The sequence below is a fragment of the Sciurus carolinensis genome, chromosome 5 (genome assembly GCF_902686445.1).
Source record: "Sciurus carolinensis chromosome 5, mSciCar1.2, whole genome shotgun sequence".
Taxonomy (NCBI): Eukaryota; Metazoa; Chordata; class Mammalia; order Rodentia; family Sciuridae; genus Sciurus; species Sciurus carolinensis.
The window spans coordinates 80,781,215-81,069,572 of NC_062217.1; the positions used below are offsets into that span (position 1 = coordinate 80,781,215).

Below are 288,358 nucleotides of genomic sequence, written 5' to 3' on the forward strand. Positions count from 1 at the left end.
TATTTATTTATTTATTTTTTGGTGTTAAGGTTTTTGAGTCATTTATATATCCTGGAGATTAATGCTTTATCTGAGATGCATGTAGTAAAGATTTTCTCCCATTCTGTAGGCTCTCTCTTCATTTTCTTGATTGTTTCCTTTGCCATGAAGAAGCTTTTTTAGTTTGATTCCATGATTTTACTTTATTGATTCTTGATTTTACTTCTAATGCTTTAGGAATCTTGTTAAGGAAGTTAGTTCTTTAGATGACTTGATGGAAATTTGGGCCTACTTTTTCTTCTATTAGGTGCAGGGTCTCTGTTCTAGTGCCTAAATCCTTGATCTACTTTGAGTTGATTTTGGTGCAGGGTGAGAGATAGCAGTTTAATTTCATTTTGCTGCATATAGTATTTCCAGTTTTTCTAGCATCATTTGTTGAAGAGGCTATCTTTTTTCCAATGTATGTTTTTAACTCCTTTGTCTGGTATGAGATAACTGTATTTGTGTGAGTTTTTCTCTGTGTCTTTTATTCTGTACTATTGGTCTACATGTCTGTTTTGGTGCCAATATCATGCCATTTTTGTTATTGTAGCTCTGTAGTATAACTTAAGGTCTGGTATTATGATGCCTTCTGCTTCACTTTTCTTGCTAAGGATTGCTTTGACTTTTCTTGGTCTCTTATTTTTCCAAATAAATTTCATGATTACTTTTTCTGTTTCTATGATTGTCATTGGGATTTTAGTAGGCATTGCATTAAATCTGTATAATGCTTTTAGTAGTATGGTCATTTTGACAGTGTTAATTCTGCCTATCCAAGAACATGGGAAATCTTTCCATCTTCTAAGGTATTTTTAAATTTCTTTCTTCAGTGTTCTGTAGTTTTCATTGTAGAGGTCTTTCACTTGTTCTGTTAAATTGATTCCCAAATATTTTATTATTTGAGGCTATAGTGAATGGGGTAGCTTTCCTAATTTCTCTTTCAGTGGATTCATCACTGATATATAGGAACACATTTGACTTATGGGTGTTAATTTTATACCCTGCTACTTGTAGAATTTGAACTGTAGAATCTTTGAAAACTATTAGAGGATCAAGATGGGGCGTGGCCAAGTAAGCATCAGAGAATTCAGAGTGTCTATGGTGTTATGTACAGAGGCTGACAATACCATAGTCAAGGCAGACCCAGTCCGTACTCTCTTAGATTTGGTCCAGAGAGGATATTAGTGTGGTCATTATTACACTCCAGTAACTAAGGATGCCTTGGAATCCTCCAACAATAAGGCTCCCTAAAGAAAGAGAAATGACTTATAGGGCAATATCCAAGGATGTAGAATGTCCCCAGGCAATGTTAAGTGAAAGTGTTCATGTCCCAGGAAGAAGGAACGTCTTCAAAGGTCCACAAACAGGAGAGAGCATGAGCGGAGTGAATGATAGAGTGTGGAGTGAGTCCAGATGGGTGGGAGGTGAGGGAGGAAGTGGTTGACAGGAGCAGGGGCCAGGCACTGGAGATCTTGAAAGTGGGATGAAAGAATCTGGACTTTATTCTCAAACAGAGTTTCTTGGTTTGCACATCACTAACAGCTGGGGCTGGGTAATCCTTTGTCATGGAGCAGGGTAGAAATCTGTCCTCAACAGTGTAGGATGATTGGCAGCATCCCAGGCTTATGCCCACAATATACCAGTAGTACCTTCCAGTCATGACAATCATAAAAGTTCCCAGATGTTGCCAAATATCTTCTGTACTCAATTTTATAATGCAAAGAGCCCTATCCAGTTTTCCTCTTTGCTTGGTGGTAGGAAGATAATAATTAATATTTCTATTCGTTGCATTGGTCTCTGTTGGTTGGTTTGAGTCAGAGTTTCCTACTGGGTCCACATAGTTATTTGATGTCTGGTCAAGTGGAAGGACTGGACCAAGGTGTCCTGCACATCTCTGTCTCCCCTCCAGGGGGCAGCAGCTTCTCTCTCCAGCTGTGGGATCATTGTCAGCATCTTTGAATTATTCAGGAAAAACAGGAAATTCAGATTTCTATGTAAAATCTCTCAATACTTAAATACAGCAATAAATTCAAATGTTTGTAAGGCATATAGCAGGTTGAATCCAACAGTCTTAGCTTGTGACTCCTCAATAGTGTTTTGGTTTTGATTTTTTTGTTTAAAAAATAGATCATTTCATTACTCAGATTTTTCCTTTTTTGCCTTTATTCATTCTAATTTCATTCTCTTTTGGGAAGTAGGGAAATGTGCAAAGTGTGTTCTATTTATCCTACATGGGTCTATCTTCAGTCTTCCTCTCCCTTGCTTTGTGTCCTGGGAGCCATATCAGCCTCTCTTGTTCTGTGACTTGCGCTGGGAGGACCTGACAGGGTTCAAGGTTGCAAGGAGGTGAGACTGGAATACATATTCCCACAGATCCATTCCCTGCAGGTCATGGTTGGGTCAGGCAGTCTTACCTACAGCTGCCCTATCCAAGTCCTGGAATCTGTCCCCTGCTCTTGTTCCTTCTAGGGCATTGAGCAACAGAGCCTTGGCATCTTCATGATAACTTTGTTGGTCTCCCTTAACCCTGCCCAAATCTTTATGAATAGTCTCTTTGTTAAACTTTCCTCAGTTATCTAACTTGAGAGTTTGGTTTGCTTCTTGCCAGGGTCCATGACTGATAAAATAATTCAAAATAGAACATAGGAAGGTTGTAGGATTGTTTATGTGAACAGAGGATGAGTATTGGTACTATGGATGGGAAACCATCAGTACAATATAAACAGGGCTCTCGTGTAGAAGCCCATTCATCAAATCAAATCCACTTCCCATGACATGATTTTGAATCCTTGATTTAAAGCAGCTTTTGACACTTTCACAAAGAACCACATTTATGTCACAGAAATAACAGCTCAAGAGGCTAAGGCAGGAGGATCTCAACCAGCTTCAGCAAAAGTGAGGTGCTAAGCAACTCGGTAAGACCCTGTCTCTAAGTACAAAATAGGACTGGGGATGTGGCTCAGTGGTTGACTGCCCCTGAGTTCAATCCCCAGTAACCCTCTCCCCTCCAAAAAGAAAGAAAGAACACGGAGAGCTGTCTTAGAGATGGAATGAGTGAAGAATTTGACAGAAGCCTCCCTTGCCCGTTGTGCCCCCCATCATTTATTTCTCTTGCCTTGATTGACTTCTCCTGGGTCTTACTCATTGAAACACATTCTGGAAGTTACTAGGCAGGTTGGAGAGGTGGTTAAGAGCAACCACTTTTAAATTAGACACATTCATGTTGTAGTCTCACATCTTGTCATTTTGCCTGTGTAGCAGTGGACAAGTGATTCACCTCTGTGAGTTTTAATGTTCTTCCTCATAATACAAAAACCTCACTGAGTGGCAGAAAGAACTGAAGAGGCAAATATCTGGAAAGCATGGATGGCTCCTGGCACAGGGGTGCCCAATAAATGGAGGAGATTACTAACTGATCAAGACCTGTGGCCCAGGAAGCTTGTAAATGTTAACGGTTACTTGTGCTACTGGGAACATCCAACCACTTATAGTACACAGTAAGCCTCATTTTGTGCAATGACCCTGAAGGATGCACAATTCTGATTGCTGTCCAGATCATCATAGAAAGATTGAGTTATATTCAGTCTGGTGTTCAATATATTCTTATTGTTTCCACATTTGGAAAATTCCTATAACATTATCTGTCTCCAGCCTTTTGGCATCCTTCCCATTTTTCTTTTCTTGAAGATTGCAGATAGTGGCTCTGAAATGACATCTGCACATCCCATTTGCTGTGATTATAGTCCCCTGACATCTACAGACCAAAACTCATTGAAAGCAGTATGTTGCTTCCTTTTCTCTTTTCATGGATTTGGGCCTGCAGTTACCTTTTTGTGTACCAGTTCCTGTGAGAAGTTCATTCTCCCAATGTACTCTTAACTTGCCAGGATGACAAATTTCACCTTAAAATCAGTATGTCACTCACTGGGACTAGAAGACCAAACGTGCTGAGTGGGAAGGAGGGAAGACCTAATTGAGCCAACACAGAGTAAAGGGAAAGAATATTCAACACTCTCTGGGAAGCCATTGCTAACTTTGCATTTAATGTGAGACTTAATTCTCTCTTACAAACGACTGCGTATCCTCCCTCCAAAGAACTGTCTCTTATCCTCTTTTTCAGGGGTAGTTGGTACAAATAGTCACAAACCAGGATTAGAGGCAGTGTCTCTCCTATGATGTTGCTCTTAGTTCTTTATCTGTCACTAATAAAATCATCAATATAGATGCTGGCAATTGTTGAATACAGTTGTCCCTTGATATCTGCCCAGTGATCAGAGTCAGGACTCCCACTAAACCAAAATTCAAAGGTGTTCAAATTCCTTATATAAGATTTTGTGCTTTGCATAGACCCTATGCACATTAAGTGCTATGTAAATAGTTCTTAGAGAATACTGACAGGAAAAAAGTATATGTATGTAATACAGATACAATTTTTTTCTCAAATATTTTTGATGCAGATGAGGAATCCATGGGTATGGAGGGCTGACTGTATTTAGTATGTGTCAGCACTTTCTGAAGTGCTAGTACTTAATCCCCAAGAACAAACCTATTTTATCATTGCTACTTATCTGATGAGAGATTGAGACTGAGAGAATTTGAATGAAGGTTGGAGCCCTACCATTTAGTAGTGTGTGGTGGGCAGCATATAGTGAGTGAGATCACTCCCCTACACACTCCTTAGAGAACAGCCCTCAGGGGGTCTCACATCACCAATTCATGCAAAAAGGTGATGTTTTGGCTCAAGGGAGGTGGTTCTTGATGGAAGGGCAGAACTGGGTGCTGTAGGGTAGACTGGGAAAGATAACTAAGCACTAGGGGAAAAGGGTACCCCCAGTAAGTGGGCCACATGTGCAAAGGCTGAGGCAGGAATGAGTTCAACATTTCTGAGAAACTGAGAGAAGGCCAACTTGGCTGCAGCTGAGTGGTAGGCCAGGAGATCAGAGAAATTGGAAAAGGCTGGTCTTTGTATATTGTGGGCCTCAGTGAAGGGTCCTGATTTTATTCTGAATGTGATAGCAAGGCAACAGGGTTTGGAGATAGAGAGTTCAATGGCAAGGTTTGAATTTTAAACGGTGATCCTAACTGCTATGGAGATTGGCCGCAGATGGGTGGAAGGGGAAGCAGGGAGCTGATTTGAACACTGTCACTGATATACAAGAGATGATGATGAGGTAGGCTCGGACCAGCTGGTGGCTATCAGAATCATGATCTGATTTAATAGTAGACATGGAAGAATTTGCTGATATGGGAGATGGGGAAGGAAGTTGCTTGGAGAGACTCCAAGGGTTGGGATTGAGCAACTTGGTGAGTGGGGCTTGCAATGGTTTGGATATATTTTGTCCTCCAAAGGGTCACATGCTGGAGGCTTGATCCCCATGTGGCAGTGCTAAGGTGGTAGGACCTTGAAGAGATGGGGCCCACTGGAGGGTAGTTAGGCCTCTGGGGGGCATTACTTTCAGAAGGGATCATTGTAGTTATTGTGGGACTCCAGTTAGTTCCTGCAAGAGCAAGTTGTCATCAAAAGGCAAGTGGCCCCTGAATCTCTGGTTTCTTGTCTCACCATGTCATTATTCTGCACACACTTCACCATTGTCATGCCGTCTGCCATGAGACCCTCACCAGAGGCTGGACTGGTGGGGCTGCCTGATCTTTCTATTTGAAAAACTGTGAGCTAAGTAAACCTCTTTCTTTATAAAGTACCCAGCTTCAGGAATTTGTTGTAACAACAAAAAACAAACTTATACAGAAATACTAAAAACAAAGCAGCAGATTTGGGAATAAAAACAAGAGAGTTCTGTGAGACACATGACTTTTACAATGGCTACTAGATGTCCAAGTGACCAAGAAGGCCATACTACTGTGACAGTTAATTTTATGTGTCAACATGGCTGGGCCATGGGACCCAGATATTTGGTCAAATACCAGTCTGGCTATTGCTGGAAAGGTATTTTTAAGGCAGAAATTAACATTTAAATCAGTAGATTTTGAGTAAAGCTTATTATCCTGTCATGTGGGTGGGCCTCACCTTATCAGTGGAAAACCTTAAGAGAAAATAGACTGAGGTCCTCCAAGAAGCAGGAATTTTGCTAGAAATCTGTCTTCAGAGTTGAGTTGGAGCATTAACTCTTTCCTAGGTTTCCAACCTCTTTACTTACACTGAAATTTCAGACTTGTTAGCCCCTCTCATCATGTGAACCAATTACTTAAAATAAATCTCTGTCCTTATATATATGCACACATAGTAATGATACTATTTCTTTGGTGAGCCCCAGTTAACACACCATTCTGAAACTCATAAAAGAGACTAGAGAGAAACTCAGGAGTCATCAACATATAAATTGAAGCTATCCACATAAATAATATGCAAGCCACATAGATAATTAAATATATTCCAATACTTACATTAAAAAGAAACAGATGACATTAATTTTAAAGAATTCTGTCTTATTCCAATGGATCCAAGATTCTATCATTTCAACATGTAATCAACACAAAAATATCAATATTCTACATTTTCCTTCATACTAAGACTTTAAAATCCAATATACGTTTATGCTGATAGTACATCTCAGCCTCATTTCAAGTGCCCAGTATCCACATGTGGTTGGTGGCTACCATATTGGATAGTTCAGTGCTGAGCCGTATTGAAATCCGTGGGGTGGAGAGGGATTACTTAAACTGCATGTACAGATAGAGAAGAGAAAACAGAGCCAAGACTGAGCCTAGGGATCTCAAATTTAAGAAGAGGGGGAGAATCCAGCTAAGAGCCTGAGATCAAGCATCGTATGAGGCACATGAGAAATGAGAGTGAAACCTAGAAGACAAGAGAAAAAAATACTGCTGATGGTGAACAAAATGCAGTGAGCATTAGAACTACCCAGGAAGATTTTATAACATACCAAAGGCTGGGCCCTGCCACAAACCACTTGAATTATAATCTCTTAGGTTAAAACAGTAACCAGTATTTTTTTTTTTTTTTTTTTTGTATCAGAAATTGAACCCAGGGGCCCTTTACCACTGAGACACGTCTGTGGAATTGGCCAGATAGAGGTCATGGTGACCTTGACAAGAGCAATTCAATGAACTAAGTTGATAAGCAGAAGGGAAGTGAAGAAGTGGAGACCAAGAACATGGACGACCCCTAGAGGAACAGAGACCAGCAGAGAAGGGAGCAGAGCCAGTGATCATGGCTGGAGCGGATGTGGGAACTAGGACATTATGCTTTAGGGAATAGACCTATCGTACTGTCTGAATGCCCGTGAGAGAGATTTGGTACAGAAGGAGAAGTGAATGGTGCAGCCAAGCGAGAGGGAACAAGTGTGGGAGTGAAGCCCTTGAACTTCACAGGAACAGGGTGGGATCCAGCACTGTCAGCAGAAGCCAGGACACAACACGTGGGTGCAGTGTTGGTATGACAGTGTGCTTTTTTCTCCAAAGCTTGTCTTTCTAAACTTGTGCAGGAGGTCCTGCTTTCTTGGTGGGTAAGCATTTGGAAGGGAATAATGGGGAAAAGCGATGGGATACAACTGTGGTTTGAATTGTCCCTAAAGTCCGTGTATTGAAACATCATCCCCAATGCAATAGTGTTGGGAGATAGGTGGGCCTGATAAGAGAGCTCTGGTGAAGGATTGATGTCAATAGTAATCATGAGTATGGGTTGTTACAAAAGCAAGTTTGACCTCTTACATTCGTGGTTTCTCTAGCTCTCTTGTCCTTCTGTCTTCTCCATGGGCTGGATAGGGCAGGAGGAAGCCAGCTCCATGCTCTTAGAACCCCCAGCCTCCAGAACTGTGAGCCAAAATAAGCTTCTATTATTTATAAACTACCCAGTCCGTGGTATTCTGTTATAGTAGCAGAAAACAGACTAAGATAAAATCTTCTATAGAGTGGCAGGCTGAGGCACCAGGTGTAATGGCGTACAACCCTGGACAAGCATTAGAACTTCCCAGGGAGCTTTTATAATATATCAAAGGCTGGGCCCTGGTATAGACCACTTGAATTAAACCCAGGGGCACTTCACAACTGAGATACATCTCCAACCCTTTCTTTCTTCTTTTATTTTGAGGCAGGATTTCACTAAGTTGCTTTGAGCCTCACTGAATTGCTGAAGCTGGACTTGAACTTGCAATCCTCCTGCCTTAGCTTCCCAAACCACTGGGATCACAGGCATATGCCACCATGCCCAGCAAAACAAGTATTTTTAAATGTCTCCCTTTGGTTTTCCATTGGCATCTGAGTTTAGGAAACACTGGACAGAGGAATGTGATACAATGCTGGATCATGCATCCAAACATTAAATCTGATGTTGGCAAAGTGGTTTCTACTGAAGTAACACAGAACTTCAGGGAAAAGAGCACTCCAGTCCAAATCAACTGGGGGAGAGCCCCCAGTGGGCCTGCCAGGATCATACCCTTCAGATCTATGGAGGTAGCTATCTTCATTATGGGATATGTAGAAAAGAAGCAACATTATCCTGGATGGTAGCTATCCAAGAGTTACTATTCACCCTGCTGGGAGAAGTACAAATCAGGAAAGGAAGGAACAAATTCAAATTCAAATGTAACAGTTCACATATTGTACTTCAGAAATTCAGCTAAAGACTGTTTCCGAGGTGGCAGGGAGTAGGGGCCTGAGAATTGAAGGAAAGGAGCTTAAGGAGAGGTGACCTGGTAGCCTAGAAGGAATGAAGATTTGCTCATCTCAACATTCAGCACAAATTTACTGATCATTTACCATGTGCCAAGTTGTAATTCTTAGAAGATGTAAGCATTTACCACATAGTTCCGTCCCTGCAGTATCAGTTGTTCAGGTTTTACCAACAGAAGAAAATTGTCAGACCCTCCAAAAGAGATCAGAAGACGCAGTGAGCAAAAAGAGCATAGACAGGAGCTGTGTCACTCTCATTTGAATCTGAAGTATGATCAAATCAGCCTGGATTTGAAATGAAATTAAATCATGCCCAGAGATCTCAAACTGCCCACGCTTCGAGGAATAAGCAAGACCCATCTGGAGCTGGCCCCAGCTACCCTCTGGCCTCTTCATTCATTGGTGGCACCATGTCCAGTGTGCCAGGCTGAGAATAGAAACATGAGGTAAACATGGTCTACCCTTCAAGGAGACCACAGCTTAGTAGGAAGAGAGTCAAAGAGTGGAGTGACATCGCAGAGTGGTTACATTCTTAAGTCAACACCAAAGAGAAAATCAAGGGCAACCCAAACCTCCCTTGCAGGGGTAAGGGAATCCCGCAGGGAGGTGGGAAGCTGGCATCTGAATACTGCTTCTCAATAAACACAGCACAGCCAGTTTTCCTGCAGCATTGGACCAGATGGTCGTCTCTGTGGCTAAGCCCAGAGGAAACACTCAGCTTGGCTTGCATTTTGAGGTCATGTTGTACAAAAAAGATACATTGTAGGTTTAAACACTGGTGTGCAAGATGCTCTCAATTCAGAGGCTCAGAACTGGATGGGAACGTTGGCAGATTCACCCTCCCGGGCATATGCTTATTGTGGAGAATGCCTGGCAGAATCACACACTTTGTTTACATTTTTTTTTTTATCTCAAGTTGTCTTTGAGCACCTAGAGTTGAATTCACTTAAGCTAAATGTGCATATGATGGAACCTAACAAAAACAATTAAAATGGACCCTTAGAGAGGAGACCACACTTATCAATGGAGATGCAATGGGACCCTTTCTTACAAGGTCCCTTGGCATTCCACAAAGGGTGCTAGTCTTTGTATGAATACTAAAGCAAGAGGGAGAGCCCCAACAGGCTTCCCCTTGCCCTCCTGCTAAGATAACTTCCAGGAGGACTCTCTACTGGCCCTGCAAGGAGAATACAGAGAGCTCTTTCCACAGAGAAAAGGCCCCTGGGTCCTGCCTCTGCACCCTCTCTATCCCCTCTTTCCATGAGTTCTCTCAGAAAACAACTTCCTTCTAAAGTCAAGTCTGAAGCACTGCACAAAAGTCCCTGCTAGAGGAGCCTCCCCATCAGTTCTATCCTGAACCTGCAAAGGATTGGCGTGGCCCCTGCAGGTCACTGGGGGACCCTTGTCACGGGTGTGCACTGGAGCTTCCAGCCCCTGTCTGGCAGATCTGCTTCCCCTTCCCCTGGATGCTCTCCAACAATCCCCTCCTTCCCCAACCCCATCAGCACCCCGGGAGTCCAGTGGGTGTTTGCCAGCAGGCTCCATGCACTACCAGATGGAGGCAGGAGACAAGTCACTTTTCATGCCAACTTCAACAGAAACAATCAGACTGTCCAGCCTGGACAGACATTTTTTTTGTCAAAGAAGGGATAAGGCAAGATTCCAGAGACCAGCCAGCTCCTAGGACTGTGGTATCCCTGGTGACTTTGATTTCATCTCCATTAGTTCACCCACTAGGGTGCTCAGGTAGGCCCTGACCAATCATTTGAAGGTGGGGGCTTCTGGTACCATCTCTCTTTCCTTGCTAGACAAGCTGTCGGTGGCCTTCAGATGGAGATGACAGAATGATCAAGGATGCTCACTATTCAGGAGTTTGCTGAATAATTATGACCCTTCTGTAGCTTTGTTCTCTACCTGGCCTCCCTATATAGTATCCTTCTTCAAGAAAGGAAAGGAGATTTTCTTTTTATCATTGTTGTTCTCAATGCTATGTAGTCTTATATCACATACCCCAACATTCTCTTTAAAAAAAATTTTTTTAGTTGTTGATGTACCTTTTTAAAATTTATTTATATGCAGTGCTAAGAATCAGATCCAGTGCCTCACACATGTGAGGCAAGCGCTCTATCACTGAGTCACAATCCTAGCCCCCCCCCCACCATTCTTACAAGAAGGTTTTGCCCACAGGTGGCCCCAAGAGAGGAGAAGGTAGAAATGCCCATCTCCCCACTACTGCGGGAAACAGGGGCCATCTATACAACTTTCTCAAGGTCCCGTTATTACAGAGGCAAGGTCCCGTTATTCCTTCTGCTTGTTTGTATGTGACTTACATTTTTTAATACCTCATAAGGGGAAGTGGTTAGTATACAAACAGTACATCAATGCCATTTGTTGGGACTAATGACACGTTAAATAACTCAGGCTGACTCCTTACTCCCTGGCGAGTGAGCAAGATCAAGGCCTCAAAGGCGGTTTCAATAGTTAATGACAATAAATTGGACCACCATCAGGGATGGGTTAACAACAGTTCTGCGAATGTGATCAGCTCGTGCTTGCCATATAGTCCTATGGGACTCTCACCTGCGTGAACCCCCCATGCCTTGCTGACCTTTAAGCTGATTGGTTCCCACCTAGCCCCCACCCTACATAAAAGAGATTCCTCAATAAACGAGATTCCTGCTGTGCCTCGTGGGCTGACAGACCTCCTGGCTCTGGTGTGTTTCCTTTGCCGCCAACACTCATCATCCTGCTCGGCCCCGTATTCTCCTCAGGCGGGCCCTGAGGAGGTACATGGGACCTTGTTGCCTGACAGGGAGCAACAGACATTCTGACAATTCTTTCTAAATGGAATTTTCCAACCATTTTTCTTTCCAGAAGTCCCATGTATCAAAAGAAACACACAGCAGAAAAAGAACAAAGGGATATAAATAGTAATGAGAATTAATACAAGCACAGAATTCAGAGTTCCTTGAAAAGTCCTCAAGGCCTCCTGCCTCGGATCTTCTCAGGTCCCCTGTCCCCAGACATAACAGTTTGAGCAGAAGAGACTTGAGGCGTTTAGATAGAAAAAGGGATCAGGGGTCTGCCACCTTCTTGTAAGTTCCCAACTTCCTGCTCCCTGCTTTATTCAGCCTATGCCTTTATGCTCTGTTAAATTTCCTTGATGGTTTCCATGGCCACCAGAAGCTTCTTTTTGTCTGCCTACTACCAGAATATGCTGGAGGAGGCAGGCATCATGACCTCATAGCAGATGACCCTGCAGGCAAGTGGTTCTTGACAGATATTTGCTAAATGAATGAATTCAATTGTGCTACCTATCACAGTAAATCATCCTTGACCTGTTACTACAGTTTGGATCTTGAATGTCCCCCAAAGGTCCATGTGCTTACAGGCTTTGTCCCCAGTGAGGTGCTATTAGGAGATGGTAGAACTTTAAGAGTTGGGGCCTAGTGGGAGGTATTTAGCTCTTTGGGTTATGGACCTCAGCCTCTTCCTCTTTCTCTCTTTTCCTTCCTGATCATGAGGTGGGGAATTTTCTCTGCCATACACTCTCACCTTACCACGAGTCCCAAAGCAACTGGGCCAATCAATCATGGGCTGAAATCTCCAAAACTGTGAGCCTAAATGATCCTCTCCTCTTTATCAGTTGATTATATCAAGGATTTATTCCAGTAATGGAAGGTGGACTAATATACCTGGGAAGGAAGACCAGCTTGTGTGCTTCTAGCTGAGAAAGACAAAGATTGTGGTCAAGTTAACACTGACGGGATTGGACCCTGTTCCAAAAGGGGCCATGGGGGTGTATAGACACAGTTAGAGATAATGTCTACCCTGGTGTTTCACTTCTGGCCTGTACCCCCTCCCCAGCTTTCTTACCAGGGACACATACATCATGTCTGTCACTTAGAAGCTGGAGTTTAAAAATGAATCAGATGGGGCTGGGGTTGTGGCTCAGTGGTGGAGTGGTTGCCTAGCATGTGTGAGGCACTGGGTTCAATTCTCAGCCCTGCACATAAATAAATGAATAAAATAAAGGTCCATCAACATCTTAAAAAAAATTTTTTTTAATCATATATGTCCCCAAATATGTTGTTAAAAGGAACAACAGCAACAAAAGAGATCAAGGAGTATAAAATGTACAAAGGAAACTTAATGAGATAAAGTAATTTGCATGAAAAAAAATACCATGATAGAGGAAAATTAAAATGTAGATAACAAGAGGGTACTTTGAGAAATCAAAATGATTTATAAGTCATGCTAAAAGGAATAAAAAAATTAAGGGTAAAAGTTAAGACAGAGACTGAGATTGTGGCTCGGTGGTAGAGTGCTTGCCTAGTATGTGTGAGGCACTGGGTTCGATTCTTGGTGCCACGTATAAATAAATAAATAAATAAAGCTTCTTCAACAACTAATAAAAATATTTTTTTAAAAAGTTAAGACAAAGAAAGGAAAAGAAACATTCTTAACAGGAGTAGGAAGGAAATTAAGGAAGTTAAAAACGAATGCAGTCAGGAAACAACAACTGGAAACTTTGAAGAATTAAGACAATAAGTAAAATAAGTGATAGTTTATATGTAAATGATAAAATATTTCCATATAGTTAAAAAAAAAGGTAATGGAACATAAGATTCCATAGGTTTAAAGCTGGCAATGGGAGTTCTTGAAGTTTCTAAATGAAGTAACTATATGGTCCCTGGCAGGCATCCTCAGGGACTCTGCCTTGGTCAGCTTGTCCCTGTTCTTATTTCTGCTCCTTCTGAGGTGCTGGTGGGGCCTGGGGGACCCAGTCTTAAACAAGTGCTGTCTCGCATCAGTCTGGCTGAAGTTGAGAGTGAGGGACTCCCCTTAGATCTGGGTACCTTCCACCATTGCAACGTGGTGCATGAGGACTCCAGGGTTTCCACAGGCTCCTTCTTCCAGTTTACAAACATGGCCTTCTGAGTTTGAGAAGCCAATTAAGAGTGAAAAGACAATAGAGAAGAGAAATAGCATACATGTATTGTGTGCTAGGCACTGCACCATTTACAGATACTATTTCACTTTAGAGATGCTTCAGCTGACCTGCTGGGCTGGGACAACAATATGCCCATTGTCCAGATGGAAACCATAGGCCTGAGACCATTTCCACTCTCCTTCAGCCTCCACTTTATCCCTACACTGTGCAGACTTCAGAGCATTCACATCTGATTCTCAGCAGTTTCTTTTTTCCATGGTAGCCATATTTGGTCTCTAATTGGTGTGCTGACTTCTGGCTTATAGTCAATTGGTGCTCTGCATCCCTCTTGACATTTGTGTTACAAACTCTTTGTATTCTAAGTAATAAAAAGATAGAGGGGCTGGCATCAGATTTTTCAATACTACCTTCATTTTGAGCACTAAACAATAAGAAGTCATGCCGTTGATGCTGTGTAATTGTGTTCCTCATAGACAGAGACTTCCAGGGCCTCTTCAGGGTATGGGTATCTCTGCATATGTAGCTTAATGATGATAACTTTAATAGCAACCCTTTTTATGAGCTGAAGCAAAGACATTAACTTCCTAATTTGCTAATGATTTTCAAAAGAGGAAAGTGTATACTGTACCTTCCCAGCAGAGAAGAGAAAAACTGCTAGGTCCACCCATGGAGGCCAGTCGTCAAGCATCAGCATGTTGACTGATCCTCACAGCCATCTAGAACACAACTCCTGCCCTGTAGAGTCTGTCATTAGATCATTATATTACACAAGACAGCTGACCAGGTGAGGTATGCTTCACCACCCAGGGGATGTAGAGACACTGAAGCAATGGGTTCCGAGGTGGACCAGGATTCACCTGAGACTTCGGTGCAGGTTTTTTAAATTCCACGCTCCTCCTTCATTCAACAGAGTTCACCATAACTCCAGCCCAAAGGGTTGCTAGCATTTGTTGTGTGTATTTATGTCAAGCATTACTGGTACACAGTAGGCACTCAGTGAAGAGTACCTCTTATCATGTGTGGGTTTTAAATGATGGTGGGAACAGTGTAGAACAGTCTGGAGTACTGGGCACTGGAATGGTGGTCCTTAGTCCCATTCCTCTCTCCTGACAACATGACCAATTCAATTTCTCAAGTTCAGGGGGTCTTCAACAGGGGCAACTTTCCCCCTGGGGAACATTTGGCAGTGTCTAGAGATATTTTAGGGAAGTGTCTACAGACATTTTAGGAAAGAGGTGCGCAGCTGGCATCTACTGGGTGGAGGAAAGGGAGGCCTTCTGATAACCTGCAATGCACAGAGTAGCCCCCAACAACAAAAAAATCCTCGGATCTCAGGGTCAACTGAGCTGAGGTTAGGAACCTGAGCTAGGTGAAGCACATGACTTAGCTGGTGAATAAATCAATGAGTGAATTTTCCTGGACTCAAGACATGCAAATTCAGTATTGAAAAAAATACTCGTTTCAGATCCTGAACTTTCAAAGAGAAAAATAACCTGTTGAGACTTGAACTAATAAATGACGTTAATAAACAGCACAAGTGTTATCTATTTCTAGCTTTTTATTTAGGAGAGCAATTATTTAGTTTATAAAGGGTTAAAAATCAGGACTAACAAAAACAGTCACCACCCACAACACAAGGATTTTTAAATAAGCACTTTAGAAGTTTTCCCCCTGGTGGACAAAGGGGGAAATGCATGCAATGTCAGGAAACAGATCAGATAGTCCAAGGCCCTGTTTCCCCTTCCATGTTTGTCTAAGGTCTTTCTTCACTCAAAAAGCAGAGACCTCTGTTATGGACTGAATCGTGCCCCATAAAGGACCTGTTTTGAAACCCTAGCCTTCAGTTTTTCAGATGTGACTGAATTTCAAGGTAAGGTCTTTAAAGTGGTATTTATGGTAAAATGAAGTTGCTCCAGTGGATGGGCCCTAATCCAATCTGACTGGTGTCCCAATAAAAAGAGGGTAGGACACACAGAAAGGAAAGGTCAAGTGAAGAAACAGTAAGAAGGTGGCTTCTGCACATGCCAACGAGAGAGAGACCTCAGAAGAAACCAAACCTGCTGACACCTTGATCTTGAATTGCCAGTCTCTAGAACTGAGAAAGTATGCATCTGTTGTTAAAGTCACCCAGAGTGTGTGTTTTTGTATTAGTCTAGCACACTAATACAGCTACTGTTCAGAAATGGGTTTCTCCAATGATGAGGAAATTATACATTCAATCTATAACTGAGCACCTATTCTTTAAACTTGGGTCTTTGCTGTGAAGGATACTTTCTGTGACTAATTGCAATATAATTTGGCTAAGACTCAAATGAAGTATCTAGGTGAAAAGGTTGAGGTCTCATCACAGAGTTTATTTGGCAGCATATTGGTGATACTTAATGGGAATTTACTTGCCTTTCTGCTCCATTTGGGGATCCTAGTAGAACTATGTCTCTATTCGCTATTTGCTAAAATTTTCAATTAAAAAAATAAAATTCATCATTTATTTCTTATTGCAAAACTTATACATGTATATTACAGAAAATACACAAGCAAAAATAAGAAAATCTAACTACAATTCCTTTGTACTCAGAGCACATCATGTTTACGTTTGTCATTTCTCATTCACAGCAGGGTATTTTTTTTCCTTCTATTATTATAGATGCTTAGTTTTGGTTCATTCACAAAAATTGAATCATGCTGTATACATTGCCTTTAATATTTGCTCACCAACAATATATCATAAATAACTTTCCCATTATCCAGTATTGTTCCATATCATTACTTGGGTGACATTTAATAGCCTGTTGTAAGAACATAATTTAATGAATCTTCTATAGATCATATATTTCTGATTTTTTCTATTCTATACAATGTTGTGATGAATAACCTACAAACCTTTATGTATCTCCATGGTCGTTTTTTTGGAGTGCTAAATTTTGGTTTTTAAAATCTAACTTTAATCCCCCTCTTAAGTATCAGGGGAAATTTCAAGCAATAATGATCTAAACCAGACAGCAAAAACAAGTGATTGCTGGTTAAGTCTGAAAGTATTCACGTTTTAGGCTGACTTATAACAATAATGGCAATTCATGGAGGACTGCTGGGAAATTAACCAGGGTTGAGGAGTGACAAAGAAGTGAATGTCCACTCCTCTCCACAGCTGGGTTGAAAATGAAACGCCAGAAAACAAGAAAGGAAATGCAAAGAGAGTTAAGGTATTTGAGTCAGCTTTGCATCGCTGACCAAAATACCTGACAAGAACAATTCAGAGGTGGGAATGTTTATTTTGGCTCAAAGTTCCAGAGGTTTGATCTGTGGTTGGCTGAGCCCACTGCTAGGGGCCTAAGATGAGGTGGAGCATCATGGCCCAAGATCACCAGGGAGGAAAACTGCTTAGCTCATAGTTGGGATCAGGAAGTAGAGAGAGTGGGAGGAGCTACATGGAAGATGCACCCTTCCAGGGCACACTCAAGTGACGCATTCCCCCTAGCCATGCCCCACCTGCCTACAGTTACCACCCAGTCAGTCCATTCAAACCAGGATGTACTGATCATGTTACAGTTCTCATGATCTAATCACATCACTTCTGAATGTCTTGGGGGAATACTTGTGTTCAAACCATAACTTAAGGAATGAAGAAAACAGTTGTTGAAAGGAGTGGAGAGAGAAGGCCACAGGTGTGACTTGCTGTGACTGTTGTGCACATGCTACTTCCCTGGGAAGACTAGCTGGCATGTCTGTTATGTGTCAAGTGCTGCTGGGTGACTTGAAATATTTAGCAGGTTTCCTTGCCATGGCCCAGGACCTCTGCCACCAATGTGCACTCAGAAAAACAAAAAAGTGTAACACTAGACTTGGCAAAGCATAAAAAAGAAGCAGATCTGTTGAGAGAGGAGAAGTCATCTAACACTTTATGAAGTAAAATAAATGAATTTGATTATTCCATTTCACACATCCAGTTGCTCTATTAATGTGGAAAATCTAAAATTATCTGTAATGGTCATATATCCAGGGAGTCCAGTTTAAGTCATTACTTTGGCAGTAAGTGATATCTGTGTGCATATGTGTGCATGTGTTTTATTTAACTCTGTTCGACCCTACCAGAGTGATGCTTATTGTGTCAGAAGTGGCCAATACCACTGTGGGTGAGGACCACACAGTTTGATAATAAAAAGTGATACAGGTACACAGAGAACATTCTAGTAAAATGTTTCAAGCCACACATACCAGTACCTGACCTTCTAGCTCCTGGTTCCAATTCCTTTCTATTATTATGCCTCCACTACAGATTGAGTATCCCTAATCCAAGAATCCCAAATTCAAAATGCTCCAAATTTCTAAACCTTTTGAACAACGACATGAGACCGCAAGTGGAAAATTCCATACCATCAAATTTGGTTCATGCACAAAATTCTTTGAAATACTGTGTAAATTATCTTCAGTTTATATATATAAGGTGTATATGAAACATAAACTCTATGTTTAGACTCAATTTGTTAATCAAAAATGTGAAACAAATTCAAAATCAGAAACACTTCTGATCCCCAGTGTTTTGGATGAGGGATGCTCAACCTGTACTTACTGGTAACCTCAGTGGTTATTAAAATTCTAGTTAACCACTTGTCATGAACTTTTGGCCACTGATACCTCACTCTATCCTCTAAACACAAAAAGGTTAAACCTACTTGCTCCTGGGAACTGCATGAATCCTTCTCATCCTTGGGGTCCTGTTCTGCCCAGGATCCATGCTACCCTGTCATGGTAAACTGGGGAGACAGGTTTATGATTGAATTGAATGGGAATCTAACTTTAAGAGATGTATATCTTTCTAAAATCCAACTGTGATATTTGGGATTTCAAACATCCAGATGGGAAGAGTTAAAAAGTGGTCACTGGTGGTTGGTAGACACAAAGATGTTCCCTTGAAAAGGAGGACACTTGCCTAAGAAGGAAACCCCCATAGCTGTGTCTATCCATTCCCATCTTATCTTGGGGTAGGAGCTGTGATCCAGTGGGCTTTGTGGCACAGGTCACCTCTGTTGTGATCATAGGGGACATTGATGGCATGAAGCCAAAGCTGACCATTATGAGATCTGGAGACCCTTGAAGAGGGAAGTTTCTTATCAGAGAGCGTGTGTTTTTGCAAGAGCTCTGAGGCCCTATGAAAGAAACTGTGGTGAGAAGGTTGCAAAAGAAAGAGCAGGGAAGGGCAGGGGAGATGGGGAAACTTAGGGACAACCAGCAACAAGAAGTACTCATACTGTATTTGACAGATTTGTATCCAAAAGGTTGGGGGTGATTGCACTTATGATTTTATTTCCAAGTGGTTATTGGATGCCTACTTCAAAATATTCACCTGGAATCTTTGGAGGCAAAGATTTCTTCAGCAGGACACCAACATGCTAAAAATGAAGAAAGAAGTCGGTAAACTGGAGTACATTAAAATGAAGAGTTTCTGTTTATCAGGAGACACTGAAGAGAGTGCAAAGGTGGAACACAGAGTGGGAGAAGGCATTTGCAGTACATAAACTGATGTTGACCTTGTTTCCAGGACTCATAAAGAACCCCTGCCAATCAAGAAAAAAGACAGATAGCCAATAGAGATATGAGTTAAAGAATTGATACTTCATAAGACAGGCTATCCAATGCCAACCATATGAAAAAGTGCTTAGTTTTATTCATTATCAGGTAAAGCAAGTTCAAATCATGAGATACCACTACATAATTATGAGGATATTTAAAATTAAAAGGACGGCAAAATCCAGTGTTCGAAAGGATGCATAGCAGTGACACAACTGCTGGTGGGAAGGTAGGTTGATACAATCACTTTGGAAAACTTCTTGGCAGTATTTACCTAAAGTTTATCACATGCTGGCTGTTATGCTTCTAATCACAAATGTCCCCAAAGTTTCATGTGTTGAAGGCTTTATCCCTAGCTGATGGCACTGTTGGGAGGTGGTGGAATCTTTAGGATATGGGGCCTAGTAGAAGGAAGTTGGGTCACTGGGGGCATTCCCTTGAAAGGGATATTGGGTCCCTGGCCCCTTCCTCTTTCCTCACTTCCTGGCTACCATGAGGTAAATAGTTTTGCTCCACCATGTGCTCCCATCCATGAGGTTCTGCTTTGCCACAGGCCCAAAGCAACAAGGCCAAGTGACCATGAACTGAAACCTCTGAAATCATAAACCAAAATGTCTTCCCTCCTTTTAAATTGTTTATCCCAGGAATTTTGTCATAGTGGCCAAAAGTTGACTAACACACATACTCTACAACTTAGATATTCCATTCCTAGGGAGACACCCAACCACAGTGCATACATTGTGCACCAAAAGATGTGTGCAGTGTTGCTTGGAGAAGCATAATTTGCAATAGTCCAAGAGTGGAAACCCATCTGCCTTAGAATGGGGATTAGAATGGGCAAATTCATGATAGGATATTCTCACAATAAAATGCCATTCAGCTATGATTCTCCAAATATGACTCCTGGTCCAGCAGCATCAGCATCACAGGGCAACTTGTTAGAAATATAAATTTGGGGGCAGGGGTCACACCCAGACCCATTGAGTCAGAAACTCTGGGAATAGGATCAGCAATCAGTGAATGTTTTAACTAGTCCCTAGGGAGATTCTGGTGCAGGTTAAACTTTGAGAACTGCAGCTATAAAACTGGGCCATACAACTCCATGCAAAACAACAACAACAAAACCATTACATTGAGCAAAAGATGTCAGACACAAAAGAGTGCATGTTGAATGACTTCATCTATACAAAGCTCAAAATCAGGCAGAACTGCTTTGTGCTGCTGGAAGTCGAGGTTGGGGCCAGACTAGGGTGAGGCAAAGCAGGTGCCTAGGGCAAAAGTGTAAGGGGCACGTGTGCTTGACCCTGAGCGTGGACATCTCTTAAATTTTGTATCTTAGGCACCTTAGTTGGTTTGAGCCTTGGTCAGGGTGATGGCTATTCTGGAAGAAGAATAAGGGAGCCATCTAGGCCCTTATCAATACTCTGTGTTTACATCTGGGTACTGGTTGCACTAGGACATTCAGTTCCTAAAAATTTCTCACCCTATACATGTATGATTTCTGTACTTCTTTGTATGTAAATATAGCTTAATCTTTCAATAAAATATTTCATACATATTAAGTAAAATGATATCCTTATTGCAGTGACATAGCCTTTGAATATAATTGCTTCCAGGCTATGAGCCTTTATTTTAATGGGCTCAGAGAATAGCAAAAAATAATTCAGAATCAAATCTAGGAGATGATACATGACATTTTTATTCCAAAAAGCAAGATGGAGTTTCTGATGTGTTTAAAATGAACTCCAAAGGTCATATCTAAAGAGAAGGGTATTCCAAATGTGCTCTGAGTGCAGGTAAACTTTGAATAAGAGCACAACTTTCCAGGGGCGTCCTTTGGAGGGGCACCTCCCTGAAGCCTGACGCTAACAGATCAGTCACATGGCATTGTAGGCACAGCTGGTGTACAGTCTACATCCTGTGTCACTTGCTTTCTGGGAAGACAGTGGTTTTTATTGGACCCACTACTTCTGTGTTCCTTTATGCCTCAGTGAGATGTGTGAGTGGCTTGTCCTACCTGCATCTTTGAACATAAAGGGAAAATGTCCTCACTGGTCATGCCTCATGCAGTTGGGCTGGAGTTCATGGCAATATACCAAGGAAGCCAGATCTTAGGAAACAAAAGCCTTCTGTTTAGATTATGAAGAAGATATGAACAAATAATTATAGCATTCCTGGTTGGATGTTGGGATGAATCTGACAGAAGACAGAACTGTTGACCAGAATAAGTCAATGATCCCTGACACTCAGATCCTGGGCTAGGCTTCAGTCACCATCTGAATAAAGGAATTGCCTCCTGGAAACAGAGAGTGACAAATGACTCTTTCAATAACAGTCTCTTCTTGCTTTTGAATCTGAATGAAAACGCGTCAGTACTGCAGCAAGACCCTCAGAGAATCCTGTGTGAACAGAGATGGAAAAGGGGCTTGAAATTTCTCTGGTTCTAACCTACTCTGGGGACAGACTCTGTTCCTGATCCTGCTCAGCCAAGCCTCAGGCAAGTTGGCAGGAACAGTGAGCTGGTGCTCCAACCTGGGAAAAGGAATGATCCAACAGGCCTGGCTGAGGGCCTGTCTGATGTGACTAGCAGCCAATGAGAGGAGCTCTGGGTCTTTTTCAGTATTGCTTCACTGTCTAAACTCCCCAGGAATTTTGTTGAATACTTAAGTACTTCAACAAGTGTTTCATCCTAGTCCCCTAGCATGGCGGTGTATTAATTGCTAGGGAAATGTCCCAAGACCCCCAGTAGATGCTGGAAACCTTGAACAGTGTGGACTCCTATAGTCCTATAAGTTAATGCCTTTTCCATCTTAACTAAGCACTGATCACATACTGTGGCAGAAACTTTTATAGTTTGAAATGCAACAGCAAAACTAGCACTCTTTTTCCTTGTACACAATCAGATAGAATATTCATTCTTATCCTAGATCTTAGCAACCTCAGCATATGATTTTTTTAAATTGTTATTTTTAAGCCAAGAACTTTCACCTTTTCACTTAAAGGAAGTACTTTATGACTTCTCTTTGGCACATCCAAATTGCCAGCAAATATGCCCATACCCATATTTCTAGTACAACTCACAATAACTAAGTTATAAAACTAGTCTAGGTATCTGTAAAAAATGACTAGTTAAAGAAAATGCGGTATATATACACAATGGAGTTTGGAATTTTATTCAACCATAAAGAAGAATAAACTTACGTTATTTGCAAAAAATTTGATGGAATTGGAGAACATCATGGTAAGCAAAATGCACCACACTCAGAAAGCCAAGGGTTGGTTGTATATTTTCTCTCATATGTGGACGCTAGAGAGAAAAAAAAAGCAGGGGGATATATCTCATGAAAACAGAAGGAAGACCAGGGGAGTAGAGGAAGGGAATCAGGAGGCGGGAGAGAGGCGGATAAGGGGAGATACTGGGGAATGATAATAATCAAATTATCTTATGTGCATGTATGAATATGTTACCACGGCACTCACTATTCTATATAATTATTATGTTCCAATAAAAAATGTTTTTAAAAGAGTTAAAAATTTTTTTAAAGTTGCCAGCATCTCTTTTACTGTACTTTGGAGCCAAAATTGTGTAAAATCAAGGTTACTTGAACATAAGTACTGCTGTTACACTAATAAAAACATCCCCTAAAGAGATCATCTGTTAGGAAATGTACCAGCTTTCAAAGGTCAAAATAATGGATTACGAGATTTGTAACCTCATCAGTGAATTAATCCACTTGATGAATTAATAATTTGAATGAACTATTGGGTGGTAATGATGGGCAGGATGGTAACCACAGGATGTGGCTGAAGGAAGTAAGTCGCTGGGGGTGTGACTTTGGGCTATTTTGGTTCCTGGTCCCTTCCCTCTTTCTCCATCTCTATCTCTCTCTCCTCCTCTGCTGCCATGAACTAAGCAGCTTCTCTCCACTATGCCCTTCTGCCATGATGTCCTGCCTTGTTTTCAGTTCCAGGCACTGGCTGGCCATGATAAGACCTCTGAAATCTTGAGCCCAAAATAAAGTTGTTCTTGTAAGTTGTTTCGATCACAGTGATGAAAAGATGACTAACACAACTGCAATACCATGAGAGTCAATCTGATAGCTGAGACAGCTTCTAAATGACCCACAGACAGGTAGAATAGACCATGCTGGATGGAAGGATGATTCACATCACAGGCAGGACACAGTGGTATGGTCCAAGATTCCACTCAGAACAGGGTGCAATTTAAAATGTATGAATTGTTTATTTCTGAAAATTACCATTAAATATTTGCAAACTGCAGTTGAACATGAGTAAATGAAACTGTGGAACTTGAAACTGCCAATGAGGAGGTCTCCAGTATACTCTTCCTCAAAAGTACTCTGGTAAGTTCCTTTTTTATTTAGTTCAGCATCCAGGTGCGTATGTGAGGAATCATGGTGAGGATGCCTTTTGTTTCTGTCTGGCATGTAACCACTTCCTACCACCCCAAAATCACCATCCTTGCCCAAGTTCCTCTACCTGTAGAATGGTCACAGCCTTCTAACTGTCCTGTTTCTGCCCTTGCCCCACATCCATCTCTCCTGTCAGAAACCAAAACCCAACAAGCATAACAACCAGAACTCACTCCTGGGGCCCTGTGGGGCTCCTGTTTCCCTTAGATGCTTTGATGTCTTGTGGCCTTGCTGATCATGGACAGGCAGCCCTTCCCAGGCTTAGACATGTCCTAGAGATGATAGTAAATGACTGGCCTGTGACCATCTTTCATGTGCAACCAATCAATTCAGAGCCTATATCCTATCACCTCCTCTATACTCCCATCCACTCTTCCCCTGCCTTAAATCAGCCCTTGACCAGGTACCAGACAACCAGGGACAACCCTTGACCTGGAGTCTGTTGAAATTATTCAAAGTAGTCAGCCATAAGCTTGTTCAACTTCTCACCCTACCTTATCTGTTCCTTCCATAGAAACCACAATAAAGCTCTTGTCCATGTTCCCTCCTCAATGGTTCTGCCTCCTGGCCCACCCTGTTCAGTCCCTGCATCGCCCCCAGAGATGTGGTGTACTCCCTTCCCTTGGGAACTGTGAGGATAACCAGCTATCTTTCCAAGAGCAGTTGCCTCCTGATCCGTTGCCTTTGCCATCCCTGAATAATAACACCTTACAGGGAAAGTCAAGGTCTCCATGTGGTCCAGGTTCTGATTTCCACTATTATTGCCACTAGTCCTGTGTGGCTAGTGAGCACTTGAAAATTGTCTAGTCAAAATTGAGATGCTATGAGTATAGAAATATATAGTGTCAAAGACTTAATAATGAATAAAAAAGAAAGTAAAATATCAACTAATCTTTATATTGACCACATTGAAATAACATTCTAGGCATATTGGGTTAAATAAAATACATTAAAATTAATTTCCTAGAGGCTGGGGCAGGAGGATCCCAGCTTCCAAGCCAGCCTCATCAATTTATCGAGTCCCTAAGCAACTTAGCAAGAAACTGTCTCTAAATAAAAATTATTTTTAAAAAGGGCTAGGGATGTGGCTCAGTGGTTAAGCACCCCCGGGTTCAATCCCTGGTACCAAAATAATAATAATAATAACAATAATAATAATAATAATAATAATAATAATAATAATTTTACCTGTTTATTTTTAGTACAGCTTTTAGAACATTTAAAATTGCCCTGTGGCTCATATTGTGTTTTTATTGGACACAGCTGGTCTATAGGGCCATAGCTGGTCTATTCCTGCTACTTTTCTGGCTTCATCTTCCCTTTTCAGCCTCAGTCCTCCTCGCACTGGCCTCCTGAGTGTCTTTGAATGCTCCAAGCAAGCTGCTTCCTCAGGACCTTTGCATTTTCCAGTCTCTTAGCTGGAAAAGCCTCCCATACCTACATGATGGGCTGCAGACTTCCCTCTCTACTCTCTCCACTGTCACCTGCCCTGGCTTTCCTTTCTAAAATGTCAACATTGCTCCAATTCCTATCTCTCTCTCCTGCTTTGTTGTTCAAGCATAATTGGTACCTCTAGCTAATATTTGCCTTTTTATCCTATTTCTGATCTATGTCCCTACAAGCATGAAAGCTATGGCAGGCAGGGATTTTTGCCTCTTTTGTTCTCTGCTGTATCCCCCATGTCTGAAAAGAACAGGGTTTCAGACATAGCCCTGCTTGATAAATATTTGTTGAATGAAAGAATAGAGAATACAGGCTTTTAGCTTCAGGATCCTCATTTCAAATGAGAGAAGTCAAATATATATAATAGATAACAGTGCCAGGGATGGTGGTAAGGCAGGTGAACAAACTAGGGAGTTAGGAACTGGGCCAGAAGGAACCTGGCCATGGCTAAGAGGCCCTCAGATTCATTCAGACCTAGTAAGTCAGACAGTAGAAGTGGGAAGAGGGTGGAACAGACTGGAAAGGAAGAACAGAGAATTTGCATTTTTAGAGAACATCTCCTAACATTAATTGTACTCACACGGTATAATCAAACCTTGGTGCCATGGCTTATTTTTTGGACTGGGATTCGATGCAATTGATGAAAAACTGGCCTGACTTGCAGGGCAAATGATCCAGGGGTTTCCTGCAGGTTCCCAGGATCCATCCCAGAACTATGTATTAAAATCTGCCTTTTAACCCAGGCCCAGTGAATCTTATGCACATTGCTACTCAAATCATGGGGTGCTCCATCAACAGATGAATAGAAAGACACGAATGTGATGGGCTGACAGATCTGGCTCCATGAGAATGTTACAGGCCAGACTCTAAGGGAACTGACTAAACAGACTCCATTTTGATCTGAGACTCCATGTTATGTAGGAAATAAGCTTCTCCCATGGCTACACCCCACCTCTGTACCCATCAACAGTTACTTAGTGTGACATGTTTAACAATACAGAATGACAATTCCCATGTAAAGAAAAATTGCTCTCTTTTGATTCCTATTGCTCCTAAACAATGTACTATGTGAACAGTGATTGTGTAGATGTTAGTAACCATTCTTTAGTTTGTACCTAGGTAAGGGTCATTTTGACCCACTTCCCCCTCTGTCGATGATCTCCTGATGTTAATGTGTAATTTCGAATCATAGCAACAGACACTTATGATTAATGTGATTTTTGGTATAAGAACCCCTACAACCCTGTGGTCGGGGCTGTTTTCCCAATAGCCATTTTTTGGGGCATTGTGTGAGACAGTCAGCCGGCCAGCTTAATAAAGACTCAAATTTGGACTTCTCAGTGGTGATCGGTCTGTTCTTAAGTAGTGCCCCATAACAACGATGTAGTGACTACATCATTTAATGGGATATTACTCAGCCTTAAAGATAAAGGATACTCTGATACATGCTACAACATGGATGAACTTGGGGGACATTGTGCTAAGTGAAATAAGCCTGGTGCAAAAGGACAACTTTTGTACAATAATTCCACTTACATGATTTACACCTGAATAGGCAAATTGCATAGAGACAGAAGGTAGAATGGTAAGCACTATGGCTGGGAGGAGGGGAAAAAGGGTTCTTGCTTAATGGATACAGAGTTTCAGTTTGAGTTGATAAAAAATGTTCTCTGAATGGATGGTGGTGGTTGCATAGCAATGTGAATATGCTTAATGCCTCTGAACTGTGCACTTAAATATGATCAAATGGTAAATTTTTGTCTATAAATTATCATAATAAAAAAATGTAGCTTACTTATCAGTCACCTGGTTTGGCTCTGAGAATCTGCATGGCTAGAGTTTTCTGAATGGTGCTGATGCTGCCAGCTCCAGGACTACTGTGTAGCAGACACAAGTATGTCCAGCACGATGACCTCCCCACCTCACAGCATCTGGATCCAGTGCTGGGCCAAGGCTGAGCATTGTGGCTGCTGTCCCCCAGGTTCAACCCTTTTGGTTAGTTTTAGTTTGGATAATAAACATGAGGAACCCCTGCACACACCACCCTAATTCTGGGAGTGACTTCTTTAAAGTCCTCTCAAGTCAAGTGTAGTGATGCTTGCCTGTTATCCTAGCAACTCGGGAAGCTGAGGCAGAAGGATTGCAAGTTTGAGGCCTGTCTGAGTAACTCACCAAGTTCCTGTATCAAAATTTGAAATAATAATAATAAAATAAAGAAAGAACTGATGATGTAGCTCGGTGGTAGAATACCCCTGGGTTCTATCCCCAGTGGGGCGGGGTGGAGGGGTGTGGAAAATACTAACAAGTGACTTCAGCAGCACCTCCGCCAGAGCATTTGCTCAACTATTCATCACATGCACCAAGGGGAATATTTCCTGGTGGAGGTTTGTGTAAGAGCATATTATATATAGAAAGCTCACACAAATCAACAAAGGATGAAAAACACCCTAATGGGAACATGATTCCGGGTAGTAATTAAAAAAAAAAAAAACTTAATAAAATAAAAAATACAGATGGCCAATATTGTTGAAATGATAAATCTCATTAGTAACCAAATGTGCAAAAACACACAAAAGGAATGCTTTTTTTTTTCATAGATTAGGCTAGAAAACAAAATAAAAGAATAATAACCCATGTTGGTTTTGGTGTGAAGAAAATGTCCCACAGTTTTACATCGGAGGAATTGTTAAATCAATATGGTGGAGCTATATGTACCAAAAGCCTTAAAAGACAGTGCTCTTTTAATCATTCCACTTCTAGAAGATACTTCTCTGGAAGCAAGTGAATACCTAAACAAAGATAGATGCACAAGATTATTCCATGCAATGTACTTACAGTAGCAAAAATAATCCAAGTTTCCTAAATAATTGGCAAAACACATTGCATCTATGTAAAAGAATGCTATAGAATCACTATATTTGCTTTGTTTCAGTTTTTCTTGTTTGCTCTTTGAGACACTGCTCTCTATGATGCCCAAGGTGGTCTTGAACTTGTAAGTTCAGGTGATCCTCCCATCTCAACCTGAGCAGCTAGAACTACAAACAGGCACCACTGCACCTGGTTTATAGCACAGCTTCAAATGATGCTGTGGATTATAGTTCTATCTTATTTGGCTATATTTTCAACATGTATGAGTTGAAAAAACAATTTAAAAGTCATGTTTATAATATGAATCAAATTTGTTTTTAAAGGGCATATATATACTTTTTAATTTAAATTGCCCTTTAAGGGCAATATATATGTATATATGTGTGTGTATATATATTTACATGAGGAAAATTCTGCAATCATTACTCCAGTGGCTGTCTCTGGATAAGAAGATTTGGAGTTATTTCAATTTTATTTCTGCTTGTTGCTTGTCTGTATTATCTAATTTTTCTACAATGGTTGTGTATTACCAGATTGTTTTTTTTTAAACCTCCCATGTTGGCACATGAAAAGTACACAAAAGAAGCCATAGTGACAAAGATTAAAAGTGTTTACCAGGCTGAGCTCTTGAGTAATGTGGGATCACGGCAGGTAAACTGAAAAGGCAGTAATTAGACTGAATGTCAGAGGACAAACCATTCAGGAAGCAGTGATCCCTTGGGAAGAAGCAGTCCTTGTGTTTACCAAGCTTCCAGTTACCAAACCCGAACTAGAACAACATGAATTCACAAATGGCATAATGCTATAGGTAGAAACAGAATTTTCTGTTGGTCCCTCACTGTCACAGCCGTCTTGTCACAGGTGCTGGGCCCAGCATTGGACTGTATCCTCTCATTTGACCCCAGTAATAACTCTTAAAGATGGGCATGGCACCTGTGTAACAAGAGGACAGTCAATGGTTGCAAGAGTCCAAATGTCTTTTTTTTTTGTTTCTTTTTATAGTTGACAAATAAAAATGTGTGTATATTTATCATGTACAATGTTGTTTTGAAATATGTATACATTATGAATGGCTAAATCAAGCTAATTAACTTATATATTACCTCAAATACATTTCATTTTTTATGGTGAGAATACTTATAAATCTTCTTTTAGCAATATTCAAGAATATATTTTAACTATAGTCATCAGGTTGTGCATTAGATTTCTTGAACCCATTTCTCATAACTGAAAATTCTCATCCTTTACCCACATCTTCAACATCCCTCCCTCTTCCAGCCTCTGGTAACCATCATTATGCTTTCTACCTGTGATTTTAATTTTTTTTTTAGCTTCTAGATATAAACAAGTGAGAGTATTTGTCTTGTATATGGTTTATTTCAATTAATGACTTCCAGGTTATTTCCTATTGTATCAAATGACTGATTTACTTCCTTTAAAGGCTGCATAGTATGCCATTGTGTTTATGTATCACATTTTCTTCATCCATTTATCTGCTGATGGACACTTAGGGTGATTTCATGTTTTTGCCATCTTGAATAATGCACAATGAACATGGGATTGCAGATAGCTCTTGGACATACTGATTTCCTTTCCTTTGGATATATTCCTAAAAGTAGAATCACTATATCAGGAACCCAGATTTGAATCCGGTCTTCCTAACTCCAAAACCCTCCTCTCCCCATGACCCTTCAATTTTCCTAGCTCCCTGTGTGAGTAGAACCTCCTTGTGTGAAGGAGGAGGCTTTCCCTAGGCAATACACACAGCTGGACACTATCCCTTCCGGGCCCCTTTGGCCCTTAGCTATGGGAGATATGGAAGCAGGAACTTGGACTTTTTTATTTTTGCAGCAGTCTGATTTTGACAGTAGAGCCTATGCATGTTCCCACGGAAACCTGGACATGTCCCAGCAATGTTGTGAAAGAGCTACTCTCTAGCTAAGGGCAAGGTCATGGTTGCTCAGTGAATCACCGTGGGCAGGTCTGGCAGGCACAGATCCCCTGTGGGGCCCTTGGGACCTGTGTTGTCCATATTAGGCACTGCAGAACAGGAAGGCTGGGCAGGGGCTGTGCCCAGAAGCCCCCTCCCAGCCTACCTGCCAGCAACACCTCCCTTCAGCCAGAAAAAAAACGTTCCTGCCAGGAACTAACTGAAGAGGATATTGGCGTGCATTTCTATAGTGGTGAATTCAGAATATCTCGGCCTTTGTGCAGGGCTGAGCAGGCAATACCACCCCCAGAACTGCTGGGGTGCCGTTTGCATAGACTTTATGACGTTGAATGTCACCTCTGCAGTCTGCACTACCATGGCCCCAACTCCCCCAAACCCCACCACAGGAAAACTAGAACAATCTGAGACCCAGACAACAGCTCATTACTAACGTTATCAGTAATCTCAACAGTATAGAATAAAACAAAGAACTAGATGGGAAGCAAAAAAATAGATGTCTAAAGGCAGGATTTAAAAATCCCTCATTGGCTTCTCAACACAAACACACATGTACACAAGTAACTGTAGGGTTGTGAGATGACAGATGTGTTAGTTAATATGATTGTGACAATCATCCCACAGTGTATATGTACATCAAATCATTGTATACCTTAAATATATAGGTTTTTATTAGTCAATTATAAAAATAAAAATAAAATAAAATTTAAAAATTAAAATTAAAAAATTCACTCGCAGGCAAGGGAATCAGGCTCTCATTGAGAGCAATGTGCTCTTCTCTAGCACATCCCCCAAATTGACTGATGATCTGGTGTGACAGTGAATTGGATTTTGTCGACCTGACTAGGTAAGTAAGTTGCCTGGAGAGCTACACACACTGCTGGCTGGCTGGGGTCAGGGAAAGGAGAATCACAGGGCACTTTTAGACCCCACCCTCCAAGGTCTCTGCAAGGAAGAAGTCTCCACAAAACTGGATTTCCTGCTAACCCTGGAAGAAATGGTGGGAGGAGAATTGATATGACTGTGAAATTTAAAGAATGTAGCTTGTGTTTTCTCAAGAGTATCTCAGTTTTCTCCATTCTTGCTCCCCTTCTGGTTTTAAGGTCATTTTCATTGATAGAGAAGACTAAGGGACCACACTAAGATTGAGAAGCTTTGTTTGCACCAAGCTTTCTTTTATAATCAGGCCACTTGCCAAGCACAAGTTCAAAGCTTCTGGTTTTATAATTTCTGAGACTAGAGCAAATATTTGCATTGCCCCGTCCTGGATGTCCTCCACTATATGTCTGTATCTGTTTTCATCCTTTACATTCATTCAACAAAGAGATATTGAGCACCTATCATATGTAAGACACTGGGCTAATTTTTTCCAGAAATTAGTTGCAAAACCAGTTTCTTTTCAGACATTTGTTTTATATATACACCTTTAACTGCTGTTTTAATCTTTTCTAAAATTATTTTTAAATTTTTTTATTTTTTACAGACTGCATTTTGATTCATTGTACACAAATGGGGCACATCATTTCCTTTCTATGGTTGTACATGATGTAGATTCACACCATTCATGCAATCACACATGTACATAGGGTAATGATGTCTGTCTCATTCCATAATTTTTCATACCACCTCTCCCTCCCATTTCCCTCTACATAATCTAAAGTTCCTCCATTCTTCTCTTACCCCATCTCCCCACCCCCATTATGTATCATCATCCACTTATCAGGGAAAACATTTGGCCTTTGGTTTTTTGGGATTGGCTTATTTCACTTAGCATGATATTCTCCAATTCCACCCATTTATTTGCAAATGCCATAATATTATTCTTCTTTATGACTGAATAATATTCCATTGTAAATATATACCACAGTTTCTTTATTCATTCTTCTGTTGAAGGGAATCTAGGTTGGTTCCACAATCTGGTTATTGTGAATTCAGTGAGGCAGCTTTATAAGGAAGTAGTTATGGTACACTTTGATAAATGCTATAATTGAGCCATTTAGAAAGTGCTGTGTGTGACAGTATAACTAGGTGACTTTGTAGCTAGTTGAATAACATTCATTATTCAAGAGGGTGGAGGGAGGCCTTGACTGCTGTACCACAAGATTTATATCAGTTCTATGTTGTGCAAACTCTTTTTAAGACTTAGAGAAAGACATTAAAGTTGTGTTGATCAAATTTGCTAACGTCATCCACTTGTAGAGGAGAGCTAATCCAGTGGCCTTGGATCAGGACTCAGATAAACCTCCAAACCTAGAAAAGCTGTGCCAAATCTAAGAGACAAAAATTTGACAGGAAAAAAAATGTAAAGTCACCACTTGCAATCAGATGTGATTTCCTTAGAAGTTCTGAGAAAGGATTCTAGTGAGTTTCGATGTCTATACGTTCAACATAAACTCATCTGATTAAAGCACTGTGAAAAGTCCAATGTGCCATTTCGGGGATACTATAATGGTATGATGCCAAGAAGAAAGAAGGCATTAGTTCTGCTCCATGCCATACAGTCCAGTCAGCTCCTAGAATCTTGTACTTTATTAACTGAAGGTGCTCAGACAGGGCAATGGAGAGTCCAGAGATCATGAAAACTGAGAAGCAACTGGAAGGGACTTGCTCCATCCCAGCAGCACACAAGTGTCAAATGAGACATATTCCTTTGCTAGTTCTTTCCCTTCTCAGAACTCATACAGCCATGTAATGAAAGTTCCAAGAACCAATGGGATCAGAAATAGCTTTTTTTACCCTGGGCTAAGGGCCCCACATTCTATGCTGCATCTCTGGCCAGCAACTCTCTTCCCACCATGGGAAAGAATGGCTGATTTCCTTTTGCTTAAGTCTCTTGGGTATTTCAGTGTTCTCCTCAGGCTAACTGGTACTGATACTGGGGTCTTCCCCCTCCCCTCTGGTTCCCCTTTCCAGTGGGCAGGCTCTAATCTCCTTCACCAGTCACGTCACTGACCAGGTGGTCCTACATGGATGTCACTCTGCTTTTGCACAATTGTCTTTTCCATCTTGTGGCAATCTGCTTCCCCTTGGACTGGATGTGCCAAGCCCCCATTTGATCTCTAAATGTTAGCTTCCCTTCTGTCTCATTCCCACTCCAACCAATGCTACTAGCACATGCACACACATGCATGGATTTTGCACGCACTGATTCTCCTGCCCTGAGCTGTTCTGCCAACACTTCTAATCCAGATGGTTTTGATCTACGGGCCTAGGGGTAAATCAGAGCAAGCAGGCAAATATTTGTCTGTGGCCGTTTTCAGCTATAAGAGAAATGACTGTTATTAAGACTCTTTAGCTCAGGAATATTGTGGAAGAGATTTCTGTACTCACAAGAAGTTGGACCAGGCCAATGTTCCCAAGTCTGGCTGTATATCAGTTTGTTTCCATGCAGTTTGAAGGGACCACAAAAGACCTGCTATATGAGATTTCAGAGTGGAGGATAGGAATCTGTATTCAGCAAGTTGAGAAAGTTATTTGGTGCAGTTGGTCCTGACTGGCCTCTGTGATACACTTTATTTGATCATTTGACCTCTAAAGGGAAAAATCACATATATGTTTTTAATAATGATGATTCTGAGAGGTCCAGAAACTGTTCAAAATGTTACAGAGATTAAAATGGTAAATTTTAGGGTTGGGGTTGTGGCTCAGTGGTAGAGCACTCACCTTGCGAACATGAGGCCCCGAGTTTGATCCTCAGCACCACATGAAAAAAAAAAAAAAGGTAAATTTTAGCTCCTCATTCCTCAATCCAAATTCAGGATCATGCTGTTCCTTGGATTCAAGGATGCTATTGCTACTGAGCATTACTTCTTGCTTATGTGGCAGATGGAAGGTCAAGTACACCAGCGAGTCTTTTCCAAAGGCTGTATTACTGAAGCGTCTCAGGGTGAATTCCTGGGGCACTAGCATGGTCTAGCCTTGTGAGCACACTCTTGGCCTAGCTTGCCTCTGCAGAGGGCCAGGGAACAGCTGTGAACATCTGTTTGTGACCTGGGGAGACCTGAGGTGAATCCATGATGTCAGGCCAGAAGCCAGCTCATGACTAAAGGCCTGTTGTGTCTGTGCAGAAGAGCAGACCTTACCTCCTTTGGGAGGTCAGCCTGTCCTCTTCTGTGTCAGTAAATGGCCTTCATTTCCTTTTCTTTAAGAAAAAAATTTAAATTTTAATCAATGAGTACTTAAGATGAGTATCTCTCGATATTTATTCATGTAATACATAAATGTTACATATACAAAATTAAATATAATAAGTATATATAATATGTATGTCTATCTTCTATTTTTTTCTCTATTTCTGTCTATCTACCTGTCTGTGCACAATGCCTGACATTTTTGTGTAATTCCTAACTTTTCTATCAGGGCCAAGCACCCTCTTTTTAAATTTATCTTCTTTACATTTAAAATGAGGCCAATAATAATGAGCATATCTATAGTCACAGTAGAGTAATTTTACTTACTAGTGTTAACTTCATCTCGTGATCCACTGATAAGATACAAATAAGTATATGCAGCTAAATTAGAACACATCTCATTAATGCTGGATTAAAAGAGACAACTTCTTACTGAACAAGCCCAGATCGGTTGCAGCAATAGTTGTGTTAACCTACATGTTGGAACAGAAAGAGGACAGGCAGAGGAAGCATCCAAGAGCTTAGATGTCCCCAGAGCACTTCATGGGAGTGACTGTGTATTCAGAACTCAGAAATCCCACAACAGCTGCTCAGAAACATCCATGACCATGAAATCTATTCTCCAGAAAGCCAGAGCCTTGGTGGGATTTATGTATTAATTTGGAGGTAAAACAAGGCTTTTCTAATATCAAAGCAGTACACCAAGGGAATGAGACAGTTTCTGGTACTTTTGAAAAAGCAGAAGCATGTGCAGGGCCTGTGATACTCCATCTGCAGGACAGCAACAGTGTGTTTCTTCCTCCACACACACATCAAAGAGTTCTTCTGGTGCCTTTGGGGCCTCACTGAGAGCAAACAGTACTGTATTCCCTCCCTCCAGACTTCCACAAAGGTATGGCAGTGTCACTGGGACAAAGCAGTATGACATTCTTTCAAAGGCATCACTGATAGACAAGGAGTCAGAATAGCAGAAACCCTGTCCCAGCTTGTCTTTGAGGCTCCTTCGTCAGCTTTGACAAACCACTCCTTTATTCCAGGGAGTGCCCAGCCCCCAGGGACACATCACCCTTACTCTTCAGGGAAATCATGTTTGTATTTGTCACTAGTTTCATCAGCCCTGCCTATGAGTCATATAGCATGGTGGTTAACGGGATCTGTACACAGAGCCTGGCACTTCTGACTGCAAATGAGTGGAGAGCTTTGGGGGGTGTGTGCAGGCTAGGCCAGCAAACAGGTCACTGGCTTGGGCCACCTTCTCTTTAAATCTTTCACAACAGGGCACCATGATACCTGAGTTTTCACCATTACGATTTATTTTTTCAATTAAATTACTTCATAAAGCTACTGCTCAACTGGAAGAGGTAAAGAATGAGCACAGTAAATCCATGAACAGTTGTCCAGCCCCAGTTAGTTTATCAGATTAAGTGGATTCAGAAGAGACCAAGGACAGGCAAGCTTTGGTAGGAGGGGCTTAGGACCACACATGGCTTCCAGGGAAGCACCATGCCTATGCAGAACAAGGGCACTAGACAACTAGCTATGGGAGGGCTGAAGGGAGGAGAATCAATCAACATATGCTGTCTCCAGAACAATTTTCATAACAAGCTGTTATAGTGGACCCTATACGAAGTTTCCAGCTGTTAAAATGAGGTGGAGGAAGTATAAGAATTGGCCTAGCATCAGCACCAAATCACCCTGGAAAACAACTTGTTTTCATCACCAGAAATCATGTGTTGATTGTTAGGCTTAGGATCTGGACAAAAGAGTATGACAGATTCAGTCTCTGCCTCCCCCAAAGTTTGCCACTCTAAGAGAGACACAGAAGTAGGACACAAAGAGCAGGAAAAAAAACAAGGAAATGTGAATGGGTGGTGAGATATTTATAGCATGTGTAACTGAAATGCACAGCTGCCATTCTGGGCACAGCTGGGAAACAACAATGGGCAGACCCATCCATCAATCCATCCTTCATGTGGTCCTCAGCACTAAGTGCCCGCTGTGTGCCAAACCCTGCACTGGGAGTTTTTGAGGCATATTGAGATGAAAAAAGGTTCCTTACTCCCAAGGAGGTTACCATCCAGAGGGGACTTAACACACAGTAAGAGCTCAGGCAGGCTGCCATCAGAATTCAATTTCACAGCGCCACTCTGAGCCACTGTTTTCTCTTCGGTAACAAGGAGTAATATCATTCACCATTCACAGTTAATAAACATTGAAGAAGCTAATGAAATGTTCTAATAAATTGAAAGACTCCATAAATGTTCATTTCCCTCTTTTCTTCTGTGGATTATAGCTCGGAGAAGAGTTCATAGGAGAGGTGGCACTTGAACTTAACCCTGCAGATGAACAGATTTGGATATGTAAAAACTGAAGAGGAGGTGTCTCAAACTGAGGAAACTACCTGGGTCAAAGTTCTGGGGGCAGGTCACTGCTGGCAGTGACAAGCAATGCTGGAAGATAATAAGGTGTCAGATAACCAAGAGATTTGCCTGCTAGGCTGAGGGTGAACTTCAGGTGCAACCCAAAGTGTCTGAGCAGGAAGGTGAGATTGGTAATCTTCAGTTGGAGAGGGATTCTGAGCAACTGTAGAGGTTAGAAAGTATGACAAGAGCTAATGATGGTCTAAGCTCTGGGGTTGAAAAAGCTGAGGTGAGACAAGAAGCAGAATGTATGTGTGAAGAGCACAGAGGAACCCACATCCACGACACTATTGACCTCCATTACTGGAAGGATCGCAGCTCTTCCAGTAGACACAGGAAAAACACAGATGCCAGGGAAGATAAGGGCGAAGCTGCTGGAGTCTATTCTGAACAGTCTTAGTCTTTTGGGTTTTGCTATATCATAGTCTTTTGTGTGTTATTATAACAGAATATCTGAGATTGGGTAATTTATAATGAACAGAAGTTTATTTGGCTCATGGTTCTGGAAGCTAAGAAGTCCAAGATGGAGGGGCTGCATCTGGTGAGGGCCTTCTTGCTGAATCCTAACATTGTGGAAGACATCACAGGAAAAGAAAGAACGAGAGATAGAGCTGGGGGTGGGGGGAGAGAAGCTAAATGCATCCTTTTATCAGGAACCTATCTCCTCTCAGAGGAGAGTTCCCATGTAGAAAGTTTTGTAAGTGACCAACATCAAGATTGTTAGAGATGAAGAAGAGAAAAAAAGGAGCCTGAGGACAGAGCTCTTGGGACATTGTGAGAGTGAAGGAGGAAGAAATGGGAGAGATGAGGGAGGAAGATGTGATCAAAGAGACTGGAGGACAGGAGAATGTGACATTATGGAAGTCAAAGAAGGGGGAGGTGACTAGTGACCAGCAAAGCAGAAAGGTTAGAGAAAAGGAGGAACAGTGCCATTCGAAGCTATTCAATGGTATCTCTCTTACATGCTTGTTCACTTTTGTCCATGGAAGTTTTCACTTTTAGATTTTGCATGGATTCCTTTTGCAACAGCAACAACAATAGTAACATAACTAGCGACTTTAAAGAGGTCACAATAAGATTGTAAATGGCTGAACTGTGCAATCTTGTGCAAGGTTAGAAAATATAAGCAATGGTATATATGGCTCTTGAAGAAATTTTACAAAAAAAAAGAAAAAAGAGTTCAAGTAAAGGCAGAGGCAAGGAAAGTTTCAGTCAGTCATGAGCTAGAAATGAAATTCTGTGAGTGATTTGCTAAACTCCCTTGAAATACTCCCATCATGGGTGTTTACACTACAGAAATTGGCAAGTTCTACCCATAAGCAACCTCCCCTTACACAATGCCAGTTGTTATGCTTCAGCACACCACTCCTTCTAGGCTGGGCGGATGGATGCAGTGGAGGAGGAGAGACTGAAAGGTGGGTTAAAGTAGAGGGACCCAAGAAAGGGAGAGGGGAAGAGAAGCCATTCTAAAGTTTAGAGGAGTCCAAGTGTCACTGTGCCAGGTGGGGATACTGAGTTGTGGAGAATGAGGGATGATGAGCACAGAATATTGGGAGAATCATCCCGAGGACTCAGATGAAAGTTAAAAACTCAATTGGGCATCAATTCCATACCTCAGCTACAAAAAGAAATTTGGTTAGAACTAAAGAAAATGATGCTTGGGAAAAATACATTTTAACCACTTTATTGAGGTATGACTGACATGTATAATAAAAAGTTACAGATATTTACTGTGTACAGTTTAATATGTTTGGTGAAAGGTATCCATGAAACCACCAAGCCATTATCACCATCAATGACATAACTTACCCATCACCTCCAGGTTTCCTCCTCTCCCTCTTTTTTGTCTACTGTGTCAAGAGTACTTAATACAAGATCTACTCTCTTAGTAAATTTTTTTAAATATGCAATCCAGAATTGCTAATTGTAGGCCATATCCTCTACAGTAACTCTCTAGATCCTATTTATTTTGAACAACTGAAACTCTGTACCCTTGGATAAACACTTCCCCATTTCTTCCTCTCCCCTAGCCCCTGGAAACTGATATGCTATCCTCTGCTTCTGTGTGTTTGACTATTTTAGATTCTGCATATAAGTGAGATCATGCAGTATTTATCTTCTTGTGCCTAGCTTATTTCACTTAGCATAATTTCCTGAAAGACTATCCATGTTGTCTCAAAAGGCAGGATTTCCTTCTTTTTCAAGGCTGAGTAATATTCTATTGTGTGTATATACTACATCTTTATTCATCAGTCAATGGACACTTGGGCTGACTGTACATCTTGGCTGTTGCGAATTGTGCTGCAACAAACATGGGAATGCAGATGTATCTTCAACATACTGATTTTATTTCCTCTGGATATATACCAAGCAGTGGTATTGCTGGACCAAATGTTAATTCTATATTTAATTTTTTGAGGAAACTTCATGTTGATTTCCATGGTGGCTGCATCAATTAATATTCCTTCCAACAGTGTTCAAATCTTCCCTTTTTTCTTCATTCTCATGAACACTGTCATTTTAAACAAAATTTTGATTAATAGCCATTCTAATTCTCTCATTTAGCATATGGTACTTAGCAACAGATTTATTTTATTGTTTGTTAACACTTTTTATTTTGCAAATGAAAATTTTATATATATATATATATGTGTGTGTGTGTATATATATATATATATAATATAGGCAATCTCATATATAGTTAAATATATATAATAGACAATCCTTAGGTATCCCATTATGGTCTTAATATGAAATTCTCTAACAACAAACAACAAATACTGTTGGGTATTTTTTCATGTTTATTTGCCATTTTTTCATTATCCTCTTCAGTGAAATACCTGTTTATATGTTTTGTTAGTTTTTAATTGCATTATTTGCTGATCGTTGAGTTTTCCAATCTTTGTATATTTTGTAAATAAGTATGTGTATTAAAAATGTTAAAACAATAATAAAAAGGGGGAAAATAGATACCCTAATATATTCAAGGTGATATCTCATTGTGGTTTTGATTTGCATTTCTCTGATGATCAGTAGGATTGATCCCTATACCTGCTGAAATTGATGTTTTTTCAGATTTGAGAAATGTCTATTCAGGAAGGTCCTTTGCCTAAATCAGGTTGTTTTGCTATTGAATTATAGGAGTTCCTTCTATAATTTGGGCATAACTTTTTTTTCAGATACATGTCAGCAAATATTTTCTTCATTCCCAGACTGCTTTTTAATTTTGCTAAAGATTTCTTTTGCTAAGCAAAAATTTTTAGCTTGATATAATTCCACTTATCTATTTTTGTTACTGTTTATTATCTGTACTTTAAAAAAATATTTTAGGTGCAGATGGACACAATACCTTTATATTTTTTATTTATATGTGGTGCTGAGGATTGAATCCAGTCCTCACACATGCTGGACAAACACTCTACTACTGAGCCACAACCCCAGTTCATGTTGCTTGTATTTTTGATACTCTATCAAAAAATTGTCATTCAGTCCAAGGTCTAGAAGCTTTTCCCCTATGTTTTCTTCTAAGAGGAAGAAAAAGTTTCAAATGTAGCTAAACAGCCCAGTTTTCGATATGGTATGGTATTCTTTGAGTTGTATTAATGCCTTAGAAGTTTCATCACTGACAATGTTAAAGCTTGTGGTAGAAACCCAAGAATTGTAAAATAGCCTAATCCTATTAATCAAGCATGTATTCTAGTTAACCACAGTACTACAGTGCAGATCTTGAGTGTACCCCAAAGCCTATGTGTTAAAGGCTTCATCTCCAAATTGGTGATATTGGTAGGTGGTAGAACCTTTAAAAGGTGAGAATGGGAGATTTCAGGTCACTGTGGGTATATCCTTAAAGGGATCAGTGGGACTTTGGACACTTCATCTCCCTTTTTGCTTCTCAGATGCCACAAGGTGAGCAGCTTGCTCACAGCCACATGGTTGCAACAGGACCAACTGGTCATGAATTAAACCCTCCAAGACTGTGTGAAAATACAACTTTTCCTCTTTTTAATTTAATTACCTCAGTATTTTGAGTACAGTAACAGAAAGCTGACTACCACAAATGATAAGAAGCACTGGAAAAGAGGGCACATTAAGAGTCTGAACAAATATGACAACCAAATGTAATACACTGTGTATTTTCTTACATAGGAGAAAGTAAACCACCCAAGGCAACATAATCATAATCTTCAGAATGAAAGGCTAAGATGTAAAGTTTTGTTCTAGGAAGCCCTAAAATCAGATTTGAAGTTTCTTTTCTAAAATTAGATGTTTGATATTTGCTTTCTTGATATTCCCATGACACATTTCTTGACTTTCAGGATTTTAATTTAATCTTAAAAGCAGTTACAATATACAGTTTTCATGAAATGTATTTAAACTTCGTTATCAGTTTTATTAGAGTATTTCATGTATATTCACAGGCATGCACACAAAAAGAAAGTATAAGGAAGGATTAGAAAGAAAGGAAAAAGAGAGAAGGGCAAAAACAAATATGTTTGGCCAACTCTGGGGCCTGAAACGAGTTGATTTAAGAGTATTCTGTAATTACGCAGTCATCCCTGAGGTCCCCTTCACAGGCTGCTGGAAACAAAGGAATTTCACAGTATTTCAGGGATGATTATAGGAAGGAGCTACCAGCTGGTCCTACACTTAAGGCAGAAGTCCTGCAGGCTCCTTTTGCAAATGTCTGGAATGTAAGACCTACTCCCAGATGAATATCTCAGGAAGGATAGTCTAAGGGCAGCTGAGGACACTTGGTTCCATTCCCTTTGCATCAATAGCATGTTTGACTAATGCACTTGGCCTTCTGCTACTGAGATTTCTAGCAGGGAATTCTTTGCAACTCTATGATACATCATCTCTCACATAAAATTTTCTTTCCTTTGAGGATAAACTCTGTCATCCATGGACAAGCAGAGAGATTACAGTCCCCAAAGTAATTCAGAGCCCAGGATCTTGGACTCAAAGGTCAGAGAAGGGTTAACCTTTTTGACTGAAGTTTTAAATTAAGGAGCCATTCGTTGCCACAGTTCAATGTAAAGTAACTTGGAAATGTGACATACTGTGAAAAGAAGGTAAAATGACATTGAAAGGAAAGGAACAATAGCCATATCAGAACATGTTTTTTAAAATGTGAGGTGGATCATAAAAATTTCTCAGTTTATCCCTGTCCCTATCCCTGGGGAGGAGAAAGAAAGGGTAACATGGTATCTGATCTGCTTGGCAATCTTATTGTGGACGAATAATTTGGTATTCTGGTATACAGTTCCCCTGATTTGAATAGATTGAGAATTTAAGAGAATTTCTGAATCTATTAAAAACTCAGCAATAAAAATGATGGTTAAGATATACTGAGATGTTATAGCGTGCCAGGCACTGTGCAAAGGGCTCTCTATACATGACCTTATCACTTATAGAACCGCAGTTATTTACACCATTACCACCACTGACTCAATATTTTAGATACTGAACTTGAGACTTAAAGAAGTTAAGAACTCTCTAAGAACAGTGGCTATTAAGTGGCAGAACAGGGATTTTGAGCCTAGGGTTTATCTGGCTGCAAACCCCACTCATTTGATCACTGACTGAGACAGTGAAAGTGATTGAGACCCTAGGATCAAAAGAGATGAATCTGGAGACACACGACAAAAAGATATCGTTACAAAAGAGCTTTCAAAGGCCCATTCCATAAAGGAGGTTCTGTATAACCTTGGACAGGCACTTCTTTCTCTCTCAGCCTTGATTTCCTTGCCTGTATGTGAGGAAGGGTAACTAATAGTACCCACTCCCTAGGGTGTTATTAGGATTAAGCCAAGCAGCAAATGTAGAATGCCTGTTCCCACCATCATGGGTTGGGAGAGGTCCTTGGGTCCTCCCAGCAGTCCTGAGAGAGGTGAAGTGGAGGCACTGCCGTGAATGCCTTGGAGAAATCCAAATTAAAGAGCACCTCTTCCTAAAAACCTTTAAGAGAGTTCAAAATCAACCCACAATGTTTTAATTTAATCAATGAATACATATATGACGATTGTTTTAGTTTTGTATCGCTTGGGGCAAAGTACTTGGTGACTTTAAACAACACAGATTTATTTTCTGATGGTTCTGCAGGCTAGAAGTATGAAAACAGTTTTTCTGGGCTGAAATCAAGCAGCTGGCAGGGCTGAGCTCCCTCTAAGGCTCCAGCTAAGTATCGAGTGTTGGGTGGAATACGATCGAAAAGACTTGGCTTATGGTTCCATCCCTCCAGCCTCTGACTCTGGTCGTATGGTCTTCTCCTCTTTATGTGTTAAATCTCCCTCTCTCTCCTAGGCGGACACATGTAATGGCATTTCAGGCCCACACAGAGAATCCAAGCCAATCTCTTCACCTTAAGAGCCTGAACTTTATCACATCTACAGGGATCCTTTTTCCACCTAAAGTAACATTTACAGGTTCCAGGGGTTAAGGCCTGGTCTCTTTGGGGGCCATGGTCAGTCTTATATACTATTGTGATGTATGTCCTGTCTCTGCTGGGATACAGTCTAGCAGTACACCAGGTGTTTGGGGCTCACACCTCAGAAACAGGGTATTCATTTATTCCTGGTACTGCGGAAGCTTCAAGATGAGTTGAAGAAATAAAATATTTCCAGGAAAATGCTATGGAAAGCTACAATGAAGTGCTGGAAATTAAGTTCAGGCTGAATTTAAAAGCATAGAAAGGAAGCAGAGTAAGAGGGGAAAAAATATCATTATTGACAGTGGGAACAGTCAAAGGTTGAATGGGGAGGACTAGTCTCAAGCTAAATTTAGAAGGGTCAGATGTCAACTGCTCAAAAGAAATGGAAAAATATTCTAATTAGGAGGATTAGCAAGGACAGAAGTCAGACAGGAAATAGAACAATCCAGCAAAAAGACAGTAAGCAGTGAGGGAAGACTGAGTAGCTAATGGGAAACTCATTGACAGAAAGCCTTGACCACAGGGATAAATTGTTTAGATTTGAAGTAAAAGGCACTAGGGATCCATGGCAAGTTCTTGAGCAGAGGAAGGCTGTCATTATGCTGTATAGTATAGCTGGAGACACAAGTCTGGAAAGCCAACAGGAAACTTTTGACACAATTCAAATCCAAATTAGAGTAGTAGAAATAGAAATAATGGGAAGGATAGAAACTGAGAAGCCATTCACAGAAAGTGTCAGAATAAAAGTTCAACAGAGATGGAGGAACAATAGGGCATCCAGGGAAGGAAGGTGAGAAATGAGGCCATTCTCTCAAGGAAGAGTCTGTATTTTCCCTTCCTAATTACTTCCTTCCCATCACCAGACTCTGGGGACCATGCAAGTAACAGCTTATTGACATTTTTAAAGTTATGGTGTTTCTTACAGGTGATGGCTTGAGTTTTCCCTAAGTCATAAAACACTAAATTATATAATAAAAATGAGTCCCAGGCTGTTTGAGGTCAAAGTCTCTCCACTACTCATTCTCTTATTTGCTCATTCATTCATTCATTCATTCATTCATTCATTCATTCAACTAGTAGTTGAGAACCTATCCTGTTCCCACTACTGTTCTAGGAGCTAAAGATATAATGTGAAAAGTCCCAGTCCTGCCCTTAACTTCAAAGTGTTTGTAGTCCAGTGAAGAGACAGGTAGGCAATTTTGCTATGGTAAAATCATTGCTTTAAGGAAAGTATGAAAGAGCATTGGAATAGAGCAGAAGGAGCCCCTCTATATGCCCAGAAGAGCCAGAAAGAGCTTAATAAGAAGACAAGTTTGGCCATTTCTGGGACTTGCAAAACGAGTAGGAGTTAGCCAGACAGCATGGGGATGATTCCTTCCAAGAACAGATGAACATATGTGCAGGGAGGAATGGAAGAGCCAGACAAGGCTGGGGAAGTACAATAGCCAGGGATTGCTAAAGGCCACCTGCCCCCACTCCAGGGCAGTGAGCTAGGGCTGGAGAATGGAGACCATGAAAGTGCATGATAGGAGTGGACTCTGCCACCCTACCCCATAGCTCCCTCCTGTCCCTGCTCTGAAGTTCTGTTATCCCCTAAGTAACAGATGTGCTCAACTTTTCATTTCAATTCTGCTAAACAAATATCTATCAAGAAAGCTTTTGGCACATCTTTGACCTTTGAAGAAAGTCTGCAAATAAAATCTTTCTCCTTCCAGTAACCATCAGCCACTGCTAATTCTATCAGGTTGGTAAACGTCCTAGGAAATGGCTCTGCAACCTCCTGGGTAGGAATCTTTTCCAGACTCCATTCCTGTATGGTCTCTTGTTTTTCCTTCTCCATGGTTTTACCAAAACTTCTCACCATGATTCATGTGGACCTAAGATTCCCCTAGGCTACCACATGCAATTGTGCAGAAGCTTGAGATCAACCAACTCCAGCTGTGCCTCTTATCCCTGCCATCTGAAGTCACCAGTCAAGATGCGGGCCTTGTGGTGTCCCCACATGTCCCCGACTATGCTATGCTTCTGACTATGCTATGCTTCTGACTATGCTATGCTTCCTTCTCCCTGACTTTCTGGCAGCTGCTCCTGCCCTCTCCCTCTGTGCCCTATCATCGAGATCAGCTGCACTATCATCTTCAACCTCCTCTACTTTCTTCTAGCCTGACTAGAAACTCAGTCAAGTACCAAGAACATCCCCTACCCTCTTTCTCAAGTGAGCACCCCATTTTCCTAAATACCACAGATATCACAGAATCCTCAGCTGCCAGAAGTATCCTTTCTCCTCATTCCTACTTTCAGACCATTATTCTTCTCATGTTATGTACAAACTTCTTTGAAACCCAGGCCATGCTCACCATACATACCATACGACTAATATCTGACTATCTTGTCTTCCCTTCCCCTTCCCCATTCCTTGAGGACTTCCATGCTACCCACTCATCCTGGATGCTTTAACATTCATGAAAAGATGCAGGTACCATTTTAGTCTAGGCACCATGACCTTCCCTCCTCTTCCTTTAGGTCTCCCATTCCCATCACCAGAGTTTGGATCTTAGTGTCACCCAGATCTGTCTTTCCTCTGAAGTTCTATGTTGAGTACCTTACTCTTGACCATGAACTTCTATCATCCTGCTCTTCAATGTATTTGCTCATCAAACTCATGGAGACCCCCTGGATCTCTGAGCTCTGTTTTTCTCCCATTATTCCTTCCACCATGGTTCTTTTCTTCCCTCCATCTGGCTTATGTTCATGGTTCCTCATTTTCTCTGCTCTGATAAATAAATTTGAAAGTGTCCTCACCAACTTGCATTTCTACCATTCTCCTGTTACATCCAAATCTCAGATCAAGTGTGTTCTCCTGGCTGCCACACTTAGGCAATTAAATGCTGAGAAATCACACAGTCATTCTGGACAGATGATACTGTCAGATGTGTGAAGTTCAACCCTCAACACCTTTGTCAATCATAGATTAACTCCCTTTCCAATATCTTGCTATGGCTCTTCCAACTTTCACTTCTTTTCTCAAACCCATTGAGACATTTAGTCTTCATTCATGAACTCTCTGAGCTTCCTGTTGTCAGACCTTCAGAATTATCTGGATCTGTACTTTCCCCTATTTCCTTCCTTTATTCCCAAAGGAAAAGGTGTTCTCTTCTTATTTCTATCTTTCCTGTCATCTCCATGACTTGGACTTTCATACACTGGGCTACTTGTATACAGTTTCAACAACTTTTATTCCACTGGATTTTTCTTAATGGCCTATAAAATATGTTGTCTCACAAATTAAAAAACAAATACTTTGATCTTATATTCTTCCTCCCTACTCAATACCTTTCTCTCTCTGCCACTTCACTGCCAAACTACCTGCCCACTGTCTCCACTTCCCTCCATCTCACTCATTCCTTGGGCCTCTGCAATCAAGCTCTGCTACCATAGCAATTACTTTGGCACATAACAACAGCCATCTCACATTTTGCAATTTCAGTGGATTCTTTCTCATTGCATTATGTTTGATTTTCATGTGGCATTTGACAGTGTTGACTGTATCTTTCTCCAAAATCTTTCTTGTTCCTTGGCTTTTCTGATCACACTACACTCTCCTGCTTCACTTCCATACTGTTGAACATCTTATCTCAGCTTCTTTCAAGACCTCCTATTACTGCCCATCCCTTTCATAGCTATACGCCTTCCCTGCCACCTTGTGTGAGTGCCCTGGGAAATCTCATTCATTACTTGGCTTCAATGCAACCTGGAATTGGATTACTGTGAACCATACATCTCTGTATCTCTCTTCTGAATCTTACTGGAGGGTATTCAATTTCCTTTTAGACATTTTACTAGAATATTCCACCCATATAAAACTCATCATTTCTCTGACTAAAGCTATCATTCTCTCCCAAACTCATTCTTCCTTTGCAGTCCCAAGTTTGATTAAGATGACCACCAGCATCCAGTACCCAAATCAGAATCCATGGAGTCATCTTTGATTTTTCATCATTCTCCCTTATAGCATCCCCAAACACATTCTTCCCAGTTCTGCTACTTTAATAGCTCTCATAAATCTCCCCTCTACATCCCTCTAAACCACAGAACAAAATCATGGATTATCTGAAGTGCTATATGAGTGCTATCTTCTTTTAGTTGGTCTCGGCTTTCAAACTAGCTGCCACCATCCTCCAATCTGTCTTCCTCTCTGCTTTCAGAGTAATATGTACAAGAAACAAGGCTGGGTATATTAGTCAGAGTTTTCTAGAGTAACAGAATCAACAGGAAGTATGATTATAAAAAGGGGATTTATTAGATTGGCTTACACAACCAGAAGCTGGATGGTTCACAATGGCTGTCTGCAGGTTGAACAACTGGAAGAACCAGTAGCTGTGCAGTCCAAGAGGTCAAAGCCCCAGAACAAGAGGGACCAACACTGCTACCCTAGTCCAAGACCAAGACTTCTGGAAACTACCTGGAGAATCACTGGCAGAGTTTGTAAGAGTGAAGAGGAAAGAGTCCAATATCCTCAAGACTATCAAAGCAGTGCAATCAAGAACCCATTCAAGAAGAGTTGAACTTGCATCTACATTAGATCCCTTCTTCTTCCAACTTTTATTCCATCCAAGCCACCATCCTATTGGGCAGTGCTGCCCACACTTAGGGAGGGTCTCCACTTCAGTTCACTATCCCACATTCCCATCATTCCTAGATATGCCCTCATTGAAATACCCAGAAGCCTCTTAATCATCAGCATCTCTTAATCCAATCAAGTTGACAATTCAAGTTGACCATTACACTGGGTATGTATGTTATACCTTAAAACTATTCAGCAGCTTTTCTTTGTGGGATAAATTGTGAGCACCTGGGTATGCATTATGCAACCCTCCATAACACATATGCCTTCATGTGCCAGCACACACATTTCTACCTTCAGATATACTCTTCCAGGAATGTTGGGTTTCAACCAACCCCTTGTGTTTCCTGGAATCCAATGGATTATTTTAGGCAAGGAAGGCTTTCTTCTTTTGTTACCTAGAATTGCTTCTCTCACCTTCATTACCTGGCAAATCACTACCTGTCTTTCAAGATTTGGCTCAATGACTACCTACTTGGCTCTTCTACCTCTGGTTAGAATTAACCTATCTATCCTGAGTCCAGATCTCTGTCGTAGCACTTGCAATGCTTTATTGCCCTTGTTTTGGTGTGTTTTTTATTGTGATCACTGTGGGCAGAAACCAGGCCTGATTCCTGTTGATATTCCCAACACAGTGTCTCACAAGCAGAAATTGTCAAGTTTTTCCATCAGCTTTTTTGAAATATAATGTTATAAAATAAAACTCACCATGTTTGATAAAACAACTCAGTGAATTTTGACAAATGTATATAATCGTATACCATCACCATAGTCATGATATAGAAAATTCCATCATTCAAAAAAGTTCCCTTAGGCCCTTCTGCATTTAATTCCCTCTTTCTATCCCATCCACTAGCCCTTGGTAACTTCTGATCTACTTTCTGTCAGTACAGTTTTGGCTTTTGTACAATTTCATATACATGAAATCAAATAGTACAGAGCCTTGGTGTCTCGCTTCTTCCACTATAACAGTATAATGGTTTGACAATTCATCCATGATGAAGCATAAACCTCTAGTTCATTCCTTTTTTCTGAATCATATTCCATTATTTATCTATTCACTACTTGATTAAGATTTATTTCTAGTTTTGGGCTGTTACGAACAGAGCTAAGAAAATTTGCAAATATATCATTATGGTCATGTGGTAAGAAGTGGAATTCCTGTGGCATATGGGAAATGCACACTGAATTTTGTAAGAAATGGGCCCAACATTTTCCAGGTGACCACAGCATTTTTCATTCTGACCATCACTGCAAAGGTAATTCAGATTCCTTAGACATGCCAGTCATTTTAATCTTAGCTATTCCAGTAGATGTGCAGTGGTATCTGATTAATGATAGTTAACATCTTTTTATGTATTCATTTGCTGTACATATATCCTTGTTGGTAAATTGTATTTTTAAGCTTTTGCTCATTTTTTTAAAAGTTGAGATTTCATACTTAATTGTAAGCATTCATTATATAATACAAATAAAAGTCCTTTGTCAGATATGTGTTTAGTAAATACTTTCTCCCATTATATGGCTTGTATTTTGATATTTTTAGTGCTGTTTTGGAAGAACAGAAATTTTTAATTTTGGTGAAATCTAATTTATTAATTTTTGCTCTTTGTTTCCTAACCCAAGGTCCCTAAGATTATTCTATGTTTTCTTCTAGTAGTTCTATAGTTATAGCTCTTTTATTTATGTCTATGTTCCATTTGTTGAAAAAATCTTTTGCCATTGAATTGCCTTAGCATCTCCATCAAAAACTGATTGGTCATATATATGTGGGCTGATTTTTAGATCCACTGCTCTATTTTAATGAACTATATCTTATCTTTACACTGATACCACACTATCTTGAGCACTCTTGCTTTGTAACCAGGTAATGTGGTTTCAAGTTTTTAGAGCCTTTTAAAATTATTCTGACTATTCTAGGTACTTTGAATTTCCATGTAAATCTCAGAGTCATCTTGTTAATTTTTATAAAAAAGCTTTTGGGATTTTAATTGGGTTTGGTATTACTTCAAACCTGCATATTAATATGTGAAGAACTGATGCCATTTTTTAAATATGGAAATTCCTTCTACATATACAGTACTTAAACCCATTCAATTTGCATAGCATTTTATAGTTTGCAAAACAAATTCACATATGTTATCTCATTAGATCCACCTAATCACACTACAGGGTGGAAGAGAAATGTCAGTGTCACTTTGCAAATGAGAAAATGAAGTCTAATAGACTTGACTTAGGTTAACTAGTGGGCACATGGTGGCGCCACTTGGCTTGGCTTTTCCCTTCACTTTTCGGTAATTTTGATGCTTGATTAATCTGATGTATTAAATATAAAATATTAATCTGACGTATCTAAAATGAAAACTGGTAATGCAGCAAATTCAACCTTCAGTCTTGTTATCTTTACTTGGGTGAAGAGGAACCCAGAAACCCAGCTCTGAGATTTCCCTGCTTAGTTGCTTCAAACTTCTTGTGCCTCACCACCATTGTTGTGGTGAGTTAGAAGTAAATCACTGGTCAGTCTTGAAGCAAGACATGGAACTTTTATTCACCAGTAAGTCAAGGGGCAGAGACCAGGGTGCCTCTGCACACTTCGGCCCCTTGCAGTAGGTAGGGTATCTCTTCTATAGCCCAAAACCACAAGCTACCAGGAAGTCAAAATCGTAGCAACATAGGAAGTGGGTCAGAATGATCCACATCAGGTTACAGTACACTGCCCAAGAAAAATGGGAACTAAAAAGAAAACACTGTATAAGAATAACAAACATTTTCCAACCACAGTGTGTTTTTAAGCAGTGTGTGCTAAGAAGGAGGTGCGTTACACAGGCAGGTTTTTCACACGGGAGAAACATTTCTTATATGAAATGGAGTCTCATGGTAAAATGGAATTTGTCCGGTCAAGGCACATTTAGTTTGGCTCATAATACCATTGGGCAAACATGGTGGCACCTGTCCCTAATCCCAGCTATCTGGGAGGTTTATGCAGGAATATCACAAATACAAGACCAGTCTGGGCAACTTAACCAGTTTCTTTCTAAAAACAAACTAATTAACTAACAAAAACAAACCACAGATGCCTACGCCTCCTTCCCCAACAGGAATTTGATTCAATTTTTTGGAATATCAGGATTTTATAAAAGTCTCCCAAGTGACCCTAATTCACTGCCAGGTTTGAAAACTATGATTTCAAATTTCCAGGGACAGGAATAACAGTGAAAGGAGAGGTTTCTGAGAGCTGGGCAGAGAGGGAACTGCCTCTGCGTCTGAGATCCCTCCAATAGAAAGATGAGAGAACTAGATGAAAGGTCTTGTCAACTTCTTCCTGAACCAGGAGGAGATACTAAAAATATCACAACTTTTCTGGGGACTGATCCCAAGCCCTTTCAAAATATCATTACCCTTATTGAAGAATAAAAAAATTCAAGTCTAAGAATCAGATAAATTTATAATAGGAAAACAATAAGAGATTATGTTGTTCAATTTTCTTATGTCAGAGATAAGAAAACTGAGGTCATAGGAATTCATGATTGGGTTAACACTGTCCAAGTGAGGGTATGGAACTCAGCACTCCTGGTTCCTTGCAGGGACTCCTTCCACCTTCCTTTATGTCTAACCATCCGCCCACTTTATTCCTTAAGTAAAATCACCTGGAATGCAGGAGCTGATTTTTCCCATTTGAGAGTCATTCAGGCCACAGTCTCCCAAACCTTGCTGCCGCAGATTCATCCGAAATTAAAAAGACAGATTCTTGGGCTCACCTGGAAGCCTAAAGCATTGGGGTGGAGATTAGCAAGGATTCCAACAGTTCACTTCTCTTTCCTTGCTCACTCTGCTACTTGATCTCTGGCCTGTTTTGTTTTATTAAGTGTTCGTGACCTGCACGGTCTGGAGAGGGCTGATACTGGAGTCGTTGGCAACTTCTAAGTGGGTGAACTCTGTGAATTCTGCTTGTGGAAAATCCATGCCTACCTGCAGAATTAGCAGGAAACAACACTAGATTTACAGAGATACACAACCAAGGATTTTTCTTACTTCCCAGAGATAAGATGAAAATTTAAAATAGCAATCATTTTAAGCCACAGAAACACAGATACCAAGACCTGAGCTTTGCTAAACGACGGGAAAAGCAGAATTGGTCTGAGCTTGGGTGAAGGTACTGCGCAGAGGAACTGCATCTGGGCCGGGCTGGATTCCTGCGCCTTGCGCCCCAATTCCCCCAGAGCCTCACCTGAATCGCTCACCCCAGAAGCCTTTCCACCCCTTTTTCGGTTCGGAGCACCCACCCTGAGGCAGGCTGCGGTCGGCGGGAGCTACACCAGGATCGTGGGTGATCGCCGTAGCCACTCTGGCATCCTGGGCATCCCTGGTGCTATGCGGGGTTCCCAGCCCGCGACTGGGGTTCCTGATCTTCAAAAGCAGTTGCTCTAGAGAATTCAGGGGCGAGGCACCAGTGCTGCATCCAGCAGTGCCCAGCACAGAGAACTTGTTTGGCACATATTGGTCACTATTACTATGTACAGGGAGTAAAGGTAGGGGTCAGAGCTCTAGACTGATAGCCCCAAAACAGCCCTCCCCTGTAGAGCCGCCGGCTCTCTGAATCCAGACCCCTGAGCTTCTCTGTAGTCCACCTCCCAGTTAGGGACCTCACCAAATGTTTGACCTGCCTTCTTGCATCAGTGGCCCTCAATCCTTCTTTACATTGGAATTATTTGGCTTGGTGTTTAAACCCACCAATGCCTGGGCCAAACAGCTCGCCTGGTCCTGGTGCTTTAAATTGCTTCCTGACCTTTCTAATAGGCATCAGGGTTAAGACCTACAATTTCTGGGAATTATGAGAAGGGCAGGAAAATGATGTGCCCTCAGCCTCTGGCCTCTGGGTTCCTGCATCCACGCAGAGAAATGAAACTTCTCCTCTCTCTCTCTCTCTCTCTCTCTCTCTCTCTCTCTCTCTCTCTCATGCGCATACACACACACACACACTCACACACCCCACATCTGGGATCCTGGGGAACCCAGAGAAGAAATGTGATTGCCTCAATGCAACTAGAAACTTGAGTATTGTAGTAGGTTTTCTCTGGCCTTTGCCTCTCCCCCATCACAGGGTCACCTCTCCTGGACAATTGCTCAGCCACCTACTGGCCTGCTGGCACTTGTCTTCTGGTTCAGTCCCCCCTACCCATCTCTGAAGTCAAGACTCCTGGTTGGAGGAGCTCAGCCCTGAGAGGAGCACTAGAGCCAGCTTCTAAGGTAAACATTAACCTGGGTTCTCTTCTGGGGATTCTTATAAGGCTCTTCCTGAGTCTTTCCCGTGTCAGGTTCTCTGCTGGACTCTGGCAGCAGCGGAGGAAAACCAAGGCCTACTCTAACTAGCTTGTGTTGCTACCAAGTAATGCAGCCTCTAAGTTACTGGGCACCCAGCTTCAAGGAGCCCCTTTACCCCTGGTAGCACCAGGTCTGCTGAGCTGAGCTATGACATGGGCCAGGCAGATGGGCCAGTCCGAGCCCTCAGCTATCATCGTGATGTCTTTGATGCCTGCCTTTGGAAATACCTGGCTAAGAACCTCAGGGTTTGCATACTATAGAAGAAAGAAATGATATCTTCTGGACACTGAGTCTGCACATTCTATAGCATCCTCAGGTGCTTTTGTCCCTCCATCTCAGGAAGAAGCAGCCTTGACTACCTTGACAGAATCAGTCTGTCAGGGATATAGGCAAGCAACAACAACAACAATCCAGCACGTTGGTCCTGTAGCTAATGGGCTGCTGCCCTTCAAGGTGGAGTAGGGCAGGGTGATTGGTTTCAAGGAAGGGGAGTAGCTTAAAGCTTATTTTAAGACAAAAAGAATGGATTTAGGGTATGGCACACAGCCTTCATACCTTGTTATGTGTCAACAGTTCACCGTCTTCAGTGTGTTAGCTTTCCATCACTATAATAAAACACCTGAAATAATTAACTTATAAAGAGAAAAGATTGATTCTGGCTCACAGTTTTGTAGGTTCCATTCCATTAGTGTTTTATTTTGGGCCTGTGATAAGGTAGCACATCCTAGTGGGAGCATAACTCCTTACAAAACAAGCCAGGGAGCAAAGACAAAGAGAAAGAGACTAGGGTCCCACAGTCCCCTCTGAGGCACACCCCAGATGACCTAAGGGTCTCCCACTAGACCCCACCACCTGAAGCTTCCACCACTCCCTAACAGTGTTACTCTAGGGACCAGACCTTTAACACATGTGCTTTTAGGGGGCATTCAAGATCTAAACTGTAGCACTCAGGCCTGCATTGCCCAGTCCAGGTGTGACTTCCGTGGGCCTGTGCAAGCTGGACTCCAGGCTTTGTGCCAGATGGCACAGGGCCCTGAGTGTCTATGGAACAAAGCACCTGTCCCCACCACACCAGCCTGATACTTTCTCTCCCAGCATGGAAGACTGCACCTCCTTGAAGTTGCTCATACCTGACTGCTCCTGGTCATGGCTTCTGAGACCCCTCATTTATTTCCCTAGAACAGTGTGGCTCTTCCATCATTTCGTCCCCAGCTCATTTGCCATTTTCCTAAACGTGTGCTGTAGTATTTTGTTAGAATGCTGAGAAATACTCTGGAGGGCCTCTGAGGCTATGCCTTTGAAAGAGGGCGTCAAAGGGTAAGTATGTGCTAACAGTGTGTATGGCACCCTTTCCTGACCCTCACCTCTACTTTTGATCAGCCAGAGTTCCACTGATTTAATGTCCATAATGCTTTTTTTTGTTATTATTTTTAATTTTTTAAGATATTGATAGACCTTAATTTTATTCACTTATATATGTATACATATATAAATGAATAAAATAATATATATATATGGTGCTGAGAATCAAACGCAGCGTCTCACACATGCTAGGCAAGTGCTCTACCACTGAGTCACGACCCCAGTCCCTTTTTTTTGTTATTATTATGGTTATATATGCATAATATAAAGCCTGCCATTGTAGGCATTTTAAGTGTATTGTTCAGGGGCATCAAGTATATTCACATTGTTTTATGATCCTCACTACCACTAGCCAGAACCTTTCAACACTCCGCAAACTCTGCCCATTAAACCATAACTGTTACCCCAACCTAGCCCCTCGCAACCACCATACTACTTACTGTCTCTGTGAATTTGACTCATAAAATAAGAAAGAACACATTTCCATAATTAAAAATATGCTAGTCATAAACGAGTGCAATTGGTGGGGGTTGAACCCAGGAGTACTCTACCACTGAGCTCTATCCCCAGACTCTTTAAAATTAGTTTTCTATTTTGAGAGAGAGGATCTTGCTAAGTTACCATGGCTAATCTTGAATTTGTGATCCTCCTGCTTCAGTCTCCTGAATAGCTTGGCTCTTAATTTCTTCTTTGCAGAGTTCATTGTTAGTGTATAGAAATGCTACTAATTTTTGTATGCTGAGTTTGTGCCCCCAACTAATTCATTTACTAGTTTAAACAGTTGTTTTTTTTTGTTTTGTTTTGTTTTTGTGGAGGCTTCGGTATTTTCTAAGTATAAGATCAGAGACAATTTAACTTCATTTTCAGTTTAGATATCTTTCTTTCTCTTCCTAATTGCTCAGGCTAGGATTCCTAGCACTATCGTGAAAAGAAATGGTAAGACTGGACATCCTTGTCATGTCCCTACTCTTAGAGGGAAAGTATTCACATTTTCACTGTTGAATATGATCTTAGCTGTGGGCTTGTCACAACCCTTTATGGGCTGAGTTATATTCCCTCTCTACTAATTTGTTGAGTTTTTCTTTTTAATCATGAGAAGACATTGAATTTTGTTGAATACCTTTTCTTCATCTATTGATACAATCAGATAGTTTTTGACTTTCATTCTGTTACTGTGGTGTACCACATCTATTGATTTGCGTATGTTAAAACATACTTGCATGCCAATGATAAATTCCACTGGATTATGGTGAATAAACCATTTGGTATGCTGTTGAATTTGGTTTGCTAGTTATTTCCTTGAGGATTGTTGCAACTATCTGAATCAGGGATATCAGCCTATAATTTTCCTTTCTTATGATGTCTTTGTTAGGCTTGTTTCACAAAATGATTTTGGCCTTTTCCCCCTTCCTTTGACTTCTGTGGAAAAGTGTGAGAGGATTGCTATGAATTTTCTTTGATGGGTGACTTTTTTTTTTTTTTTTGGGTGCTGGGGATCGAACCCAGGGCCTTATGCTTACAAGGCAAGCACTCTACCGACTGAGCTATCTCCCCACCCCCAATGGGTGATTTTTTATTACTGTTCAATCTGCTTGCTCATTATTGGTCTGTTCAGATTTTCTATTTCTTCATTATTTAGTGTTGGCAGGTTGTGTGTAGGAATTTCTCTCTTCTAGTGTATCCAATTTGTTAGTGTATAAATCATAGTAGTCTCTTAGGACTTTTTTGTATTTGTGTGACATCAATTATAATGTATCTTTTTTCACTTTTTATTTTATTTGACTCTTCTCTTTTTTTCTTAGTCTAGCTAAAAGATGTATTGATGGTGTTTATCTTTTCAAAAAAATCCTTGATTCCATTGATCTTTTCTATTGTTTTTCTCCTCTGTATTTCATGTATTTCTGTTCTGATCTTTACTATTTTCTTTCTTCTACTTACTTTAGGCTTACTTGTTTTCATTTTTCTAGTTCCTTGAGGTGTAATATTAGGTTATTTACAATCTTTTTTTAATGTAGGTGTTTATTGCTATAAATTTCCTTCTTAAAACTACTTTTGCTGTGTCCCATAAGTTTTGATATGTTGTTTTTCCATTTTTGCTGTTGAAATATTTTTAATTGTCTTTTTAATTTCTTCTTTGAAGAAATTATGAGCATGTTGTTTAATTTCCACATACTTGTGAATTTTCCAAAATTATTGTTATATTATTGTAGCTGGAAAAGACATGTGATATGATTTAATCTTTTTAAGTTTGTTAAGACTTATTTTATGGCCTAACATGATCTATTCTGGAGAATGTACCATGTGTACTTTATACTGCTGCTATTATTAGATGGAATATTCTGGATTTATTTATAAGGTACATTTTGTCCAAAGTGCAGTTCATGTCTAATGCTTCCTTATTGATTTTTTTGTCTTGACAATTTGTCCATTGTTGAAAGTGGGTCATTAAAGTCCCCTAAATTTCTTTTTTAATGAACCCAGGGCCTCACACATGCTAGGTAAGCTCTCTACCACTGAGCTACATCCCAGTCTGAAGTCTCCTTGTTTTAAAGTATTTCTGTCTCTAATCTTGTTAAATCTTGGGGAGCTCATCAGTGGGTATAGCAAATGCCTCTAGTAACAGGGTAGGGTCAAGCTCTATAGCAGCTGAGCTAGTGTCTTGGAGCATACTAATGCACAGTGAGAGCTAGCTTGCTTCAGGCCCAAAGTGTAAACCACCTTGCTATAGTGATGACTCCTGTGTCCAAAATGTGAGCAGACTCAATGTAGCTATAATGCCCCAATCTGGGTGCATTTATGAGGTGGACACACCTCCAGGGTTGGGAATTTTGAGGAGTGACTCCTTTCCCAAAGCAGTTCAACAATGTCCATTTCTTGGGTAAAGAAAGGCTGTGGAGCTGCATCTCCCTTTTTGAACAATTGTGGTGATCTCAGGGTCAAGAGATGTGAATGTATTCCACAGAAGAAGCCACTGGGACCCATGTGGCTGATACCAATAGCCTCCACCATTCTTTGTTCCTAGCTGTGTCCTGGTCTCTGCTAATCTCATGGGTAACCCTTCCTATATGGCTATTCTCCATTTTTTGCTCCATTTTATTACTGCAGATTCTTCAATGGGCCCCTGAAACTTCTCTGGAATATTCTGATTGATAGAAGGATGAAGGTTGACTTCTCTTACTGTACCATTTTGGATTTCTATACCCAAAATCTCTGAGTACAATTTTTAAGTGCAGTGCATGTCTTTTTGTTCAGTGAGAATACCATTATGATTAATTGGGGTTCAAATTTCATGTTCCCTGTCAAAAAACTGACTATAAATATTCATATATCAAATCTGAAGAGCTACATAAAATCAAGCAGTGGACTGGGTTTGGTCTGCAAGTGTAGTTTGCTAGCCCTTATACCAGGTGCTCAGTGACAAACTGTTGAATAAAAGGAATTAATTCCAGTTTTAACTACTCCTTGGTGATAATCTCAGCATAGAAATAGGCTTGGATTGAAAAGAATCTGCTCTCATGGAACTGGCCCACCAATCTTCATAGCAGCTTCTCCCAGATCTTTTTGCCTCCTTTACTGTCAAGGACAAACTCATTCAGTGAAAGCTTGGTTGGCCTTGAAGTAAGATGAGGAGTAGGGGAAACCTGGAGCATGATTCTGCATGTGCATGATTCACTTTATTCAGGGAGTCTTTGTGAACTGCTTCAGGGGGTACTCACTCTTTATTTCCAAACACAGCAAAACAAACAAAGCAAACAGAGCACTCAAGCACAATGTGCTAAAGATGGCGCCAAACAGGGCCAAAGAGAGACAGAGAACAGGATGCTATCATTAGCCTAACTAAAAGCTGGTACCTCTCATCCTTATGTTCCTGACAGTGGTATATCTCAAACTCTCAAAGTGCTTAGAAATTGTTAGATGATCTTATTGAAAGTCAGTCAGATTCTGAGGTGGGCTGGGTGTAATATAAAGTCGATACTCCACCTCCCCACCAACTGTCAATCTGCACTCTGCCCACCTCTTACATTACGGGAATTTCCGGCCTCCCCACCACCTGTCAATCTGCGCTCTGCCCGCCTCTTATGTTACAGGAATTTCCGGCTTATGCTGCCGCCATTGTCCTGCTTCCCATGTTACGTCCTAACATGCTAAATAGCTATTGGTTCATCAGTCAGCTTGCAAGTATTCTCCTCCGCTACTGGTTCCTTCCAGCCTGGGAGACTCCAGTATCTGGGAGAAGCGCACACACCATCTTTCTCTTTTTTCCTTTCTTTTCACCCTGAGCGGATGTGTTAGTCGTCCGCATAATAAAGTCTCTTGCGTGAGACCTCGTGTCTGTGGTGCATTTTTCTGGGAGTTATTGGCAAGCTGAGCGAGTGGGCGGCAGTTCAGCGGGATCGCGCAGCGGCGGCTATCGCCGTGGATCCCAAGCTGCCTTACATCTGGTGCCGAGACCCAGGATGGGTCCTTCCACTAACTAAGCAAGCGGAACCCCATCCAAATGCCCCAGTGCCTGCAGATACAGGCTCACCTTCCATTTACCTGGATGTCCAGTTTTCTGCATGCAACACCGGACTCCAAATTGGTGAGTTCCCCTTAGGCAGGTCCCCTAGACCATTTAAACACACTTCTGCTGACCTGAGAAGCAACTGTTGAGTATCCAGGGCTCTCGAGGCTACTGAGGTGTGGGGGTACCCCCAGCCACGACTTTCAAGGTTATGGTTGGTCCCTATAGTGGTCTTATCTGCCGGGTGGATTCCTGATTTTATGGTGCTGAGATTCTCTCTCAGGGTTTGAGGTTTATTTTCTTGTCCCGCTCGAAATCCTGGCCAGGTCCTCAAATTCTCTCGGCTATTGCCTGGTAGACACTGGTACTGTGTGATGACCAGACCTGTGTACTACCTTCTCATTGCCTAACATGTGGTTGTGGGATGCCCGATCACTAACTTAGGTGTTTCTCAGTCTTTGCCACGGGATCTAGGACTTCCACCCCGGCAAACTCGCCCCCGAGATGTTTATTAAACAATCTCAAATGCCTTCACCTGTTCCCTGAATTAGAGCCAAACTGTCCTTTAGATAGTAAATGAGAATGGTCTATTTATGACACCCTAAATTCTAGCATTATACTAGGTATAATTATATGCATAATTATACTAGTTATAATTAAGTACATATGTGGGCGACCTGGTGAATGGAAAGAGACTTTTCCCCTTCATGTTCTTCCTTTCTTTCGTGCTAAGCCTAATCTCTGCTCTCCTCAAAAACCTGAACACATTCTCTTGGCTTCTCCTCCCCTTTTAACCCTTCATTCTCTTCTGAGTTTGATCCAGCTGATGAATCATCTCCTTACAGGCCTCCTACTGCAGAAGCCCCTGTTCATTCCTCTCCTTTGCCTCATTCTGTTTCTCCTTCCGCTCCTCCACTCAGGCCACCAAGTCTTCCCACCACGTGGTCTCGTGCACATGTCCTAGCTCCTTTACGGGAGGTGGCTGGCGTGGAGGGAGTAATCATAGTCCATGTATCCTTTTCACTGTCTGATCTGTCTCAAATAGAGAAGCATCTAGGCTCCTTCACCACCAACCCTGCAACCTTCATTAAGGAATTTCAGTACCTTACCCAGTCTTATAACCTTACCTGGCATGACATTTACATGATCATGTCCAACACCCTAACCCCTGAGGAGTGCAGGAGAGTTTAGGAACAGGTGCGCAATTATGCAGATGAGATTCATCAATCGACCCCAACCCACCCCATTGGGGCTGAAGCAATAGGGAGCCCCTATGGAACTACATAAAGGTTAAATTGAGGCAGTTGGATAGGGGGCCCCCTATCCCACAGCCACAGGTTCTAGCAGGGGCATTCAAGGTTTATAACGGAAGGGAAGAAAAAAAACAAAAATTAAAATACCAAATGCTGGCCAAAGCCTTTCAGCCAGCTAGGCCTGCCCAACTGTCCACCGCTAGGAGCGCCCAAGCTCCCAGAAGACCTCTAAGCTCATGCCTCAAGTGCGGGCAAGAGGGCCACTGGGCACAAGCCTGCCCCAACGCCCGGCAGCCCCCAAGTCCTTGTCCAAAATGCCACCAACTGGGACATTGGGCAATGGATTGCCCTGGTGCTCAAAGAAGTGCCAGGTCATCCTTGGCCCCTCCCTCCAGTGACTTGCTGGAATTGGCAATGGATGAATGAAGGGGCCTGGGACTTCTGCACCCGACGACCATCACCACTCAGGAGCCCCGGGTGATCCTTACGGTGGCAGGCAGGCAGTTCCCTTTCCTTATAGACACTGGAGCCACCTTCTCAGTGCTGCAGGAATTTTGGGGACCAACTTCCCCTACCAAATCCTCTATTGTCGGGGTAAAGGGAAAACCATATAACCCCTTACAAATCCCTCCAATAAGCTGCCATATAGGACAAATTGGCTTTACTCATCACCTTTTGATAATTCCTTCATGTCCCATTCCCCTTCTGGAAGGGACATCCTAACCAAATTGGGTGCCTCTATTTCCTTCTCACCCACCATGCGCCTCAGCCAAGACTCCTCTGCTATTCCTCTCCTTATGACTCTACAGGAATATACAGCTCAAACAGAGTCCTCATATGCCCTTCCTCCCTCCCTGGTTGACCCCAAGGTCTGGGACACTCATATACCCTCTATAGCTAAATGCTCACCTGTACTCATTCGTCTAAAGGATCCAACATACTACCCAGCCCAGGCCCAATAACCCCTTCCCCGAAGGAGCCTTCTAGGACTTCAACAAATCATCCAGGATTTAAGGCAGAGAGGTTTCCTGCGCTCTGCCAACTCACCTTATAACACTCCCATCCTGGCTATTAGGAAGCCTAATGGATCTTACCATTTAGTGCAAGACCTCCGCATCATTAACTCAGCAGTGGTCCCCATCTTCCCCATTGTGTACACCCTGCTTTCTTCTATCCTTTCTTCCACCACATGCTTTTCAGTGCTAGATTTGAAACCAAGCTCTCTTTGGAACTTCACCTCGACTGGGTTAAACTGCCCCTTGCTCTTCTGTGTCTTCGTTCACTGCCAAAGAAACCAACTATTATTTCCCCTTTTGAGCTAATGTACAGTCGTCCCATCCTGCCCTCTGGGATAGTGCCCCTTCCTTCCCTTCTTCCTTCTCAAATATCCATTCCTCTCCTAAATCACATTCGAGCATTTCTATGGGGTTATGCTAACTCCACCCTACCTAAACCTTTATCTGGCCTCCTTACCCAACCTCTTCAAATAGGAGACCAAGTTCTTATTTCTCCTCCTCAGGAAGCTACAATCTCTCTATCTTCCAAGTGGCAGGGACCCCATACATTGATCCTGGCCATGCCAACAGCTGTCAAGGTACAAGATCTACCAGGATGGCTGCACATTTCTCCGGTTAAGCTCTATTCTCGGTCCACTAACCCCTCTCCAGCTCCTAACCCACAGGTTTCTTCTAACCAATACTCGGTTACTCCTGTGGGACCCTTCATCTCAGACTGAAGATCATGAAGCCCTCCACCCTTTCTCCCATTCCAGAAATTGGGAACCAGACAACTGAAACACCAGACAACCACGCCCAGCCATGAGGACTGGATTCCTGTTTGTAATTTTCCTAACCACTGAATTTTTTTTCCAATAGAATGCCAGTCAAAAAAGGGGAGCCCCCTGTCTTTTACTTCCATGTCAACTAATCAGCTTGTATTACAGAAATATCAGGATCTTACAGAAATTGGAGCCTGGCTACAGGTGTGCCCCCAGAAGAACTATCAAGTCCCCAATGCTTCCTACCACGATCAGCTCTATGTCCACACTCAGCAGGAAGTAATTACAGAAGACTGACCTTCATCCATGTACCCAAAAATATTTTTTTTATAAAATAAAAAATGGGGGAATGTAATATAAAGCTGATATTCTGCCTCCCCACCACCTGTCAATCTGTGCTCTGCCTGCCTCTGATGTTACAGGAATTTCCACCATTTTCCTGCTTCCTATGTTATGTCCTAACATGCTAAATAGCTATTGGTTCATCAGTCAACTTGCAAGTATTCTCCTCCACTACTGGTTCCTTCCAGCCCGGGAGATTCCAGTATCTGGGAGAAGCGCACACACCATCTTTCTCTTTTTTCCTTTCTTTTCACCCTGAGCGGACGTGTTAGTCGTCCACATAATAAAGTCTCTTGTGTGAGACCTCATGTCTGTGGTGCATTTTTCTGGGAGCTATTGGCGAGCTGAGCGAGTGGGCGGCAGTTCAGCAGGATCACGCAGCAGCAGTTATCGCTGTGGGTCCCAAGCTGCCTTATACTGGGGATTCTGCATTTTGAACAAGCTCCAGATGGTATGGATGTACTGGCCTGGGCAGTATGTTTTGAGAAGTATGCCCCACTCTACCTGGAGGCTCTGACAGTCAGGCCAGGTAGGCCTTATCTGAGGTAGAAAAATGTCAGGGCTATAATTCTTTTTCCTTAATTATCCAGTGTATTAAAAAAAATAAATGCCAAAAAGTAGTTACAAAAATACTGACATTTTAAATGTTCACAGTTTAACAAATTGACGTATCATGTCTGCACAGTTACAGTGCAATAACACAAAATAATTATAACATTTTAAAAAGCATATGTATTCCTAGCATGCTGTAGGTCTGTGATATGGGAATGGGACACAACTTTAAGTTTGGGTGATAGACATCTTTCCCTCTTGTTTTTTTCTCTGGGACTGAATGTTTCTCTGGGACTTTATTTTAAAATAATATTGAAAAGTCTGAATAGGAGGTTCTTCATTCACGGGGCAGTCACATGGCCCCATAGGCTCTAGTGCACATGCTTGAAGGAGTGGAGCTCAGAGAGTAGGATCCCAGCCTAACACGCAGGGTCTGCTGTCCATCTTTGCTTGGACTACCTCTTTCCAGATGATGGTCACAAGGAATGTCTAATTCCTCCAGGAACCCCACTGTCTTTCACCCACAGAGGCTAAGGTGACCCTGTGGCCTCAACTGGACACAGTGAATGGTGAGATTAAAGTAGAGCAAATTGGGATGTGAAGCTGGAGCTGATGGGAGTTATGGGTATTTTGAGCCTACCAGGCACCCTTCAGGAGATGGGGTTGGGCCCCGATCCCATACAGAACTCTTTCAAGGAATCTCAGAAGCTGAATCGAGTTACTCTAAGCCTGGGCATGTTTCTTGAACTCCCAGTATTTACTTTGAGGTATTATAGAAAGGGCTGTCTTTGAATTATAAAAATTTTCATTTTAGGGGAGGAATTACAACAGCATGTCTTACAAAAGTGAGTTTAGCATTGGCTATAGTTTAGATGTGTGTCCCCCAAATGTTTGTGTGCTGTAAGTGTGGTTCCCAGTGTGGTAGTGTGAGGTGGGACCTTTAAGAGGTTAATGGGAGGTTATTAGGTTATCGGACTCCACCCTCACAAATATTTTAATACTGTTTCATAAGATCGAGTCAGGTTAGGTAGAAATGGATTAGTTCCTGTGAGAACAGGTTTTTATGAAAGGAGTATGCCACTCCCTTGTCTCTTGCCCCCTTGCTCACACAAGTGACTGCTTTTCTGCCATGTTGTAATGTACCCAGTGACCCTCACCAGGACACTGGCGCCATTCTCTTAGACCTCCAGAATTGTGAACCAAATAAGCCTCCTTTCTTTATTAAGTACCCAGCTGCAGGTATCTTTATGGTAACACAAAACAGATCAAGAGAGCAAATATAAATTATTAGACTTGCAACACAGCCTGTCCCCTGCCAACTGTCCAACAAATATGCACGCTTATTCTCACTGCATCCCAGGAACCTAACACCCTGTCTGGTGCAGAGTAGGTCTCAGTGAATGAGTAAAGTTTTAAGAGTAGTCCTATTAAACTCTTATTTCACAGCTGTGCCTGGAATTGCTTTTTGAGAGCCCCAACTCAGGACCCAGACTGCCAAGATCAACTCTTCTAGAGGTAACTTAATCTAGAGATCTGTGTTCCCTCAAACACATAGTGCTGTTACCCCACTTACTGTCTATACTTGTTCCTTAAGCAGATCCTCTAAGCCACTCAGTGGGAAACCAATCCTTAGTGGATGCCAAAGCCCCAGGTTCTCCAACCCTGAGAGCCAGGGCTGTGAACACCCACACTCTCCCAGTGTCTCTTTTCCAGGTCATCACAGGCATTGTTCCTGGTGACCGTCTTCTGTGGCCAGGACAATGACAACTGCCTCGGGTATCCCCCTTTGGAAGCATTCTGAATCCTTTCTTTCCTGCCCATTCAGTTTCCAGGGCAGGCTGAGCAAGTTCCTTAGAGTTTGGCATCACACCAAATCCTTTCAGCATTTAAAACCATTTTCTCCCAAGCCACAGCTCAATGGAGGCTCACCTGGCTGTGTGATTACCCTTTAGCCTCTGCTTCCTCCTGTCCCTCAAGCTGGTGAATAAATCAAATGCTTCCTGGTACACTGAGAAAGTGGATTCTGTTTAAGGATAAGAGCATCATTTAGACATACTGAAGGATGTAGAAGAGACATTTGGCTTAGACTGAGACAAACCATTTCTAAACCAGTCATTGCTGTCTGAATGTGGTAGAATCTCTTTCCACCACAGGAACAAGGCTGGGATTGTGCAACTCTTAAATAAATAAATGAGCTCAGAAATGAGTGTTAAGAGGGCTTTCGAATAGCGAGTATGCTTGGAATGCACCACCAAGAAATAAATGTTACCTCTGTTTCCATGTAGAGTGGGAGACTTTCATAAACTCTCAGGGGCCTGAAATAAACACAGAATTTAAAAGAAGAAATAAAAACCACAAAATAAAGGCATGTGAGCACATTTCTAATTCTCTAAAAGTCAATCTATTGATGTAATTTAATTTCCAACTGGCATATGATACATATCAATTAAAATTTCATTAAAGAATATTATCCCAGAGAAAAGAAACACAGCTGTAAATAATTAGCAAGCAGAGGAGGAAGTGACGGGTGAAAGATCCCAAATCCAGCTTGTCCAGTGCTTTCTGTTGCAAATAACCAAAAGTCAATCATAATGGCTCAAAGAGTAAGGTCATTTACTTGCTTGTATAGCTTGAAAGTCCAGAGGTGGGACAGGCCTCCAGAGTGTGGGTCTATGCCAAAGCCTCTAGTTTGCTGTGGTCTCTCTGTATTTCTATTATTAAAATCAGTTTTGTCCCAAGACTGCCACTCTCAATTCCTCGCCCCTCCTTCCTTCACTGATTTGATGGGAAACACAACTTTGCTAATTTGCCTGTGGATGTGAAGGTACATGCTCCAGAGGCAGATGGGCCTAAACTGAATCTTGGCTCTGCCTGAGAGCTGAGCATCTTAATCACCACGTGAAACTCTTAAGCACCAGGTTCCTCATCTGGAAAATGAAAATAAGCATGAGAGCCTGCATCCTAGGATTGTTGTCAGTTAGTACTAAATGAGAGTGTGAGATGGTGGCTGGCATAGAGCAGTCACTTGATAAATGCAAGGGTTCGTTCTTAGGCTTCAAAGAACTTACAGAAGTGTGCACAGTATTAGACACTGTGCTAGGTTAAGGAGATGAGAGTTATTGGGAATACAGACAAGGAACTAGGCTGGACACCATGTAGTAGTATCCCAAACTCGACATCCTGTAAGACTGGACGTGGGACTGGCATCTGGTTGACGAGATAAGCAGGAGCAATCGGGAGGAAGGCAACACTGGCCTCCAGCATCACTTGGGGGTCTTCAGGCTCCTTTATGCAAAGCACAGATTTAGTCTCATGTTTAATTTCAATTAAAATACCTAATGACTGTAATATCATGGGGAAAAGAGTGGTCAACTTCTTTGAGAACCTGTGTGGTGTACAGTTAAAGAAGGAGACGGGTAGGGGAAGTTATTTTCCAGTTATTTAATTCTGGATGATGTTAGGGCAAGTACTTCACTGTGCTTAGAAATTTTCAATGCTTTGAGTGTCAAAAATTGAAATGGCTAAGGAACCTCCTCTGGGAAGAGAAAAAGCAATGAAAATCTATTTTTGAAAATCACAAAGTTAAGACAGTCCTTTCCCCATTGCCTGTTATTCTTCCTCTTATGTTCTGCTCATTTTGGGGGGAAGTAGTGAGGGGGAGCCAAGGAGCATCTGTAGCTTTAAGCATCATCTTTCTAAATTAATCCATTTAATGAATTTGATTTAATCATCGAGTGACGCCTTTCTGCCAGTCATTGTTCCAGGTGCCATTGGGCATATATAAGGTGGGAAGCTCACAGAGTGGTGCGTGGATAACAGCAGTAGAAACGGGGAATTGTGGGTTTCACTCCAGACCCTCTCAAAGGCTCAACTCACCCATAAAGATAGATATAGGAAAGGTGTCTGTAAAGACACCTGTTTTAGCACCAGTATTTACCTTGTAGTCCTCTGTTTGCATCTGGTACTTCCCACCCTCCCTGCCTCAGAAGGGAAAATCTGAGACACCAAGAGAAGAGGATTGATTTGCCCCAACTCTGCCCCAAGAGACCACTCAGGTCAGAACACAGTGTGAGGATACCTTGTCCAGAACATTCCCCCCACTTGGGGGTTAACAGCCCATGTCCCATCTGAGTAAATCATATATCATCATTTAGTATAAAATACCCTGAAAGAAATCAAGTTACAAAGGAAAACTCTCAGGTAGTTTTTCAAGTTGGTCTGGCAGTTACTGGATGAAAGAGTGCTATAAACACAGTGGCTCCAGATATACCTGTCCTTAAAAATGGGAAAAGAAAATAAACAAACAAGCCCTAACAAAATAAAATCTGTTAATTAATCTTTTAAAAATTCTTTCTTGCTTTAAAAGTCTTCTGCTTAGCACACATGACATTTTCTTGCCTGTGAAAATGAATATCTAATGTGGGGGAGGAACCACGTAGCAGGGCTGATGAAGCTCTGGTTAATGTCAATGCTGGGCCACCAGCCCTGGCAGGGACTTCCTGGCTCATAGAGAAAGGACTGCCTTTGAAAGGAAAGCAGGGATGTTCTGTAGGGATAGGAATGTGTTGGGAGAAATTCCTTTTAACCATGGTATGAAGAAGTTGCTGGACCTCCCCATTGTAGCAGCTTCAAAGGCAGTAAGCTCCAATTTCCCTCAGACCCAGTGGTATCATTTGCCAACAAGAGCAGCTGTTTTGCTGTCAAAAAGAAAAGAAGAGGAAAAAAAACACTGAGGGCAGTGGATATTTTTACTGTGCAAAGGATATTTTCAACACATCTGGGCAAGATCTTAAACTTACCAACTGCTTTATCTAAGACTTTCATGCTTCCTAGGGATGTTTTATTGCATTGCTTCCAAGTTTTATCACTTTATTTCCAATTTGTAGCCCTGGGGACAGAACAAAAATGATTTTGTGAATCATGGGAAATGATTCAAGCTGGGTACAATTTGATATTAACTGAAGGTACTCAGGAGCCACAAAGGAACTGAGCACTTTTTCTTAGATTCTGAAATGGGATCTGAAGTGGCAAATGGATATTTTTCCCCCTAATTTAATAAAATGACAGAACAAGTTAAGTTATTAAAGATCTGACACCCTACCAGGATTCTGAACTACTGGGTAAATTGAATTACTCTTTCCAAAAAATGCAGGAGAAAATGAAAGTATTCGAGTTATAGTGCCTAAGCATAAATGAAGAAAACATGTTTAGTTTTATGAAGAAATCCAATCTTTTTTTTTTTTAAAGACAGTGAATAGGATTAAAGAGAAAAGAACATTTCTTCCCAGATAACTATAATTTTCCTTGTAAATGGCCTTCCTGGTATGTGTGGCTTAGGGAAATACCTGCAATCTGTGATGACATTGCCTTTGAAAAATGCACATATGCCAAAAGAACCAGGGAAATAAATGTGAAAATATGAAAAGAAAAATGAACATTCTCATTTGGTCCAAACCTATTAATGAAATTCATAATATTTTAATTTATAATGTGTGTGTCTGTGGCATATTCAGAGAATTGTGGACCTTGTTTTATACAGTTGTTCCTCAGTGTGAGGACTGGGGTACTGGCTTCAGCACCTAATCATCAAACCAAAATCTGCAAATTCTCCAGTCCTTTATATAAAATGGCATAGTATCTTCATAGAACATACATACATCCTTCTATAGACTCTCATCTCTAGGAGACTTATAATACCTAATACAATGTAAATGCTATCTAAATAGTTGTTATAATGTTTACAGAATAACAATGAGAAGAAATGTCTGTACATGCTCAGCACAGAAGCAATTTAAAAAAATATTCAGTGGGTTGAATCTGTGGATATGAAATCCACAGATATGGAGGCCTGATTATATTTTATTCTGAATTGATTTCTACCTCCCACCAGGGAAAAATACTTGGAAGTATATTCAAGTGTGCATATGTCATTACATTCTTAAAAAAATGATAGTGGAAGTTACTGCTTATGCCTCCATATAAAGAAAGGTTTTCTCTTAATATCATTACTTAAAATATTGTTCATAAGCAGCATCTTACACAATTTGGTTAAGGAAGGCATAGTGGTCTAAAATGGGGTTATCAGATTTAGCAACTGAAATGCCCACTTCAATTTAAATTTCAAATAAACATTTTTAATGAATAGGTATGTCCCATGCAACATCTGGAACATTATTATACTAAAAATAATTGTTATTTATTGAAAATTCAAATTTAAATGGACAACTTGTATTTTATTCCATAATCCTAGTCTAAAATGACCTTGAAATGCTAGTTTTGGAAGCTTAAGGTAGTCATCTGATGGAATGAATATTTAAAAAAAGACAAAGAAATTGAACAGGTTTAGTAGATACTAATTATTTGGGGGTGTGATGCACCCAATTATAGTTGCTGGATGTATAAAAATCACTTAAAAAGTTACACAATAAGTGTGTTCCATATGGTGATTGTCAAATGGAAAACAAACAAACAAAAAGACAACAGTTATCTACAATGTGAATGAATACTTAAAGCCTGGGTAAAATTTCCAGTGATAGCAACATATATAAAAAGTCAAACACCATATATCAAACAACTTTGATGGCACAAAAATGATATTTTAGATAATTAAGAAAGAAAGTATACCAATAACAAAATCACTGAAGTCAAACATGTATATAAGAGTTGAAATAAAATTTCTTATGGGTGGGAGTGGAAAAGTGATATTATAAAATAATGTTTATTTAATGTATAATTTCATATATTTATAACTTAATGGAGAGTTAAAAGTAGATATTTAAGCATTCCATCTCTATTCCTTAAAGTATATACATATCTGCATATATATACATATCTGAATATATATGGACATATATAGGAGTGTATGTGTGTGTGTATATATATATATATATATATATATAAAATATATATATATATATATAAAATATATATATATATTTCTTTTTTGGACCTTATCTTGAATTTCACTGGGAAATCAGAGAATCATATTATATAATTGGATTGCCTTGTGTTTGAACATATGTCCAAAATATGTGTGGATGAAAAAAAAAATGTTTTGACAATTATGAACATAGTGTCCATAAATTTCCAAAAACATACTGACTGTCTTATGAGGATCAAACTCTGATAAACCTCAATGATAATAAATCTTGTAAGACATAAGACACCTTAAGTTTTCACCCACCTAATAAATTATCATAAGTGTAACTCCCACTTCCAGTTAAGACAAAATAATGGGACAAGCTTTACCTTTCCCCCTAAACAATTAGAAATTTGGACAAAATATACTTTAAAAACTGCTTTTCAGACATTAGAAGAAAGTGGCATAGTATTGTGGACCCTGAAAAACAAACAAGGCAAGTTTTACTTCTGCGTGGGCTTACTGCTTAAAAGCAGTTTACGGGCTGCAGTGTAGGGAGGACACCAAAATAAAGACTACTGGTCTTGGTGTGTTGGGCATATAGAAGCTAGAATTTAAGGACCCTACATGTGGGGATGAAGAAGTTAGGGAGAGAGAGGAGACAGAGAAAGAGAGGAGAGTGCATACTCTGGATACTTAAAAGGTCCCCTCAAGTCTTTGAATACTGAACTATGCATGAATGAGAAGAAACTACATGAAACCAGAGAAAGAAAGCTGGAAAAGAGTAGGCAGAACAGTTTCCAGAGTTCACAAAGGGAAGAAAATAGTTCATGTACCTGCAAGTCAAGAGTAGTAGTTGGGGCATCTGAAAGAATTCTCAGAAGTATTCTTAGAAGTATACCTTAGTATACATAGAATACTTAGAATTATTGTTTAGGGGCTGGAGTTGTAGCTCAGTGGTAAAGCACTTGCCTAGCATGTGTGAAGCACTGGGTTCAATCCTCATCACTATATAAAAATAAATAAATAAAGTAAAAAAGTATGGTGTCCATCTACAACTAAAAAATATTTTTAAAAAAGGATTATTATTTAGTAGAAGAGGTTAATTAGTCTTAACCGGACTAAAGTTTGCTCTGGATGTGGCATATTAGGCTTAAGAGCAAGCATCAAAAGGATACAACTGATTCCAAGTAATATGAGAGTGTGCATATCAAAATTCAACACTACACATACCTAACAAGATCCAGTAATCAACAAAACAAAATTCATAATGTTCAGTATCCAATAATAAATTATCAGTCATCCAAAGAAGGCTTATGAATAGAAAAAAAAATCAACTAATATACATGGACCCTAAATGACAGAGATAATGGAAGTTGTAGACAAGGATATCAAAAGAGAAAACACTGTAAATATGTTCTGTGCGTTCAGGAAGGTAGAGGTGAACATGAGTATGATGAAAGAGAGAGAGAGAGAGAGATTGACTCTTGGAATTTGATGACATAACAATGAAGACATCCAAACTCAAATATGAAGAAAATACATATTTAAAATAAAAAAACAGAACAGAAATGAGTTGTGGGGCAATATAAAAGTGTCCAAAGTATACATAACTAAGTCCTACAAGGAGGAAGGGACAGAAAAATATTTGATAGAATAATGGCCAATATTTTCCAAATTTGCTGAAAATGAAAAGCCCACAGGTCCAGAAAATCCCAACAAAGCTCAAGAGGTATAAATTTATTTTTAAAAAAATGAGACTACAATCACTGAAAAACAGTGACAATCAGGAAATCTTGAAAGCATTCAAAAAATAAAAAGATGCATTAGGTACAGAAGAAGGAATATAAGAAAGACTTTTCAACAGAAATTATGCAAGCAGAGACAATGAAAAGATATCTTTAAAGCAGAACTACTTATCCAATGATAATACCTTTAAAAAATGAAGACAAAACTAAATTTTTCAAATAAATAAAAGCTGAGATAATTGTCTATAAACTTACACTATAAGCAAAATTAAAGGAATTTTTTAAATAAAAGATATATGGATATTAATCCCTTATTAGATATGTAGTTTACAAATATTTTATTCCCTTTAAGGTTGTCTGTTTGCTTTCTTGATAGTATTCTTTGATACACAAAAGTTCTTAATTTTGATGAAATCCAATTTATCTATTTTCCCTTGTTGCCTGTGCTTTTGGTGTCATATCTATGAAGTCATTGTAAAATCTAATGTCTTATAAAGATTTTCTTTAATGTTTTCTTCAAAGAATTTTGTTATTTTAGCTCTGAAGTTTGGGTATTCGATCCATTTTTGTATATGGTGAAAGTTAAAAGTCCAATTTCATCATTTTGCCTGGTGATAGCCAGTTTCTCCAGTGCCATTTACCAAAAACTGCCCTTGCTCCATTGAATAGTATTGACACCCTCCTTAAAAATCAATGGCTGTATGTATGAGGGTTGGTTTTTGGATATTCTATTCTATTTCACTGAGTTGATGTGTCCTTATGCTGGTACCATTCTACTTTAATTGCTGTATCTCTATAGGAAGTTTCAGAGCCAGGAAGTGGAGTCTGACAACTTCAACTTTCTTTTTTAGGGATTTTTTTTCTTTGCTATTCAGGGCCCCATTTAATTCTGTATGAATTTGGGGATTCACTTTTCACCTCTGCAAAAAGGCTGTTGGAATTTTGGTAGGGACTGCATTGAATCTGTAGTTTCCTTTGGACAGTATTGACATATTGGCAATGTAAGTCTTCTATTCATGAACCTGGGGTATCTTTCCATTTATATAGATCTTTAATTTCTTTCAGCAAGGTGCTATAATTTTCTGTGTGCAAGTCTTTCATCTTCTTGGTTAGATTTATTCCTAAGTATTTAATTCTTTTAGGTGCTATTGTAACTGCAATTGTTCCCTAATTTCCTTTTTTTAATGTTTACTGCTGGCAAAAGGAAGCATAGCTGATAGTTGCATGTTTATTTTGTATCCTGCAACTTTGCTGAATTTATTACATGAGAGATTTCTTGTAGGTTCTTTGGGATCATCTACAAATAGCATCATGTCATTAGCAATTATAGATGGTTTTGCCTCTTCCTTTCCAATTTAGGCATCTTTTGCTTCTTTTGCTTAATAACTCTGACTAGAATTTCTGGTACAATGGTGAATAAGAGTGGTAGAAGCAGACATCCTGGTATTGTTTCTCATCATAAAAACCTTTCAGCCTTTCACCGTTGAGTATGAAGTTAGGGTGGGTTTTGTATAAATATCTTTTATTGTGTTGAGGAATTTTCTTTTTATTCCTTGTTTTCTGTGAGGATTGTTTGAACCATGAAAGGATGTTGGATTTTGTCAAATACCTTTTCTGCATCCATTGAGATGATCATGTTGATTTCCCCTCATTCTATTAATCTGATGTATTATACTGATTGGTGTTCTTATGTTGAACTACCCTTGAAAAGGAGGAATGATTAAATAGGAACACAGGATATTTTGAGGTTCTGGTATTTGATGTGTATGTTTATAATCTTCTTGCTGTATTGAACCTTTTATTAATATACAATGTACTTTTATTTTGTAATGTTTTGGATTTAAAGTCTATTTTGTCTTATACTAGTAGTTATCCCTCCATATGTACTAGGATAGTTTCTAGAACTCACTGCAGCTATCAAAATCCATGGATGCTCATATTCTTTTCATTTTTTGGTTGGTACTGGGCATCAAATCCAAGGCTTTGCACATATTAAGCAAGTGTCCAACCTCTCAAGTTCTTTATATGAAATAGCATGGCATTTGTACATAGCTTGTCTACATTCTCCCATATACTTTAAATCTTTTTTAGGAGAATTATAATATCTTACAATGTAAAGATTATATTAATAGTTGCTATATTATATAGCCTAGGGAAGAACAAGAAAAAGAGTACACATATTCAGTACAGACACAGTCACTGTGGGCCTAACTATATAGTACATCAATCCATACTTGATTAAATCAGTGACTGCAGAAACCACTGATAAGAAGGGCTGATTGTATGGCTACCCCAACTCTCTTCTAATTACTCATTTCTAATTTAATATATTTAATGATAACAGGGACTTACTTGTGATAGTTTACTACTAGTTTTCTATATGCCTGATGACTTATTTCCTGCATTACTGCCTTCTTTTGTGTTTAATCTTATATAGTAAAGTGTTCTGACTCCCTTCTCATTTCCTTTTCTGTATATTCAATAACTATTTTCTCTGTAACTACCATATGGATTACATTTAACATCCTAAAGTTAACACAATCTAATTAAATTTATACCAAGTTAACTTTGGTAGTTAGAAAACTGCTCTAATATAGCTCCATTGCCTCTTTCAGTTAGTGGTATTACAGATTACAACTTTATATATTGTGTGCTCAATAACATGGGTTAATCATTTTTATGCACTTGTATTTTAAGTCCTGTAGAAAGTAAAAAGTACAGTTACAGACCAAACTTATGATACTGGTTTTTATATTTACCCATGAATTTATCTTTCAGAGATCTTTATATGGCTCTGAGTTACTGTTGAATATCCTTTTATGTTCTACCTGAAAGACTCCCTTTAGCATGTATTATAGGATAGGTCTAGTGGTAATAAACTCTCTCAGCTCTGAGGATGTCTTAACTTTTCCCCCATTTTTGAAGGAAAGTTTTGCCAGATACAGAATTCTTGTTCAATAAGTGTGTTTTTTATTTTTTTTCAGCACTTTATTTCTGTCCACTCTCTCTGGTCTCTAAAGTTTTTCATGAGAAAAAACAGCTTATAGCCTTATTGAGTATCCTTTGTATGTGTCAAGTCACTTCTCTCTTGATGCTTTCAAGATTCTTGTCTTTCAAGAGTTTGATACTAATTGTCTTTGTACAGGTATCTTTGCTTAGAGTTCATCCAATTAGTTGAGCTTCTTGGATGATTATATCTTTCATTCAATTTGTCAAGTTTTAACCTTTATTTCTTCAAATAATCTCTACTCCCCTTTCTTTCTCTTTTTTTATTCTGGAATTCTCATAATGCATATGTTCATCCACAGCCCACAGGTCCTAGTCACTTTTCTTCATTCTTTAATATTTTTTGTTTGATGATGATGATTGTTATGGTTTAGGTGTGGTGTCCCCCTGAAAGCTCACATGTGAGATAGTGCAAGAAGGTTCGGAGGAGAAATGATTGGGTTGCAAGAGTCAACCCAATCAGTGATTTAATCCCCTGTAGGGATTTAACTGAGTGGTAACTGAAGTGGTAGGGTGTGGCTGGAGGAGGTGGGAATTGGGGCTTTGGAGTTTTTGCATTGTATTTGGCAAGTGTAGTCTCTCTGCTTCCTGATCACCACATGTGAGCTGCTTTCCTCTACTACACCCTCCCACCATGACGTTCTGCCTCACCTAGAGCCCTGAGGAATGGAGCCAAACTTCTATGAACTAAGACCTCTGAAACTGTGAGCCCTCCAATAAAACTTTATAGTTGTGCTGGTCAGGTCCTTTAGTCACAGTAGTGAAAAAGCTGAACTCAAACAATGGTGGTGGTGGTAGTGGTGGTGGTAGTGATGGTGATGATGATGATGATGATGATTTGTTTCTCTTGAAATTTTCAATGATCCTATCTTTGTGTTCACTGATTCTTTTGTTTGCTCATATCTACTTTTGAACCCTTTGAGTGTATTTTATTTGTTATTGTACTTTGAGATCCAGAAATTGTTTTTTATAATTTGTATCTCTTTATTGATATTCTTATGTTCTTCATACATCATTTTCCTATTTTTGCCTATATCTTCAACTCTTTGCACATCCTTAATATAGTTATTAAAAACCTTTGTGAAAGTCCAAGGTCCAAGCTTCATATACATTTTCTGTGAATTTATTTTTGTTTCTTTGAATGTGCCATACTCTCTTGGCTTTGTTTTTTTGTTTTGTATTTCTTATTTTGTTGTGTTTTTTTTTTGTTTGTTTGTTTTAATCTGAACATTTGAATCTCATAATATGGAAGCTCTGGAAAATAGATTCTACTGTGTCAGTCAGCTTTGTGTCACGCAAAATACCTCACAAGAATACCTTAGAGAGGGAAAGTTTATTTTGGTTCATAGTTTCAGAAGTTCAGTCCATGGTGATATAAATCCATTGCTTTGGCCCGAAGTGAGGCAGAATAGAATATCATGGCAGAAAGGCATGGCACAGAGCTCTGTTCTGTTCATGACAGTCAGGAAGCAGAGAGAGAAAGGGGAAGGGGGAGATGAAACTTCCAGGGCACACCTCAGTGACTCACCTACCTCCAGTCATACCACATCTGCCTGGAGTTACTACCCAATCAATGCATTTGAACTCGTGAACTAGGATAGACTGATTAGATTATGGTATTCGTAATCTAATGATTGAACCTTTGAATATTCCTACATTAACACAGGAGCTTTTATGGGACATCTCATATCCAAACCATAACACTTTCTTACCTAAGGTTACTTATTTATTTATTTATTTTTAATTTTTTTAACTGTGGGGTATTTCTATGCCGGTAATCACTCTGAGGTAAAAACTTACTGTCTTAGGTTATTTCTGGGGGCTGGGGAGATAGCTCAGTTGGTAGACTGCTCGCCTCACAAGCACAAGCCCTGGGTTCGATCCCCAGCACCGCAAAAAAAAAAAAAAACAAAAAAACAAAAAAGGTTATTTTTGACCTTGTATCTTTCCTGGGCATGTGTGATGGGGCTTTCTAAATTTTGCCATATCTATGTTTAGTTTTGAATGCCACCCCCACAAAAAAAAATAAAATAAAAAACAGCTGATTCAGATGGTAGGCTCTGATACAATGGCATCCAAACTCCTTGCCCACTGCTCAGTGATCTGTTAATAATCAATACTCAGAACACAGAAATCTCAATAGTAGAAGGAAAAGGTCATTATTGCCATCATGACTCCAGCAAGATGTGACAGAAATATTAGATGCCAATCCCTAGATGCCTCTCACCTCATTGAAAGCTGAAATCAACTGCAATTTACCAGATAAGCTGCTCTTCTGAGGTATGTGTTCAAAAAACAAAATTAAAACAAACAAAAAAACAAACAAAAAATCAACCCTCCAGATTTCCAAAATAGTCACTTCAGGCTGTTTCTGCCAAGTATGATTGTTGTCCAGGCAGAGAGAGAGATTTCTGAAAATTCCTTCTGCCATCTTCTTTGATGTCAGGCTGTACCATTATTTTTCCTAAATAAATGTGAAGTATTTTTGATCTTCATAACTGATGGGGATTGAGACTCATGTGTTTGGCACATCAAAAGTCACATAGAATGTGCTAGAAGCTACGTTGATCTTTTTAGTAAAGATAACATATCTGGCACAAGCAGCTGCAATTGGGGCTGTTAGTTCATTATAGGTGCAGTATCAGTCTACCGATCATTTTGACACTCTTTCATATCATACTTTGAACTGATAACTGGCTGACCAGTGCTCATCATCTTATTTTTTCAAGCCTTCTAAAGCAAGTTAATGAAAGCCAGTCAATTCTAAAATCTTTTAAATATCATTCTTGTGTACTGCTCTAGTGTTTCAGAATCTGGGTAGTGCAGCAAGTCACCTTCTACCTCTATCTCATCCCAAACCAACACAGGGAATATCCTAATAACTGTGACCCCATTTCCCACCATCAATGAGTTCTTTATTACCAACTAATTTAAGGACCCACTTAAATACCAATTCTTTTAGACTTTGAGTATTTCTGTGACTCAGTGAAAGCATTATAGTTATTAGGATTCTTACAAATTAAAGGTGTTTGAAAAGATGAAAGACTTGACGAAGGCCTGACAGTATATAATTGTAAGGGCCAAGACCTAGGACTAGTGACCCCAAACCTTGTGCTCTTTCAGATTCTTCACACCAATCCTCAGCTCCCTGAGAAACCATTCTCAATGTGCTGGTTCCTCTTTATTAAGAGACAGTTTGGTTCTTAACCTTGTAGTATTCGGTTCATGATGGCTTTCATTGTTGTGTTTCCTATGTGTATATCCTGACCTCTCAAATTTTAACTTTGAGTGTTTGAGGGTAGGGATTGTGGTGGGTTTCAGTTCTGTTTGGCTCTAAGTCCTAACAGACTATCAAACAAATACCAAATGCTCATTTAGTAGTTAATGAACTTAATTCTATTGTTCCCTCAAAGAGCATTTGGGTTATGATAAAATTCATAGCTGCCCCTAGGTGTGAATATTGTGTAGAGTATTAATTATTCAGGAACATTTTGCAAAATAGGCACCCTGAACCTTTGTAGAATTTAAAAAGAAAGCTAAATGAAGACTATTGTGTTCAGAAGTATCTTTAAATATTTTAGCCCTGAGATTATCTTGCTTCTAGCACTCTACTTGTGCTCATGTAAATGTACCAAGTTCATTCATGAGAAACTAGGAAACATTTAGTCATGTAACAATCCAGAAAGTTTAACTTACCTGCTAAAGGAACTAGGTCATATTATAATTCTTAATAAAAAGTGAATGTCATACAAACACTGACATTGTTAGTGTAGATTGCTAGTAATAGCTAACGTCTAATGAATGCCTATATGCTAGTTCTGTAGTAAGTGCTTTACACATAATAAATTTAAGCAAATCAACTTGGAGGTATACTTTACATACATGCAAATTGGCAATTTAAAATATACAAGTCTTGAATTTTGAAAAATGAATACATGTAGCCACCACAATCCTATTGAACATCCTCTTTTTTCTACTGAGTAATGTATTCCAGTACTATTTGTTGAAAAGACTATCATTCTCTGCTAAAATGCTTTTGCACTTTTGTTGAAAGTCAATTGCTCATATATGTTTTGGTCTCTTTATAACTCTTAATTTTGCTCTCTTGACTTCTTTGTCTATTCTTTCTTCTGTACACCATGTCTCGATTATTGCAGGTTTAGAGTAAAAGTTTAAAATCAAATAATGTATCCTATAATTCTTTATTCTAATTCCTTTGTTTTTCTATATATATTTTACAAATATTTATTAATTTCTTCCCGGGATACCTTCCTGGGATTTTGAATGAGCTGCTATGTAGATCTGTAACATTTGAGAAGAATTAACATTTTAATAACATTGTCTTCCAATTCATGAAAGCAGGATAATTTCTCATTTAGGTATGCTTTCTTTCATCAGTGTTTTTGTAGCTTCCAGTAAACATAGCCTGCACACATTTTATAAGATTTGTAGCCAAGTATTTCATGTTTTCAGGGACTATTGTATATGATCCTTTAAGTTTTTTTTTCCAATTCCTAATTATTCATAGTTAATTCATAGAAAAATGATCATTTATATATCTACCTTGTATCCTGCAACCCTGCTAAACTCACTACCAGTTCATGGCTTTTTTTGTAAATTCTTTGGAATTTCCCACATACACAATCATGGTGTCTGTTAATGAAGATAGTTTCATTTCTTCCTTCCCAGTCTGAATGCCTCTTTACTTTGTTCAATTTAGTGTAAATTGATGAAAATATATCTCTAGAATACTACTAACATTTAACCATGTGGGTAGAATAATTTCAGAAATGACTATAACAGCACAACTATAACAAATAAATGGAGATTATTTCGGTTCAGTTCTTTTAAAAATTCATGTATATATAAAGTTGCTAAATGCCCATTATATGCCAACACTATGCTAGGTGGTTTGGAATGAGTGGGAGTAATACACTCAAGGGGACAGTAAAAAAACAGGTACAAATAAAAACTATGCAAGTATAGCCAGGTGCAGTGGGGCTGTAACCCCATAAGCTCAGGAGGCTGAGGCAGGAGGACCATGAGTTCAAAGCCAGCCTCAGGAATGGCAACATGGCTAAGCAATTCAGTGAGACCCTGTCTCTAAATAAAATACAAAATAGGGCTGAGGATGTGGCTCAGTGGTTGAGTGCCCTAGAGTTCAATCTCTGGTGCACCCCACCACCAAAATGCAAGTATAAAAATGCTGGGTAATGATCATTGCTCTGAACAGAAAGTAGGAAAAGTAGATACTTTGTGATTGAGGGTGGTTAGTGATGGCCTGAGGAGGTCATTTGTGCAGACCTAAATGAACTGAGAGAGAGTAGATAAAATCCAGGGCAAGCAAACTCCAGGCAGAAGGCATAGCAAAAACCCAAAGACAGGATGTGCTTGAGATTTTCGAGGGGGAGCAAGGAGGTTAAAGTAAACAAGGTATAGCCATCAGTAGGACAGTGTCAGGAAAGGAGAATAGAGAGAGTGAGCTAACAAACTGGGTTATTTTAGGCAGTACTGAGAAATTCTACTTTATGTGTGATGAAAGGTCACTGAAGGATTAAGAGCACTTGTAATCATTCTTATTTTTTCTTTTTCTTTTTGGTGCTGAGGATTGAACCCAGGGATGTTTTACCACTAAGTTACATTGATGGTCCTTTTGTAATTTTTAAATTTTGAGACAGGGTCGTGCTAAATTCCCCAGGCTGGCCTCAAATTTGCAATCCTGCCTCAGTCTCTAGAGTAGCTGGGATGTTAGGCATGTACCACTGTGCACCACCTCATTTATTCTTAAAAAATCACTAGCCATTGTGGGAAGATTATAGTGTGGTGGGAGCAGGAAGAAACAGAGACCAGAGGGATCTCAGATGGTGCTGAGAGATGACAAGGGGCCAGGGAGGGGATATTAAAAATTCTTCTGTTCAGAAGACTGGGAGCAGCTGGTGACATGGTTTCAAGGCTGATGAGGATGTGTAGGCTCTGGTCATCTGCACTCAGAGCATTTGCATGTTCTATGTCACTGGTGTGTGGCCACATCCCCACCTGCTGACATTGCTCTTAACTGCCCCTCTACTTGAGGGGCCCAGATTACTCACAAGGTAATGCCCACTTCTCTAACTTCTCTCTCATCCATACCCCTGGATCCATCCTCTTCTGGCACAATAGACTCCACTCATTTCTGCCAATATACCAGGCCCATTTCTGTAACAGAATTTTCACACTGGCGATCCTTCTGTGAGTAAAGCTCTTTTGCTCACATTTCACAGATTTCAAGTATTTTTGCATTCTGTTCATAATTCTCAAGCCTCAAATATCACTTTCTTGGCATTTTCAGACAATCCTCCTTAAAGTTGGTCCGCAAAAACATTCTCCTTTACTTCATTTTGTTCATAGATTTTTATAATGGGATATTGTTATTTTTAACCTGTGACTTAACTGTTGATTCATCAGATACGATGTATAGGAGTCTATTTCTTATTGTGTTTTGCTGCAGTTTCAATGCACAAGGCACTGCTTAGCATATTGTTGGTATGCAACAGATAGAGCAAAATAAATAATGAATGAATAACTTAAATCCTAAGATTAGGAAACTTCCCTAAACCTCCTACATCTATCATGCTCTTTTCTCTATGAAGCCTCAACTTTTGATAAACAAAATACCCAGAAAAGTATAACTAAAAAATTCTCTCACCTTCACTTGATTTCCAGGTATCATATGAATTCCTGTGGAATGCCTATTACTACTGGATTGACCCTCTTTGTAGTGATGATGGCCTATATTAGTTCATACATGTAATTCTTAAAGTGATTCAGGATGAGCATGCTAAATTTTTTGGAAATCTTACTAGTCAGCTCTTCCTTGCTGTGACCAAAACACCCTAACAAGAACAACTTTGAGGAGGGAAAGTTTATTTTGGCTCACGGTTTCAGAGGTTCTGTCCATGGTTGGCTGACTCCACTGCTCTGGGCCCAAAGTGAGGCAGAAAATCCTGGCAGAAGGATGTGGTGGAGGAGCACTGCTCTGCTCATGGTGACCAGGCAGCAGAGAGAGAAAGGGGATGTAGCTGCAGAAAAGATGAACCCTTCTAGGGCATGCCTCCAGTGACCCACCTCCCTCCATCACACCCCATCTGCCTAATACATATTCCCTTATGTTGCAAGGTCTTAAGTCTTTTTAGTGAGTTGAAAAACAGAAAGTAGTCTGTGTGCAGTAATTTTTAAGACATCATATCTGGGTTTGATAAACCATGTAGACTTCAGCTATCTCATTTTTCTGTTGCATAGGCCAATAATAATTTAAATGTTTATTATTTAAGTTACCAAATGAAGAGGAAATTTTCTGTTTCCCAAACTAATGAGAATTAGGAATTTGAGTTTTTCTTTGGGGGGGGGGTGTACCAGGGACTGATTTCAGGGGCACTCGACCACCGATCCATATCTGCAGTCCTATTTTGTATTTTATTTATTGACAGGGTCTCACTGAGTTGCTTAGTGTGCCTTGCTTTTGCTGAGGTTGGCTTTGAATTTGCAATCCTCCTGCCTCAGCCTCCTGAGCTGCTGAGATTACAGGTGTGTGCCACTGTGCACAGCAGGAATTTGTTTTTTAAGCAATAAAATTGGGTTAAGGGGAAGGAACTGAAGAATGAGAGACTGAATTATGTTATGTGCATGTATGAAAATGGCATAATGAATCCCACTATCATGTATAATTATAATGCACCAATAAAAATTTAGATGGTGACAATAAAAAAATTGGATTATGGCTAACATCACAATTTTCAAGAATTCCTTTTCATTTTAGGGATGAGGAAAATACAGATTCTACACTTGAGGTTTTTTTTTTTTTTTTTGCAGTGCTGGGGATTGAACCCCAGACCTTGCACTTGTGAGGCAAGCACTCTACCAACTGAGCTATATCCCCAGTCCTCCACTTGAGGGTTTTTAAAAGTGAAAGACAAAAAAAAAAAAAAAAAAAGGAAGTATGAAATCTGTAGCTAGAAAAACCAGTGGTACAACTGAGAAACGTGAATGAAGTCAGTACAAGGCAGGGGCTATTACTAGATTTCAAGTATTTTAGAAAATGTGGATATAACTAATTTCCATATTTTTAAAAGTATTTTAGACTATTCCTGCTGTACTGTCCAGTGCTTCCAGAGAGGCCCATACTGTGTATCACCAGCCCAGGGAAAGATCCAAATTTGAAATTCCAAAGTACAATTTCCACTGAATGCTATGGCTTTCATGCCATTGGAAATCCAAACCATCCCAAATGAGGCCATCTCAGACATGCCAGCATTCTCTGTCCCATTCTTTTTCTTTTTCTTTTTTTGTGGCACCAGGGACTGAACCCTGGGTCTTGTGCATACTTGGTAAGTGCTCTGCCACAAGCTCAACCACTGTGCTACATCCCCAGCCCACACTTCATATTTTAAAAGGAGAGCTGGCAGGATTTGCACCTGCAGTGGATACAGTGTGTATGAGAGAGGATGACATCATGGCTGCTGCCTGACCTGGACTGCTGGAAGGGTGGGCATCCAGTCATATGCATGATTAAGTCTGGAGGAGAAGGAGGGAGAAGAGGAGGAAGAAGGCTGGAGGTTGAAGTTGTCAATCTGGGTGTAAATATACTCAGTCTACAGAATGAGAAGTATTAAGTAAGATACAACAGGCAAGTCTGAATTGGAAATCTGGCCAGCCTGTCAAAGTCACAAGCCTGGATGATATCACTTACAAAACAAGTAAGGGTACAGAAGTGAGGTCTGAGATGGAACAGAACTCTGCTCCCAAGGAGCTTCCATTCTCTGAAAAGAAACGAAAAGTTGGCAAACAGATGTCACTGGCCAGGTGACATCTAAGTGCTATGTAGAAAAAGTTGTGGAGAAGGACAGAGAATGTGGGGAGTTGTGTTCAAGTGCATGTCATTTGACACAGATGCAATTAAATATAGGGACCTGGAGCTCAGGGAGAAAGCAGGCTGGATATGTGAATTTGGTGGTCACAATCATGTTTATTGTCACAAGACTGGATAGGATCAATCAGGAGTAAATGTGGATGGAGAAGTAAAGAAATTGGAAACCTCAGTCCTTTGGAGTGGAATTCTTTATAATGGTTTTGCTTTTGGAAATTCAAGTAGGAAGAGGAGATGGGCTGTTAAGAGAGCAGTCCTCTCTTTAAGCCACTTAAATGCTACTGTTTGTTCAACCTTTTGACCAGTTTGAAGTTGAATGGTTTTACAGCTATTTATTTTTTTTCTTTTTGGTTCTGGAGTTTGAACTCAGGGATGTTCTAACACTAAGCCACACCCCGCCCCGGCTCCTTTTAAAAATTTGAGACAGCATCTTGCTAAGTTGCTGAGGCTGGCATTAAACCTGCATCTTCTTGCCTCAGCCTCCCATATCACTGGGATTTTAGGCATGAGCCACATCACACCACACTTCTCAGACTGCTACACAGATCCAAATGGGGGAGATTATCAAGAATGAGGATTCCATGTTCCACCCTAACCCTACTGAATCATCCTCTGAGGTAACAGGTAGCGGGTAACTCCAGATAATTCTCAAATCCACTGAGCTTAAAAACCATTGCCACAGGGCATGAAAGAACATCAGAAAACAACTAAAGAATAAAAGGGACATGGTAAGGGGTAAGACTAACAAGTCAAACTGTGGAGGGCTTTGACTTAATTTTGTAGTCACAGGGAACTCCTGAGGGTTCTAAGCAGGCAAATTCCAAAAGCAGATTTATGCAGTGTCTGAATAAAGTGGGGTGGGAAGACGTCAAATGGAAACGTGAATTCAGCTCCCCCAAATTACCCTTACTGGGGCTGGAGGTGTAGCTCAGTGGTAGGGAATTTGCCTAACATGTGCAAGGCCCTGCGTTCAATCCTCACTGAAAAAACAAACAAAAAATGTTACTGTTATGGTAGGGTCTATCAGCACTTTATATGTTTATATTCTTAAATGCTTTAGAATGTTTTTATATGAATGAGTTTGAATTTTTAGTAAAAAAACATTAGTAGTAGCTGTTATTATTTTTAATCTTCTGTATTTTGTCTTCAAGGAGGGGAAAAAGAATTATTTGGGATAAACAGTCAAATTCTTCTCAACATAACACAGTATGGGTTAGGTATTATTCCAGAGATAATTTTCAATTAGAAAGATGTCTATATTTCACAACTTACATTAAAGTACTAAACGTAACAGAGGAATCCATATCTAAGACTTCAGACATTAGTTTATTATAGAGGCAGAATCATATAGATATCAATCAAAAACAACTGAAGAGATTTATTCAGAGGCCATTTGATAAGGCACATTTTAAAATTAAAACAAAAAAAAAGCCCTTTGTGTGTATAAAAAATACAGGTCACTCCATATTTTGATTTATGAAAAATAAATTTATTACATAACACCTTGTTTTTAACAATGTTCAATTTTTTTAAATTCAGAATACTTGTGTCATTCATGTAAAATAGTTTGATACAGTACATTGTATGTTATAGGTTTTTTTTTTTTCCCTCAAAAATTCTAAGGCTCTCCTACTCCTTCTCCTTTGCTGAAGTAAGGGCACCCTAAACAACGTGCGAACAAGTTAAAAAAAAAATTAACTGAACAAAATTTTTTAATAGCACTACACCCACCAGCTTTAAAATCAGGACAAAATATCTGAATTGGATGCCGCACCTTTTTAAGGAAATTATCATTCATGCTTTTTTCATCTAAAGCATGCTCACAAATCAGCAACACCAACAGGAAAAATAAAACACTGTCTATGACAATCATTTTAGTTTGTTTGCTGAACCAAACAGGTTTATATCAATGACAACATATTTAATTACTATCAAATAGCAGCTTTAATACCAGTCAAGTCATAGATTGAAAATGAAAACAAACTTAGAAGTTGGAAATTAATCTTTGGGAGTTTTGTAACCTTTCTGGAAAAACTATGTGGCTTTTTGTACTTTCAAAAAACCCAAGCAATATTCTTGGTCAAAAAACACTGATTAATGTAGAAAACCAATCAACCCCACTGATAAGACACTAAAAAGAAAGGTGTACCAAAATAATCTCATTTTGAGTCTTGGTTATTCTGTTAACATATACTGTATGTTTCAAGTACCAGTTAAACTTTGTGTCTGTGTGTACTATTGGTCAGATAATGTTGTTACACTGAAATAAGTCACCACATACAACAACAAATGCTTGCCCCTAGCACATTTCACAGCTTCAACTGCTACAGACTGTCACTGAAAAAAATGCATTGGTCAGTCTGAACCATGTCAAGTAAACTATGGAAGTAGCAAATCCACAACACAAACTGTGCTAGCACTTTCTTTTCAAGTCTAACTCCAAAATAGGTACAACTTGAAGCCACTACCCCAATCTGTGAAAAGTGGTGGAACTTGGCTACTGGACATTTTGAAGATGTGGTTGTACAGTACATTCTCATGGCCCATACCAGGTTCCCACGGAGAGCTGCACAGTCAGTCCTGCAGCATTAGCAACAGTGCATTGACAAGATTCCAACGCAGCTCAGTACCGATGTGTCTGATGTGAGTACTGTGGAGGCTGCTGGGAGGTAGCTGAGTATCCCATGCTGCTCTGGGGCTGTGATGTGCTTGGTCCAGGGTTGGGATAGGCAGCATGTGGATTGGAACGCTGGAAAGGAGATGAGGGACGAATGTGACTCAGGTGCTTAGGAGTTGCTAGGACCTAAGCCAGTAAGGCTGGGGTGTGATTGAAGTGTCATTATGTTTCAAAGAAGTAAAGATGGAAAAGTTTTGTGCTAGGTAGTAACTTAAGAATTAAAATGACAAAAAACCCAAATCATTTTAACATCAGGTTAGATACATTGTATAGATATCAATAAGCTGAGTCTTATTACTATGGTGTGCAAATATATTTTTCTATCATAGTAACTCCTTTTAATATGCTTTGTGTCTACTGATAGACAACTAATTTGCTTGAGATGTTTCCACGAGTTTAATGACGTATACATTAAGAAATTCACAGTTGTCAGGCATAGTAGCACACCCCTGTAATCCCAGCTATGCAGGAGGCTGAGGCAGGAGAATTCCAAGTGCAAGGGCAGTCTGGGAAACAGCCTGACTGAAGTTTGAGAAAGAAAGAAAGAAACAGGGCTGGGGATATGTCTCAGTGGCACAGCACTTGCCTAGTATGCACATAGTCAGGGGTTCAATCTTCAGTACCACCAAAAACAAAAAAGAAAAGCTAATGTATATGCTCATTTCTTCAATAGAAATCATCCCCAACACCCACATATAACTGAAGAATAAAAATGATTATGATAAGAAAAGGTTCCAGAGAATCAATTCCTATGGCATTGAAATATTTTTAATGCCCTTTATTCAATCTTATTTTTCTGCTACAGGTTTACAGAGTCAAGTAAAAATTACTGAAATATAAGGAGAGTGACAGTCTCAGTTCTAAAAATGACACAGAGGGAAAGAACAGTGATATGGAGTGCTCTGATTTTGATCTGTTATATTACTATGGCCTTTTCTGCACCTCTCATACTATTAGCTTCCTAGACAAACACTGTAACAAATAGGCCATACTTTTATTACTTTTCTCTTTCAAAGCAAATTTAGTAAGTCATTTAATTCTAAGTTCTGCCAACCTAGCAAAAAACATTTTTGAAAGAGTAGACCAGGATACTGTAGTTACAAATACTATTTTTGAAAGCACCCACAAAACCCACCAACAACAAAGTAGCACAACATCATTTGCTGAGTTTCAGAAGCAAAGGCTAAAGCACTACTGCACCTCCTCCTAAGGATGCAAATTGGCCTTGAGCGAAGAGAGGTGCACTTTTCCCTTCCAGATGGGGAGCAAAAGATGCTGGAATAGCAATGTCCACAGATGTCTGTCACTGTGTTCCTAACTGGGAGTGGGTCACAACTCAGGCAGACAAAGATTTCTGGTGCGGTAGGTGGGACCTCTCCTTAACTAAGGAAAAGAGGTAATACCTAAACCTAGAAGTGCAATAGTGTTTAGTACTGAACTTTACACCAGTTTCATAAGATCTCTGTTCTCTTTTTGTAGGTAAATAATTAACTGGTTATGTTTTCAGTATACTCCCCATTCCCAGTTGAGCTGGCAAATGAGAATAAACTGAAGAGCAAGGAAGGTGGTTATGATTTTGAAAACAAGTTTTTCCACAAAGAAAGTAACAGGATGGATCCACAGGTAAGCAACCAATCTGAGTCCTGGTTCTAACAGGGGCTTGCAAAGCTATTTGCAGAGGCAAGCCTTAAGTCCCCTGAAATGGCAATGATAAAACACTTACCTCCTAGGGTATAATGATTTAAGGAAATAATGAAGCTGGCACTTAGTAAGTACTAAACAAATTGTTCTTATTATTAAGAACACCTCTAGCACCACCACTAAAGTACTTACTGCATACTCTGAATACTAAGAATTTTAATGGTGATAATAAAAATGATAAAAAAAAATTGGTATCCTCTATTAAACACTTGTCAGGATAGCCATTGTGCCTTAGCCATGCATCATCCCAACTTAATCTTCACTAAAACTTCAAATTTATCATTATCCATATTCTACAAATGAAGACACGAAGAACACTTGATGCTTACTCAAGGTTACCCAGAAGTGACTAGACTGGGATGTAAAAGCTTATGTTAATAATTACGATGATAGTGTTTCAAAATAACAGACAACATTTACTGAGCTTCTACTGTAAGCTGAATGCTAGAATGTCTAATCTGACAACTCCAAGTTAGATTTTATTAGTCCCATTTTATAGATGAAAAAACTAAAGCTAGGAGATACTGTATCACTTGTATAAGATCACACAGTTAAATAATGGCTTCACATGAATTTATCATTCTAAGTTGCCTATTTCAGAAGTCTGACTCCTCCCTATGATAGCACTGACAGTATTTTTCCATGCCAGTGTATTTCGTCAGGTACACAGAGATCAGTGTTTCTCAATTACATCTCATTTTCCAAATGTCACAAGTTCCCTCTGCAAACACCGATATAGCAGGTTGATACAAAACAAACTTTAAATACCTGATAGTCTGAGGTCATGATTAGTCCACCTGAGGTAGTGGTAGGAGGAACAACTCTCACTTTTTTCAATGGGGGTCCCTGTGTGTGACTGCTGTCTTGGTTCCCTGGGTGGCCAGTTCCATTAGTGTGGTTATTGCCCTGCTGCTGCTGCTGGTTCTTCTCAATTGGTTAAACAGAAAAACAAAGTTCAACTCAGAAGGAGAACAATACAGCCACACCAGAAATGTCATGGAGGCAGTTATGAACGTAACACTGCCAATTGTACTTTAATACTTACTTTGTCTCCTTTGTCATCAGGTTCTTCTTCTGTTAAAAATTCTCGTTTTGGGTAAGGGATTTGACAACCGGCAAAAACACTAGTTACAAGAAAAAAAAAGAAAAATTTTGTATGATATTCAGTATTCCAAATGCTTCACTTATTAGGTAGTGTTTAATCTAAGATGAATTTTGTTTCCACATTTGCAAATTTAAATAGCTTTAATGCAACTATGACAGAATGATTTTTTCCTTCCAATCACTGACATTATAGCAGGCCATTTAAGGGTCTTTTTTGTACAAAAATTATCAATAATCATCTAATATGATTCAACTTTCTTCTTTTATTTGAAAATAACTCTTCTATTACTACAACCAAAATACAGATTCCAGCTGAAATGTGTGTCACTGTTTAAAGCTAATTTTTGTTTTATACTCCCTTCTACATTTAAAACAAAAGATGGTACAGGAAACACAAAATTTATTTGGGAATAGTATTTGTAATTTTGGAACACAAAACTGTAATTGCAGGCAGTAAGCTATCTCATTGAGTCTGAAGGAGCTACAGCATGCAAAATCAACCTGTCACTGAATAAGTGGATTATTGCTGAAACCAATGGGATCAACGATTCATAAAGCAAGAGAACAGGAAGTGCTCTTAATCATAAAGCCCCTAAGCGACACTTCAATCAGCAGAGCTCAATATCTTCTTGCCATAAAGATTTCCCTGGGTCTCCATCCAAGAGAAGTGGCAACTTAGGGTTGACGACTAAAAGAAAAAAAAGCTTCAAAAAATGCCATCATGGGCTGGGGTTTTGACTCAGTGGTAGAGACTTGCCAGCCATGTGTGAGGCACTGGGTTTGATCCTCAGCACCACATAAAAATAAATGAGTAAAATAAAGGTATTGTATCCATCTATAACTAAAAAAATTTTTTAAAAAATGCCATCATACTACTGAGTTCATAAATTGATCACTTACTCTGATGTAGGAAGTGGGTCTTCTAAGAAATAGGGATCCTGCATAGCCTGTTCTGAGGTAATTCGCTTTATTGGGTCCATGGTAAGCAACTTCTGAAGCTGAAACCATAAATCATGAACACATTACTTATTAGTTCTCATAAACTACCTGTTAACACATATGGGGGGAGAGTAATTTTTTGATGAACGACAAAGTGGATGATATTTATCCCTGCTGATTTAACAATGAGAAAATCCCAATTATTAAATTTTATGTAGCAATTCACATTATAGTAATTCCAATATTATTTTATTTGATTCTCATTCAAAGAATACCTACATTTATGTCTTCTAACTAAACGAGTGATCTTTTCTCCTTCATTATTTAAACTGCTTTACCCAATTTAGAACAAGACTAAACTTCTTGTATTTCATATTAAGAGGAAAAACTGTTCTAACATAAATGACACACTAACCATATGTAACTATGTAGATTTAGATCCAAATGAAGTAAAATGGAATTGAATTTTAAAAAATCAGTTACACAGTCATACCAGGTACATTTCAAGAGCTCAAAAGTCAAATGTAGCTAGTGGTTACCCTACCTGGGCAATGCAGATAATCACACAAAGTTCTAGTGAATAGTTATTAGCCTAGTCTAGATAAATATGGTGACACATAACTTCCAGAGATTCTAGAAATAAATTGCCTGGTTCAAATCCTGACTCAGTATTAGTTGAGTGATGTTGGGCAAGTTACTTCAACTCTTTGTAATCTGTCAAACAGAAAGTAAAAATAGTACCTACTTTCACAGTTTTATTTTCAAGAATAAATGAATATATGGAAATCAATTACAATGGTGTCTGCCATAAAGAAAGTACTATAAATATGAATGCTAGTTATTATAATTATTATTGCTCCATAGAGAAATGCCACACCAATATGAAGATTCAATTTTCTTTTTCTTTTTAGTTAAAACATAGTTCATTGAAGGCTCTATGAATTAGAATATTTGATTTTGGTATTTGATGTGACTGTAAACTGTGGTCTCATAGTTTATACTCTTTGATCTAGTGTAGTGTTCTCATATTTAGCATGTAGCAGAATCACCTGGAAGACTTCTGTAAACAGAGTGCTGAACCCTGCTCCTAGAATTTTTGGTTAACAGATCTGGGCAGAAGCCCAAGAACCTGCATTTATAATAGGTTCCCTTAGGTGATGCTGGACTGGGACCACATTTTGAAAGTCAATGAACTAAAAGAAACATTGAGACTTAATGTGAAATGACACATTTTAGAAGTTAGAAGGACACAAATGATTTAAAAACAGACAAAATGTTGGGATGGTGAGATCCAAATTTGATTTTAATGATCTGATATTTCAATGGAAGCACAATTTTATTTTTAGAGTTGAAAGGGAGAGCTTGAATTTGCTAATTACAATTTCCAACAGTTTAATAGGACTAAAATGGAGTTTTCAGATGGTAGACCACCCAAAATTACCAAGAATTAAAGACAGGTCATCCCAGTAAAAACTACCAGTACAAATTACCATGAAGGTCTATCTCTCAAGAGTTTCAGGGGTAGAGCAGTGACAGTCTCATTTCACACTACAACGAGTGGCAAGCATTGGGGGGAAAAAAATTAAGTCCTCTAAATCATAACTTTTAGTCTACCACCACTATCGTCATTTTGTCAGAATAAGTCAGTCAATTAATTTGAAGGATCTAACTTTAACATGCTAATTTGGGTATGGTTTTAAGTACAATAGAATGTACACAATTATTTGAAGAATACACTGGTAACATGACAGGTTAAGCAATGATTTTTAAACTGTTGAGAAGATATGGAATATATAAAATATGATTTGTTATAATAGCAAGTAGAAGATAGAGAAAGCAAACGCAGAAGAAGGAGAAGAAAAAAGCAGAAGAAAAAGCAGAAATAAAAGAAATATTTGCCATCTGGCCTGGTTGCTATACAGGAAAGCTCAACCCTTTCAAGGTTAAAGTACCTAATTAAGGAGCTTGTGGTTGTGGCTCAGTGGTAGACCACTTGCCTGGCATGTGTGAGACACTGGCTTCAATCTTCAGCACCACACATAAATAAATAAAGTAAAGGTATTATGTCCATCTACAACTAAAAAAAATAAAACAAAAACAAACCCAAAACACACAAAAACCAGAACCCATTTAAGAATACTTGGGAATAAGGAATGAAGAATTTTAAGTCAAGCAAAATAGAATCTGCTTCCCTAATTTTCCTTTGTATATGTTATAAACCTTTTTTTAAATATAAAACTGAAAAGCATTTAAAATATTATAGTGTAGCAGTATAAATTTCCATTATAAACATATTAAGTTAAATATAATCTCATCATAAATTACCTTGCTAGTACAGACTCATTTAGATTCTACTCATTTCTTCATTACACACTGATAAATATTCCATCTCTCACATTTTTTCAGAAAAAGCAAATACTGTATACCTGCATGGAACTTCTACTACTCAAGTTTATAAGAGGTATCTTGGGAGTTAAAATTTTATAATCAACCTTTCAAAAGATTAAATACTAAATAACCATAGAAGTTATTGCTGAATGGAAGGACTGTTTTGATACTTTCATGAAATTTTAAAATAAATGAAAAAAAAAAAGAATTTAAAAAATGTTCTTTACAGACTTGTTATAATTATTATGTTTATAAAATCAAATGTGTTTTGAGCATTAGTCTTTCAAGTCAGATATGGGTTTGGAAAGGTGAGTATTTTGATGCTTTTATTGGTACGCACAAATAAGATCTCCGTATTTATCATTAAAGCACTCCAACAGCTAAGTAACCTTATAAATTGACCCAACAAAGCCTTAGTTAGAGCTACCAGATAAAGGGAGGGAATGCATTTATTAGTACTGTTATCTGAAGCTTACCAAATGGAATGCTTTACTATCTGGTTTAACTTTATGTTTTTCCATATACTTGATAAGACTGCAGTTGGTATACCTGAAAAAGAAATACTATGAAATATTTATATTAGATTTGAGGTTAATTTCACATTGCCTAAGGTCCTTCCAAACAGAATTTCTTTGATCAAAATTGACATATAACATTAGAAGATTAGCATTAAATCAATTTTATACTTCATTCAATATCCACACTGGTCACTTCTGAATGGGTATCAATGATTAAATGCAAGACAATTTCATGAGTAACATACTGAACAGTATTTTTTCACATGAATTGTATTTTAACAATTATTTTAAGTAACACAGGTCAAACATTTAACTCAGTCTTACCAGTAAGTTTAAAACATAATTGTTATGAACTGGTCTTTTCCAACTGTTGGAATCACATTGTAAATAAATGAAATACTCATTCTTCTCTTATTAAAACTTGATTAAAATTATTACACAATCTAGGTGGGTAGGATAGTGGTTATTAGCAAGACTGTTCAGTCTTATTTCTTCAGCTTGATATTTCCTACTAATGTTGAGCTTCCAAAAAGTAGTAAATATGGAGACAAACGAATTGAATTTTTTCCTCATATTCAAATCAGCCGCTAATGTTAGTCACTATATTGTCAATATCTTAAGAAATGAAGACTGACATAATGAAAACTATGTATTAGACTAAATAAAATTATTTATTAATCTTGTGTTGAGTAAGCTATTATTTTGACTATTCAACTTTATACTGAGTATTTCAGAAAAAAAATCAACAAAGGGCTCATTTTCTTTCCAACTTACGTATTTCTTCTGAAATCTTTCATTAATGTTGAATGTTCAGGCATCTTTTTTATATCTTCCCAATCTTTATCTGTGAAATACATTGATACATTTTTATGTTGCCTAAGTTCCTATTCTTAAGAATTTTAACAAAGGTTATTTCCATTTCATTCCATTTCCTTACTTTTAAAACCTTTTTGAAAGCCCAGATTTCAAATAAATGCTCAATGACAGCAAACATCTTGAACAGTAAATATAAATTGTGATTCCTTTAGATATCTCCACTTACATTTTAAATTTTGAACTGTCTACTTTTTGTATATTTTACTGTAGTCTGCCTCAATTTTATCGCTAGAAGGGAATGTTATAAATAAATCTCTTTGCTACTGAACAGTCCTACTTCTAACAATAAAACCACTCATGTTCCCATTTCCACCAAATTTTAAATCAGCAACTAATGTCTTCAACAAAAAAATCTAAGATATTTCACCTCAGTGGCATTAAAATACACTTCTCTTGATGATATAGCCCTCCTTTCACCTTATTAAACACATTGCTTTCCAGTAGTAATCAAGGTAAGATTACTTACCTTGGATATAACTAATACATTAACCCATTCTGTCCTATCATCCCAGATGTGGAACATGTACAAAAACTATAGTACATAATATATAACATAATTATATATGTAATTATGATAATAGTTAGTAATATTACTTAATGTAATATATAAGCTCTAGATTTATGTTTTCCAACCTATTTTAATGTACCTGTGTCAATTTTACTGAAATATTTACAGACCTGAAAATTTTGGGGGACTTAATGTCAGCTGGCACCTTTGGTAGTTTCAATATCATCACTCAACACAACCTGAGCAATGAAATACATTAGATACAAAAATGTTTCATTTAATTTTGTTGACACTGGAGTTGTTCCAACATGCTAGCCAACTTGTCTTCTTCCTCGCTGTCAGTGGGCTGTTACTGAGAGTCCACTAGGTGATCAGCATTGTGCCAAACAACTAATAGCACCTTTATTTTTTTATAATATTTTCCCCAGGCTGGGGAATCAAATCCAGGGCCTCATGCATGCTACTGGGCAAGCGCTCTACCACTGAGCGATAGCCCCAGCCCCATCTTTAGCTTTCAAATGGCCTTTAGAAGTTTGTTTTTGATCTTGTGTTTTTTTGCTACTCAAACTATACAGACATTATCACACAATGTAAACTAAAATTACACTTAAATTCCTGAATGGAATTTTCTCCTTTATTTGTTGTTACAATTTCTCTATTTTGCCTATTTCTCAAGCAAGAAATATTTAAGTAATCTTTTAGTCTTCCCTCAATTACGTATTTCCTATAAAAATGATATGTCATTTATGTTCCATCCTTATCATTTTCTGGCTGTGGGATTGCTATAACAAGCAGGTGGTTTCCTGATTTCAGTTACTTCTCTTGAATTGATTTTCACATACCACTGCCATACCATCTTTCTAAAAATAGAACATAAGTCATATCTCTGGTACTCAGGAACTTATTAAGGATTCTCACTCATTTGTTTATCAGATCTAAACTCTGCTGCTTGCTTTTCAAGGCTTTTTAGAAACTGAGCCCACCCTTAATTAACTATTGAACCTACATTTAAAAACATCTATTAGAGGCCTGGAGCATCCTCAAGCCCCTCACCACGTCCCTTTCCCTATAGGCCTCAGAAAGTGTAGACAAATTCAGAAGCAGGAAGAAAAGACTATTCCTCTCTATCTACTCAAACCAAAACTATTTTTAAAGCATTCTACTTAAAGCCAATACAATGAAAATTCCAATCACATCTGCTGTATCAGTATTTTTTACTCAAGAGACTGTCTGGCACATGGTAGGTTCTCAGTAAATAATTAGTGAATAAGTAAAATTCCCATCATGAAAAGTGATCTACTGAATAGTTTCAGAAAATGGTAATATCTATATAGTTACTCTGTATTTACTGATAACTAATACCTTTACAAAGAAATATGGAACAAAACTCCCAGATACTTCTGTATTAGTCTTGAGTTGTAGTGACCTGAGGAATGTTCCTAATAAGATATAATTTCTATTCAGTATTTGACTAGCCAAAACTACTTAATTTTCATTATTCTGGACCTGTGGGCAGTTTTCAGTGACTGATGAACTACCATTCTTGTGGTATTCTTGTGGATATAGTTGGAGAGATATAATGCTGAGGATAGGGCATCTATAAATTTTCTCCTTGCGGCAAAAAAAAGAGTAGGCTACCTTGTCATGGAGCAATATGACTTCCACCCACATTCTGACTCTTCTAATAGATTAAAGAATGTTTTTATTGACAAAGTAAAAATAGTATTACCTGATACAATGTGATTCTGCTACTGCCCGACATAGAAATAATGTTCAAAATTTATATTCAAATGCCAGTTAGTAGCAGCATTAAACATGCTGCCAGAAAAAAAAAAAAAAATCTATTATCGATTTTGTAAGTTTCTTCTGGTAGGAATAAAATGCATCTTTTTAATACAGATATTGCAAAATATTTTATCATTTAAAATATCAGACAACAAAACAAAAAAGCAAAACAAAATAAAATAAAAATTCCTCAAATTCAGGAAACTCGTAAGTAATTTCATGTTAATATGTGAATTCTACAAATTCTGCTATTTCTACAAATCTTTGATAAATGCAGTCATTAAAAACTAAGAATGGAGTAAGAGTAGCTTTCATCAGCCAAAAATATACACCTTTCCAATGAAGATATCTAAGATCAAACAACAGTGATTTAAAAACAAAAACAAAAACATAATGTGTACCTGCAGGAAATCCCATTACATTGAATATTCTGTCCAGCTGGTCATGGTGATAAGGATTACTAGTTTTGATGTCCTCTTGCCGACAGTGAAATATTGGTTCTGACGTTAGTAGTTCTGCAAATATACACCCTATAGCCCAAATATCTTTAAAACAGAAAAAAAAAAAAAAAAAGAAAGAAAAAAAAAAAAAGGAAAAGAAAAAAAGGGGGAAAGGAAAAAAGAAAAAGGAGGAAAATAAAGTGGTTCTTTCCAAAAGAAAATGCATTTTTATTTTGGTGGGGAGTGTTTTTTTTTTTTCTTCCCTAATAAGTCATATTAATTCCTAAGCAATTATAATTACTAAGTATCATGGAACACTGTTTGTAAATATATATTCCCACACCACCCACCCAAATTTTTCATTTCCTGTTATACCGAAATCCTACCCAGTGGCTTTACTCTCGGTCAAATAAAATTTATTGGCTGGATTTCTGGTGAGTTTTAAAGGCCCCAAACATTACCTTATCTATGAAATACTACATATGGAATATGGGAACCACAGACAAATAAAGTTAAACAAAAACTAAACAGAAAACCCGTATGACCTTCCAAACTAAGTACCTGCTAAAAACTGGCATAAATTTTTATGATAAACTAATTTTTCTTTATTTTCTTTACTTGCTAATTTACAAAGTCTAATGATTACCTTCTCATGTTACCACTGATTAGCAAGAAAAAGGCAATGTTTGACTCAAATATTACAATGAAACAGTATTTCTACTTAAACAGTATTTTCTCTCAAAGTGTTTCTTTATGCTGTAGCAACGTCTGCTTTCACAATGTCCACATTTGCAAATTTAAGTATTTAGTAAGCAGGACCAAAAATAAGGAGTAAAAGACTATCTTTAAAATGGATACGAAGGCTATAAATTAAAAAGAATTATTTACAACAGTCAGGCAAATGTATTTCTCTGTATATAACTAAGTAAATTTCCTTCATTCAAAACATACAGCCCTACTTTCCCTCATATCACGTAAGTACTACAAGGAACTATTATTAAAGGTGAAATCCATATGCCAATTTAGAATTTAAAGCTGAAAAATTCCATTTCTACCCTTAACTAATCTCTAAATTGTCATAACTAAGTAAAATGTTGTGCATACAGCAGATGATTAATCAAAAGTGGTTTCTGACTGATCCAAGTAATACCTGTGATAAATATAAATAACCACAGGCAAATTTTTTAAAAATCACTTTTATTGGAGCTGGTTGTTAATAACTACCACTTAAGCAGGAAATGAGAAAAATGCAATTTATAAATGTAATTCTAAACTTCAAAAGTAGAACAGACATTTAATAAAAATTATATTTACATTTTAGAGTTACAAATTAATAATCCACTTACATAAAGATTTACACTTTGACTATAAGAAAGTGATCTTAAAAATGACATTATTTTTTTCTCATCAGAGAACTAAGCTAGCCAATAATCTCATGGAAAAAATCTCATCAAGAAATACAGGCCAAGCTATTTTGTTTTTAGCATCAGAGGGTAAATGTGAAAGCTAGTTACTTTGTGGTTTTTCTTTTTACATGGCTGCCCCATATAAATTTGACCCCTGAGAATCTTTTTTTTTTTTTTTTTTTTTAAATATTGGGAATTGAACCCAGAGGTACTTTACCACTGAGCAACATCTCTAGGTGTTTTGTATTTTGAGACGGGGGCTCACTAAATTGCTTAAGGTCTTGAATTCACAATCCTCCTTCCTCATCCTCCCAAGCTGCTGGGATTACAGGCATGTACCATAGCATCTGGCACCTCTGAGAATTTAATCAATGGCCAGATAGGCCAGTTAAGTAGGATTACAAAAAGGAATGATGGGTTATTTTTCATGTTTAAAACTCAACTCATAGCTCATCAAGAGACATTAACAATTCTGAAGAAAATATAACATGCAAAGGAAGATGAAAGAGAAGTAGTTTAGTTATCTTTAATGCTATTCTGTTTTAAAAAAAAGAAAGTAGGGGGAAAAAGTGGTTAATTGAACCTTGTTCAACTCCACCCCAATAACTTTTCTATACAAATAGAAAACTCTTTGTCAATTTCAGCACCCTTCTTCGAAACCCTAATCAAGACAATAATCATGAAGTTTGAATCAGCACAGTGGTCTTTTATTTCAGACAAATTTCTAATGCTTGGCAAGTCACTCCCCCTTTCTCAGTTTTCCTGTATTTTTCAGGTTGTGCCAAATTCATGAAAAAGTCTTTTTCTTGCTCACCTAACTCCTTCCAAAAAGTCTTTCCAAATTAGGAACAAATAAAGTCTATCAACTTCACAAACTCTGATTTTTTATTTATACTTAATGAGCTAACCAGGCAAAATAGGTAGTAATTGTCATTTTCTACATATGCGAATTGGTGTGTGTGTGTGTGTGTGTGTGTGTGTGTGTGTGTGTAACACTTTAATCAATAGGTATGCTAAAAACAAGCTTTTTAACAAAGCTTGACAAAAGGGAGGGGAGAAAAATCTCATTGCCCCTATTTTGTATACTTCTCACTTAGCAGAAGGTCACCCATTTGTGAGCATTTAGCTCTCTAAGGACAGACACCTGAGCTTAAAATTCCACACCTTTTTAAAACTTTCAAGGTTGCTTTGGTGACAATTAGATAATGATTGTAACTCTCTTTCAGGTGAACTCAGAGGCCAAGCAAACATAAAAAACAAAACACTCAAAACTTAATTAAACTTTGTACTCAGGATTATGTTCACTAGCCTATTATTTCCTCTCTGATTCAATAGCTCAGTTTGCAATTCTCTACTAATGAATGAATGACCACAGTACTAAAATCTGTTTAGAGTAGAAGGTAGGAACTTGTTAGTTTGAAACGTCCAGACCTTATCTGTTCCCTATGCTTTTGTTCCTTTTTAGCAGCCTTCAGTTTAACATAATCCACCAAATTTCAGGAAGAGCTTTAAAGTCTCCTAATGATGCTGTAAAAATGTTTCCAACAAATTATATGCATGTTCACTAGGGTTCTTTTATTAGCTGCTCATACTACAGATATCACACAGGGAAGTCAAAATGCTAGGGAAGTTCTTGGTAGGAAGCGTTCAAGTTGGTGTGGGGAATTAATTTGTTGGGTACTGTATGAACAAACCTTTAGGCTACCATGTAGATAACAGAAATTGGACTGTATGGTAGAGACTGAACTCAAATAAGAAATTTCCTTTTATACTATCTTTTTCTTACTTTTCAAAACCCCTATTAAATGCACATGTATGGTTTCTCCCAAACAATTTAAAAACCCAATTATTAAGATAGCTACATTATAATTTTTTAGTTAGTGTTTTGATAGAAGGAAAGTGTGCTCCAAGATTGATCTTACTAGCCTATTATTCCATCTCTTTGGTTTAATGTCTTACAGTTCAGGTATACAGGGACAGGAAGTGGGGATCACCCTGCTGAAGAAATGGCACTGACTTTAGTTTCAATCACTTGTGGTCAGATGTTTTCCCTCTGCAACTACCCTACCACACAGATGGCAGTGTCTAGCTATGGAACTTTCAGAGTTGAAGACCGAAGAGTAGATTGACGCTAAATTCGTCTGTTTGGAAAGCAAGACTAAAGGACTAAATGTCTTGCCTACACTCCTCAGAGTAAGAGAGTTAAAACTAAAACTCAGACTGGTAGTCTTTGTCACTTCCACTGTTCAAAGATGCATTATTTTATGCATATAGTCACACTTTCTTCTCAACTGGATTGTAAACCTCTTAAGGGTAAGGCCTATAATTTGCATTCTTACTGTTTTCTCCTATATTTTAAAAAGTTCACATAGTAGTTACCCAAATTTTAACACTGAAGACAAGGAGAAAGAGGGAGATAAATATGAAGATAGGTCTTCTCTCTCCCAAGTTATGAAGCTATTGAAATTAGGGAGTCTATCTTTTTTTTATTTAAATGGTTATTTTTAGTTATATATATAACATTAGGATTCATTTTGACATAATTAATAAAAGCATGGGATATGATTTGTGCTAATTTAGTCCGCAGTACTGCAGTCTATCTTTCTAACAGTTGGTAGTTTTACTTTGTGGCACACACCCTGCATTAAAACTGCTGCACTACAGAACATGGTAGTGAATAACAGGTTATCCAATTTTTCTTGATGTTCCCAATAAAGCATAATTTTCTTAGGAAAAAAACAAGAAATAATTACATAATGAGCCAGAGCCCAAAGTTTATGAAATAGTATATATTTTACTCAATTTACATCAATTCAAAGTCTCAGGGGTTCAGTCAATTGAAGTTAAAATTACACAATCAGTTCTTTATTTGGATAGTCTGCTAGTTTATCTTACCAAAAGTAATAATGCTTTGAAATACTCATTACCTAGGTGAAAAAACAGTTTTGTAGATTAGTTTACATATGCATCTTAAATGCATTTGGAGGGACACTTACCACAAAGATATCCAAATGTGTTTACATAATAACGTGTATTCACAAAACAGGACTAGCTTAATTTTTCCTTTTTGTTCTGATTTAAAATAAATATCATTTTGGAATAATTCTAGATTTATAGAAAAGGTATAAAGATAGTACAGAGAATTTCCATATCTAACTAACTTATCTTTGTATAAAATAAACTGTGATCAAGCAGATATGCAGATTGGTGAACATAAATTTTTTAAAAAAGACATGTGGGATTCAAGATTAACCATGGGGAATGATCACAAGCATTTCTCCTTTTCCTTTCTAGAGTCTACATTAAAATGATAGCAAAATCATAATAGCATAAATCCATAGTAACAAAAAGGACAAGATTCACTCATTTAACAAAGAAAACTAAGTTCTTTAAAAAAAAAAAAAAAAGAATAAAAGAAAAAGTTCTTGCTGCATACTAGACAGGAACTGACTGGTATGATCTATGTGTTTTGGTGGATTCTAGATACTATTTAGGGCAATGAAGATACAGTAAGGTAGAAGTGTAATGGGGGAGGACCAGACTACTTCAGACTGTGTGATCAAGGAAGTTCTCCATGAAGAGGCAGTATTTTGACTAAGGTCTGAATGAAAAGAAATGCAGAAACCCATTCTAGGCAGATACTTAAAAAAATGTTTCTGGGCTGGGAGCAGTGGTATACGCCTGAAATTCCAGTGGCTCAGGAGGCTGTGGCAGGAGGATTGAGAGTTCAAAACCAGCCTTAGCAAAAGCAAGGTGCTAAGCAACTCAGTGAGACCCTGCCTCTAAATAAAATACAAAATAGGGCTGATGACATGGCTCAGTAGTTGAGTGCCCCTGAGTTCAAACCCCAGTAACCAACCACCCCCTGCCAAATATTTCTAGAAGATGGAAGGCAGATGAAATAATTCAATGAAGGCCTCAGTCCATAGAACTGTTGTTGAGTAGGAAGAACATTTGTCCTACACAACTCTGGGAAGATTTTATACTTGGAAATACGAGTTACAAAGCCTCTCTTCTGAACAGTTGATTCTCTTCCCCACTCTCTACCATTACACTGGGCTGCCAGGTATATACAGCTTGATCCAAAAGTTGGGCAATCTGAATGGTCTTTAAATGGCTTCAGAGCAAAGATCTGTGCATTCTAGCACTTCGGGTTTCCCTGGGTAATGAAAGCTGGTTAATCTCACTAGATAACCCTGAAGTATGATCACCAATATAGGAACCCCATGATATAAATACAAAAAGTTATCAGGTGGCTTTTTGTAACCTGATTCTTAAATACAAAGAGACAAATTGAAGGTCACCAAACAGTTTAAGCTTGTCACATGGAAGGGAGAGATCAAGGTATCAAGGCATACAATGATGAGAGTGCCTATAAAGAAAACATGATTATTACTCTGAGAATACTACAAATTACAAACCGACAAGCACTGTTATCATGATTATTTTCTTTCCATAAAACAATACAAGATGCCACCAAAGTAATAATCAGAGAATAAAGAGTTCCTAGAAAAGAGAAAACAGAAAAACGTGAGACAAGAAAAACAAGAGTAGTATAAAAGATTAATCCAAGAAGTTCAACATCTGGTTATAGTGAGTTTAGGAAGAGAGAAGTAGAACACATTGAAGAGGAAATCAAAGTACTACACAAGAGAATTTTCCAAAGATACAGATTATGAACTTCAGTTTATGTGCCCACCTAGTGGAGAGCAAACCTATAAAATGTGATGAAGAAATGATGAAATGTCCTCTTTGTTTTCAGAAAGGAAAGCCCCCCAGGTGACCCACAAATGATTGAGAACAAGAGTAGTATTTGATTTCATTAGCTACATTGATACCAGAAGACAAAGGAGAAGTATCACCAAAGTTCTGAGGGAACATTATTTCATATCTATAGTTTAAAACTCTTTCTAAATACTAAGTACAATAAAGGCATTTTTTTCAGAAAAAATAAGAATTAGAAATTTTATCTTTAAGATATCAAAGGTTACATAAGAATATACACTTGCAAAATAAGGGATGGAATCATGGGATCCAGTAAGCAAGAGATCCAACCCAGAGGGGAAAAAATGGAAAAGCCTGGTTGGCTTGGAGAGTAGTCAGCTAGAATAAAGGACTCCAGGATAGAGTTAGCCAGTAAAAGAAAAATGGGTTTCACGCCATCCTAGAGAATATAGTACAAGTCAAAAAGGCCACAAACACACACAATTAGGGTTGCAGGTAGACAAACACCATAAGAAAAAAATTCAGCCAAATGAAATGAAGCAAAATAGAGATGTCAGTAATGAAGTAGTAGTAGTACAAGTGGTAAATGAGTATTATATTCATAATAAGTAACAAATATAATTATGAATTATGGCTAGTAAACAGAGGGAAAAATGTACACACTCAAAAAGTGATGATGATGATGACCACAATGATGACAAGAACATGATAGTAGTAGTAAGGTTAGGCAAGAAGTGTAAAAGCACTAATTCTGTTTCTTCATAATATGGAAGTAACTGATACCATCTAAAAAAGAGAAGTGGTTTAAAATGTCCTAACTTCTACTTTTTTTCCCAAAATTGTTATGGTTTGGATAGGAGGTGCCCCCAAAAATTCTGTGTTAATGAAGGAATATTCAGAGGTAAAATGATTAGATTATGAGAGCCGTACACTAATTGGTCCATCCTCATTTTGTGTGGTTAACTATAGGCAGGTGGAGCATGGCTGGAGGAGGTGTGTCCCTGGGGCATTCCCTGGAAGGGATCATCTTCCCTGCAGCCCATTTCCACTTGCCCCTCTCTTTCTGCTTCCTGGTTGCTATAAAAGGAGCAGCACTCCTCCACCAAGCCTTCCACCATGATGTTCAGCCTAACCTTGGGCCCAGAGTAATGAACTCTAGCTGACCACAGAGTAAACCTCCAGAAGTGAAAGCCAAAATAAATTGCATCCTCTAAGTTGTTCTTGTTCGGTATTTTGGACACAGTGATGAAAAGCTGACGAACAGAATAATCTTTTCCTTAAATTTTCAGGGGATCTTTTAGAAGCTAATATTTTGTTTGGTAAAAGAAACATTTGTCTGAAGTTCAAGGATTTCAAAACTGTACTGTTTTCTCTTTTCAAGTAAAATCAAATGTAAAAACACTCACTTAAAATAGAATGCATAATATGACCCCATTTACTTTTTAAAATTTTGAATATCTATTTTTCTATGCAAAGAGATGTGAAATGATACACTCCTAATGCTAGTGATAGTATTTCTCAGTACTGTAATTTTGGGTAAATTTTTGCTCTTACTTTTATAATTTGCTATATTACTTGATTTACATCAAAATTTTTATCTTTTTTACAGAAAAATCTTAAAAGACAAGGAATTTTAATTTTAGTTGTACTCACCAATAGCTTTGGTATAATGTCTTGCTCCAAGAAGTAGTTCTGGGGCTCGGTACCAAAATGTTACAACCACTGGATCCAAATCTGCTAAAGGCTTCAAAGGTGAATTAAATAATCGGGCAAAACCCATATCAGCTGTAAAAAAAAAAGCAAACAAACAAACAAAAAGTTAAATAGATTTTCACAAGTCGGATTAGTTTAATTTATCACCATTATTTAGTAAAACATGGAAAATCTGCTAAAATCTAGTAGGGAGGGTAACCATAAAACATCTTACCCTTTTAGAAGTCTAAATATAAAACAAGTTTGAGATCTTCTTTCTTTTCAAACTACTGTCACCTACTTTTTCAACCGGAATACAGACAAGCTCTGTTGCCAGAGTTCAAGAGAGACCCTATTTCTCTGGGCTGCTTTCCATCTGCCACATCACTACTGGGGATAGAGTTGCTGAGCTGCATTTCCATTCTTTGTACTGGTCTCACACACTGTTAGAGTAAGGCTTTCCATTTTTTGCATCAAAAAGCCTGTTCACTGGTGTAGTTCATCAAAAGTTGACTATACAGTACTTTAATCCACTACACTCCTCCCATTTTATTTGGGTTAAATTTCATTAATTTTAAAGATCAAAGAATTTTCATCATCATCTCCTTCAATGATGAAACTGAGGTTCAAGAAATAATAAACTCAAACCTTAGACTGGCAAAGACCTTAGATACAGTTCTTGGCGCTTAACAGTTTAACATGTAACATAGCTGTTTAGGCATGGCTGTTTGTCCTGCTAAATCATAATCTTAAAAGCAAAAACTGTATATTTTTCACCTCTCTATTCCTAATAGTATCACATATAGTGTCAATTCATGTAGCTTTTGCCTAACACAATATGAATGATCACTATTCCACTGCCTATTCAAAAATTTTAAGATTCATCCACTAGTGGGTACGTTTAGTTCTACTCTTCTAATAAAGATTTTCAATGAAGTAGGCACTCCTTTAACTTAATTATGGAGCGAAAAATATCCAAAAACTTGGAAAAGAAGTAAAACCATGAATCATATTACTAAATCCCGATTTACAAAAGAACTAACATCTCCTAAATGTGAATGCATTAGGATGTAATGCCACCAGAACCTGACAACATCTCATGCATTACATAGAAGTATAATTCCAAACTAGATTATTTTATGGTATTACATGTTTCCAAAATCATATAGTAAAACAACATATTTTATAACCACTCTTTGCTAGGTCTTTTCTATTTTGCTTGCCTTTAACTTGCATTTTGAATTTGATGCCACCAAATTGGATTGGACAGATTCCTTTAAAAGCACATTTGATGAACATTTGATAGCACAGGGACTGATTCTCAAAGGCCAATGGTGTGAAGTACAATGAAGAGTATTAAGTGTTCTCACAACTAAAAATTTGCAAAGTTTATAATATAAAAGAGTATTTCAAGAATCTAATTATACGTGGAAAGTGAGATTGGGGGGATTTATAAGGGAGAATAGAGAAGAACGGTTATGAACACACAGGTTCTTCTTTTTTGTTAAAGTGGTTCAAATCATCTAATAATTCTGATTTATATTAAATCTCGGAACAAGAAGTAACTATTAACTTTGTTATATGTGCTCACAATCCTACAGCCTTTAAATTAATTAATGTAATTTAATCGCTTTCTTCTACCAACCCACAAAACAAACTAAATGTAAATGATAAACACAATTTAGAAATGACAATAAAAAATAACCAGTTAGGATAAATAAATCTAGTTCTATCTTTACAGATCATCAGACTACAAGTAGGTAAAATTTTGTTTTGACATATAAGAAAACAGAGCTATAAGAAAACATGCTACAATCAAAACACCTATTAATTTTTTTCCAATCAGGCAAAGGACTATAAGACAGTCTTATTAGAACTTAAGGTTCTTCACCCATTGGGTCTCATGGTTTTCCCTAAAGTTAACTCCTAATCTATGTGAGTTCAACAGAGGCATATGTTCTCATCTAACCTGGCTCAGGTAAACAGGATGAATGGTAGAATAAACATTCTGTATGCCCTTGTGATTCAAGGTGAGGGTGGCCTCCAACAGGGATAGAAGCTACTCACCTACATAGGCTATGTTTAATGAAGGCAGAGGTATCTAGGAAACTTGTACAGCTTGTTTTATAATTAGAACACTTCAGTCTCTAAAGATTGTCTGACACCTTTCAAGAGTGTGAAACATTTTTCACTTTTATGTATACTCTTTAGAAATGGTTTGGATTATATGGAACTACATGAATATATGCATACAATTACAGCAAAAAATTAGAAGTGATATGCTGCCTGCAAAAGTTTTAAAAGAGAGCTACACTGTGACTTATCAAAGATATAACATACCAATTTTTACTCTTCCTCGCTCAGGACCTTCACCCATAACTAAAATATTAGCAGGTTTCTGTGGAAACAAAATAGTGTTTTTTTTCAGTAGACAGTAGCGGTTTCTTTTAAATAGACAATATGCCAATATAACATAAATCCACCTTTCAAAAAACCTCATTTACTCCAAAATGAAAACCAAATACAGGAAGTCAACAAAGAAACTATACGTTTATAAAATCAAAGAAGTATGCAAGATTTCATGAAGGCCCAAATATAGTGGTGCTTTTCTCCTTGGAAAGCTAAATCTTTTTGTGGCTCTTTAATTAGCCTAAGTTTTTTTTTACTACTACAGAGAAACTTACAATGCTGAGGTTCCTTCTTACTCTTTCAATTATATAAAATGTTATGTGGCTTTAAGAAGAAATGAATCTGTGAAGATAATTTAACAAAGTAGCAAATTAATCATAGGTAAGGAATCACCTGATATCCTTGTTTTGGGAAACAGCAAGGTATGCATCTATATTTAAATATAGAGAAATTTACTCTAGTATATAAAGGCTGCTCCCTTTCCAGGAGAAAGAGCAGGAGACAGAAGAACAAAGGGTGAGGAAGAGAGGGATAAGGCATTTGATTTTCTCCCCCAAAACTCACCCCACTATCTACTTGATCTGACTTTAATTCTAGCACTCTGCTAAATACAAGTGGAACTAGATTAGAATGCCTCTTCAAATAATTCAGAACTTTAAATGAAAACTGTTCACAGTGGTAACCATTTTATAGGTTTCCCCAACATTATTTAGCAATAGTCCCTATGCTACTACTTGTAATTTATAATATAATTTTCTACTAACTGCTGAAGATCTAATTTGATTTTATAACCAAAAGAGATAATGCTGACATGGCAGAATATAGATTTTTTTAAGGTGAGGAAAGTAGGCGCAAGAGCAGTTAAGTGACCTGTCCTGTCTGCTTAGCAAGACTGAGGTAGAGGAACGTACCATGTCTGTGAACCACAGTCTAATGGTCCCTTCCTAATATATCATTATGAAAGGAATTTTATGTAGCAAGTTTCTGAATTAATGAACACTTCTATAATGATGATAATATTTTATTCAAGGAAGAAATTTCAGAATCTCTATCATCACCACACACATATTACTGACCCTGAGGATAACTGGCTAGGTACCAAAAGTAAGTACATCACTAACAAAATTCCCTTTGAGTTATACACAGGTGCTGCCCAGAACAGATAGAATGGCTTTTGTTCACCATGTTAATCAATCAACACTGGGTTAGACTTTGCAATCTCTTAGGGCTCACCATACTTCAAAATGAAGCCAAATTTCTGAGGCAGTGTAAAATGCTGCAGGGAAAGAGGACTTTCCAAGTGGAATCAAGCAGTGCTTCTAATGGATGGGAGAAAAGGCTTGCTCTCAACTCACAATGCAGGAACAGGAAGGCATCCACTCATGCTAAAACTGACTTCTCAGGGGTATTCTTCAGAGCAGGACTTCCTAAACTCCCTTAAATGCATTCCTTAATCGTCATTTGAATCTCTCCCTATCAAATCTATCTTCTGTACCACAGCCAGGTTTATCTTCTTTAAAGACAAATTTGATGATGTCACTCTCTTGATTAGATCCTTCCATAGAAATATGCAAAATTATTGCAAGATTAGGAAAAACCATAAAACAGAAAATGATATACAGATCAAAATTCAGAACTAGGTTAAAAAAAGTTCCTAAAAATAAAAAAATTGGAGAACAAAAGTATCAGAATGACAGAGGCAAGGGTGACTGTTTCAAAAATTTCTTTGAATGTTTTCATTATGCTTTATTATTATTATTAAAATATTATTTCAATTCTAATTGATCCCTCTCCACCTCTGAGTAAGATTTATGCCTTGCAATGGGATTCTTGCAAACAAGGTCTCAGCACCTCCAGCCCTATACTTCCCCTGTCCCACACTGCTTCTGCCATAAGCTTCCTCCTAGTGTTCCAACTAGCCATGATTGTCTGCAACTGTCATTTTTATACCATGACCAAAACAACCTTTTCTTTATGCTATTTAAAATTTAAATTTAATGACAGGATAAATAAAAACAATTTGAATACAACTATATTCAAACTATAAAGTCACATATAGTTTTTTAAAAAGTTTAAGCCTCTTTTACCACATGCCTTCTCTGTCCCACCCCAAACTGCACATCTTTCACAAGGTACAAGTTAGTTAACTGGTTTGCTGTGATCAAGTTTTCTAGCACTTCAGAGTTTGATCCTAAAAGATTATCTCCATATTTGGCAAATACACACACATACATGACTCCTACTGTAGATGAAGTAAAAAAAAAATCTCACTTTCTCTCTCTTTTTTTTTTTTTTTTTGCGGTGCTGGGGATCAAACCCAGAGCCTTGTGCTTGCAAGGCAAGCACTCTACCAACTGAGCTATCTCCCCAGCCCACTTTCTCTCATTTTTTTTTTCAAAACTCATCTTTTTATTCACTCAGCAGCAGAGCCCAGATATGATGGGCTGGCTAGTATTGGCCAGTCTGGCACTATAAAAGGGGGAAGAACCCTCTGACCTTTCACTTCAGGTTCCTTTCACTCTGAATTTACTTAACTGCTAAAGTTCAACATGGGTTTGAGCACTATTAAAGAATAAACAAATGCCTTGTCAAGGTCCAGATTAGTATTGGAGTTTAGGGACAAACCTCCAGTTACTAAATAAAAAATTTCTTTGCTAGGTAACTCATGGCATAAGCTAAAAGCCACCTAACCAGCATCTCAGATTTCTCCTAACCCAACCTCTGCTTTTAAGTGAACTCAGATTCAGTTTGAACATGCTATAGATAAATGAAAGAGAATACTCTTAAGTATTGTTTTAATAACACTATAAACAATGGGTCCCTCTTCGTGTTATTTCCCATGCCCAGGCCATATAGTCTGATTTAGTAGAGAAATCTATAATTTTCTCCTTTTATCAATGTAATACAATGGAAATATCCAGAGGAAAATGCAGGAAAAGTCCAAATGATCATGACTACTCTTGGCAGTGTTTCTGTTATTGCTTAGTCAGTATTGAGCAAGGCTTCAGAATATTTGATACTATTTCAGCACTAATACCATATTGAAACAATATTCTCCAAGAAAACTAATTTCTTGATATAAATTTCTTTTCTTTTCTCTCTTTGTATATCAGTAGCAGAATTTGGTAGCAGTTTTAAGCTCTAGAAACAAAACTTCTAAGTGCTAATATGTGAAGCAATTAGTCCTAACCATTAATATTATTTAGCTTTGGTAAATAATCTCTGATCTTCTACATGCTATCAAACACAATCACCTTGAAAGGACATACAGAACTCTGATGGTAACATTCTGATGAGGAATATACCCCATTAAATTGTATTTATTACCATGGAGATCAAAATACCAGTATGATTTAAAAGCATTATAACATCAAGGCAACATCTTCAAGTATAGCTATAGTATGTACAAAAATGATTACAGAACACGTGTTACTGTCTGCTGAGCAATGATATAAATTAATGATACACTACTGTCTGAAGCGATGGTGTCCTCTTATTTCTCCCAGGAAGAAAATCAACTCTGCTTTATGAAAAAAAAAATAGGACCTTATTTTACAGTCTGACAGTTTTTCTTTTTGTATTTGCTGCTGTGCTCCCCTCCTCCCACCAAAACCATTGATAATTCCTAAAACAGATGTTTGTATTGCAGAAACAACATTTCTATAGAGGCAATCTATATGCTACAAAGTTTATTATGCTGAGGGAGAGTCCACTGATGATTCTGGCATACAACAGGGATGGCGAATTGGTTTCATTTTAGAGGTCAACCCTGATGGAAAAGTAAGGACAGTGTGGAGTTCTACCTGTAGAAAGACAAGGACTGGGCTGATTTATCACAACTATACAACAATTGCACAGAGGTGAAGAACAGTGTCAAATTAACAGGAAGAATTCCATTCCAGGAATATAATAAGATCTTCACAAGTTTACTAATGAGGCAGAGAATTCCAGTTAACAGGAAAATTTGAGATTACCTGGATCTGTCTATGAACAAAGGACAGTGGACCATGAAAAAAAAATCACTATATTACCACTCCCTGAGGTTTGTTTAGGATTAAATCTTCACAAAAATACTGTAAATAACACAATCACGGGGCAAACTTCCTAGATACTCAATAATGCAATTAGTTTCAGTTTTGGCTGTAAAACATTTTGTATAAGTTGAACTGAGTGTCTTCTTTCTGAACTGCTTGCAACCAGATGTGTTCTTGCAAATTTTGGAACATATGCATGTGATGCATATAATACCTTGGTGATGGGACACAATATGATATTTCCTTATGTTTTATATACACATAACCTGAGGGTAATTTTATACAATATTTTATTTTATTATTATTATTATTTTTTTTTTTTGCGGTGCTGGGGATTTGAACCCAGAGCCTTGTGCTTACGAGGCAAGCACTCTACCAACTGAGCTATATCCCCAGCCCTATACAATATTTTAAAGTATTTTATGCATGAAATAAAGTTTTGTGGTGTTCAAAACGTTTTTTATTTTGGAGCATTTCAGATTTAGTATACTCAGATTAAGGATGCTCAACCTAGATTACTACATGTATGAAAAGAATTAACTAACTGATACACATCCTCATATACAGGAAGTCCTATGAAATTCAAAGGCAGCCAGTAAAGTCTTAAATGGACACATTTGGTAATTAACAAATTGTTTCAATGAAATTTTTAAAGAATTAAGTTACAGATAAAAATCTAGAAATCCAGTGAATGTGGTCTCTAAGATTTTTTTTTATAATGAAGATTTTTTTATCGTTTCTTTAAGGCAGTGATTTTTTTTTTACCTTATAATACTAACCTTTAGTATTATTGCTGATGACCTTTAAGCTAAAGGAGAAATTATCACTTTCCAATAAAGTTATTTCTTTCCTACCTTTCATTTAATTGAAAGGGAATAAAGTATAGAATTAATAACCAATTCTATCTGCTTTGTGGTAAGAATAGCATGAATGTTACTGATAACAGCCAACTTTATCTTCTATGGTACATTGAGTACTACACAATCATTCATATTTTTATTTATTAAGAGGAACTGTGGAACTTGAGATAAAAAGGCACAGGGACACGTCCTGCCCTCAACGAGATCAATCTAGACTAAATGGGTGGAGTAAATTCAGGCCAGGAAGAACCTCAGATCAGACTGCATGGAAAGTAAAGGACAAGGCAGGGTGCACCAAGGACTCATGTCCTGTATGCAATAGCCACAAAGCTGGGGTTATATCCTCCACAAAGGCACAAAGGAGTATTCAGAGGTTATCATACACTGATAGTACTACTCAAAAACCACAGCTATGCTGACTATTTTTGACTTACCTAAGACGTTCTCTTTCAGGGAGAACAAGAATGAGGTTCTTTGACTGACATCTTCAAAGCAAATCAAGTAATAAGTTCATGAGAGTAATACTGCTAATAAGAGATGACATTTTCTTTTAATAACTCCATATTTTCCTCCACTTCATTGTATCAAGTCTACTTTTGTTTTCATCTATTTCTTATTAAACATTGTGAAGTTAAATGAAAATGGCCTTTTACCAAAATATTTTTCACTAAAAATATTTAAAATAATTAACATGGTTTAGATTATTAGTTTAAAATGAGTATTTTTAAAATCCATGGGTTCAGGGTTTTTCAATTTCAAAATTTTTAAATTGTCCTTTTTTGGCAACTGAGGCACAGCACACTAGTTTAAGTGCTAAGAGAGTCAAAATGAAAATATAACCTATTTTCACTAATGCAAAAATAATTTACTTAGTGTTGCAGCCTAGCACAGGCAGTATTTGCTTCATTAACAAGGGAACAAAGGTGTATAGAACAGATACCACATGACAATTAAAATATACTTTTAAATTTCCAGGCACAGATATATTTGTTCCTAATAAAGAATATGCTTGAATGAACATATTAATATAAAAATGTATATATGCATATATTCAGATGTGTAATTTTAAATTTGTTTTTATTTTAAACAAATGGGATACATCTTGTTTCTCTGTACATGAAGTAGAGGCATACCATTTGTGTAATCATGCATTTACATAGGGTAATAGTTTTTGATTCATTGTTATTTTTTTTCCTTCCCTCCACCCCTCCCACCCCTCTTTTCCCTCTATACAGTCCCTCCTTCCTCCATTCTTGCCCCCCTTCCATCCCCCATTATGTGTCATCATCCACTTATCAGTGAGATCATTGGTCCTTTGGTCTTTTGAGATTGGCTTATCTCACTTAGCATGATATTTTCCAATTTCATCCATTTGCCTGCAAATGCCATAATTTTATTATTCTTTATGGCTGAATAATATTCCAGTGTGTGTGTGTGTGTGTGTGTGTGTGTGTGTGTGTGTGTATCATAGTTTCTTTATCCATTCATCAATCGAAGGGCATCTAGGTTGGTTCCACAATCTGGCTATTGTAAATTGAGCAGCTATGAACATTGATGTGGCTGTATCTCTGTAGTATGCTGATTTTAAGTCCTTTGGGTATAGGCCAAGGAGTGGGATAGCTGGGTCAAATGGTGGTTCCATTCCAAGCTTTCTGAGGAATCTCCACACTGCTTTCCAGAGTGGCTGCACTAATTTGCAACCCCACCAGCAATGTATGAGTGTACCTTTTTCCCCACATCCTCGCCTACACCTATTGTTGCTTGTATTCTTGATGATCGCCATTCTAATTGGGGTGAGATGGAATCTTAGGGTAGTTTTGATTTGCATTTCTCTTATTACTAGAGATGTTGAACATTTTTTCATATATTTGTTGATTGCTTGTAGATCTTCTTCTGTGAAGTGTTTGTTCATTTCCTTAGGTCATTTGTTGATTGGGTTATTTGTATTCTTGGTGTAGAGTTTATAGAGATTTTTTTTAAAAGACAAAAATACCTTTTCTCAAGTTTGATTCACTAAATGAATTTTTGTAAACCTGTGAAGTTTTATAATACAGTTTAAACAATGTCTAATAAAGAGTTAAGTAAGCACAAAATGATAACTGTTACTTGATGACTAGAAAACTAAATAATATTAAGTAGACCAAATACATCTAAAAGGAGAAGTATTAAGGGGCAGGAGCAAAGACCTTTTAGCTTTCATAATAGTTTGTTTTCTTTCATTATTATAAGATTATAAAAAAATGAAGTCTGTACTCAAATGTGAAAATCATTGAAATTATAAACATCATTCTAAACAATGTTAAGTTATATATTTGGTAGTTATAACAGTAAACAGTGAAAACATTGATACTGTTTCGTGTTGTATCTCCCCAAGTATTATTTCCTCAAAAAATTTAATTTTTGTATACAACTTTTACTAACTATATTGTATTCCTCTGTTAACATAGATGGTTGTGCCACCCCACCCTACACTTGACATTAACCTTAATGATGCTCCCATTGATATTCTTTGTTAAACTTTATCACCCAGCTTCGCCACAATTCCCCAAGCCACTAATACATATATCAGGTAATTTCCTTTGGATTAAAATCTCAAAACTAGAATAATCAAATCAAATTACTGATCTAAAACTAAACTTAGTTTTAGTTTTTAAATTAAAAAGTAATATATGCCCAAATAACAAAACATGTGAAATGAAGAAAAGCACAATGTAAACATGTTAACTTTAATCAAAGCTAACATTTTGGAATCCATCCTTTTTGTCCTCTGTATAAAATTAACATTATTGTTTTCAGCCTTTTTTTCTCCCTCTCACTTAGTATTGTATAATGAAGATTTTTTTTTTTAATCTGAAAAATATTCTTCTGACAGGTCCTATGTGAATCATTCTTCAGATACAGATTCACCATATTTTCATAACATGTCTCTTCCTAATAAATAATTTAGGTTGTTCCTAGTCTCTTAATAAAAACATAATGCCATGCCAGGTGTTGTGGCACACGCCTGTAATCCCAGAAGCTCCAGAGACTGAGGCAGAAGGATCGTGAGTTCAAAGCCAGACTCAGCAACTTAGCAAGGCCCTAAAGCAACTTAGTGAGACCGTCTCTAAATAAAATAAAATAGTGGGCTGAGGATGTGGCTCAGTGGTTAAGCGCCCTGGGGTTCAATCCCTAGTACAAAAAAAGCCCCCAAAACAACAAAAACTCATAATGCCATCACAGACAATTTTGCTTATGCTTACGATTAACCTCTAAGAAGTCAAACTGCTGGGTAAAGATTATAAACATTTTTATGATACAAATTAACAGATCTTGAATTGAAAGCTTGAAATATGTTTGATAAATTCAACATCTTTTATAAAAACAATACCATAAAATATCCTAAAACCCAATCTGCAAAACTAAAAGCTACAAGCATACCTGCATCTATACCAGCATCATAAGGCTGCATAATTTTTACAAGCTCAATTGACATTTAATAATAACAAATATAAAATTTGCATACTTTTTACTGATTAATCATAACTAATAAGTTATGATTTACTCACTATACTTTTTTTTGAAGACTGGTTATTAAGCTTATGTATTTGAAACAAGTCTCTATATTCTAATAGTAAATTACTTTTACCATTTTTCTAATATTTTTTTCTCACTACTAACTTTATATTTCATCTTCTAGACAAGTATTCTAATTAATGTTTTCATATTCAGCCTATCATATCTTTAGTTATAGTTGTCAATTCTTAAGAGGTAGAAATTTACCTTTAGCTGTAGCTGGACTAAATCTGTTAATTTCTCATATACAACTTGTATCACATGATAATATATAAGTAACAGTTAAAATTTAATTATAGATATGAGAATTCTTCTCCCTATTGACAATAAAGAATAATGATCTACTATAGTGATACAGCCATAATGTTTATAGCAGTGCAATTCACAATAGCCAAGTTATGAAACCAGTCCAGGTGTCCATCAATAGGTAATGGATCAAGAAAATGTGTAATATATACACAATGGAATTTCATTCAGCCATAAAAAAGAATGAAATTTATGGCATTTGTTTGTAAATGGATGGAACTGGAGAACATCCCCTAAGTGAAATAAGCTAGCATCACTCAAGGGTCAAAAGTTTTTTCTCATATGCAGAAGCAAGAGCAGACGGTGGTGGGGAGATTCCATGAAAATAGAAGAGAAAACAGTGGGGTACGGGAATAGGACAGAGGGGAGCGAGAAAAGACAGAAGGGAGGAAATACTAAATTATGCTATGTACACTTATGAATATACCACAGTAAATTTCATATAAATGCATATCTATAAACACCAATTAAAAAAATAAACAGAAGGAATAGTAGTAGAGTAGAAGGAACACCAGTAGGAGGGGAAAAAGAGGAGGGAAGGGAAAGTAGTAGTACTGGGGGACTAAAGTGGAGCAAATTATATTCCATGAATGCACGATTATGTCAAAATGAACCCTACTATTATATATATAACTACAATGTACTAATAAAAACATTAAATAAGAATGATGCTTTTCATTGTGAAATAACTTCCGATTTACAATAACAAGTTCTCATGAGTCTATTCAATTTTTAATATTTCCAGTACTCTAAAAAACATACACATATAAAACATGTTTTCATAGGAAAATTAATTTTTTTCTATATAATTTAAGAAAATACCTAAGTACTCAAGACTTAAGTACCTTTTTGGTATATTTTCTTTCTTTCACTGGTATGTTTTTTACACAGTATTCTATTTCTACTACTTTGTTGTTAACATTTTTTTACTTAACATTGTAACAATGTCATTTAAATGTGCCATAAAAATAACTGTAAATGACTACACAATAGTTCATCTATGAGTCAGACTTTGCTTAACTATTCTGTTGGGGTAAATGTTTTTCAAAGTGTCATTACCATTAATTCTGTGATGGCCTTTTCACCACTTTTTATAATATGCCTAGGAGAGTTTACTAATAGAAATATTGTAAGATCAAAAGGAATCTTTCAAAGTTCTTGATAATTCTTACTTTCCCTAGAAAGGCTATCATTTTTGTCAAAATAATTAGGGTTCATACACTCAACATACTGAGGACATATTATATATCAGGCACTGTTCTGGGCATTTCATATATAGTAGCTAAGAAAGTAGACCTGGTCTGTATCACAAAGGGAAGTTAAGGCATTAGATAAACAAACAGGGTGGTAAAGGAAGGCCTCTCTGAGGTAACATTTAAGCTACTATCTGGCGGAGATGGAAGTAGCCAGAGAAAGGGTTGTTTATGAATGTGTTATGTAAGTGGGTAGAAGCAAGAGAAAAACTTAAGGCAGAAGGGAGAACAAAGCATCTTTAAAGTAGGAAATAGCTTCTTTGATTCAAGAAGACTTCTGCGGATATAGCATAATTTACAAGGGCTAGCTGACAGGAAATATGCTTTGGGGGAACAGTACAGGGTCTACTTTGAAGATAAATGTCCTTTTTTGTCTCTGAAAATGAAATTTCAAGTAAGAGTTCTAATGTAGGAAGTGACAGTTTGACAAAAGCAACATGTTAGTTATGTACCCAGTCTTCTGCGAAGATTAATTTTCACAACTCTAAGAGGCATTATTATTACTGTTGTTGTTATTATTTCAGATAAGATGGACAAAGCCAGAAAGGCCTCTATTGAACTGAGTTAGCTCACAGTAGCCATTTTACCCTAGCTCACCATAATAGAACTAGAGTTCAAATGCATATACTTTGATTCCAGAATCCACCTTTTTAACTACTGTATTTCACAGCCAGATCACCATCGATTGAATATTATCAGCTGATGGGAGAAAACAGCATCACATAAGTATTACTACAATACTAATCTAATGAAATTTAACTTTTAAAACTGTATGTGTATACACACAAATTATCAATGTATGCACAGTGAATTAATAACTGCACATATCATTTATGGTCTGTATTTTGACTAATGTTGTTTATCTTAACAACATATATGATCTATTATATTATTATTATTATTTCTTTTCCTAATATGTTCCAAAAGGATTTCTGGTTTTTATTTGCCTTTGAAACAACTGGTTTGAAGTACCTATTTCTGTTTACTTGAAAGAATTCTAATATTGGGGTGTGTCTTAATTTGCAATGGGTACATATATGTAACTCCCAATTTCTTTTGTACTTTCAAGGTATGTGTCACATGACACATTTTTCAAATGATACCATTTGACAGGAACAAAATTCTGCTTTTAGTTCCAGTTTTATTTTATTATATTCTAAGAGATTAATATAAAATCTGTGCCTTTGTCAATACTAATCGTGTATATCTTTATCCTCTAGTACACACAACTTTTCTAGACAAGCAACTTTTCTGAATGGATGTTTACTTAAAAACAGTCTTACACAGCTCTACCAAGCAACTCTGTTACATCACATTGTTTTACTCATTTTTGTTCATTAAAAAAAATTTTTTTTTGTCAATCTGACAGAATGTCAAAGTACCTTATTACATGTACAAATGTCAAACAACAGATCATAAATACTTTGCTGTATTTTCACTATTTTAATCCTTCTGCTGTTATGAGTTTTGGCCTTTAGAAATAAAATATCCTTTATCTGATATTCCAATAATAACTTCTTATTCTATATTCCAACACACAGGAAACTACACAAACAGTTCTCCAACTTTCTTCCCCTGTAAATATCTGAAGATATGATGAACATCAGAAGATAAGGAAATACAGGAAAGCAGTTAAAAATTAGCCTGGGGGTGGGGGGGGAGGGAAATCAAGGATGCCATCAGTTGTTAGTTGTGTCACCTGAACCTCCAGTTCTTCAGCTATAAACTACAGATAAAAATACAACCTAATGTTGCACAAATTAAATTTGAGTATTGCACATAATTATCATAATACCTGACACATAAAAAGTTCTAAATATATTATAATGGTAATTAAAATGGCAACTAGTACTATAATTGGTTAACAGTGGATATACTACGCAGGGACTCTTAAATAAACTTTTAGGGCCAGAGTGGTTATAGGACTAAGGCATGATTAATACTGCTTCTAGAATAAACTTTATATGCACCTATAAGATGCCCCTAATAGTTTTTGTTTCCCTTCTAGCTTTTAGTCTATTTATGTCTTTTACAGATCATAAAACTTTTAATAGCTTTTAAAAGATTAAAATAACAAAAACAAAAATTCTTATAGTAAAGTAATACAATATAAAGAATTTTTTAACAATGAAATATACCTGAAATCTCACCTTGGAGTTATATCATTACATTTTGCTGCACAGTTAAAAGTTTCTCTAAATCTAATATATTACTTACATTTATTACAAACTTTTTGATCACTCAACAACTAAAATATATATACACACACTCGCACATATACACACACATTGGACAGTATGATTACATTTATCCTTTTTTATTAACCTATCTTCTATCTTGACTATATAATTTATTTCCAAACTAGAACTGTTCCAGAATATTGTTAAATAATAGTAGTGACAGAAAGTTAGAATGTTAATGGTTGCTGAATTGGGATATGGATGGGACATGGGATATAAACTTTTCATACATGGAACTTGCCTTCTTTCTTATTTTATTAAATATTTCAATCAGAAATGATTACTGAATTTTGTCACAGACTGAATTTTGTAAAAGTGTTATGTTACATTTACAATTACTGAGATAACCATAGTGTTATTCTCTCAGTACTATTAATGAGAGTTTTATTAACAGGTTTCCAAACATAGAATCAGTCACACATTCTTAAAATGCATTTCACTTACTTAGAACATTGTATTCTTTTAAATCTTTCTGGATCCTATTTGTTAATATTTCATTTATGACAGATGTATAAATATTTATATGTGACATGAGTCTAGGATTGTACATATCATCCTTATCAGGTTTTGTGTCAGTACTATGCTCTCTTCCTAACAAAGTTATTAAGGAAAGATTTTTTTGCACAACTATAAAAGGACTCCTATTATGTAGAAATATTGAGGGTTGAAAATTAACAGTGAAAACACTGACATTTGTTACTTTTTTTAGAGGCTGCCTTGTGACAAATGACTTTCTTCCATAGTTACTGACCTGTTTAGTTTCCTAAATCTTCCAGGACCAGTTATGATAATTTCCTCTTCCGTCTACGACAACAGAAAACCTAAGACTCTCTATATCTTCCTATCATCTACAACTTTCTTAATTTTTCTCCTTTGCCTACACTTTACTTCTATTTTTCACCTACTTATCTTCTTTTTAAATTTCCCTTCTCCCCTCTTCAGTATGATGGCCCAGTCAACATTTGACTTTACCAGCTAGTGTTAAATAGAAAATAAAAGAGATCAGTCAAAAAGCAGGCCCAAAAGATGAGTGTTAATGAAGTATAAATTTTTTACTCTACTGTCAAAGATCTCAGTTGTGTAACAGTAAGTCTACCCTCATAAGACAGAAAACCAGTCATAATAGAAATATTTAAAGAGTCAGGATGATTTTCTGCTGCAGATTTTACCAAGCATTACCAATTAGGTAACAGACTTAGAATGGCCACTTCTAAGATGTCCTCTAACTTTAAGGTCTATTAATCTATGAAAATAGGGAAAAAGAAAAATGGGTCTTCAAATGAATCAGGTGTTGATGTAAACAGATTTTTTAGAATGAATTTTAAAAATTAACAGTTTATCTTCCTTCTCTTTTGTTTTTGTTAAAGTGGCATTTTAAATATACTGACTAAATTAGAAGCCTGTGCCTAGAAATTCAAAACTGAAAGTAATCTTAGAAATCCAGATATTCATTTTAGAAAACAGTTAGGAATCCTCAAATTATATACTGACTTAAGAGTATTACATTTATTGCATGATCAAAATCTGGAGGCAAATGACAGATAAATAAAAACTGCATGGGTCATTATAATAAAGTGATCACTGGATAAAAGGAAAAGTAAAATCCAGTAGAATGGGGCAGCATAGGAGACTTTAAACAAACATGTTCTGAACAGTTTATCTAATAACTGTCACTGATTCTATATCTAATTGTACCTGAGAAAAACTTTTATTAAATCTAAAAGAAATTCCTATGTGTTGATTCATTTATAAAAATTCACACAAAATCTTAAATATTTCAGGGTTGAAGTTATTTTGCAATATGGTTAGCTCCTTGTGTTTGTTTCTGTAGTTAAGACTTAACTTTTGCCCTCTATTTGATAGTTTCTCATTTGCTTGTATCCACCACAGAGATAAGATTGTCAAGCTGAAAAAGACTTAATGAAAAATTTATGTGGCTATGGGCACCAATGACTTAAAATAGGCTTAGATAACAATTTTACTTGAGATAAAAGAAAACCTCTTCTAATATATTCCATCTCTGAAGACTAAATTACTTTTCCAAATCTTCAGAAATCTGGAAAATAATACAGCATTTTCAGGCCTGACTCTCTTACTAGAAAGTCAGACTTGAATACTAATTTTTTTTATGCTTTTCCAGAGTACAATTCAGAAACTTTTAAAATCCTCTTTGGAAAAAACGTTTGTATTCTGACTACAAACAATGTATTTCTCTTTTGCTCAGATCAAAGTCTAAAGGTCAAAAGAAAGAAATTGCCCTGTTTTTTGGGTAATACTGCTATGGATGATAATAAACTTTGTTTATAAAAATGGATGCAATTGTACAGATTACATAAGGTCACATAAATTATATTAAAAATGGAGAAGACGATGTCTGACTTAAAACTCAGATAATCCTGTGTGTCAATTTCCAGGATCATTCAAAACCATCATCTTAAAGAAGCACTATTTTAAAATTTTTTAAAAAAAATCTTTATAATATTATTCAAAATAACCAGTCACGACTGGTGAGAAGCTTTACTAAAAAATTCTAGCACTGGTGTTTGAAAAAGCTCACTCAGAATCTTAAGAAAAGTATACTATAAGTAATATGCAAACCAAATAATATATTTTATTATCAGCTTGTAATTTTCTGATTATATTTGGTAAGATAAATTGGGCCTTTTTTGTTATTTACAAATAGAATGCAAATACATAAAAAGCATTTATCACAAAATCAAAAGTATTCTTTCTAATTAATCTGTTTATAGAAAAAAAACCTAATTGATCATTAGAGTAAATATACAATAAACTAAAATTAATGCAAACCTAAACTTGATGGCAATCACCTTGTACTGCTAACCTAAGTGCTTTTTCCTCTCATTTTTACTGTACTGCATTTTATTCCTTTTAAAAGTCAAAATTTAAATCTGAAAAGATTAACCACATAAGAAGCTTAAGAATTTTAAAATAAAAATTAATGCAAACCTTCATCAGTTATTTCCATACCCATATTTTATCCTGAAGCCCAAAGTTTATGAATGTAATCTTACATGCGGTTTATTTGCTAGTCAATTAAACAACTAAAAAATTTACAGTTAATGTAAATCCTTGCAGTTCTCAAATAAATAATGAAGCAAATCTCAAGTAATGAGCAATGCTTAAACATGACTATTACAAAGCATCTTTCTTCCCAAAAAGCTCTGTTTAAATAAACAAGCTTAATAAATTCCTAACAATCATTTCAAGGAAACTACAGCATGGAGGGACATAGAAGGTGAAAAGAGAGGTCTAGAATACAGTCTCCTTTCTTTTCTACTGTTCCATTTCTTTGCTGCTTTGCCTTTTTTTTAGCAGAAGAATAATCGTTCTGCTTAATTTTTTCTTTTCTGGAGCCTCTTTAATAGATAAAAAAGTATATACTTTTTAAAATGATGAGTCATTACCAACATAAAAGATGCTAAACCACATAGAACAATATGCATGAATTTTAACAGACTACATAAACATTTCCCTCCATTTTCTGGTCCAGATGGAACATATATTTTCCTTGATTATAACAATAATGTATGTTTAACTACAAGGTATTCAGACAATTTGGAAAATAAATTCAAGGAAGAAAGTGAAACTTTCCTGAAATTCTACTGCCCATATAGATTCCTGAAAGAGGTGCTACCACTCAAAATGATTTTACTGTTAATGTCAGGAAGTGAACAAAACATTAACATATTTTATAATTTCCTAAAGACTTGACAAGTTTTTTCCTTGACATTCTTTTTTTCCTAACCATATCAAATGCTTCCTGGGAGACATTAGTCTAGTGCAGTGGCCTTTAAATCTGTATGAACACAACACACAGGGGGAAAAATCATTTTAATATCACACGACAATATTCATATGTAAACATGTATAGCTGAAACAAATGTTTCATGAAACAATTGCCTTCAACACAAGATGAACTCTCAGATTTTCTCTATTTCATTTAAAAAAAAAAAAAAATCTGATTGTGTAAGGTGACTTCCTAACTTGCTATGGCCTAACAAACTGCAGTTTAAAAATCACTGACCTAGAGGGAAAATCCTAAATTCAATAGTCCATTTTTGCTACCGTTTTCTTAGTAATCAGGCAAGTCATTTAACCTCTTTCGCATAGTTTTTCCACTTACTAATTGTGGAGTTGAAGAAATAAGAAATGTACCTCAAACAAAAACATAGCACACTATTTGGTGCAAACATTAGTACCCATAAGCAAAACTGATAAACTGGGCAATTTTTCACTTTGCCAAACACTGAGATCCAAAATGCCTCAATAATTCCTCATGCTATCATCAGTTATTCCAGGATTCAGATCTTACTTAATGTTTGCTTGAAAATTATCACATTCTTTTCCAAGGACAGCTAAAGCCCCATCAAGTGATTCCAGGTTAACCAATATAATTAAATTAAACTGCAGGAAGACAGTACTGTAATTTTTTTTTTTTCAGTAAGTTAGATTATACTCTCAAATAGCTCTAGAAACTAGCACCTTTTAGGTTTTTAGGTATGCTTACATAGTGGTCTACTGGCTGAAATAATTTTACCCTGTGTGCTACTCAAGATAATACATCCCTACTAGGACATTCTCAAGGAAATCTCTACAGAGATTTATTTTCTATCAATTCTTACTATTATGGTTTATATATTAGAAGTTCCTCAAAAGTTCATATATGAGACAATGCAAGAAAGTTTAGAAGATGAAGATTGAATTATGAGAATTCACCCAATCAGTGAATTAATTCCCTGGTTAGTTACCAGTGAATGGTAACTGAACATGGGTAGGGTGTGGCTGGAGGAAAAGGGTCCATTGGGGGCATGCCTTTGGGGTACACATTTTCTATCTGGCCAGTGGAGTCTTTCTCTGCTTCCTGATCATCATGTGAGTTGCTTCCCTCCACTGTAGTCCTCTGCCACGATGCTCAGCCTCACCTCAAGTCCTGAGAAATGGAGCCAGTTGCCTATGGACTGAGACCTCTGAAACCGTGAGCCCCCAAATAAACTTTTCCTCCTCTACATTTGTTCTGGTTGGATCTTTTAGTTGTAGCAGCAAAAGAAGTTGACTAAAACACTTAATATGGCATAAAAAACTCTTGAAAAGATTTAAGGCAGGAGTGACTATAATTCCAATAGTTGTAATATTCTAAACTCTCCAAATTTCACATACAATTTAATTCAACTTGAAGAAACAAAACTATGATGTAATTTTATAGTATATCTCGTTGCTATACTTCATTTAGTAAACAGGACTAAAATATAACCCCATGTGTCTGCTAGTTCTGGGTTATCTACCTCTATGATAAAACCATAAAATAACCATTAAATGAAATTTGGGGTATCAGATATTTTAAAAAGTGAAACACTAAATGACTAAATGAGAACTTGATATATACTGTGATAGTTAATTTTAGGTGTCATCTTGAATGAATTAAGTAAAGCTCTATTTCTGGGTATATCTGTTGAGGGTGTTCTCAGAAGAGATTTTCTTAGCAGGCTAAGGAAGACTCACTCTTATTTCACATAGGTGGATATCACTCAATCATTTGAGGACCTAAATGGAACAAAAAGGGGGTCACCCTTCTTCTGTCCTTAAATATCCAAACTCCAGGTTCTCTAGTGTTTGGAATCACAGGACTTGCACTAGTCCCCCTCCCTTCCACTGACTGCCAGCTTCTCAGGCTCTTTGGACTTGAACTAAGAGCCACACTATTGGTTATCCTTCCCTTTGGCACTGAACTGAACCCCACTACCAGTTTTCCTGGTTCTTCTGCTTTCAGACAGCATTTTGAGGGATTTAAGACTCTATAACTGTATGAGCCAATTCCTCTAACAAATCCCCATCTATCCATCTATCTTACTGGTTTTCTTTCTCTGGAGAACTCTGATATAAAAATTAATGGCTAACAGGCCAGTCATATAACTACCATGCAACTTTCAATTCTGTAGAAAATACATCAAAAGTTCAAGTCTTTAATATTTAGACTTTAAGTGTGACATTCTTAAGATCTGATATAAGTGCATGAACATCAAAATACAGCAACGAGAGCATTATAAAATTACGAAACAAAAGCATTCTGAAAAATAAGCAACTGAGCTAGAAATTATTCATAATGTGAACACTAATGAACTGGTTACTGAAATGTACTATAAAAGTTAAATATGAGAATTAAAAGTTCAGGGGGCTGGGGTTGTGGCTCAGTGGTAGAGCACTTGCCTGGCATGTGTGAGGCATTGGGTTTGATTCTCAGCACCACATATAAATAAATGAATAAAATGAAAGCTCATCAACAACTAAAAAATAAAAAATTTAAAAAGAGAAAGTTCAGAATAGCTGGTATGTTTAGAAGATATACAATGCCACCTTATCTGCAATTAAAGAGTAATTTACACAGAAACTTAAGATGTTTTTGGATAAAGTGAGGGATGTATGTGAACTATGATAGCAATGTACCAATGATCTTGAATCGACTTATAAGGACTGAGTTATTTTAGGTAGTACAAGGAAGGCAGCTGAAAGATTTAAAATGTAGTTAGTACAAATGGAAAAAGAAAAGGTTTTGTGCACTATTTTACTTCAATAAATCATAACAGAGATACAAGGGCAGTAAAAAGAAGAAATGCAGCAGAGTATGTATATGTCTGCAGATATGAAAAAACACCAGGTAATATCAGAAATGACATGGAAAATAACTAGGGGAAGATGACCAAGGGGAGGGAAGAGAGGAAGGAAAGGAGAGGTACTGGCAAATGAAACTGACCAAATTATACTGTTATACTGTGTGCATATACTAATATGTAACAATGAATCCTACTGTTATATAATTATAATGCTCCAATAAAAAGGAAAAAAAATTCAAACCGCTATCAATCAATATGCAAAAGAGAAAATAACCATGGAAGCCATTTTGCTTCTCTTGCAAGTAAACTAGTTCCTTCACTCAATAAACAGTTTATAATTAGTAAATGCTCCATGGGTAGTTCAAGTAACTGCTACAAGATTTTACATTTTGTAAACACTCTCACTTCCAGCTTGCATGACTAGGGAGGGCTTCCTTGATAAAAGTAGCACAACCAAAGCTTTAAAAGCTGAACAGAATTTCAGACATTATAATTGAAGAGAGGAGGGGATTCAGACAGGCAGGTCAACCTCCTGGTTGGCTGGAAAATAAGTTTAAGGAACAAGATACAGAAGAAAAGAAGATTGGAACCAGACTATAATATCAGTCTTCACCTGACACTCTTTCAAATTTTTAATTTATCACAGTTATTCCTAGTAAAAGAAATATTAACTATGTAACTTACTTCACAAGTGGCACAAGATAATCATTCCTAAATTTTAAGTTTTAAAAAAGAACTACTTCTAGGAAAAAAAAAAAAAAAAGCCAGATAAAACAGTTACAGGGAGTGAATTGCTCTGGTTGCTTTTAAAATGGTTACCACATAGGCAATAGGAGTAGAAATTCTTTCATGCCCTTGCCAGTATGTTTGAACTCTATCCAGGAAGACTATACTTTCAGAAAAAAATAAAACGAAAGAAAAGATCAGACACCATTGCCAAATTAAACCTGACCTTCTACACAAAAACTATCAGCTATGACCTAAGTGTTTTATGTCTTTTTATTTGGGTTCAGAAAAACCACCAAACTCAATCCAATTAGGCTAACAGACTTTGAACCCTTCCTTATTATGTATTGCTTATTATTTCCTTACGAATCATCTCCACTTTTTCTGTAATACTGGGAACTATAACCAAGGGCACTCTACCATTGAGTGACACCTCTAGCCCTTTTAATTTTTTGAGACATGGTCTTGCTAAGGTGTTGAGACTGACCTTGAACTTGCAATCCTCTTGCCTTAGCCTCCTGAGTAGTTAGGATTACAGGCATGCACCACTATGCCTGACCTCAATTTTTTTTTAATATGGTAAAGTACACAAATCATCAAATTTAGACCATTTAAGTGTACAGTGCGGTATTGAATTCATTCATAATGTCACGCAACCCTCGCTACCATTTATCTTCACAACTCTTTTCATCTTGCACAACTGAAACACTCTTCCCATAAAAGAGTTCTATATTGTTTCCTTCCCAGCCCTGGCAAATATCACTCTATTTTCTATTGATATGACTCTGACTATTCCAAGTACCTCACAAAAGAATCTGAACAGTATTTGTCTTCTTATGAAGGCTTATTTCACTTAGCATAATATTCTCAAGGTACATACATTAGAAATTCCTTTTTAAGGCTTAATGATATTCCCTTGTATGTACATACCACAGTTCGCTTGTTCATTTGTCCATCCATATATATCTGGGCTGCTTCTACCTCTTTAATATTGTGAATAATCCTTCTATGAATGAGAGTATACAAATACCTCTTTGAGATCCTGCCTTGGTTTGTTTGGATGTATACCTAGAAGTGAGACTGTTAAAGCATACAGTAATTCTACTTTTAATGTTTTGAGGAAATGCATGCAACACTTTTTCAAAATAGCTGTACCATTCATTTTACATTCCCACCCAAAAGTGCACAGGGGTTAAACATTAATATTATTTGATATTTTCATGAATAGTTCTCCCATGTGGATTCTCCTAGATTTTACTAAAATTATTAGCATGCCTTAACCCAATATTCATATTAAATATCAGTATGAAACTGAAAAGAAAAACGACAGAAATAAACCATTCCACATCATTTCAAGTTGTACCTATGGTTATTCATTTGTATAGAAGTTTGAGTGGGATTCATAAATTACATCACAAAAATATAAATACTACTTGGGTTTTCTTTTCAGATACTTCTGAAAAAACATACACACAGAACTAGGGGTATGTTCAGTGGTAGAGAGCTTGCCTAGCATGCACAAGGCAGAGTTTAATACCCAGCACCAAAGAAAAAAAGCACTTACAAATGAAGGAACTTTGGATTGTGCAGAGGGGAGTGAGGAGAGGGATGGGGTGGTGGGGATGGGAAGGACAGTATAATGAGACAGACATTATTATCCTATATACACCTATGATTACATGACTGCTATGACTCTGCACCATGTACAGCCAGAGCAATAAGAAGTAATGTCCATTTGTATACAATGTGTCAAAATGCCTTCTACTGTCATATACAACTAATTAGAATAAATATTTTTTTAAAAGCACTTACATATACGCCCTCATCAACATTCATTTGTATATGTGTGAACCTGGCTGGATCAATAGTGCCCAGATGTTTGGTCAAAGGTTATACTGGATGTCTCTGTAAAGGTATTTTTTATAAGATTAATATTTAAACTAGTGGGCTTTAATTTGTATGTTCAATGTCCCTCAAAGGTCTCTGTGTTAAAGAATTAGCCCCAGGGTGGTGATAAAACCTTCAGTAGGTAGGGCCTAGTAGGAGGTCCTTAGGATGCATGTGAGGATATTATGCTAAGTGAAATAAACCAGTAACAAGAAGACAAACACTGTGCACTTGAAAGGGACTGTGGGACTCCGGCCTGTCTTCTTCCTCTTTTGTTTCCTGGTTTGCTTACAGTTTTTGAACTGCCACGCACTCCCCATCATTGCTATATTACACCCCTAACCAGAGGCCCAAAGCAATGAGGCCAATTGATCTTGAACTGGAAACTCCACAACTGAGTCAAAATAAGCCTTTTCTCATTCATAAGTTAATTATCTCATGTATTTCATTATAGTAACATGATGTTGACCTAATATACCTCCTTAATGTGAGTAGGACTCCCAATTAATTGAAGGTTTTAACATCAAATACTGACCAGAATTCCACAAGCAAGAAGGAATTCTACCAGCAATATTTGGACTTGAAATGAAACTCTTTCCTGGGTCTTCAGGCTGCAGGATACCTTACAGATGTTGTATTCACCAAGCCTCTAAAATGACATAAGCCAATTCCTAAAAATCTCTCTCAACCTCTCTGTCTCTCTCTACACACACACCCATACTTCCTGTTGGTTGTTTTCTGGAGAACCCTAATACAGATGGTAAAGCCAGAATCAAGACTATAAACTATTAGTCAAAATATTTTCACTGCTCAAGGAGAGTAAAAACAAAAAAGGAGTACTAATCAAGAGAAACACAAAACCTAACTTAACACACACACCTTTGTTTTTATTTATCCCTACTTAATAGCAAAGAGATTAAATGTCAACAACTTGCATACACAGACACACACTCTCAAACTAAGAAGTTTGAGTGGGATTCATAAATTACATCACAAAAATATAAATACTACTTGGGTTTCCTTTTCAGATACTTCTGAAAAAACATACACACAGAACTAGGGGTATGTTCAGTGGTAGAGAGCTTGCCTAGCATGCACAAGGCAGAGTTTAATACCCAGCACCAAAGAAAAAAAGCACTTACAAATGAAGGAACTTTGGATTGTGCAGAGGGGAGTGAGGAGAGGGATGGGGTGGTGGGGATGGGAAGGACAGTATAATGAGACAGACATTATTATCCTATATACACCTATGATTACATGACTGCTGTGACTCTGCACCATGTACAGCCAGAGCAATAAGAAGTAATGTCCATTTGTATACAATGTGTCAAAATGCCTTCTACTGTCATATACAACTAATTAGAATATTTTTTTAAAAGCACTTACATATACGCCCTCATCAACACCCTCAGCCCAAAAGGGTTCCAGAATTAAGAAATCTCTATTTACCACTAAGGATAACAAATTTCAGTTATTGATTTGCTACTATGCTATGATTAATAGTGAGAAAACAAATCTTTATTTATTAAACAGAACTACTAATTATAAAAGTTCAACTATATATATCAAAGAATTTCATACCTTTACCATTTCAAATCAATATTTCTCTTCATATTAAAAATAATTTAGTATTAAACCCTAGAATTTTAGTAACATTCTAGGATACTATTAAAATGGTATTTTTAGTGTGTGTGTGTCAATTATCCACCTTAGCATGTAGTTTCTGTGGCAAGTCAGTACCTCAACCAGTTGTTCTAATTTGTAGCTTTTGAAATATACCTAGATTAATCAAGGTCATCATTGCCATAATTTATTCAAATCTGACTGAAAAGGAGCAAGAAATAAAAGAGCTATTAATTTTGTTCTGATATGGAAAATATTTAATATGCAAATAATAACAAATTTGAGAAGACAAAGTTAAGAAAATGTTATAAAACTTCTGAATAATGTTCTTAAGAGTAAATACAAAGCTGGGTGTGGGAGTCTGAGACAGGAGGACTGCAAGTCTGTAAGTCAGCCTCAGCAACTCAGCAAGGCCCTAAACAACTTGGCAAGACCTTGTCTTAAAATAAAAAGTAACAAGGGCTGGGGACTTAACTCAATGGTAAAGTGCCCTTGGGTGCAATCCCCAGTACCTTGCCCCTCAAAAAAGAGTAAATATATTACTACATTTAATTAGTATGAAAGATATCTACAGATGCAAAACTACATAACACAAAATTCCAAAGCTCAGTTGGCAGTAAGGGGCTCACCATTTTAAAAACAAGTCTTTCCTTGAGAAAATGTATTCAAAAGGTGGTGGGAACTTGAATCTGTAACTAGATTAGAGGCAGAGTCTATCTTTTCAATGAAACAATGACTCAATGCTCTCTGTGTATATGAGACACACAGAAAGGTTAGATGCTTAGAGCATTAAGAAGTCATGAACAGGAAATATAGGAAATCTCACTTCAAGTACATCAATCAAAGGGGTAAATATTACATTGCCATTTGGGAAAACATTTTGGATAAATAGACAAACTGTGAGGCATATAGAGAGGGATAGAGGGATAGAGGAGTAGGAATGGTTTGCCTCCCTGAAGAGGAATATTTTGTTACTGATATTGTTTAGAGTTGCCAACATCTGGTGATAATAAAAGGCAATAACTTTTAGTCTACTTTATTATTATTTAAAAATCATTCATAGATAATCCTTTGTTTCCTATACTTGGGGTGCACTGATTCCCTAGGTCCTTATCTCTTATTTGTTTGTTTGCTTTTGTGGTGTTGGGGATTGATCCCAGAGTCCTATGCACTAGGGAAGTACTCTACCATTGAGTTACATTCCCAGCTCTTCCCACCTCTTAGTACATCTCTAACAGACTTCTGAAGTGATTTATTCTATGCTCTCCAAATGTAAAAGAGAATCAGTTTAAGATACATAAGTAAAAAGAGCTTTATCAAAAAAGAGATAAAAGAAATTGGACCTCAAAATTATTTTTACTATTGTAGTTAATACTGCTATAAGTACTTCAAGTATATTACACATTATTAACATAAAAATTTACTGATTTTAAAAATCAGTCTAATAAACATACATATTTTTAAGAGAATAAAATTACAAGAAAAACTGTAGAGCTATCTTAGCATAACTGATTCTAAGCATGAAAATATCTTTTAGTGAGTTTTTAACACGTATGAAATGATAAAAAAAGATTGGCAAGCCAAAAGCAAAATATTTTCCTTAACTTGACTCCACTACTAAAAGTTAAAATTTATTTTTAGCTTCAAAAATGGCAAAATATTAGTCTTATTTTTGTTTTGTAAATCCATTATTTTTAAGTATTCTAACTCTACTAAAAATGATGTTTGCATAAGGAAAATAGTTCATCCAAATTTCTACTGTTATCAATCCTACTCCAAATGCATTTTGGGTATGAAAATAAGAGAAAAAATGATTATTATTAAATGTACTGTAAGGAATTCCTTGAACGTAGATGAAATAGAAACTGTGCCCCTGCATCAACTTATCTGAAGGCCAGAGATCAACTACAACTAATTTAATACAGAGCAGCTTGAAAAGAACATCACATGCCAGGGCCCCAGTTCAGCCCCACCTCAAGTCTATGTACAAATATGGGTAAAGACAAAACTATTGTCATCCCAACACTGAGTTTCTAATTGCTGAAATAAAGTGCTGTTATAAACCTTACTAGAGTTACTACCTTTACAAAGAAAATAACTACAAAAGCACAATGCAATTACACAATAAAAAAAGTACTATAAGACTTAAGTAATTTAAACCTAAAGATTAAATTAATAGTAATATCCTAGATGAGTAAAAATAGGCAAAAACTATTTTGTCACATGAAATAAAAATAAGAAAGCTCATTTGTGAAGTTTCTAATTTCTTAAAAGTTGAATGCACCTGAACATGACAAGGCTTCTAATAATATACTTCAATTATAATTAATAAACAATTTCTGACCAACATATTGCTAATAAATGGACATTAAAAAATAAGCAGATCAAATTAATATTTTTCTCTTCTAATATGCAACTCAGTATGCAGTAAGTTCCAACAGTTTCACTTTCACATTATTCATAAGACATTAATTTATAGAGTTGCCTAGAATCTAATAATGGATGGGAAACAAGTCAATGGTTTTATTTATGGACTTAAAAAGAAATAACAGCTTAGAATAACAAATGTGTCTTCTTTCACTTTGCAATAAACACCAGCTAGTGAGTGTCAGAGAAATAGGATGCATCACATAAAAAGCACAAGAGTAGGCCATGTTTTGAGACTGCTGTACTCATTCCTTCTGTAAGATCTGTAGGCATACTTATACCAGGGTTATCTGTAGACAACTAGAAAAGCATCCAACAATAAATGCATCTTTCTAGTTTGAACACAACACAGATCAACTTACCAAATCCCTGTGCAACACCCAGTTAGCATGCAGGTAGTGAATTCCATCTAGGATCTGATACAATAGTGACTTCACCATTCCCCGAGGTAACTGAACCGGCTTCTTGTTTGCTTTAGAAGCTCTGTGAAACTTGATTATATGCTGAAAGAAAGAGAAAATACCACCTGAAGCTTGGAAAACAAAGAGGGCAAGATAATGTGAATATTACCCTAAGAGAAAAAGAAACCCTAGGGGATTCTGAAAGATACTGAAAGTATTATTTCACATTCTGCTGAGTTTAAAAATTAACTGTAAAATTTCCTAATTACTGAACCTAAAAGTTCATTTCCCTAAGTACACAGCAGTGTTAAAAAAGGGAAGTAGGAAATATTGTGCTTTTATTTTTAAAGTATAATTAGAATTTAATTACTTTTGAAGTATAGTTGATCCCTGTTTACATGGTAGGAATTTTCAAGAACAGAATCTTTTTCATTTTCTAGGGATTAAATGTAAATGAAAAATAAAAAAGATACTTCTAGGTAGCTGGCACAGTATAGATAAAGAATCCATTTATGATGCAGGTTACAAAGAAAGTAAGTGAGAAAATAATGCAATAAAATACACACAAAGAAATGAAAACAGGTGACCAGTTTACACTGGAAATAATAAGAAACATAAGATGCAGACAAAAAAAAAATACATCCTGGTATTGTCTACCAAAGCTTTCTATGTATAATGTTACTAGACATCCAGTAAAACAAAGTCCAACTTTATAAATAGAAAAAACTACATTATAAATAAATTTATCTACAAAGTTTTAAAAAAAAATTGTTTCATACTCTCTTGACAGGCTTCATTTTAATTAAAATACTCTTAAATTTCTGGAAAATTTTGAAGTCAAATATGCCTCACATGCCATTATACATATACCTGGTACCATATATTGCAAAAAAAGTAGACTCTTGACCAGTATTTGCAAATGAATACCAAGCATGTTCTTGAAACTAATAACCATGATAAAATACGAGTGAGCTTAACATTATATATGCACATTTTCATTTTCTTATGTTAAATAGAACACTGATGGATAAGGAATAACTAACGATTAATGAATAAAAGAGTTTTACTTTCCAAGGAAAAAATGTATAGTAAAGAATACCTAAGTAGAAAGGAAAGCATTATTGGTCAGAATATATGTAGTATGCTACATCTATAATTTAATAGCAGCATTATACTATTTTAAGTTTCTGCTTAGTCTTTTTCTCAAGATACTTGATAAACCTAATGGAGGCATAGCAACTTAATGATTTAGAACATTCTGTCATCTATCCTAACTTATGATGTGACAATCAACTCTGTTTTCCTTAAGAATATCCATTGGCTTTCCATATTTCATAAAAATAGGTTAAAATGGAGCACATTAAAAAAAAAAAATTCAAATCCTGCCAGAATAAGAATTCAAGGAACAAATATGTAGATAAGAGATAATTACTTAATTCCATATACATTTCTTCAGTTCACACTTTCATTACAGTATTGTAAAGGACTTTTCTATTTTAACCAATAGTTTAAGGCTACAGGAAACTATGGTTGGGAAAAATTTTTTTTAACCATCATTTTCTTTAAATTCCAGGGCTCTATAACAAATATGTAATATGTAAGAGATAATTACTTAATTTCATATACATTTCTTAAGCTCACACTTCCATTACAGTATTGTAAATGACTTTTCTATTTTAACCAATAGTTTAAGGCTACAGGAAACTATGGTTGGGAAAAAAAACTTTTTTTTAACCATCATTTTCTTTAAATTCCAGGGCTCTATAACAAATATGTAATATGTAAAGCATGAGATCTCACCAATATCTAAGTTACTTTTGAAAACAGTTTTTTCATTATAACTCCTTTGCTAACTTAACCCAGTCAATTCACTTAAACATTTTAATGAAAACAAGAACACAAGATGGATAAATATGTGGATTTTAGTAAACTGAATTATCATTTGTTTTTTTTATGAAAATGAACATTAAAAAATACTTATTTGGCTTCATCAAGTATTAGTAAGTTGATAAAGCTAAAAATAAACTCTATACATATCATACATTTATGCTACATAATTTACCAAAGTATAAAATCATACCTGCATATAAAATTAAATTATTATCAGCTAACTAGAAATCATGCTGAATTCAATACTATCTCCTAATGTCTCTGATAGTTTACTACAAATTCTAGCTATAAATCTGCCTTAAGAAAATTTGTCTTAAGTTTGAATTATAAGATTGGATTTCATGTTAGGCATCAGCAGTATGAATACTCAATATTAGACACCCTTACTTAATGAATTTTCATTAATAAAACTGCAATTTGACTTTACTGTATTTCCTCTAAAATAAAAAAAGAAGCTATCACCTCAAAAATGGAAAAAGTCATAATCATTTTGAACTATGGACAACAGTTTCATAAAACATGAAAGATTCCATGTCTACTTCCTATTCTGAAACACTTTTCAGATAACATCTAAAAAAATTTTTAAATCAAATGCAGTTTGTGAAAAATGGTAATCTACAAATAGTGAAAAATTCTTTGTGCAAATCTGAAAGTGCATGAAACTCAGATCTAAGTATGAGTTTCTAAAACTGTTAAAGTTAAAATTATGTGAGACAAATTCTTGAAATTAGTAAAACAAATTATTTTGCTCTTTTCAGGTGTAAGTTTGCTTTTTAAAATAGTTTTACTGATATCTGTTCTAGTTTTATTCCAAGATTTCTGTATACATTTACTAACTACAGCTGAATTAAAACCAAAAAACTGTTTCTGAAGGTTTCTGGAAAATAAGCCATGATATTATGATCATTTACACATCAGTATATATGTTCTCTCTTATATTGATCTCAATAAATGCATAGATATGCTAATTTAGTATGCAAAGGATGAAATATTTAAAGACCTTCTTACATATCAGAAAAAAAATACAGTTCACAGAATATTACAGTTTGAATCTGGAATGTTCCCCAGAAGGTTCATGTGTTGAAGAAATATATTTTAAAATTATATAAGACTTTCAAATACCAACTTTAAAAACAATATGCTTAGTAAACTGCAAAATACTAAAGTAGGTGTCTGTATCTCAGCTATTTAGATAAAATATATCTAAATTCTTTTAATTTTTTCCAATTTAACATCATTTTTCCATTGTATTAGCTAGTCCAATAACTATTGTCTCTTGACTTTGAGAAATCTTTAAATATTAAATTGGGTCTGAATATCTAAAAATATTTTTATCTTAGGCCACCCAAAAAATAACTAAAAGTCATAAGATACATTAGAATTTATTTTCACACTTATCTTGAGGTATAGCTCTCATCTGCAAAGAATTTTTCCTATTCAAAAAGAGTAAGTACAATATTAAATTGCTAATATAAAATATATTAGAATATCAAATATCAATTATGAATGATATCTAAAAAATGATTAACAATAGTTTTCTACATTTGTATAGTACATTTAGTTTATAAAATCTTACAAACACAGAACTGCTCTTCAGAAAAACCCTATCAAAAAAGATGGTATTACGGGCAGGGAAAATGATAGCTTATAACATATTCATGATTTAACACAATTATGCCGATCTTCTCATTTTAATTTCTTCATAGTTAAAAAAAAGGGAAATATACTGCCTTTAAGTTTATAGCAAAAGTTACCTTTTTAATAAAAACTACAATAAAATAATATTTAACAGGATTTACATTGTTTAGATTCTACATTAAAAAAAAAAAAAGTGAAACAAAGGCCAAACAGATAGGATCAAAAAGTAGTAGTGGTTGAGAATCCCTAAACCAGAAAGTGAAATCCAGAATGTTCCAAAATCTGAAACGTTTTTGAGAGTCAACAGGATGCCACTAGTGGAAAATTTCACAGCATGAAAACTTTTTCATGCACAAAATTATGACAAATACTGAACAGAATTATCATTAGGCTGTATATAATGTATATGAAAAACAAATGAATTTAATGTTTAGAATTGGGTCCCATCCCCAAGATATATCTGTATCTATCATACATACATTATAAATGTGAGTGTACTATATATATTATACACGTGTTAAGAGTGACTAAAAACAACCATATATGTGTACACACACATACACACACACACACAAGGAATATTCCAAAATCTGCAAAAAGCTGAAATCTGAAATACTTCTGTTACCAAGCATTTTGGATATGGAATACTCAACCTGTCATACAAAGCAAAACACTCTAGTCTTGGTAATATGTCAGTCATATTCTACAAGGTAACTGTTATTTTAAAAAATGTAAGGCTAATAGTGGGATTAGCTTCTAATTGTTTTTAGTCACTCCAAAAATTTCTGACCGAACTCAGTGGCTCATGTCTACCAGAAATTCACCTTACCCAGAGATCATGTTCAGCATAATCAAATAGAAGCCAAACTTTCCGATCAGCATGAGACAGAAACACCTTTTGAAGAGAGATGACATTTGGATGTTTAAGCTCCCGCAGTAACTGCAAAATAAAGGAAATCCATTAAAAAATTTGGTCATAAAAATAATGTTAAAAACCATACCAAAATGGGCCCAGTGGCACATGCCTGTAATCCCAGTGACTCAGGGGGCTGAGGCAGAAGTATGGCAAATTCAAGGTCAGCCTGGGCTACTTTGTGAGACCTGTCTCAAAAGAAAATAAAGTTTAAAAGGGCTAAGTAGCTTAGTGATAGAGTACTCCTGGGTTTAATCCCAGCACCAAAATCAGGAAAAAAAAAAAAAAAAAAAAAAAACTACCAAGTTGTGTGAGGTTTTAGGTGCCTATAATAGCCTCTATTTAAAAGGCTAGAGGTGGAAGGTTTGAGGATTTCTTAAACCCAAAAATGGAAGGCAAACTCCCAAGTCCCCGCACACCAAAAATAAAAATCTACACTAGTTATAATTCAAAGGCAATACAATTTCAGTGGTAACTAATCTTAAACATCTAATAAGCACCCATACAATTGTGAGATACCTATACAGGTTCTTCAGTAACAAAGAAGGAAAATCTGTGGGGAAAAGACACTGAAAAAGAATAAAATTGTAAATTTATTTTATTATTGTTTGGTTGGTTAATTTGATATATATTATGTGTATATGTCATAAAAAATACCACTGTAACCTTCTTTAAGTAAAAATATTAATGGCACTAAGTATATTCAATGTCATGCAACCATCACACTAACCATTTCAGAACTTTTTCGTCTCCCAAAGAGAAACTCTGTACCTTTTAAACAATCCAATTCCCCTCTTCCCTTAGCCCTTGATAAACTTTATTACTTTTTATCTCTAAAAAGAATTTGCCTATTCTAGATCACTAAAATATGTAAATTCCCATAATACCTCCCCTTTTGTGTCTGGATTATTTCACTTAGCATAATGTCATAAAGGTTTACCCATGTTATAGTATATAACATACTTTAAGTCCTTTTTATGGATACATTCCATTGTATATACAGTTACACTTGGGGTTACCTCCCAATGAACCTATCATAAGATAAAATCCGTAAGTCAAAAATGCATTTAATGAATTCACCTAACCTGCTGAACATTGTAGTTTAGCTACATACACTGTGGGGTATGAAATAATCTGGTCTCAAGGCTGACTGGAAGATGAACCTCACTGCCTGTGCCATAACAATAGTGTGGGTAGTAGGGTGGCGGGTAAACTTATAAATGTTTTAAAAATGGTTTCTACTGAATGCATGTGGATTTTGCACCACTATAAAAATGAAAAGTCTTAAGAATCACTGCAAGTCAAGGACTGCCTTAAGTTATCATGTAATTTTTTAATCCATTCATGCTTTGATGAACACATAGGTCATTTCAACCTTTTTGCTATTATGAACAATGCTGCTACAAACATTGGTATACAAGTATCTGTCTCTGCTTTCAATTCTTTGGGTACATACCTGTGGGAATTGCTAGATCATTCTCTTTAACATTTTGAGAAAACATCTAACTGGTTTTCAGCAACTGCACCATTTAACACTCCCATCTGCAAAAGTCTGATCATTCCAACTTATCAACATCCTTTCTTTTTGGTACCAAGAATTGAACCCAGGGGTGTTTAACCTCTGAATTACATTCCTAGCACTTCTTGTATTTTATTTAGAGACAGGGTCTTGCCAAGTTGCTTAAAGCTTTGCTAAATTGCTGAGGTTGGCTTTTGAACTTGTGATCCTTCTGCCTCAGCCTCCTGAGTTGTGTGCTACCATACCCGGCTTAAACATCTATTCAAATGATTATTGGTACTGTAGTTTTGATTTTCATTTCCCTACTGGCTAACATTATTATCTTTAATGTGCTTATTGGTCATTTGTAAACTTTTTTTGGGAGAAGCGTCTATTTCCTTTGTCCATTTTCTAATCAAGTTGTTTTGAACTGTAGGAGTTCTTTATCTAGTCTAGATATTAATCTCTTGCCATATATAATTTGTAAATATTTTCTTCCATTATGAATCGTCTATGTTTTGAAATTACAAAACAGTTAAAACAAATCTGTATCTTGTAATCATTGTTTTTTAAAAATTCAAGCCTTAACAAATTGTGATATTAAAAATAAAAGTCATAAACACCATATATCAGTTGAGAGTCAAGATCTATAACTCTTGAGAGATGGGGCTGTAGCTCAGAGATAGAGTACTTGCCTCCAACATATGAGGCACTGGGTTCAATCCTCAGCACTACATAAAAATAAATAAATAAATAAATAAAGGTATTGTGCCCATCTACAACTAAAAATATTTTTTTAAAAAAGACCTATAACTCTAAAATATAGTACTTAATTTCAGGCATTTAAATTATATGGTGAAACTGATCTAAAATATGTAACCTTTTTCATAAAATAACATAGAATGTTACAAATAGAAGTATCAAAGTAGAGTATGTATTTGTGGGTTTAACCTTCTTCATCTCCCAAAAGGATGTTCTTTTATTTAAAATATTTTATCTCCCTATTTTATGATAACCAAAGTGGCTCTAATAATACATCTAGTTAAAAAGTTCCTGCACCTCCTGCCAAGCAAAAACAAAATAGCAACTACAAGAAGAATAGGGTTTCTCACAAAGCCTGATACCATGCTCTTATCAAATTAAAACAGACTTACACAGAGCCTTCCAAATGTGCTCCAAATAGAGAGAACAGCTATCTGAGAAATTTAAGATCTTAGAACTTAAGATTTCAGTGTCTTTTATAAGAATACTGCCACATAAATGAATTAACTAAACATCAAGTCACATATTAATTATTGTTCTCTGGAGAAAGTGAAAATTATTTCATGCAGAAGAAAGATTAAATTCAGACTATATATTTCTGTTTTTAGAATATAATTTTTAAACTTACAAGAATTTGGAGATTAAACACCAATCTAATAAACCTAAAGGCCACTAGCAAATGAACCATTTACTAATTAATATAAACTAGGTGAATAACCTGACAGGTTAAGTCTAGCTCTTAGGGTCATCCAAGATCTTCCAGCTGACTGGTAGAGCTTAAGGTGATGCTAAGGCAGTCTTAACTTTAGTTCAGTGCTTCTTGTATTACCTCAAAACAGGAACATACTCCTAAACTGAACAGCTATTTTAAATCCTTTCTGGAAACTGGTAGGGTTTAAGTAAAACAAACTCCAAAACTTTGGCAAAAGAACTCTCCAGGTTGGGGATGTAGCTCAGTTGGTAGAATGCTTGCCTGTTAAGCACAAGGCCCTGGGTTCAAACCCCAGCACAGCTCCCCATCCCCAACCCCCGCCCCCCAAAAAAAGCCTCTCCAGTTATTACAAACCTACATACAGAGTTATTTTTAGATGTCTCTTAATTTCAACTCCCATACGAAGTCTCAGTCCTATATTTAAAAAAGAAACCTGTAGCTTTTTCCTAGGTGCTAAGTATGGTACTGAGCATATAAAATGCATTATCTCACTTAATCATGAATTAAACCCATGAAATATTTATATTACCCCTATTTTACAAATGAAGGCACAGTGGTTTAAGGGGATTAAATAATTTATTCAAGGTCACATTCACAGGAAGAGTTAGAACCAGGCCTAAAATGTATTTAAAATTAACTTTCAAAATGCAAAGTCAGTTCTCATAACTAGCATGATCTAATACCAATACCTCACAGGAGCTATTTTCCTGAACAGTTCTCTGCAAAATCCAGAGACCAAGATGTTTTAAAAATACTGGACGGTTAACTTAACAATGGCAGGCCCATGTAGTCATTCTCATCGCTGCATGGCTAGCTCCTAGCACAATGACTGGCACTTTGAAGGACTTCATTAAGTATTTGGTGAATACATGAATACATACATGAATTAACAAAATGTACAACTAAACTGAAAGATGTTATATAATATACCATTGGGGCTTTTGATCTGTGAACTAAGACCAATGCTTTCATCACAAAAACCAGCCTACTTCTTAAAAACCTTATTTTTTTCCTCAAAATTCATCTAATTAGCCAGACAAAACCTCAGAGAGCAATGACAAAGTAACTATTATAACATTGTAAGAGTGTTATCAACTGAATTATGTTCACTCCAAATCATATGCTGAAGACCTAATCCCCAATATCTTGGAATGTAACTATATTTAGAGATAGGGCTTTAAAGATGTAATCAATTTAAAACAGAGCCATTATTAGAGTTGGCCTTATTTCAATCTGACTAGTGTTTCCTAAGAAACTATGAAGACATACAAAGAGAAACCAAGGGTATTTCTGAAATGACCACCTGAAAAGACAGCAAGAGAAAGGTCACAGCCAACCCTGTCAACACCTTAGTCTAGACTTGTAGCCCCCACACTAAAAAATAAATTTCTTTTTTTTCTTTATTATCCAGTCTGTAAGTATTTTACTAAGGTAGCCCTAGCAAACTAATAATGTAGGTGACTATCACAATTAAGTAAAACCCCATATTAGGATTTTTTTTTGGTTTTTTTGTTTTTATTTAAGGAAGGTATATCAAGAGATAGGTCACTGTGGATTAAAAAAGAAAGGCCACGTGGGATAAGAGGTGGCATCACAGAGTAAAAATCTCTGTGGGAAATGACCTCAGAGAAGATATTCACACGGAAAACCTTCCAAAACACCAATATGCTGTGCTACTGCATTTAGCAGGGTTAGCATTAACCAAGAGACCTCTATATGCCAGGCTCTGTGGAAGATGCTTTGCTAGGTCTTTTAAGGGCTTCTGCTGAAGTTCTCTAGTAGGAGACAAATGCAGGTATGCAGACAATTCTGGCTGTAGCGGTAGTAACTAACATTTATTGAATAACACTTTTGAAGTATAGCTAACATTTAGAATGTATTACAGCCTAGTAAACGTTCCAAGTTCCTCACAATAAACCCTATGACACTATTTTTATTCCCATGAGGAAAGTGAGATGCAGAGAAATTAAGTAACTTGTTTTGGTCTGAAAAACTAGTGAAGTGGCAGAGCCCAGAGGGTCTGGCAGGCATCCTAGCTACCACACACACTACTGTGTGGCTGATGCTGTGACACTGTGGGAATATGCCATTTTCCCTTCTGATGAAAGAACTTTAGCACTGTGTGACTCCAAGTAGAATACATGGCATACTAATGCCTAGTTCTTAACATTTTATAAAAATTATTTTTGCCTTTTTGAAAATTTTTTGTTAAATCTTTTTAAAATAAAAGGTTTTAATATGTTGATACCATGATGGTTCCATCACAGGAATCACTTGTTTTTCCAATTCTTTTAGGGGTAAAAAAACTGATTTTCTGAGTATTAAGGTCACTTCTATTAAATCATTCACCCTAAACTCTGACTCACTCCAGCTGTCACATACAATATCACATTTAAAGTTTTAAAATATAAATATAAATATAAATAAATATTTATATAAATATAAATAAAAAATAAAAATAAATTGATATTTAAAACAATGTAAATAGTGGCAAGTAAGAAAGTAGGTTAGAAAATTACTAATAGTCTCAAAACTGCATCGCTTTCTAATATCAAAATTTTACAACATAGCAAAAGTAAAATAAATTATAAATGTATACCCTAAGTCTGGTGACAGCTGAGTTGAAATCACTGTATTAGACAAAATAATACAAAATTATCTCAAAAAAAATTTTAAAGCTGTGCAACCTTTTTTCTCAAACAAGTTCTTGAAAATTGATGAAAATCAAGGTGCTTAGGTTAAAACAGAAGTGAGCTATAAAAGCTGAGTCTGGAGCTCTTTCTCTGCTCCTCCTTTCCAACTACAAGATAAACACTTGGAATACTAACGGTTTATTGATGCACAATTTAAAGATGAATAAGTTAAAGGGATTCTAGCTCACAGGAAATTCTGGAAATGTATAAGAAAAACCACTTATAATAAAATGAAGATGAACATATGCAATGCCCTTTGCTTTAGAAGAAATTTTCACAGTTCTTTCCTTCCTTCCTCCCTTCTACAATTACTCTGAGTAAAGACTACATGATAAAACTAGGATACACTGATGAAAAAATGTGTTACCATCTAGTAGGGGTAGGGGCAAATGATTAAAGATATAAGTAAACAAATGAAAAAATTCCTTTACAATTATAATTTTTTTTCTTATGTAGAATAATTGATCCTGACCCTACAAGGAGCAAGCAGGCCCCAGACATCTCCAAATCCACTTTACTTTTCCTCTAATTCTTGTGTGTCCAAAGACAGGGAACCAAAAACACGCCTTTGTAGGAGGGTATACAATCAACATTCATAATAAATATTAAACCAACAAGCTGGGTGTGATCATAGGAGTAAGAGAGGTGGGTGATGGAGACACTAAGGACCTCTCTGAGGAAGATTTAATAAATGGAAGGCAAGAAGACTGATATCATTTGCCAGAAAATATGGGAATTTTTTGGTTTTACAAATTTCCCCTGTATATTCTTAACCAGTTACAGCCAATTTTATTTTACCTATATTCATGCCCATTCCTCACTTATCTTAAATTATTCTGAAGGAGATTCCAGATATCCTATCCTTTCACCAATAAACATTTCTGTATGTACTTCTACAATAGTCTCTCTTCTTCTGACCACAATGAATATAAATTAATAATCAATAACTATAATTTATCTAGAAAAGTCTCATATTTAAAAATCACCAATATCTTTCTAAAAATTCATGGATAAAAGAAAATTTAAAGTAATTTGCACCAATGCTATTAAAAACACAACATAACAGGAGAGACCAAGGTGGCGGACTAGAGGGTGACTGCATCTCATGTTACTCCAGAACTCAGGATTCAAGAAGAGGAGGTATTGAGAGGCTCGGGACCAACTCTGAGCCACTGGGTGAGTCTCTCCCACTGGGCGAGGCTCGGCCCGGGCGGCAGGCCCTGACCGCAGATTCTCGGAACAGGGCCCGGCAGCGAGAGGCTTTCGTGAACAGCCAGTCTCCCCCTTCTGCGCACAGACAGCCCCCACCCCCAGACGCAGTGGTGGCCCAGACAGCAGGCAGGTTCTCAGATCAGGGCCTGGCAGCAAGACACTTCTGAGAACAGCCAGTATCCCGCTTCCGCACACAGTCAGGCTCCTTCCGCGGCAGGCCCAGTCTGCAGGCAGCTTCTTGGAGCAGGACCACCCAGTGAGATGCTTGGGCTTTCGCACGTGCCAGCCCCCACCCCAGACCCAGCAGCAGGCCCAGACAGCAGGAGCTTCTCGGAGCAGGGCCAGCCTGGAGAGGCTTCCTTGTACAAATAAGCTCCCCTGGCCTGGGTGGCAAGATGGACACAGGACCAGACCAGCCATGACCCAGCCCACAGTCTAGTTCCCCTTTGGCAGACCATTGGTCAACAAGTGGAGGGGCCTCTGTCCACTAGCAGGGAATATACCCCACCTGAAGGCCACCACCCCTAGAGGGGCAGCTTTCTTGTGGAGCACTGCAATATCAAGTTCCTCCAAGACTTCAGCTACTGAAGGCTAGGAGGTGATATACTGGAAATCTACAGGGACACTAAAAGACAATAGAGGAAATCTGCAATATCTCAGAGTTCCAATGATACCTGACCAATATGAGAAAACAAGGGAAGAAAATGTCCCAAACAAACCTAGATGCTATATCAATAAAACTCAATGACAGCATGGCAGAAGAAATGCCAGAAAGGGAGTTCAGAAAGTACATAATTAAAACATTCAGGGAAGCAAATGAGATGAAAGAGCAAATGCAGGCATTGAATGATCGCACCAATCAACAGTTAAAAGAGCAAACACAGGAAGCAAAAGAGCATTTCAATAAAGAGTTAGAGATACTAAAAAAAAAAAGCCAAACCGAAATCCTTGAAATAAAGGAAACAATAAACCAAATTAAAAACTCCACACAAAGCATAACCAATAGGATAGAACAGCTGGAAGAGAGAACCTCAGACATTGAAGACAAAATATTTAATCTTGAAAACAAAGTTGACCAAACAGAGAAGATGGTAAGAAATCATGAACAGAATCTACAAGAATTATGGATTATCATGAAAAGGTCAAACTTAAGAATTACTGGGATTAAGGACGGCACAGAGAAACAAACCAAAGGAATGAACAATCTATTCAATGAAATAATATCAGAAAATTTCCCAAATCTGAAGAATGAAATGGAAAAACAAGTACAAGAGGCTTATAGGACTCCAAATATACAAAATTACAACAGACCCACATCAAGGCACATTATAATGAAAATACCTAACACACAAAATAAAGACAGAATTTTAAAGGCTGCGAGAGAAAAGAATCAAATTACATTCAGGGGGAAACCAATACGGATATTAGCAGATTTTTTAGTCCAGACCCTAAAACCTGGAGGGGCCTGGAACAACATTTTTCAAGCCATGAAAGAAAATGGATGCCAACCAAGAATCTTATACCCAACAAATCTTATACCTTCAGATTTGACGATGAAATAAAATCCTTTCATAATAAACAAAAGCTAAAAGAATTTACTAAAAGAAAGTCGGCATTACAGAACATTCTCAGCAAAATATTCCATGAGGAAGAGATGTAAAAAAATGATGCAAATCAGCAAAGGGAGGAACTATCCTAAAGGAATAACCAAATAAAGGAGAAACCAAGTCATGTCAAAAAAACAAAAATGATCCAAATGACCGGGAATACAAATCATATCTCAATAATAACCCTGAATGTTAACGGCCCGCACTCATTAATCAAAAGACATAGACTGGCAGATTGGAATAAAAAGAAAGATCCAACAATATGCTGCCTGCAAGAGACTCATCTCATAGAAAGAGATACCCTCAGACTAAAAGGTGAAAGGATGGGAAAAAACATACTATGCACATGGACTCAGCAAAAAAGCCAGAGTATCCATCCTCATATCAGATAATTGTGGACTTCAAGCCAAAGTTAGTCAGAAGGGATGAAGAAGGACATTTCATACTGCTTAAGGGAACCATAAATCAGCAAGACATAAGAATCATAAATATCTATGCCCTAAACATTGAGTCATCCATGACGTCAAACAAATCCTTCTCAATTCCAGAAATCAAATAGACCACAACACAATAATACTAGGTAATTTTAACCCACCTCTCTCACCACTGGACAGATTTTCCAAACAAAAACTGAACAAAGAAACCATAGATCTCAATAACACAATCAATAATTTAGACAATGGACATATATACGATCCAACATCCAACAAAGAGTGAATACACTTTCTTCTCAGCAGCACATGGATCCTTCTCTAAAATAGACCACATTTCATGCCATAAAGCTAATGTTAGCAATACAAGAAGATAGAGATACTACCTTGTATTCTATCAGATCATAATGGATTGAAATTAGAAATAAATGACAGAATAAAAAACAGAAATCACTCCAACACCTGGAGATTAAATAATACGCTATTGTATGATGAATGGATAACAGAAGATATCAGGAGGGAAATAAAAAAATTCTTAGAAGTAAACAAAAACAAAGATACATCATATCAAAATCTCTGAGACACTATGAAAGCAGTACTTAGAGGAAAACTTATTTCATGGAGCGTATTCAATAAAAGAAGAAAAAAACAACAAATAAATGACTTAACATTACAACTCAAAGCCCTAGAAAAAAAGAACAGAGCAACATCAAAAGTAGAAGAAGACAGGAAATAATTAAAATCAGAGCTGAGATCAATGAAATTGAAACCAAAGAAACAATAGAAAAAAATTGACAAAATAAAGAGTTGGTTCTTTGAAAACATAAACGAAATTGATAAAACCTTAGCCACACTAACAAAGGAGAGAGAAATCTCAAATACTAAAATTCAGAATGAACAAGGAAATATCACAACAGACATGAGTGAAATACAAAACATAATTAGAAGCTATTTTGAAAATCTATACTCCAACAAAACAGAAAATCTCAAAGGAATCAACAGATTTCTAGAGACATATGAATTACCTAAAGTGAACCAGGAGGACATACACAATTTAAATAGATCAATTTCAAGTAATGAAATAGAAGAAGTCATCAAAAGCCTACCAACAAAGAAAAGTCCAGGATCTTTTTTTTTTTTTTTTGGTGCTGGGGATCGAACCCAGGGCCTTGTGCTTGCAAGGCAAGCATTCTACCGACTGAGCTATATCCCCAGCTCATTCAAGTTCTACAAAACCTTTAAAGAAGAGCTCATTCCAATACTTCTCAAAGTATTCCATGAAATACAAGAAGACGGAACCCTCCCAAACTCATTCTATGAAGCCAATATCACCCTGATACCTAAACCAGACAGAGACACACAGAGGAAAGAAAATTTCAGACCAATATCCTTAATGAACACTGATGAAAAATTCTCAGCAAAATTTTAGCAAATCGCATACAGAAATATATTAAAAAGATAGTACACCACGATCAGGTGGGTTTTATCTCAGGATGTAAGGTTAGTTCAACATCCGGAAATCAATAAATGTAATTCACCATATCAACAAACTTAAAGTCAAGAATCACATGATTATTTCGATAGATGCAGAAAAAGCATTTGATAAAATACACCATCCCCCTTCATGCTCAAAACACTAGAAAAAATAGGGATAGTGGGAACATTCCTTAACATTGTAAAGGCCATCTATGCTAAGCCCATGGCCAATATCATTCTAAATGGTGAAAAACTGAAAGCATTCCCCCTAAAAACTGGAACAAGGCAGGGATGCCCTCTTTCACCACTTCCATTCAAAACTGTCCTTGAAACTCTAGCTAGAGTAATTAGACAGACCAAAGAAATTAAAGGGATAAGAACAGGAAAAGAAGAACTCAAACTATCCCTATTTGCTGATGACATGATTATATATTTAGAAGAACTGGGAAATTCCACCAGAAAGCTTTTAGAACTCTTAAGTGAATTCAGTAAAGTAGCAGGTTATAAAATCAATGCTCATAAATCTAATGCATTTTTATACATAAGTGATGAATCTTCAGAAAGAGAAGTTTGGAAAACTACCCCATTCATAATAGCCTTGAAAAAAATAAAATACTTGGGGGTCTTTGGGCCGGGCCCTTATCCGCCATCAGACTCAGCAGAGCTGGAGCCACCGTCACACCGACTCGTGGTTGCACACAAGTGAACTCAATGATGGATATGATTGGGGTCACCTTAATCTTCAGTCTGTGACTGAACAGAGCTCTCTTGATGACTTTCTTGCAACTGCAGAACTTGCAGGAACAGCGTTCATAGCTGAGAAGCTTAATATTAAGTTTGTGCTCCCTGAGGCTAGAACTGGACTGCTGTCTTTTGAAGAAAGCCAGAGAATTAAGAAACTCCACGAAGAAAACAAACAGTTCTTGTGTATACCAAGGAGACCAAATTGGGGAGAAAAAAAACTAGCTCAGAAGAACTTCAACAGGCAGAGAAAGATAACTTCCTAAAATGAAGACATGAACTTGTCCGGCTAGAAGAGGAACAAAAGTTAATATTGACACCTTTTGAACAAAATTTGGACTTTTGGTGCCAACTCTGGAGGGTCATTGAGAGAAGTGATATTGTGGTCCAGATAGTAGATGCTCGAAACCCCTCCTGTTTAGATGTGAAGATTTGGAGTGTTATGTGAAAGAGACAGATGCTGAGAAGAACATTATTCTGATAAACAAGGCTGACTTGCTGACTGCCAAACAGCAGAATGCCTGGGCCACATACTTTGAAAAAGAAGATGTGAAGGTTATTTTCTGGTCAGCTTTGGCTGAAACTGCTCACCTGAATGGTGACTCTAAGGAACAAGTGAACAGAGATGCTGGAGAAGCCAACAATCTGAGTCTGAAAACTCCACAGTTTTGAGGAGAGTGAAATTCCACACAGGGAGACTAACCATCTCCCAGACAGGGATTCTCTCTCAATTCTTCTAGTGATGAAGATGATAGTGAGTATGAGGACTGTCAGGAGGAGGAGGAGGAAGATTGGCAGACATGCTCAGAAGAAGATAACTGCCCTGATGAGGAGTCCTGTGCTCAGGGCTGGAAGGAAAGCTGCACTGTGGACTCTGAGACTCAGGTCAGGAAAACCCCACAGAGGACACAGATACACAATTTTAATTACCTGGTGTCAAAGCAGGAATTACTGGAGCTCTTTAAGCAGCTGCACACTGGAAAGAAAGTGAAAGATGGGCAACTTACTGTTGGACTGATGGGCTACCCTAATGTTGGTAAAAGTTCAACCATCAACATCATCATGGGCAACAAGAAAGTATCTGTGTCTGCCACACCTGGTCACACCAAACATTTCCAGACTCTCTATGTGGAGCCTGGCCTATGCTTGTGTGACTGCCCAGGCCTGGAGATGAGATCCTTCGTGTCTACCAAGGCAGAGATGATTTGCAATGGAATTCTCCCAATTGATTAGATGAGAGATCATGTCCCACCGATATCACTAGTATGCCAGCATATTCCACGACGTGTTTTAGAAGCCACCTATGGCATTAATATCATAAAACCTAGAGAAGATGAAGATCCCTATTGACTTCCAACCTCAGAAGAATTGTGGAAAGCTTATGGATATACGTGAGGATTCATGACAGCACATGGACAAGCAGACCAACCTCAGTCTGCATGCTATATCCAAAAGGATTATGTCAAAGGGAAACTACTATATTATCATCCCTCCTTCTGGAAGAGATCCTGTGACATTTCAGCATCAACACCAACGACTCCTAAGGAATGAAACAAATTGTGATGAATAAAAACACAGCCGGGTGGAAATAAAAAAACAAAGAATTTCGAAAATGTAGTTGACAGAACTTTTTTTCATCAAGAGAATGTGAGAGGGACTGGGGATATAGCTCAGTTGGTAAAGTGCTTGCCTTGCATGCACAAGGCCCTGAGTTCAATCCCTGGCACCAAAACAAAACAAAACAAAACAAAACAAAACAAAACAAAAAAGAGAGAATGTGACCAAAGGGGTTCAGGCTCTGATGGGTTATAAGCCTGAGAGTGGCCTGGTGACTGCAGCTACTCTGACCTTGGAGAATGGAGCCGGGAAGCCCTGGAAAAAACATGGCAACAGAAATAAAAAAGAGAAAAGTCATAGGCTCTACAAGCACCTGGATATGTGAACCTGTGCTGCAACAGAAGTGGCATCTATACTGTGCAGATGGAAAAGAACAGAAGCTGCTTGTTGCCTCTGGAACTTTTCCAAGGCTCTGGTGCTGTGGAATGGCCCCTGCTCTAGTGAAACGCAGCCACACTCACCAGTCTTGATGTCAAGACAGAAGGGGTCCTGGAAACACCAGCTCTGACTCGAGCAATCATTGGAACCCCAGAAACATACTCCTGTACGAGGCTGAACTTCAGATGAGGGAATGAATAATGTGTATTTGTTTGTGTAACATATATACAAATACATATTAATTTGAGTTGGGATGTTTTTGAAAATATACTAAAATTAAATTGTCAATAAAATAAAATAAAATAAAATACTTGGGAATCAATCTCACAAAAGAGGTGAAAGATCTCTACAATGAGAACTACAGAACACTAAAGAAAGAAATTAAAGAAAACCTTAGAAGATGGAAAGATCTCCCATGTTCTTGGATAGGCAGAATTAATATTGTCAAAATGGCCATACTACCTAAAGTGCTGTACAGATTCAATAGAACTTCGATTAAAATCCCAATGAAGTACTTTAAAGAAATAGAGCAAGCAATCATGAAATTCATCTGGAAGAATAAGAAACCCAGAATAGCTAAAGCATTCCTTAGCAGGAAGAGCGAAGCAGGGTGTATCGCAATACTGGAACTTCAACTATACTACAAAGCAGTAGTAACAAAAACGGCATGGTATTGGCACCAAAATAGACAGGTAGATCAATGGTACAGAATAGAGGACATGGACACAAACCCAAATAAATACAATTTTCTCATACTAGACAAAGGTGCCAAAAATATGCAATGGAGAAAAGATAGCCTCTTCAACAAATGGTGCTGGGAAAACTGGAAATCCATATGCAACAGAATGAAACTAAAACCCTATCTCTCAACCTGCACAAAACTCACCTCAAAATGGATCAAGGACCTCGGAATCAGATCACAGACCCTTCATCTTATAGAAGAAAAAATAGGTCCAAATCTTCAACATGTCGGCTTCGGATCAGACTTCCTTAACAGGACTCCCATAGCACAAGAAATAAAAGTAGGAATCAATAACTGGGATAGAATAAAACTAAAAAGCTTTCTCTCAGCAAAGAAAACTATCAGCAATGTGAACAGAGAACCTACAGAGTGGGAGAAAATCTTTGCCACTCATACTTCAGATAGAGCACGAGTGTTCAGAATCTATGAAGAACTCAAAAAACTCTACACCAAGAATACAAATAATCCAATCGACAAATGGTCTAAGGAAATGAACAGACACTTCACAGAAGTAGATGTAAAAGCAATCAACAGATATATGAAAAAATGTTCAACATCTCTAGTAATAAGAGAAACGCAAATCAAAACTACCCTAAGATTCCATATCACCCCAATTAGAATGGCAATCATCAAGAATACAAGTAACAATAGGTGTGGGTGAGGATGTGGGGAAAAAGGTACACTCATACATTGCTGGTGGGGTTGCAAATTACTGCAGTCACTCTGGAAAGCAGTGTGGAGTTTCCTCAGAAAGCTTGGAATGGAACCACCATTTGACCCAGCTATCCCACTCCTTGGCCTATACCCAAAGGACTTAAAATCAGCATACTACAGAGATACAGCCACATCAATGTTCATAGCTGCTCAATTTACAATAGCCAGATTGTGGAACCAACTTAGATGCCCTTCGATTGATGAATAAAGAAACTGTGGTATGTGTGTGTGTATGTATATATACACATACACACACAATGGAATATTACTCAGCCATAAAGAATAATAAAATTACGGCATTTGCAGGCAAGTGGATGAAACTGGAGAATATCATGCTAAGTGAGATAAGCCAATCTCAAAAGACCAAAGGACCAATGATTTCACTGATAAGTGGATGATGACACATAATGGGGGGTGGAAGGGGGGCAAGAATGGACGAAGGAGGGACTGTATAGAGGGAAAAGAGTGGTAGGGGATGGGGGAAGGAAAAAATACCAGAATGAATCAAACACCATTACCCTATGTAAATGTATGATTACACAAATGGTATGCCTTTACTTCATGTACAACCAGAGAAACAACATGTACCCCATTTGTTTTAAATAAAAATAAAAATTAAAAAGGAATAAATAAAAGAAAAACAACAAAATTTGTGGAATGAAGGTAAAACACAGCTTAAAAATTTATAGTTTTAAAAGTTTATATTAAATGACTTAAAAAAATAATCGATGGCCTAAAGTTCTACCTTACAAAGATAAATATAAGCTCAAAAGTAAATAAAAGGAAAGTGAAAAAGAGCATAAATTGATGAAATAAACACAAAAATTACCAGAATCAGCAACAAAAGAAGAAACTCATTATCAAACATAGATATGAAAAGATAGTAAGGGAATATAATAAACAACTTTGTGTCAAAAAATTCAACGATTTAAATGAAATGCACAAGACTACATAAAATTTTGACTTATTAAAAACACAAGATGAAAAATAAAATCTGAAAGGTTTTATATCTAATAAGGTCAAATATTGGTTCATGAAGTCTATCAAATATTTAGGGAAGAATTAATGCAGATATCACCCAATCTGTCAGAGAACAACAGAATTAAAAAAAAAAAAAAATGCTTTTGCCATGTGTGGTGGCACATGCCTGTAATCCCAAGGGCTCCGGAGGCTGAGGCAGAAGGATGGTGAGTTCAGACAGCCTCAGCAACCTAGTGAGGACTTAAGCAACTCAGGGAAACCCTATCATTAAATAGAATACAAAAAAAAAAAAAGGGCTGGGGATGTAGCACAGCAGTTAAGCAACCCTGAATTCAATCCCCAGTAGCAAAAAAACAAAAACAAAAACTGTGCTTTAACATTTTTACATAAGAGCATAATTCCAATATGAAAACCTGACAAAACATTATATACTATTAGAAGTAAGAAAATGATGAACCAACATCCTTCAAACTCATAGATATAAAAATCCTTAATGGTGTATAGCAAATCAAATCCAGCAATACATCAAATATAAATTATCTCAGGAATGCAAAATTTGATAAAAACACTACAAAATTAACGTAATTTATGAATTTAAGTACATATTTCAATTTATATACAAAAAATAGTATTTATGAAAAAATTCTCAGGAAAACAGGAATGGAAGGGAATTTTCTAAAATCCTTCTCGATGGCATCAATGAAAAACCTATAGTTAATATTATACTAAGTGGTGAAACTGAAAACACTTCCCCTAAGATAGGGAACAAATCAAAGACACCTGCTCTCACCATTATTCAACATTACACAAAACACCCTGACCAGTGCTATGTAAGGAAAGAATAGGAAACAAAAAGCATAAAGATAGAAAAAAGTAAATATATCTTATTCATAGATGCCATAATTATTTATGTAGAAAATCTCAAGGATAAACAAAAACCTCAATTTAGAAATTAATTTAGAAATGTCTCAGTGAATTTAGAAACGTCTCAGATAAGCAATACACAATTTTAAAAAATAGAGTACAGATGGAACAAATGAAAAATGAAATTTAGAAAACAATTCTATTTAACATAATATGGTTTTAAATTGATGTGTGAAGAATGAATCTAACAAAAGTTGTGCACAGCCTCTACATTAAAAACTATAAATATGAAACATTGTTGAAAGAAGTTTTAAAAACCTTGTAAAATGGAAAGTATGTCTTTCCATTGGCTTTAAAGACCCAATATTATTAAGATGTTAAATCTCTTTGGATTCATAAAAATTACAATTCCAGCAGGTACTTTTTAAAAGTAGAAATTGACTAGCCGATTCAAAATTTATATGATAATGGAAAGGATCTATAACAGTTCAAAATAATCCTAACGAGAGAATAAAGTTGGTGGTCTTACACAACCTGATTGTGTAAGTCTTGCTATAAAAGTAGAATAATCTGGTACTGGCACAAAGTTAGACCCAGAGGTCTATAGAACATACTACACAGTCTAGAAACAGACCCATATTCACAAAATCCTTTAACAAAGATGTCTTCAATCAGATTTAAAAAAAAAAAAAAGGCATAAAAGAAAAAATTTGTAAATTAGATTTCATCAAAAGTAAAACTTTATGCTTATCTTAGATTGAAGAACCACAATTAAGTACATTAAAAGCGGACTTTCCTATATCTTTTCATGTTTACCTGAATTTAGTTTTCCTCATAAGTAAAGATAACCAAGTTTGTTCCAGAATTGAATGGAGTTTTGCATTTTTAAAACATTTTTTAAAAAAAAATAACTAAAAGAAAAGCATATGAAGTATAAGCATAAAGATCAATAAATTTTCACATATTAAACCCTTGGAACGAGACCCAGATTGAGATTAAAATTCAGAACATAACTAGCATTCTCTTAAGTTCCCTGTCCTACTGCTTGTCACTGTTTTCTCAAGGGCAATCACCATCCTGATTTCTAACATCACTGACCATAGTTCAATGGATTTTAATTCCTTAATACTGACTTGAGGGGCTGGCGTTGTGGTTCAATGGTAGAGCGCTTGCCTAGCATGTGTGAGGTACTATAGGCTTGATTCTCAGCACCATGTAAAAATAAATAAATAAAACAAAGGTATTGTGTCCATTACAACTAAAAAATGTTCAAAAATAAACTGACTTGAATAAATAAAATAGTAAGATGCTGAAGAACTGACAGCTAATATATATATATATATATATCTTAAGATTCAAGTATACAAATTTATCAATTAATTGAAATATATCTTCCAATGTGATATACATTCAGTTAAAAATGCCCTCCCTTACACATCCCTCATTAGAAGTAATTCTTACATGTCCTTCAACACCTGGAACCTTCCCTGATTCTCTTATCTCTCCCATTCCCACTCTTCTATCATGGTGCTTGGTCTACTGTTTATTTCCTTCCTCAGAATAGTAAAAATACTTGAGTCTGGGGACCTCAACTTATTCTGTATTTCTTTACTTTTCCTTCTGTAATCACTGACCTTGTCAACATAGTACATAATAAAGAATGTTGAATGAAGACTCACTGGCATACAGTCTGATAAACAAGTATAATAATTTAAATTAATATTTTTAGGTCATAAAAGCCTTTATGTGTAGAGAAGAGGGCTGAATATATATGTCCTAGAATATTCTGATTAAAGCCAGAAAAAATTAATTTGGTCCCACAGTTTTATAACTGTAACAACTAAAGTAAAATCTCAAGGAAGTAAAGCTGAGTTTAAATGTACCTGTAATTATTAAGTAATGTATTAACATGAAGAATACTTCCCCTTGGAATCAAAATTAGAGTCTAATTATCATATGGAAAATTATGCCTCCAAAAGAAAAAAGTGTAAGTTTTTACACATTCAGATGAACAAATAAAACTATAATCAAATAACACAATCTCATTTCAATTTGACATAAGTAATGAAATTAATTTTATCCTATTAAAATAGAAATAATTTTATATGGACTAACCACTTTCACTAACTCAAATGAAATAATTAGTAACAACTATTAGTGACATCTATTGAAAAGATATATATTCATATATATTCATTTTACCTCAAGTAATTGCATTTATATTATATAGAAAGTTTTGCACATGCCATCTTTACTTCTCCTTAAAAGACATTTTTATAAATATTTAATATGAAACATATTCATTAGCTTTCAATAAATGATGTCAATACAGCACAGAAACCTACACAGTTGAAAAGTCAGTTGATAGTAACAATGATTAAAAGAGCTTCACTTACTGCTATTTCTCTACATGCTGACATAGAGATCCCGGTTCCTTCTATTTGTTTTAATGCATAGTCTTTATCATCCTTCCTGTAAAAACAAAGCTATTTTAATATATAATCAGATCTACATTTATATACATTCTAAAGTGAACTAGAAATAAACATAAATCACATTTGTTGCACATTTGATACTTCATATGTAATCATACGTTATAAAGGAAAAACTTTTGAGATAACCTGGTCTTCTACTATTTGATAAGGAAAATTATCTTAAAAGGAACAAAAAGATTTATTCAAATCTCCACAGTTACTTGCAAAAAATACAGATTCAGAGAATGTCATGGTGATAAATTCTTTCTAATATTTGCATTATTTTCTCTACATATGCTGATGGGTTTGTATATATACAATAAGAACATAAAACAAAACTTGCTTTCAAAAACCAAATCATAATATCAGTGGATCAAAAAGAAAGCATCACAAAGCACAAAATGGTTATAATTTTAAAATCTTGTTATAATGATCATAATCTGATAATGAATAAATTAGGTCATCCCAAATACCTTCAAGAGATGTTCACTCAACATGTATTTATGAGCACTTTCTAAGTATTCAGAACTGTGGTGGGTACTAAAGGTAGAACAGGAATCCATCTCCTATGCAACTTTCTGTGTCTATTGGCCTAATCAGATAAACGACTAATCTGCTATAATACAATATAATATGTGCTATGATAACACAAGAATAAACCACAGAGACATTATCCAAAGGTTCCTTTCATGGAAGACCCAAGCAAAGACTTCTCAAAGGAAGTATCATATAACTGAGGCCAAAATGGCTGTTCTCAAACTTTTGGGATTCAGTTCCCTTTTCTCTAAATTACTAAGGACCTGAAGAACTTCTTGTTTGTTATATCTATCAATATCTACCCTATTAGAATTTAAAGATATGAACATATTAAAACACAAATGCCAATATCATGCATTAGCCATCATCAAAGCCGTGATATCATCACACATTATGTCACCTCTAAAAAAGAGTCTACTGTATACTCATAAGAAGAAAAGGCAATTAATGTCATACCATTATTATGAAAACAATGTTGATCTTGCAGACCCTTTGAAAGGAACTCAGAGACACCCAAAGATTTCTGGATTACACTTTGAGAACTGCTGCATTTGTATCAGTTAAGAGGTACTCAGTGTGAAAGCATGTGAGGTGAGAGAAAATGAAGCATTTTAGAGAGAATGGATACAGCCACAGTTGGAGATAAGGCCAGGAATAAAATCAGAACCAGATCATGACAGACTTTTTACTCAAAGAAAAACAATAGGAAGGGTGTTTTTCGGGCTAGGGTTGTAGCTCAGAGATAGAGCCAAGGCTTGCCTAGCATGTGTGAGGCACTGGGTTTGATCCTCAGCACCACATAAAAATAAAAATAAATAAATAAATTTAAAAAAAGGTCAACTAACAACTAAAAAATGTTTTTAAAAAAAGAATGAATAAATATAAAAATTTTTTAAATAACAGGAAAGTGTCTTTAAAAGCTTTTTAAAGAGAGCATTAATTATATATTACTTGGAAAATATATCTTTGGGTTGCCTTGTGAATGCTTGGAGCAAACAAATAAATACAGAGGAAGAACAGTTAAAAAGCAATTAGTATTAAAATTATTCAGAGAGTGATGATGATAGCTATTGCAGAATGGGTTTGTCCAAAGTAGATGGAAATAAGGCAGAACCAATAGCACTTGGTGATTGAAGTAGGTAAGGAAAGAGAAGGAGTCAAAGGTAATGATTTCTGCATTAGATAACAAGTGATTTACAGAATTATTCACTGAAATAACAAACAACAGGAAGAAAAGGTTTTGGGGGTGGTTAAAGAAAATTCCCCTTTTGTGTAGGTTGAATTTTCAGGACCTATGAGACATCTTTTTTAATTATAAAAAAAGAAAACCCCTTCTTGAAGATTACCTACCATAAAAATGACTATGATACAATGGTACTTTGTGATTTACAAAGCACGTTTAATTTATCTCTCCACACATTTTTTTCCACATTTTCTTTTATTGGTGTATTACCTAGTTTCAGTGATGATTTAGTGAAAATACTCAGATTATACAAATGAATAACAGATGGAAAGGGGAAACACTGGGGCACACTATTGGCCAAAACATATTGTTATGTGCATGTACAAATATTTAACAATGAATCCTGCCATTATGTACAACTACAATGCACCGATAAAAATATACAGAAAATATGAATAATTATGACATAGTGTTCTAAATACAACATGGCTTTGAACTGTGTGGGTCTATTTACATGCAATGTTTTTTTAAAGATTTGTGACAATTTGTAAAAACTTGCAGACAAATTGTGTAGCCTAGAAATACTGAAAAAAAAATTAAAAAGGTATGCCAGGAATGCATAAAATATATTTAAATAATCTATTTTATCACTTACTTTCATAAAATATATATAAATCTACTATAAAATTAAAATGCATAAAAATTACACATAAAAATTACACATGGAGTTCCTGCAGTTCAGAGAAATGTAAACAAACATAAAGATGAATATTATATTCAGATTTCAAACTGCATAAGGGGCTGTAGGCATTGCTAATACCCACGTTACTTAAGGTGCACAATAGAGGTGACAATCAACTATATCTTGAAGCAAGGAGAGAGAAAGCTCCAGAAAGTGAGAAAAATGGGAAAGAAAAATAGGAAAATTAGAGGAACAATCCATGCGATCCAAAACAGAAATACTTAGGAGTTCCAGAAGAAGAAAAAAGAGGAAGAAAACTTGTAACTGAAAGAAATGATTTTCAAAACCATAAAGGTCCATTGAGTTCCTACCACAAATGAATGAAAACAGACCCACCCATGACACAACATCTAGACATTTCAGAAAAGCAGAGACAAATGATACATTTTGTGTTTCCAGTGGGGGCGATAACAAGTTAGAAAGGATTATGAATCCACATTTGTATAAAATCATTAAATACTTATTACTCTGTGAACAGATGTGGTTTTGGTGGTTAAGTCCCATATAGGAGTCTGTCTGAAGAATTACACCGTGAGCTGCAGTGATAGGAAACCTTTCTGGAATAGTCAATCAGATCAAGGAGCTCCTGTCAGAAGGCAAGACAGTGCACTACTTTCTTCACAAAGTCATGCTTCAGGGAAAAAAACCAGGTGAACTAGTCAACGTGCTTATTTATGTAGTAAAAACTATGAAATACACAGAGACTAATGTGTTAAATTTAAGTGTCTTAATTATGTGAACATAAACAACTGTCACTGCAAGCTGAGTTATGATGGTTATTAAGGGAAAAGTTTTATGAGAATGCTGGTTGAGGGAATAAAATCTTATTGATTATGCAAGATGATAAACAGTTCCCAATGCTTTAGGGATGTGAAATAAACCGTTTGTTTAACTTCTTCAGTGTGCCATCTTTGGTATTTTTAATGACCCTAGTATTTCCAACTAGAGAAAGAATGCAAAGATGCAAAACAAAAATGGTCATTAAATACATTTTCTTGGATCTTAACCATATTTCAGATTTTTTTAATGTGAAAGATATACTTATATGGCTTTCAAAATTAGTATCAAAACAGGATACTTAAATCTAGTCACACAGAGGTATAAATCCTTGTTCTTTTCAAAGCTGAGTACAAATGACCCTAAATGAAGTGTTGTTTATACTCCAAAGTAATACATTAAAAATCCAAAAGCACTGCCCTTTGCTTATTTCCACTTAAACTTGTAAACTTGTACTTTCCACTTTAAACGTGTAAACCACCAAAATGATTGCTCCTGAGGCTCTCCATCTTATTTGGAAATAACACTGTTAAAATACTTTTTATATATTCATACACGAATTTAAATTTTTTTTCACAGTTGTAATTCTGGTTTAATGTACAAGTATACAGGTACCATTTATTTTTGATGCTTAGCCTAGAAAACAAAAAAAAAATCATGTTTTATAAGTGTGGTATAAGATAGCATTCTCGTGATGCCATGTCAATAATCAACTATACTAAACCAATTCTAACCATGGGTGCATGCTTTACAACATCAAATTAAGAAAACATTTTTGCCAACAGCCTGATGACAAGTGAATTTGTTGGTTTAAAAGATTTTTAATAAAAGTTCTTTATTTTTTAAAACAATATTATTATTACTGCTGAATTTTTAAATATTCCCAGGAATTTTTCTTACCTTTAGATACCAAGAATTAGGTTTGCAATTATTATATCATTTGAGAGCCTTCTTCATTTTGCCTTTTGTGAATTTAGGTCCCAAACCCAAAATAATTAAACAATAAGATGTATTTTACATGTGAAATATCTTTGAATTTCCTGGATTGGCCACCAGGGTAACACAAAGATTTGCTTCTCACCTTAAAAAGAGCAAGTTATTGGAAATAATATTTGATCAACATTCTCTAAATGTTACTTAATTCAAAACTATTGTGAAAACATTTCTTGACTGATTTATGTATCAAATCAAAAGAAGTATGGGGAGTGGACACAGGGTGCACACCTATAATCCCAGAGGATTGGGAGGCTGAGGAGGAGGACTACAAGTTCAAAACCACTTCAGGAACTTATCGAGCCCCTGACTCAAAATAAAAAAGGGGAGTGGGGTGTGCACACACTAGGATGTGGTTCAGTGGCTAAGTGCCCTGGGTTCAAGCTCTAATACCGGAAAAATATAGTAATATGGGTGCTTTAAATCAGTTATATGCAAATAAAAATATTAATGAATATATATTCAATGGTTATGAGAATTGAGAAGAATCAGACTCATTCATAATAAACAAAACTTGGTTCAATTACTGTTTCAAATTAATTTTTGTTTCTAGGTTTCAATATCCTTGTTAAGCAATGATAAGCACAGCACACGATAGAAATCAAAAGACTATACACATTTGTCAAAGTACCTACTGGGTCATCAGTGACTGGATCTTTATATATGTATTATAGTACAACAGATGATCCAGTCTTTTTCACTGTAATAATTCTGATTAACATTAATTTTCTAGGGTTCAATCTTGTCACCAATGGAAACAACTATCCTCCCTTGCTAGATACTTAATCAGTTTTACAAGCTCTCAGAACAGCTGACGAGCTATTTTGAACCATCGTTAGAAGAAGTCTGCACTTGAACACTATGGAAATGACTTTACCATAACAGTAAAAATCCTTGGACCCATAGCTCTTAATTATAGACAACTCACCTTCAGATAACTTAAAGACCATCCCATCCAGAGATATCAAACTGGGTTTTCTTGAAAAAAAAAAAAAAAACCTTTCATATCTTAGAGTAACATACTATTTCTACACAAGACCTCTGCATCAAGAAGCATGAAAGAGACAGCTTCCATCGAGGACCCATGAAACAAGATCTAAATAGTCAGAACCATGCATGCTTCTTTTTTTCTATATTCACCAGTATTTTCTTTCTTCTGTGTCTGCTTAAATTTCTAAATTAATGCCAGGTGCAATGGCACACACCTGTAATCCCAGTGGCTCAGGAGGTGGAGGCAGGAGGATCTCAAGTTCAAAAGCCAATCTCAGCAAAAGTGAGGTGCTAAGCAACTCAGTGAGACCCTGTCTCTAAATAAAATACAAAATAGGGCTGGGGATGTGGAGTGGTCAAATGCCCTCAGCTCAATCCCCAGTACCAAAACAACAACAACAACAACAAAAATTTCTAAATTATTGAGACATTTATTACCTTTAACAATGGTACCCAAAAGATTCCTGGTCATAATACTGTTATATGGGTCTCTTATCATTCCCTGTATGAATCTAATACTTGGATACAATTTGCTTGTGATTTCACTAAAATATGCAATCAAATAAATGGTTCAAAGTGTAGCCACTTTCTTCTGGGTACAATTTATTTCACTCTAGGTTCCTGAGCAATTACACTCAACAACTAAGCAACTCTTTAAATAGTGAACTAAAAATAAGCAGGAGATAGTTCCCATAATGTCACACCTAGGAAAAATTCCCTTGATACCAAAACTACACTCGGGGACCTTGGCTCTTAGCTTAGAAGTGGACTACAAACTCTGTTAAGTCTCTCAGCATTTGCCAGTGTTACAATGCTCAAAAGTAATCTCCTCAGTCTTAAATGTATACAGCAATATCTGCTTCAGATGATTCAATTAGCTAACCTTAAAAGAGCAATAAAAAGAACTACCTTTGCCAAAAACACATGAAGCTCCTGAATAATCAACTTATCAGTGGAATTTTACCAGTAGTAAAAAATCAAATTTCACAGAGTTTAATGATCTGCTGAATGGCTGAATCTGACCACAAGGAGGAACTGAGACAGTGAAAATAAGTACTACAGATTAATCAGATTGTAATATTCCTAAAAGATCAATGGTAAGACCACTGGCAAGGCCAGTAACAAGGCCAATGGGAAACAAAGTTTTGTCCAAGACTACCGCAGCTGCAAATTCAGTCTCTTGCTCTGCCTTTCCATCTCTTCTCACTCCTAAATGAATGCTGAGGTACCCAATAACCAAACTAACCTCATTTCATGACAGCATCCAATCCAGAGCTGGTCTTTTTCCTCTAGTCTCTCCTTAGAATCATTCAATCCAAGTCTAAACCCTACAAAGCATGTTTTTCTTACTGAGATACCTCACAATTCATCTGGTGTGAGTTCTCCCTTGCAGGCTAATATTTTGACAACAGGTAAATTGCTGGTGGTCTTTTATCATTTATTATGTTCAATAATCTCACAGTAGGTTATGATGCATTAGAGCAAATTGAAACACTTTCTTACATTTAAATTGGTAAAATTTGAAAGAATACATTTTAGCTAGTCATGCTGTCATTTGCTTAAGGTCCCCTGAAATATCACTATGTTGTGCTCTTTTGATGATTGTGACAAATGAAATCCACAAGTTAACTTTTTTATTAGTGGCATAAATATATTTGAAACATTATTAGAACTACTAATTCTAGGTCCAAGAGACTTTCCTGGCAATTTGGGAGGAGTTCCTGTGATTGGCACCATTATAGTCTCCAAGATACAGTAGTGAACAAATCCAACAAGAATCACTTTCAAGTCTCTTGGCAGCTTCTGATGACAAGCACCAAGAAGTAACAAAGCTTCTTGTAAACCTAGCAGTGAATACCTCTCATGTGCATTATTTTGTGAAAGTTAAGCCAAGTGTGTTGGCTCTCATACTTCAAACTCAACTTTACCTAGTTTGGAGAAACCGCTATGTAGAGATTTAAAATATTTGCCTTGGAAGTTTAAAGAAACTCTTGGTCTTTTTCTGTCTGTTCGGTTAAAACATTACATTACATCATCATTTGACGTAACTAGAATATGGGGGTTTTCCATCAAACTACTTATCCAACAATCTTTCTTAAACTGTTTTCCCAAAGTCTTATTTTTCTCAACAACTCTACTAAGAATAAAACTACATTCATTTTGTATATCTCCACTTCAAGAACCTTATTTTGAAACTCATCATTCATAATCATTCTTTTCTTCTTAATATTCATACTAGAAGAAATAAGAGACACTAAAAACAGCAATCTACATACAATATTTTTCTTCCAAATATTGGTCTTTCCTGCTATTTCACGCATCTTCCTAATTTATTTCTATTTGGTCTAAAATACATTTTTCTTAAAAGGATTTAGGATTTAATTATGCTCAGACACATTCACATATGATATTCCAAATGTTACCATGAATTAGTATTCAAGCATGCTATGCTATTAAGACACTCTAAAAATGTCTATTTCTCTTTAATTCACCTTTTAAAATTCTATTTTTTTACCAATACAGCCCCTAAGTAATCAGTTACTATTGTTACTGATGTTACTACATCAACACCACTCAGTAATTGTAAAGAATGTTATGAATGCTCATTGTTGAAAATTATAAACAGAATGAAATCTGAACTGATTACAACTCTAACTCTCATATGGAGAGGTTTTAATGCACCACTAGTAAAACAATGTTAGACCTGAATTAATAGACAAACTGACAAGTTTGTCTATTTAAGAAAATTAATACACCTCTCATTCCTACATTTTATATTTTTTCCAGTATCTTTGAAGACTAATATTTAACAATACCTAACATTCTCATTTAAACTGGAGAGATTACAGTGGATTGGAAACTGGCATGCACTACCACTATGAGTATAAACTGACATAAACATTTTAGGGACCAATTTGGCAGTGCCTTTCCTAATTATACACTCCAGAAAAGGTTTCAGATAGCTGCAAAAAAAAGACATACTTTTTAAAAACAGAAGCATACCAAGTGTACATCTCAGAAAATAGGTTAATAAGATGGTGAATGCATACAAAAAAATGTATGGTCAAAAGTAATGGATGAGGGCTTTATTTATTTAAACAGGAAAAAATTTTAAAGGGAATGAGATGTGCACCACAGAGTTCTTTATATATAAACAAAAAAATGTATTTTCATGGATACAAGCATGTAAATATATTTGAGAAGGACGGACAAATATTGAATAAATAATAATAATAAGGGCCTATTACAATGAAAAAAGAGAATGGGTCAGTGCTATGGATTGAATTGTGTTCTCCCAAAATTCTTATGTTGAAGCCTTTACACCTAATTTGGTACAATATTTAGAGATGGGGTCTTTGGGAATTAACTGAGTCACGATGAGATCAAGCAGGTAGGGTTCTTAGAGATATTAGTAGACATTTGCTTGTAGTCTCTTTCTCCACCAGGTAAGGATGATGTGAGAAGGCAGCCAACTGCAAGCCAAGAAGAAACTCCCCAGGAACTGCAGTGGCTAGCACTTTAATCTTGGACTTTCTGGTCTCCAGAACTGGAAGAAATAAATGTCTGTTGTGTAAGGCACCCAGTTTATGCTATTTTATTATAACAGCCCAAATACACTCAGATGGGAATGAAAAAGATTATAGGGCCTTGTACACATTGAGAATGATAATATGCCATGAATTGAGCAGTATTTTCAACTCAATTTTATGCATCTATTATCTGAAAAAGTAAACAAGAAACAACCAAACAGTTAAGTGGCAAGTATCACTATCCAAATACAAAAGCAGGCTTTCCTAAAATTCCAGGGAAAGCATTACAGTGGGAGGAGACAAGTCAAATAACAAGTACCAACACTATAAATTTCACTATTTTCAATAAATAAACGAACAGGAATGGAAATAGGGAATGATAAACTCACCCTGGTTTCCTAAAAACAGTTCCAGGTATAGAAGCAGTGCTTCATGGGAATAGAAAAGTGGCAAGAAGAAAACTGCCTTGTTTTCCCTGTTTCTTTCTACCTACTATGCTGCCCCCAATTACACATAAGGTAAAGCTGGATTAAGGTCTCACTACATTAAGATGTACATGTAAAATCTTACCACAGGTGAGGTGATCACACAGGGTAAGAAAAGATGTAGAATATCTCACAGTAGATGGGGGTTGAATGACAGTACGAGTTGCCAGTGAATTCTCATAAGGCAGAGTCATGCCAGATTTAAGAAGCTGAAGTCCTGCAGCAATATTAAATTTTTATATTTCAGAATTTCATACCATTCTATAAAAATATAAAAATTTACTCCCATGGACTTATAAGCTCTGAGTTTTCCTAGCTCTTGAACCAAATTCAGTGCCATTTCCCAAGAGTAAGAATTACACCTTTGTCTGCAACTTTCCAGAATATCAAAAAGTCCATTTCTCTCTAAGTGAATATTCTTAATGGAACTTCCTGGCAGAAAGACCAGAAATCCCACAAGATGGTGATAATATTTATCAAGTACTTTGCATATTTCAAGATACTACATACTTCAGATACATGTTAATAAGTCCATGAAGCACAAGTTCGGAAACTTTACTTAAAATATGAATATTACATGAGTGTAGATATACAGAAAATGCATACATGCCTTCTCTATGTGTATATTTATGCACACATAAATATATAAAATAACACCATATATACATATTTTATATATTGTCATGTAGACAAATATATAAAGATATATAGAGATACACATAAAGCAAACATGTAAAAATAGAAAAGGAAATAATTTCTTTGTATCTTTAGGTTACTGACTGCCCACAGTACTGTGAAGGCCATTAGGACAATTGTATAGGTGTTTTATCAGGAAAAAATGTGTCATACTTACAAAGTTTACATAGCCTATAACATACAATGTCACTTATTTTCAATTTTTTTATTGTGGTAAAATATATTTAACATAAAACTTACTATCTTAACTATTTTTAAGTATACAGTTTAGAAAGATTAAATACATTCATAATATTATACAACCATCACCATCATTCATCACTAGGACTCTTAAGAAACTGAAACTATATCCACTAACAACTCACCATTTACCTGTGCCCCTAAACTCTAGCAACCACCATTCTACTTTCTGTCTCTAATTTTGACTATTTTAAATATCTCATGTAAGTGCCATCATACAATATCTGTATTTCTGTGACTGGTTTATTTCACTTAAGTAAAAGGTCCCTAACATGTTGTATCATGTTAGAATTTCCTTCATTTTTAAGGCTTAAGAATACTGCAGAGAGAAAGACAGACAGACAGACATTCATTCATTCATTTTACTTATCCATTCATCATTTAATGGACACCTGGGTTGCTCCCACATTTTAACTATTGTGAATAATGCTGCTATCAACCTGGGTGGACAAATATTACTTCAAGAGTCTGCTTTCAAGTCTTCTGGGTATCTTCCTGAAGTGGAACTGCTTATTAATCTTATGAGTACTCTACTTTTATTTTTTTAAGGAACCACCATACTGTTTTCCATAGCAGCTATATCATTTAACATTCCCACTAACAGTGCATAAAGGTTATAATTCCTCCTCATTCTCGCCTACACTTATCATTTTCTGTTGTTGTTTTGAATATAGTCATCATAATACAAATGAGGTGGTACTTTATGTAGATTTGATTTGAATTTTCCTGATAATTACTAATGCCAAGTATCTTTTTAGGTTATTGGTCATGTGTGTGTGTGTGTGTGTGTGTGTGTGTATTTGAAAGTCTACTCAAATCTTTTGCCCATTTCTGAATCAAAGTTTTTTTAATCATTGAGTTTTAGGAGTTCTCTATAAATTCTAGAATCTCGTTGCCTATCAGATAAATGATTTTGGAAATATTTTCTCCCATTCTGTGGGTTGTCTTTTTACTATATAAATGGTGTTTTCTGATAAATAATTTTAAAAAATCAATAAAAAATATTTTTATTGCTTGTGCCTTTGATTCATAGCCAAACAATCACTGTCAATTTCAATGCCAGAAAACTTTTACCCTGTTTCTTCTAAGAGTTTTACTGATTTAGGTTTCATATTTACATCTTTAATTCATTTTGAGTTAACTGTTATACATGATATTGTTAGGGGTCCAACTTTATCTTTTTGCATGTGCATATCTAGTTTTCTCAGTACCATTTGTTGAAAAGATTGCTCTTTCCCTGTTTAACTGTATTAGCATTCCTGCCCCAAAATTGTCTGATTAAATATGCAAGGGTTTATTTCTAGGCCTCTTTTCTACTCTATGGTCTTTGTCTTTATGCCAGTACCATACTGTTTTGTTTACTGTTTTTTGTAGTCAATTTGAAATTAGGTAATTAGGAAGGATAAGTCCTATAGCTCCAGGGTCAGCAGACAGGAATTCCACATGAATTCTGGGATGGGTTTTTCTACTTTGGGGGGTGGGGTGGCAGAGTGGGCAAACCATCTGGATTTGGATAGACATTGTACTGAATCTATAGACATGCTGGGTGGTAGTAACATTTTGACAATATTAAATCTCCCAAATCATGATCATGAGGTGTATGTCTATCAATTTATGTCTTCTTCAATCTCTTTCAATTATGTTTTATAGTTTTCAGTGAATAATCTTTTTGTCGGGGTTTCGGCCGGACCCCTGGCCCTAGGTGTGGCAAGGCTAAGATGGCGCCCTGGCAGGATGCCAGTGTGGTTGAGTGTAGCTAGCTTGTGCGCAAACAACTGATGTCACTTGAGGAAGTTTCAGTGATTGGTTGAGGCCCCCTCATGGACGCTGCATGATCACTGCATGCCTGTATATGCTGCCTGTATCTGTCCACGCTCTCCCCTCGTGCTCGGTATGATGATTGGTCGCTTGGGGGCATATAGTGAGGTGTAGCTTCCCCCAAGAAGAGGAAGAAGAAGCAAGAGGGAAACCATGGCAGACGCGTGCAATAAAGAGCTGAAAAGAACCAGGTGTCGTGTCTCTCTGCGGGCAGGGAGTGCGATATCTTTTGCCTTTTTGGTTAATACCTAAGTATTTTATTCTTTTTGATGTTATTTTAAATTAAATTGTTTTCTTAATTTGTTTTTTCAGATTGTTGTGATAGCGTAAGAAAATGCAACTAGTTTTTGAAGGCTGAATTTAAATGCTTCTACTTTGCTGCATCTATTAACTAGTTTAAAAAAAAATTTTTTTTTTTTTTTGTATGTGGAATCTTTAGTTTTCTACACACAAGATCATGTCATTTTAAGTATAGATAATTCCACTTTATTTCCAATTAGGTAGATGTTTTATTCAACCTCAGCATTTATAGTTACAAATTTCTCCTTTTCAACTGCTTTTGGTATCCTATAAGTATTGATATATTGTTTTCATTTTCATCCATCTCTAAGTATTTTCTAATTTTCCTTGTGATTTCTTCTTTGCTCTAATGAAGTTTAGAGAATACACTGTTATTTTCCAAAAAAAAGTTTCCTATTTAAACTGTTTTGATTCCTAACTTCCTCCCATGGTATTAGGATAATATAATTTATATGATATCTACTTTAACAATTCATTGAAACTTAATTTGTAGACTACTATATAATCTATTCTGGAAAATGTCTCATGTGAACTCAGGGAGAAAAAGTTTGCTGATATTGTTAGGTGTTCTGCATATGTCTGTTAGACCTAGATATCTTTTGTTAAGTCCTCTATTTCCTTACATGTCATCTGTTTGGTTGTCCTATCCATTACAGACATGAGATTTTTGAAGTGATTGTCTATTGTAGAACAATCTACTTCTTCATGTATCCTTTTTCCTTCATATATTTTGATAGTCTTCATTAGGTGTTTAAATGTTTTTAACTGTTACACATTCTTGCTGTAGACAGCCTTTTATTAATACATAATGTCCTTTTTGTTTATTGTAAAATTTTTAGATTTAAAATCTATTTTATCTTAGCCACCCTTAGTTTGGTTTCTTTTTTTTTTTTTTTTTTTTTGGTACCTGGGACCAAACCCAGGGATGCTTAATGACTAAGTCACAACCCCAGCCCATTTTTATATTTTATTTAGAGACAGGGTCTCGCTGAGTTGCTTAGGGCCTGGATAAATTGCTGAGGCTGGCCTTGAACTCATGATCCTCCTGCCTCAGCCTCCCAAGCCACTGGGATTACAGATATGCATTACTGCACCTGGCTGGAATATTTTTTTCTAACCAATTGACTTTCAATCTCTTTGTATCTCTGAAGCTAAAGTGAGTCTCTGGTAGACAGCATATAGTTGGATCATGTGGTTTTACTTATTTGTCACACAAATATTTAGTTTTATATTTTTTTAATGGTTGGTGTGAATCAGGGTACAAATAAACTCAACACACTTCACTGAACATGTCCTTTATGTACATGAAAATATTATGAAGATATAGTGAAAAAACAAAATTCATACTCAGTTTCTCCTACTCTACCTCTCACAAGGCTTGTGTCCTTTTATCAATTCTACCAATCTTTGTCTTTTGGAGAACTTATTCCATTAACATTCAAAGCATATACAAAAATTATCTTCTTTACAGATCCATACTCACTCTTAGTTACGGTGTCACGTAATTACATCTTTCTACATTTTTGCCCAAAAACATATACTAATCGTTCTTTTAAATGCAATAGTCTCTTGTTCATGTAGAAAATGAAAATGTGGACTTATAAAGTTATAATAATACTAGCTTTCAGATTAGTAATTTTAAAAACTGTATTAGTCTCTTTTATCATATAGAAAATAAGAGTGATAATATTAGCTTTTGTAATTTTCCATGTATCTGCCTTTATTGAGATCTTTATTCCTTTGTTTGGCTTCGAATTACTGCCTAGTGGTCCTGCATTAAAACCTACTCAACTCCCTTATATATTTCTTGCAAGGCTGATCTAGTAGTAATAAAGACCCTCAGTTTTTGTTAATATTTTGAAAAGATAATTTTGCTGGATACAAAAGTCTTGGTATGAAGGTTGTTTTTCTTTTAGCATTTCTAACATATTGGTCTTCCGGCCTCCAATAATTTCTGGTGGCAAATTTGTTTAAAGTTTTATTGGTGACTAAACAATAAAAGTCACATACTTTTATTGTATGTGACTAGACACTTTTCTCTTGCCGGTTTCAAGGTTTTTTTCTTTGCCTTTCAAATTTTAAAGTACAATGTCTTGGTATGAATCTCTTTCAGCTCATCTTACTTGGAATTTACAGAGCTTTATGTTTATATTGACATCTTTCATCAAATTTGGGAATATTTTATCCAATATTTCTTCCAATATTCTCTTCCCACTTCTTTTCACTGTGGAACTCCGACACAGCATGTTTTTTCTCACATGTCCCTTGGCTTCAATCCTTTTCATTTTTGTTCCTCAGACTTGATGTTTCCCATTGCTTTATATTCAAATTAATTGATTCTTTTGCGTACTCATCTTTGCCTTTGAGACCACCTAGTGAATTTTTCATTTCAATCATTATACTTTTCAGCTCCAGAATTGTTTTTTGGTTCCTTTTTTGCATTTTCTAACTCTTGATTGATATTTCCCTTTTACTCACCATTTTTCTGACTTTCCTCAAATCTTCTTTACTTCTTTCGGTATGTTGCAGATAGTTGTTTCTGTCTAGTGCAGTTGTATTCTTCAGTGACAGACACATGTTCTGAGAATGTATTACATACTTCTGTCTATATTTACACAAACCTAGATGGTAAAGCCATACATACCCATGCAATATAGTACATCATCCTATATGCAGTCATTGACCAAAAGGTCACCATAAACAGCAGGACTGTAGATATGCCATCAGATCTTTTTCAGGGACTGTTTCTGTTGATTTCATTTATTCATCTGAAGTGTCCAAACTTTCCTGTTTATTTTATGTCTGGGTTTTGTTCTTCTTGTTGTTGTTTGTTTGGGTTGCTGTTTGGGGTTTTTTTTGTTGTTGTTGATGTTGTTTTTGCTTTTGTTGTTGAAAATTGGGCATCTTGATCTAATAATGTGGTAACTAGAAATTAGATATTCCCCTTCCCCAGAGATTGCTACTTTTTTGTTATTGTTTTTTGATTGTTATAGATTGTCTCTGTGCCAAGAATAAGTCTGAGTTGTAACCTTATAGTTTTTCCTGTGCCTGTACCTTTCTCCTAGCATGAGAAGTCTCTTTCTATATTCCCTGCATGTTTAGTTATCTCTTAATATCTGGAATATCTTTTCCCCAAAAGGAAAAACAGAAGAAAAATGCAGATGGAAAAAAGTGTGCCAGCGCTTCAAATCTCCTGGAATTTATTTTAGAAGACCAGGGGTTTGCAATAATGGCATGGTGACTGCCCACCACTTGTACCTCTTGATTAGAAGTAGTAATTAGTGATCAGAAACAAAAATCAGCCCACGAATCCCCAATATTTGCGAAGACAGGGCCCTCATTCCCCACAAGCCACGTGCAAGCTGCTTCAAGTATACATGCACAGCTGCCTGACACAGTGCTGCAGGTAGGAAATGGGCAGCTCCTATTGTGCTAAGGGCAAACTTGACCAACATTAACTGTGATTTACCACTCAAGCCTTTCTCTGGAACTTGCAAGCCTTCAACAGATTCCAGGGTTCCAAAATAGATTCAGGGGACAGCTTCTGCCAGTGCAATTCTAGCACTGATTCTAGAGATACAGATTCTTAGTGCTTCCTACTCTGCCATCTTCCCAGAAATCTCAGACCATCCTTTGCATGGCAAATGGGTTTTAATAATGACTTCATCACAATGTATTATTGTTATATATGAGAGAAAACAGAAACTTTAGAGAATCCAAAGTAACTTGCTCAATAAAGAGTACTCAAACCCTGCACTGTCAAGGAAATGTGACATCAGTTTTTTGTTCTTTTTTTTTTTTTGACAATTTGCTACCATTTAAAATAAGTCATAGGCAGTTTTACAATGGGCATAAATGGATCATGTATGGAGGAACATCCCTCCTTTAGGTACATGAGCTAACAGAAAAAACTATTCCCACGAATGCATAAAGGGGAATGAACTTTAGTCCTTTATCCCAATGAGTTGCTAGACATTACCAATTTATTGTTCCACTATCACCTCAAACATGTTTATCACTACATGTCCTCCAGTTTTCATTATTTGTTAACTACAGTACCAATCTCACACTTAATTGGATGTGAAAGTTCACTTTTTAGCCATTCCTAAAGAATTGATATTGAATCAACAATTTTATCAATTCTTTAATTGTATCTTGTTTTATCACGCTACCTGAGGCTCTCATGGGTAGTAGGCCTCTTTTTCATCCTTTATCAAGCATCTATAATGTACTAAGTACTGAGACTGCTGAAGGCGATATAAAGATAAAACTCTATATAGCCCTTGCCTTTAAGGCAAACCAGGTCACAAACCAGGTAGAAAAAATAAAAATAAAAATAAATGTACAAATAAATGTCCCACAAAAAACAATAACCAATCTGACCTGAGATTTAACTGGATGAAAGGTGAAAATGATGAGGCAAAATAGTCAAGTACCTGGTTGTAAAAGCAAATGAGTTTGAGATTAAAGCATATACATAAAGTTGTCCAGTGGAAAAGTAGGAGAACTGAAGGTTATACACTACGACACAAACTGTAGACACAAGAATGATACCTGAAGTTATTAAAAAGGGGGAAGTTTCTAAGAAAATTTACTAAATGAACACGGTGCTGAGGACCAGTAAAGTAATATGCCCATATTCGGAAAAGATAAGAAGAATCAAAACAAGATGAACAGAGAAGCATAAGAACATATAAGACGAAGTAAAGCTTATAGAAGAGGAGGGTACCCTCGGGAGACAGTGACGAGTAATAGTTGTAACAGGAATTGGAATACTATAAAACTGATACTTTTGGTCATGTGTTTCTCCTCACCCTTTTTTTAACAGAATGTTGATTTTGTTCAGGTTTATCCACGTTTACCTAATTTAACAATGTGCCTCAAAAGAAGATGCCTTTCCCCAGCCTCTCTGTGGGCCAGGATGGTCCAAAGGTGATATTACTTTCTTTACCTGCCACTGGTTCAAGAACAGGCTATGAATCCAATCTGGCTAATAAAGACTCATGAGATAAAGACTGCTGGGAGGGTTTCCTGCGAATAAAAGACAACCTCAAAAAGACAGACACTCCACTCCCTGTGATAATTATTTTGTATTCATGAAAGAAACCTAAGGATGAAGGTGATGCTGATGACAATAGGTAAAGAGAGGGAAAGAACCTGAAACCTTAATGGCATAAAGAGATTCTGTGCCTGGAGTTCTACAAATGAAAGATGTCTGAAATCAGCACTTAATGGTTTTGTGAGATACTGAAGTTTCCTTATAGTTTATGTCATTTTGAGACAGTATTTTTTTTATTTCCAGCCAAATGCATTCTAATCAATCAATAAAAATAAGAATTTAATAAATATTTTTCTATGTTATTTGTGGAACAGATGAAGGACAGGGAAGAAAAAGGAATGGGGAGAAGAAGTAGACTGAGAAGAATAGAAAGAATCAGTGAAGACAAGAAAACGTGAAATCTTTAACAAGGCAACATTACAAAAAATTATCATGAACAGAAAGCAGGACAAGAAAATCTGTTCTGTGGTCCCATTTTTTTTTTTTTTTAACTAGCAAAATACATAGAAAGCTCATTTTCATTTATTCAACCATTTTATTGCACATGTACCATTTTTTCAATCATGTTACAGATGTCAAAAATCAATAGTCCATAAGATAACAGGTTTCCTAAGACAAAAAGGAGCGTGGTGCTTAAGATGGATTGAAAATCAAGCTGAGGCATATAAATAAAGAAAGGTGACAGAGAATCTGGGGTAATGTAGGGAAGCAGGCATACAAATCACCCAGTACTACCGTATTAAAGATTTTGAGTATTCATGAAGTGCAATATGAAGCCAATGAAGAGACTCGACTGAAGTAACATTTTCCGAAGATAAGAGTTAGCATTTTGGACAAGTATTTTTTAAAAAGGGAGGTACGAAGTAGGAAACAAGTTTAAAACCTATGGTTCGCCAATATTATATAAATTCACTCGTATAAGACACCAAGAGAAGTCAAATTCATCCACTAAAAATAGATGATGGTGGCTGGAGACTGGAGAGAGAGAAAGGAATGGTGAGACAGTACATGTTCAGAGTTTCAGTTTTGCAAAATGAAAAAAATTTGAAGATGGATAGTGGTGATAGTTACACAGTATCAATTTACTTAATGCCAATAAACTTTAAAAATGTTTAAGATGGTAAATTTTACATTATGTGTATGTTCTCATAATCAAAAGTAAAACAAAAAGAAAACAAAACAAAATCTGTAACTGTCTTTTAGCTAAGAGATGGTAGTGGCCTGATACAGATTAGTACTAGAGAAGATATCTGTTTAAAAAAAGAGATAATTCTCTAATTAGACAAAGACAAGTAGACATATTGGAATTGTATCTTGGACATAAAGATAGATAGGTCTTGGTGAAGGACTAGAGATTAGAAATAGAAAGAGAAAGGTATCAGATAATTGCCAAATTAACAATATAAGCAACTAGGTGAAAATCTGTTACCACTAACTATAAAGGAAAATACTAAGAAAAATCAATACAAATTTGAAAATGTTCAGTTTGAAAAACTTATGAAATATCAAAATGAAAGAGAACAGACAAGTCATATAAATAGGTATTAAGCTCAGAACATTTGTCTGGATTTGCAATGTAAATCTAACAGTCTGCAGCACAGAAATGGAATTTGAAGTCTACAAGTGGGTGATATCAACTTAGGAGAGAATGGAAGAATGAGATGAAAGAGAGTCTGGAATCCAAGCTTTTGGAGATCCAACTACAGGCTGAGTATCTTTATCTATAATGTTTAAGACCAGAAGCATTTCAGACTTCTGATTCTTTCAGATTATGGAATATTTGCACAGATTTTATCAGTTGAGCATCAAATTGACACTCAAAAAGTTTTGGATTTTGGAGCATTTCATATTTTCAGATTACAGAAGCTCAACATTTATTTAAAAAAAAAAAAAAAAAACTCAACATTTACATTCAGAGTAGAAGACAAGGAATTCCCATAGAAGAATGAGAAGGAAAAGTCACATGTACAGAATAAAAACTAGTGAAGTACAATAAGTCAAAAGCTACACTGCTTCAGAAAGGAGAAAGTCCTGTTAAAATATTAAACAATGATAATAGGATATCTATCCCAAATGACTATAATGTCACAAGCACTGTTATAAGCACTGATTCAATTTATTTCTCACAACCACTCTCCAAAAATTTCTATATGTATCCCCAAATGAATGGTCCAGGGAAGTTAAGTAGCTTGCTCAAAGTCACACAGCTAGCAAACCAGGCAGATTCTAGAACCTGAATTCTTAACTATTACAAAATATTCTATAAGGGTCCACTGGGTTTAGCAACACACAGAATGGTGACATTAGTAAGTGCAGCTAAGTGGAATGTTAAAGCAGAAGTAAGATTGGAGAGGGCTAACAAGTATATGGAAACTGAGGAACTAGAGGTAATATGAAAGAGTGGTAAGTGGAAGGAGATTCTGCTCAATTGTTAAAGTTCTGTTGTTAAATTTGCTACTAGAGTTCGGACAGCAAACTCAAATATCTTCTGGGATCAGACAAGTAATTTATATAATGATAAAAATGATCAAGGCTTAAATATATTCACAATATGATAGGTATTCTTATATACTGACACATGTAAACCTGAAATCAGCTAATTAGCCTCACTTTACCAATAAGAAAACTCACGGTTCATTACTTGGCCAAGGTCATGTAGCTAGCCAAGATTCAACCTAAGGGACAAACTGGTTCCTGAGTATCCTCTACTAATAGAAGGTTAAAATGTATGGATGATACAAGGGTTTTGGTAAACTGAAAACCACACATACCTTAAACAGTATCTATGCCGCCACTGTCTAACAGAACACTGTAAGATGGATTCTGTTTGCTCTGTTCAACACAGTAGTTATCAAAGTCACAGGAGTACTGAGCACTTGCATCAGGCTGTTGTGATAAGTTACTGAACTTTACATTTTATTTTATTTTAATCACCTTAAACAGATACATACTTATGTGTAATAGCAATAGTTATAACACTGGACAGCACAACCCTAGAAAAATGTGAATATTTTAATTTTCTTAGGTCAGAAATAAGAATTTTGATGTAAATCTTTCAATTTTAAAAAAGTGGTTCTTTCAAAAAAATTACTGCTCATCTGCTTATCAAGTAATCCAAATGCCCATTAAGAGGAAGAGAATAAAATTCACAAGTTACAATGGAATTTATAGAAAATAAAGTATAGTTACATGTATAAATATGAATCAAAAACAATTTTTAAGAAAAAGTTATATAATGATGTATACCTTTAAATACTATTCCTATGAAGATGAAACACAAAACATTCCATATTGTTTAAGAATATATAATATATACATATGGCATACAAGTCAATCCTAAGTTGAGGGGGTGGAGGAATCCATGTCTGATTAAGGAAAAGAGTATTTATTTTCTACTGTTTCTAGAACAAACTACCACAGATTGGCTTAAAACAACACAATTTTAAATTCTTAGCTGAGTTTGGTGACACACCTGGAATTCCAGTTTCCTGGGACACTGAGGCAGGAGAATACCAAGTCTGAGTACAATCTGGGGCAAGTTAGTGAAATCCTGACTCGAAATTTAAAAAATAAAATAGGCTGGAGATATAGCTCAGTGGTAGAGTACCCCAGAATTTGATATCCAGTAAAATAAATATTCTTACAGATGTATAGGAAGTAAGTCCACCTTGGGTCTTCCTGAGGTAAAATCAATGTTAGAAGGACTGCATTCTCTTCAGCAGGCTCTGGGGGAGAATTTATTTTCCTGTCTTTTCTAGCATCTACACAAGGCTATGACATTCCTTTCCTCATGGACTCCTTCCTCCACCTTCAAAGGAAGAGAATGTGGACCAGGTTATCATACCAGATCACTCCAATCTTGCTTCTCCTAACATATCTCTTGACTCTTTTATAACCTTCTTCAATATTTAAGCATCCTAATGCTTATGTTGAGCCCACAAGAAAATCAAGAGTAAACTTCCTTTGATTGGTTTTTCCTTTAAGGTAGTTCCTCCCATTGCTGACCTACATTGTTGTTTTTCATTTCCTCCTCATGGAATATTTTGCTGAGAATATTCTGTAGTGCAGGCTTTCTATTTGCAAATTCTTTTAACTTTTGTTTATCATGGAAGGATTTTATTTCATCTTATTTCATCTTCAAATCTGAAGGTTAGTTTGTTGGGTGTAGGATTCTTGGTTGGCAACCATGTTCTTTCAGAACTTGAAATATGTTGTTCCAGACCCTTCTAGCTTTAATGGTCTGGGCTGAGAAATCTGTTGATATCCATATTGGTTTCCCACATATGTAATCTGATGCTTTTCTCTTGCAGCCTTCAAAATTCTATCTTCATTTTTTATGTTAGGCATTTTCATTGTAACGTGAATTTCTGTTGTAATTCTGTGCATTTGGTGATCTATAAACCTCTTGTATTTGATTTTCCATTTCATTCTTCATGTTTGGGAAATTTTTTGACATTATTTCATTGAATAGGTTGTGCATTCCTTTGGTTTGTATCTCTATGCCTTCCTCAATCCCAATAATTCTTAAATTTGGTCTTTTCATGATGCCCCAGAGTTCTTGGAGGTTTTATTGATGATCTCTTACCATCTTCTCTGTTTGGTCAACTTTATTTTCAAGATTAAATATTTGTCTTCACTGTCTGAGCTTCTGTCTTACAAGTGATCTAGTCTGTTGGTGATGCTTTCCATTGAGTTTTTTATTTGGTTTATTATTTCCTTCATTTCAAGGATTTCTGTTTGTTTGTTTTTTAGAATCTCTCTTTGTTGAAATGATCTTTTGCTTCCTGCAGTTGCTCTTTCAATTACTTAACAAAATGATCATTCATTGCCTGCATTTGCTCTATTATCTCATCCTTTGTTTCAATCAAGAATCATTTTAATTATGTATATTCATAACTCCTTTTCTGACATTTCTTCTACCATGCTGTCACTGGATTTTATTAATATAGAATCTAGGTTTGTTTGGATCATTTTCTTCCCTTGTTTTTTCATGTTGTTCATATATCTTCCCCTCTAGCAGTGCAGATCTGGGGTGTTGCAATTTCCCCCCTATAGGCTTATAGTGACCCTATAGGTTGCAAACCCTCTTCTTTAAGGGGGAGATTAATATTAGCAGCGCCCAGTACAGACAATATGCAGCCCTAAACCAAATAGCCCCTATGAAGACGTTAACAATATTGTCCTAATAAACAGAATGAGTTCAATTATTATCTACAGTATAACAAAAAGATCTGCGATAAGGTGTGCAGTTTCTAATGGAGGAGAAAGAATGGGGAGGGATGTAGGATATAACTGTTAATGGGATAAAAGAGCATACAGAAGTTCTAGATCGTAGAAAGAGTGAAAAGTGTAATCAAAAGAAGTTGGTTGTTAGCATGAGAAAAGGGAGAAAGAGACTCTGAGGAAACAGGTAAACAAAAGGAAAACAGAGAGCAAGAAAAGTAAAGAAATAAAAACTTAAAATTTTTCAAAAAGGAGGAAAAAAAAAACCAATAGATCTGGAAGAACAGAAGACTCAGAATAGCCAAAGCAATCCTGAGTAGGAAAAGGGATGCAGAAGGTATCACAATACCAGACCTTAAACTCTACTATAGAGCAATTGTAACAAAAATGGCATGGTATTGGCACCAAAATAGGTAGACCAATGGTACAAGATAGAAGACACGAAGACATACCCACATAAATACAGTTATCTCATACTAGACAAAGGTGCCAAAAACTTACAATGGAGAAAAGATAGCCTCTTCAACAAATGATGCTGGCAAAACTGGAAATCCATATGCAGGAAAATGAAATTAAACCCCTACATCTCACCTTGTACAATACTCACTTCAAAATCGATCAAGGATCTAGGAATTAGATCTGAGACCCTTCACCAAATGGAAGAAAAAGTAGGCCCGAATCTCCATCACGTTGGCTTAGGACCAGACTTCCTTAATAAGACCCCCATAGCGCAAGACATAAAAGCAAGAATCAATAAATGGAATAGATTCAAACTAAAAAGATTTTTCTCAGCAAAGGAAACAATCAATAATGTGAAGAGAGAGGCTACGGACTGGGAGAAAATCTTTACCACACACACCTCAGTCAGAGCACTAATCTCCAAAGTTTATAAAGAACTTAAAAAAACTTTACACCCAAAATACAAAGAACCCAGTCAATAAATGGGCTAAGGAAATGGGCAGACACTTCACAGAAGAAGATATACAGGTGATCAACAAATATATGAAAAAGTGCTCATCATCCCTAGTAATTAGAGAAATGCAAATTAAAACCACCCTAAGATTTCATCTAACTCCAATGAGGATAGCTATTATCAAGAACACAAGCAATAATAAGTGTTGGTGTGCATGTGAAGAAAAAGGCACACTCATACATTGCTGGTGGAGTTGCAAATTGGTGCAACCACTGTGGAAAGCAGTATGGAGATTCCTCAAAAAACTTGGAACTGACCTACCATTTGACCCAGCTATCCCACTCCTCGGTTTATACCCAAAGGACTTAAAATCAGCATACTACAGTGATGCAGCCACATCAATGTTCATAGCAGCTCAATTCACAATAGCTAGATTGTGGAACCAACCGAGATAATATGAACAAGTATACTGACTCTCATAGAGACTGCACCTCAGTTTCAAATATCAAAGCCTAAAACCAGATTAATGTAGTCTTAGATTGCTGGCTCAAATGAAACTGCTTATTGCTGGAAGATACCATCTCCTAGCTATGAAGTTATTTCTCAACAAAAATTTAAAATGTCTAAAACATAATACACAATTACCAGGTACATGATATGAGGCAAGACAATCAAAATTCCAAACATTAGAGACAGACTCACACAGACTACAGTTGGTCTATGCAAGTCTTTAACCGTTCAAATAATATTTAAGGTAAGAAGAAAAGATAATTCTAACAAATTTCCCAAAAGCAGAAAAATATAACTGTATTTAATAACACAATTGATAAGCTTCAAAGCAGAAGCACTACAGAATGATTGATGACCTAAAAGAATGATCAGAAGAAAACATTCAAAATAAAAGAATGAAATGACAAATGATGAAAACCATGAAGCAGAGGATGAGAGACAACAAACAATATAGATGAGAAGGGCTAACACCCATATAACTGAATCCCACAAAAAGATAAAGACAAGAAGGATAGAAGAGGCACAAATGATGCTTAAAAAGACAATGGCTGAACATGAAAGGGTGCTATATTTTGTCAAATGCTTTTTCTTCATCTATTGAGATGATCATATAATTCTTGTTTTTAAATCTACTGATATGCTGAATTACGTTTATTGATTTCCATATGTTGAGCCAACCCTGCATCCATGGGATGAACCGCACTTGATCGTGGTGCACTATCTTTTTAATCTGTTTTTGTATGAGATTTGCCAGAATTTTATTGAGAATTTTTGCATCTACATTCATCAGGGATATTGGTCTGAAGTTTTCTTTTCTTGATGTTTCTTTGTCTAGTTTTGGTATCAGATTAATATCAGTCTCACAGAATGAGTTTGGAAGGGTTTCCTCCTTTTCTATTTCATGGAATACTTTGAGGAGTATTGTTGTTTATTCTTCTTTGAAAGTCTTGCAGAACTCGGTTGAGAATCTCTGTGGTCCTGGGATTTTCTTCATTGGTAAGCTTTTGATGGCGTTTTCTATTTCATTACTTGCAACTGATCTTTTTAAATTGTGTATGAACCTCCTGATTGTTTAGGTAGATCATATGTCTCTAGAAATTTGTTGATGTCTTCAATATTTTCTATTTTATTGGAGTATAAATTTTCAAAATAGTTTCTAATTAACTTCTATATTTCAGTCAGGTTCATTGTGATATTTCCTTTTTCATCACATATTTTAGTAATTTGATTTTTCTCTCTTTTTTATTTTCATTAGCAACGGACAGTAGGATCACACCTCTATATTGTAACACCTATACATGCTAAAACCAAGGCCAGCATAATCCTAAGTGGAGACAAATTGAAAGCATCCCCTCTAAAAACTGGAACAAGACAAGGATGTCCTCTTTTAACACTTAAAGGGATACAAATAGGTAAAGAAGAACTGAAACTATCACTATTTGCAGATGACAAGATTCTATACTCACAAGATCCAAAAAATTCCACCAGAAAACTTGTAGAATTTATAAATGAGTTCAGCAAAGTAGGAAGATATAAAATCAACACCTATAAGTCTAAAGCATTCCTGTACATCAGGAATGAATCCACTGAAAGAGAAATTAGGAAAACTACCCCATTCACAATAGTCTCAAAAAAAATAAAATAAAATACTTGGGAAACAACCTAACAAAAGAGGTGAAAGACCTCTATAGTGAAAACTACAGAACACTAAAGAAAGAAGTTGAAGAAGACCTTAGAAGATGAAAAGACTTCCCATGCTCTTGAATAGGCGATTAATATTGTCAAAATGGCCATATTACCAAAAGCATTATTCAGATTTAATGCAATTCTTATTAAAATCCCAACAACATTCTTCATAGAACAAAGCAATCATGAAATTCATTTGGAAAAATAAGAGACCCAGAATAGCCAAAGCAATCCTCAGCAAGAAAAGTGAAGCAGGAGGCATCACAATATCGGACCTTAAACTATACTACAGAGCTATGATAATAAAAAACAGCATGGGATTGGCACCAAAACAGACACTTAGACCAATGGTACAGAATAAAGGACACAGAGACAAATGCACACAAATACATATCTCATACTAGACAAAGGATATATAAAGAACTCAAAAAATTTAACACCATAAAAACAACCCAATCAATAAATGGGCTAAGGAACTGAACAGACACTTCACAGAAGAAGAAACACACTCAATCAGCAAATATATGAAAAAAAGTTCAACATCTCTAGTAATTAGAAAAATGCAAATTAAAAACTAAGATTTCATCACACTCCAGTCAGAATGGAAATTATAAAGAATATAAGCAACAATAAATGTTGGTGAGGATGGGGGGAAAAATACACTCATATACTGCTTGCTGGACTGCAAGTTTGTGCAACCACTATGGCAATTCCTCAGAAAACTAAATATGGAATCACCAGTTGACCCAGCTATCCCACTCCTCAGTTTATGCCCAAAGGACTTAAAATCAGTATACTAGAGTGATGCAGCCATGTCAATGTTTATAGCAGCTCAATTCACAAGAGCTAAACTATGGAACCAACCTAGGTGCCCTTCAATATGTGAAAAAAGAAAACGTGGCGTATATATATATAAATTTGATGGAATATTACTCAGTTTTAAAGAAGAATGAAATTATGGCATTTGCCAGTAAATGAATGGAGTTGGGAGAATATCATGCTAACCGAAATAAACCAATCCAAAAAACCCAAAGGCCGAATGTTTTCTCTGATATGCAGATGATAATTCACAAAGGGGGAGTGTACAAAGGAAGAACAGAGTTATTTCTGATTAGGTAGAGGGGAGCAAAGAGAGGGGAGGTAATACGGGGATAGAAAGGATGAAAGAATGAAACAGACATTATTACCTTAAGTACAATGTACACATATGACTGCACGACCAATGTGATTCTACAACACATACAATCAGAAAAATGAGAAATTATACCCCATTTATGTATGCTATATCAAAGTACATAAATGCATTCTACTGTCATGTATAGTAAGAAAAAATTTTAAAATTTCTTAAAAAGACAATGGTTGGAATTTTCTATTAATGGCATCAAATTGCAGATTTCAGAGGCATTAAGAATCACAAAAGCATAAAGTGAAAAAGAAAAACACAGGGACTTCCTTAGAAAAACTGCTTTAAAAAAACAAAACACACACATTAAGTGACCAAAGAAGAAAAAAAGGAACAATTAAACAATTAGATTAACAGTTAATGATTAAAATAGTAGAAGTTAGAATAGTAAGAATCTCTTTAAAATACTGGAAGAAGTTGTTAAGGTTTATATGTGAGCTTTAGGGGGCAAAAGCATTTGTTAATGCAGGAATTTTCAGAGGAGAAATGATTGGATTATTAGAACAGTGGCCTAATGGCTTGATTCATCTGATGGATTAATAATTTCAAAGGACTACTATACTAATCTGTACTGTGCTATAATTACAGGCAGATGGGGTATGGCTGGGGGAGATGGGTCACTGGGAGCATGCTCTCAGGGACTGTATCTTCCCTCTCTCCCCTCTCCCACTCTGCTTTCTGTCTACCAGGAACAAAGCAGTTTTACTCTGCCACACCCTTACACATGATGTTCTGCCTCACCTCTGGCACAGAACAACAGAGCCACCCAACCATGGACTGAGCCTCTTAATCTGTGAGCCAAAATAAACTTTTCCTCCTCTAAATTGTTCTCGCAGGATATTTTGGTCACAGTAATACAAAGCTAATGCAGAAGCAGAAAGGCATTCATAGGAAATATAACAGTAGCATTTTGGTTATTTCTAGGGTAAAGGGGATCTAGGCCTGATCAAGGAAGGTGAATTCATTTTCTACTGCTGCCGTAGCAAATTACCACAAACTTGGCTTAAAACAACACACATTTACTGAAACAGAAAGAAAGTGACTGCTAACTTACAAATATCCTTCAAAATTAAAGGCACAATAAAGACCTTTCCAGATAATTTAAATTAAGCCCAAAGGAAAGCATGATAATATAGGAACAAATAAGAAATAGTAAAGGTGGTGATCATTCTAAATGATCTAACAGTGATTACCATCTTTTATATCTTATTGAGAATTTAAATATAACTGCCATATGGATGAGGAAGTAAATGGAAATGAAGCAGTCTAATTTTTTTGCAGTGTTTGAGGAAAAGGTACATGTACCAATTAATATTAGACATTGGCAAATCAAAATACATATTTTAATCTCTAGAAAAATCATTAAAGGAATAGCATGAATGTAAAACTTCCAAGTTAATAAAGGAAATAAAATGAAATTTAAGAAGATTTAAACAAAATATGCCAGTAGATCATTTAATATGTCATTTAAATGTAAATGAATTATAAGCCTGTTAGATTTGATTTTTAAAATCTATGTAAGAGACACAACTAAAATATAAAGATGCAAAACAAATTAAAGTCATAAATGGTAAACCATGGCAAACAATGAACCTCGTAAATAAATCTCATATAACTGTATTAAAAACAAAGTAATATTTATTTCAACTAACTAAATTGTTAGTTCATAATGGTAAATTTCACTAAATTTTGGCCTAACAGATGCATATAAAAAACATTCACTAACTGCAAATACCCGTGGGGTGGGTGTTTTGTTTTGTTTTGTTGGGGGGTTGGGGGAAACAGGGATTGAACTCTGGATCGCTTAACCACTGACCCATATCCCTAGACCTTTTTGAGACAGGGTCTTGCTAAGCTGCTTAGGGCCTCACTAGGTTGTTGAGGCTGCCTTTGAACTTGGATTCTTCCTGACTCAGCCTCCTGAGCTGCTGGGATAACAGGAGTGCACCACTGTACCCAATGATACCAAGGTTTTTTGAAGACATAAAACACATAAAAATTGATCATATGCTGGATCTTAAAATCTTTAAAAAATTTGCAAGAACTGAAATCATAAAGAATATGTTCTCTGACTAGAATGCAATTAAGTTATTCAATAATGAAAAGAGAAATTAAGGAGTACATTTCTATATAATCCAATTATCAATAAGATATTACAACAGAAATTAGAAAAGTACTTTGCAATACATGATACTGAATAGAGCACTTCCCTAGTATGCACAAGGTTCCATTCCAAGCACAGAAAAAAAAAGATACTGAAATGACTACAAATAACATGTGGAATGCCATTAAAGCTATAGTTAGTAAAGAAGAAAACAAACTAAAAGGAAATAGAAGAAAAAAGTCTAATAACTAAAAATATACATGCACACAAAGAAACGCAATATACATAAAATAGAAGTACACCTAAAAAACAGAAAAGAAATAAGACCAACAATGCCAAACATCTACTCACTAAAAACACGAGTAAGCCTGAAAAACCTTAGGTCTGATCAAAGAATATACTAAATTTAAAGTACCCATAAAACACTCAATGGAGACTTAAATTAGCAGTTAAAATATTGAGTGTAAACCTAATAAACTGGAACTTGACTTGGAGATGTTTCTTTGTACTGTCTACTATTCCCACATCAATCTCTTTCCTAAATTATAATCATTTATCTTATTTCCTTGTCTCCAGACTTCTCCATCCAATGTACTCTCCATTCTAAGCTAAAGAGATCTTTCTAAAAGACAAAGACATTATCAAAGATAAAGCTTCAAAACCAGCTATAAGAAAGGGTTATAGTGGTGCAAAATATCAAGAACAGAAATTTGGTCCTCTGGATTCCAATTTCTTTGTTCCATGAAAGAAGAGTTTTAAAATCTTTAAACCCAGGGAACATAAAACTCAGGGTTTCCAGATCTATTTCAATTTGCTTATATATAGGAAACTCAAATGCATGAAACTGATTGAAAATGGGAAGACTCACAGGTGACTTAAGAAACCTTGAATGTTATAGGAAACCAAAGGATTTAGAAAAGCTACATAGATTTTTGTGTGCAGTTTTCAGGAGGCTAAGCCCCAAGTCTCACTTTTGGAAGTAGATTAAACTTTAATTCAGTTCTGAGTAAAGAAAGGAGGACAAGTTTACTAATACCTTTAGAAAGCATTCAGGGGGAAATCTTGAAGCAAATGAGGCCCAGTTCCTTACTTTCTGTAAACTACAGTAAGCCAAAAAGGGGATTTTTATTTGTTTTCAAAAACCAGAGTGAAAGATAGTTCTCCAGACAGACCACCAACTCCTCCCTGAACAAAAGCAGAAAAAGACTCAGGATACACCAATGGCCTTACACATGTTATGGTTAAATGCCCATATCTGAGTCATGTACACAGTCTCTTGATAAAAAGATTCTGTAGATACCATAATCATAAAGGACACTGGAAAAACAATAGTTCTTAGCATTAGGTAAGAAAGCGAAGGGAAAAAACCTATAGGTAATGAGGGAAAGTGACATGATGAGGAATAACCTGTTTTATCCTTAAACTCACAAGAAGAGATTTCTCTAAATATTAAAGGACAATATTGCAAATTTTGTCTTGATATGATGCTATACTTAAATCCCATTAGTGTTGCCAGGACCTCTGAATTGGAGTCAACAAACTACTAATTTGTGGCACTGCTACTAACCCAGAGATAATCCTATGTCCCATCCTTCATTCTACCCTCAGTCCTTTATAACAGAGTAATATTCTTTCCTCCTTTGTGATACCACACTAAGTTATTTAGTTGGGAAAAGAAATTACTAGTTTATATGTTCTTCTAAAGGCCCTTTCTTTTAAAATTCCCATAGTCTCTCCAATTCAATAACCAGATCCTAGCTCATTTGGACATTGGTCACTGGTGTGTCTTTATTTTAAAATCAAGTCCAGTAACTCAGTTGGTAGAGTGCTTGCCTCCTAAGTGCAAGGCCCTAAGTTCAATTCCCAGCACCACAAAAAAAAAAAAAAAAAAAAAAAAAAAAAAAATCAAGTCCACACTGGACACCTCTAGAGGTCTTTCTATAGACTGAAAAAGGGGGAAAAAAGAAAAAAGAGACTACTGATAATGGCATGTTATTGGGGTTGAGCCCATCAAGACTGTCAGTACCCAATTTGGGGCTACACTCTGAAAAGTTAAAGCTAAAGGAAAGATTAAAACCATTAGTTGAAAACCTAACAAAAAGATACTAATCCTTGAAATATTCCCATCTCCTATCAAAAATTCAAAATGGAAAAGACATATATTTGTTCAGGACCTCAGAATCATGTAGACTGTGCAGCTTCCCTCCACCACCACCACCCCTGCTATCCTATGGAACTAAATCCAAGTATTATTTTATCTTCACCACCTCCTGAAACTATTTCACACTTGGAGATATATGTCTTCCTTTAATGTCTTTAGAGCAAAATAATCAATACCTATTTCCCTTAGGAAGATCAATAATTCATCTGGATAGTTATGACCCAGGGGTATACAAGGGACCCTCCAATTTAACAATAAAGTCTTTAATCAATACCTCAAGGATCTTAAATTTCCCTGTGTTTTCTCCATAATATAACAAGTGTATGACCTATTCCTATGTTTAAAAGATAAGGTAAGTTAGCTAAGATGTATTCCACTTTTAACTCAAAAAGTTACAAAGGTATGGTGCCCAGAGCACAAGATTTATTCTAAAGAAAAAAATCTTTACTCTGAACAAATAAAAACTGTTCAAACCTTTCTGAAATGTGTGAGAGACAGTTATTAAGATTCCTAGATCTCAAAGACTACTATAGGCAGTAGGTTCCCACTTTGCTGTAACTGATCATTATTAAAGGCTTTAACCAAGTCCTGGAAAACCAAAGGTCTTCCCTGGGAACCTAAACATGGAAGACTTTTTGTCATTTAAAATAAGCAGTTCAGCAACTTCCTACTCTGAGTCTTCCTAATTATCATAAATGTTTTTACCTATTCATTTATGAGGGATCTGAACAAGCCCTTCTTCCTCTAACTTAACTTCCTGGGAATCAGAGATCAAAAGCTTACTATAGTTTCTCTTGATGGAGTGACAAAAGCCTACCCATGTTTTCTAAGAGAGCCACATTAGCCAAACTAATGGAGAACTTTGTTGACTTGGTTTAAGAGTTGTCTTGTTTAATTCCAAGGTCATTCATGGTGCATAGTCTTTTTGCCCACAAAAAAAATAAAAAATAAAAAAAAATAAAAAGAGTTCAAGGAGAAGGCTTAACTCATATAAAATCTTATTACATTATCCTTCACACATTTCTATTCTTGGTTGTAATATGTCATGAGTCAGCATACTTATAGCACATGGGCCAAAATCAGCCTGTAGCTCATTTTGTACTGCCCAAAAGCTAAGAATATGTGTTCTAAAAAATTATTTTTAAAGGACTGCTAAAACAAACAAAACGACAGAGACTATCTAAGCCTAAGACCCTTACTTATCTAGCCCTTTACAAAACAAGTCCGATGATTCCTGCTATTCCTCTATTCTCTAAAAGCAAGGGAAATAGTGTTTATAAACTATAAACTATGCCCTAGACTTAGCAGAAAATTCAGAATCAGTCTTGGCTGTTGACACATCACATCTTAAAAATGAAACAAGAAAATAAGGTACGAATTCGTGAACAGATCTCAAGGAAGTCCTACAATGTGATCCCTTGCTAGAGCCAAGATACACCCAAATGAATGGAATCAATACATTTACCAGAGCTAGCCAGTTATTGATACAGAGATAAAAAGGTTAATGTATGTAAAATAAGAATGGACCTGCTTTTGGGGTAATCCATAATATGGGGATGCTTTGAAAACAATGAAGGTTCTTGAACTCAGTACTAATTCTTCCGAAAGAGACAACTATTTTTTAAAGATAGAGTCCATAAGAAAGCAAAAGAAATAATATGATGTGAAAAAAAGATGTCTGGGCTAATCATGATGGCAGACAATGAAGCCAGAATTGGGGACAGGCAGTTAGTGTAGAAATAGAGGGGATCGGGTCAAATCATGGAAATGGAGGCCATGAAAGCCTCTGGAAGTTGGAGACTGCCCCTGGGAGAATGGAATGTCGAGGATCTCTGGAGACCACTGATTACCAAAGTTACCTGTCCCTATCAAGGACTACAGGCAGGGAGCTGCTAATTAATGCCCCCTGGGCCCTAACCTGGCTGAGTCATTTTGGTTCTCCCCCTACCCATCCGCTTCTCACTTTTTGCATCTCACTGCAAAAACCAGCTAGTCACTAGTGACTAGGCCCATAGGCAGGAAGGAGAGATGGGGGGGGGGGGGGGCGGGGAGAGCTGGAGAACAAAAGAGACCTTAACCTATAAAAGATGTAGGATGTGCTCTCTTCTTGGGACTCTAGAACATTAGCCATGGCCCCTTCTCCCTCCCAGAGAGGGAGAAGGTATTATTACCTTTAAATAAAACCTGCTTAACATGCTTGCCTTGGCGTGCTTCTCTGATGTTATATACTTCAACACCTGAGGAAGCAGAACTTGTTACTGGTAAAAGGCGGTATCAAGTGGATTCCTTTACTATGATCCCCAGTCTTCACACAGCCCAAAAGATCAATTCTTTAAAGAAGTCTAAAGAGGCTACCAAAGAATGTCAGCATTTGGCACTTGAATTACAAAAGAGGCATTAGGAGAAATGTTCCCAGGACAGTTTTATTGTGGCATTAGTAGTACTGGAATCTGAAAAAAAAAAAAAAAAAAAAAAAAATTGCATAAATTATATACTCTGGCAATAACAAATTGAGTGATATCTAGCAACACTAATAAGAACCCTTTACTAAACTTGCTAAGGGAGTGGTAGTCTGTTATCTCTCACAGCATAATCCTTGGTAAAAATAGTAAAGGCACACGGAAAAGAAGTCCAAACCTCAAACTGTCTTTGAACACCACTTAGTGGTTTTCATATAACTATTCCCTGCTGTGAGTTCTGAATATGTGCAAGTCAATGTACGCTTATTCTTGGACTAAACATAAACCTTTTTCTTTGTTAGAAATCTACAGCTCAAACTGTAGAAAAAACTTACTCAATTTTGGGTTCCCATTCTGAGGAATCCCAACCTCTGAGAAGCACCCATTTGCTAGAGCTGTTTTAAGAAGCTTTGCAAAGTCCTTCCACTAACTCAGAAACTGAAGTTCATGTTGAAGCCAGAATTAAAGACAGGCAGTTAGTGTAGATAGATGATCTGGTGGGATCAAGAAAATGGAAGCTGACTGAGTTTGGGAAGTTGGAGACCACCCCTGGAAGACTGGAATGTCAATGTCTCCAGAGCACTTAGATTACCAAGATTATCTGCTTATACTACTCTTCCCAAAATGTTGCAGACAGGGAGTTAATTAATGCCTCCAGGGCTGCTTCCTGCCTGGATCACTCCATTTGGCCCTTTTTGCCCATCTGCTTCTCACCTTTTGGCCATCCCACCGGGTACCTCCTGGGCCTAGTCATGAATGCAGGAAGGAGAGAGAGGGGGAGAACAAAGAAATTAAAATGATAAAAGGGGCAGGGCACTCTCACTTCCTAGGATACCAGAACACCAGTCATGGTCCCCCTCTCCTTCCTGGGAGAAATCTGTTACTACTTTTAAAATAAAATCTGCTTTATAAGCTTGCCTCCCAAGCTTCTCTAATATTCAAACTTCAACATTTGAGGAAGCAGTATCAGTATCCTCTCCAATGTTAAGAAAGGAAGAAAAATAAGGGTATGTCTGAGACTATTAATAGCAAAGACATTAAAATAATCTTGAACTATAGGTATTAGAATATCTTGAATACCTAATAATACCGACACTACAAGTTTTATTACCTGATATGGGATTACTTTAGTAAGTAATGCCATGTTACAATACTCTTTGACAACCCCAATGTGGTTATTCTACCCCAACGGACTATCAGGTAGCTCCTGAAGATTAATATTAAATTTGTGGCATAAAAGTGTCAGTTTTTCATCACTGTGACCAAAATACCTGACAAGAACAACTTCTTTTGAGCTCACAGTTTTCAGAGGTTCAGGCTACCAACAGACTTTATTGTTCTCAGCCCAAGGTAAGGCAGAACTTCATAAACTAAAGGGAATAGCAAAGAAAACCTGCTCAGTTCATGCAGGCAGGAAGCAGAGAGCAAGAGGGCAGGAGAAGCCAGGGACAAGATATAATCCCCAAAGGCATACCCTCAGTGTTTACTTCCTCAGACCATGCTCCACCTGAGTTACCTTATATCCAAACCATAACAAAAGTCTATTGGCTACTACTTGCAAATTAATCAGGGATTTTCTATTTGAGTAAACTGATGACCCCCTCCAGGATAGTTCCTAATATCACTCAAAGTCCATTTTGGCTCATCAGTTTCCTTTCTTGGAAACAATTTGAGAATCTAATTTTCTAAGCACAAAAAGGGATTTTGAATTGCTTTCTTCTCATACCAAGCTTCCTCACCTCCAGGTTTACAAGCCCAGAAAGTACAGAGAATTGTTATACTGCAGTTTAGAGAAAAGCAGGAGACTAGATGATAACAATAAGAACAAAAAGAACTTTCCTCCAAGAGGCTTATAAAACCAGGCAGGCATTAATAGTTCACAAAAAAAGCTACTTTTAGATACAAAGGGGGAAATAAATATGTTTACAACCTTTCAATCCCCTCTGGTATCTTTACTACTATTAAAAAGATTGCAGACCCAAGCAAAACAATCATAGAATCAGGTAATTATTCCAATAACTCTACTTGGTTTTGTGGGCTCTTTGTTCAGGATAAAGTCTATTCTCTTGGCTTAATTTTGATATTTTTGACTCCTGGCTTAGAAGTAGAATGCAGACTCTAATCATAATTCTTGTCTTGCATCTGTGATGCAATGCTTGGTGTGTATTCAGAGTACCAAATGCTGCTGCATAGCTGTTGTCCAACAAAATGGACCAAAAAAAAAAAAAAAAAAAACCCCATAAAGATAACTCTGAGGCTCACAAAGGTTAGAATGATTATTTCCCCCCTTTCCTTTCCCTTGTTTGTTATCTAATCATGAACTTCATACAGTGATAAATAACTGGAGTGATAATTTTCTCCGAAATTAATGCTTGGAGGAGGAAAAAGAGGAGGTTGAGAATCAAAGCGAATACATACTATCTGTATGAACATGGCTTTACTCTTCAACTTAGTAGGACTACAATCAGTAACTCTTGCCCAGAAAGATGAAGTTCCCAACAACTATGTTTGATTCATAAATGTCTCAAAAATGTCAGTCTGAGTAATAGACTCATCACTCTCTGCACAGGGCAATACGTCATTTCACTAAATTACTCTCTTTACACTCTAAGATTCATTTAAAGCCCCTACCTACTGTAATGATTCTGCCTCATGTCAAAAAGAACTGTGCAGTGAAAAGAAGTATATTAAACCAAACCCTTGAAGCCTTAGAAAAACTCCTTTACCTTCCACTCTCTGAGACACTACTACAATTCTGTTAATAAAAGAATTATATATATATATAAATATATATACATATATATAAATCTAGAAGATCCCTTACAAAGGGTGGGGGGAGTCCATACTCTATCTGAATTTTATATAGGTAAGAATCTGCAGATTATTCAATGCATTGGTGTTTTAGCAAGAACTTGTCTCAAAATAAAAAGCAAAAAGGACTGGGGATGTAGCTTGGTGGTAAAAGCACTCCTGGATTCAATCCCTAGTAACAACGACAAAAATATCTAGATGATAAAAAAATATGAATTAAAACAAATAAAAAACTAAATAAAAGAAATGAAAGAATTGGAAAAAAAATCTAGAAAAATATAACACAGAAAATGCCAAAACAGAAATTATTAATTAATAACAGGGCTAGGGACACAGCTCCATGGTAGGGCACTTGCCGAGCATGCATGAAGCCCTAAGTCACCCCCCACAATCTCTACTCAAAATTAAATAATAGGAACCTTTCCTAGAACTGAAAGGCAAATAATTTCTAATTGAAAGTTCCCTGCCCTACATCTCAGAACTCAGCACATTATATTAAATAAGATATACAAATATATATATAATTGTGAAAGTTCAGGAAAATAACTTAAAAATCTTTAAATCTTACAAGCTTTCAGTTATACACAGAGACCAGGAATCTGAATGGCATCAGAGTTTTCAATGACACCAAAGTTAGAAGACAATGTAATATTTTCAATATTCTGGGGTTTTAAAAAGGAATTCCAGCCTAAAATTCCATCCCCAAAGAATCACATCCATTCATCTCCTCTTTCAGTAACAGAGCCTCTCAAAGTAAAGCTGAACACGTAACAACCCACAGATGCTTGAGTTCCTTAAAAAAAAAAAAAAAAAAGCGTGGGTATCTCCACAGAACCTATGCACATCCCGCTTATATATAAATCATCTCTGGATTATTTGTAATATCTGAAATGCTATAAATACTATCTACATAGTTTTTAATATTGTACTATTTGGGGAATGACAAGGGAAAAAGTCTGTACATGTAATACGAAAACAATTTTTTTTCAAATATTTTCAATCTAGGCATTTGGGTGAATTCACAGACGCAAGAATCCACTGATAAGGAGGGCCAACTGTACTACATTTTCCTGCTTCCCTTGCATATGGCTACTTGGCTAACTTTTGGTCAGTGAGATACCAGCAAAAATGACATGAGCAGTTTCTAGTTCAGGCCTTTAAAACAAATCTGCATGCTATCCAATTCCTTTTTTTCCTTTTCCCCAGCTGGAGTAAGATAAGACATCTTTGAACACATCAATAATAGTAAACCCTAGAGCAGTTCTTAAGGTGCACATTACTTTAAGACTTGTTAAAATGCAGATTCTGGTTCAGTAGACCTGACTGGGCCTAAAGTCTGCATTTCTAACAAGCTTCTAAGTTGTGTTTCTGGGACTCAAACTTTGAATAGCAAGGCCCAACAGTAGAGAATGGCACCTGGGTCCCTGATAACTCCAGGAACAAAACCTGCCTAACTACCCTTAATTGCTCATCAGCTCAGTCATGAAAGAATTAAATGTATTCATTAAGTCTCTCTCTCTCTCTCTCTCTCTCTCTCACAGTTTTTAAAACTAAATTTTTTTTGTGAAGTACATGGAATAACTATCCTTCCATAAAACTTTTTCAAATATCCCCAATTTTCATTCTTGCTTGTTTTCTTTCTGTAACTGTTTATATGAACATAATGCGTGAATCTAATTAATATAAAGTTGTAAACTAACACAAAGTTAAATAGACACATTTCTTGGACATACAGTCTCAAATAATATACTTTCCATTTACTCCCTCTCAGAAATCAACTCAAGCAAGGAAGAGCTCTAGCAAAATAAGAGTAAATGCAGGAAAATTACAGGGATCTGGAAACTGAACTCCAACAAAGAACAAGTCATGTGAATAGTCAGGATATTATGAAGACCCGAGACAACTCATGAGGATCAGAGAGGAATGTGTGCATATGGGTATGAGGCAAAGTGTACACCAAAACCAAATTCTTTATATTCTATTTTTGGAAACCAACAGATGACTCTAAAAGTTAAAAACAAACAGGAGGAATGATATCATGTTATGCTGAAATTATGGAGAAAAACTATTCAAGAATTGAAAGTCCTTGCCTCTTGTTCAAAGATTAAGGCCAAAGGTGCTGTTTTTTTTTGTCGTTTTAATTTTTTGGGGGGGAGGCGTGTGGAGGGAGCAATACTGGAGACTGATTCCACAGGCACTTTACCACTGAGCTAAATCTGCTGCCCTTTTTTATTTTTTAAGACAAAGTCTCACCAAGTTGCCCAGACTGGTCTCCAACTTGCAATACTCCTGCCTTAGCCTCAGGGATGTGCCACCACAAACAGTTATTGTAAACTTTATTACACAATTTTACTTTTTAAATTTTGAACATACTTTATTTTTTAAAATTTTGAGCAGTTTCACTTCATTGTTGCTATTCCAATTCACTCATATGGCTCCTGATTTTGGAATTCTATCAAGACACCAGCATAACAACCACCTTCTCTCTATATACATATGTACAAATATGTGTGTACATATGCTCATGTGTGTGTATATTATCTAATATTATGTATAGATGCTACATACCTGAACAAAAAATTTTAATAATCTCTCAGAACTTAGCATTCTAGTTTTAAGATTTGTTTTGTTTTGTCATGCATTGTAAAGACTTTGGGAATATGGTAATTTAGATAATGTGTGAAATAAATCTTGACTTCTTAACACAATATGCACAAATCAATTCCAAATGAGCAGTAACTCTAAATGTGAGAAAACAATTTTGATATAGGCAATGATTTTTTAAACAGGACACAAAAACTGCTGCTCAAAGAAAAAGTAATAAATTAGACTGCATTAAAACCAAGAACCTCTGTTCACCAAAAGACACTGTTATAAAGGTAAAATTACAATCCACAGAAAGATAGAAAATATCTGCAATATAGAAAAGCATGTGTATATATTCAATGAAGAACAGGAATTCTTATATATCAATAAGAAAAAAGTAGACAACCCTATAAAAAAAAATAGGCAAACTTGAACAGGTTATTTCACAAAAGAAGATATGAAAATGGTCATTAATCATACAAAGGGGTGCTGGTATTCATAGTTATCAGGGAAAGAAAACTAAAACCACATTGAGATAGTACTGCATACCACCAGAATGGCTTAAAGACAGGTAATACCGAATTCCTACAGGTAGTCACTTTTAAATAGACTACTTACTGTTTTGAAGTCTAAGAACTGTCCCTGTTGCCAGTGCCTCCATCTCATGGAAATCCTTATCAATTTAGTTTTCCAAGAGAAGACCGAGGCTCAGATTTTAATGAGACTAGGACACTCCAAGTAGCAATGGGTCAAATGTTTACAAGTTAAATACAGAGGTACACAAGATTCTTCTCATGCTATTTCAGTTACATTATAGGTTTAAATGAATATTTGAGACCTTATTTAAGGTCGTATTTATTTATAAAATAATCCCTAAGTAGTCTCACTAAAATTTTTAATACACTATCATATACAGCCATATAGGATTACAATGCAGTCATTAAAAACCAGGCTTTCAAAAAATACGGTATTCAAATGTTTAAATCTAATGAAAAACTGAAGGATGTATAAGGACCTATATACTTTTCACCCGTGCTAAATTAACATTTTACCACATCTTTTTATATGTACATACATATAATTTTTTTTCAGTTTGTAGACATCATGCCACTTCAATCCTAATATTTCAGCATGCGTCTTCTGAGAATGAAGACATTTTCCTATATAAGCAAACATCACTTATATACCCCTCAAAAATAGCATTCTTATAAATTCATTTAATGTGTAATTCATACACACATTTCCCTAATTGTTATAAAAATGTCTTTTATATTGGTTTTTATTAAATTCAGGACCCAAGCATTGAATTTGGTTGTTATATCTCCTTAGCCTTATGTATATTTTTAAAATTAAACTCACCACTGCCACCACCATAAGCTTTTCATGATGTTGACTTTCTTAGAGACTATACTGGTGATCTTATGGAACACAGCCAATCTTGTGGAACAGCACACATTCCAGATTTTACTGATTATTCCTTCATGATTAGATTTAAGATAAACAATTTTATAAAGAGTACTACACCAGTGTAGGGCACAGTGGCACATTCCTGTAATCCCATTGACTTGGGAGGCTGAGGCAGGAGGATCTCAAGGTGAAGGTCAACCTAGGCAACTTAGTGATAACCTATCTGAAAATAAAATAAAAAGGGCTGGGAATGTAGTTCAGTGGTAGAACATTCAGAGTTCAATTAAAAAAAAAAAAAAAAAAAGCTAAACTAGTGATTTTATTTTTTCTTATTGTAACAGATCAAAAGGCAAAAACGATGGAGTAACCTACTAATTGTGAGACTGAGATTAGTTATTTTAAGTTGGTGACTGCCATTATCTCTCCATGATAAAATTACATTTTCTCCCTTACAATTAGTAAATAATTCATGAGGTTATTTCTCAAACTCTTCACCAGTGGCATTAGCATCTACTGATGATTCTTGTCTGAATCAATTATTACACTGGGAATTACAAACTGTTTCTCTGATTCTCATTCTTTCTACATTTATCAAATAACATTCTTCTGTAAAGAATTCCCCTTTGGCCCTTTTACTATTAATATGCATTTATGGATTATTTAAATGGAATAATATACACCCTTTTAAATACTCAAATTGTCCCAAATACGACCAGTAAGAACCTCCGCAAGTAAAAGAGCATCTTTGAAAAGATGTCATTAGAGCATAAACAGAATTTAAGGTCTAAATAATTCAATTGAACATAACAATATAAGATAATTCAGTAAAACTGCCCCACGTAACTTCCTATTCTTTCAAGACTTATCCTCTCAGGTAACGACGCTGTCACTCTTTGCTCATCCCACCCTACTCCCTGATCCAGTACTAGGGATTGAAAGTAGGGCACTATATCATCTGAGTTACATTCCCAGTCCCTTTTATTTTGAGATGGCTGCTCTAAATTGCTGAGGCTGGCCTCAAATTTGTGATCATCTTGCCTCAACTTCCCCAACTGCTGGGATTAAAGGCAATCTCTACTGTACCTGACTAGACTCAATTATTCAAGACAGAAACCTGTAACTAATTTTCAACACTACCCTAGTCCTCACTACTAGCTGCAGAGGAAGGTAGGGTTGTCAGAGAAATCAGGGAACTATTATTTTCTAGTTTCTATTCCCTTATATTCTGTCTACACATCTTTTGTGTCCATTCCATTTTTTTAAAACTTAAACATATTGTTTAAAATATATAAAGCAAGCCTGTGGTTCATCAACTTTGAAAGGCAAAACAACTATCTCCAGATTTGGCATAACTCCTTGTACTTTTTCTAGATTTATAGCCCATTCAGGCCAATGTTCTCTAATGAATAATTGTTTCTTAGTTTTATTATAAAATCTCAGAATGGGTATGAACATACAAGTCATCAAGTTCAAACACTCATCCTATACTTGATCTTCTTCTACAACATAAATTTGTCATTTTAGATATGTTGAAACCATTTGTTTCAGAGCAAAATCTCTGCTTTCCATTCCATGTTTGGACAACTTTGTTACAAAGTTCCTCCTTATGTTATGTGCCAAAGTGCTTGCTCTCTTTTGCTTCCAGTCATTAGTCACATATGTACAGCCTGGGTCACAAAACAGTTTTTTCCTCTTCCACTTAACAGCAAATATTTTAAATAGTGTCTATATAGAAGAATATGCTATGTTCCTTGATTTAAACCTCAGAAAACTAAAGATAAAACCTTAAAAAGTACTTACTTCCATTTAGAAGTTAATTATGAACATATCGAAATATTCACTTAAGGTTATGGATCAAGAAAGTCTTCCAAAGATTCATGTCCTTCAAAGATTCAGGTTTGGTTCCCAATGCATCAAGTTTCAGAGGTAGGGCTTTTGGGAAGTGATCAGATCATTAAGGACTCTGACCTCAATGATTAATCCACTGAAAGCTAAATGAACAACCAGAAGGTGGTGGAAACTACAGGCAGACAAAACAGCTGGAGGAAGTAGGTCCTGGGGCATGTCCCTGGAGACTACATCTAGTTTCTAACACCTAACTCTCTTTCTCTCCTTCCTAGCTACCATGAGTTGAGCAGTTTCCCTCCACTATACTCTTCCACTATGAGGTTCTGCTTCACCTCAGTTCCAGGGCAGACCCACCATGGACTTAAACCTCTGAAACTGTGAGCCAAAATAGACTTTTCCTCCTTTATTTATGTCATATTTCAGTACAGAGAAGAAAACCTACCACATTCATGAATATACTTAAACTTTTATGGAAGTTAATTATGGTACCTTTCCCTGAATCACTTTGCCTTTCTCCAAATTTACTCTAATTGTTATTTCATATAATGTAATAAAGTACTGATTTTGTACTTTCATAGGATTCCATTTTCTCCTGTTTCAAGCAATATCAAATAAGCAAGTTTAATGAGCCAGACATGAATAACTCACCAAGCTAGGGTAATAATATCAAGTCTCAATATTTGAAATGTGCCATCTGGCTATTCATAGTCAGCAAATATTTACAGTACTTACTACTCACCCTGTACTAGCAAATATATGCAAGTCTCTTAGAGTCTAAATTATTATAACTAAATGAGAATATAACATCACCAATTAATTAGAGAGAAAAAATGAACACACGAAAGCATTATTACAATGCTGAGTGGAATCGACATAGCCTAAGTAGGAAAAATAATAGTGCATACAGAGAATAGGCACATGTAGCTGCATTATTTGACTGTGTGGGTGTTTGGAGCAGAACTGTTTTGTTTACTCAAGCATTCTTTTATTCTTTTGTTTACTATTGGCAATTGTGAATAGTTGTGCAAGCAAAACTTCATGGTCAAGAGGCTCGGGACCTTTAGAGTGCATGAACAAAAGGGTAAAGACAGAAACATTTGGTTTGTTTTTGTTAATTTTGGTCAACAGATTAACTATTTTAGATTACAGCTATAAAAACACTCCCCTGTCCCTTTTACTCAATGAAATTGCTATTTCTGTAAGAGATTTGTCATAGGAAGATTTCTAAAAATACGTTCATTATAGCAGAAACAACCATAGGTTACCAACTGCACACAAAAATATTTATGAATGTTTATCATCTGCTAATAAATAAATTGTGCTTGAAAAATATGAACCAAAGAACTGGTACTGGAGAAATAATTATCACAAATGTCTGAATAAGCAAGATTAATTTAACAAGTACACATAGTTTTCTAAGATCTTGAAAACTTGTTTTATATGTATTATCTTGTGATATTAATACAAAAGAACTCCGTGGGATAAATTCATTTTACAGATTAGAAATCTGATGTTCTCAGAGATTAAACAAATTGTTCAAACTCATAAAACGTGGAACATCATGTATGTCAATCCTAAATCTAATATTATTAATTGGATAAAAGTTAATAAGAGCCAGGCACAGTGCTACATGCCTTAATCCCAGTGGTTCAGGAGGCTGAGGCAGGAGGATTGTAAATTCAAAGCCAGCCTCACCAATGTAGTGAGGCTGTAAGCAACTCAGCAAGACTCTGTCTCTAAACAAAATAGAAAAAAGGGCTGGGGGAAGCACCCTAAGGTTCAATCCCAGTACCAAAAAAAAAAAAAAAAAAAAAAAAAAAACTTAGTAAGAGCCTTTACCTAACAGAAACACTCTCATTTAAAATTCAAAAATATTTCCAATACTGTCAGTAAAAAAGTAATTTTTTAAGACCTTGATTTTTTAAAAGAATTTTTTTGTAGTTATAGATGGACAGAATGCCTTTATTTATTTATTTTTATGTGGTGTTTAGGATCAAACCCAGTGCCTCAACAAGGTATGCAAGAACTCTGCCACTGAGTTACAGTCCCAGCCCAGTAATTTTTTAAATCATTAAAAAATTACTGCAAGTATAATAACACTAGCTTTCCTACAGTTGGAGTACTAGAAGGGAATCAATAATAAAATGTAATACTGCAGATGATATGAATATCTACCTAGAAAATCCAGAACAGTGAACTTAAAAAAAAGAAATAAAAATTCTAAACTACCCAGTCAGCAGAAAGCTTGTGTACTGATTATGGTGGGTTAAACAAGGATTTACTAAATTATTTCTATTTGTAGGAATATTTTTTAAAGTTCCATATAAATAGTTAAATACAAGTATAGAGAGTTATCAGATTTAGAAGTGAAATACAGGATGCCCAGATAAATCTGCAATTGAGATTAAAACAAAAAAATTTTGTATGTCCCAAAAAATGCATGAAATTTATTAAAGTGCAAATCTGTGCACAAAACTACTAAAATAAATAAAATACCTTGTGATAAACAATATGCTGGGCCTACATGAAGAAAACTACAAGGTTTTATCAATATTTAAAAAATCTGAACAAATGGAAAAACAATCATGAGTATGGAAAGTAATTAGACTACACATTTAACAGAATTCAACCCAAATCTCAAAATATTTTTTAGAATTTGAGTTGTTGATTTTAAAGTTTATATGAAATAAATGGGCAAGGAAATCTATAATTTTTTTAAAAAATAATACTAATATAGAGGCACTGGTCTTACCACACATCATAAATCTGTAAGACAAACACGGTAACAACACGCGAACATTGACAGAGCAATGACCAGCAGAGAAAGTCCAGAAATAAACACCAAGGATATATGAGAACTGAGTGATAAAAAAGTGACATTTCAAGCCAATTGTGAAAACTATTCAATAAAATTTAAATGATTTGAAAAGCTATAGTAAGAACACTCCCTACCATATCAAATAAATTTAAGACTAAATAAAAATTAAGTTGCAAATATTTTTAAAACCTATAAAAATGTTAGAAGGAAATGTAAAAGGTATACAATAGAGAAAAGCAAGAAGCAATTAAAGAATGATAGATTTCATTATACACTTAAATAAAAAGAGATAAATGCAAAACTATATATACAAGAATAAAGAGTTAATATCCCAATAAACAAACCACTTCACAAAAATTAATTTTTAAGATTGTTACAGGGCAAAATATGATCGGACAATTCACTAAAGAAATTAAATAACAAACAAGATTATAAATTAAAAAGCAATGAAGCAAATGTAAATAAACCCCTAATTCCTATCAAATTTGCAAAGATTAAAGGAAACAGTAATAAAAAACCCTGATCAAGGAGGAGGCAAACATTATTCCTATTCATTATGAAAGAGATTACAAACCAATTCAAACTTTCTAGGAGAATATCTGGCCTTTTGCATCAAAAACCTTAAAAACTGATACCACAAATTCACTTCTAAGAATTTTTCCTAGGGATAAAATAATGAATGACTGCAAAGATATAGCAACAAAATTTAAAGGACATTGGAAAAAATGGAACCATGGCAAATGTTTGAAAAATAAAGAAAAAAGAAGACCCAGGTGTGGTGGTACAGACCTGTAATTCCAGCTACTCAGGAGTCTGAGACAAGGATTCAAGGCCAATCTAGGCAACATGGGGAATCCTGTCTCGAGATAAAACTGAATTTTTTAAAAAGGGCAGGGGATGTAGCTCAATAATAGAGCACTTGCCTAGCATGCACAAGGTAATGGGTTCAACCTCCAGTACTGGGGAGAAAAAAAGGACAATCTTAAAATACAGTAAATATGGACATTAAAACTTAACAGCAACAGTTTTTCGGGCTGGAACCATGGAGGATGCAGAAGAGAAGAAAAGGTTCCTGTGGTGCCAGAAACCTTTAAGAAAAAACAAGGAATTTCACAGAGCTGAAGATAAAGTGCCTGAGAAAGAAGTTTGCCCAAAAGATGCTTCAAAAGACAAGGAGGAAGCTTATCTAGGAAAAATTCAAGCACTACCACAAGGAATATAGGCAGATGTACAAACAGAGATTCAATGGCTAGGATAACAAGAAAAGCTGGCAACTTCTATGTACCTGCAGAACCCAAATTGGCATTTGTCATCAGGATCAGAGGTATCAAGGATGTGAGCCCAAAAGTTCATAAGGTGTTAAAACAATTTTGCCTTCACCAGATGATCAATGGCACCCTTCGTTAAGTTCAACAAAGCTTCAATTAACATGCTGAGGATCAAGCGACCATATACTGCAAGGGGGTACCCAAACTTGAAGTCAGTGAATGAACTAATCTACAAGCGTGGATATGGCAAAATCAATAAGAAGCTAATTGCTTTGACAGATAACACTTTGATTGCTCAATCTCTTGGTAAATATGGCATCACCTGCCTGGAGGATCTGATTCATGAAATCTACACTGTTGCAAAATGCTTCAAAGAAGCAAATAACTTCCTGTGGTCCTTCAAATTATCTTCTCTGAAAGGTGGAATGAAGAAAAAGACTTCCCATTTTGTAGAAGGTAGAGATGCTGGCAACAGGGAAGACCAGATCAACAGGCTTATTAGAAGGATGAAGTAAGGTATCTACCATGGTATTTTTGTAATCTGGTCAGTTAATAAAACAGTGCCTGCTCTTAATGTTAATTAAAAAAAAAAAAAAACAGCAAGATTAGGAAGATAGTTAATGACATGGAATACACATATAATCTATTGCTGAAGGAATGAAGCAGGTTTCAAAACAATAAGCATAATATAATGTGATTAAAAACATTTAGGAGAAAAAGTCTGGGTAGTGACATTAAAGTGAATTTTATTTTCTTCTTAGAATGCATTTGCATGTTCTACAAATGATACTTATTATTTCTTTAACTTAAAACCATTATGCATTAAGGGTTTCTTTTAAGGTTGGTTTTTGGCTAATTTTTGTTTTATGGTGAAAGCTAACAACAAAAAGAAGAGTAAAAGAAAACACATAGATGAACATTGATGGCATACCTATTGAATATAGAGGTTAAACAACCCAAACTATAAAAAGGACCTGGAAATAACACTACATGATACCTAACATTTTACAATGATTTTGAACTGCAGAGAAAATGTTATGTTCCCAGTATGTGGGATTGTTTTTATTATGCAATACATTTTAAGACAACTTTTATCCACAATGATTAAAATAAAAGGTGAAATAGTTGCCCAAAAAACTTGGGTTACCTGGAGCCATATATAAACATATATTTCTGCAATATCCTAGGTTATAATCTATTAGAAAAGTGAGAGATAGATACAGTGGACTACAACACAATTAAAAAAATTTTGTGCTACATGAACCACAACAACAAAAAAGTTAAAAAAGTAATCAAAATACTTGTAAATTATATATCTGATAAGGGTCAAATATCCAGAATATAAAAGAACTCCTACCACTCAATAATTTAAAAAACTAATTTAAAAATAAACAAAGGATTTAAATACACTTTCCAAAGAAGATATAACAAGGTCAATAAGCACATAAAAAGATACTCAACATTATTAATTATTAAAGAAAAATGCAAATCAAAACCACAATAAGATACCCTGTGGGTATTAATGGCATCTTACTGTGGTTTTGATTATGAGTATTAATGGATAATGGGCATCCATAAAGATGCTATTATCAAAAAAAGGGAAGGGAAAGGGAAAGAAAAAGAAAAAGGGAAAGGGAAAGGGAATGGGAAAAGGAAGGAAGGAAGGAAGGAAGGAAGGAAGGAAGGAAGGAAGGAAAAATAAATGCCTACAAGGATGTGGAGAAATCACAACCCTCATTCGCTGCTAATGGGTATATAAAATGATGTGGCAGCTATGGAAAAAAGTTTGGTAATTCCTCAAAACATTAAACACAGAGTTATTATATGGTTTCAGCAATTTCACTCCTAAATATATTGAATAACCATGAACTGCAAGCAGGGACTCAGATTCTTGTACACCAGTGTTCACAGCAGCATCATTCACAAAAAAACAAAAAGTAGAAACAACCCAAATATTCACCAATTAATAATGAATGAATAGGGGCTGGGGTTGTGGCTCAGTGGTAGAGCACTTGCCTAGCACACTTGAGGTGAGGCACTGGGTTCAATCCCCAGTACATTAAAAAAAATTAAAAAATTTAAAAAATTAAAAAATGAAGATATCATGTTCATCTACAACTAAAAATATTTTTTAAATGAATGAATAAACAAAATACGATACATACTACAACACAGGTGAGTCTTAAAAACATTATGTCAAGTAAAAGAAGCTAGCTACAAAAGACCACATATTGTTTGATTTCATTTACATGGAATGTCTGAAATACTCAAATCCAGAAACAGAAAGTAGCCTAGGGGTTGTCTAGACCTGGAACTGGAGGATACAGGGAGTGACTGCTAATGGATTTGAGATTTCTTTTAGAACAAAAATATTCTGAAATGAGTCTATAATAATAAATACAAAACCCTGTGAATATACTAAAACGTACTAAATGTAAACTTCAGGTAAATTATATGGTCTATGAATATTAGAATATCTCAATGATATTATAATAGAAACTTTTAAGAACTCTAAAATTATAACATCTTGGGAAATATTAATATTTTCTCCATGAAGATTCTGTGATTTAATTTCCCTACTTTGTATACTGCAACTAAACCAAAACTACTTTTTAAACAACTATTAGTGAATGTTATCTTATATTCTAAAATGTCTCAACAATAATTATAGTACAGAATTTCACTACAGAAAAATATAATTGTACTATATTCTAATTTGAAAACCAGCAAGCATACTTAAATTCAGTGAGTCCTGTTACAGAAACAGAGCAAAGATACTGCATGGAAAAAAAAAAATGATTTCAGGAGCCAGGTGCTGTGGCACACATTTGTAACTCCAGTCAATAGTGAGGCTGAAGCAGGAGGGTCAAAAGTTCCAGACCAGCCTTAGCAACTCAGTGAATCCCTGCCTAAAAAAAAAAAAAAAAGAGCTGGGGATGTAGCTCAGTGATAAAGTGCCCGTTTAAAAAAACCCCAGTTTAAAAAAAAGAAAAGATTTCTAAAAAGTTGTACACTCGGTATTTTTGATTACATTAAAAACTTCAAATACTTGAGACCATCAGGCTGAATCACCTTTTAGAACTGACTGGTCCCTGCCTGCACATGTGAGGCCCTGGGTTCAATACTCAGCACCACATGTAAATAAATAAAATAAAAGATTCATTGACAACCAAAAAAGTTTTTTAAAAAAAGACAAGAAGAAAAGAGAAACAGATGAAAAAAATAGATGAAATATAAGAAACATAAGAAGTAAATTTAAAAAATTGATGAAATATAAAAATATAAGAAATACGTGGGCTGAGGCTGTAGCTCAGTGTTAGAGTGAGGTGCTGGGTTCAATCCTCCGCACCACATAAAAATAAATAAATAAAATAAAGGTATTCTACAACTAAAAAAAATTTTAAAGAACGTGCTCTTCAACATATTTTGTTGTTTTTCACTTTCACACTTCTAAGTCTACCTCATGTCACAAGCTTAAAGGGGATCTGCAGAGGTCAATTAGTCTTGGCTAACACAGGACAATAGTGACGTTCAGCTCCAGGATATCTGACTTAAATTCTCAAAAGAGCTGAGCTTATTTGTACTAAAACAGATTTTCAGATAAAACATCTGTGTACTTCCTTCAACTTTTAACTATAAGGAGGTTCTTTCCAACTTCTGCTGAGTAGGAATTATGTCTATGATGAAAGGATTGTTTGGCAGCACTAAACTTTTTTAAAAGTTTCTTTGAAATTAAAAAAATATATCAGAGCCTTCTGACCTGCCTGTACCTACTATAAAAGATTACCTCTGTTGAACATGCTAAGTCAAATAATTCCACCAGTAGCAGAAGGCTCTCCAGCTTCCTGTTCTGCACAGCCTAAGTCCAGAAGTGAGTTCAACTGAGAAAGGAGTCAAGGAACAAAGCCAAAGTCAAAATCAGTATGAAAAAGAAAAGAAAAGCTAAAAAGGGAAAGAAAGGAAAAAATCAGGAATAGGTCAGCACTGGGCAGAAAATGAGACTGACCAAAGCTAAGAAACAGGAAATGAACAGAAAGATGACCAGAGCAAGAGGAAGTGCACTAAGGGTATGCTTAAATAAAAGTGGATTAAAAGAGTACAAATCATTTGTACTTGTAACAATATTAAGGTGGACTAGAGAAATTTGATGAAAATAAACACAGACTAATATGTAAAAACACTGAAATGACTAATTTTAAATACCTACATGGCTCCTAAAACATTTTTATCCCAATTGGTAATCTAAAATACACAGAACAATGTAGGGGAGGGGGAATACCCAATACAACATTTGCAAAAGAATCACCTAAACAATTCTAACTTTGCAATGTATTTAGCCTCATGACTCAAAACATGTCATTTATATATCCATTCCCATTTCTTCTTTCCAGAGAAGTTTTGGTTTGGGAGTTTTGATGAATGATTTTGATGAATGATTGGTGCAATCATTTTAGAGGACAAAGACTAGACCTCAAAGAACCTGAAGCCCAAGTCTGTTAAGTTCTCCTGGGAAAGGTGACCCTCACTTCATCGGTCTTGCAGTACAGTGCTGAGGTTGTAATAAGCAGCTTATACTTGGGCATGGTGATCACGATCAGTCTCTTGGACCGTGGAGAGAAGCCAAGAGGGATAAAACTCCTTGTGGATATAGTCACAGGAGGTTTTCTTGCTTGATGGAAACTTCATTCCTTGCCAGTGGTATCATCCACAGCAAATGTCCCCATGGGGAACGCTGGAGGCCTGGGAAGTTCCACCTCCACCTCAGAGCATGTTATGTACAAAGACAGATGGAAAAGATATTTATTGCAGTACTGTTTTAATAGTGTAAGAAAATGAAAACAAACTAAACGTACTTTGATTGGCCCAGTATATTATAGTGAATCCATTAAACAGAATAACAAGTTGGCAAAATTAAATTACATGTGGTGATACAGGCCTCTAAAGCATATGAACTGAAAATAGCAAGGAACAGTATAATATTCAGATATTTTTCCATATGTGTGCATTATCTGCTCAAAAAGAATGAAGCATTAAATTTTAAAGTTTAGGGCTGGGGTTGTGGTTCAGTGATAGAGTGCTTGCCTAGCACGTGTGAGGCACCAGGTTCAATCTTCAGCACCACAAAGAATAAATAAATAAATAAAATAAAGGTATTGTGTCCATCTATAACTAAAAATATATTTTTTAAAAAAAATTTAAAGCATACTATTGCAAATACATTCTTTGATATGCATACACACAAGGAAATGCTGGCAAAGATTAGCCCTAAAGAACAGAACTAAATCTGAGGTAGAGAGACTTCAATTTTCCTGAATTCATCATAAAAATACATTAATTATATAGTACAATATAATTTTATACTAAAAATATAATTGCTCAAAGTATGTAACTTTGCCCTGATATTTCACTTCAAGGACTTAATAGTAGAGAACTTCAGGCATATTTATTATCATACCCTGTTAACTGTAATGGCTAAAATTTGGAGACTTAAATGCCTATCACTGGAGAACTGGTTAACTAAATACATATTTATATGTGTACATATCATGTGCTACTTTGTAATAAAAACAATCAAGAACTGTACTTACTGATATGGAAAAATGCATAATAATTTTGATAAAAAAATAAGGTTATAGATTTTTCATTAACCTACACATATATTCAGAGTTATTTGAACAGGTAATAAGGAAAATACTTCCTCAGAGTTAAGGGTTTTCATTTCTATACACATTTCTGAACTATTTGAATTTTTTACAATGGACATGTTATCATTTTTATTATCAGAAAAAATAAATCTATTTTTTAAAATTAGATCTTAAATAACAAACAATAAAAAAACCACATAAATAAATGGTATCCACAGGTTTAGTTTCAACAACACAGTCAATGTAGAGTCAAAGATGAAAGTGAAGTTTTTCATTGCTTGGCTCTGAATTATAAGCCTAACCATGAAAGTACCAAAATATTTTGGATAAAACCTACAAAGCAAGTTATAATTTAAGCTTTGGTGTCCAAAAATCTTTAGATGAATTATCTTTCTAAAAATATTTTACTTAAATACTTTATTATCTTCCTTGCTTTCTGAGTGGCACATGGCACTGTCTGTCATTCCTCCTAGAAACACTGTCTCACTGGCTATTATAATTCTAACTGCAAGGTCCTGGTATTTCTATAGGGTTCCACCTACAGCCAATAAATTGTACACTATGCAATTCCTGTTATGCAATGGGGCAACCGTAGGTTTCTTCCTATTTTCTCTAGACTAACTTCTTGGCCTCCTGAGTAGATATTTCTTTCCCTACACTCCATCCTGGGCCCTTGTCTCACTCTACAAACACTCCCTACACATCTTCATCACCATTCAAAGCTTCTACTTCAACCACTGAGAAACTCCAAAGTCTATCTCTATCCAGACCCCTCTAATAAAAGCACTAAATTTAAAGCAGTAATGGAGATTCCTCAAAAAACTTGGAATGGACCCACCATTTGACCCAGCTATCCCACTCCTTGGTTTATACCCAAAGGACTTAAAATCAGCATACTACAGTGACACAGCCACATCAATGTTCACAGCTGCTCAATTCACAATTGCTAGACTGTGGAACCAACGGAGATGCCCTTCAATTGATGAATGGATAAAGAAACTGGTATATGTGCACAATGGAATATTACTCAGTCATAAAGAAGAATAAAATTATGACATTTGCCAGTAAATGGATGGAGTTTTAGAATATCATGCTAGGTGAAATAGGCCAAGTCCAAAAAACCTAAGGCCAAATATTTTCTCTGATAAGTGGATGACAATACATAACGAGAGGCGGGTGGGGGGCATGAAAGAACTTTGAACAGTGTAGATGAAAATGAGGCAGGAGGGGGTGGAGGAAGGAAAGATAGTAGAATGAGACAGACAGCATTACCCTATGTGTATGTGTGATTACACGAATGGTGTGAATCTACATTATGTACAACCATAGAAATGAAAAGTTGTATCCCATTTGTGTACAATTAATCAAAATGCAGTCTGTAAAAATAAAAATTTAAATTAAAAAAGCACTAAATTCATGTGTTTGCCTAATAGACATTTTGATTAACAGGTACCTAAAATGTGATGCCCAGCACCACTTACACAGAGGCACACATAACAAAAACAATGACCTCCATTCACCATCTTCCCTCTCAAACTTATTCCTCTTCCTGTTTTGAGTATCCATGGATATGGCAATATCCAGCTGCCCAAGCCAAACTTAGGCATTATCCTTAATTATTCTTACTCTTTCATCTCTCACAACCAATAAAATAAGTCCTATCAATTCCTTCTCCTCATTCCCTCTGTTTCTCTAATTCAAGCCACCATCATCTTTTACCTGAAGTACTATTATATTCTCCTATGCAGTTTCCTATGGCCATTTTGATTGGGTTGTTGAACAAGCTTTTTAAATAAGAAATTTGAACTTATTACTACTTGCTTAAAAATCCTACAAATGGTCTCCTCAGCCTTCAGAAAAAAGTACACAATCCATAACACAATTTACAATAACACACTTCTCTAATTTTTTTCTTTTCTTTCTTTTTAACTCTTCAGCCCACCCTCCACTTATAAGCTCTAGCACTGGAATTTTCTCAGTTTCTTCGCCATACTATCTTTCCTTCATATCGCTGTACATGCTATTCAGTGGTGGCTACAAAGGTAGCTGGGACACTAACCCAAAATTACCTCAAAGAAACAATTTCAGTTACAACTTGCTTACTACACATTACTCCACCCCTTTTCAAGGAGACTACAACTCCCACCCATATAAAGAAATTCTGGAGCCTTGGTTGATGTCACCTCTATAGTCTGCACCATAACCACAACCCCCATTCCCTCTTAGTTATGGCCCATTCACTTGTGTAACTTCTAATTATCTTTCAAGTCACAACTAAAATATCATCCTTGAGCCCCCAGAGCAAATCAGGCACCCCCATGGCAAACTATAATTTTCCCTATTGCATCCCTTATCCTACTATACTATAATTGCCTGTTTACTTGCTTGTGCCCCTCAAAACTCTTTAAGTTCCCTAAAGAGTTAGATCATGGGCTGTTCAATACTGAATCTCCTCTAACTGGTATAGAACCTAGCACGCCAGTAAACAGCTATCAAATAAATTAATAGAATACAAATTTATAAAAAGAACTGTAGCTAAAGAGATACTAGACTGAAATGCCAAATATTTAAATTATGTAATTTTACATTTAAAAGAACCATCAATGTATCAGAAAACAAATTACAAATATGTTTTGCTTTGTGCTTCACATTTTCTTGAAAATTATGTTACAACTTAATTTTTGCAAACTTAGTCACATGATAAAGCACTACCGGAGCTCACTTACTTAAATGGATTTTCTTCATAGTGAAAAAAAAAAAAAACTCCAAACAAATTTGTCTTTTCTGTATGAGCTTAAATTTGTTGGTTTTCCTTAAAACCAGAAGCCTTATAATTTTAAAAACAGTATTTCAATATATACCCTCTATCTCCTCCAAAATGACTTATTTAATATAAACCATAATAATACTGCTTGACAAGTTTTCTTTTTATTAAAACCTTTAGTTCTCTAGACAACCTGTAAATTCAGGTATGTAGAAACACCCATTGTAGGCCCTATATCATGATATAAAGAATTTTTCTCCAGGGGCTGGGGAGATAGCTCAGTTCAGTAGAGTGCTTGCCTTGTAAGCACAAGGCCCTGGGTTCGATCCCCAGCACCTTCCCCCCCCCCAAAAAAAAAAAAGAATTTTTCTCCAAAGGATGATTATTTGCTAGAATTCATAGGCAATAATAAAGTTATAAATTTTAAAGAGCTTATCTAGAGAGAATGAGTAACCCAGTTATGCTAACTAGTAGTTAACCTAAATAATTATTCACCTAACAAAAACCTTAAAATGTGAAACAATCATACTATATAAGCCAAGAAGATCAAATAAAACTAAATGCCATTATATTTTCCATAATTTTAGAAATACAGGTTTGATTTACTAACAGATTCATTCACAAGGTACATTCCAAAAAAAAAAAGAAAATATTTTATTCTTTCTCATAGCTCAATTGTTAAATACTTGAACCATCCATTTGGAGTCAGCTTACTAACACAGGTTGCCTTTGCCTTTGGTTTTTTCCAGTTCTGTTCAGGGTATCGATGTAGACAGTCCAAATTTTGTTTCCCTTGGTATTTTCATAAAGCACTGCATTTTTACTCTGCTACAATATGCCTCAAGTTCTTAGTTTCAGTAAAATTAGAAGAAAAATTTTCAAATGTGAATTTCAGGTTCACACACACACACACACACACACACACAAAGTATGAAAGAGCTGTCACCACTTGGCAATGTACCAGTAATGGGGAACCCAATCACTGCCCTAGAGGAAATCTATAATCTCTAGCCCATCAACATTCACCAGTAAGACCCAAAGGACATATAAACATTAACCACATATACACTGAGGTAGTTACATAATATATCAACGAAAGACAAACTATGTTTTGCAGGGTAATGAGTGAAGAGGGAATATTGGAATTGTATGTTAAGATGTAGTAGTTAGGATTTCTGAGGTTACGCATTAGAACCTATTTTAATTGAAGGAAAAAAATTTCAGCACTAAGAGTTACCTGAGAAAAAGTCAGAGTGGTCTAATTTGATATAGTAACAGCCCTATAAATATGTATTTCAAAATCACTGCAACAGATCATGGTATGAACATTGTCCTAGAACACTGCAGGCTAATAAAGTCATGTAGACAAAGAACAAAGATCTTGTTCCTAAACCAGAACCAAAGCAAAGTCATTCAAAACTGGTTCTCAGCTACTTTAAATATGACCCAGAAATTCTAATCCCAGGTAAATACCCAAGAGAACTGAAAATATATGTCCACATAACAACCCAAATATGAATGCTCTTAATAGCATTATTTATAACAGCCAAAAAGTGGAACTAATCCAAATGTTCAACTAATAAATGGATGAACAAAATGTGATATAGCCACACAATGCAATATTATTCAGCCAAAAAAAGGTATGACATACTAATACATGTACTACAAGTATGACCCTTAAAAACACTGAACTATGTAAAAGACAATGGACACAAAAGGTCACACATTACAAGATTCCATGTATATGAAATTACAGAACAGGCAGATCCACAGTCAGAAACTAGTGGTTGTCAATGACTGTGAGGAGGCAGGAATGTGGAGTGAACACTAAGGGGTATAGGTTTTCTTTCTGGGATGATGAAAATGTTCTGGAATTAGTGTTGATGGCTATACAGCCTTGTAAATATACTAAAAACCAACAAATCAAACACTTAAAAAGGATGAATTTTATGGTATGTAACTTACATCTCAATTTTTAGAAGAAAATTTTCAGCATATTTTCTGCTTTGACACATCTGAAGGACATGACAATGCCATCTGTAAAAGCACTTACTACAGCAGGGACTTTTTTGGCAACTGTTGATAATAGCTGTAGTAAAGAATATTGAGATTCATTCAAAATGCCAAGGACTGTTCAAGTATTAAAGTCAAAATAAAAGGTGAAAGCCACCTTTTAGTGATAAGATAAAGAACTGCCTCAAGGTGACAAAAGATATGTACAGACAAAAGAGATCATAGTGATTCTGAAGTAACAAAGAGATGACCAAGGTCTACCTAAGCTGGTGTGAAGGAAAGGATTTACAAATTGTTCTGAAGGAGCAAAGGACAGTAGGATATTCTCTAGCAGCAGCTAAGAACAGAAAAAAAGAGTAAAGCAACAATAAGTATTAGATTCAATAATGAAAGGCACACTAAGAGAAAGATGACACAAGTCACAAGGAATAATAGATATTTATCAACATTTATTTGGACATAATGTATCACATTTCAAATGTTTGCAAATCAGAATTCCGAACTCATTTGCTCACAGAAGTAATGTTCCAAGAACTTAAGCATACAAATGGCCTATAATAATTTATAATTTTTCGTTATTTCTATTTTCTTAACTGAAATCGAGCATACCAAAAGCTCTACCTCCCACCTCTGCATAACAGAGCTCCAACAAATGAAATATAACTAAATTACTTTGATTAAACTCAAACTGGGGAAGAACATTTTACCCCTTTCAATCTGTTTCTACTACCACTTCAGCAATACAGCAAATGCCAGCTCCTTACTCCTCACGGAAATGAGGCCAAAGCAAAATCATTTGCCAACCACAGCCACTAGCAAAATGAAGTTCTGCCATGGCAGTTTTACAAATGAGAGGAATTCCTAACTCACACTTCAGTTTCTGTAGCTGCTTATAGAGTATGGCCAACAATCTTGTGATGGAAAACTGTCACACTCACACACACAATTAAGGTGTTCAGTGTATGCTGAAAAGTGTGTCCCACTGTTAAAAATACAGACCTCATCATGGTCAGCGGGTGCAATGGGGCATTTGTAGTACTTGCACATACTACCACATACACAAGGTTCAAAGAATACTGTCAAGGGAAAATAAGTGGAGAAGGTATAAGAAGAAAAAAAATCAAATCCAATAATTCACTGGGGTCAGCAGGAAACAATTTTACAACTCCCTCTTCCTATTCCTCTGGTGATAACCTTTCTGATGAGATCTTCCCCATCTTCTAAGATCTAATCAAATGCTGCCACCTTTGAGAGGCTTTTCCCAACAACCCTAAGCAGTTAGAGGTTTCCTTCTGTGTTCCAATAATATCTTGTATTAATTACCATAATGCTTATCAAATAGCTATAGTTTTATTTACAAGTTTGTTTCCTCAAATAATGGAATATTTTTATCTTTGCCTTCCTAAAACTTTGGGCAGTGTTTAGCACATTAAAAGGGTTCAAAAAATGTTTGCTGAACAGATTAGTGGATTTCTTTCCAATGTTGGAAAGCATAGTAATAAAACTTACATGAACAAATCCCAAATGAATTAATTTGCCAGTCTTGCTACTAAAAAAATGAGATCTAATCATGAGACCCCAAAATGGCCTAAAATGGGTTCAATCCTCAGCACCACATACATAAATTAATAAACAGTAGATCTGAAGGCAATGAATATCTAAGGAAGATTAATTCAACTGCAAGTAGGTAAGAAGTGCATGGTTAATATTCTGCTTATATTTTTAGGAGGTTATAATGAGTTCTCCTTATTGAACATATCAATTGTCCAGTGATGAAAAGAAACTTATTACATGTTGTCTTTGGCATTTCTGATACCTAAAGAAATATGTAAATAAAAATGAACTAATTAGATACAGGGCTCAACAATATTCAGAGGGGAGAGGAAAAGGGTGAAAGAGTAAAGACTTGTTTCTACTAGATTCCTCTGGGGTCAAAAGATTCTAACCAAGTTCTAGGTGGTTTTGTTTGTTTTTGAGACAGAACCTCTCTATGCTGCCCAGGTTGGCCCCAACTCACCATCCTTCCTTCTCAGTCTCCCAAGTACCTGGGACTTCAGGCATGTGACACTGTGCCAGCTCTGAGTTTTGACTACAGTTAAAAAATTAAAGCTGAATTCAAGATTTGAGGCCAGCCTCAGCAAGTTAGTTAGACCCCGACTCAAAGTAAACAATAAAAAGGACTTGGATATTGCTCAATGAGTGGTAAAGTGTCCCTGGGTTCAAACCCCAATAAAAATAAAATAAAATAAATTAAAAAATGAATTAAAGCTCCAATATAGATTGAATCAGAGGAGTCCCTGTAATGGCCACTAAAGGAATGGTTACCAGTGTGAGCAAACACTAGCCCAGTGTCAAGGTAGCATAAGTCATGTGAAGGGAAAAAAAAAAAATTATCTCTCTCTCTCTCTCTCTCTATATATATATATATATACACACACACACACATATATATATATATATATATATATATATATATACACACATTACTGAAGTCCTCTCTACAATTAAGGAAACTAAGGAAACTAAGGTCTCTAAAGGCAAATGATTTGCCCAAAGTCATACCACTAGCACAGACAAAGTCTGAAGGCAAACCCAGGTCTCTAGGATCCCTAATTTAGAGTTCTTTCAATTCAACAAAGAGTTTTCATATCCTAACACAATTGTCATTAGACTTTGGTACATGTGTACATGCGTGCGCACACACGCAAATACACATATTCATGTACACACATATATACAGATACACAAGTATGTGTGTAGGGATATATATATATAGACGCAACCATAGAGCTACATATACACTTTAACAGCACCCAAAAAAACTAGGTAGAGCTGATCAGAAATGTACCCAAAAAGTACACTGATTTATTGAAAAGAATAGTTCCATGCATGGTAAGGCATTCGAATTTTCTGACTGACTCAACAGAAATCAAACTGCACATCTATGTATATTTACTTAATATATTAATTATGAAAAGTATGGGCTACCAAGTTAAAGATCTATAGGTAATCCTTTAATCCTAGCTGACATGTATACAATTAGCCATGCACCAGGCAAATCTGATTAACATTCTAAGTCTCAGTTTTCTTACCTGTAAAGTTGAAAACTAACAACTTTTCTTGTGAGGATTAAATAGATGATGAGCATAAAGCACTTCATGCAGGACATTAATTATTTAATTACTCAATAATTCAGCTATTATCATCATCATTGCCAACGAAGGATTTACAGGGGCCATGTGAAGGAGCAAATTTTCTGAGTTTTCTAAAACTGCCCCCAAAAAGTTTTCTGTGTATTTCTCTCATGCACACAAACACAACAGTACCAATTATAAAAATTTGGTCTTCTAAACATAGATTATAAAAGATTAAGAATATTTTTGTTTTTGTATTTTTTGGAGATAAAATTCATTCCAAGTCTATTTTTTAAATTCTCTTAATGTTGAGTGCCTATACTGAGGCACTAGGATTTAAAAATGAATTTTCTATCTTCTTACACTTTACTGTTCTTTCAAATTAAAAAATTTAGTTGTTTAAGTACTATAAAGAGGATACAACTGACTTACAAAATGAACCCCCTGCTTCCCAGTGAATTCCCTTTCAGTGTTTAAACACAAAGGACATTCTCTCATTTATGGTGATATGAGAACAAATTACTTCCAAGATGTACTATACATTTATTTTAACTATTAAAATCAGAAATAAATGCAATTGGGCTGGGGTTATGGCTCAGCTCAGTGGTAGAACACTTGCTTAGCTTGCTTGAGACACTGGGTTCAATTCTCAGCATCGCATACAGATAAATGAATAAAATAAAGGTTCATCAAGTAAAAAAAATTTTAAAGAAAGAAATTAACACAATTAAAATCAGAATTAACACAATTACAAAAGGCCCTTTTTTCCTGCATGTAATCCCACCTCAAATAAAGTATTTCCTCTTCCCTACATTCCTTAAGACACTGATTTTATCATTAAGTGTGGTAGTGTAAAGAGCAATGTTATTAATTCATTAAATCCAAGAAATACCTTTACAGTTATTTTATTTCCTAAAACTTATTTTAAGAAGCTAATCCCTCTGGTCTAAATTCTTTTACCAATTAACCATGCTCATTGAACAACTTTAAAGACACAACATTTGCAAATATTCAATTTAATAGTCAAATATATCCAAACAAAATTTATTTACAGGACTTCATTTTATTGTAAATCCCACAATTCTCTTTGAAGGTGTTACTGACCAAGTTCCTAGAGTACTGTGTAATTTCAGTAGTAGAATATATAATTTAATTTAAAAGTAAATCAATACTAGAACCAAATTATTCAATCATCTTATTATAAAAGATTAAACTGCCACAAATTTTATTTTACCAGGACTAAAATACATTAAATTACATTTCCCTGACATAAGATCAAAAGAACCTCATAAATACAATGCAGTATTTTACCAGAGTGAGGTTATTAAAAAAAAATCAAACTGAAAAATATTCCCTCTAGAAAACAAAAAGTTTTAAATAATCTGAAAATTCTCTTGACATTTGATCCATTACAAAAAAAGTTCATCATAAACAGAATCATTAAAGGTTGCTGGAAAACAAACCCAAAGGATTACAAACAAAAAGTCCCTTTTATATTTCAAAAACACAATGATACTTTGCAGCCATCACAAAGGACTAAGAAATAAACACTATGCCTTCAGCTATTTTTAAATTGTATGATTCTTCTCACATTAACAGTTTAAATTAAAACCTGACCATCAAAATATAAAATGTGTTTAAAAGTACCTCCTTTATATTAAATACATAATATAACAGATTTTAAATAAAACAGAATCAAAGTTAAAACAAATTTACATGTTATTACCTTAAATTTGTGAAAACAGGGGTATTAAACTGGCTTCTTTCATAGGGATTAAAAATAAAGTCACTAAAATATTATAAAACAGATGACAAGATTGGTAAATGCCCTATAACATCTAAACTCACAGGACTGGGGATGTTATGAATATACCCCAAATTACAAAATGTTGGGGGACAGGGAGATGGTTTGAGTCTTTTGAAACACATTATGTAGTAAGTTAAAAAAAAACACTTTTAAAAAGCATGTCATTACCACATAAAACTTCAATGAGAAATCTAATTAGACAGCAGATTCAGCAGTATCTCCAGACACTGATATCTCAAATGTCACTGGACTATCCATTCCTCTAAATAGTACTTTTAAATACATGTGGCACCCAGAGTATCAAGTTTTCAAATCCCTACCTTGTACCCATATCTGTATCACTTAACTGTTGCATAAAAGAAATACAGTCCAAATTAATTAAAGTTACTTTCTCTTGGAGTCCATTTTAAATTATTTTAGAAAGGTAGTTCAGTAAATCTAAGAAAAATGTTGAATAAAACATACACTTTCCTTTCCAATATCCATACTAAAGGATTTACAAATATGGTCTTTCCCCCTGAGGGAATTTCAGCTTTATGAATGGTTGGTTTCATTTTTTGGTGCTAATGTAGTTCTGAACATATCCTAATTTACTTTTTAAAAAATTATTTTAAACATCAAACAGCAACTAACCAAACTACTGGTGATGTTCAAGTAAAGCTACTTTGTTTCTAATAAAATCTAAAGATTATACAATAAGCTATGAATGTGACATTATCTTTCCAACAATTTTCTATAGTGTTAAAAGCAAAAGAGACAACATCCATTTTACAGGAGGAAAACAAGGAGTTAAAATATATTTTCCTCCCCAACTAAGAATTGCCTTCTCTTTTGTCAATATTACAATACATTCATCTACTGACAAAGGAAAAATGAACACTTCTCTAGCCTGCTAAGAAACTAAATTGGAAGCATTACCAGTGATAGATTTAATTAAGTTATTTCTAGAGAAGAATATTTAAAGCAAAGAGATTATTTAAAGTTCACTGCCAGCTGCTAAATTTGGGGCAAACAGCCTGAACAAGGTAGCCCCTATTTGTCACTTGCCTTTTTCCCCACCACCCACCCTGCACCAAACCCCCATTGTTCTATGTAAAAACTCATAGCTAATGGTATCTAAATAGCAACTGCTACGTTTATGTTGCAGATGATCACTATGAGGAACTCTCCAGAAACACATTTACTTGCTGCCTTCTTTCCCCCCAATAAAATACAAATTGATAATAAATTGATCACAAACTGGTAGCGTTGGGGGGGTGGGGAGATCACAGCTTCCCTTCCAGACTGATGGATGTCACTCCAGAGGCGGGTGAGGAATACCCACAAGGTTACCATAATAAATCGACAGGAGGGGGGGAAATCACTTAAGTTTGTATTTTATAATGAATTAAACAGAAGAGAAAATTACTCGAAAAGTGCCCATGAGATAGACTCCTTTTCCCTCTTGCCACCACTGTGGAACACCGACGCAGCATTTCTTACGGGTCTGGATCCCTTGGACACCACTTCCTCCCCAAACCTCGCTGGCGGGGACAGAAGAGAGCGTCGAGGAAGTAAAAACCCGGCACCCCGGTGGCCCCTCTCCCGCAGGCTACCTGCCTCGGCCTGCGGGAGCGCAGCAGAGCCGACAGCCGCACAGACACAAACACTCACCCATCTTTCCTCTTGGCTTTGTAGACGTGACCATAAGTGCCTCGGCCAACTTTGCAGCCCTCGTATTCAAACAGGTCCTCGACCCGCTCCCGCTCGCTGCTCAGCTTCACTTTAAAGTCATAGTCCATTGTCACAGCCTCCGAGGCCGGGGAACTGGGTCGGGGGGCCGGGGGGCCGGGGTGGGGACCGGGGAAGCAGGGACAGCCGCAGCCCCCGGGAACCCGCCCGCTCTACACCCGCCGGCCGCAGCACCAGCCCGACTGATGCAGCAAGAGCAGGAGGCCCCGCGAGAGCGCCAGGGACATCCAGGGGAGCAGCGGGGCAGAGGCCGACCAGGGGAGGACGGAGAGGCTCCCCTCGGGTGAAGGAGAGCCGAGGGACTAGAGCTGGGGGTGGGGAGCTGGTGTCTCTGCCCTTGTCCCCGCGGGCTCCCAGGGCGCCGGCACTCCTGCTATTTCCCGGCCGCGCGTCCTGCTCCCACTGTGGTGGGAGCGATGGGAGCGGCGGGGCGGCCACGGCGGGCTCTCCTCCCCTCACACGCGCACTCACGCTTCACCCTCTCTCACACACGCGCTCACACTCACTCACTCACTCACTCTCCCATACACTCAAACAGAAAGGCAGCGCCGCACAACAGCCGGTACCTCCTCACAGAGGAGGGAGGGCACTCGCGGAACACGGCCGCAGCTGTCGCAAAAACGTCGCGAAGCCTCGGGCTGCCTCTGGCCCTCCCTCCAGCGGGCTCCCGCGACGGCTGGCCGTTCCTGCTGGCGCCCGCACCCCAAGGGCCGCGTGGAAGGAGCGGGGGAGCCACTGCCCAAAGCTGCCGCCAAACGCACCACGTGAACCCGCCCCATCGGTGGCCGGATCACAGACTACAGTGCCCAGAATGCCCTGGCCGCAGCTGTGACCGCTCCTTCTACGACTCCGCCCCGCACGGTGAGAATATGGAGCTTTGCATGATGGGATTGGTAGTCCGAGTTTCGGCGAGTTTCAGTCAGGGAATCCCCCCACCCCCCAACTTCTAACTGCTATATCCCCAAAGTCTGATTTGGGCTCTAAATTTGACCAAAGAGATTCATCTGTGAGACAGACTACTATGTGTTAGAATCAGTTTTGTGCCACTTCCGAACTCCAGATTTTAAAGGGCATTGTCAGTATCCAAAAAGCCTATATATATGTAAACAGCTAAACAGTTCGCGGACTATAAATTGGGACCCTTTGGCGTTCACAATCCGATAAGGACTGCACAGTGATATCAAGATACTGATGCCAGTTAAAACGAATCCATGACGAGTGTCCACGTTACTCCTAAAGATTTATTACCCTAGTGCTTCCCATTCACGTAGAGGGGACATTATTTTGAGAATGGCGTACTGCACTTCTACCTGTAGCACCACCAATTTCAGCTATGATTATGGTAATGTATCTAAATCCATGGGTGTTGGTTTGTTAATAATTTTGAGATACCCAAGATGTCTGCTGGAGGAGTTCCAATATCTTGATAATAAACCCTCATTTTGTTTTACTCCTCTCTTTTGCATGCTTATTTTTAATTTTTGGTTTCCATATGTTAGCATTTCCACTAAAGATCCCCACTCCCCAAAGGGAATATTATCTTTCTTCCTTTAAAACTCCCATAACAGTTCCCCACCACCAGCACCAGCACCTTTCCCGTGGTATTCATCAAATTCTGTTTTGTCTTTATTTTCTCTTCCTTGCTAGATTATAAATTCCTATAAGAAGTCATATTTGCTTCTCCCATAACTCCTGATATCACGTCTAGGTTATGGTGCACAGTGTACATTTATTAAACAAATGTATAGACATTTTATGTCAAAAAATATCCATGCAAAGATGATGGTGATGATGATGGTATTATTTTGTGAAAAATTCATGGAGAAAATTAGTGACTTAACTACATGTTTAAATAAAGTTGTTTTGGGAAGTTGGGGTGTGGCTTAGTGGAGTGCTTGCCTAGTACGTGCCAGGATATGGGTTCAATTCCCAGCACCACCAAAAAAAAAAAAAAAAAAAAAATTAAGTTGTTTTTGTCTAGTATACAAAGTATTATTTAATGTTAAGTATACTGATTCTGGTTAGATGGGACTGGGTTTAAATCCTGCTTTGCTGTTTATTAGTAGTTTGTCCTTGGAGCCTATTGTTTGTTGTTGCTTGTTTTTTGCTTTTTTGTAAAATGGAGATATGAAAGGCCCTGGTTTACAGTAAGTGCACAAGAAATGTAAGCTCAAAAACTTAATTTTTATTCAGTGATGTAAATTAGATGATTCTCTAGCAGGACCCTCCCCTTTGCATCTTGAAGAATAAGGGTTTTTTTTTTCTAAATATGGAATTAGAGTAGACTTTCAGAAAAATATTGTGTTTCATGTTTTTGGAGGGACATGTCTTTTTGTCCAGGTATTTACTCATATATCTTGAGAAATTCAACCACCATCCTGGAGGAAGGACTGTGAAAAATCACAGGGCTCTGCTTGGCCCTGTGCTGTTGGATCCCTTCCCACCTCCTCTCCTACCTGCACATAACATTTTGGGACACTGAAAGTCTCAGGCTTTTGAAAATGTATTTTTGACTAGTTTTGTCTTTCTCTATCCTGTGGATGAAGGTAAAAATTCCCATTGAAGGAACTGAGTAAACTGATTCCTGGAGCAGGATAGGAAACTGACCTTGAACTAAGAGAAAGGCCTGCTTTTCTCTATGAAGCTAGAGTAAGAGTTAGTGATCTAGACTCCAGGTTGGACTTATATGGTGGTATGATATAAGCTGGTCCTGTGACACCGTATTGGGATGGGGAGCTCAGGAAGAAATAGTCATTGGGGGCCCTTTAAAATGAGCCAATGTGTTGGGAACAGTAACATCTAATATCATTTTGTGTCTCTCATAGCAATTCCCTGCTGTGATCTTCAGGCTATTAACTTGGTCTTAGTGGTGGAGTCTGTGTTCATAGTTGGAGGAAAGGGGGGAAATGGCAGCCAGACTCAATGATACAAGATAAGAAGCAACCCACAGAGCCAAAGCAATGAGCTAGGAAGGGCTGTGACAAATATTATTATTCCAAAATGTTGAGGAGTAGAACCCGTGTTTAGGATGAACTTCCTACAGATCCTAGGATGGAGGTTGGGACTTAATTGTTATTTGAGTGATTTGAACCATCAGAGACACAGAGTTGTCATTTCAGCTTAATTTTCAACCCCAGATCATAGTGATGTCCCTTATCTCTTTGCTCCATGATGACCTCTCACCATATTGTAATTTTTGACCTTCATTGGTCCAAGTTCCAAGTGATGCCCAAATAATGCTCATGACTTCTTTGCAGTGTGTTCCATTTGCATTCTAAATATGACATCGCTAGTGTTAACATAACTCCCAAAAAAGAGCCCCATATTTTAACTGCCTCTGGTACTATTTCTCTGAGATATTTTGCTGTCATCTCAAACAAAATTTCTGAAACTAAAATGTCAACTTGTCCCCTGAATCTCCCAATTTCTATGATTGGTGATGACAGAAATAGTCATTCAGTTCTTTCTGCCAACCCCTTTCATTCAGGTCTTCATGCTCCTACCTAACCACCTTTAACTTTTCTCAAAGGATGAGGTATTTCCTCATGTGAACTCTGACCTTTGCAGCCTGCTGGTCTCCAAGGTGCATCTCAAATGCCTAACTTGGTCATGAAGCCGTTCCTGAATTTTTGCAATTGAGTGTAAACTTTCTTGACCATGAACCTCCATCCCAGCCTCGGCACCATTTCATTTTATTTGTACCTCACTTAGAAACCTCACAACCACCTTGTATTTTTAGTCATTTATTTTATGTACTTAAAAAACATGCCCTTTAATAAATTTAATGATTGAGTCTCTGACTTAATCAGCTCTATCTCCCCTACATTGCCAAGCACATAGTTTGCATAATTACATTTAATTAGAATGTGTTCCATTGGATTGGCTTCTATAAAGGTTAAAATGGACCTTACTAATAATAAAGGTGGGACAATCATTTTAAAACATCTTGCATCTTGACTCTGAACATGTACTTTTTACAGCAAATCTTAATTCTTCATGATATATTAGTGGAAAAACCTGTGCGGGTCCTCCCATAGTTGCTCACTTTCAGCCTCTGCAATGTTGAATTCCACTTTCATACTCAATATCAAAGCATGCTTTCAATGGAAGGCATCTAATCTCCCATTCCGCAGGTGACATTCATCACCTTTATCATCGAAAAGCATGAATGAAACAGCTACACACGAGCAGAGTGTTAGACACAGAATAGAGCAAGTTAGATAAACCAACATTCTATAGTCTTTTACAAAACCTTTTTAAAGAAAACATTGATGCAAAACATTTCCAAGTGAACTGTATGAGCATCCAGACTATGATTTAGAACTTGGAAACAGCCAGAACTAAAACAAAAACAAACAAGCAAGAACTAACCAAAAAACGCACCACTTTAAAAAATCACTTCCTTTTCTGCTGATCATCATGTGAGCATCATTGGCTCTTGTGAACTCACTTCCTCCACATGACTAGAAATATGACCATCAACAGTTTCTGAATTTCACTTAGACAATGTCACTAGGAATTGATTCTGTTTCTCAGTTCTAGTTCTGAAAATCCCAGGAGGGGCTCTGGTCCAGCTGTGTTGGGGTATCTAGGCCAACCAAACATGGCAGGGAAATATAAGAACATGAGAGCACCTTTGTCAGGACGGGTGAAAGAGTAGGGGTAAAGAACTTGCAGGAAAATTGAGAAACTCTAAGTGTTATGAAAGGAAATAAAATAGGGCAATGTAATAGAAGGTGGGTTCAGGAAGGGATTAAAGTGGTGGATGGCCATGGCCTCTCCAAGAAATGATGCTGAAGCTGAGACCTGAATGTTGTGAGACAGAACCTGCCAAGATGAGGGAGCAGAGTAGTCCAGTCATATCAGACACACAGTGAGAGCAAAGGCCTTCAACTGAAATGAAGGGACATAAAGAAGGCTGTGTGACAAGGATGTTGTAAGTAAGGGGGGACATCATATGGATGAGGACTGAGGCAGAGAGGTCTGGGTCATTTAGGAAATTTTAGATCATAGGAAGGGGATTGGATTTTTTTATGGCAATGGGAAGCCACTGCAAGAGTGTAAAGAGGGGAGAGACCAGACATTATTTATGCATTATAAAGGATATCCTGGATGATGAAGGGAAGTTGCATAATGGGTACTAAAATACAGTTAGATAGAAGCAACAAGTTCTAGTATTCTATGGCATAATAGTATGATTTTAGTTTACGATAAGTTAGTATGCATTTTATAGAACTAGACGTTCAAGTTTACAAAGAAATCATAAATATTTAAGGAGATGGAAATTCTAGTTACCCTAATTTAATCATTGCACATTATATACATATAGCAAATAATTACTGAACCCCACAAATATGTACAAGTATTATGTGTCAGTTCAAAACTTTTAAAAAGAAAAAAGAATATCCTGACCGAAGAATGGATTGTCAGAGGCAAAACGGAAAGATGATAGATGATGGATGAATAGCTAGCTATCTAGCTAGATAGATGGGTGTAGAGTATAGATAATAGGACTTGCTGGTTAGCTGAATGGGAAGTAAAGAAAAAGAAGAAACCAAAACAATTCCTGTGGGGGGAAGATTTGGAGAGGAACAAACTTAGAAGGAAAAAATGTAAGCGTTCCATTTTTGAATTTGTCAAATATGAGACATCTCAGCAATCTAAGAGAACGTATTTAGTAGGAGTTGGATATGGGGGTCTAAAGCTCAAAGAAAGATCAGGACTGGAGTTGAGAATTTAGAAATCAGCAGCTATACGGGTTGATTAGGCCACCCACAAAGCATGTTATAGTAAGCAAAGAAGTCCCTGAGAACCTCCAACATTGAAGTACTGAGTAGAGGAGAAGCTAGAAGGGGAAACTGAGAAGAGGAGGCCAGAGGGCTAATTGGGAAACCAGGGCTTATGATGTTACAAAACCCAAGGGAAGAACATGTTTTGGAAAGGAGGGATGGTCTATAATCTTGAATGCCACCAAAATGTCAAGCAAGAGAAAGAGAGTACTGTTAAATTTATCACCGTGTTTCTCAACCTTTTTTGAAATTATTTCCCCCTAAGTAGCACTTTCAGACTTTTTGATTTCCTAATTGCCCATCCCCCATGAAATGTTAATACCACGGATACTCTGATGGTCTGTTTATGCACTGTGGCACTTGTAGTATCTTTTAAGATATTGAGATCTTCATATCTTAGGATATTACCATTGTAATAGCTTTAAATTTTTTAAGAATCACCTTTTTCCCCCTTGTGGAAGATACGTCCCATTAATAATATATGATTGAATATATATACATGTGTGTGTGTATATATATATATGCATACATATGTATAGATATGATTTGTAACACTGACAAGAGTATGATGTTTTGGTGAAGTGAGGATTGAAGCCAGTCTGGATTGAAGAGTTAGTTCAAAGTAAGGAAATGGGAAGTCGGGGAGAAAAGTAGATAAATTTGTAGTAGATTGATTTAAGAGAGCTGCCTCTTTAACCACACATGTGGCTTCTGCACTTGAACCTGCCCCTTCCTTAATAGGGCAAACTGCTTTCTGTTCTTTTGTCTCAATTTTCTTATTTGTAAAAGTGGAATAATAGTAGAAATTACCTCATAAGATCATTATAAGGGTTAAGAGAGTTGATAATATATACAAACTATTTAGAATTGTGCCTAGCGCACGGTAAGTATAGTGAATAAGTTAGCTATTAACTCTTCTCATTCACAAGATTAGCTATGAAAAGCAGATAAAAGATAAGGCCTACAACATAGAATTCAATATCAAAGAAGGGGCTATCATTGGAGGTGGACATGGAATTCAAGGAAACAACAGTCAGGGAAGACTGAAGATATTTCATTGGTGATTAAATGGAACCAGATGCAAGGGAGATATTGAGGATAATAGCTCCATATCTCTAAAACAGCAAAAGGGAATGGCCCTAGAACATGATGAAAGGGTTGACATGAACAGGAGATAGATTCTTCTTATCCATGGCTAATAGGAAGGAAGGAGAAAAAGAATAGCAATTGTTACATTTCTATTGCTGCCCTACAAACAACTCTAAAATGTAATGTTGTAAAACAATAATGATTTGTTATTTCTTATGATTCCATGGGTTGGTTGGGCTTGGTCAAATGGTTCTTTGGGTGTCACCTAACATTACTCACAGAGCTATAGGCAATTGCTAGACTGAGACTGGAAGAATCTAAAGTGACTTTATTTGCACATTCCTGGCCTTGGTACTGGATTTTGACTAAGCCTCTATGTTAGTCAGCTTTTCATTGCTGTGACGAAAATACCTGACACAAACAACTTGGAGAGGGAAGGGTTTATAGTGGCTCACACTTTCAGAGATTCCAGTTCATGGTCAGCCAGTTACATTGTTCTGGGTACAAGGTGAGGCAGAACATCATGGCAGAAGGTCATAGTGAAGAAAAGATGCTCAACTCATGGCCAGGAGGCATAGAGTGGGGGAGGGGTTCCAGGAATAAGATCTAGTCCCCAAGGGTATGCCACAGTGATCTACTTCCTTCAACATGTCCCACCTGCCTGCATTTTCTACCACCTCCCAGTAGTCCATTCAACTTTCTATGGATTAATCCACTGATGAGGTTAGAATTGTCTTGATGTAATCACTTCCCAAAAGCCCCACCTCTGAACCTTGCTGCATTGGGGACAAAACCTTCCACACATAAGGCTGGGGGATATTCCATATTCAAATCATGACATTTTTTCTCAGCACATGGTATTTCCTCTTTCAACAATCAAACTCCAATTTGCTTACATCTTGTGGTCATAGTCTCCTTGAGGGACTATGTAGGACTCACACATCAATTCTACCACATCCTGTGGGTTAAAGCAAGTTAAAAGACCAGCTCAAATTCAAGGACTGAATAAATCAACTCCACTTCTCAATAACAGAAAATACAAGATATGGCCATGTTTTTCAACCTAACCCATGTATGGATACGCAGAAATCCGTAGCTCTGGTGAAATGTAAAGCAGTCCCCTTTCAGATAACCTTGGTGTTCTCTGTAAAGTAGAAGAAAAGTTCACCTACTGTGAATAAAAAGAAAGAAGGGAAGGAGAATCCAATGGGTTGTGTAAGTGAAAAAATTGCAGGTTTCAAACAGTCTTCTAGCAGGATAGGAGAGATAACGGAAGGATATCATTGCAGAACTTCTAACCAATATGTAGGGCCCATTTGCAGGTGTAGCCATGCATTTATATCAGTATCCATCTGCCCTGTTGTGTCATTTTCATCACCAACACTTAACAGCCCAAGAGGAGGCTGGGCAAAGACAGATGTTGGATTCGTCCAGGGTTGAGGCTTTGCCAGCTGGGTATGATGAAAGAAAAATAGGACAAGGGAGGTTCGAATTATTGGCAGGAGAATAGTAAAAGTGACAGACCATGACATTTAAGCTGAGTAAGGAGTGAAATGAGGACAGGATTTCCCCTTTTACCTTATAACACTGCCTTGAGAATTTTTCTTTAAAATTTTTGCAAGATAATCTAGAAATAAATATCTATCCTCATTGGTTATTTCCTTAACATCCACAGCAAGGCAATTTTATCAAATACATATCAAATAAACACTGAAAAAATAATGTTATAGGTTAAAATGGTTTCTCCTTACCTTAGCTAAGAGATTCCCGTTATTGTGTCTGTTAAACTGAAAATCTCTCAGATGTGTTGTTCATGAATTCTGCTCTCACAGTCTATAAGTATTATGGGGAAGTTACCTCTTTAAATTGATAGTAGTATAATCTTGTCTTTTTTCTTTAGTGAGTACTTTTTTAAAAATAAGCATATTACTTTTTATTTTTCTGTTCAAAATATATTTTGCTAAAAAAGGACTAATAAGTAATTTGTAAGGACACAGTTTAGTTTCCTGTTCAGTTTTTCAAGGTTTAATGTTTTACTCTGACTTCTTGTTCCAATATTTTTCATTTCCTTTCTGGCTAGACTGTGCTACTCAGGACTAATCACCAGAAAAGTTAAATCTTTTCTGACCAGTTCCAGTACAAACATGGATTTCTCCTGTGAACCACAAAACTCTCTTCCAATTGCACAGAAACATGGTTAGGTGACCTCTACAACTACCTGATACTTGATACCCAGGGCTATTTGTTTCCATGCAACCCCATGCCCAGAACCTCTGAAACTCTTTCTCTTAGTTGCCCTCCTCCCTCCCCCATCAGTCAAGGTCAAGTTCCATCAGATATTGCCTTCTTCCTCTGAAACCCGACATCCTGTTTAAATTTTAAAATGTTGTTTTACTTACATCATTCCTCTGCTCAAAACTTGTCAGTGACCCCACATGCTCCTCTACTGCCTACAGCAAAAAGTTCAAACTCCTTCATCTAATATTCCAACTTCTATATTTACTTCAGCCTAATTTATGAAAATACTTTAAGGCATTAGATTAAAATATTTAAGTAATTAAAATTTTGATCTAAAGTTAATTAGATTAAAATAATTAAATGATGGTTAAAATAATTAGTTCCACATATCTGTTTTTCACAATATGAGTTCTTCTACATATCCAACATAACTCCTAACCAGTTTCTCAAGTGGTTTCCTATTAAAAAAATGGTTCTCAATCCTGTGAGTCCATTGAATTACCTGAGGAATCATCCTAGAAATTCTTTTTTTCTCATTATTTTTAATTTTAAAATTAACAAAATTTTAGTTGACAAAAATGTACATTTACAAGTTGTACAGAGATGCTGTGACATACATGTATATGTGGTGTAATGATTAACATAATCAAATCAATTAACACATCCACCACCACTCCTGCTTACCTTAGATTTTCAGAATTTATTAATCTTATAATTGAAAGTTTGTATCCATTTATTAGCATCTCCCCATTTTCCCTCGCAACCACCATTCTGTCTCTTTTTCTATGTATTGGACCTATTTGGATTCCACATATATGTGAGATCAAACAGTATTTGTCCTTCAATGACTGGTTTATTTCACTTAATTTAATATCTACCAGGTTAATCCATGTTGTCACAAATGGAAGGATTTCCTTTATTTTGGGCTGAATAATATTCCATAAAATGCATGTACAACATATTGTCTTTTTTTGATTGTCAGTGGATCTTTTATTTTATTTATTTATATGTGGTACTGAGTATTGAACCCAGGGCCTCACATATGCCTGGCAAGTGCTCTACCTCTGAACCACAACTCCAGCCCCTAACACATTTTCTTTATCCATTCATCAATGGATGGACACTTAGGCTGTTTCCATATCTTTGCTACTCATGAATAATGTGCAATGAACATAAAGATACAGATACCACTTCAAGACACTGGGTTCATTTCCTTTGGATATATACTCAGAAATGGGATTACTAAATCATATGGTTGTTTTATTTTTTAATTATCCAGGGAACTTCTATACTGTTTTCCATAATGTCTGTTCCAATTTACAGTCCCACTACTGGTGTATAAGTGCTCCTTTTTCTCCACACTCCCATTAATACTTATTTTTTGTCTTTTGATTATTAGTCATTCTAATAGGTATGAGATGATATCTCATTGTGGGTTTTTACTATACTTTTTAAAAATATAATTTGTAAATTTACCTAATTCAATTTTTAATAATGACTTTTTTTAATGACTGGTTTGCAATAAAAATTCTGAAAATTAAATAATTAGCTCTTTTGAGTGGGGACAAGCCAACTCCAGCACATCACTGCCCCTAAGTCTCTAGAAGGCCTCAGAATTATAGTGTCTGTCTTATTATGTTGTCCAAAGGTAGACAGTCTCAGTCTCAAAAGGTCTGCCTACTCTTGAACTTTGGAATGTTTGGGAAGAATCAGGAAAAGGAATCCTGAAGCCAACTGCCACAGAGTAGCCACTATTCTGTTCACTTCAGGTAAGAACTTGAAGTCTTCATTCTTCTTCATCTTCATACTACATGGAGGCCTAGAAGTTGGAGGTGGTGGTGGGGATGATGGTCAGTCAAAGGACCAGAAAAGGAAGAGAGAAGAGGGCAAGACACCACTGTCCAATCAGGAAAAGGCTTTAGCACAAAAAGCAGGAACTGAGATAGTGATGGGCACTGCTTGTCTTGTCCTCTCTTCTCAGCTCTTGGCTCAAGAAAAAGCAGACTTAGAGGAGTGAGACAGAATGGCATTTTAGTGGTCTGATCTATATGCTTAGTGGCAAGCTCTGACTGTGTGTCTATCATTCCACTTCATATACCTTCATGCATGTTAGCCTCACTTACCAAAGTTGTAATCTCTGTATCAGTAAGGTGGGCATGACTTTTTGTTCTGTTCAGCTGTATGCTCTCTGTCTGTAGGCTTTGCCTTCTTTTGAGGGCTAATAACTTTGGCTTGAAGCTCTGTGAAAGCCATCCAAATCCTTGGGGCTGACATCTTGGTGCCTTGTGGTTTTGATTTACATTTCCCTGAGGATTAGTGATGTTAGACACCTTTTCATTAAACTGTTAGCTATTTGTCTCTCTTCTTTGGGGAAATGTCATTCAGGTTCTTTATGTTAAAATATTTGTTTTTTTTTTCCTTTGAGTTGTTTGAGTTTCTTATATATTGTAGATATTGACCATTTATATTAGGTCTGTAAATATTTTCTCCCATTTTGTGAGTTACCTTTCCATTCTGTTGCTTGTTTACTGTGCAAAATCTTTTTAGATGAATAAAATTGTAATCATTTATTTATATTTTTGTTGCCTGTGCTTGTGGAGCATATCAAACAAATCATTGACAGGAATAATGTCAAAGAGCTTTTTCCTTATGTTTTTTTTCTAATGGTTTTATAGTTTCAGATTTACAACATCAACATACAAATCAGTTGTGTTTCTATATACTAACAATGAACTGTCTGAAAAAAGAAATTAAGAAAATATCATTTATACCTTCAAATACTTAGTAATAAATTTAACCAAGGTGGTAAAAAAAATCTGAGACTATAAAATATTAAAGAAATTGAAGAAGCACAAGTAAATGGAAAGATATCAATATTGATGGATTAAAAGAGTTGTTAAAATTTCATACTACCCAAAGTGTTTTACAGACTCAATGCAACCCTATTAAAATTCCAGTGGCATTTTTTTCACAGAAATGTTTTTAAAATCTTAAAATTTGCATAAAAGTACAAAAGACCGTGAAAAACCAAAGCAATCTTAATAAAGAAGAACAAAACTGAAGGCATCATACTCCCTGACTTCTCTATAATACAAAGCTATGGTAATCAAAACAGTATGGTATTGACATAACAACAGACACATAGGTCAATGGAGCAAAAAAGAGAACTAAAAAATAAACCCACATATAATCAAGAATCTTTGACAAGGACATTGATAATACATATGAAGAAAGGAAAGCCTCTTCAGTAAATGGGAAATGCCCATCTACAAGCAAAAGAATTGGATACTAGTCTTACACTATACAAGAATTGGCTTAAAATGGATTCAAGATTTAAATATAAGATCTCAAAACAGCCATACTGATGTAATTGATTTGATCACAAGAAGACATTGGGATTTTTAAAGGCCCCTGGTGATTCTAATTACATTAGAGTTGAGACCCTCTGTGTTAGAACATGTTTATTGATTTTTCCCTACAACATTCATCATTCCACTGCTTTCCCCCTTTTCTTCTTTACTTTTCAAAATTCTACACACTATACGAGATTCAACTCAGACACCACCAGGATCTTTTGTTACCACCCAATGCTGATATACTACCAGAGCACACAGAACTATGAACAACTCATACATACTTACTTGACACTTAAGACATACTACTTCTTCTACCTTTGTGTGTTTATCCTCTTTGACAGAATCCTAAGGTTTAGAAGGGCAGGGACTGTATTTTACAGCTCTTTTTATCTCTAGAACCTACCATGACACTTACACAGTGTGCCGATTGTGTGTTTTATGGGAGGTGGTGGTGGTGGTGATGAGGATGATGAATTGTAGATGCCATCAGTGCTTTGACCTATTCCATCAGATTATTTTTATTTCTTTATGGGGCCACCCTGAAGTCACTGTAACACCCTTTACTTTTCACACACAAAGATGAAATGTCAGCGAACTAAGCCACTCCCACCTTAAATTAATAACCATGTATAGGTTTGGATATTTAATGTCCTCTGGAAAGCTCATGTTTTGAAAACATGGTTTTTAGTATAGAAAGAGTCATGGATGGGGCTTTTAGTCAATGATTAGATTATGAGAGTTGTAATCTCATCAGTGGGACAATATTTTGATGAATTAATAATTTAAATGGACTACTATGTGGTAACTGTAGGCAGGATGGGCAAGGTTGGAGGAAGCAGGACACTGGAGGCATGCCCTTGGAGATTATATCTAGTCCCTGGTTCCTCACTCTCTTGCTCTCAGCTTCCTGGCTGCCATGAGCTGAACTGTTTGCCTCTGCCATGCCCTTCCACCATGATGTTCTGCCTCATCTCAGGCCCAGAGGAATGGAGTTGGACAACGATAGACTGAACTCTGAAACCATAAGCCCAAGATAAACTTTTCTTTATTCTAAATTGTTCCTGTTAGGTACTTTTGTCACAGTAATGAAAAGCTGAATAACACACTATGGTTGTAAGTATGAATACTCCAGCTCTCATAGCCCCCTGATTGAAACAACATTGTCTCCTGTGTCCCCTCTAAGTTTGAGTCAAAATGGAGATTGTACCCTTGTTTAGGCTCCTTTACTTGTCAGTTCAATTTTCCCACTCCTTTACTGTTTTTTCCAGGGAATACTTCCTAAATAAATCATTTTTCCATGAATCCTTGCCTAAGGTTCTGCTTTAGGGGTCGGGGTTGTTAGTCACTGTGGTTTGGATATGGTTTGAGTGTGTCCTCTAAAGATTCATGTGCTAGAAATATGCTCATCAGCAAATTTGTTCATCTACCATTGAGATGGTAGAATCTTTAAGAGGTTGAAGGCAATTAGGTCATGAGGGCACTGCCCATCCTCAGACTGGATTAATGCTAGTCCAACAGAGTGGTTGGTTCTCAGGAGAGCAAGCTGTTATAAATCAAGACCACCCAACCCACTTCCCTCTTTCTGCATATAGCTAGTTTCCTTTCTGTTTCCATAGCAAAATCCTTGAGCTAATAAACTTATAAAGAAAAAAAAGTTTATTTTGGGTCACAGTTTTGGAGTTACCAGTCCTTGATTAGTCGATCCCATTGCTTTGGCCTGTGGCAAAGCAGCATATCATAGAAGGAACATGTGGTGGGGTAAAACCACTAACCTCATGCCTGTGAAACAAAAGAGAAATAGAAAGGGACCAAGGTCCCTCCATCCCCTTTGAGGGCACATCTCCAATGGCTGAAGAACTTCCTTCAGGGCTCTACCTTTCAAAGGTTCCACTGCTGTCCAGTAGCACCACCCCAGCCATTAACACATAGATCTTTGGGGGACATTCAAGATCCAAACCATAGTATATTGCCACAGTGTGATGCAGCCAGGAAGGCCCTTATCAGAAGTTAAATACATGAGGCTGCCCCATCTTGGATTTGTGACCTCCAAAACTATGAGCTAAACCAACAACTTTTATTTTAAAACATCAGGTATTCTGTTATAGCAATACAAAATGGATGAACACATCAACCTGAGACAAATGACAATAATATAAAAGTAATAATAATAGCTATTATTTATTTAATATTTTCTGTGTGCAAGGCACCAATTCATTGTATCATCAGGATTAGGTAGGTAATATGGTTATCCTCACATATGAGAAAATCAAGGCATGTGTAGCAGTTAACTAATTTTCTCAAATTCACACGAATAAAAAAAGAAAAACTGAAAAAAGGAAAAGGAGATAACCTATTAGGCAAAGACAGTAGGGGAGTCAAATAAAATAATGTCAACTATATTACTATTTAAATAAGCTTTGTGGGCTAGTTGGAAACTAACACATGATGTGTACTTTTATTCTGATGATGTCTTTTGAATTTCAAACGCTATTTACAAATTTTTTGAACAAACCAGAACATAACTAAGAACTCCATTTGTAGTTGACTATCAGGAAATACACCTCTTCTAATTCCCTCTACCTCACTACTCCCAGTCAGACTTTCTTAATGTGCCCTTGATCCCAGAACGTAAAACACATATTTGAACATTAATAACTTAGATACGCCACAGATTAAACATGTGTGTTTGTACTAGTCTGGGAACTGCCATGCATGCTTTGTCTCTAGAATAGGCATTCTAAGTTAATAGTGCTTATTGAAAGGAGTTTATGAAATGTACTATTTATAAATTAATAACTTGTATAGAATGGTCACTTTAATGAGATATTAAGTTTATACACCTTATTAAAATTGTTTGAATTTTGTTGTAGTCTGAAATATCAAACAATATATTTACCTATCTGGAGTGAACCACAGGAAGAAATCAGAATGTATTTATTTTTTAAACCAAGTAACCCTGAGAAGAAATTTAGTAATGTGTTAGGCTTTGCATTTATAATTTGTGGAATCCTGTGCAAGTTACATAATCTTGCTTGGTTTTTGTTTTCATATTTCTTATGTAGGAATTTGCCAAAATTATGGGATTGTTATGAAAGTTAGAAAAAGTGCAGTGCAGGGTCTGGCATATAGTAAACATTCAGCAAATTGTATCTAATAATAATGGTAATGATAACACTTCACAGGAAGAGTTTTGACCAGACTAGCCTAGTGCCTTTAAAATCTGTGACTACTATTGAAATAAGCAATAATCGTTCATAAAAAGTGACACAACTGAATTCCACTTATTCACAGACCTAACTTTCTGAACTGTGCAACAGTTTCATAAATTATTTTTGTTCTTTCTCTTGAATATCCTGCCTGTCAACCCTATACTTCTGGCTTTATTTTCTTGTCTCCTGTTCTCCCACACCCATTCCAGTTCACTGTAGTCTCTTCCATAAATTGTCTTTCATATTTAAAAAGATAACTTCAACAGGGTACTCATGGACTACTTACATGGGAGTCACTCCTGCTCCTAGCTTACCTCTGCTCCATGCCCACTGTGTTAGCCAACAATACTTTCTCAGCTCCTGTGATAAGCTGTGCCCCACTGGCTGCTCTGAATCAGCTGGCATGGTATCTGCAACATGGTGGGTTTTCAGGAACGCCTACTTCCTTTTCTACTGACATTGACCTTCACATGAACTGTCCACACCTGTTCTGATGTCTCTTTAATTAAATGGTTATACTTTAATCTTTAACTCCTTTGCCAAGGTTATTTTTTTAGATGTCTGAGCACAACTTTGTAACTTTTGACCTCTATTTAACATATGCAGGGCAGAGATCATTGCCTTTGGAGTCTGAAAGCTAGGAAGGTAAGGAATTCCTAGGATCTTACCTAAAGATATTTGAGATTCACAGGAATCTTCTCTGTGGGTTATGCTTCCAGGGATAATTGTGGTCCTCAAAATGGAAAATTAACTCAGGTCAATTTTTTTATAAATGTGATTTAATATTGTTAAATGTCATCCCATAAATATAGAGAAATGGCACTTATCTGTATACCTTTTAGATCATGTATTCATGTATTTGATATTTATTATTAAATAATAAATATCTTTTCAGAGTTTGCAGATAATAATGCAGGTCCTGAAAAGATACCTAGAGGAATAGGACTAGAGGTCTGTCCCATAGACATTAAAGCCCAGTCCAGTGGTTCTTAATCCTAGCTGCACATTAGGACAGTTTGGGAGTTTAAAAAAAATTACTAATGCCCAGGCCCAATCCCCAACCCATTAAATCTGAATGTTTGAGGAATCAGGCCCATTCATCAATATTTTAATAGTTCCTTAGAGAATTCTAATATGAAGCCAGAATTGAGAACCACAGAGCTAGCAGATATTAAGATATTTAAAGTAGGACTATGAATATATGATGATGACTTTGGGGAATTAAAAACATATGTGTAGCCAGGCATGGTGGTGCACACCTATAAATCCAGGGGCTTGGGAGGCTGAGGCAGAAGGATCACAGGTTCAAAGTCAGCCTCAGCAACTTAGCAAGACTCTAAGCAACCTAGTGAGACCCTGTCTCAAAAAAAGTGGGAAGGGCTGGGATGTGACTCAGTGGATAAGCATCCCTCGCTCGGTTCAATCCCTGGTACCAAAAAAAAGTATGTATGAATGTATGTATTTGTATGTGAAATATACTATGTACACCTCTCTTTTCCAGTCCCCATCTCCTAATCCTAAGGCATACTGCTCAGATCCTCGGGGAGAGGAGTACTGTAAGTATTTTGGAAAACTTCACTTTCCACTCTTCAAATCAGTAGAAAGACAATTATAAATCATATGGTAAGTTAATGACACAGGTTAATTGGATTGGTATAAGATCACATAAAAGGAAAATGTAACCAAGGCAGAGGTCAGTGAATTCTCCCTCTGAAAGAGAAGACTGAGGACTTTCAACAGTTAACAAGACAAAGGGAGGTCAGGTAAGTTTTCCCAAATAAAAGGTCCAAGCACAAGCTAGACTTCTGAAAATTCTTGCTCTATCTTTTCTCTTCCCTGATCTGCTTCCCTCACTATTGGAAGGTTTTTCCTGAATAGTATGCCATCAGTGAATCACTGACTCAGGTTCTGTTTCTAGGGAGTCTGATCTAAGACAATTGATACCCAGGGGAATTTCAGGAGGCAGGATGGACTTCTGAAATTGGATCATTTGCTGAACAGCTGGTCATGAGGACCTCAATGGAGTATCAACAGTCCCTGGCATATGATTGCAAAATTTCATGAGTGGTGAGTTCAAGTATGTTGCAGGTAAAAGGGAACACAGTGGCTGGTGCAGTGCTGCTGGCATTTGAGGCATAATAGGAACTGAGGAAGTAGTCCTTGAAGTTCTGTGAAATTGGATGGCTGCTGCTAGGCATCATTGATGTGCTGAAGAGAGAAAATGACAAGGGAAGGTCAGTTAATCGTGAATGAAAGGTGAAGTATGAAGTCAGAGGGCTTGCTTGACAGCATCTCAGGAGACTCTCATTACCTGCTGCTGGAGGACAGACAGAACTGAAGAGCAGACACAGATCTGACTCGTACTACCATAAAGATCTACAGAGTAGGCTAAATAGTCAAGGCAGCTCTCGTAGGCTAAGGGAAGAGTCCTGCAAGTAAAGAATTGGGATCCCCAGTTATGAAATCAGGATATATCTCATTTCTGAGTAGATGCAGAACCAATTGGCCTGCAGAAATTTTCCTATTCCCTTGCTAGAAGATGAGACTTTAATGTGCTGTGGTTTGTCCCCCAGTGGTTCATGTATTAGTAACTTGGCTGAGTTTAATGTGCTGTGGTTTGTCCCCTAGTGGTTCATGTGTTAGAAACTTGGCTTCCAGTGTGATGATATGGGAGGTTGTGGGGCCTTTAAGAACTGAGGCCTAGAGGGAGGTTCTCAGGTCATTTGGGGTGCTGCCTTCAGAAGAGAATGCTGATCTTTTGGAATGAGTTCTCATGAGAGTGAGTTGTTATGAAAGTCAGAGCCTGACCCCTGAATCTCTGTATCTCTGGTTTTCTGTTTCATGATGTAATCTCTTTTGCTCACTTGCACCTCTGACATGATAACATCAGTCATTAGGCCCTCGCCATAGGCCAAAAAAAATGAGACCCCACCCAATTTTGGACTTTGAACTTCCAGAACTGTAATATAAATAAACCTCTTTCCTTTGGAAGTTAGCCTGCCTTAGGCATTTTGTTATAGTAACAAAAATGGGCTAATATACCTTGCTATGCAGATGTCTCAAATAAAGAGAACCTTTATAAGACAATGTTTTCACTCTTCCCACCGCCAAGTTTTGGACATCAAATCAAGATTGGAAGTCACATTTCATCACAACTCAATTAGGATAGTGCTTGCCATGCTAAGAGTGGAAAGGGACTATAAGCCCAAACCACAATTGGACCTGGATAACTTAAACCAGCAAAAACAGAGAGAAGGTGGAAGGGAAACACTAGGATGCTGTACTAATGTGGGTAGAACATAAAACTTGGTGAGAACTTGTCAGTTTGGGGACATGTTCTCAAGATACAGGATTTAATTCCCTGTAAAGTGATTCAGGAATATTTCTATTATCCTGATGGATGAGTTTTGGAAAAGCAATGGGAGTCTTGGGAGTTTGGGGAAAACAATGGCTTACCTTAAATGAGGTAGAAAGGTCAGAATTGCCATGGCAGTGGGCAGGAAGGAAGTTGTTATGGTTTGAATCTTAAACATCCTCCAAAAGCCCATGTGTTGAAGGTGTGGTTTCCAATCTGTGGCACTATTGTGGGGGGAGGGGTTGGAATCTCAAAGAAGTGAGACCTAGTAGAAAGAAGTTGGATCACTTGGGGGAACTTGAAGGGACTCCCTTCCTCTCTCTTCCTGACTGCCATGAGATGAGAGGTTTCTTCAGCTACATGATCCCTAACATGATGTGCTGCTACCTTACCATGGGCCCAGAGGCAACAGGGTCAAACAACCTTTGAAACCATGAGCCAAGATAATTCTTTCCTCCTTATGAGTTGGTTTTTCTCATGTATTTTGTCACAGTGACAGAAAACTGATTATACAGTATTAAAGGCTCAGGGAAGAGGCTGTTGGAGAATGAATCTACCAGAAAGTTCACCAGAGACTTCCCTCAAGAGGTCCTAAGTAATGCAGCAAGAAATTCACAAGTGAAAGGAGTACTCAGCTGTCCTCTTTAGGCTGCAGTCACAGAGATTCAGTCACAGAGCTAGGCTTCCTGGTAGTAAAGAGGATTAAAGCATTCCAAAACAGTAAAGGCTAGGTCACAGCACTTAACTATTAGAACCACTTAATTACTGTAATGTTGACTAGGGGAAAAATCAACCTTTGAGGACCTATGGAGAGCACTAATAGGATATTGTGTTTTTATGAACAAGGGATGGGCAGTGAGAAAGAATGGTTCTAAATGTATATAAATAAAAGATAACTCATAATAAAAGATAACTCATTAATCATGGGTTAGCAAAAGCTAGGGTCAGATACCCCAATGAAAAGTTATGATCTCTTGTCCAGTTTTCAGACCTGAGTCATTTCCCAGACTCAGAACCAAATGACTGAAAGAGAAGCTTCCTTCTGATGAGTAAGAACTGAACAAGAGTCAGGCAATAACTGGAGGTCTGTCCCAGGCCATCTAAAGCAGACCCACCAAGTCCATGGCCCCAACTAGTGATTATTTCTCTGGAGAATGGGAATACCTAGCAGTTGGCAGAATCCTTACATTGTTTCCATGGGCTATGGAGCAATGAATTGCAGTAGGAAAATTCAAGTAAATGCTATTGTCCAAATTATATTGTTATATTGTGTGCATTATGAATATGTAACAAGTTCCACTCTTTTGTACAACTACATTGCACCAATAAAAATATGGGATAAAAAAGGAAAGTCAAAGTAGCAGTCTTAGAATTTGCCCCTCTTTCACCAAGATAGCAAATAAACAAACAACAAACAAAAACCAAAGCACTGTTGTAGTCTGTGATAATGGCCAATCAGCACCATTCTCAAATATTAAAGAATATAGGTGTGATGCTCCTTATTATAGTTCTATTTAATTCACTATTCTGACCCCTACAAATACTAGGTGGACCATGGTGTATGGCAGTAGGCTACTAAATATTGGCCCCATTGCAGCTGCTTTGCTAGATCTAGTATCTTTATTAGAGCATATTAATACAGACTTGGTACACATATACAGTTATTGATTTACAAATGTGTTTTTAATAAGTTTTTCCCCAATAAAGCACATGCTTAGTGATGTTTATAGTAACTTATTAACAATAGATTCAAACAGAAGCCAACTAAATGTTCATCAAGAATTGGCAAATAATTATGGAAGAGTGGAACACTATACAGCAATTAAAATGAACAAAATACAGACATAATTACATTTTTATGAAATGCAAACGCAGTCAAAAATAATCTATAGTGATATTTCATAGTAGTGATTATCACTGGAGGGTATTGACTGGCCTGGAAGCTTTCTAGAATTCTGAAAATGTTCTATTAAGATGGTAGTAGCATGGGAGTATGTATATATTTACATAATTGACAAATGATAAACATATAATTTTGTATGTAAGTTAAGTGTCCATTTAAAAACTTAAAAAGGGAGGACAAAAATTGCAAATTTCTCAAATGGACAAATTTTTGTGTGATTGAGATCTCAATGTCCTCTTTTCTATATGTATCAAGAAGGAGGATCAGAAGCAGGTGGCACCCGCATAACATAGATAATGGTATACACTTGCCCCAGGGCAATTTTAATTATTCTGCTTTCTCATCATACAGTCCAAAAGGATTTGAAAAACCTGGACATCCAGGAGAACATTACATCGGTCTGCCATATCAGTGCCATCATGTTAATTAGAACTTAGGAGCCAAAATTGACCAGTACTCTGGACAAACTTAGTAAGATACTCTAGAGAGTGGGACATAAAGTTACCAAGACTAAGGAGGCTGTCACTTCAGTGAAGTATATAATGGTTCAGTAATCTGGAATATTATGGAACATCCCCTCCAAAGTACAAGACAAATTCTTGTACCTTAACTTCCTATCACAAAGGGAAAAAAGAAGCATGTATGGTAGGCCTCCTTGGGTTTTGAAGACAGCATATTAACACTGCTTGGCAACATATTTATTAGATGACTTGGAAAAAGTTATTAGCTTTTAGTGAAGCCCAGGGAAGTAAAGGGCTCTGTAGTAGGTACATCCTTTGGTACAAGTAGACCTGTCACTTGGACCATATGAGTCAGCAGATCCCATGGTACTAGAGAAAGATGTCATGTGGTGCTCCTGGCAAGCCCCAGTAGGTGAGTCACTGTACAGAACACAGGGTTCTGGAGGAAGGCCATGCTATCTGTTGTAGAGAGCTACTACTCGTCATGATTCTGGGCCCTGGTAAAAACTGAGCATCTATCTATGGGACATCAAGTAACCATGAGACACCAAGAGATCACAAATTAGCTACTCTTAGATTTATTGTGTTATAAGGTTAGGCAGGTGCAGTAGCAATTTACTGTAAAGAATCCAATATGTCTGCATATTGTCAAGAATCCAATATATCAAGCAGGTTCAAAGAACACAAGTGAGTAGGCACAAACAGGTGGCTGAGGCTCCCAAATCATCTATCGTTGTTGTGCCAATGGTTCTCTCTCAACTCATAGCTGTGGCCTCAGGGGTGGTTCCCCATGACCAGTTGACAAAGAAATTTTTAAAAACTCATGCTTAGTTCATGAATGTTCAGTTTAGAAGAGATGCAAGCTGAAAATATCTGCTGTTACTCTGTTGCTCCACCCTGGGGTGGGTCTGAGATTCAGAAGGGAAATCCTTTCAGTTGGCAGAGCTTCACACAATATATTTGTTGGGATCTTTAGCCCCCTTGCTCTTCTCAACCAGCGACAAGGGAAGGGAGCACTCCCCAACAAGGCCAGACTGGGAAAGGTAGGGCCCACTGACTGCCTGCACCCAGCCCTTCGGGTGGAGGACAATCAGAAGCATCAGGGAGACCAGTCACAGTAGGAACTCGTTTATTGAGGAAGTCACACAACTTTTATGTAGGGTGGAGGTTAGGCGGGAACCAATCAGCTTAAAGGTCAGCAAGGGGGGCGGGTTTACACAGGCCAGAGTCCCATAGGACTATATGGCAAGCAAGAGCTGATCACGTTGGGAACTGTTGTTAACCAATCCCTGATGGTGGTCCGATTTATCGTTATTAACTTTTGAAACCGCCTTTGAGGCCTTGATCTTGCTCACTCGCCAGGGAGTAAGGAGTCAGCCTGAGTTAGTTAATGTGTCATTAGTCCCAACAATATTTAGGTAGAAGTGGCTAAGGTAAGAGTATACTCACGGACAGTGACAGATGTTAGTTTGGCTTATTGTTCAGGAGTCTGGAAGAAGAAAGATTGGGAAAGGTGGAGCATGCTATGGGAGGGGGCCTACAGCGTGAGAATATTTTATAGCACATAATGCCCATTAGGTAATTTCTATGCAGAGGATGCATTAACTAAGTAGACAAGATGACTACTAGGTCAATAGGTGTCAGGCAGCCTATGTTATTGCTAACTTAGTTCTTGCACAATGGGCTCATAGGTAGAGTATTGATGGTGGTAGAGATGGAGGCTATGTATGTGCCCAATAGCTTGGACTCACTCCAAAGCTGATACAGCTGCTGCTTCTATTCCATGTCTGACCTGTCATCAGCAGAGACCAACACTGAGCTCTCAAAGAGGCCAAACAGCCACTGGGTGACATATCAATTACATTGGGCCCCTTCCAAGCTGGAAAAGAGTAACATTTCATCACAACTAGGTTTGACATGTATGAGTTTTCCTTTTCTGCCCACAGTGCTTCAGCCAGCACCACTGTCCAGAATGTTTGAAATTCTGACATGGAATCTCACATAATACTGCCTCAGACAAAGGAACTCACTTTCCAGCAAGAAGGTGTACTGGTAGGTACTTGACCAGAGGATCCACTGGACATTCTACACCATTTGGAGGTTATCAAATCAACAGACTAAAGAAATGTCCTGTTAAAGCCAGAGCTGAGACTCCACCTTGGAAATAACACCTCACAGTTAACTCCTTAGGTCAATGCCCATTATATGGTGCTATGTTCCTAGTTGACAGAACTAATGAGTACTTAGAGGAAAAAAGTATGCCTGCTTGCCATCACTCCCAGTGATGCATTTGGAGAACTTGTGTTTCTTCCCTGCAACTCTAGGCTCTACTAGCCTAGAGATCCTGATACTCAGAGATGGAATGCTTCCATCAGTGGACCAAGTAAGCATCCCATTACACTTAGGGCTATGACCCCTCTCTGGTGACTGTGGATTCTTAATGCCAGATGGCCAACAAGAAAATGAAGGATGTGGAGGCCTTGCTTCATAATGTGGACAGAAATTATTATACTGTGCAATCAGGAGAGATCCACTAAAGGTATTTCTTGGCTTTTCCATGTTCAGTTATAAATGGGCAAGTAGAGAACCACAACCTACAAGCATGATAAGCAGGGTCTTACACTCCTTGAGGATGAGTGCCTTGTTCAATCCATCAGTCAAAACACCCATGACAACAGAAGGGCTAGCTGAGGTGGAAGGGAATCTAGAAAGGGTGGTGGAAGAAGGAGATAGATGATGAGTATCTTGTTACTCTACTCTTGTAACAATTTCCCAGAAATTGTAACTAGTAAGAATTCTGGAAAATTTTCTCAATGGAGTAAATAATGTGAGAAAAGATCTAAGCAATATAGTGAACCAAAGTGAATGTTTCTTGTACCCTGCCCAAATCTACTTTATTTATTTTATCTTTCTTAAAAAAATATTTACTTTTTACAGACTGCATTTTGATTCATTATACACAAATGGGGTACATCATTTTGTTTCTATGGTTGTGCACGATGTAGATACATACCATTTGTGTAATCACACATGTACATAGGGTCTGTCTCACACATGTAGATGTCTATCTCATTCCATTATTTTTCATACCCAGCTCCCTCTCATTTCCTTCTACCTAAAGTTCTTCCATTCTTCTCTCAGTCCCCACACGCCCCACCCCCAAATCTACTTTATATGCCTGTGCATCTTTATTCCAGTTGCTGTGAGTGTTAGATAACAGTTTCAGCTGGCTCCTTTTCTAGAGAATTTTCTTTGGCTAAAACAGGAGCCACCTCACCCATGAGGCTTTGATGATCTCCTGCTCCTACAATCTCACCCAGGGACAGACTGGTATACAGGTACAAAAAGTTGACCTTCATAGGCAACACAAAGTGTTGAATTATGTAGGATTTATAGAGTCTCATTCTTTTATCCCTGTCTTCCTTACTATTCTTGCTCCCTCACTCTCCTTTTCTTGAGAGCCCTCCCCTATTAAAACACTTGAACAGGAATCCTTGTCTTGGGCCCTGTTTCTAAACAACTTGACCCAAAACAGTCTCTGGACTAAAAAAGACCCTTGTTATCAGGAGTGTCCTTGAGGATGGTTTTATATACAAAAAATGACTATTTAGAAGTTTTCCTTGAGGAACGAAGTACTGAGACATGCTATAATATGATCCTTAAAAACCTTATGTTAAGTGAAAGAAGCCAGACACAAAAGACCACATAGTGCATAACTCTATATGTTTGAAATACTCAGAATAGAAAAATCCAGAGATAGAAAGTAGATTAGTATTTACCAGGTAGAGGGGTGGGGTGGGATGGGAAGGAATTGGGATAACTGCTAATCAATTAATTAGATATTTGGGTTCCAGATTCAATGCTGTAGTTATACTTTAGCCTTTACCTTTATATTACAACTCTTATTATTTAGATTAACGTGTAGTAAACTTTCATAATCATTTGGAATTTGTTTCATTAACTTTCAATTTATTCACATAATTAGCCATCTTTAAGCATTTTACACTGTTTTTGTAAATTTAATATTTTCTCTTGCCCAAATGTTGATTTAACTCTTTCCTGAATCCTTAAATAATAATTTATAAGTTAACAATAAAATTTAATATGAGCCTAGATTCCTTTCAGCTCTTCGGATGCCATCCATATACTTAGTAGGATTTCAACTTAAACTTAGAAATCTAAATTTTGCATTTTAAATTTTAATCAAGGCTGTCATTCTATGAACCCACATCTCTTAAGAATAATACATATTATACCGAATTTACAGAGAATCCTTTACTGTTATGGTTTTATTTCTTATACATCTCTTGATTCTTAATTATTAAATTGTGTAATTAGCTGTGTGTAGCGGTATGTACCTGTAATCCCAGCAACTCAGGAGGTTGAGGCAGGAGAATCACGAGTTTGAGGCTAGCCTCAGCAACATAGCAAGGCCTTAAGCAACTTAGCAAGACCCTATCTCAAAATAAAAAAGGGGGCTGGGAATGTAGCTCAGTGGTAAAGTACCCCTGAGTTCGAACCCTAGTACCCCCCCCAAAAGTCCTAGAATTAAAAGATACATACACACTAAAAATGTCAGATACCAATCCAGTAAACTGAGATTATTTCGATTACAGGTTTTAGCAGGTTTTGAGACCTGAAAATACATATCCAAATGATTCATCTCTCTATTCCAATTCTCCTAATTCCCTTTAGTATTCACACTTAGACTACAAAAATGAAAACAAAGTGTTGAATTCAAATTACATAAAAGTATTGCCTGATTCTACTCTCCAAAACATGTGGCTTCCCACCTAATAAATCACTTGACCATATTTTTGCACTTTCTGATTTTAGGAGTCTTTTCCATTTAACATTTAAAAAGTACTTGCACTTGATGACGTACTGCATGCTTTAAAACTCATATTTAAAATGATTTTTGCCAATTTTAGATATATCACATGGTACTAATTTACACTCACAGGATTAACATGCATTTATTTTCCTCTGCTCATCTACCCATTAGACTCTTCTGCTAAGCCATGCTAAGTTCAGGAACTGTAAAAATAAGTAAAATAATTTGTTCATATTTAAGGAGCTTAGGTTCTAGGTGGAAAAGACCTATACATTAACAGGAAATCACTATAAGTACTTGCTCAATGGCTTTTTCCATTGAAAAAAAGGGCAAAGACCCTGTTCCAGAAGGGCATTCTTCTCTGATTTACTGCTGTTTTCACCAGCACTAATACAGTCAGACACAATATTTGCTAAATAAATGACAATGCTTTGAAAGGGATATATAAAGGGTTGGGGATGTAGCTCAGTGCCAGAGCTCTTGCCTAGCATGAAAGATGGCCTGGGGTTTCCCCTGCACAGCAAACGGGGGTTGGAGGGGAGGCACGGAGGTGGGGTGAGGGCTCACAAAAGGGACATCTGCTTTTGTGCAGATATTGCGGTAGAGTGAGGTGAAGTGGGCACTTCTGGTATATCAGGAAATTTTCCTTAAAGATTAGGTTTGAACTGAGTCCTGGGAAATGGAGGAAATCAGTTAGGTAAAAGTCAGGTCAGGGGTTGTTCAGGAATTCCCATATCTTATTGAGGAACTTCAAGTAGTTGGGGAATGCCAAGACATCTTTTGGTATGCAGCAGAGAAATCTTGATGAGCCTTGTTGGCTGCTTTACTTATACATTCTTTTGTTTTGTTATCTACATCAATATGCTGATTTTTAAAAACTTGTCCATATACCCCTGCTACAGTAGTACCTCCCTGATGTTAAGGGTTGGGTCTTGTTACCCAGACATCCAGCATAATGATGGGGACATAGTTGTTCCTCAAAAGCTAACGCAACAATGAACCGAACGAAAGAATGATGAATAACAGCAGTGTGAGCAGTGACTAGTCTTTGGATGGTGGGGGTGTGAGGAAAGGGCCCTATACCAGACTGGGCAGAGACCTAGTCAGGATCTTAACTAATGGTAAGTTTGGCAAGTCTCACATCTCGGAGGCGGGGGCAGAGAGGGGAGAAGGAGAAGGATGTTGGAAGTTTCAGAACAAAGTCCAAATACAAACACTTTAGAATCTATTAGGGTTTGTAATTTCCAGGTCCTAGCGAGCAACCAGGGAAAGGGTCAGGATGGTTAGTACAGTACTTCTGCACAATAAAGAAGTAGGAACAGATCGTTTGGTTGCAACTTTGTCGCCAGGCTCAGCAAACGAGCGACATCAAAGCGCAAAGGAGGCTCTGTATTTGCGCTTTCGCCGCTGAGCAGCCGGATATTTGGACTCGAAAGAGACGCCCCCTAACAACGGCGTTGAGGGCGGAACGCAGTACGTAGGCACCTTGGCTCCCGCCGGACGCAGTTTCCACACGTACTGGCGAGCTGCGGCCCGGCAACTGAGTGGCTGCCTTCTGCGGAGTGGGCAGCCTGGTGGTGGGAGACGGAGAAGAGTGGAAACCGACAGTTCTTCCTCCATATCTTCCCCTCCAGCGGGACGACCCCAAGCTGCGGCACGTACTTCCGGCGTCTCTAGGTGGACGATTAGAAAGCGCGAAGGCCTTTGGAGACGCGGCGACAGTTCCTCCCGCCTCCCAGACACGGCCTCTGACTTCCGAGAGGACAGCCACTCACCGCAAATTCTCCTCCGGCCGGAGACCGGCCGCCCAGTTCCTAGCAAGGTGGGCTTGGGGGAAAACTCTGGGTTCTACCACTACTTCCTGGAGACGCCACGGAAAGCAGGCCATTCTTTGGACCACCCACCTATTCCCCGATTGGTTAATGGTCTGTCAGTGAGCTTCTTCAGCTGGTGATTGGTTCAGATGCACCGTCTGTCACCTGCTTCCCTGTGGGAATCTAGGTCGCTAAGGGAAGCGTTACTTGAGGCTCGGTTGAGAAGAGGTTGGTTGGGCCCCTGAGCCCAGTTTGTTTATTCTAGTGGGGACCGTACCCCAGCGCGAGCTTCCATCGCAACGGCTAGGAAAAGAACCAGTAGCGGGACTGAGGGTGGGGGTGGCAAGAAAGTGAAGGTTTAGAAGTAAACTGCAGTCACCTAACCCTGGCTGCCTCTGAATGGGAACGTGATAGGAAGGAAGGCCTTTGAGAGAGGAGGAGACTAATCCCAGGAGCCGTGACAGTGTAGGAGTCTAGGCCTAAATTTTGTTGTGGGGGAAAAGGGCCTCGAGGGAGATATTTATGACCTAATTGTGTGGGGATCTAATTTTCTAGATGATTGTATAACAAAATCCAGTGGAGAATTTGCTTTAGCTTTGCAGCCGAGTTGGGAGACAACTACCAGGTGTTCTGGCCTTCAGAAGGACAACTCACTGAATAATTCAACTCTCTTTTATTGCTTCAGATGGGCAGCTCTCAAAAAAGACACAAACAGCTGAAGGATGGATACCATTGCATATATTAAAAGCATGTTGAAAGAAAAATAAGGTATTCACTTTAATTGTGGTTAATTATACCAGAGTATTGAGGATAAGCTCTTAGGTTTTCAGTAATAATAGGTTGGCTTGATTTTATGTTAAGTTTCAACTTTTAAATTGTTCACTACAGAAATCATCTTACTGCCATACCTACCATTTACTCTTTGCTAATTATGATCCTAATTATTCTGGAAATGGAAAATTTTGAGATTTTAATAGTTAATTAGCATTTGAGTGTATAGTGCTACTATATCTTTCAAATGATAATGTAATAACCATTACATCTGTAAAAAAAATCTTGAATTTGTAATTTAATGTGCAAATACTCCTACCATAGATTGACTTGTAGGCTAACTTAAAACAACTTGCTTATTAATAAATACCTGCTGCTGTACTTCGAGAGGTCAAATTGCAACAGTTGTTTCCCTGGTGGCCTAGCCATTTAAGCTTCAACCTGATTGGGTCAGGTGCTGCATTACATATATTCCTTAGTGACCTAGCAGAAATTGTCAAGGAATAGTTATTTCACATACAGAACACCCGAATTGGATCTTAATGATACACCTAGGCCCTACCTTGGAAAATTCTAACCAAGGATTGGGATTGAGATCTGGGCATCTGGATATTTAAAAAAATTTCTTCAAGTGAGTCTGATAACTTTTATATTAGTGATTTACTCAATTGACGTAAGAAATTCTGAAATACTTATGACACAGTTTTCTCCCTTTATTTAAAAGTAAGCTTCTTAGGAATGACATTTAAATGTAATCCAGAAATAGCATTTGCTTAGACAAGGCCTGGAAGTTTAACTGGCACTCAGAAATCCCTGGGACTAATCATTCCAGGCTGAGGGATGAGGCTTGATATGGGGAAACAGAGTGCTCTGTGGCACTCTTCACAATCCTCAGAGCCATGCATGGTAAATTATTTCCTGTTTGGTTTTAAGTCTTCCTGTTAGAGTTTTGAAAGGGAGATCAACTTCAATTCTATTCAGTAGATACATTAGGCTAAATTATTTTTACCTCGACAAATGACAGTAATGATGGTGAGAGTAATATTACATTTATGAATCTTACTTTGGAAGGAACACTTTGCTGGAAATAAATGTAAGCTATACCCTCCTGTAGCCCTTTGCTTATTAAGTAAAGAACATACATAATTCAAGCCTAAAATTTGAATTAATATGAATTACCCAGATATTTAGAACATAAATGGGGCTTTTAGACCAACTTTATCAGAGAATAAAGAGATAAAAAAAATCCATCAGTTTTGTATTCAGATAAGAGAAATATGTGCTAAACTCAAATTCTGACTAAACAATAGCTTTAGTTTAATAAGTCCAATTGTGTTATATCTTCTAAAAACTGTTTTTCATTTTTTATGTAAGTTTCTCCTGCAAGATTTGGCAAATGAAGTATTTGAGTAGGGGGTAAAATAAAAAAAAAAAACACTAAGTTAAAAATGGAAGGCCATATGTAGTCTAGACTAACACCTTGAATTTTGTGTATATTATTTATACAGGAAACCAGGACTGTCAGTATGAATCAGTCTAGATCTAGATCAGGTGATGGTGGTGAAGAAACTTCATCTCAAGGGCATAATCATCGTGAAAATGAGAGAAGATGGCAGCAAGAGCGTCTCCACAGAGAAGAAGCCTATTACCAGTTTATTAATGAACTCAACGATGAAGACTATCGACTAATGAGAGATCATAATCTTTTAGGCACCCCTGGTAAGAAATGGGTAAAAGAGGAGACACATTTTCATCATCATTGGAAAGAGGAATTTTGAAATAATGATAGGGTTTTTTTTTTTTCCTTTGTACTTTATTCTCCCAAAACATTGTATACTGTTTTATTTTTTGTTAGTTTTAAGAACTTTTTAATATAACAAAGTAGAAAATCAGTGGCTTCTGTATTTTTAAGTAGTTGAGACTGTTGAATATATTGAACATATTATATAAATGCCAAACTGATAGGTTAATGTACATAATAGTGTTAAACACTTACATATATATTTACATATATGGTCCCATTTATCTTAAGTAATATTTATACAAGTAAAATATTTAAAATCCAATTTGAACTCATTTGGGGTGTTATAATCTATGTATTCAGCTGGATTCGTAACCCCCAAAAGTCCATAAAGTTTTTACAAATGAACTATCTGAAATTTTTATGTTGTATGTTTGTATGTTGGTGGCCTAAATAATGAAGTATTGGGGTAAAATTTAATAAACAGAGATTTGAAGTTTTTTCTAGAGAACTTCTCCCTTAATTTCTTTTTAACACTAAAAACAGTATGAAATTATAGCTTATAGGTTCCCATATATATATCAACTGACTACTAACTGTTCAAATTAAATCTTATTTTAATAAATTTAATAAAATAGTAATAAATGAGCACAACCAAATTGTTGTACATTTGTGTCAGTTGAAATTTTAACAGTTTTCAATTTATAGAGAGCATTGTCTTTATAGGTTGCTAAAAATTGGTCTTAACCTTCATGAATTTTCATAAAAATTGCTAATTTAAAATTCTTAAAACCATTTTTCACTGTTTCAGGAGAAATAACATCAGAAGAACTGCAACAACGATTAGATGGAGTGAAGGAACAACTAGCATCACAGCCTGACTTGAGAAATGGGACAAATAACAGAGGTACTGTGGAGTCTTTTCCATAAATAACAGGCTTGACTGGAGTAGTTTGCCAGAATGAAAATACTGTGCCTGGATAATATGTTTATTTTTGTATTTTTCAGTTTTAATATGATATTCTTTCAGGTAATATTTATGTATTACATGCAGAGCAGTCTGGTTAGGCAGTATGGGACAGAAGATTAATAAAAGATGTCTTACACAGATTGCCTTCAGGCAACTTATATATATGAAATAATATACAATTAATTACCAGCACAGTTTTCTTTTTAATCTTAGAATGTACACACCTCTTCTATGGTGATGTAACTAAGTTTCACTTCTAAAAACTTCTATGTAGAATAATACAGAAAGTCTGAGAGTCAGAAAACTTTTTTCATTTTATTTATTGGTTTGTTTTGTTTTATTGAGCAAGCACTAAGCCATAATATAAAATCTTCTTAAAAAAAAAGTTCTAATAGAAAGAAAAAACCAAACTAAAAGAAGTATATAGAATTAAAAGTAAACCCCAAATTCTATATCATTTCACTAATTCTGCTTCTCTACCCAGAGGTATTCATTGTTAGTAATTTTACATATGATGTCAAGATCATTGTATTAGTTATAGTCAGTAAAAAAAAAAAAAACCCACAAATACAAAAACCTTAAAATGCAATGACTCAATAGATAGTAGTTTCTTTCTTTTTTATGCTAATAACCCAAGGAAGGCAAATAAACTTTGTTCTGCAAGGAAGGCAAATAAACTTTGCTCCACAGATCTTCCTGTGACCCATCCAGCTAGCTGAGTTGTTCTACAATTCTGCTATCCACTACAGTAGTGACTAGCCACATGTGACTCTTTAATTAAAATCAAATGAAATTTAAAATAAAGTTCCTCAGTCATATTCATATACTTTGTAGTCCCATGTAGCTACTGGTTTCTGTATTGGACAGCGGAAATACAGAACATCTCCTTTATTGCAGAAAGATGTATAGAGCATTGCTGCTCCAGACGTCATTTGTATGATCATGGTAAGTCATAACCACAGCTAAGTTCTCTCTGGCACCTAAGTGCCAGACTGTCCCCATGCCCAATTACAATGTATTTACAATGGAAGAAGAGTAGGGTAGAGTTTAGAGTTACCACATTCTAGTTAGAGAAGGAGGTAACATTTATAATGATTAATGTTTGCTTGCCTTTACTCATATCTTTTTTCCACACCAAAATGAAAATTGTATATTAACCCATCTTCTCCTTTGTATTCAATATGCAAATAGTCTACATTGATAGAGCTTTTAATTTTGGTCTTTTGAATATGTTTTAGTAGATACTATACTCATTCAATGTAAAATAGTTCATCATCTTTAGAATATGCCTAAGATTGCCACTTATTTTATTGTCACCAACAGCTCATTAATAGCGTTAGCTTCAACATTTAAAAGATGTGTATGAAAGAGACTAAAGTAATGAAATAAAACCTAAGAAATCTCATTTAATAGCTACTTTTAGTAGAAAAAACTTTAAAGTTGAAATCTGTAAAAGTAATGTGTGTCAAAATGCTTTTCATTGAGTTTTACACTTTATATATAATTTACTGGTAACAAATGGAAAATTTAAGCATGGCTCAGAGACTATATAGTCAGAGAAGTTTATCTGGGACACATTGATTTCTAAATTTATTTAATAATATTAATTAAGAGTTTGGTACCACATAATATTATGGAGGCTGAGGATTTAACACTAACTAAAATAAAGCTAAAATCTTTGTTTTCATGAAGCTTACATTCTAAATGAATAAAGAATGCATTTTATTATGTATAACAACTGACGTTTATGGAATGCTTCTTGTATGCCAGGTATTATACTAATAATTTTACATACATTGTCTTATTTTATCCTTATGATAGCTTCATGAGATTGATACTATTATTTGCTCTAACTTATAGAAAAGAATACAGCCATAGAGAACTTAAGTAATTTGTTACAGTCTCCCAGCTTCACACAAAGACAACAAATGTGGTTCTAATATTATGTTTGGAAAGCTAGATTTCTTCTTGAGATGTACATTTTTTTGGCACTTCCTGAGACATGAAATTCCTAAGGCTACAAAAATACTTAGTTGCAAAAATGTTGATTTAGTTGGCTTTACAAGAAAGATTTCACAGATAACAGGATGATTTTTACACAAAGTTTGCCACTGTATTTTATTAATATTAGTATATGGTAAAAATGTTTAAACGTACACTTTTGGTATTAGATATATTTCTCATTTGTCTTAATATTTTACCACTAACAAAGCAGGAATGGGAATTTTCCCAATTTTGCATAAATAGTATTTAAAGTTTTGTAATTACATAAATAGTGTTACTATTTTTATAATATGCTTACAGTATATACTTTTAGGAAGTTCAGGATTTTACTGCCGTTTTTCATTCATTAATATACACAGATGTTCTTTAGTACAAACTCATTTTCTTATAAGCTTTCAATAAAGATCTAAGGACAGATTTTAGGAATTGATCTGAAGTGAATTTGATTTGCTTTTCAGACTCAGAAGTCCCTAGAGAAAGTTCAAATGAAGATTCTCTGCTAGAATGGTTGAACACCTTTCGTCGCACAGGAAATGCAACTCGAAGTGGACAAAATGGAAACCAAACTTGGAGAGCTGTGAGTCGAACAAATCCGAACAGTGGAGAGTTTCGGTTTAGTCTGGAAATCCACATAAATCATGAGAATAGAGGATTTGAAATTAATGGAGAAGATTATTCAGGCATTCCACTTTCAGATTTTAGCAGGGATCGTACTAGCAATAGGCAAGAAAGATCAACTAGTCCTGTGGCTAGGCGAACAAGAAGCCAAACTTCCATGGATTTCAGTGGTAGTAGTTCCAACATTACAAGGACAAGGCTTGGTTCAAGGGGGCAGAATTTAGTCGAAGGATCACTTTCAACACTGGGAAGGTTAAGGAATAGAATTGGGCGGGCAGTTGGCATTCCTAGAACTAGTGCTTCACGTGCTAATTTTAGTAATCACACAAACCAATCAGGTGGTAGTGAACTCAGGCAAAGGGAGGGGCAGAGATTTGGAGCAGCACATGTTTGGGAAAATGGGGCTAGAACTAACGTTACAGTGAGAAATACAAACCAAAGATTAGAGCCAATAAGATTACGGTCTGCTTTCAGTAGTCGAAGCCGTTCACCAATTCAGAGACAGAGTGGCACTGTTTATCATAATTCCCAAAGGGAAAGTAGACCTTTACAGCAAACCATTAGAAGGTCTGTGAGGAGGAGAGGTATAACTCGGGTCTTTGTAGAACAAGATAGAGAACGCAGAGGTACTGCAAGTGCCCCATTCTCTAATTCAAGACTTGTGTCAAGAATAACAGTAGAAGAAGGAGAAGAATCCAGCAGATCCTCAACTGCTGTACGACGACATCCAACAATCACACTGGATCTTCAAGTGAGAAGGATTCGTCCTGGAGAAAATAGAGATCGGGATAGTATTGCAAATAGAACCCGCTCTAGAGTAGGGCTAGCAGAAAATACAGTCACTGTTGAAAGCAATAGTGGGGGCTTTCGCCGAACTATTTCTCGATTAGAACGGTCAGGCATTCGAACCTATGTTAGTACCATAACAGTTCCTCTTCGGAGAATTTCTGAGAATGAGCTTGTTGAGCCATCCTCAGTGGCTCTTCGGTCTATTTTAAGGCAGATCATGACTGGGTTTGGAGAACTGAGTTCTTTAATGGAGGCTGAGTCTGAGTCAGAAATTCAGAGAAATGGTCAGCATTTACCAGAGATGCACTCAGAACTGAGTAACTTAGGTACAGTTAATGAAAGCAGCCAGCACAGTGAAGGTTTCTCTCAAGACAGGCAAGCCCAAGAAGACAGCACTGAAATGCAAGCTGAAAATGAGACAACCCAGCCTCAGACTCAAAACAGTGACAGTAGAGGTGGCAGGCAGTTGCGAAATTCAAACAACTTAGTTGAAACCGGAACACTACCTATTCTTCGCCTTGCTCATTTCTTTTTACTGAACGAAGGTGATGATGATGATCGAATTCGTGGTTTAACCAAAGAGCAGATAGATAATCTTTCCACACGGAACTATGAGCATAATGGTATTGATAGTGAACTAGGTAAAATCTGTAGTGTTTGTATCAGTGACTATGTAACTGGAAACAAGCTCAGGCAATTACCTTGCATGCATGAATTTCACATTCATTGTATTGACCGATGGCTCTCAGAGAATTGCACTTGTCCAATATGTCGGCAGCCTGTTTTAGGATCCGGCATAGCAAATAATGGGTGAAATGATGGGATCTATTCAAATATTGTATTTTAATAGAGATGAATATTCAAGCATTCTTTTGTTGAGTTATTTGTGATGAGCTAACCAGGATGAAAAATAACAGATTATAGTTTGAACTATTTTTTGTGTGCTTTTTTAACTTGTTAAAAAGAGGAAATTTATATGAAATTTAAAATGCAAATGTTAAATTATCCAAAAGTCCAGAATAGTTAATATTGCTAGAACCAAATAACCTTTAAAATGTTTTTATTTTGGTAATTTTGTCATGCTAAGCACTTTTGTATCTGCACAATTCAGTAAGTTGAAAATCAGTCTTATTGTTAATACTACAGCAGACTTTTCTTGGATTTTCAAGTTTCATAGGCTTAGTACTAAGTCAAGATACTAGTGTCTAAGCCTTTGAAAGAATGTTTGGCTGAATGTTTGCTAGATTTATTTAAGTTACTTGAAATGATAATTTAATACACAGTATACCGTGTGTGTGTGTATATATATAGAGAGAGATATATAGATATATAATTTTAAGATTAAAATGTCCAGTCTAAAAACTACAAGTTTGATTCTTATTTAAGCTTTTGGGCCAATACTACATGTGGCACAATGTTTACTGTTGACAGGATCATCTCTGAGAGGATTAAGATATAATTCTGAAGTAGAAATAATTTACTGAAGCGTCTCTGACAATCTTGACTTACTAGACAGCAAGCAATATGTAATACTGAATAAGTATTTCTTTATTCAGGAATGGGACATGGAAAATTTAGGACTTATAGATTATTTAAGTTGAGTTCAGCCTTTTTGTGACTTTTTTGAAAGTGCAAATAATTCTTTGGATTAAGTAGGGTACACAAGATGCATGGTTTCTCAAATTTAGTTCTAAAAAAAAATCTATTATAAAGAATCAAATGCATAGATAATATGTTAAGTTTACTTGGAGGCCAAAAAAACTCCAAAGAAAAAAAAGAAGAAACCTTAAGAGAATGTAGAGTTTCTATAAATACAAAGTATGCATTGAAGATCTATTTCTACCAATAAATATTTGAACAAAGACTGAATGTGAATTATTTTTTTCTATTGCTCCACTATAGCTTATTCACCCCCAAAATATTTATTTCATACTGGGTGCCAAGCAGGTGTTGAGGATTCTTCAACTGTCAGGTAGACATAAGTCCCTGTCTTCATGGAAAAGACATGTTTGCTCTTAGAAGTTAAAGATCAATTGATAACATAAATTACTGTTCTTACTTTCATGTTTACTTATGAACAAATGTTAGATGATAAAACTTGTCTCTTGATTGTAGTGGCAAATGGTGAGATCATTTTCATGTTTCAGGAGGATGACTTTATTACAGCAAACAGAACACACGATGGAATAGAGAGAAATGAGAAGCAAAGAAACCAATAAAGGAACTATTGTAATAAGACATCATTATCATTTTTATTACCAGGTGTCATCAACATTATCAGTTACCTAACAGGGTGATGACAGTGAAACTGGAAGAAAAGAGAAGGGTGTAAAAATGTTCTTGATCTCTAGTTCAGTATGAAGAGATAGAGAATCATTCACAGAGGAAGAGAGAACTACCTGAGTGGAGGAGGAGGCACTGATACAAATCAGTTACAAAGAATGCCAATTTAAGGGGTGTGGTGGTGCATACTTGTAGTGCTGGCTACTCAGGAGGCTGACAGGAATATCATTTGAGCATAAGAGTTGGAGACTAGCCTGGGCAACATAGTGAGACCCTGTCTCATTTTTTTTTAAAAGTATGTAAATTACTTAATTTATACATCTCTCCCATGAATTTCAGTGTTACCATTTATCCCTAATATGATGGAAGCATAAATCCAGCATTTAGGGGCTGGGGAGATAACTCAGTCGGTAGAGTGCTTGCCTTGCAAGCACAAGGCCCTGGCTTCGATCCCCAGCACCCCCAAAAAAAAAAAAAAAAAAAAAAATCCAGCATTTATTCTTCTATGGAGTATCCCCTGGGGAACAAAAAAAAGTAGGGATAAGGAAAAAAACACATTTATTCTTTGTTTGACATGGTCTTTTGCAAGACATGGGACCATAGAACTGGGGATGTAGCTCAGTGGTAAAGCATTTGCCTAGCATGCACAAATTCTTGGGTTTGATCCTCAGCTCTATAAGGCAAAAAAAAAAAAAAAAAAAGGACATGATAGTGTTTCTAGCATGATAAAATGTCCCAAGCAGGCACTTTAAACAACAAGGAGGCGTAACATACGGAAAATTACCTTCACGCAGCGGTAAATTGGTATTCCAGTTGAGAATAAAGAAGGGTTTTCTTCAAAACATTCATTTGTTTCCCAATAAACAAGGCTGGTAAATACAGAGGCCCATTAATCTATTCATAGCTTCTATTTAGCAATGATTGTACCCTTTGTGGTTCTAATATAGAAAGGAACAAATGGTTTGAAATGCATCAGTTGAATATTATGTTCTATGTCAGGTCCATAGAGCTTGTTCTTTATAGTGTGTCTGTCCTGCAAACTTCTATTTTGAGATTACCAGTTTCCCAGCTGCTCTCCCATGGAAGTGCATCCTTTTACCCTATTTTCTTATTTTCCAGATTTTTCTATTTTCAGCTAGCATTGTTACTTGATTAAAACTCTTAGGTCATTTTCCTTTCAATATTTAACATTAATTCATAACCTTCCAAGATCTTTAAGCATTATTGCCACTTAACATAGTAACTGGCACAGTTAAAAAGAATCAGACACTGCCATTTACCTGCAAAGCTTGTGCTTTTCCCACTACATGGCATTCTGGAGAAGCAGAAATGCCTCAGGAAATTTTCAGTCTCATTTACTTCTTCCTAAAGTACTTTTCTAATTTTATAAGTTTGTTATATCATGTCTTTGTAATTACTCTAATTTCCACAAGCAAATAATCCTGTCTTGTGAATAAGAGAATTGCTTCTGAAAAGTATAAAACAGACTCTAAATGGTAAAGATGCATCCAGAGAAGAGATGGAATGGGGCATGTAAAGATGCTATTTTGTTAAGGGCCAGAGTTAAGCTGAGTCTGAGACTTCTTTTGATGCATATTACTCCCACATGAGAACATCCAATGAACTTTAAAAAAAATTTTTTTTAGTTGTAGATGGACACAACACCTTCATTTATTTATTTTTATGTGGTGCTGAGGATTGAACCCAGTGCCTCACATGTGCCAGGCAAGTGCCCTACCACTGAGCCATAGCCCCAGCCCAGAACATCCAATGAATTTTTAATCTTACATCTTTCTAGTTGATTTATCTCTGGCCATGGGAGTAGAAAACTAGAAAAAGCATGAAGGAGGTAATAGGTATTCCTTTGCAGTGGTAGCAGGCTCACTTGAGATATTTCCCTTAATCTTGTGTAGCATTAATGGGTGTCTGTTAGAAAATGATTTCCTAGCCAGGTGTGGTAGCACACACCTGTACTCCCAGCAACTGGGGAGGTTGAGGCAGAAGGATTCCAAGTTTGAGGTCAGCCTCAGCAATTCAGTGAGAACTTGTCTTAAAAGAAAAAGAAAAAAAAAAAAAAAAAAAAAAAAAAAAAGGCCTGTGTAGGTAAGGCACTTCTTGGATTCAATTCCTGGTGCAAAAAACAAAGTGAAAAAAATGATTTCTCAGGAAGCCAGATCATTGAGAACATCATTCTGTATTCCAAAGGACATGATAAAGAATATCAGAGGTGTCTGTTTCCTTAGTCTCTAGAGACAGATTGTGAGTTCTCAGTATGCATGTTAGTCCCTGAATATATTTGCCTTTATGATAATTATGGGCTCATAATCACTTTCAAGCAAGTTTTGTTTTGAGTAATAAATATCTGAAAATTGAATTGGCCCCTGTTTTTTCTTTTTTTTTTTTTAGTAGTAGTATCCCATTTCCTTTGGAAAATCATTTGAAGATGGAATAACCTCTTGGCTGTCGTATGTGTTATACACTGCTCCTTCTTATACATTTAAATGTAATTTGCTCTCTATAATCCTAATCCAACTCTCTTCTGTGTAATTTCAAACATGTTTGCTTTTTCCCAGTGAGAAACAATGCAAATCATCTAGCTTCTGTATTATGAGTTGGCATGATTTAGCCACTCTGAGTCTAGGTTCTTGGGTGACATCCATTCTATTAGTTTGGATTTAGTCAGGTTTAATTGTGATTCCTCACCATCCTGCATCTTATGGTATAAATGATAAAAAGTTTCTATCTATCTGATCCAGTGAAGTGAAATAAAAATCAAACCAAAAAGAGGGAAAGAAGTGCCATCATTGATTACTGGTACTGAATGAATATCATGTTACTGAGCAGGTAGCAAGATGAATAATAGACACAGTGAGTCTCATAAGCATTCTCTTTTTGACTCACTTATCTGGATGCAGAGTAAATTACTTGGTCAGACAACCTATCTGACTCAGTACCATAGAGCTACCTTCGAAAGACACTAAGGGAGGGTTTCCCTACTGATACTTGTGGCAACAGTAGGCAGACTTTTGAGGGGATGCTAGTGAATGATTTCATCTAAATGTGTTGATGTTAGTGTTTGCTTCAGGATCTGCCATAATAGTGAACAATCAATCATAAGTTTTTGTATAGCAGACAAAGGACTTTTTTTTTCCCCCCCTTACAGCATTAGTTCCTCAGAAATGCCAGAAATTTTGTAATGTTCTTAATTTGGTGAAGGAATAATTACGGTCCTCACAACATTTTTGTTGCAACTGCTGTTGTCATTTTGTTTTTCTTTGTTTGTTTAGCATTTTGGGGGGAAAATCTTCCTTTCACTCTGACTCTTAACTAAGTAGATTTTGCTTCTGGCATAGTTTGGGAGCATTTCTTTACTCTCTCCTTGAGTGTCATCTTTGTTCCTTCACTGCATTTCAGAACAGTGCACTTTACAATAGGAAGCAGGAATCTTCATTTTTGTTTATAGGGTCAGGCAAAGTGATATTTTTACTTTTAGCAAATTGGAATCAGGTTACCTGGCCAGCCCACTGCAACCATGAAACTTGGCAGAGGTTCAATTATATTTTTATTCCCAGAACTGAGTTGCAGGTGTTCTGCTGTTAGTATGAGATTGATTAGTCTTTTTATGAATTTTACCAAAACTAATTGATTAGAAGTCAAAATCTCCATTTTGTGGGTCTCTAAGACCACCCCCAGGTTGGATGATTCATTGGAACTCAGGAATTCTTGTGTCATTGTGCTCATAGCTGGGATTTATTATAGGGAGAGGATATAAACACAATCAGCAAAGGGGAAAGGTTCATGGAGATAAGTTGGAGAAGCCTGGCAAACTTCCTAGAGTCCTGTCCCAGCGAAGTCAAGTCAGACACACTTAATTCTTCTAATACAAATTGTGACAATATAGTAGAAGTGTTCTCTACCAGAAAAGATCATTGTAGGCTTGGTGCCTAAGGCTTATTCTTGGGGGCTGGTAAGCAAAGCTTAGCAAGTACCAAAATTTCAGACTCCCTGAAAGCAGGTGTTCAGCATAAATCATATGGTTTGCACGGTTTAGGTACAGTGGACCTGCTTATCAGTTGGGAAATGGTGGAAACACTCCCCCAAAGTTCCTATGTGCCAACCAAGGACCAACCTAGGAAGCAGGCTTTTCAAAGGATGGGCTGAAGCCTACTATGTAAATTTTTTTCTCCACACACATCTCTCTTCCTAGCTCAGAGCATTCTCTTAAATTCTAGGACTGTATTTGCGATTGCTTTGGTTAATGTCTAGGCCATCCCTTTAGAACCTTGGATTTTATATTCAGAATTGAAATGACGATCTTTCTCCAAGCTCTTTCTTACCCTTTTTTTCCTCAGCTCAGCCAATGCCTCTACCATTCACCAGTTCGCAGCAGGAATGTCTTAACTACACTGCTCCCCAGTCTATGTAGAGGTCAGATGGGACTGGATGGATTCCAGGGGCCAAAATAGGCAACAAGAGTTCCTCATATTCATGGCTGTGAGTGAAAAGTCAAAGGTCAAATAAAAAATTGTGACCAAACACTGATAAGCCTCAAAGGTGGAGAAATGGATTCAAGTAAGATATCAGAACAGGAGGGGTTAGAGGTGAGATCAAAAGGTCAGGAAGAATTGGTCCAATCAGATGAATATGAGAATGATCTGGAGATATACTGCAGACAGTGGCTGCTTCCCATATCTGAGTTGGTTAATTGATCTATTGTATGTTGGATGGGTAGTCAAGTACTAATCAAAGGGCTAAGATGGGACTGAATAAGAACACAAGTTTCTGCCTCTTTCCTCCTTATCTCATTGACCACCTGTGTCCTCTGGAATCCTTATCATTTTTGCTTACACTGTCTGATTTAGGACTGTCATGATAACATAAATTCTTGCCATTATGTCTTAAATAGGCCTACATCCTATTTCCAGTGGATCCAGTGTAGTCTCTTTGTAAGGCACATTTGGACATATCTCTCTGCAGCTGTCCCTATCAATTACCCATTGTTCTTAGAAGAGCACACAAGATTCTTCATATTTTGGCTTCTACCTACCTTTTTAACTCATTTTTACTATTCAGGGTCCCTCATGGGACCCCTCACCTTGACATTCATGTCTAAGGTTTTGTCCATGCCTTCTCTTCCTAAACTGATCTTTCCCCTCTTACATTTCTCATAATCCCCACTTATTCTCAAGTATCACTTCAAGTGTCACTTCTGCAAATTCTCATCTCCGGGGCTGACTTATCCACTGGGCATAGTAGGTACAGTACCTAAAGTCCATAATACTTTGAGGGTTCATAAAATGTTTTAATTTCTTTTAAAACTAGTTTCATATCTAAAGAGAATATAATCCAGGCTGGATTCTGTTTATCTGTATATTGGCACAGTTGTAACATATACTCTTTAATATTTTTTAAGGGGAAAAGGACTCAAAAGTACTGAGGGTCATGAAAGTTGCAATGTGGCCCTACAAATGTCCCCATTTATGCATTTTGACTTACTTTGTTTTCTCTAAGGAACTGTGAACTCTTTGAAGTTATCAGCACAATGCTTAATACATATTAGGCCACAAAATATACTTTTAATGAGCAAAAATATAGCAGTTTCAGTATATATGTAGACCCTGCTTACAACTAGCTTATACTTTAGAACCCTGTTTGTAAGATTTTTTTTGTAAGAATGTGTTCTTATTTTTATTATTTTTTTAATTTATTTTTAAGTATGTTTTTAGTCATCAATGGATCTTTTTATTTTATTTTGTTTTATTTATATGTGGTGATGAGTATTGAATCCAGGGCCTCACACATGCCAGGCAAGTGCTCTGCCACTGAGCCACAACTCCAACCCAAGAATGTGTTTTTTCAGAACATATTTACCATATAAATAATACCATGGCTATGGTTTGAGGTAATAAAGGAAAATCTCCCAGACCAGCCCACAAAAATTTATATACCCACAAGGTTATGTAAATACTATTCGAGTGCAGCAAAAGCAGAAAAATCTAATAGTCCCGCAAGTTAACAAACAAGAATGACATTGAAGAAATACATATTTTCTTCCTTTTTTTTTTTTTCAGACTGGGGGCTGAACCCAAGGGTACTTTACTACTGAGCTACATGCCCAGTCTGTTTTCTGTTTTGAGACAGGTTTTCCCTAAGTTGCATAGGGCCTCGCTAAGTTGCTGAGGCTGGCCTCAAATTTGTGATCCTCCTGCCTCAGTTTCCTGAGTTGCTGGGAGTACAGGCATGTGCCAATGCGCCTGGCCTGAAGAAATATTTTTAAGAGTTTATTTTGAATGAGAGTGCTTGAGAATGTGAAGCATGCCTTTCTCAAATTTCAAATTTGCCTTTCTTTATCTGCCTACTGCACACATTGTGTCTATCTGTCACCATGGCTATTACAAGGTTGTATTCTCTGACTTAGGCCTCCCTGCCTGGCAAACAGTGGCTTTGGTTGTGTGTGATATGCCTTCTCTCTCAATGATTCCATCTAACCTCTTTGCTGAGTCTCCAGTCAGTGGGGAAGGAACCCTCCCACTACCTGCTAAAGGATCTGCAGCCAGGCTAACCATGTGTATGAGGAAAGCAGAGTGGGACAGGGGCTGTTCGCTGCCAGGGCTTGTTAACCCTTTGTAGCATAATAGTGAATGTGTCTCACCATTAACTGTTCTGACTTTTGTTTGGCAAAGAAAGAGGATTTAGGTTTAATCTTAAAGAGTGTTCATTCTGTGATTGATAACAGAGTTGTTTGTGTGTTGGTATCACACAACACCTTATTTAGTGTGACATCACCATGGAGCTCTTTTAATAGTTTGTTCATTTCACTGTCTTGACCAAATATACTGAGAGAGGGACAATTACCACATGCACCTAAGGAAAGTGTACCATATCCCTATGGAAAAGTATTTTCTGAATTAGATCATTCCTCCTGAGAAACAAAGAATAACTTTGACCCCTTTACTTTACTGCTTTTGCTACACTCAAAGTGAAGGATTACCACTTCAGTGATTTTATAATGTTAAGTCTTAACACCAACAATTCTCAGGGTTACCTAGAGAGCTTAACTAATTTACCCAAGGTTATGTGACTGTTTAGAAGCAAGGCAAAATAATATTGTATTTTGTTTGTAATGTCTTTATTATCTAAATTTTTTTTTCGAAACTCTGGACTCTGTGTGTTCATTGTCAGAAGATGTATAATTGTTGGTCTTACAAAGTCAGTGAGTCAAGATAGCGAAAAGTGCCAAAGTAGTGAGGACAAATATTATGAGCCTTGAGCTGTCTGGCCTTTTAGAGCTTTGCAGAAGTTTGAGCTGATTCATCATGTACTGCATAGGTCTCTGAGAACACTCCCACAGCTGGCCTGGGAGGTTGCAGGTTCCTGCAGTAATTTAAATTGTAAATGTGGTAGCAGTGCAGATTTCAGATCGGAGATGATGGCAGGAGTGGTGAATATGCCATTTCAGGCATTTCTCATTTTCAATCAGATGAATACCTTTAGGCCATATTTCTTACGCCTTTATTACAGTGACTTGAAGCACCAAAATAAACTAGGAACATTCAACCTGTTATATTTAAGCACTACAGTAAACACAGACTCCTAGACTCAGGTGTAGAAGATGGACAGTCTGAAAAGCACATCCTCTTGGGTTCTCAGGAGCCAGCACTTAAAAATTCTCATTCAGTTAATTGCTAAGCCTGCTTATGAAGACCAAAGCTGTTATTTCCTTTTCATTGCACATTCAATATTCTGGCAGTTTAGATCTCTGAGAAGCAGACACCAAGACAGGATTCAAGAGATACATTGAGGAAACATGGGATATTAAGGATAAATGGGGAGGGAGCAGGAATAGGTGAGAACCTCCAGGTCATGTTGTAGGTCTGACAAGTTTGATAGGAAAAAGGAAAGGAAGGAGGCTTAGGTAGAAAAACCTTCTGCCTGGAATGAGTTCTAAGAAGCTCAGGTAGGGAGTCCTCCAGACTGATGAAGCAGTCCTCCTCTGGGCAGAAATGACCCAGTTCCAGGACTACCTACATGCTTGGTCTCTGGCTAAGGGGCAGGGAAGTCTGGACCTGAGTACTGAGGCTGACCCAAAGGTGTAACAGCTGAAGTCTGCCACTCCATTATGCTCTTTGAAGTGGTGTACCTTTATAATTGCCACCCATATTTAGCAGCCTGCACTTATAGCAGAATCTCAATTCAACTTTGGTTTACTCTGAATCTTTTATTCCTTGATCCTAATTGCCATCAGATAAGCTAAGATTGCTGTGATTTTCATCTTAAGTTTTTTAATTTTTCTTTTATAGTACAATTGATCAGATAAGCTAATATTCCTGTGATTTGCATCTTAACTTTTTATTTTTCTTTTTTGGTACTGGGATTGAGCCCAGGGTGCTTTACCACTGAGCTACATCTCCAGACCTTTTATTTTCAATTTTGAGACTGCATCTTAATAAATTGCTGAGGCTGTCCTTGAACTTGCCATCTACTGCCTTAGACTCCCAAGTTACTGCAATTACAGATATGTGCTACCATGCCTGCTTCTTTCCTCTTACTGTATTTTCCCAAATCCTAGCAGGAGCTGGAACATAAGTGGATGGTCTCTAAATTTATATTGAATGTTGGGAAGGAAGGAACTTTTCAGAGATGTGATTACAGACCTTTGATTTTGAGAAATGCAAGTTCATAGATTGGCCTAGAGGAAACGAATTTAGAATCATGGCCTTTAAAGTATTTTGATTGTACATTACTTCCAGTAACAAGTTTCTTTTTAAATACACTCCAAATATACATGTGTACATAAATATATTATAAATTATGAAATATAACACATAGATACATGTGTATTATTACAAAGAACACATGAAATAAAAACTTCGAAAATCTTATGTTTTTTGGTACTGGGGATTGAGTGCAGAGGCATTTTACCACTGAGCTACATCCCCATTCCTTTTTATTCATTTATTGTTTTAAATTTGAGACAGGGTCTTGCTAAGTTTTTTAAGGCCTTCCTAAGTTGCTGAGACTGGCCTTGATTGTAATCCTCCAGCCTCAGCCTCCTGAGTCTCTGGGAATACAGGCATGTGCCAAAGCACCTGGCTGCATTTCAGTGTTTTCTTTCTTAAGGTTAAATCCTATTCCTTTGCTGCCGTCCTTTTAATCCTCTTAAGGTTTGCAAACCCTTTGGCCAAAGCCAGATCAGCAACCTGCACTCTTATGTGAGCAGGATGTTCTGAGAGGAAATTCATGATTGAAAACACAGACTTTGGTGACAGATGTCAGTTTGTATTTCAAATTCGCCACATAATGGCTCAGAGACCTTATGCAAAAACTTTAATTTTCTGGCCATCAGTTTCATTCGTGAAATATGAACAATAGTACATACCAAGTAGGGTTAGATGGGAGAATGTGTGTATACACTAAGTGTCCCTGACACATTGTTTTAAGTGCTTCATAAATTCACCATAAAGTATTATAAGCACTTCATCCAGTCATGAGCTTAATTGGTAAAGGACTTTTTGTTGCTTACTCACATCTAATTTGTGGATCATTGGCCTTTTAGCCCTGAGGTAACATTTGTTCTTGGTTTGTTCACAGTAAGTATCTGCCAGTGTGGTACAGTGTCTGTTTTTCCTTCCCAAAACAAAAAGACAGAGTGGGTCAAATCTAATCACATGTCCTTAAAATCAGTGCACCTTTACTGATTCAGAGTAAATTGTCAGAGATGCAACACTGCTGACTTTAAAGATGGAGGTGGGGGGCCAAAAACCAAGGAATGTGGTCGGCCTCTAAAATAAAAGGCAAGGAAAAGGCCCACCCCCACAGCTTCCAGAAAGGAACACTGCACTGCCAACACCTCTTAATTTTAGCCCAGTGACCTGTTTTGGATTTCTAGTGTATAAAATTGTTAGTTAATCTGTTTTAATCCATCAAATCTGTGGAAAACTAATACAGATGGTCCTCAACTTAGGATGAATCAACTCATTTTATTTTAACTTTATAATGATGGGAAAACAATATGCATTTAGTAGAAACCCCACTCTGAATATTGAATTTGGATCTTTTCCTAGGCTAGCCATATGCATCTCTCTGGAGATGCTGGGCAGCTTCAGCAAGCTGCAATTCCCAGTCAGCCCTGTGATCACAGGGGAAAAACTGATACTCTACAGCGTGCTATGTTGGAAAGTTAGAATGTTCAGTAGGTTAGGTGCATTAAATACATTTTCCACTTAGAATATTTTCAATTTATGATGGGTTTATTAGAATGTAACACCATTGTTAGTTGGGGAGCATCTATACATTTACCTTTAGAGTTATTTTCCAGATCTAAGATTCTACAATGGAGGAAAGATTAGATTAGGACCAAGAAAATACTTCCAAAGGTAAGGTGTTAGTTATTCAGTAGATTGTGAAATCCCTATCTCCAAGGAGCTTAAAGATGAAAATAAATTAATGTTACCGATCTAGAACTCAGTTTAGAGCTCCATCAGTTAAGCATACTGGGGAGGAGTTAAATTAATTCCTACCTACCCCTTCCTCTGCTGCATTCTACAAAAGGATACCTGAAGTGAAAACAGAGGGTTTCCATAAGATGGGACAAATTGCCTTTAAATGGAAATTCTTTCTCTTCTGGAAGTTTTATGTGAAGTTAAAATAATTTATAACTTCCACTTCCTATTGTCATGAAATATAACATTTCACATGAACATATAAAATGTAAACAACATAGCCACTGAAGGTTATTCCATCGCAAACTGAGCTTATGTCCAAACCAAGCCATTCATATAATTTTGAGTGTTTTAGGCAAAGATCCATATTTTCATCTAAAGGTCTGTCATAATGGGAAGCATTTTTATTATATATCAAATTGAAAAAAATCCCATCCTACTTCAGGGGAACGTAGGCCTTTGAGTCTAAAAACCAGTTTGCTCACAACCAGAAACCTCTTCAGGAACCTATTCTGATGTGCCTAATGTAAGTTTCTGGAAAGAGGAAAAAAAAAATAGTTGCAGGGACTGGGGTTGTGGCTTAGTGATAGAGGGCTCACCTAGCAATCGAGAGGCACTGGGTTTGCTCCCCAACACCACACTGAAAAAACAAACAAAAAGCTAAACAAAATAAGGGTATTGTGTTCATCTACAACTAAAAATATTTTTTAAAAAATAGTTGCAGCTTTTGCTTAAACTCCCCTTGGTCTGCACTTTTGTGTGTCATCTGCCTCTGTCTTAAAAGAAGCCAGCAAGTTTGCCTTAAGCAGGGACTGTAATGTCCTTTTGCTTACATTTTTTTTTAGAAAGTAAAATGTAAATTTCATTGGTTTCTTAATAATTCCGGAAGTAACTACTCAGCCAGATGTGTTGTGAAGGCTCTTTATGAAAGTAGTATCTTTTTGACTACTGATTTACTTCTGTCCCACAAGTCTGTTTTTCTTCCAGTGTGACACAATTAAGTCTTGTCTGGCAGAAAGGGGTTGAGGGGAGAATGTTAAGGGGGGAAAATTTCACAGTCACCTTCCAGGCGACCATCAGCATTTCTCTATGTCCTTGTACATCCTAGTTTAGGATTTAGTTTCAAATCAACAATGGGGAGGCCAGTTCACCTTGGTGCTGCCTCATCTATGTGTATCAATCTAAAAGTCTCCATCAGAAGACAAGGTTGTAATATTCTAGATGGTAACCTGCACATTACCAACTATACTCTCAAGAATTCCTGGACTATTAGGGCTGGGAGGGATCTTGGACTTTAACAGGTCCATTTCCATTTCATCCAGACATGGAAACTAAAACCCAGAGACCAATGGAGTCTTATTTTAAATAATTTACTGACTTCTAGTTCTATTTTTTTGACTCCTAGCACTGTGGTCTAAGCTGGCTTCAATGAGGGCTGGAGCTAATTATTTTAGAGAAGCACGTAGCATCCTGGTCCATAGCACAGTCCGAAACATCTGTTTTCTTTTTAATCAGTGCATCAGTGGAAGCACGGAAGGGTGGGTTGTATGTGGCGCCCAAGAGTGAGAAATGAACGTGACCTCTAGAAAGCCAAGACAAATTTATGGCACGCTGGAGCGCTCTGGCTAAAGCAGCTAACACTACACCTGAGGCCATCAGCCTTGCCTGAACACTAAACCTTCCCTTCTGTGCCAGCCTGATTTTCCAGGTCGTACGTCTCCCAACAGAGGCTGGGAGTCTCACTTGTCGCAGCCAGGCCTAGAGCTGCAGGAGGGCGCAGGGACTGCCGCGGCTCGCAGCTCCATGCCAGGCTGGGGATCTTGTGAAGTCCCTGAGCGAAGGTCGAGGACTGGGAGTCAGTGGGAGAACCCAGAGCGGGGCGCATCCCTGTAGCTCTCGCCTCCTCCAAATCAAAAGTCAACACCTACAACGCAAGATTCAAGCCTCGGGAGAAAAGGGTCTTTACACACGTCACTGCCGTCCGGGCGACGGCGGCCCAAGAGGACCAATCTTGAGGCAGGACCCCAGTGTCCGAGAGGACGTGCGTGCGCGTGCGCGAGTCTGCGTGTGTGAGCGTAAACGGGCGCTGGGAGCAAATCTCCGTCTGTAGATCGCCCGGCTTGCCACTGCGGCGCCTGGCGCAGAGCCCAGCGGCTGTTTAGGCGCACCTGACGGATGGGCCTGATGTCACGTGTACCTTCTCAGCACGTCACACTTTCCAGCTTTCTTTCAAACCAGCGCTCCGCGATCGCGGAGACCACCTGGCTGAGAACCGCGACCGCTTGCTGTGACACCGGGATTTTTAACTGCTCAAATCTGTGGTCTTTCAAACACAACACTCCCTATTTGTCTGGAATCCCAGAAATGTTGCGATTGCTTACTTTCTTTTAAAATCCTTTTGAAATCTTCCTTTTTTATTTATTTTTTAAAATGGTATTGGGGATTGAACCTAGGGTCACTTTACCACTGAGCTACATCCCTAGTCCTTTTTATTTTGAGACGGTATCTTTCTAAGTTGCTTAGGGCCATGCTAAGTTACTGAGACTGGCCTCGAACTTGTGATTCTCCTGCTTCAGCCTCCCGAGTAACAGGGATTACAGGTTTGAACCACCACGCCCCGCTGAAATCTTCTTTGCAGTGTGTACATCACTCAGATACATTTTTAGGCTATCTAGGGTAAGGAAAACTTGAAATGGCAAATGACGAGTTTTACAACTGATTTAAGCCTGTGATTGGTTTCTCCATTACATTTTAGGAAACAATTTAAAATCCGTACGTGTCTCTAGCCTTGTATGTGTCCCATGGTCTTCTACATCCACTCAGCCTTTATCCGTGCCCCCTACCACACCCACGTCCCACCCACGTCCCACCCAAGGCTCCAGTCTCACAGACCTTTTGCGTTTCCTCAGGGAAGCAAACTCTTTCCTGCCTTGGCTAACACTTGAACTGATTGCATGACTGAAAAATTGCTCCTCTCTGCCAACTCTTTCTTATCTTTTACGTTAAAGCTTAAATACCTGAAGATTTTCACTCATCTTCCAGAACTTTATTGACCTGGGCACTTTACATGTCATTTTAGAACGCGTATTTTGTGTTTACTTAATATCTTTGCTTACTAGACAGCAAGTTTTGTAAGAGCAGGGAAAGCTATTTCTCTGCCGTTTTTATTTTTATTTTTGTCCTGGGGATTGAACGCCGGAGTGCTCTACCACTGAACTATATCTTTTAATTTTTTTTAGTTGCGGCGGGGTCTAACCAAGTGGCATGACTGTCCTCACACTTGTGTGCTGATATTCCTGTTTCATTCTCTCAGGTATCTGGGATTACAGGTGTGTGCCACTATGGACTTCTTTGCCTCTTATTGTATTTTTAAATCCTAGCAGGAGCTGGGACATAGTGAATATTCTCTAAATATGTATTGAATGTAAGGGAGGAAAGAACTTTCCAGAGAAGTTATTATAGACCTTTTATTTTGGGGAAGATGCAAATTCATAGATAGGCCTAGAGGAAACAAATTTAGGACCATGGCCTTTAAACTACTTTGATTGTACATTACTTCCAGTAACAAGTTTTTAAAAACATATACTCTCTCTATATAGATATAGATATATTACAAATTATGAAATGTAATGCATTATCATACATATTTATGTATCATTACAAGGAAAGGATGAACTAGAAATTGAAAATCTTAAGTTTTAATATCTGTGAATAAAATTTTAAAATATTTTCTTGCTCTGCACTTTGGAGCCCGCTCTGTAGTTTGTAGGAAGAAGGCTGCCCTCTACTGGTAGACATCTGGTAAGACATTTGCTTTGGATTGTCTGCCTTCTGCAGGATTCCAGCATTTATTTACCATTTGTGTCCTGTGTGGTAATGGAAGCCACGTTCTCGCTCTACGTTATTTGTGTTCACATAAATTGAAAGGTGAAGAATTCTTTTAGACTGGCTTATCTTTAAAAAGCAGAGATACTCATCTTTTACCATCAAAATGGATCAGGAAACATTGAAACATCTGCAAGTCAAAGTGGCTGAAACTCCCTGGTGCAATGGTACTTGCCTATAATCCCAGCGACATGGAAAGGCTGAGGCAGGAGGACTGCAAGTTCAAGAATAGCCTGGGCAACTTAGTGAGACCCTGTTTCAAAATAAAAAATTAAAAGGCCTGGGGATGTAACTCTGTGGTAAAGTGCCTCTGGGTTTAAACCTGAGTACTGAGAAAGAGAAAACTCAAAACAAAAAACTGAGTGTACATATCTGTCATGTTATGTTCAATATTTGATGAAGGGAAAATAGTTAATTTGGTGTGTCAAGACATATATTTTAATCTTTTGAAGATGATTATATTATTGTAGTTTTGGTAGTGGGATTTTTAAGCTTTGAAAACTTTACAGAAAAATAACAGATTTCTATAAAATCACATTCCTTTTTGACTTGAATAGTTCAGTGTTTGAATACATTTTGAAATGTCTTTATGCAGGGATGAAATGGAGAGACTGATCATAATATAAGAATATATTACAGATCCATGTATGAATTTCCAGCAAACCAGCTACACCATCTGTGAGAAATAAAAGTGAAAAGTGTATCACAACATATAGTCAACTATGTAATTGTTTATTAAGCTGCTAGTTTTGCAGCTAAATAATTAAGTTGCTATTATTTATTCAACCAAACATTTCTTCCTGCATGATCAACTAACTTTAACCTTCTCAGTTCTACTTCTGCAAAAACTACTAGGTTTCAGAATCTAAGTTAGCATATCTTCGAGTTGCTCACAGTCTCTTAGGGATATAGGCAGGGAGGCAAATGATCATAAGCAAATAAGAGTCCCCATCCTTCAACCTTTCCACAACACATTCACTAGCAAATACACACAAATGCCTCAAAATACCTAGGCAGAGTGGGGAAAGGAAGAAAGACAAAGTAGAATTGCTTTACGTTCTCCTCACATTGGATAAAACTCCTTCACAATATATTGTATTTCTCTACTTTGGTTGTATAACAAATGTTAGGCAAGAAAATTATTCAGTCAAGACACAATCCAAGTCTGATAGGTACAGATCTTCCAGAATTCCTACCTCAAAGGTCACTTGCTAATTCAATGTTTATATTCCTTCTCCTATTCAGGATCTTTTTTTTTTTTTTTTGATCTGTTCATGGTTTCTGTGGGATACCAAGTTGTGTGTGATAGTCCAACTTTCCAAAAATAGCAGCTTATTAACTACAAATGAAAAAAGCTGCCATTACAACAGAAAATTTGGAGAATACTTTTAAATAAATTAATAATTTACCATCATCAATAATAGGATGCACTGATATTTATGCCCCTAATGTGATGTATTGAGGAGGAAGCATACTGTTCTATAAGGTGTTGGAACTAATTACACATTAACTAACTCAGGCTGACTTCTTACTCCCTGGCGAGTGAGCAAGATCAAGGCCTCAAAGGCGGTTTCAAAAGTTAATGACAATAAATCGGACCACCGTCAGGGATTAACAACAGTTCCGCGAACCGAACATGATCAGCTGGTGCTTGCCATATAGTCCTATGGGACTCTCGCCTGCGTGAACCCCTGTGCCTTGCTGACTTTTAAGCTGATTGGTTCCCGCCTAGCCTTCACCCTACATAAAAGCTGTGTTACTTCCTCAATAAACAAGTTCCTGCTGTGACTGGTCTCTCTGACGCATCTGATTGTCCTCTGCCCGGAGGGCTGGGTGTGGGTGATCAGTCAGCCCTACCTTATTGGATCTCATAACCCAATCATTTCTCCTTCAAACTCTCATGCATCATCTCACACATGAGCTTTTGGAAGACACTTAACATCTAAACCATAACAGGCACAAAAATTGAAGATGGCCATGCAGGAAAGCATAGGAAGCACTTTATCTGCATCACCCAATGCCCCAGTCCAGCACAGATTGATACCAAGAGGGGTCCCCTTGGTTGAGAACTCTGCCCATAGGTAAGAGCCCCATAATTTAAAGAGTTGTGGCTACCTGGAGCCCAAGATTTAGACACATGCCTACCATGGCATGATTTACTGACAGCTGGCTCTGTGAAACTAAACACAAATGGGGTCCACTAAGCTGCATCTACATCTGGGCAATGGTTGACCATTTTTTTGACTAAGACTGATCATGGACATTTGGCCCAGTGGACCAAACTATTTTCAGTGGTGCTAGCTGTACAAGCCACTGCACCTCAGTTTCACTGAGTTATGAGTTGTTGACAATAGCCCAACCATCTGTCAAGAGAATGGCAACTGAGTGAACTATTGAAGAATCAGTGGCAGTACCAAGAAACACCTAATAAGGCTGTATCTGTCAAATCCCAAGCTCAGTGATTCCCAACCATTCTTTTTCCTTTTTGCCTCTTAGAGTATATGTTCTGGGAGTAGTCCATGGCTCAGGTCATTATGGTACCCTAGATAGGGCTCCCTGACTCAAATCTGGAGGTGATGCTTTCCCAGTATGCTCTCTTCTATGAAATTCCACTGGAGTAAGGGTGGGAACAAGGAGTACCATGATGCTACCATCCCACTAGTGGTGGTAGGACATCTGATCCTTCCAGTTGGGTGAACAATATTATCACACATGTCAAGTTTGTACAGTACATGACCTCTTTTCCTGGAGTGGATGACTGAAGCAGAAAGAACAAGGGTAAGATGTAGGAGCTTTAGAACTGGGACAGATAGCATGGTTTACAATACCTGGACAGCCAGAACCTCAAGCGATAGAATACTTCTAATCAAGAAAGTATGGGAAATAGGCATGGAGTGGAGAAACTAATCACTCCTCCTTGTTTCTTCAGAATACCCAGTGGTCCAACCCACTGATGAAGATCAGTACAGCAGTAATAGCAGGTGGTGATTTGAAATATTGCTGGATCTGCCACCTGAATATTTGGAACACTTCCCAACTTCCCACAGAGATAAATAGTTAATGCCTGGCGTATCACTAATTCAGTGGGGGTCCCAATGATTATAGTCAATGAGAGATACTGTTTTCATGGGTTACCTAGAACAGAGTCAAAACATTAGAGACAGACTTTAAACATCATTGATGGTTTGAGATGGTCTATATGTCATGGAACCTCACCCTGCCACCTAACATGTGGCTAAACCAGGCTTTGTATAATTGAATTAGAGACTCTCACAACAACTGCTCCTTGACTGATCTAACATGTGCTCCTTAGGGTTATGTGTTCCTGTGTGGGGCATACTGGGCTATAGGGTGCCTGTCACCTTCAGATGTGGCATGCTGTTTGGGAATCTGGGGTTCTCAGGTGTTTGTGCAAAGTGACATTCTAAACTGGAAGGGTCCCATACTTTTGACACATTGCAGAGTTGTCTGAGACACATTGCCAGGAAGACAAACTGATAGCTAGTTCCATTCTGCTGCCTGTGTTCTCTTACGTAGCATAGGAGTACATGAGTTGTCACTAATTGGCAGAACTATCTAACATTGCCCCCAGAACTATTTAGGATTCAAGTAGGATTCATTGAACTCACCAGCCAAGGTGGTGATGAATCACTGAATAGCTCTTGATTATCTACTGGCAGAACAGGGTGGTATTTGGGTTATTGCCAATACTTTCTGCCATACTTGGGATAAACACCTCAGGTATTGTAGAGATACAAATGGAAGAGATCTGGAAGCAGCTCACTGGGTGCAGGCAGTGAGGACACATGCAGGATCTTTCTTTGACCTCTTTTGTAACTTCTTACCTGAATTGCTGGATCCTGGGCAAGGTCACTGCTTCAGGTAGGACTGGTTGTCCTACTTATGATAGTGGTCCTCCTGGGCCAGGCAATGTATTCTAGCTGTGGATCAATAATGCATAGAGATTGTTAGTCAAAGTACTACATCAATCTAAAGAGACAAATTGCTCTAGATTCAGGGAAGTTGGTGGGCATATAATATGGACTAGCTTTGTGAAGAGAGAGAGCAGGGTGTGTGTGGGGTTATTGTTTGTATGTGAAGTGCTCCTCAAAAGCTCACACATGAGACAACGCAAGAAAGTTCAGAGGAGAAATTATTGAATTCTGAGAGTCTTAACCCAGTCAGTGAATTAATCTCCTGATAGAGACTAACTGAGTGATAACTAAAGTGTTGTGTGAAGTGTGACTGGAGGAGGTGGGAATTGGGGCACAGCTTTGGAGTATATATTTGTATACAAAAGGTAGAGACCTCTACTTCCTGATCATCATCTGAGTTGCTTCCCTCTGCCACACTCTTCTGCCATGATGTCCTGACTCACCTCAAGCCCCCAAGGAATGGAGCCTGCTGTCTATGGATTGAGACCTCTGAACCCCTGAGCTCCGAAATAAACCTTTCCTCCTCTGCAGTTGTGTTGGTTGGGTTTTTTAGTTACAGTAGTGAAAAAGCTGACTAAAACAGGGGAGAATGGACTACTGGTCCCTGGAAAGTCTTTGCTCACGCAGATGTTCCTCCTCATACTTGTAGCTCTTGGGTTAACAGTAGAAGGTGCTGAGAGTGCAGTGTCCTGAGATAAGGAAGAACTGTCTAGAATAGCCCAGACTTGGTCCTCATCCCTCCTAAACAGGATTTCTTGCAATACTTGTTCTCAGTGACCCTATATTCCCCTGGTGTCTAAAACCCAGAGCTTAGTGCTTTTAGGGTACCTCAGCTAAGGTGTGAAGTGGAACACACATAGATGAAACTCCACCAATCCCATGAAGCTTTCTTGAGCCTTTGGCAGCCAATTCACCATGGATCCTTGGCTTCTATCTATGAGTAATAAATTTGCTTTTCCTGACTTGTGCAAATATAGTGATTTACTGGACTAGACCTAAGAATGTCAGTGGGGAAAGTGTGATTATCACAGCAGTTGGGTCTCCTTGGAGGCTCTGCAGAAGCCTGGCAGCTAGGTTTTTGAAAAGTTTCCTGCTAGAGCTGGGAACATGAGCAGAAATTGGTGACATGTTTAGAAACTTTCCCTGAGATGAATAACTGGTGTAGTGTTCTTCTCCTGTGGATCAATACTAGCATGTACTATTTCTGCTTAACAACATATACAGTGGAATACTAATGACTATTTTTAAGAAAAGGAAATTCTGTCATTTGTGACAACATTGATGAAAGTAGAGGATATTATGCTAAGCGAAATATGCCAGCCATAGAAAGACAAATACTATAAGGTCTTGCTTATATATGAGATCTAAAAATCACCTTTAAGTTACAGCTGCCTGTGGAAAAGGACACTTCATGATAACACTGGCAAGCATTTTACTGTCTTTGTTCTGTACCTGTGAACTACTTTTTGTAAAATTTCTGTACATGGTCCTTGGTCATTAAGGTCAAGAATTCTAACCCACCACTGTTGTAATGGTTAAGGGATGATGTCAAAATTCCTATAAAGAGCCCCTCCCCCAGCTCCATAACCCCAGCTCAGGGCTCAGAACCTCAGAGCACTAGCTCACGTGGGTCCACTGGCGTGAATCTGAGTTCTCCATCTCCAAGTGGTGTTTGGTCTCTTGCTGAGCGCTATTCGCATAACATTTCCTTTTTAGAAGGTTAGCAATGTGTTGTGAAAATGGCTGACTAGAGGAAAATGTCTGACTAAAGGGAAATGGTGTTTCCTGTGACCCAGGATTCAAGCAGTGGGAATATTGCTTCCCTGAGAGGTGGGTGAAAGGGGAATTTCACTAAAATTCAATACTGGACAGTTAGACTTAGAGACTTAGAAGTGTTGGGTACCTTAAATAAGGAAAAGGGACAAAATTAGAGCTAAGCTGCTTGCAGGTGCAATGGTATTAGCACACAAGGACAGAAAATGTTGAGAAATATTATAGTATTAGCATGGAAAATCGGAGGGCCAGCCTGCCCTAAGCTGATTCAGAGGCTGTTCAGCACAATACACTGGTATATGAAAGATGCCCCATGTTTACCAATTGTCCATGGAGAGTGGAGGCAGACTGCTGCAGTGGCCAGCAGATATAGGAACCAAGAACTTGGATCTAGGAACACTGGGTTGGCTTTGACCCATGGTCCAGGCAGACACCAACCATGTGACATAGACTGTGCGTAGCAAAACTGGAGAAAATTAGGCATGAAAAGTATTTTTCTTGTGGGAGTATAAGTTGGGGAGGCTGTGGAGAACCTGGGTCCCTCCCCCCATTAGTCTGGCAGCTCCCAGGACCAGCTGCAACAGATAGGAAGCTGAATGGGTGGGTGTGTCTGTGCCCAGAGACCAATCTGGGAGGCTGGAAAGGGCAGTATATGTGAACAACAGAAGCAGCAAAGGACTGACTTCCCACTCCCAGGAGTGGAACCCTAGGGAGACTCCTGTGGTACAGCCTCCCAGTGTCAATGGCATCTGATGAGCTCTAAAAGTGCATTGATTTAATGTCTTCAGATAACTAGTCACACATAAAGTACCTGGGGCCTCACTAGACCTGAACCCTACCATAGTTCGGCCTACAGGAACTCAACTCACAGAACCCAGGTGTGATTTCACCCTGGAGCAGAGCTGGTAGTACTTCCCATCCCAAACTACATCATACCACAGAGAAGGTGTAAGGAAATCCCACAAAACCACGCTGGATACGGGAAATCACATAAGGGAATTTATTAAGCAAACAGAGTGTCTCCCTGCAAGGTAAGAGAGAAAATGAGAGGAAAATAGAAAAGAAAAGAAAGGGCATGTGCTAGAGAGAGTGGAAAGCCAGGAGGATAGAGAAAAGTGAGTAGGACAGAAAGAAGAATGGGAAAAGATGGCGGGGAAGCTACAGTAAAACAGTTGAATTCCACTGGGCTAACAGGGGACCAATAACGGAGAAGGATACTTGCAAACTGACTGATGAACCAATAGCTAGCTAGGATGTTCACAGATTGACAAGTGGTTGGGAGGTGGGGAAAATAGTTGTACCTGATGGGCGGGAGAGCAACTTTATATATTACAGAAGGGAAGCAGAGAAGTTTTGAACTTCAGCTGGCATCTTGGTGAGAAATGCAATAAAAAGAGAATATGACAGTCTGCAGCCCCTATACTTATGCCCAGTATATACTTCAAGAAGAAATGGAAAGAAAGACAGTTGGACACAGACAGTGAACATATGGTCTCATTGACAGTTTTGTTCACCACTATGGAAACAACTACATTTTTCATCAAGATAGTTCTTATTCTTATCTTTATCCTTCTCCTCTTCCTCCTCCTTCTTTCTTTTACATGTGCTGAATGATTCATGAATATATATATATATATATACACACACACATTTGTTTCTGTTTTCTCATTTATAGCATTTTTTGAAGGTAGTTATTTTTCCTTGCTCTGTGTTTTGAGGGTTAAGGTTTTGATTAGTATATTTTGGTTTTGTTTTGTATTGTTTTCTTCACTATTCTATTTCTCATTTCTTTTTCTCTTTACCCTTGCTAACAGTCAAATTCTATTGTTCTTTTGTGCTTCTTTTAATTTTTTACTCCTATTTTCTCCTTCTGCCTCCTATCTTATTGCACATTGCTTTTGCATTTCCCACATTCACCTTTTGAAATTGCAAACCCTTTACTACACACCCATCTCTTCTTTCCTCTTAATTAACTCTATTCCTAACATCTCTTAGCACTAAATAGTTTATACAACATCAACCCCCACCATTAACAGTGTAGTAATAATCCTATGGAAGACAAAGGTAACACCTATAGTTTGATTTTGTGACATATATATAATATATAATTACATACTGTTTTTACTGATGGAAATTGCTGATCCTACCAATTCTGTTTATTGTGCCAATTAGCATTGTAGATGTCACAAAAGGAACCAAGTACTTAGTTTATTGCTATATATTGTTTTCATAGGTTGTTGCTATTATTTGGCACCTAGTGAGGTATTAGAAACCTACAGGGGCACTATAAGTTTGAAGGGTAGAAACTCTGCTGCTTCAGGTCTATTTGGATAGATGGTTCGACATACAAACAACATGAAAAATCAAGGGAACAAGCCACCCCAAGTAACCCAGAATGCCTCTACAACAGACTCCACTGACATCACAGTGGAGGAAATGTCAGAGAAGGAATTTAGAAAGTTCATAGTTAAACTGATCTATGAGGTAAAAGATGATGTAAGGAGTGAAATCACAGAGAAAATACAAGATGCAAAAGATCACTTCAATAAGGAGAGAGAGAGCCTGAAGAAGAATCAATTGGAAACCCTCAACATGAAGGAATCTATGAACCAAATTAAAAATTCAATGAAAACCATCACCAATAGACTACACCACTTTGAGTTTCAGGCAATGAAGACAAAGTACATAATCTTGAACGTTAACATAATCATGGAGAAAAGATGTTAAGAGACCATAAACAGAATTTTTAAGAAATATGGAGAGAGATCCAAGATGGTGGAATAGAGGAAGTCACATTCCTGGCTGCTCTGTGGTATGAAACCAAGAAAGCAGACAGGCAGCTTCTCTGAAAGGTGGGTGAACAAAAAAAAGGGTTTTTTTTGACTTTACTGGAATTTAAAATTGGACATTCAAAGCAGACCGGGACACAGGAGGTTGGATTTAATAAAATAAGGAAAAAATCCCCAGGAGCACAGCCACTGCCTCGGCTGGGCTGGAAGCACTAGGCAGAGCCATTCCTCTGTGAGTATAGTAGAGGGATAAGGGAATTAAAGGAACCTGCATTTTGGGGAGGCCTGAGGAACATCTGGGTCCAGAGAATTAAGAGACCAAAGACAGTGCCCCACAAACCTGAAAGGTGTGCTGTACAATATCATGTGTGGGGAAAGAAGCCACCATCTCTCCAGTGATGTGCAGAAGACAAAGGAAGAAACCATTTTGTAGCTGCATTGCAGGGACCAGTAGTTGAGGAAGCTGATTTCTGGCAAACCTGAGTTTGGCCCGAAATACCCAATAAACACACACTGCCTTACATAGAGTGTGCTTAAGTGACCAGGGGAAAATCAAACAAGGAGAGAGGTTTATACAGGGACAACAGATGGCAGAAACCCACCCAGCTCTATACCTCCCCCTCCAATTCCACTGCTTGGAGGACCTGCTGGGAGAGACACATCTAGCCAGGAACCAGGAAGGGCAGGAGTTGGAGATAGTGTTTGGAGACTGAACCTGAGACCAGGAAATGTGGGGTCTGCCAGTGATGTAGGGGACTAAGAATTGACTCTCCCACCACATAAGTGTAACCCATGTATCCCTGGGATACAGTCTTCCACTGTGTACCAGCACATACTAGGTGTTAGAGGTGCACTGATTTAAAATCTCCAAGCAAACTGGCATTCAGTATAGAACCTGGAGCCCACCTAAGCTTAAACCTTGCCTCCAGGAATTCTGCCAATGGGATTAACTCTTTCACTTCAGCAATCCAGTGAGTAGAGTCTCACACTCCAGAGAGCCCGACCTAAAACTGCCGAGAAGAGAAGAAATTATTTTAAACTCCAACGGAAAGAATTCTTTAACTTTTCATCACAACTTTTTCTTTTCTTTTTCTTGTTTTAAATTCTTTTTCTCTCTTTAATTGTGACCTTGATGGTACATGGACATTTAAACACTTTCACATTTTTTTTCTCATTTGTAGCATTTTTAAAACCAGTTATTTTTCATGGATTAGTTTTTTTTGTGAACTAGGATGTATGATTAGTATATTTTAGCTTTGTTTTGCATTCTTTTACTTTTATTTTTAATTTTAAAAAATTTTGCTTTATATATATTTTTTCCTGCTCCCTGTTTTCCTTGAGTCCCTCTTTTCTTCCATTAATAGCCAATCTCTCTTGTTCTCTTTCCACTTTTCCTTTAATCTTTTACTTCTGTCTCCTGTCCTTCTCCCTTATAATCCTCATATCCTATATCACTTCTGTTCTCTCCCTGTCCAACATTTGAAATTATAAACCCTTTTGCAACTTGCTGTTTTTATTATAGACAATAAATGATCATATCATTTCTGTTGTAATAATTAACATTATAAATGTCATAGTAGGAACTATTTGGTTTAGTGCTGTATATTGCTTGCATTGGTTATTGTTATTATTAGTCTCCCCCTAAACATGGAGGTACTGGAAACCTTCAGGGACACTATAAGTCCACAGGATAGAAACTCTATTGCCTTGGATCCATACTTTTAGATGGGTAGACACACAAACAACTTTAAAAATCAAGGAAATGAATTGCCCCAAGCAAACCATAACACTACCATAAATGAATCCATCAATACCACAGTGGAAGAAATGTCAGAGAAGGAGTTTAGAATGTACATAAACTGATCAGTGAAGTAAAGGAAGGTATAAGGAATGAAATCAGAGAGAAAATACAGGAAGTGAAAGATCACTTCAATAAAGAGGTAGAGATTCTAGAAAAACAATCAAGCAGAACTCCTTAAAATGGAAGAAACAATAAACCAAATTAAAAATTTAATAGAAAGCATAACCAATACACTAGACCACTTGGAAGGCAGAACCTCAGGCAATGAAGACAAAATATGTAATCTTGAAAATAAAGTTGACTATAGTGTGAAGACATTAAGAAACCATGAACAGAACCTCCAAGAATTATGGAATAAAATGAAAAGACCATATTTAAGATTTATTGGGATAGATGATGGTGCTGAGATACAAATCAAGGGAATACACAATCATTTCAATGAAATAATATTAGAAACTTTCCCAAATCTAAATAATGAAATGGAAAATCAAATACAGGAGACTTACAGGACCCCAAATGTACAAAATCACAACAGACTCACATCAAGCCACATTATAATGAAAATGCTTAGCATATAGAATAAGTGTAAAATTTTAAAGACTGTGAGAGAAAAATAGATTACATATAGGAGGAAACCAATTCAGATCTCAGCTGATTTCTCAACCCAGACTCTCATAAGTGGAATAACATATACTAAGTTTCAAAAGATAATGGATACCAATCAAGAATCCTATATTTAGCAAAATTAAGCTTTGGATTTGAAGATGAAATAAAAACCTTCCATGATAAACAAAAGTTAAAAGAATTCACAACTAAAAAGCCTGCACTACAGAATATTCTCAACAAAATGTTCCATGAGGAGGAAATGAAAAAGAAAAAGTGAAAACCAGTGAAGGGAGAAACTACACTAAAGGAACAGTTAATCAAAGGAGAATCTAAATCAAATTTAAAACTAGAAATAAACCAAATGACTGAGAATATAAATCTTATCTCAATAACTTTGAAGTTAATGGCCTAAACTCATCAATCAAAAGATATAGACAGGCATACAGGATTAAAAAAGACCCAACAATATGCTGTCTCCAAGAGACTCACCTCATAGGCAAGGATATCCAAAAATTGAAGGTGAAAGAATGGGAAAAAAAATCACAAACAAGCAGAATGTTCTATCCTCATATCAGATAAAGTGGACTTCAAGCCAAAGTTAAGCAGAAGGGACAAAGAAGGACATTTGGTACTGCTTAAGGGAATTATACATCAACAAGACATAACAATCAAATATTTATGTCCCAAACAATGGAGTATCTACATACTTCAAACAAACCCTTCTCAATTTCAAAAGTCAAATAGAACACAACACAATAATACTGGGTAACTTTAACACACCTCTTTCACTACTGGATAGATCCTCCAAACAAAAACTAAACAAAGAAACTATAGAACTAAATAATACAATCAATAATTTAAACTTAACAGACATTTATAGAATATTTCATCCATCAATGAGCAAATATACTTTCTTAGCAGCAGCACATGAATCCTTCTCAAAATAGACCATATCTTATGCCACAGAGCAACTCTTAGCAAATACAAAAAATAGATTACCTTGCATTCTATCAGAGCATAATGGAATGAAATTAGAAATAATAGAATAAAAAGTAGAAGTTACTCTAATACCTGGAGACTAAATACTATGCTGTTGAATGATGAATGGATAGCAGGAGAAATCAGGGATAAACTAAAAAAAATTTAGAGGTAAATGAGAATAGCAATTCAATATATCAAAATTTCTGGGCCATTATGAAGGCAGTGCTAAGTGGAAAGTTCATTGCAATGAACTCATTCATTAAAAGAATAGAAAGTCAATGAACAAATAACCTAACATTATATCTCAAAGCCCTAGAAAAAGAAGAAAAAAATCAACACAAAAATAGTAGAAGACAGGAAATAATTAAAATAAGAGCTGAAATCAATGAAATTGAAAAAAAAGAAACAATTCAAAAAATTGACAAAACAAAAAGTCAGTTCTTTGAAAAATAAATAAAATAGACAAAACTTTAGCCATGCTAATGAAGAGAATGAGAGAGAAAACTCAAATTACTAAAATTTGTGATGAAAAAGGAAATATGACAGACACTACTGAATATGGAAGATAATCAGAAACTAGTTTGGAAATTTATACTCCAATAAAATAAAAAATCTTCAAGACATTGGAAAATTTCTAGAGACATATGACCAACACAAACTGAATCAGGAGAACATAACACAATCTAAACCGATTTCAAGCAATGAAATAGAAGACACCATCAAAAGCCTACCAACCAAGAAAAGTCCAGGATCAGACAGATTCTCAGTAGAGTTCTACAAGACCTAAGAAGAAATAATACCAATATTTCTCAAATTATTACATGAAATAGAAATGGAGGGAACACTTCCAAACTCATTCTATGAAGCTAGAATAACCCTGACACCAAAACCAAAGAAAGACACATCAAGCAAAGAAAACTTCAGACCAATATCCCTGAGGAACATAGATGCAAAAATTCTCAATAAAATTATGGCAAATCACATACAAAAACATATTAATAAGATAGTGCACCATGATCAAGTGAGGTTCATCCCAGGGATGCAAGGTTGGTTCATCATATGGAAATCAATAAATGTAATTCATCACAGCAATAGAATTAAAGACAAGAATTGTATGATTATCTCAATAGATGCAGAGAAAACATTTGAGAAAATACAGCACTCCTTCACATTCAAAACACTAGAAAAACTAAGGATAATAGGAACATATATCAAAGTTGCCAAAGCTATCCATGATGAACCCAAGGTCAACATAATTCTAAGTGGAGAAAAATTGAAAGAATTCCCTCTACAAACTGGAACAAGAGAAGAATGCCCTATTTCACCACTTCTATTCAACATTGTCCTTGAGACTCTAGCCAGAGCAATCAGACAAACCAAAGAAATTAAAGGGATACGAATAGGAAAAGAAGAACTCAAACTATCCCTGTTCGCTGATGACATGATTATATATTTAGAGGAACCTGGAAATTCCACCAGAAAACTTTTAGAACTCATAAGTGAATTCAGTAAAGTAGCAGGTTACAAGATCAATGCTCATAAATCCAGTGCATTTTTGTACATAAGTGATGAATCTTCAGAAAGAGAAATTAGGAAAACTACCCCATTCACAATAGCATCGAAAAAAATAAAATACTTGGGAATCAATCTCACAAAAGAGGTGAAAGACCTCTACAATGAGAACTACAGAACACTAAAGAAAGAAATTCAAGAAAACCTTAGAAGATGGAAAGATCTCCCATGTTCCTGGATAGGCAGAATTAATATCGTCAAAATGGCTATACTACCTAAAGTGCTATACAGATTCAATGCAATTCCAATTAAAATCCCAATGATGTACCTTGCAGAAATAGAGCAAGAAATTATGAAATTCATCTGGAAGAATAAAAAACCTAGAATAGCTAAAGCAATCCTCAGTAGCAAGAGCGAAGCAGGGGGTATTGCAATACCAGATCTTCAACTCTACTACAAAGCAATAGTAACAAAAACGGCATGGTATTGGTACCAAAATAGACAGGTAGATCAATGGTACAGAATAGAGGACATGGACACAAACCCAAATAAATACAATTTTCTCATACTAGACAAAGGTTCCAACAATATGCAATGGAGAAAAGATAGCCTCTTCAACAAATGGTGCTGGGAAAACTGGAAAACTATATGTAATAGAATGAAATTAAACCCCTATCTCTCACCCTACACAAAACTCAACTCAAAATGGATCAAGGACCTCGGAATCAGACCAGAGACCCTGCATCTTATAGAAGAAAAAGTAGGTCCAAATCTTCAACTTGTTGGCTTAGGATCAGACTTCCTTAACAGGACTCCCATAGCACAAGAAATAAAAGCAAGAATCAACAACTGGGATAGATTCAAACTAAAAAGCTTTCTCTCAGCAAAGGAAACTATCAGAAATGTGAAGAGAGAGCCTACAGAGTGGGAGAATATCTTTGCCAACCATACCTCAGATAGAGCGCTAATTTCCAGAATCTATAAAGAACTCAAAAAACTCTACATGAAGAATACAAATAATCCAATAAACAAATGGGCTAAGGAAATGAACAGACACTTCACAGAAGAAGATGTACAAGTAATCACCAGATATATGAAAAAATGTTCAACATCCCTAGTAATAAGGGAAATGCAAATCAAAACTACCCTAAGATTTCATCTCACCCCAATTAGAATGGCGATTATCAAGAATACAAGCAACAATAGGTGTTGGCGAGGATGTGGTGAAAAAGGAACACTCATACATTGCTGGTGGGGTTGCAAATTAGTGCAGTCACTCTGGAAAGCAGTGTGGAGATTCCTCAGAAAGCTTGGAATGGAAACACCATTTGACCCAGCTATCCCACTCCTTGGCCTATACCCAAAGGACTTAAAATCAGCATACTACAGAGATACAGCCACATCAATGTTCATTGCTGCTCAATTCACCATAGCCAGATTGTGGAACCAACCTAGATGCCCTTCAGTCGATGAATGGATAACTGTGGCATATTTATACAATGGAATATTACTCCGCAATGAAGAATGATAAAATTATGGCATTTGTAGGCAAATGGTCGAAATTGGAGAATATCATGCTAAGTGAGATAAGCCAATCTCAAAAAACTAAAGGACGAATGATCTCGCTGATAAGCGGATGAGGACATATAATGGGGGGTGGAAAGGGCTAGCATTAGGTTTAGGGTTAGGTTTAGAGTTAGGCTAAGGAGAGCGGTAAGAATGAAGGAAAGAAGGACTGTGTAGAGGGAAAAGAGGGGTGGGATGGGTGGGGGGGAGGGGAAAAATAAAATAAACATCATTACCCTATGTAAACGTAAAAAAAAATTAAAAAAAAAAAAAAAGAGCACAAAGTTATAATTACAAAATTAGGTGCAGGGCCTTGGAAAGACAGGTGAGGTGCTCTGAAACTTCAGCTTCATTAACCTCGTAGGAAAGCTGCCTCTGAGTAGTAACTATAGTAAAGGTCAGAACTACTTTTCCGATTAAATAAATGGTTCTGCCCAAAAAAAAAAAAAAAAAAAGAATCAATAAGTGGGATGAATTCAAACTGAAGAGCTTTTACTCAGCAAAGGAAACAACAATATGAAAAGAGAGCCTACAGAGTGGGAGAAAATATTTATCATACACTCTTAAGATAGAACACTAGTCTCCAGATTTATAAAGAACTCAAAAAACTTTACACCAAAAATACAAATAACCCAATCAATAAATGGGCTAAGGAACTGAGCAGACACTGCATAGAAGAAGATCTGCAAGCAATCAATGATATATGAAAAAATGTTCAACATCTCTAGTAATTAGAGAAATGAAAATCAAAACTAAGATTTCAACTCACCCCAATTAGAATGACTATTATCAAGAATACAAGCAACAATAAATATCGGTGAGGATGTGGGGGAAAAGGTACACTTATATGTTGCTGGTGGGATTACAAATTGGTGCAGCCACTCTGGAAAGCAGTATGGAAATTCCTCAGAAAACTTGGAATGGAACCACCATTTGACCGAGCTATCTTGCTTCTTGATATATGTCCAAAGGATTTTAAATCAGCATACTACAGTGACATAGCTGTATCAATGTTTATAGAAGTTCATTCACAATAGATAAACTATGGAGCCAACCTAGGTGCCCTTCAACAGAGGAATGAATAATGAAAATGTGGTTTATATATACAATGGATTATTACTCAGTCATTAAGAATGACTTTATGAAATTTGCCAGTAAATGAATGGAACTGGAGACTATCTTGCTAAGTTAAATAAACTGGTTCCCCAAAATCAAAAATTCAGTAGATTAGACAAAGGGGAATGAAAGGAAGGGTGGGGGTATAGGAAAAGGAAAGACAGTGGAATGCATCTGACATAATTTTCCTACATATATATATATATATATATATATATATATATATATACACCACAGTGAATTCCACTGTTGTGTACATCCACAAGAATGGAATTCTAATTAGAATAAGACATATTCCATGGTTGTATAATTATACCAAAATTAATTCTACTGTCATATGTAACTAAAAAGAACCAATAAAAATAAAAAATGAAAAAAGGAGATATGCAAAACTGCAAAACAATGTCATTTATTTCACTTAATTATTTTGGAAAATACAACTATTTTTCTGAAAAGCATTTAAGTTAACATATAATGGCTTTATTATTTTAAAAACAGATTAATAAAAATAATAATTTTCCTTCATCACTTATAATTTCTAATAAGGTAAATATAGATATAGCCCACATAAAACAAAAACTCTTCAATACTTTTTTTTTTTTTTTTTTGGTGCTGGGGATTGAACCCAGGGCCACTGAGCTATCTCCCCAGCCCCTCTTTGATACTTTTTTAAGAGAATGAAAGATTCCTGAGATCACAAAATTTACAACCAAAGACTTAGACTACAACAACTTGCAAATTTGCAAATTGCAAAATTATCAATTATCAAATTTACATAGTTTATGAAGTGTATCAAGTGAGTAATTTTTTTTAAAGACAAAGCTGATTGTATTTTCTCCATCTTTTTAAACTGATAAAAATTGTACATATTCATTGTTTACAACATGCTATTTTGAAATCTGCATATATTGTGGAATGGCTAACTCAAGCTAATGAACATATGTATATGCTCCTGGGTAAATTACATTGTATACTTTCTTTCCACCACTTGGAAGAAAGCATGGCAGGTCTCTTTTATCCTTCTATGCTGAGTGGAAAGGATAGAAGTTCCCCCAGGGCACTGGCAGCACAGCCTGTGAGAGCTTAATTGTAGGAAGCCTGGCCTTTCTGGCTCAGAAACGCAGGCTAGAGTGGGAGGTGCGGAGCCCCCAACTGTCAGAACTTCCAGAGGCAAGCTGGGAAGGTTTTCCTCTCACTTCAGGAGAAGACCAGGAGCTACAGTAATCCGCTTATTAGGGTTGTGTGTGCTGTGTGATAGCATTCAGGATATTCACCCTAAAAGATCACTTTTCTAGCCAAAAGTGGTCTCTCCAGCCTAAGCCTGGTGAGTAATTTGTTTAAGCCTAGCAAGTAATTTGTTTAAATGGTAACTGCTCTGCAACAGTTACTATAACTGAACTTCTCAACCGTCCCAAGCTCACTCCAGCAATCTTACTTCTCTTTCATTCCAGGTTCTTGACCTCAAAATCCTGTGAGACAGGCATTCAGGGGATGTAATCATTGTACTATCTTAAATGGCCATTCAGTAGTTTGAACTGTAACTGATGGTGATGGGTCCAATCTATTTGTGTGTATCTGTGTGTGTGAGTGTGTGGAGGCGTGTTGAGTAAGTTAAAGTCAACAAATTTATGTTTACCATTCGATGTAAACAACCTTTAACATTTTACTATATTTGCTTTCAGGATTTTCTCTGTTTTTCTTTTCTCTTCTTTTCTTTCCTTTTCTTAATAAACAAGTCATTGAAAATAG

At 36.9% G+C, this 288,358-nt stretch overlaps 2 protein-coding genes, 1 long non-coding RNA gene, 2 other non-coding genes and 2 pseudogenes across 9 annotated transcripts; 4 read left to right on the plus strand and 3 right to left on the minus strand.

Annotated features, from left to right (window-relative positions):
• Positions 1-33,235: 33,235 nt before the first annotated feature.
• Positions 33,236-52,497, minus strand: LOC124984467 (uncharacterized). The gene is made up of 4 exons (XR_007108684.1): positions 51,238-52,497; positions 33,958-34,016; positions 33,539-33,567; positions 33,236-33,406 (listed from the first exon to the last, which is right to left on the minus strand). It is a non-coding gene; the product is annotated as an uncharacterized LOC124984467 (long non-coding RNA).
• Positions 52,498-84,650: 32,153 nt separating this feature from the next.
• Cdk8 (cyclin dependent kinase 8) lies at positions 84,651-219,739 on the minus strand. 4 transcript variants are annotated; one of them, XM_047553449.1, is made up of 13 exons: positions 218,902-219,737; positions 155,481-155,556; positions 136,573-136,683; positions 132,177-132,317; positions 106,206-106,263; positions 103,827-103,958; positions 96,004-96,147; positions 93,208-93,277; positions 92,392-92,464; positions 89,489-89,586; positions 88,530-88,608; positions 88,253-88,408; positions 84,651-85,855 (listed from the first exon to the last, which is right to left on the minus strand). In XM_047553449.1, exons 1-13 carry the CDS (start codon positions 219,027-219,029, stop codon positions 85,730-85,732), a joined length of 1,392 nt encoding a protein of 463 aa, XP_047409405.1. In that variant the 5' UTR covers positions 219,030-219,737; the 3' UTR covers positions 84,651-85,729. The 4 variants fall into 4 exon arrangements, with proteins under 4 accessions (XP_047409405.1, XP_047409404.1, XP_047409406.1 ...); XM_047553448.1 differs by having other exon boundaries at positions 88,253-88,411; positions 218,902-219,735; XM_047553450.1 differs by lacking the exon at positions 96,004-96,147 and having other exon boundaries at positions 88,253-88,411; positions 218,902-219,739.
• Trnan-guu (transfer RNA asparagine (anticodon GUU)) lies at positions 139,859-139,941 on the plus strand. The gene has a single exon. It is a non-coding gene; the product is annotated as a tRNA-Asn (tRNA).
• On the minus strand, positions 142,770-142,900 carry LOC124986037 (small nucleolar RNA SNORA38). The gene has a single exon (XR_007108947.1). It is a non-coding gene; the product is annotated as a small nucleolar RNA SNORA38 (small nucleolar RNA).
• LOC124984777 (large subunit GTPase 1 homolog) lies at positions 147,668-149,730 on the plus strand (annotated as a pseudogene).
• LOC124984778 (60S ribosomal protein L7-like) lies at positions 201,680-202,400 on the plus strand (annotated as a pseudogene).
• Positions 219,740-246,695: 26,956 nt separating the features above from the next.
• On the plus strand, positions 246,696-256,614 carry Rnf6 (ring finger protein 6). Of its 2 annotated transcripts, none has more exons than XM_047553985.1 (5): positions 246,696-247,035; positions 247,713-247,795; positions 249,307-249,517; positions 250,351-250,446; positions 252,972-256,614. In XM_047553985.1, exons 3-5 carry the CDS (start codon positions 249,325-249,327, stop codon positions 254,732-254,734), a joined length of 2,052 nt encoding a protein of 683 aa, XP_047409941.1. In that variant the 5' UTR covers positions 246,696-247,035; positions 247,713-247,795; positions 249,307-249,324; the 3' UTR covers positions 254,735-256,614. The 2 variants fall into 2 exon arrangements, with proteins under 2 accessions (XP_047409941.1, XP_047409942.1); XM_047553986.1 differs by lacking the exon at positions 246,696-247,035 and adding an exon at positions 247,193-247,255.
• The last annotated feature ends 31,744 nt before the right edge of the window (positions 256,615-288,358 follow it).

Coding starts and splice junctions, on each gene's coding strand:
- Rnf6 (XM_047553985.1), top strand. CDS start 249,325: ATGAATCAGTCTAGATCTAGATCAGGTGATGGTGGTGAAGAAACTTCA. Junction 249,518..250,350: donor TAATCTTTTAGGCACCCCTG/GTAAGAAATGGG, acceptor TCACTGTTTCAG/GAGAAATAACATCAGAAGAA. Junction 250,447..252,971: donor AAATGGGACAAATAACAGAG/GTACTGTGGAGT, acceptor TTTGCTTTTCAG/ACTCAGAAGTCCCTAGAGAA.
- Cdk8 (XM_047553448.1), bottom strand. CDS start 219,029: ATGGACTATGACTTTAAAGTGAAGCTGAGCAGCGAGCGGGAGCGGGTC. Junction 106,264..132,176: donor GGGTGTTGCACAGGGATTTG/GTAAGTTGATCT, acceptor TTGTTTCCACAG/AAACCTGCTAATATTTTAGT. Junction 92,465..93,207: donor AAAGATTTCAGAAGAAATAC/GTAAGTTGGAAA, acceptor TTTCTTTTTCAG/GTATACCAACTGCAGTCTTA.